Raw genomic sequence first — 288,358 nt, forward strand, 5'->3', positions numbered from 1 at the left:
TTTAGATATTGAAGCATATTTTTGATTAGTTAACAATGATTGATTAAAATGTATTCTCTGCATACTTTAAATGTGATCGTAAATGTTATTATGGGTGGGCTATAAAATATGCAGCGCTTTACAAAAGAATGTTGTAAAAATGTATAATTTACTGGAACAATTAATGTATGAGTTTAAAATGGTAAATGGTCTCCACATATATGGTGCTTTTTTTAACCTTAGAGGTTACAAAAGCGCATTACGCTGTGTCCCATTCACCCATTCACACACCAATGGCGGCAGAGCTGCCATGCAAGGTGCTAGCCTGCCATTGGGAGCAACTTGGGGTTCAGTGTCTTGCCCAAGGACACTTCGGCACACAGAGTTGTGTGGGCCAGGAACCGAACCACCAAACCTGTGATTGGCAGCCGACGCGCTCTACCGCCTTAGCCACAGCCGCCAACAATTTTAATGTATATTTGTTAAGAGCACACACTTTTTTTTTACATTGAAGGGATAGGTTCAGAAAGAAAGTCATAAGGGTCTGGAGCGACAGGGGTGAGTAAAAAATTACTTTCAATTAATTTTCATATATGAAACTATTCATTTAAAGTGCCATTTGAGCTCCATAACTATTGACTAACATATTTATTAATCCCTCAGTATTATTTATGACCACAAATTGCATAAGATCATCTCATGCTCTAGCTTTTCTGTGTGGATAAAACTAACAAGGGGGAATTAAGTCTAAAACTTTTTACATGAACACATTTGGCAGATTCTAAAACGACTTGCAGTGCATTCAAGCTATACATTTGTGGCAGGGCGGAGGGTGGGGCCGGGTCGTGATCCTACACACCTGGTCCCGTATTAGGCTAATCAAGCCTTCGAGAGGGGTAAAGGGATCAATGGAAAGGAGGAGGCGAGAACCGGCTTGACGATATAAATAATATTTTTAATATAAAACTTAAACAAACACACATGACGGACGTGTCCGTAAACGATCTCTCTCTCCCGCACGATCCTCTGCAGTCGACCTTTATCCCCCTCGAAGGCTTGATTAGCCTAATACGGGACCGGGTGTGTAGGATCACGACCCGGCCCCGCCCTCCGCCCTGCCACAAAATTTTTTTTTGTCATTATATGCTGTTGCTAATGCAATGCTCTACCATTACCAGTGCATTTAAAAAAACGAATTTAAAAAATGAGTCTGAACCATGCAAACAAAGAATTCACTCTCAACCCCTTGTTCACATCAGTCCAAGTTTCAAGTAACCAAAGTGCAACATATCACCCTTGTGAATTCACTCTTCAACTGCTAGACTCAGAAATCAAGAGCTTAGAATATTTCAGGACCAGAGCTCTGGTGGAATCTTTTGACCCTATGGCTTTGTGCCAACTTGAGCTGAAATGGGTGGCCACTCTCTGTGCATCTCTCCAGCTTTCTGTTTGTCTTTAAGTCTGTCCTCTAAGCTGTCAGTATCCTATTGAAGTTATGCTCGGCAGGATCCAACTCTCTCCTGACCCTTCCCCTTTGTTATGCTTTCATGAATTTGGACGATCTGATCCATAGCACAGCTTTCTGGCCCACATCTGGCATTCTTCCTCTCTCAAACCCCCCCCCCCCGCCCCCAGTCTTGAACTTTGATGGTTAAAACAACCACTGCCAAAATCCAGCCGACCCAGTTATTGGAGATGACCTCACAGGCATCAGTTCCTCCTATGCAGAGGCTGTTAAATTTGCTGATGATGGATCATTGTCTTGCGGTTGTTTTCTTGTTGAAGATCGTTAAGACCATGTCATGGCTTAGTGTCTAGAAGTGCTTAGCAAAGAGAGCACATGTGTTGTAATTACATTCTGGATGATCAGATGTAAAGCTGAGAAAGAAAGCGGTAGTCAGGGATTGAGTCAGGCAAACCACACCCATGAAACTATGTTTCCATTTCATCTGGCTGACTACGATATTATAGCCATGCTTATTTAAGAGCTTTTTGATTCTGAAAGCTGTGACTGAAATCCTTAAGAACATGCAAATGTTTGTGAATCTGTTGAATGCATTGAATAGATAGGTTGATTTTATTGCGATTCTTGTAAATGAGATGTATTAAAATGTGTTTAACTATATCACAGTTATTTAATTAAAGCCTTTACGTTTAAACAATTGCTTCACTTACAGTATATCTCATAATTGCTGAGCCTTGATAAAAAGTAACTTCAGCCTTACAAAGAGTGCAATGGCTTCACTTTTATAAGTCCCATCATTTTTAAATTAAACAAGGTCATTTTTAGACATGGTTTCTCCATCATTTACTGATTAATGAGGCTGTTTGTGTAACTAAAAGCAGCTGAATTGATGCCTCACTGCCCAGTCAATGACTTTACAGACAGCGTTTTAGTACAAATGCACCTTTTAAGGAAACCAAGGCACAATAACATCATGTCTAATGATAAAGAACAAGTTCAAGTGAGCTTTAGACATAGCCAAGTGAATATTTAATGAGAACAATGCTTGTTTTTTGGTAGAAATAGAATTTTAATTTGTCAGTTGGTTATAAAATGTACACTTCTAAACAAATGTTCTGCTTTCAACCTCTCCATCAGATGCTGTTTTAATTCTTTCAACCAGTTGTGAGACTGCATGCATAAAATTGTGGGAGATCTTTGGCGGTGATTATTAGATCAACGCAGCATTCAAAAATCGACCAGATAAAGGACAGGATGCAAGACAGGATGTTGCACAAACATTGTATTCAGATGTGCCTTGACACCTCAATACCACCAAATACTGCCTTTGTAGAGAGCATTTTTAAGTTTCAGTCACAGCTGGAGAGTCCTGCTATGGGATTTTGGCAAGAACTGAACGTAGTTACATGCATTAATCCCCTCAAAAAGTTTCAGGCAATTCATTTCTAAGGGACAGCCTTAGAAATGGTCAACTCTCTGGTCTCTCTGATTGAGATGCACCTCAATGGGGTCATGACATGAGGTATCACATTATCCTTGATCTTTTAACATAAAAAAGTATATTGTACTATAAAAATATAGTGTAAGTTTCAGAACCCCAAACTTCTGCCTCAATGAAAAAACAGCATTTGCTGAAACCAAGCTGCCAAGACGACTCTTTCTCTGCTTTCTCCACATTGTGATGTCACACTGTGGTAGACATTTGCATCTGACCGCCTCCACTACAACACATTAACACCTACTTTACCTGATCATTTCTGTAGCCCCACCCAGTAGCGTTGAGCAGTGAGATGCCAAGGAGTGAGCAAGAAACATTTAAAAAATGATCTACTTACTTATTAATTAAAGTCCAAGGCTCGTCCGATACAAAAGTTAGAAAGCCATAATTGTTGTTTGGCAGGTCACAATAGGATATTAAAAATGTTTAAATCTGCATACTCTTGCTCGGTCCTAATGTGCTCTTCAATAAAATAATTAGTGTGCAGTTTTAAATGTTTTTGTTTAAACATTTTCTTGTGACCTGCAAAACAACAATATAGGCTTTTTATATTTTGTGCAAGAAGAAATGCCTTCATATCAATTTTCTAATGATCAATAGAGCACCTTCAGGGATTTTAATCCATGATGTCCCTCCAGCAAGTAGTGTTCCAAGATTCTGACAATTTATTTATATTTTTTTAAAGTTTTGTGATGTATATATACAGTAGCAGGGCTGCAACCTCCGAAAACCCCTGCAGGTCCTAGGTTCTGCAAGGCATGTCAAATGCGTTTGAGTCTTTTAGATAATTTGGGTTATTGCTGAGTCATTGCCATTCAAGTTTTAAGATTCTGTTTAAAACTGGGAGGGGGATAATGCCTCTTAGGAACGAGTGCACAAAGTGCCTCTTCCTTTGATGTGTTTCTTGTAATGGAGTGTGTGTCTGTAATTATCTCGCTGTTAGATGTGCTACGTCTGTCACATGACCCGATTCATTAGCGGGTGTGTAGACCACCTGAATCAGCAGCTCAGAGTCTTTCATTACATCATCACAAGAGTTTTATTGGATGGTGACACAAACCTAAGTGTGACCAAGCTTCTGCACAAGTTCTTTGCATTTTTAGCAGGCGAAAGCTAAGCAGCATGCCCACGTCTTCCCTAGGAAAGAGAATAAACCACATGGTGGTGAGCCATCCACTCTGAAATTTCAAGAAATGTTCATTGATACCAATATGTGCAAACCTTCCATCTCTATGTCTAATCTATCTGTCTATCTGTCTATCTGTCTGTCTGTCTGTCTGTCCATCCACCTACCTGTCTACCAGTCTGTCTGTCCAAGCTTTTTAAACATTTTAAACGTGTCTTGTTTTAAACCTTTTCAATGTTTGTCTTGTTGTAATCTTTTTAAACAATATCTTACCCTAAACATTTTAAATGTTTTTCTCAAAACTTCATAACCAGTTATCACATTCTAAACTTTATAACCAGTTATCTTGTTCTAAACTTTTCAAGCATTTTTCTCGTTTAAACTTTTCAAGCTTTTATCTCGTTCTAAACTTTTAAATTATTTTCTCATTCTAAATGTTTATCTTATCATTTTCAGGCATTTAACTTGTTCTTAACTTTTAAACATTTATCACGTTCCTAAACTTTTCAAGCATTTCGCTTATTCTAAACCTTTCAATATTTATCTTGTTCTAAACTGTTAAATGTTTATCTCATTTTTAAACCTTTTAAACGTGTGTCTTGTTCTAAACTTTTCCAACATTTATATCATTCTAAACTTTTCAAACGTTTGTCTCGTTTTAAACCTTTTACACGTGTCTCGTTCTAAACTTTCAAGCCCATATCTTGTTCTAAACTTTTTAAACATTTATCTTGTTCTAAAAATTTCAAGCATTTAGCACATTCTAAACTTTTAAATGTTTTTGTTGTTCTAAGCTTTTATAATGTTTATCTTGTTCTAAACTTTTCAAGCCTATAACTGATTCTAAACTTTTAAAACATATATCTCGTTCTAAACTTTTGAAACCTTTTCTCCTTTTTTTTAGGAGCAAAGTCAAGCCAACATTCATGTCATGTCAAGTTAGTACTTTTCTAGCAGTAAATGTGGAATTTAAATTGATTGAATATATTTCTTTGTACTGTTGAATGAATTTAAAATGTAAGCCACCAGATTCTTTTCACATTGTGCTTCAGTTTTATTCTCTAAGTAAACTGAAAAGGAAACTCCAGGATCTCAGTAGAACAATTTGGACTAGAACAGACAGACAAAACTGCATCTCAAACAATAGCCACACTTCTGAAAAGAATAATTTGCACAAACATTGAACTTTATTTAGTTTTGTACAAATCTAGGTCTCAGTCCTGAACCCTTTTGCTTGTTTGGGGAGCTTTTCCTCCATCCAGAATGAGAGAAAACCTTCTAAACACACTCATTGTTCGGCCTAATCCCCTTCAGACAGGACCAGGCCAGAGAAATAGAGGAACTTTTTATAAAGTGTGCTCCACTTCTATTCATCCTCAGAAATCATGCTCACCCTCAATTCAATGGACCTACAGTGTCGCGTGTCTCACCCTGCGTGCCCAACAACGCCTTTAGTTATGCTAAAAACCAAACTTTAGCTGCTTTATTTAGCTGAACGCTGGTGAGGACATAGCTGAAGTATGCAGACATGAAGAGAGTCTATCACAGGGTTCATGAAATGGAAATGAGATCAGTGAATGTTGATGCACTGTAAAAAAGTAAATGAACAAAGCTTGTAATGAAAAACAAAATGTTAAGTACAGAAACTAAAAAGATGACATTTTAACAGGTTTTAGGCTGAGAACACTTCATGCCTGCAGTAAAATCACTGTAATGAAAGTCCTTTCGTGGCTTTATGTTTTGTTAGGTTATTAAAGAATTATCAACAAGATAACAGTACTATTAATGTTTGACATGAATGCCAAACATGTTATATCACAAACACCATAAAGGGATCTGGTGTGGTGACTGGGTGGCCGTGTCCGCACAACAGTGCTGATCCAAGCAGAAAATCTGTTCTGTGGCTGTGAATTATTGTCAGTCAGTATGGAATATCTGTTGTGTTTTACAGAATGCCATGTTGTAGGAGGTATTGTGTTATGGACCTGATGGCCCATCAAGAGTGCTGACAGCACAGACTGTTAGTAGGCTGACAGAGGCCCGTGACAGAGCACTTGATGAAGGAGAGGAGAGAGAGGGAAAAGCAGCGATAAGGAAATTGAATCAGCAGTACATCTGTTGCTGGAGCACCGGGGCAGGCCAGGGTAACAACAACCAAGTACAGATGAAAATCATCGTCAAAAATCCTTGTCAGATGCATCTGGGCGGAGCATCTGTGTGGAACAGAGATGTACGTTTTCAAGGATTTCTATAGTTAATTTTCTTTCAAATTAAAGACCAGTAAACTGAGTAATTATCAATATTAACACTAACACACAAAAAACATGTGAAGGACTGAAGATACTTTTTATAAATTGAATTGTACTTAAGCAGGGTTAGGAGAGTTACTTTTGAAATGTATTCCATTACAGATTACAGAATACATGCTGTAAAATGTAATTTGTAATGTATTTCATTAGATTACTCAAGGTGAGAAATGTATTCAAAATACTTTGCATTACTTTTTCAGCACTGGAAGATTTTTTCACTTGTTTTGACTATAAAAACTCTGCCAGTAGCCTACAGCAATACAAAATACACATGTTAAAAATAAATTCTCTGAAAAACCTAAATATATTATGCAGTGTTGTTTCTAAAACAAGATAAATCAAACTTGTTTTAAGGATTTTTTTATATTTTTACAGGAAAACAATACAAAACTTATTATCAAGCATACGATTTTTGCCCTAATATCAAAGGTCTTACAAGAAAAAAAGAAATTATGATCTAACGTGAATTTTCTTGATAAAAAAAATATGATCGTGCCTGGTAACGTGCATGTAAAATGGCTAGAAATAGCATTTTAGCTTAGCGTAAAGCTAACAAATTACACAAGGTTTATTTGTATTTCTTCTGCTCCAAACTTACTTCAAACCTTCTTCTCTGTCTGCTCGTATGAATGTAACACATCATAAGAAAGTGTTTCACCGCTGTTCAAATGCACTTTGGATCACATCATTTAAGTATATGTATAACTATTTTTTCCATCTGAAAGTACTAAATATTAAATGAAACATAAATGACAATAAAATGCAAAGTAATCTTTCAGTAATCAAAATACTATTTGAATGTATCTGTTTTCTAATGACCAATTATTTAAATTGTAACTGTAGTGGAATACAGTTACTTATATTTTGTATTTTAAATATGTATTCCCGTTACATGTATTCTGTTACTCCCCAACACTGTACATAAGGAATGCAAGTATTGATACTGTATTATTCTCCAATGTTTACCCCCTTAAAAAGCTTGTTTGATTTTGTATGAGGTATTAATTTATTAATGAAAGAAGTTTGTTTGAATTGCCGTATTTCTGCCTTCTTCTCATGTGAATACAAATAAATGCATATAATATATGTTAATGTGTGTGTGTGTATATATATGTGTGTATGGCAACAAGGACAGCCATGTGCACTTAGTACTAAGTGTAAACAGACAATATGTATGTATATATACAAAGTTTGGAATAATGTACAGATTTTGCTCTTATGGAAAGAAATTGGTACTTTTATTCACCAAAGTGGCATTCAACTGATCACAATGTATAGTCAGGACATTTATAACATATACAGTAAATTACTATTACAATTTGAAAAAACAAAACAGAAAAAGCAAGGCATGCCCCACCTGCCTCACATCGTGGAAAAAGACTAAGTCTAAAACTGGATTGTTGGAACATCAGAACAATGCTATACTCAACAAACAGCAACAGACCAGAACAACGCTCTGCCTTAATCGCACACAAACTCTCTCGCCTTGGTGTTGACATTGCTGCACTTAGCGTAGTCTGCCTTTCAGAGGAAGGAAGTCTGAGAGAACTCGGCGCTGGATACACCCTGTACTAGCCAGGAAAACGAAAGACTGAAAAACGACTCAATTGCCACCAAGTTAACACACTTTCCTACCGGTCATACCGACTGCATCATGTCCATGCATCTCCCTTTAGGGAACCAACAACATGCCACACTCTTCAGTGTGTACAGTGCATCCGGAAAGTATTCACAGTGCTTCACTTTATCCACATTTTGTTATGTTGCAGCCTTATTCCAAAATTGATTAAATTCATTATTTTCCTCAAAATTCTGCAAACAATACCCCATAATGACAATGTGAAAGTAGTTTGTTTGAAATCTTTGCAAATGTATTAAAAATAAAAAATGAAAAATATCACATGTACATAAGTATACACAGCCTTTGCTCAAAACTTTGTTGAAGCACCTTTGGCACCAATTACAGCCTCAAGTCTTTTTGTGCATGATGCTACAAGCTCAGCACACCTATTTTTGGGCAGTTTCTCCCATTCTTCTTTGCAGGACCTCTCAAGCTCCATCAGGTTGGATGGGGAGCGTCAGTGCACAGCCATTTTCAGATCTCTCCAGAAATGTTCAATCGGGTACAAGTCTGGGCTCTGGCTGGGCCACATAAGGACATTCACAAAGTTGTCCCGTAGCCACTCCTTTGTTATCTTGGCTGTGTGTTTAGGGTCGTTGTCCTGTTGGAAGTTGAACCTTCACCCCAGTCTGAGGTCCAGAGTGCTCTGGAGCAGGTTTTCATCAAGGATGTCTCTGTACATTGCTGCATTCATCTTTCCATCGATCTTGACTAGTCTCCCAGTTCCTGACGCTGAATAACATCCTCACAGCTTGATGCTGCCACCACCATTCTTTACTGTAGGGACGGTATTGTCCAGGTGATGAGCGGTGCCTGGTTTCCTCCAGATATGACTCTTGCCGTTCAGGCCAAAGAGTTCAATCATTGTTTCATCAGACCAGAGAATTTTGTTTCTCATGGTCTGAGAGTCCTTCAGGTGCCTTTTGGCAAACTCCAGGTGGGCTGTCATGTGCCTTTTACTGAGGAGTGGCTTCTGTCTGGCCCCTCTACCATACAGGCCTGATAGGTGGAGTGCTGCAGAGATGATTGTTCTTCTGGAAGGTTCTCCTCTCTCCACAGAGAAACGCTGGAGCTCTGTCAGAGTGACCATCGGGTTCTTGGTCACCTCCCTGATTAAGGTCCTTCTCCCCCGATCGCTCAGTTTGGCCGGGCGGCCAGCTCTAGGAAGAGTCCTGGTGGTTCCAAACTTCTTCCATTTAGGGATGATGGAGGCCACTGTGCTCATTGGGTCCTTCAATGCTGCAGACATTTTTCTGTACCCTTCCCCAGATCTGTGCATCGATATAATCCTGTCTCAGAGGTCTACAGACAATTCCTTGGACTTCATGGCTTGGTTTGTGCTCTGACATGCACTGTTAACTGTGGGACCTTATATAGACAGGTGTGTGCCTTTCCAAATCATGACCAATCAACTGAATTTACCACAGGTGGACTCCAATCAAGTTGTAGAAACATCTCAAGGATGATCAGTGGAAACAGGATGCACCTGAGCTCAATTTTGAGTGTCATGGCAAAGGCTGTGAATGCTTATGTACATGTGATTTGTTTTGTTTTTATTTTTAATACATTTGCAAAGATTTCAAACAAACTTCTTTCATGTTGTCATTTTGGGGTATTGTTTGTAGAATTTTTAGGAAAATTATGAATTTAATCAATTTTGGAATAAGGCTGTAACATAAAATATAGAAAAAGTGAAGCGCTGTGAATACTTTCCAGATTTACATTTACATTTACATTTATGCATTTGGCAGACGCTTTTATCCAAAGCGACTTACAGTGCAATTATTACAGGGACAATCCCCCCGGAGCAACCTGGAGTTAAGAGCCTTGCTCAAGGACACAATGGTGGTGGCTGTGGGGATCGAACCAACGACCTTCTGATTAACAGCCCTGCGCTTTAGCCACTACGCCACCACCATCCCCATTCCAGATGCACTGTATGCTCCAACACTCCAGGCAGATCCTTCTGAAAAGGATCAATTCTATGCTGACCTGCGCAAACTTCTCAAGAGCGTCCCAGAGAGCGACAAAATAATCATCCTGGGATGCCAGAGTGGGCCGAGACACAGAAGTCTGGGAAGTCGTCCTTGGGAAACATGGCGTGGGTGGCTGACAATGGGCGACTGCTTCTTGAATTTTGTGCAGAACTACAGCTCACCCTCACAAACACCGTATTCCAGCAGAAATCCTGAAAACGACCTGGATGCATCCTAGATTAAAACACTGGCACCTAATTGATTACATCATAGTACAACAGAGGGACTTGAAAGATGTCCTTCATACCAGAGTGATGCCCAGTCCAGAGTGCAACACAGATCATCGTCTTGTCCGATGCAAGTTGACTGCCACTTCAAGCCCAGGCTCAGACAACAAGGAATCACCCTAAGAAGGAAGCTCCAGGTCAAAAACCTGTTGTGTGCAGATGTAAAGGTAGATTTCCAAGAGAGCCTGCAGTCTAGACTCGAAGAACCTAATTTTATGCCAGATCTACCTCCAGAAGAGATGTGGAATCACATCAAGAGTGAACTTGGAGTGACTTTAACACTAAAACTGAAGTCCTCAAACAAGCAGTGATCTTCAGTGTTGAGGCCATGCTCATGAAGATACAGCTACGTTGGGCAGGGCACATCTCCAGGATGGAGGATCAATGCCTGCCAAAGATCACACTGTATGGTGAGCTGTCCACTGGTCACCTTGATAGAGAGGCACCTAAATAAAGATATAAAGACTCCCTAAAAAAGACCCTCACCACAAGTGGCATTGATCACCGCCAATGGGCATCATAAGCTGCTGACTGTGAAAGCTGGTAATGTACAGCCCACCAGGCCACTGCTACTTTTGAGCAACACAGATGGGCCAGCTTGGAGGAAAAAAGTTGGCTAAGAAAAAAATGCGAGCCATGAGCAGCACCCATCACAACACAGACATTCCCCTGCAGTCACGTATTGGGCTTGTCAGCCACCAGCATACATGCAATAGACATGGATATCCCTCTTCCTAAATCTTCGCAAGCGAAGTCAAGCCAAGAGTTGGGGTACATGAGTCCAATTTTAATGGACTTCGACTTGTCACAGACTCGGATGCATTTTTACTCTGACTTGACTTGGACTTGAGCCTTTCGGACTTGGGATATTTTTCTGAGTCCGGCCCAGTCCATGGTATTTGCGATGCAATGAAAAACAAACAAACAAACAAACAAACAAAAGAAAATAACATAACATAGGGTGGCCATACGTCCTCTTTTCCCCAGACATGTCCTCTTTTTCAAAATTGCCTATAAATGTCCAGGCTTTGGCATTGTCTTTATATTGATATGCTCTCTACAGTTAGTACTGTTAAACATTCTGTGTATGTGATACTGCGCATCAATTTTCACGCGTATATGTTCTTACGTGTGATTATTCTGTCTGAGAGCAGCAGCACATACTCTTTCAAAGTACTTTTACTCTCTCGTCTGCATGCCCGTGTTGTATGTGTGTGCGGGAAAGTGATCGCCATTCGCCCGACATGCTCTGCCGCTCTCATCCAGAAACATCAATAACATAAATGCACTTAAAAGTGTGTTCCCCAACACTGCAAATTTTTAAATAGAACATGTTTTATTAATTCATGCTCACAACATAAAGTCAATCCTAACTGAATGTTGGCTTTATTGAGACAAAGTCATATTTACTATGTATCAGGGACATTAAAACTAATATGATGAATTAAATAAACCATAATGGAAATTGTAGAACTCAGTTCATCACATATTTGTAGCGTGACCTCTGTGTGGGTTACCTGTAAATCTGGCACTTGCGCTTCAATGGAAAAAAGTCAGAAAATAGAACGAAGAACACAAGAGAGGGGAGAAGTCTCTATTCACCTATCATCCATACTCAATATGATGTGAAAAGAACAACACATCAGCTCAAGGATAGTTTGTTATAAAAAAAAAGTTTAGGGAAGTAGGCTATACCCAGACACAAGAGGAGGACTGACAATTGTGAAGTGTAGTACTGTAGTTTATAATTTTTTTTTTAATGGTATCAGATCTTTTCTGTTTTATTTTATGTTGTTCTATTTAATTATTTGGGCATTATGGAAATGTTTTAATATTACCATATATTAAATGTAATAAACACATTAAATGTATTTAATTAATGACATTAAATGTAATTTATTTCACCCAATTGAAATAATAATAACTCTGGTTGTAATGACTAATGCAGCGTTCATTCAGATTTGTCCGACAGCCACTTTTATGTGAGCTCTATGAGGTCAGTGGCTTATTTAATAGAAAGTTTGTCCTTTGAGTAACAACTACCATATGCAAACGTTAATTTGTAGGTTTTCCTCTATTTTTTCAGAATAGAAAAAAAGATAGAGTTGAAGTTGAATGCCGACATCCGAATGGCCATATAATGAATAACCAATGGTTGGGGGCCAATTAAATTATCTTCAGAGGCATTTTCAGCGATGAACTCCGATATTAGCTTGTGTGTGTTAACATGCAGAGCCTTGTGGATAAGTAATAAGATCCACTTAACTCTTCAATTATTTTCCATTACAGGGGAGCTACAACAGTGTTTTTCCTGCTCAGTTTACTGGTAATCGAAGGCTTCTTACTGGGCAGTGTTAATTGGTAGGTGTCGGAGCTAGATGGTTGTAGGTTATGTTTAGAGCATTTTCATTAGCGCATAGCTCCTTAAGTGTGACTCATCACTGTGCGCACATGTATGTGTATGAGCATGTTTTTTATCTATCGCTTTCTGTTGTTTCAAAACAGTGCGCTATTTCAGACTGGTCTGCAAGCTGAGGCCCATTCAGAAAGGCGGATAAATTATGTAAATTTTTTATCATCTAACTGAAACTCTTTCATTGGGCACAGCTGCACTCATGGGCACTTTCTTTATATCTGTGGTCATTCATTCAGTCTTTATTTTCCAAAGCTGATTACTTCATTTAGAGCCATTGCAGATGTATACTCGCTAAATGTCTATGGATAATTCACACAGCCACAATTAATGGTCTTTCTGTCATTTTTCTAGTGACCATCAATTTCTGAATAAGGACACCGTGGATTTGTTGCTCTTCATTCGTAATTGATTAAGTTAAAGCAACATATTTTATAAAACATATTTCAGATTCTAAATTTAGATTTTGATGAGTCATGTTAGAAGACTTTGCAAAAGACTTATAATCCTCCCATTTAAATGCACATTCTATATTACGTTGCTTGGTAACCATTAGTGGCCTACAATTAAGCCATGTCCACACTTGAAAATACATAGATTTTGCTATGTTTATGCCTGTAATGTTGCAGGCAGGCTGGTAGACAGGAACAGGATGAAGACGAGATGATGTGAAGAACCCAAGTGCAGTTTATTTACAAGAAGTGGAAATCCAAAACATGAAACAAAACATTAAGACTAGACTAAACTTGACTACACCTTGAATAAACTATCGAATTAAACCATGAATGAGAACACGAAATAGCTACAGAACATTACACAACCACAATACCTGACAAGAACATCAAAAGACAACCAATGAAAATACAGAACTGATAACGAGTTGACCAATGACAAACTAGAACTAATAACAAGTTGACAAGACTAATAAACAAGAAGCAATAACATCTTGATGGAGGGAACGAGACGTTTTGTCGATGAAGTGACACCAGGGGTCGCTCCTTGGAGCCCCAGACATCTCTGCTCTTTGACAAAAGGCCAATGAAAATAGGCGAGTGGAATTTGCATGCCACATACGTGTATATAAGAAGCTTGAATGCATACACTCATTTAGACTACTTCTTCGGAGCCTATGGTTGTATTCACTGAGCTGAATTACTCTGCCATCCATTCATCACTTCGAGCGACCCCTATTGTCACTTCATCGACACAACGTCGAGTGAGTGACAGAAGTGGAACAAGAGGAGACTAATGAAACACATCACATTAAACAAAATCAAGTGACATAACCAGGGAAATCATGTGACAGACAGGAACTAAGAAGTACATTTCAAAATAAAATACATAATCCAAAACATGAACAAAAACACATAAACCTTACAACGCCTCTCATCCATACTGGAATGGGGTTTTTCCTTCACCAAAAATTTCGAATTTTGAAAACGCTCTCTATTGTTTTAACTACATGGAAAACAATGACATTTGGAAACTGAACATTTTGTATTTTAAACAAATTAATGTGGATGTGGGCTTAGACTAATGGACTATATTACTTTTTATTTTTTTTTCAAACAAAAAAATTTTGTCTCAGGTTTCACAAACACTCCGCTCGCCCTCAGTTGGTCGGCTGACAGATTGTCCCACCCCAAAATTGTGCCATTAGTTACTGTGTTGAGCTTGTTGGGATCCTCAAACCCAAAAACAGAGACATTTTTTAATAGCGCTGATGTGTTTGTACTTTTCAGGGAAATCAATCTACCAAGAGCTTACTTATAGTTTTCTTTGAATGTTAATTATTAATGCATTTATTCATTATTTATTACTTACTGGTGTAGTAAATTCAAGATTTGAGAAAGCCCAGTTTGATCAAGAGGGACGTCAGTGGAGATCAGAAGCACTTGTTCTGACAGAGCATTTGGGTTTTGTTTAGGCGGTGTGAGGAAGCATATTACATGGATCCGTGCATCGATTCATTCCTTATTGTGTATGTGGTTTCATTAAACTTTAACTGCAGAGCCCTTCTGGCTCAAAATCTGTTTAGTTTAGCCCCAAATCCTGCACCCCTCCCCAAAAATCAGCCTGTCTCACAGGACTGATAGATCCCAGTTAAGCGCGGCCAAGTCACAGGAACGCATTCGCCCTGGAGAAGTTTTGCATCATCTGACAGACTACCCTTCACCGACGGCGTGTTTTCATTAAGGCTTGCAATTTGGACACATTCCAAATCACCTCTATTCTTTCGTGCGAGAAGCACACTAATTATGCCAGCATCTTAAAAATAACTGGAAACACAATTACGCATCTTCCTTCTGGTGCCTGCGCGCAGAGGTTTGTAGGTCAGGGGGACACAGGCCCATTTGATCACAATGAACGCATGATATGCATGGCTAATGTTTTAATCGTAATAATTAATACCACTTCGCTCACATGCTGCTGCTAATTATACATCCACACGTCACAGTGCGGACCACGTTGCTATCTGGAGAGAGTCATTTCTAACACTTCAGTTAAATATGAAATGTTTGAAAAGGGGCTAGTATTTCTTAAATTCTATATTTTTAAGATATTTGCAGTTAAAGGGATAGTTCACTGGTGAAAAATCATTCCCAGTCATAATTTACTTAACCTCGCATTATTCCAAAGCCATAGGATGCTATTTATTTATTTTGATTATATTTTTTGTGTGTGTAGAACATAAAAAGAGATGTAAGGCAACATAAATGTCCTCTCAAGCCATTTGACAGCTTTCTGTGAGGAATAGAAATTTAAGTAATTATTCACTGAATATCTTCCACTCCACTGTAGCTATCAAATCAAACATGGCACCATTGACATCAGTGAAGTTTGGCCATGAGACACACGAGGAACAAGTTGTGCTGTGAATGGTGTAAAATGGTGCTGATGCCAGAGACGGGGACTAGAATTAGAGACTCAGTCTCTAGTCACACTCGAATTGCATTTTAATAAACTTCAGACTCGACTCCAGACATGACATTAACTTATTCAGACTTGAATTGACTAAAAGGACTTGCGAATATTTAAAAAACGACTCGAGTCTTTTAACCTTAACGATTGATATCTTAAAGGAAGAAGTTGTGTTTTATTTACATGGTTTTATTACATCGGCATCATATGTGCAGGGTTGCCACCCATCCTATAAAATATGGGACCTTCCCATATTTAAGATGAAAAGTCCTGTCCCGTATTGAATCAATATGGGATGTGATTTGTCTCTTATTTTAAGCTGGTCAGATGGCGTCATGACGAAATCATTTTTAATCACGATATTTAATTTAACTTTAATATTCCTTGTAAATATTGCCTACTGTGGGTAAGGGTCCATCTAAAGTCCACACATTGTGCTAAAGCATCCCAGTACTATGGCGGGTGTGATAAGGGACCGTCTGAAAAGTCCACACAAATGGCAACCATCATTGCAAAGTTTGTGTGTGTGTGTGTGTGTGAGAGAGAGATTTGTCCCGTATTTTAGCATCCTGCAATCAGCATGCATACAGTTTTTTGTGGACTTTGCTGGCAAGTTTTTGTCAAAATTATACCTAATAATATCACATTACATTGCATTGCATATATCATATTGCATTGCGTGTATGCTCATTCTGAGCCTTGATGAACTGACCGTGAGAAACACTCTGGCACCTTTATTACAGTAAAAACAGTACAGGTTAATTAAGTCTGAAAATCATAAAATAAAATGAAATAAATAAAAGGAAATTTACTTGTTCAGGTAGTCCTATTAGTATCCCAGATTATCTTTTTTTTTAATCGTGAAAGATGTAATGTTTATTGACTTGAGACTTGACACTGACTTGTGATGAAAGACTTCAGACTTGGCTCAGACTCCAGCTTAAAGACTTGACTCGGACTTCAGACTTCATGCAAATAGCTTTGCATGAGAAGACTTGGAGTAGACTTTGCATGAGTAGACTTGGTGGAATAGACTTGGAATATAGTGATTGAGTTGTATGATATACTTTTATTGTGCTTTTTTTTTTTGGCCAGTTTGGAGCTTGACAGACATGGCCATGAGTTGTCACTAGTGTGGACAAAAGTTGCATGAAGATTCTTCAACATTTTCTTTCTGTATTCCACAGAATATATAACATCATATGGATAAGCTACATAAGGGTGAGTAAATAAATATAAAGACATATATTTTTACATTTAGTATATCATTCACTTATCACTTCCCAACCAACAGGAACACTTCAAGGCTGAGGGGGGCAATGGTTCAGGTCACCGAGGAAGTTTTTCTCCAGGACAGTTGGTGGGGAGATGAATGGAAATGTCTGTTAGTGGGCGGAGGTCCTCGGAGATAATAAGAGAGCAACTCCACTGCCTCAGGTCAGGGTGGAGAGATAGTAGCATGGCTGAAATCCAAACAGACACTCCAGAGCCAGATGGTCTTCAAAAGACCTCTGATAACTTCGAGATATGCCACTTCATTCAGAGACAGAGACTCCTGGTTCATACTGTCTGCTGTACGGCTGCTGTACCTTTAAACCCTCTTACCCACTTCTTGAGAGTCATGGCTTCTGTACTGGGCAAGTGTTACTTTACAGCCACATCTAGCTAATTCAACAGCAGAATATAGAATATTCAATACATATTTTGCTGTATTGGCAGCAATTTTGACATAATGATAATTTCCATAGAAAATAATAAAAAACAAATTTGTATTTACAAGTCATAATAATCAGTACAAGATGGCGAAATCATAAGAAGTGAACAAAAGTTAATGACATTTAGACATTTATTTATTCCCATAAAGAAAAATTTACATTTACATTTACATTTTGATTATTTTATTAAGTTAAGCCCCTGAGTCAAACTTAAACCTAACCATAAAGTTAAACCCCTTACCCAAACCATAAACCTAACCTTGATTTTAATAGTTAAATAACTTGTGTACCACTGAAGAAAGAAAACACTGGGTTTGGACCACGACGAGGGAAGAGTATTACACGTTATTGATGTACTTCTGTCATTTTATTGCATAAATAAATTTGTAACCAAATTATCCAATCGAAAACTAAATAAATTGCTCGATAGGATCCCTCTAAAATTTGATGCCTGTTCTGATTTGATTTGAAATTGTGAGATTAAAAGTTGATCCAAGTGATATCTTACTATTTCGCCATCTTGTTTGAATTTTGAAGTTGAAGTTGTAATTAGACTAACCACAAAACTGTCATGACTGTCTCAATGATGAAAATCTCTGTAACTTTTGCATAATAGGTGCAGGGATACCAGATAGGGACCATTTACATGGAACAAATTAAATTCAAAGAAATTACGTCGTAATGCAAATCAGGAATTCATCCACCTGTAAAAGTAGTCCCAGCTAAAAAGGTGCGTTTTAAACAACTTTTTAGTTGAAATAAAAAAGTGCTTTAACAAAACTTTGGTATTTGCCTCTCTGGATCTGTTTGCTTCCATTGTTACACCGTTATACTGTGACCATATCCTGTGGTATTTGACAATTTGCCACAATGTCCACTATCAAAACTAAACAAAATCATTATTTCCAGTAACATCACCATTTGTTTTCCAGAAATGATACATATTAATTCAACCTTTTTAAAGATACATATGAACATTTTATGATCAATTCTAATATTTGTGACACACATTATTAATTCTAACTTGTTTTAACGCTTTGACTGTAATGTCAGTTGGAGACTCACACTGTGTTCATTTAATGTATCTATCTACCCAATTAAATAATGTCACAACCATGCAGTTCATTAACATGCAAATGGCGTCTTATGAAGAGATTAGTTAAATGCAACTCATTTGCATAATTAATGAACACTCAAATGAATAATGCTTTGGCGAATTTGTGCTGCACTGTCATGAAATTAATTATAAAAGACAGGCTGAGACCATTGTGTGAAATTCCTCTCAACTGCACGAAATAATAAGCAGGTGAGTAGGTATAATAAAAGCTACATTTATTAGTGGAACATGAGAAAAATATTTATTTATAGCCATTTGTACATATCACTTTGGCAAATGTAGATGTTATCCTGTCAAAATGACAGCACTCAATCTGAGCACCATTATGTTTCAATCAATATACCTCAGTCCCTATAGATTATCTCACTCTATAATAAAAAAGACTGGTTGTCATGGGGGAAAGATATTATGCCCATTAATAATACAAAAATGACAAGATGACCGGTCACAGATTTTTGCACTTTAGTCAGAGGAACAGGATAAGAAACAGAAACGCTTTGTGCATTTTAAAACAGATAGTTTTAAAGGTGGCGCTTTAAATTGAAGGTCAATTAAAGATTCAAGGAAGTAATATTATCTAAATCACTTTGTTTTGGGTGCCAGGCAGCGTACAGCCTGTCAATATAAATATAAATAAATACTAATATATATATATATATATATATATATATATATATATATATATATATATATATATATACAGTGCATCCAGAAAGTATACACAGCACTTCACTTTATGTTACACCCTTATTCCATATTGATTAAATTCATTATTTTCCTCAAAAATCTACAAACAATACACCATTATGACAATGTGAAAAAAATTGTTTGAAATCTTTACAAATGTATAATTTTTTATTAAATAAATCACATGTACATAAGAATTCACAGCCTTTGCCATGACACTCAAAATTGAGCTCAGGTGCATCCTGTTTCCACTGATCATCCTTGAGATGTTTCTACAACTTGATTGGAGTCCACCTGTGGTAAATTCAGTTGATTGGACATGATTTGGAAAGGCACACACCTGTCTATATAAGGTCCCACAGTTAACAGTGCATGTCAGAGCACAAACCAAGCCATGAAGTCCAAGGAATTGTCTGTAGACCTCCGAGACAGGATTATATCGAGGCACAGATCTGGGTACGTGGCTATGTGGGGACCCCCTCAGCTATGTGGCTATGTGGAAGATATATTGTTGGGGGAAAAGTGTGCAGATTCAAGGCCCATACTTGACATAAGATGCTTCCCACAAACAAGTTTGTTTGCTGTGCAGCCAGTGGGATGAAAATGTGGACCTAACGTCCCAGAGCACAGCATGGTTTTGTGTTTTCCTTGCAGCATCCACAACTCAGATAGCTATGAATCACACTCTCTTCTACTTACTACTTATTTTATATTCTGGTTTCCTTTCAAGGAAACTTAAACATTGCACAATTGGGACTATGTCAGTAAATGGTCTGCACTTATATATCACCTTTTTAAGCCTTAACGGTATTCAAAGCGCTTTACACTGCATCTCATTCACCCATTCACACACCGATGGCAGCAGAGCTGCTATGTAAGTTGCTAGCCTGCCACTGGGAGCAACTTGGGGTTCAGTGTCTCCAAGGACACTTCAGCACGTGGAGTCATGTGGGCCAGGATTCAAACCACCAACCCTGCGATTAGTGGCCGACCCACTCTACCAACTGAGCCACAGCCACCCACAAGTAGTCTCACGTGGCTGATGCCTGTATACAATCACAACAATTTATTGGCTGATGGTGGTTAAGCAACGCCCATAGGGAGCCACGTCATAGGCTCTATATAGCCGAGCACTTTGCACCATTTTGCCAGATTTTCTTTCTTCATTGTACAAATTTGTCTAAGCTTGTGTTGGTTATTAGCTACTCACACTGAAGCGAGGACTATGTTCTACCATTTGAGTGACAACTCTTGAGGACATCGTTGGAAATGAGCAGTTCTTGTGCGGATTCAACCACACAGGACTGATGGTGCTTCATTGAGGCTCTGTCAAACCATGCAGTCTTTGAAAGGAGCCATATAAGCCTTGAGGCTCCGGCTCTTGTAATAAGAAGGATTGGTATTGACTTTTCCTTGTGTTTGTCTCTCCCTCCGAATGGATACACCAGTCTTGCCATCGAGACATTCTTCTTTATCTGGTTACGCATAAAGCAGGCCTTTTATTAAGTAATTGCTGGTTTGGAGGTGTTTCATCGCAGGAACGATGAAAAATATAGAAACATTACAGAATGTGTTTGTTCACATTTTTGGAGTACTGTTGCACGAAGGGCAAGTACCCACGTGATTGGTGCTCGATGACTCAAGCTAAAAACAAGCATTTTTCTCCAATACAATATTGTGAACAATGCACAGTATGCCTTGTCAGTGTTTCTATTCTCCCTGGGTCCTATCAGGTGATGGCGATTGTGTAAAACTCAAATGTTTGCGTGGCCATCTTTTCTTTGATGGGTGAAGAGACTCAAATGCTATCTCTGTCCCTGTTCAATGGCGGCATGTACTCTGTGCTCCTCACTCCTTTTAGGGTTTGTTAGTTTTTTACTCACTGATTTTGCAGTCTTTCTGTTGAGGAGTTTTGTTTTAAGTTCTCCATCGGTCACACTCTTGCTTCTCCTCATGCGAGACCGCCATTTTATATGCATCGGACACCATCTCCTATGGAGAAAAATTGGTATAAAAATTCTCCAATGGAGGCCAATTGGTATCAAAATTTGCCAATCAAAGGTAGGTTTGTCTCAGTTTCCCCCCGTGACTTACAAGTGCAAGTTTAAAAAAGTTAATGTTAACTTCTTTCCCATGTTCACAAATTCTTCCCCATTCTAATGATAGGGAAGATGGGCTATCTGATGTTCTCTGCTGTAAATATATTCAGAGTGACCCATTTTTTATTATTGCCTGATCGAATTCAGCCTCTGTCTCCATGACCAAGGGTCTCGAGGGGCGGATCTCCTGTCCAGACAGGTTCTGATGCCTGGAGAATGGGCATCACACCTGCAGATTGTAATACAAATCTGGATGAGGTTCGGCAGAGTGGAGGTGGATCTGTTTGCATCAAGCAAGATGTCACACTGTCCCCTATGGTTTTCTCTCTAGCACCCGGCACCGCTGGCCATCGATGCGCTGGCGCATCAGTGGCCAACAGCGCTGTATAGGGGATTAAAGGGAAAGGAGGCTGCGAGAACTGGCTTGACAATATAAATAATATTTTAATTATAAACTGATCCTAAAAGACAAATACACACATTTGTCAGACAGCTGTCCTGTAAATCTCTCTCTCTCTTTCACTGGCATCCCCGGTCGACCTTTTCCCTCTCGGAACCTTGATTGATTAGGGGGCAGGTGTGCAGCATCACGACTCGGACCCACCATCCACCCTGCCACAAGTGCATACTTACATGTTTTCACCAATCTACCTGCTGCACTCGGTTCTGCAGAGGGTTCGGGAGGATTGCGTTTGGCTTCTGTTAATGGTGCCGTCTTGGCCATCTCAAGTATAGTTTTAAAATCTGTTCTCTCTCCTGGAGAGAATGACTTGGGATATTCCAGTAACAATGGACATGTTGTCTCAGGCGCGGTGCAGCATTTGGCATCCCCGGCCCAAGTTAAGGAAATTGTGGGTTTGGCCCCTCAATGGGGCCCTCTTTTTAATGGTGGTTTATCTCTTGCTGGGGTTAATACCATTTTAAATGCTTGAACTCCATCATTAAGAAGGTTATATAGGTTTAAATGGCATAACATTTGTGACTCTGAAAATGACCCTGTTATTAGCACTGTCATCGTTTAAGAAGGTTGGTGATTTACATGCCGATCAATCCCTCGTACATGGCTTTTGTGCCAGGGTTATCTAAGGTTGTTGGGATCTCCTCCACCATTTGAGTCGGAGGAGCTTAAGAGGCTACATATGCTACGGGTTTATGGTGACCGTACCAGCCAATGGCGTATGTCAGAGCAGTTGTTTGTGTGCTTTGGTGGCCGCAACAGAGGTGTTTCTGTGTCCCAGCAGAGATTCCTTGTGGATGCAATCTCGTGCTTATGGTTTGCCTTCCTATGGGCATTTGAGCCCATTCTACGAGGAGCATGGCATTCTCATAGACATTTGCTAGAGGGGTGCGTCCTTGGAAGACATTTGTATGGCGCTAGGATGGTCCTCTCTACATGCTTTTTTTGATTTTATAATTTGGACGAGAGTTTTTCTCCTGCTACCCAAGTGCTCTCTGTTGGAACAGGAGTACGTTTTTTACATTTCTATTTATTTAGCTTGCTTGTGCGCCACTGTAAGCTTGCCACATGGGCTTAGAGAGTTGGAAGCTACTGTTCACATGGGGTGATATCTCATCACAGTTGCATCAATACGCAGTGTTGATGTTTCCTTGAAAGGGAACATCTCTGTTATGAACGTAACCTTGGTTCCTTGAAAGCAAACGAAATGTTGTGTAGCTGGCCATACACTCTAGTTGCTGCATAGGCTCGTGTCTTTTACAGAAAATCTGTTGCGATGTTGCCTAGCACTCACCTATATAGAGACCGTGACACGGCTCTTTATGGACGTCGCTTAAGCACATCAGCCAATATATTGGCATGATTGTTTACAGGCTTCAGACCACACAAGACCACTGACTTGGTCCCAATTGCGTCATTACACAATGCCTAGTTCCCTTTTAGGGAACCAAAGATTACGTTCGTAGCTGAGACGTTTCCTTCCCATTTATTCCCTAATGCATTCTGATTGATGTATTTTTTTCGTGTGTGTTTACCGTCACATAGGCTGCAGTAAGTCTTTACTAAAAGACTTCTTAATTAATATTTTTGTCTGAAAAATATCTAAACATACTTAAAACAACACTCAAAAATATTTTTACCTATTTTTAAGATTTAGGTATTTCAATTTCATAACAAAATTCCACCAAATTGAATTGTTTAGTTTTTAATAAGTAATAAAGTAATAAAACCTAATATATTTTTATTTTATTAAAGATTACTCAATTCAGTTTTATGACATTTTGTTTTGAAATTGAAATAAATAAATCTTTAAAAAAAATTATTTGAGTAAAGACACGTTTACTTGAACAGTAAAACTCAAGGCTTGTTTTCAGAGAATATATATTGAATTACGGAAACTGTCAGACTTTTGAATAAAACAAGGAAAACTAGTATTTGCCAGTGGGGTAAGAAAAATTACAATCTTATTAAAGATTAAAATAAAAATCTTAATTCAAGATTTCCTATGAAAACAGAGTTTATATCAGCTTTTAGAAAGCGTGCCATTGTCTATGGCTCTTGGTATGGGGTTCAATTGTTCAAATTTAAATGTTCTTCATTATTTACAGTCAGTATAGATGTTCTTCAGAAATTATATCTGTGGCTGACAGTTATATCCTTGATGATTTGCATGTTCACATTTAGCACTGGTTATTTTTCTAATTTCTGTCATAATTTTTTTAAACGATTCACAAGGTCACTGTCCTGCTTTAAAAAAACAAATGACATCACATGGCACCGTCATGACCCCACAAAAAAAAAAAAAAAAAAGAAAAAGGAAGGCCATTTCTTCCTGTGTACAATTAAAGGACCAGTTCAGCCAACACTGACATTTCTTTCTTTGTCTACTTACCCTCATGTTGTTCCAATCTCATATAACATTCTTCCATGGAACACAAAAGGAGATGTTAGGCATATTTTCCATTGACATTGATTGTATGGTAAAAGATGGTTTAAAAGTAAAAGGTGATTGAAGCATTCTACCTAACATCTCGCTTAAGAAATATTTTCAAAAATATGAAGGCAACACTAAATATGCTATAAGTTTGATATATTGGACATAATAAGCTTTTGACTTTAAAGTCAAATCCATATATAATGGTTCCACTCCCTAGCCTACTGATTCAAAAAAAGAATAAGTTCTCAAATTGAATTGCGATATACTTCAATCCCCCTGCTTTTGTAAAGTCTGCGTGTTGAGGAATTATGCTCGGTTCACACTAATATTTCATAGCATTAATATTACATTCTTTCTGTGGATGAACTGAGTGCAATTATACTGACCTGCAAAACTGAATTTAATTTGAATTTGTGTCTCTGCATCTTTGCTTATGAATCACAACCATTATCATTACTATGGTTGTTGTTTATTTGTATACTTTGTATTCTTTGTAGCCTATTTTATAATTTTTTTCAATGTTAAAATAGTTTTCTGTCAAAAATCGTCAATCCGCGAATCTCATCACGTGGCTTGTTGAGCGCGTTACCACAGAGACATAGCACATGTGGAGGCTTCACACTATTCTCCGCAGCATCCATGCACAATTCGCCACGTGCCCCACCGAGAGCGAGAACCACACATTATAGTGACCACGAGGAGGTTATCCCATGTGACTCTACCCTCCCTAGCAACAGGGACAATTTGGTTGCTTAGGAAACCTGGCTGGAGTCACTCAGCACACCCTAGATTCGAACTCGTGACTTCAGGGGATGTAGTCAGCGTCAATTCTCGCTGAGCTATCAGGCCCCCATCCCAACACCCCCTGTAATGAGTGGCTCTCTGCTCTTGACTGACCTGATCTCTCCTTGCCATCTCACTACTTGCCAATACTGGGCACAGATACGGAAGTGAAAAGGTAAAGTAAGCATTGTGTAGAGGCGGTCAGATGCAAATATTTACTAGAATGTGACATCACAATGTGGAGGAAGTAGAGAACAAGTCATTTTGTCAGCTTGATTTCAACAAATGCTCTTTTTACAGTAAGGAGGAAGTTCTGAAACCTACAGTATGTTTTTATAGTACAATGAACTCGTATATGTCAAAAGATCAAGGTAAATTATATTTCTCATATAATGACCCCTTTAACATTCAAAATATAAATATAAATATAAATAAATCAACGTTTCATGGTAGTTCTAACTATTTGAATATACTCTATATTAAATAAAGAGATATTAAAGCTAAAGTGTGTAATTTCTATTAATTACTATTTTAAATTGTTCTATATAGTGCTGATATACAGTAGTAGGCACAGTACATGCTGTTTCGAACATATGATTATTAAACAGCTTTCCCGAATACGCCCTCCATCTGCTATTGGTCGAAAAATTTGTTCAGTTTGTTCTCACCATCAGTTTGTTCTGCCCAAAACTCAGGCCATTTTTTTGAGTCGATGTTGCTGTGTCAGATTGGTTGTAAATAAAATGATAATCAATTAAATTCAAGTCATATTTACTTGTATAGCGCTTTTCACAACACACATCGTTTCAAAGCATCTTTACAGAAAATTATGCTGTAAAAAAATTATGCTATTAAAGTCCTCATTGTGCGATTCATAATGGAAGTACATTTATAATGTTACCCAACAGAGACTACAGTAAAATCACTGTACATTTAAGCCGTGCTTAAAAACTGTCGAGATGAATGACAAAGGATTTTAAAAGCTAAGAATATCATATCTCGCACAGTGGTCTGTGGTGGTCAGGAAGGAAGTTTGAATCTTCAGGGGATTAAACAGCATTCAGATCCTGCTGACTGCCAGTTTATTTCGACGGGACACAAGTAGGTCATTGATATATTACTAATTAGTGTTCCCCTCACATCCATGAGTTTGTATACAGACCTAGAAAATACACAGCAATTTCAGAATGCTCGACTAAGCACACCCAAATGAAACCAGAGCGAGGTCTCTGGTCATGTTTATTTAGACAAACAACTTAAGATAAATTGTTAAGAATAGATATTCAACTGTAAATCTTTTGGTTCTCATTAGTGGTGCTTGCTATTAAATTGGTCATACAAAAGTCTTACTGGATGAGCAGGCTTCTTTTTGTTCTGCTCAGGTGTTCGTTTGAAGATATTTCTTGTGTTTGCGCACATCCCAGAAATTCTTGACCTAGAAGAACTCGGCTAGTCGAAGAGCACTGATGATTGGTTTAAACTAATCGTGGATGTGGTTAATTATTTATTTTCCTCATCAAACTAGTTTTAAAACTACTACCTGCTAAGTATAAACACAGACTTTGTTCGCCTTGGGTGAGTTAGTTCGTTCAGGAAGAAAAAAGTTTGTTTTCTTACATTTTATATATAACATTTATGCATTTGGCAGACGCTTTTATCCAAAGCGACTTACAGTGCACTTATTACAGGGACAATTCCCCCAGAGAAACCTGGAGCAATGCCTTGCTCAAGGACACAATGGTGGTGGCTGTGGGGATCGAACCAGCGATCTTCTGATTACCAGTTTACCAGTTATGTAGTTTAGACCACTACACCACCACCACTCCATATAAGGGTTTAATGTTACAGAATTGAACAAACCCAAGTCCTAAGTTTTACACTTAGGGATAGGGGTAACTCACGTAACTTGTCCCCCACATGTGAAATCAATGTTTGGTTTACTATTACTTTTCTAAGCATTCAAATGTGCAGTTTTTGTATGGTGGGCAATAAAATGATTGAAGAAGTCCCATAGATTTATTTTTGACTTTGCAACCACCCAGAATACCCTAGCAACCACATAGCAATGCCTTGGCAACCATTCAGAACAGCGTAGCATTGTGGCAGCAACTTTTGCACAGGCGAACACCATTCATATTTCCTTTAGAAAATTACAAAATATCATTAAAAATAACATCTATCCTTTAAAGACTGACAGTCACAGTGCATTCCTCAGATTCTTAATGATGGAGGTTGTACAGTAATTATACAATGTTGAGAAATGTAATGCCATTAAACTTACAGTTGGATCGCAGTGATTAAATGCAGTTGAGCAATATTATGGCATGCAGATTGTGCTGGGAAAACAAAGTCATCAACCAAGCACAATTCTTTCCTGTATCCCTCTTAGTCTCCTTATTTTATACCTTCCAGTTGATTCTCCATGACTTTGAACTACTGGACTGAACTAAAAATCCTCTAAACACAAGGAAAGGTCCTAAAAACCAAATGAAGATCTCAGTTGATAGTTTCACAGCTTCTAATACACATTGTAGTGTGTGATGGAAGAGGATCAGGGCTTCAGTGTACATGACTGGTCCCAATTTTCCTGAAGAGGGTGTAGTGTTCCCTGAAACTTGTTATACTTGCCTCCAGGTACAATTCATTGCAGAAATTAACACTAGAGGTGCTACAACAACTGTGTGTTTTATTTACTTTCACTCAAATCATGACTTTAATGGCTGATAATGACTTTATAAATACTTATTTTTCTCTCTATTACTCAGACGCTTCAATTTTATAATATCGACACCCTTTTACTCTAAAATGCATCTTTTGAAAAACTATACATTTTAATGCTTGTGTTAAAGACCCAACTACATATATAAACTTATTCCAACATAAATAGCTTGAGCGGTAGCTCACCAGACAGAGTGTTGGACTTTGAAACAGAAGATCGCAGTTCCAGTTCAGCCGTGAGCTCAAGGATGACATGTTGACAGAATCATAGAAGCGGTACAGAATTATGTGGTTTCTTTAGAAAATGTGCTTTTTTCATTTAGCTTCTGCATTTTAAAATACTATTGGTTAGGTTCAGGCAAATGTTTTAGGTTAGGGAGGTATGTTTTAAAAATATCCATCTAAAATTCACCTTAAAAACATATCTGAAACCACATCATTTTACTCGTTTTTGGTGCCCCCATCTGGACATTTCACTGGAAAACTGCATTTTTAATTGGAAACATTTTGTCATGTTCACGTAAATTTTATGAGACCAGGCCAGATAAAACATCTTTTTATTTAATTTTTTTTATTTAATTAATTCTGAGTATATATACACAGTACAGTCAACATATCTCTCACTTCATCCACCATCTCTAATTCTTTTATTTTTATTTTTTAAACACTTTGTGATGCATTGTAAGACTACTTTCTCCACAGGTTTTGGAGCAGAGCTGACGCATCTGTTTCCCTGTCTTTGTCCATGTCTCATTCTCTCTTTTTCTCCTCTATAAACCCTGAATGCCATTACATTCTACGCTGGAGACATAGTGTGTGTTAATAAGCGGGGACATCTGGTAACCAGCTTCTTTTCTGATTCATTAACTGACGTTGCAGTGGCCAAAGGAGTTTACGGTGGATATTTGAGGGGAGGTTATGGTGGTGGAGGGGGGGACATGGGAGAGAGGGGTTGTGCATTCCAGGAGCAATGGGTGTATATGAGATGTGAGAGAGAGTATGTTCTGTGTTGCCTCTTATCAGTCTGTCAAACATACCACAGGCAGAAATGACACAGATTTGAGCCATAGATCATGTCTTAAAAGAATGTTCCAGACTTGTCCATGACCATGGAAAAAGATTTAGACTCTTTCGCTATTTAAAAGTAAAACTTGTGGTTATAGTAACACACTTACAATGGAATTACATGGGGCCGATATCCAATTTTATATATCCAACCTTATGGATACATACAGAAAATTGTCCTTCCTGCCCAATATGTGGCGATATGCACATAGAATACAAATTGCCAAAGCATAAGTAGATGAATGTGAAAATGAATGTGAAATTGGAGATTGATAGTAAAAAAGGACTTCAATATTGTTCTGTTTCTCACCCACACTTATATAATTTATGAAGATGTAGATTTAACCACTGGAGTCACATGGATTACTTTATGCAGCCTTCATATGCTTCATGTAATGGAGCTTCAAAATGTAGGTACCATTCACTTCCATCGTGAGGATCAACAGAGCTGAGATATTCTTCTAAAATCTTTGTTTGTGTTCAGCAGAAGAAATAAATCACATATTGGTTGGCATGATTGTGAGTAAACGATGAGAGAATTAAAATGTTTGGGTGAACTATACGTATAACATTAGTTAACTACATTAGTTAACATGCACTAACAATAAGTAATACGTTGCAATATGTTGCCAGTTAGATTCAAATTCACAACACCCACATGAGCACCACATCTCAGTGGCCCAGAGCACATACACAATCTGTATGACCATGGCTCCAACTTCAGAGAAAGAGTAAACAAGAAGGAGATGTTGTTGAATTAATGAAGTGTAATGGTTGCCATAGTAAATACGATCGTTAGGCAGTCCGTTGCATGGAAGCCCCTCCCACCACTGAAGATGATTGAGCAGGAAAAATACGACTTGATGGCATACACTGAAGGATGAAATGGACAATGAAGTTTCCATATGTTGTTTTTACACAGTAATTAGAATCAGTCGTAGGCTTTCAACACACACAGACACACATACACAAACATATATGCTCAAACACTGATATAAAGGCTTGAGTGTGTATTGCCGTCTTAGATTTTCATTGACACATATGAGGTCATTATTTAGGTCAACTCTTCTAATGATGCTGGTACGCACGTTCTTGGACCAACATCCACTGCATGTACTTATATATTACTATAACTGATAGCATGGTAACAGATCAGACCCAGCAAAAAGGGATTTCGTCATTTATGGGCACTTTTATATGCAAGGGTTTGAATGTTTATAAAGCACTCTGTCTGCTTGACATAAACAAATCTCCAGGTCCTGATTGTGTGGAGCCTGTGTATTTGAAACTAGCAGCAGATTATATTACATCTGCTTTAACTTATATTTTTAATCTTTCTTTAAACACTGGTGTTATTCTAGAAATTTGGAAATCAGCACTTGTTGTTCCTTTATTAAGAGGGGGGATCCCACTATAATGAATAATTACAGACCTATCTCAAAGCTCTGCGTTTTATCTAAGACACTAGAAAGCCTCACTGGTGAACAGTTGACATGCTACTTGAATGCAAATGGGGTGTTGTCGATCAATCAATCTGGGTTTCGCAAAAAACACAGTACTACAACGGCTATTTTGAACATTTTAAATGACATTGTAGGGTCAATGGATAATGGTGAATCTTGTGCCTCGCTTTTCATCGATTTATCTAAGGCCTTCGATACAGTGGATCACGGTATCTTGCTGCACAGATTGAAGGTTGTTGGTTTATCAAGTCACGCTATTCCTTGGTTTAAAAGTTATCTGAGTGGAAGAACCCAGTGTTTTCAAGCCGAAGGTAAACAATCTGATTCATTAGAGATTTCAAAAGGTGTTCCCCAAGGATCGGTGCTGGGGCCCCCTTTTATTCACCATTTATATAAACAGCCTTGATTATGACATTCAGGATGCGAACTTACAATTTTATGCCGATGATTCTGTCGTGTACAGCAGCGCTTCCTCCAGACAGCAAGCCTTGTCTAAGCTTCAGTCAGCCTTTAATATTATTCAGTTAAGTCTTCACAGTTTAAAACTTGTTCTGAATACTGATAAAACCAAGTATATGTTATTTTCCAAATCAAAAAAACCTGAAAATAATTCAGTATCTCTTCAGACCTTTCAAGGTACAGTGATTGAATTAGTAAAAGAGTACAAATATCTAGGCATCATAGTTGATGATGCCTTATCTTTTAGTTCTCATATCACTCAACTGAAGAATAAACTGAAAATCAAGCTTGGGTTTTATTACAGGAACAAGTTTTGCTTCTCTTTTAATGTAAAAAAGAAATTAGTCTCTGCTACTTTTCTCCCTGTCCTTGATTATGGTGATGTTGTATATCAGTTTGCACCTTCTTATCTTCTTTCTTCTTTAGATGCCGTTTATCATGGTGCTTTAAGGTTCATATCAAATTGTAAATCTTCAACCCATCATTGCACCTTGTACCATAGAGTAGGTTGGCCTTCTCTGTCTACCAGAAGAAAAATGCACTGGTACTTAATTATTTACAAAGCTTTCTTGGGGTTGTTGCCTTCCTATCTCTGTTGTTTTATGCAGCAGAAAATTATCAAGAATTATTCTCTTCGTTCGCAAAACTTCTATACTCTTTCTGTTCCTTTTACTCTAACTGAGTTAGGTAAGAAGTATTTTATGTATGCAGCGCCGTTTGATTGGAATCTTTTCCAATCTAAATTAAAATTAGAAAATCTGCTGACTCTAGACCGTTTTAAATCAGTTATCCGGCGAATGGAAGCTGATCTAACATTATGCAATTGCTTTTAAGTGTTTTTAGTCTGTCTGTGTGATGTTTATCTGTAATGGAACTGATTGTACTGCTGCACATTTTGGCCAGGACACTCCTGTGAAAGAGATTTTTAATCTCAGAGAGCTCTTCTGGTTAAATAAAGGTTAAATAAAAAAAAAAAAAAAAATGTTGTTTATTAAATCTAACAGATTTTCTTTTTGTTAAATGTCAAAGTCACATTAAATCTGCCTTGTAATCTTTTCACCATGCATCCATCCTTTATTTTTGCTCATTCCTTTTATGCAAAGATTTTATTGTTTTACCCTTGTCCCAGATAAAGACTCTCACCCTTTAAATATGAAAATCCATCATAAAAATATGAATTGGTACATTTGACATACTATGATAACCTAAGAGTGATATACACATAAACCATTTCTATATTTATTGTGTGAAAATTATTTATATACATTTTTACAAAATGTATGTCTGACAAGTGGTCAACCAAGACCAACAATTTTGCCACTAATAATTAATAATCAAGTTTGTATACTTGTTTACCAGGGAGACAGAAATGTCAGTGAATAGATGAAATGTAGCATGTGATGTGTGATGAAAACAACTAAAAATCAAGGCAATTAAATATCACAACTAAATATTTTTATTGTTTGCCATTTCCAATCAAGCTTTGATTTGGGCAAATTATGCACCCAATTTAAAAGATAAGGTTTCAGATAAGAGCCAATGAAAAATTAAAAAAACATATATAACCCAAGGATCACGCAAAGGTTGCATTATGATTTATGGGTCAACCGGTTAAAGCGGGAATCCTTTGAGAATATTAAATCCAGATTATTCCCTGTAGTCTGTTGGATGTGAAAAATGCCTTTGCCCCCTGGTTGGCTCTATTTGCATTTTGTTTGTACTGTTTGGCCTGCTTTTAATTAATTGGAAGGTATGACTTCCTGAACAAAAACAACAACAAATAAATAGATGAATGAAAAATGAAAGGGTAAATAAAGAGTGCAAACTGCCTCATTTATTGTAATATCATATCTGCTATTCATCACCATGACGACCTGCGAGAGAGCTTGATGTGTCCCACTCACAGATGTGACCGGTTTGTATTCATTGGATATGCAAATGTGTTGATCCAATTCTCATTGTTATTCACTGCCCCTGAGACAAATGAGGTTGATGTTGTTTGTGTATTTGCTGTCTTTAGTCTCAGAAGATGAGTGTGTACTAGGACAAGCTCACAAGATGTTTCAACGGGACTGAAAATGAATACAACAGTAGATTTTCTAGGGTTTCCTCGAAGCAGCTGTGAAAAAGTGCAAGGAAATGCAGCAGTGTGCAGCTTTGGCTTCTATCTTCTTTAATCTCATCTCCCGTGGTGGGAAGCATTGGGCCATGAACCTGGCTGGGATCTGATTGGCTGTTTAGGTGATGGGGTGGGGGGCTGTCAGTGTGAGGGACGCAGCTGTTTTGGAAGAGCCTGTGTCGGTATCTGCAGCATGTCGATGTGTGAAGTACAAAAGATGAATCCTATTTCTCAAGAGAGCACCACATATGTCAAGTATATTGTCCCATTATACCAATTCATTTATCAACCCACTGAATGCCAATTAGATTCACAGAATGGTGCAGGTATATGGCAAGTGGTTGGTGCCAACACTCTGCTGCAGCTGAGCTTCTCTGGCTGGCTTCAACTCGAGCAGCCCGACAACTTCCCTCTCTTCAACAGGGGCTTTCTGGGGTGTGGTAACCTTCCTGAAAGGGTGAGTAGCCTCCCTGTGGCGACGTCCTGTGCCAAAACGAGAGGAGGCTTGAAGATCCCGTTGCAGCTCGGCCCCCCCTGATGAAGATGTCAGGGAGAGACGCCCGAGCTGCATGCCAAATGTCTGCACAGCCTGGAGAGGAGATGATCGGATCATCATTTAGAGTGGATGATGAAGCAGCCTGCTGCATGCGTTCAGCTGGGTACGTTGCAACCGATGCAGCTGAGACAAAACGAGAGGGAGAAGGAGAGCAGAGATGCACTCTGCACTCAAGTTGCAAATAATTGACTTGAGAATAAACTTGGAGTCCAAATTGATTGCTGTTTGACAATGTTTATAAAACTAGCCTGTTGTATATAGAAACTTATTACTAAATGGGATTTGAGACTTAACTTGGAATCCATTTTGAAGACTCGAGACTTGACTTAAACTTGGGAAACTATTGACTTGAGTCTTGATTTCAACTACAAATTAAGAGAATTTGGAACATAATATATGGAATTGTTTGTTTTTCAATAAGGTGTTTTAAACATTTAGTGTAAAGAACATTATTACCAAGACAGATATTAGACAAAATACTTAACGGTTGATTTAAACTTGTCCTTGAAATATTTGAAACTTGATTTGAACAAAAAAATATTTTAAATTGATTGCTGACACTGTTACGTTTTTTTTTTCCGTTTTTTTTTTCTTCATTATAGCACTTCGAAAACATGATTAAAATGGACTGCTTGGGAAAGAGACCAATCATCAGTCACCACGTCACTAAAGCCGTTCCACCTAGCAGTGGCAGATTTAGGCATTGGGCATGGACAGTTGCACAGGGTATCTTGCGGGGGGCGGGGGGCGGGGGGGGGGGGGGTGGGGTGCACAAGGCGTCATTCTGCTGAAATTTTGTGTATGAATAAAGACTGTAATTTGTAAGGAAGTACACCATCACCCTCTTCATCATTACATAGAACTAAGGGATTTGCTACAGTGATAAGAGAATTTTCATTTTCATTTTTGAGTCAACTATCCCTTTAAGTCACAAGCCAGCTACTAGTGTTTTGCCAAACTTCTTCATTAAGATACAATACAATAAACTTAGCAAACTTTGGCTAAACGTGCAACTATTTTTCTATTTACAGCCTGCTATCTTCTAAATTAGCTTAAACCACCTAAAGAACCATATAGGCTATAAAACGGTCAACTGTAAACAATGCGCATTGAACTATGGAAAGGCGAAAAGCACAAAACAATACCTTTCTGAAGTATATAGTGTTAAAAGCATGCAATTTCTGAACTTTGAGCATATCTGAGGCTGAGACAAAAGTCAGTGGACATATTAGCTTTAGTTTCAATAATATTTATAGATTTACTATATAAATGATGCCTCACAGACACTTATATTATAAAGTGAATTATATTCTGATATTTCATCAAACGATAGACCCATATGTATCCACAGTGGTCTGGGCTAAGCCCCGAATATCCATTGACCCTAGAACCGTCCCTGCTGGAACCGTTACTCATCGTATTTAGAACTGCTCAAAAGCGGCTTGTGTCTGAGACCTGTGCATGTCTGTACTAGAGTGAAAAGAAGGAAATGAGTAGGAATTGAAGGAAAAAAGTTGACAAGTTGAGGAATGTAAAGAATTAAAATGAAGAAGAACAGACATCATAACAGACCATGTTGTACATTCAAAATGACAGTTTGGTGTTTGAAAAGTAATGATGACTAATTACTGTCCCACATGAGAGATCTGCACAGCTCCCCGACAGCGTCGCGTCATACGATTTAAATAGTTATTCCCATGACTGTGGTTCACATTCTCTACGACTGTGCTCATGTGCTCATGGATTCAATTAGCAGGGCCGTATAAGCGCCTGTGGATAATTTAGTGACCGTTTGTTTGCTTAAAAGGCTTTGAGTTGCTTGGGGTTTGTACATCAGGTTTTATTTATCTCTGCATGTCTGATTATGTTGTGTAACAGTTTTTTTTTAAATTAGTAAAGACTTGGGAAATTATTATTTTACCACAATATTCATTCAGCTACGAATGCCCTGAAGGAAAACTAGTTTAGGATAGTTTGTCCAAAAAAGAAAATTCTGACATTATGTACTCACACTAATGTTGCTCCAAACCTATAGGGCTTTCTTTCTTTAGTGACACACAAAAGGAGTTACAATTCCATTCCATGGCATCTGGAAAATTTTTGGGTGAACTATCCCTTTAAAATACATATGTGGCTGTTTAAGAACAGTGTTGTTCTTTGTCTGTTAAATGCCTGTCTCAAACACAAGGGTTGAGGAGGAAAGATTTAGAGACTTAAAGCCCCCTGGGACACAACATGCCACAGCTGGGGTTCATCTTCAGTGATAACTCTGGGTGCCGCCTCTGAAGTCATTCCTTATCATATCACCCCTGAGCAGTCCAAACATCCCATACATTTTATTTTTTTATTTTTTATTTTTTGTCTTGATTTCGTACACATAATATTGAACTTCTGCTGTAAAAAAAATATGTTCATTGTAAAGTTTGTAATGGTTTAAATCAATTTCATGTGTTTTCAAATGGAGGTCAAGACTGAAAGAAGTCACAGGAAGTGCTTAATTCATTCTAGAATGGTAAAAGTGTCCCAAAACAAGCATCCCAGTTATAGTTTAATGTTTATACTGGACTTCAACAACGTTCTTCTTCATGTAGACTTGGATAACCAGGCCCATATTGTAAAAGAACAACCAGCCTGTGGACTCTGTGTGGATTTGATGCCAACATCCTCTAAAAATATTTGTATGACTTCTTAAATTTTGCCTTCAATAATTGAAGGGTGATGAAGTTAGCAATCTCATGGGGGAGAGCAGTTACTGGAACAGTAGCGGGGGCAGGAGAGATGAGGGTCTATCCCACTGTGAGGCCACATTCTTTACTCTGCATAGGTAAGAAATTGGACCCATTAGCCTTTCTGCTGATAGGAAGAGTCTTTTCACAGACCGTGATGAGGAATTTCCATCTTAAGTTTGAAGTGTAAATCTCACAAACTTTTTATTTGGCATTTTTAAATGTATATCTATATTGCTATTTGTTGTCTTATATTATTACCATGGCATTAATATATATATATATATATATATATATATATATATATATATATAAAGTCATCCCTGCTGTGATGGGGTTTCCAAAACAGCTGCTGTGGTAGTGACAGTACATTTGTCATTTTTCTCTCTTCTGACTACTGTAATTCATCTCTACCAATTTTTTCTTCTTTTGGAATAGTGGATTTATTGCTCATATTCATAGTGTCTAGTTGCACCCCGGTGTACAGTGAATAGCATCTGCTACACATTGCAGCTATTTGCACCCCAATAGTCTTATGAAACCACAGGAATATCCAACAAACTAAACAATAGGTGTCACTGCAGTGGCTTGGGGTGTAAAGACAGTGTGTGAATGTGTACTATTGTCCTAGCGACTGTGGTTTGAATCCGCAATTTGCCCCACTATTTTCCCCATCCGATTTCCTGTTTCCAATCTTAATTTCCTTCAATACTATTTAAAATAATCAATAAAAATTCATATACATTTTGATTTCATGGCAGCAATTTGGTCACGGTAAATGTCGTGAATAAAATTTGAGTTCTGTGAAATTGATTTTAACAAAATGTGTCGAATAAATCTGAGAGTCCTACTGAGTCATTTAAATTTGAATTCAAATTAGCCAAAATGTGGGGGTCAGTGTAGCTCAGTGTGTATTAATGCTGACTACCCCACCTGGAGTCGTGAGTTCGAATCCAGGGCGTGCTAAGTGAATCCAGCAAGGTCTCCTTAAAAAACAAAATGGCCCGGTTGCTAGGGAGGGTGGAGTCACATTAAGTAACTTCCTTGTGTTCGCTATAATGTGTGGTTCTCGCTCTCGGTGGGGCACGTGGCGAGTTATGTGTTGATGCTGCGGAGAATAGTGTGCCTCCACACGTGCTACGTCTCCGCGGTAATACTCTCATCAAGTTATATGATAAGATGCACGGATTGACGACTCAGAAGTGGAGGCAACTGACATTCGTCCTCCGCCACCCGGATTGAGGCGAGTCACTATGCCACAACGAGGACTTAGAGCGCATTGGGAATTGGGTTTCCAGATTCTGAAGACATACAATAGCTTTCTGTGAAGAATTTGTGGTTATATTTCACAAAAAATCTTGCCCTCTGCTGCAGCTTTCAATTCTCATTCTCCATTCCATTTAATCAAACTTATATGCGAGAACCAATGGCATCTGCCATTTGGCAATGACGTCAAATGTGTCAATGCACCATTTTTCAATTCTGAATTTGTGTGCAAATTATAACATTTTCAGAGCTTCAGCAAAGCGGAAGATTATCAGTGAATGAAGGTAAATAATGTCAAAATTCTTGTTTTTGGACAAACAATTCCTTTAGAGCCTGTTGGGCTTCTACAGGAGCAGAATTAATGCTGCCCTACTGATTTAAAGGGTTACTTTTCTATCACAGCTTCAGAGACCAGGGTCATCAAGTGTTTAAGATAACAAGGACGTTTTGATGTTAAAGGCAATCCATCAAATGTTAATTCACTCCCAGAGGTCATAACAGATCAGAGCAGAGAGAGGAAAATTAATCGTTTCAGCATTATATCTTTTATCAGGACTGCAGCTGATTTGCTCGAGCTAAACCTCATTTAAGCTTAACAGATCCATTCTCTTTCCACTTTATTTGCAGGATCGGATAACCCGCACTTTATGTGTTTGAAATAAGAGCTGTCCAAAGATAAAGCAATTTGGGTCACATTTTAGAATAACTCTCCTAATGTACTGCTCTAACTAATCAACAGATACGAAATAATCTCATAATGCTGTAATAATCCTTCATCTAATTAAGTATGGATTTTATTCTCAATATATAATAGACTGTATTAGCACAACAGCAGAAACACTCAGCTTTCCATCTGGGCAGAGATAGTGGGTACAGTTATCCCAAACCGGTTGTGAATCAAAAGGCCATGAACTTCAGGTCAGTGAAGGGAATCAGAAGCAGCACTGCATATTTTTGACCTTTAAACATGGTATGAAAAATGGCAAGATGTGAGCTGAAATGTTTTACGGTAAATGTACCGTCATTAGTTGAACAAACAGAGCTCACAGCCTCACACTTTTTGAGGGACTCAACCTACAAAATGGTTTATGTATTCTTGTTTGTACATTAGACTGGGATGTGATAAAGCATTTTAAAATGGGAAAAAAATTTAAATACACCACCTTTTCTGCAGTTCCTCAAATGTGGTGCAGATTTCCACTTTCCAGGTTTGCACTTTCCTTCAGTGCCTGTTTATGAGCTGTGAAGAGCATGAAGTGTGAAACTGTGAAATTATATTTTCCATGTGCATATACATTATCCATGATTTGCATGTGGTGCAAACATCAGCCGTGTGCATTGCAATGACCATGCAAAATAGCCATTAAGAGTTAGTCATCCCATTCTGCCTTTGACCTTTGCTCTTTCTCTGCACTTTACATTTGCTGCACATTTTAGTGAATTTAATGACTATTGCCTGTCCAAAGATTCAGTTAATTCCTTTTCTCTGTTTTTTTTTTTTTTTGCCAGACCTCCCAGAAGTTTCCTCAAAGCGTCTCCCTTATGTCCCCCATGCACTGTAAGGATTATTTGTTTATGCATAAACAGATTTTATGAATTCCTTCAACTAGGGTGAGAACATCAGGGGCCCCTGCTCGCACAGAACCAACATTTTGACATTTCTTATTTTGGGGTCATCATTTTCTAACTCTTATTTTGTTTCATTGAACACAAAAGAAAATATAAATCAAAATATTAGACCATTCACTTTCATTGCATCTTGTTTCCATTTAATGAAAGTGTTACAATGTTTCTCAGTCGCTTTGGCTAATTTTTTTTTAAACAGTCTTAACATTCTCTAAACTGTAAGTGCAATTGTCACAACTGTTTTATGGAATATCACAACTCTATTGTCAGTAGAGAGTAAGTCAGTCAGTAAATTGGCCAATGCCACCAAAATGAAAATTTTTTTGGTCATTGTGTGAGCCGTACTGGTCAAAAGGTTTAGATGTTTTTTCACCATGAAAATGTTTCACCTTTCCACCACAATTTTCTGACATGTAAAGTCATATAGAGAACAGAATATTGCCACAAAATGACATCCATGCAACAGTGGAAAAAGCCTGCGGCATTTCTGTAAAAAACAATAAATTGTACTTCCTCACAGTATGTAACACTACAAGTTGCCATCTTCTTGGTGGACATCCTGTCGCTCTTGTTGGTCTGGCCAGAGATTTAGCAGACATCACAAACATTCCATGTGATAGATATTTATGGAATATACATGCATGTCTGACAGATTTTGATAATTGAATGAATCATTTTGCATGTGATGGCTCACACTATGAAATAATGTTTAGAAGTTGTGAAGAGTAAGACAATTTCACTGAGAATCTACTCATCAGTTTTGATCAGCAAGCCATGTGCATTTAGATATTGTGCAAATTGTAGACAGTTATAGTTTTTTTGCACACATGTGCCAATACATGTGCAATTTGCTTAAATGAATAAGAAATTCAAATCTGGCATGAACAAGAATTTGATTCATAATTTCATAATATTGAAATTCTGCTGTAAAAAATACATTCATTGTAAAGTTTGAAATCATTTAAATAATTTTCATGTTTCTTCAAATGGAGGTCAAGACTGGAAGAAGTCACAGGAAGTGCTACATTCTTTCTAGAATAATAAGTAGTATCCCAAACAGTTCAGAGAGTTAAACTTTCTCATTCGAGAACTGAGCCAAAGCAATTGAGAAAAACTGTAATATTGTGCCTTACAGTTCATCTTTCGTATTCCACAGAAGAAATAAAGTAAAATGGGTTGTTTAACAACATGAGGGTGAGAAAATGATGACAGAATGTTTGTTTGAGTGCACTATCCCTTTAAGAAGTGAATTAAAAACAAACCACAAGTAAGGCACCTGGCTGGTCATTCATTGCCAGTCATTCTGAAAAAAAAAAATGCACGTGAGAGAGAAAGAGAGAGACAAGTCTCTCTTTCACACTTATTAAAGGGTCTCTGTGGTTAGTTCCCTATGGAGGAAGCGGAGTGCGTCTGTATCTATTGATAGGTAAACTGAAAGAAACACACACAAACTGAGTCTCAGAGCAAGAAATGACACACAAATGTGGTTAAAGAGGGTCTGAGAGACTTGAAGTCCCAGGACTCACACTGAGCTCCTTATCCTCAGCACATGTGCGATCTGTATTATCACTCAGAGGGGAATTGTTCCTAAAGCATCCTGAGGCTCACACATAAGGCAGTGTGTGTGTGTGTGTGCACGTGTGTCCATGCATGCGTGCGTAATAATCTGCTTTGTTACGGTCATAAGGCTCTCATGAAAGTAAACGTTTTTTTAAAGGATTTGTCATGAGATTTGTTATGAGACAGACAGATAGACAGACGGGCAGCCTTTCAGGTTATGTCGATATAGAATTGGTTTTACTGTGGATATAGATACTTGTCTACCTGTTTCCTCCAGCATCTTCACAAGGTCATTTGCTGTTGTTCTGGGATTGATTTGCACTTTTTGCACCAAACTACATTCATCTCTGGGAGACAGAATGTGTCTCCTTCCTTAGCGGTATGATTGCTACATGGTCCCATGTGTTTATACTTGCGTACTATTGTTTGTACAGATGAATGCGGTACTTTCAGGCATTTGTAAGTTGCTCCCAAGGATGAACCAGACTTGTGGAGGTCCACAATTTATTTAATTTTTTTCTGAGATCTTGGCTGATTTCTTTTGATTTTCCCATGATGTCAAGCAAAGAGGCATTGTGTTGGAAGGTAGGCCTTAACATTCATCCACAGGTACTCATACAATTGACTCCAATTAGCTAATTAGCCTATCAGAATCTAATTGACTAATGGCCTAAAAGCTTGACATCATTTTCTGGAATTTTCCAAGCTGTTTAAAGGCACAGTTAACTTGGACCCACTGGAATTGTGATATAGTCAATTAAAAGTGAAACAACCTGTCTGTAAACAATTGTTGGAAAAAATACTTGTGTCATGCACACCGTAGATGTCCTAAACGAATTGCTAAAACTATAGTTTGCTAATATGAATCTGTGGCGTGGTTAAACATTTTTAATCACTTTAACCTAAGTATATGTAAACTTCTGAGATAGATAGATAGATAGATAGTTAGATTGATAGATAGATAGATAGATCGATCGATCGATCTGCATAACCTCCAATGATGCCTTTACTGGTTTATTTCCAAAGGTGATGTTTCATAAGCCATGCTGAATGCGAGACCTGCATGTCTGTTTACTATACACTGCTAAGAAAGAGAGAATGCTCTCTGACAAGAACGGAGAGTAAAATGTGTTTATTAATTTGCCAAGATGAAACAAGAAAGTTAAAGCAAAATTTGCCAAGCGGCTTTCTACTCTCTGCCAGTTGTGTAAAGTTTGTTGAGGCGTGTCAGACAGTGTGGAGGACTGTCCTGTCAGTGTCTGATCTCTTAATCATTCTGCCTGTGCAACAGTTTGATAAAACGATGGCAAAATGTGATAAACGGTAAAACTATATGTGTCAAAACCAATGAGTTTATGAAATTCATAATTCATGCTAATAATATGACAACATATATTGCCAGCCTGTAATATTAAGCAGCATTATGTAGTATTTTTGTATCGCTAAAATAGCTGGAAGTGGCTGATAACGGAAATGGTCCACATTCAAGGTTGATAATGGCAGCGCCCTTGTTTCGCTGAAAAATAAAAGTTTATTTATTAACAAATGTAAGCACTTTGTGCATTTCAAGCTAGTTCATTTAATCATGAAACTCACAAAGAATACATCTACAAATTAATCAAGATTATTAAATGCCGAAATAATTTGTCATCATTAGTTCATTATACACAATGCATTACTATGTCCAAAAAGCAACAACACGGTAATTTTGATTTCATGGGGTCAAAACAAATAGAACCTTACTGTAAAATGTTACCAATAAAAGAAAAGGAAAGTCTGGCACTGCGATATGACAGCCACATGAATCTTAGCATGAGAAAAATCACGATTTATTCATGTTTCATCCCTAGAGGCTTGTAACACGTTTAATGGATTCCAGATATCTATGTTTTCTGAATCGATCTCATAAAATTATAGGCTACTTCGCTTTTAAAGTATGATTTTGAGCTATTCAATGTGGCTTGAACCAAACAGAACACGAGGTTAATGCATTACATTCTTCATCATTATCTCTCTCACACACACTCTCACAATTTCCAGCGCTCTGGAGACCGTTACAGAGCATCAAGTGTCCACCGCTCTCGTGCGGTCACGCCCCTGAGGCGCGCCCGCTCTCAGTTCAAAGTCTTCCCTTTACTCCGCGCATTATGACGTCATGAAACGCGAGGCGCCCTCGGTTGTTCGGTCAGATGAGATGCTGCTGGAAGCGCAACAGGCGAACGCACATCGCGAACTCTCAACAACTACAATGAGAACTTTTGGAATGTATTTTTAAAAGTCAATCTTAACCATTTACACTTTTTTTTAAAGATAGCATTGGATTTCTTCTATAATCTGTGCCTGGAGAGATGATTTTATCATTAAATATGTATCATCTGAAATTGAGATCTGTAGTTGGGATCTTGTGGTACTTGTTGATTATGTGTGATTGCTACAATCTGGATGAGGACCATCCCTTAGTTTTTAATGGACCCAATGGATCTTTATTCGGATACTCGGTTCTGCTTCACCAGCATGCTGAGAACACATGGTAAGTGCATTAAACATACATTAGAAGTTTTGACGTTGTAAATCAAGGGTGAGTGAGCACCCCTTCATGAGTGTTGTTGAACATCTAAAGCAACACGTGAGGGAACAGATTCATTGGTGGATCATATTGATTGTAGACTGTATTTAATGCCATATTTATTGTTAAGGCTGATAGTTGGAGCGCCTGTGGCTGATTCCAGCTTTTATCCCAATACCAAAAAACCTGGAGCCATCTACAACTGCAGTTTGTGGAGCTCACAATGTGAGCAACTACCTTTTGGTAGGTCTTCCCTCCCTTTGCTTAAGAATTACTGCTTTTCCTGGTGTAGGTTGAATATATTCTGTACAGTACAAATATAAAAGTGGCTACATTTAAAACTGGACATTCTTTCAATTTGTATAAAAGTTCTTGCACTATGTACCGAAAGTTTGGCAACTTTATTTCTAAGTGGGACAAACCAAATAAGAAAATCAGAAATGCATGTGAATTTTCAGTTTAACTTTTCACTCAAATTACGGATAATATAATTTATAATGAGAAATGCTCTATTCTATTAGACAAAGAATGCAAACTAGTGGTCACTTTTGTACCCCACTGAATGTAAAAAATAAATAAATCAAGATAAATGACATTTCTTACAGAATTTCTATTAACTTTGATCTGTTAATCATTTGTATACTGGTCATGTTGGTTAATGTTACCCAATAATGAACATTGTAAAAAAAAAATTAAGGTGGGTTTTTCCCTTTTCTTTGGCCCTTTGTTGGTTTTAGTTTTAGAAATCAGAACAGTTAGAAATATACCATTTAGACTTATGAATACACACTTATGAATGAGCTCTGACTCGTGTGTGCTTTCTAGACCCCTAACTGTGAATTAATTCCCCATGAGGGGTCAGCCAGACTGTGGAGGGTTTCCTCCAGCCAGGAAGAGGATACCTATATTCCCTGCCCCATACAAGGAATGGGGACAGTCTTATTTGTAGGTCAAGCTACAGAATAAATATAGCAAGAGAAAAAAATTACTCTATTTAGACAAGGGAAAAACAAAACCCCCAACACTATTTACGTATGAGCAATAAAATGTGCTTTGCTTGAAATTTTAATATTACTATTGGTTATACTCGGGGTTGTGGACTTGAACAAACCTGTAAGAATGAAACATTGGTGTGTAACTCATCCTGTACCGTTTGTTCAAGTATATATATGAATGACACCTTAAATTGTGTGGCTTGTTGAGGAAAGGTGTGCTATTATTTTCGAGGTGATCTGGCTTCTGATTTTCACCTGGCAGATGAAACACATGCTTTTGAGTCAGTTCTGTTTAATGAGTCAGTTGATCACAAATTGGTCAGAATGATTCATAAGCGAATAAGACTGAATCAAAATTATTAAAAAAAAAATCCTTATCCTAGTAATTACTAATGACTGTAAAGCTCATGTAAATATATTGGAAATTGATTGATCTATTTAATAAATCAGTTGATCACAAATTGGTCTCAGTGATTCTTTAGTGAATCTGTTAGAGATATTTATAGCTGTAATGTCTTTACACGTGTTTGCAAGTTTCACTACAAGCTCCTTTCCTGTTATGTTCTTCAATGTAGAATGTGAGAGCAAGATGTGTGAGTTTGCTGAGTATGTTGTTTTTATCTCTTTAAATATTTCACACAATTTCATAAAGTAAGAGGTATGTACTCTTGATTGACTGCATTCATTACAGTAGGTAACTCTTAACCCTGCTTATTATTAACCATTTGATCCACATACAAATTTTAATGAATGATTTCAGGAGGTGTGCGGCAGTGTGGAAGACACTGTTTGGCAGAGAATGATAACCAGTGGCTGGGTGTGAGTCTGTCCCGGCAGCCCTCAAAAGGCCATGTTTTGGTATGTCTTATAGTTAATGCTATATCCTTAATATTAGGGATGTCCCGATACTGCGCTCATGTTATTATACTCTTACTCGTAAAAATGCTCCGATACCAAAAACTGATAACTTATAAGCCAATGTAACGACGATAAACAGATTGGTATCAAATATAACACCTAAGTTCTTTGCAGAAGAAGGCGACGTAACAGTACATCCATTATTTTTAGAGGTTTTTGGTCCAATCATTAGTACCTCTGTTTTGTCGGAATTGAGTAGAAGGAAATTTCTGGCCATCCAAACTTTGATTTCATTTATGCACTCTGCTAATTTGGAGAATTGTGGATTTTCGTTGGGTTTAGAATAAATATAAAGTTGGGTAACTTCTGCATAACAGTGGAAACTTAGTCCATGATTCCTTATAATATCTCCTAGGGGAAGCATTTATAATGAGAAAAGCAGAATTTCTAACTGATCCCTATGGCACTCCATACTTAACTTTTGTTTGATTTGACAATTCCTCATTTACACAGACAAAATGGTAGTGGTCTGATAAATAGGACCTAAACCATGCTAATGCAAGTCCGCTAATGCCAACATGATTCTCCAGCCTATTCAAGAGAATGTCATGATCTATTGTGTCGAAGGCTGCACTAAGATCTAAAAGCACTAGAAGAGAAATGCAGCCACGATCAGATGATAAGAGCAAGTCATTTGTAACTCTGATAAGTGCAGTCTCTGTACTGTGATGGGGCCTAAATCCTGACTGAAATTGTTCATATATTCCATTTCTCTGTAGAAATGAACATAGTAATTTTCTAAGATCAAGCTGTGGCTTCATAATAAGTGGTTTGATAACTGCCAAATGTCCTAAGGATAGAGAGGAGTTAATAATATTAAGAAGAGGTTCTGATATTACTGGGAATACCTCTTTTAAGAGCTTAGTTGATATTGGATATAACATACATGTTGTGGCAAAATTATGAGACACTGTTTTCTGAGGTGCTGTAACATGATTCATGAAGTCATTACTATTGTGCTGTGATGGAATATCTGGTTCAGTTGATGCTTTATTCCTAACCAATTTAGCCACAGTACTGAATAAACACCTAGGATTGTTGTGGTTATTTTCTATGAGTTTTCTAAAATATGCTGACATTGCAGTTTTTAGTGCCTAGCTGTAGCTACAGGAACCAAATTATGTGTGTTGCTTGCTTTTCTACCCGCAATCCAAACAGTATCTACCGGCTTCTCTTTCTCACTGAATTCCACTAGTGTTCGGTTGCGTGCCTCTAGCTCATGAACCTTTTCCATCAGCCTGACTAATTCCTTACATTTATCACATGTGAATCCCGCATTGCTGCTGGAAGAAGCTATAGTAAACATGTGGCATGTAATGTAGGAAGCAATATCATGAGCTGATACCATGACTTATCGCAATTGTTTGTTGTTGTTGTTGTTGTTATGGTTGTTTTTTAGCGGTGAGGGTTTGAGATCGATGTGGTTCCAAATCAGCAGAAGTTTGAGATTGATGCAGTAATCTGTGTAAAACACAGTGGAGAAAACGAATGAACACTGTCGAGACACGAGGTGTAGCAAGCGGGAAAAAAGGTGCAGGTGTGCGCGGTATAATACAAACAGATGAAACAGTAGAAAAGTGGAAAAACCTGAAGCACACAGTAAAATGGCAAAGGATAAAACAATGAACATAAGAATAAGCAATGCTAAGCAGTCTAGCAGGCTACAAACACTCGTGCAGTGTGCCGTCAGCAACGGGAACTATGTAAACGTACATTTACTTTCAGAATTCAAAATGTTCTCTCCAGTCTAAAAGATATCAGACTTCAGAAAACTGAACATTTATATATTCAAGGTATACTTTTCATTAGTATGTGTGTTCCCTGGGAGTCAAACTCATTACCTTGGCTTTGATAGCGCCATGCTGTAGAAGTAAATCTATAGAAAATAAACAGGTGACCACCCACATTTTCATATTAATAACACTTATTAACTGTAAGTCATTAGTTCTTTAACAAATAGGCGTTTACCTGACTGTATGCTGGTTTAAATTCTAGGCCTGTGGACATCGGTGGAAGAATGTCTTCTACTCGAGGAAAGACAGTCAGAACAAGCTGCCACATGGTGTATGCTTCAGGTTCAGCCCAGATTTGAAACAAGCCAGTCATATTATCCCCTGCTATAAAGGTACAGGTTTCAATCCTACTTTGTTGTTTAGATTCTGTCATTTAGAATGTTCAGATCCCAAACCTATTGCAACTTTATGCAAATTACTTTTCACAACATGTAGCATAATTTGAAGCTCCTTCCAATGTCCAGTGAGCACCAAGTGCTTTGCTTTTCGATGGACCTCCTTAAATGTTGTGAAAGGTTATCTGAAAATGTATTCCTTTAGATCATCAGAGGAAGTTTGGCGAAGGCTATGGATCATGCCAAGCTGGAATTTCAAACCTTTTCACAGAGGTATTGACAACTTCACTCCTCTTTTGCATTCCGATTGACCTGACATTGAATTCAAGTGATTTGTAATGCTGTGCTGTGTTTGTAGGATTTGATGATCATGGGAGCTCCTGGTACTTCATACTGGACTGGATCTGTTCTTGTCTATAACACCACAAGCAACATCTCAGCTGCTTATGTGGATGATGACATTGAAGTTCTCTATGGCAGTTATTTAGGTGAGCTCTCAAGTTGGCATTCTTTATTAAACTGTTTTTGAGATGGTTTGTTTTTTATGGACAAAAGTGTGTGTCTACGATATTATGTTTAAAATGAATTGCAATCTTGAATATGCATTTTTGTAGTTATACACTAAAATATTTAATCAGCTATAAATGGCTCTTTGTGAGTGCAATCTCCTTAAAATGATTTTTAAACATTCTTATCCAGTTATTTTGAGCAACAAGGGCCATAGAAAAGTAATGGAAATGAATTGGTAAAATGTGTGGGACCCCTGAAGGTATGAGTGTATTAATGACTGAGAATTTGGGATCTCACCACCATGTTTTGTTTTCTCTCCAACAGGTTATGCCGTTGGTGCTGGCAACTTCCTACATCCACACAGCACTGAGATAGTGGGGGGTGCTCCCCAACATGAACAGACTGGTAAAGTAAGTGTTAACACCATCATCGTCCTCTTCACCACACTGAATAACTCTGTTGCAACAGCTTAGTGTTGCATTGGTTTCTGTAGTTCATTTAATCTGACTGTGCAGATTAGGAAAACCCTAAGTGATCATTATATATTTTACATTGATCTTGAGAGCCAGGGGTAGAAAATAGGCTTAAAGACCATAAATTAAGAACTGTCATTATTTACTCACCTTCATGATGCTCCAAACCTTTATGCTTTTATATTTTCTGTGGAACTCAAATTTGACTCGTTCCCATTTAAAAATTCATAATGGCCTGCATAATGAGCTACAAAAGGACAAAAACACTATTAAACCACCATAAGTGTAATCCATATGACTCTAGTACTATATTCCAAGTTTTTTCTGAAGAAAAAAAAAAAATCTTCTGCACATAAAATGTATGTTGTTTTAAAGGAGTTTTATATATTTATATTGGATAGCAAGCCAAATCAAAAATAAATCATAAACATATTTTGTTGCAGTTTATAATGGGCCAAAAACTACCCTCTCTCACCTTTCTGTTCACTTCAATCCATCTATATCTCACAAAAAACAAACTCTCTCGTATTAATAATGCTGCGTATTGCCAATTTTCTTAACAATAAGAAATGCACAATGACACTGTGGCAGGGCGGAGGGCGGGGCCGGGTCGTGATACTACACACCCGGTCCCGTATTAGGCTAATTATGCCTCCGTGAGGTTTAAAGGCTGACTGCAGAGGGCCGTGCGGGAGAGAGAGATCGTTAGCGGACATGTCCTTCGTGTGTGTTTGTGTTGTCTTTTAAGTTTATCATTAAACCTATTATTTATATTGAAAAGCCGGTTCTCGCCTCCTCCTTTCCATTGAATACCTTTACACTGGTGCAGAAACCCGGGAAGGAGGAGGGATACGCCGTAGTAGAGTTTTCGCCACTACCGTCCTCCCCAGTGGAGCAGCCGTGGCCATCTGCCGGGGGACGAGGAGCCCAGCCGCCTGAACAATGACGATGGCCGCCGACCGCGAGGGGAGAAGGGGCTCCTAGCCGACCGCCTGGAGCTCCCCAGCCTGAGAGAATGGGGGAGGAATGTGGCAGGGCGGAGGGCGGGGCCGGGTCGTGATACTACACACCCGGTCCCGTATTAGGCTAATTATGCCTCAGTGAGGTTTAAAGGCTGACTGCAGAGGGCCGTGCGGGAGAGAGAGATTGTTATGTCCGTCGTGTGTGTTTGTGTTGTCTTTTAAGTTTATCATTAAACCTATTATTTATATTGAAAAGCCGGTTCTCGCCTCCTCCTTTCCACTGAATACCTTTACAGACACATATATTATGATTCAATAAGTCATGAGCCATCACGTTATAATCTAGCTGCATTAAGCAAGCATGCTCGAGGGACGAGTGTCCCTGAGCCAGAGTGTGCATCAGCCGGGTGCAATTTCAATCTCTCCCCCTTAGATCGGGACATTTGCACAACTCTGAAGAATCGCTGACCGCACAGAGAAATGCCAGTTTCAGTGTTTGTAGTTATTTACATGATCTGCTTCCATATTATTTGAACTTTAATAAAGCTATAACGCATTAAATATAACTGCATTTAAGATGTAACTCCGGGGTGTTTCCTTTAAAGACGCTCGACATGCAAGTTTTGCCCCAGCTCCACATATTACACAATGAGAGTGCTTCTGTATTTACTTAATTGGCATTTTTGTATAATTCCCTCATACTTTGCAATATACATCACCTGAAGCTGATTGGAAAGTTTAGAGTGCATCTGGACTGTGAGCTGTGTAATTCTTCCTCTCCTCAGTCAGGCAATAACTGCAGTGCTGCTCTCGCCTGTCAACATTAGAGTTTAATTTGATCTCATATTACGATAAATGAGATCAAACGACTATTTGACAACAAAAAATGTTGTCGACAGTGCGGAAAGAGGAAGTGGGTTTATGTTTGCAGATGTGCTGAGTGTGCTGAGTATGGCTGGTGTCTGATGATTTTACCAAACAGGGACTGAGTTTGAAAAAGTATGAAGATACCATTGAAACTATTTGGAAATGTAAGCTTAGTTACCATGTACAGTGGCCCTGAAAGTTTGGACACTTTAGTCACAAAAATGTCTGATTTTGCTTATATTTCTTTAAAATAAATGCCATCTAGAGTAGTTTTATATTTTGTTCAATAATACAAAGACATACATTTTTAATGGTATAGTTAATTTACTCACTCTCATTTCATTTCAAACTTGTATGACTTTGTTAGCCTCTGACTGGGACTAACATTCTGCCTTACATCTACGTTTTTGTTTTAACTGTAGAAAGTAATACAAGTTTGGAACATATGAGGGTGAGTAAATAATGACAGAATTTGCTTTTTTTGGCAAATCGTCCCTTTAATTTTGGCTTAAGTGTCCATATACTGTTGTTGCCACAGGTTGCCCGATAGTGGGTTGTACCGATACTGATGACTAAGTTGGTCGGTACTTGCCGATAACCGATTAATCAACTGATAGTTTTTTAAATTGATACTGAATAAAAATCACTCAAAGTAAAATAGTTCTGAACTAAAAAAAACCAGTACTGACTGAACCATGAAAAAGTGTTGTCCTTTTTTAAATTAAATAAATGTATAAGTATTAATATATATGAACTAATATAAATTGATGTTGTTTCCTTAGTCCACAAGAGGGCGCAATAAATACATAAAACTTTCAGCACCATTATATTATTGCATAGAGCATTCCTAGACTGGCTGTTAAAAAAAAAGTGCATTTTCAACTAATGTGCATAAAATAAATAAATTAAAAGTTTTAGTTGGTCCATATTCTCAAATGTTAAGTCATAAGTTAAATGAGTATTGAAAACGCTTCAATAGACAGTTCACATGGTTTTTCACTTACCCTGATTCCTACTACTCCAGACTCCAGCTTCATAGTGGCTGAATTCAGTGGTGAAGCGGCTCGGATAGGGGCTGTTCAAACAGACAGATCACAACAGACTGGAACCGTATGCGAGGGTCTTGATGCACACATTTCCAAGCTGAACATCTTTCCTGACAAAGCATTTAAAAATCTCATTGCTTAATCTGAGAAGCGCTTATTAAGAGAGCAAGACACAACAGCCAAAGACCTCCAGCAACTGTAATGCTGTGTTCACATATGTCCTCCGTGAGCTGAGCATGAGCGGTGCTTTTTCGTTTTGGTGCTCATGTTTACAGATGACACCATTTACACTGCAAGCGTGAGTCGCGAAGCGACATGTCCCAGAAGCGTCCCAGATAGTTTCGGCTTTGAGCCTATTTTTGCCACATGGCTCATGTTGAGCTCAGCGGCTCTGGGTGCTGTGCAATCCTAAAATAATCAGGAGATTATTGAAAAGACACAAAATTATTCAAACCGAACCTATAGTACACTACAATTTATATGTCTGCATGCAAATAAACAGATTAAATAACTTAATAAAGGTAAGAATTAATAAACTGCTGGCCCTTTTGCCTTTCTGTGTATATAGGTATACAGTATAGACATAACATTAACCTATCACAACCAAGTGTGCTGATAAGATGAAGTCCACGTGACTGCCCGCTGTTGTCCGTGAAGCAGAAAATAAACTCAGTGTATTATGACATTATTAAAGAATACATTTTGTGTAGGACCCCATAGATAACTTTATTTCCTGCACAGAGGCGCTGGTGTTTCTTGTGGAAGAGATGTCCAACACGACCACCCACTCACGGATGTGTGAATCTGGCGTAAGGGGCTGTTCACATTGAACGCTTTTGCAACCACCCCTTTGTTTTTCTATGTAAACGCACGCTAGACTAACTTATTTATTTCCCTTTATTTTAGTTTATTCAGCGTCTCATGTAGGGGCGCTGTTTTTTTAGACGATCTTTCTAATTAAAAATAACTTTAAAAGCATCTTGAGACACCTGCTTTCGGTTGAACTGTATTTATGTATGAAAAACTATCTGTGTGGATTTTCGCCAATAAGCTATAGTTCCAGAAATCGGTGCCGATTTATTGGTGAAACCGATATATCGGTCGACCTCTAGTATAATCCATGTTATACCAATGTGTGTTATTATTTTACAATTATTTTTCCAATCCATAATCTCCAATTTCTCTAGGCCTACATATTCAGGATTGAGGGCAACACTTTGAAAATTGTGAATGAGACTAAAGGCAAGAAGGTGAGAATATACAAGAATTTTAAGTGTTCCAAAGGATGTTCATATTGAATGAACACAATGGTGATGTTTGTTCCTGTTTACAGTTGGGCTCTTATTATGGAGCAAGTGTTTGTGCTGTCGACCTGAACGCAGACGGACTGTCAGATCTGCTGGTCGGGGCTCCTTTGTTCAGCTCACTGAGGGAGGAGGGACGTGTATATGTCTATATTAACCAAGGAGAGGTGAAGCAGTTAACCTGATACATACATAATTACATACATCATTGTTATTATGTAAATATGAGCAAATCTCATGAAAAGATCCTTTGCAAAATTATATGTTGCCTAAAATAATGGTGAAATGTACTTAATGATGATTAAGAACATTTTCCTCCCAAATTCTTATTACCGATGCATCTGAATATTGTCATTCCCATTGTTCTCAATGGTGACTCATTAGATTCCCAATACTGAAATACAGTGTTTTTTTTATTATTTTTTTTATCAGCATAAATAATGGCTGTGCAACAAATATTATCTTAATGTATAAATATTTTACAATTAAAACATTATTTTGTTTTATATTATTTTGGTTCACCTTTCATTAATGAGAATGAGATATTTTGTTTACAGTAATAAGAAATGTGCTTAATTGGTTGGTGTGCTAAAAATGTAAATGTGTACAGCTGTTTTACACTATCCTGATGTGTTCTGTATGAAAATATGCATTCTGGCTTTAAACGTGTTCACCAAGGCCACGCTGATAGAACAGCTTTCCTTTTTCCCACAGTGTCAGAAAATAACCACCTGCACCAAAAACCCACCATGTTTCTAATACTCCACATTAGAGTGCACAAGTGCATGAGAAGCAAAATTGTGTTTTTCTTTTCTTATTTGTAGAATAAAAAACAAAATAAGTGATGTTTATGCTTAAAACAAGAACACTTATTTGCCAAATATAATATCTTAATATTGTATGCAACATTTTGCTTCTCAAATAAAAGTATCTTGGTTTAAAGCTATAAGAAAAATAGATTACAGAAAAATAAATCAGATTTGGCTTATTTTGGATTTACACAGATAAAGAGCCCACTTCCTTTCAGTTCACTGAATATGCAACATATATCTTTGACCTACTGCTAGTAATTAACAACATGCTTTTCTAAAGTGTCATTGTGTCTTTTTCTCAGGCTAAATTGAGAGAGGCAGAGTTTGAGTTAGTCGGCAGAGACTGCTGTGCAGCTCGATTTGGAGAAACCATTATAAATCTTGGCGACATTGATGATGATGGCTATCCAGGTACAATATGCCTAAAACATACATTTTCAATTAGATTTTCTTTAAAGGATTGTTTTTAATTTGTCATTGTAAAGTGCTGGTAAACATAGACCTGTAACCACACATTAAATGTTGAAGCATTAAGTTGCTATGTTGCTTGGTAATCTTAAAAAGGCTGTACAGTATTTTGTCTAATTAACTGTATTATGCAATAATTACTTCAATTATTATTATAAATACATTTACAGTATATATTTGATGAACATTGGTGTGCAATACAATGTTTAGTTGTAGAGTAATTTTAAAATGCCACTTATTTTTGGGTTAGCATGTTCCCCAAGCAAGTTTTGATGTAAACCTCAAATGTTTACTTCCTCATTCTGTTTCATCATCACTTACATTTTTCACCTAAAAAGCTTCCTGCTATCACTGAAACCCAACCTCCAGTTCACCTTTTTGCACAAGTGGTTTTATGGCCAGAGATCGGTTCATATATGATATATTCTAAATGTTACTGGGCGGAGGGTGTGGTTTGGGAACGGAACATGATTAGAAAGACCCACCACACAGTTGAGAAGCACCACAATAAAGCCACAAGAGTGAAAACTCTTCTCACTCACACACACTCAAACTAACACATTGTTTTCACAGTGTCTTAATGTTTTAATGACTACTGCTAAGCATGAATGGTTCATTTTCATAGCGACATGATTAAATACAAGGTGTTTTTAGTGATTTTAAACTGTTCTTAAAGGAATAGTTCACCCAAAAATGAAAATTGTTTTACTCACCCTCATACCATCCCAGATGTGTATGACTTTCTTTCTTCTTATGAACACAAATTAAGATTTTTAGAAGAATATTTCAGCTCTGTTGGTCCATACAATGCAAGTGAAAGGTGGCTTGACTCCACTGGTTAAATCCATTTCTTAAGAAGTGATGAGTGTGGGTGAGAAACAGATAAATATTTAAGTAATGTTTTATTATAAATTCTCCTCCCTGTCCAGTAGGTGGCGATATGCACGAAGAATGTGAATCACCAAAAAAAAAAGAAGAAGAATGTTGAAGAGAAAGTGGACATTTATAGTTTTTACTCTAAATCTTTACTTTCCCTTTCACTTCCACACTCTTTAGTTTTTTTTGGTGATTCACATTCTTCATGCATATCACCACCAACTTGTTGGGGATGGTTAAAGATGGAGATTTAGAGTAAAAAATGACTTAAATAATGATCTGTTTCTCACCCACACTTATATAGTTTTTAAAGACTTGGATTTAACATCTGGAGTCATATGGATAACTTTTATACTGCCTTTATGTGCTGTTGTGAGCTAAAATTTCTGCCCACCGTCCACTTGCATTGAATGGACCAACAGAGCTGAGATATTCTTCTAAAAATCTTTGTGTTGAACAGAAAAAAGAAATTAATACACATCTGGGATGGCATGTGGGTGAGTAAATGATAACAGAATTTTCATTTTTGGGTGAACTATTCCTTTAACGTATTGGCTCTGTAGTGAGCTGCCTTCATAGGAACCACTGAAAGGAATGGAAATGGAACCACTGACCAATTTGAAATGCTTTACGCAACTCTGTGCAGCATACAGATAGTGTTCCTCATGCAAAGTGCACAGAAGTCTAAGAGACTGCCTTTAGCACGTTGCTAATCTAAAGACGCTATTGTCAAATAATACATTTAAAGGATACATCTGATGAAAAAAGTACCCAAAACCCCTCTAAAACCAACAAACAAGCCTCCTTTTTCACAGGGGCCTCAGAATTTGGTCAAAAGAAGGTACCTTAGAAGGCAGCGTAACTGCTGCCAAGCTTTTGGGACCATGTTTGTCTCAGGAACATGCCAACGATGCCTGAAGATGTTGTCTAGGTAGGCAGCTCACTAGATTTTGGAACAGATATAATGTAACAATGTCTGTGTTTCAGATGTGGCCATCGGAGCCCCTCAGGAGGACGATTTGCGTGGTGCTATATATATCTACAATGGAAGAAGAAGTGGTATAGCACAGAGTTTCTCCCAAGTACGTCCTCTAGCTGTTGTTTATGCTGATATTACAGACAGGGAAGAATGAAACAGAGGCGGGGGAGGTCAGGCCCAAGTGGTCCTTCCCATCCTGTGCAAACTGCTCCATTGTTTTGTGTCTTTCTTGTTCTCTGCATCCGACTACACTGGAGTCCTTAGAAGAAAGCATCCAGTCTAATTGCTGTCATTTCCTGAATCTTTAAATAGTCTCAAGAAGTGATCAAGATTAGATGAATCCAAATCATGACAGTACAGTTACATATAAACAAAAGTTGGGAATAACTTTGAGTATGAATTATTACATACTGTATGGTTTCAGTGAACGGTAACTGTTCTAAGAGGCTTTGTACCAATGCCAAATTCTCATAGTTCCTGTTGCTCAACTGGAAGAAAGAATAGACCTTATTCACAGTAGCGCCATCTTTGAGGCTGTGAGGAATAAACCTTTAAACTTTCAGCCCATTGAAGAGACTGTAGGTCAATCCCTCACAGCCTCATTGCCATTCCTGTCTAAAATCAAAGATGGCGCTGCTGTGAATAAGGTTTATTGCACTTAAAATGGTAAGGTAGTGGGTTTCCAGGGAAGACACAAATTGATAAAATATATGGATAAAAGTGTCTGCCAAGTGAATAAATGTAAATGTTGTGTAATCCTATCCATCACAACATCCATCACAAGGTATTTAAATGGCCAACTTGGCCATGATCGGACAAATCCAAATAATTAGAGTTCTAATGAAACTTGAGTTATAAATGAAACTTTGGGAAGTTTGGGAAGTTCATCTGATACTGTTCATTTAAGGCTAAAATGTATTTGTTTAAGACGTTTTCTGTGATTGGAACAACCTAGTCTCATAGAATGAATGTTACTATAAAAAGATTTGACAAACAGACTTTTACGTTCTGCGTTTCACATTTCGTCACAGTTTCCTGGTGAAATTAACACTAGAGGTGCTACAACAACTGCGTTTTACTCTCTATATAACTACAATGGCTGGTTATGACTTTATAAACACTTCTTTTTCACACTATTACTCACACACTGCTATGTTATGATATCGAAACACTTACTAATATGCATAATTGGAACGATATATTTTAATGCTGGTATTATAGACTCATCTACATTTACAAACTTATTTCAATGTAATTAGCTTCCGCGGTAGCTCACCTGACAGAGTGTTGGAGTTTGTATGCATAAATCTGCAGTTCAAGCACAGTCAAACTTGCGAGTTGACACGTTAGATGAAAGTGTTATAGAAGCAACACGAAATTATGTGGTTGCTTCAGAAATTGTGCTTTTCATTTCGCATTTTGTTTTTGGACAATATCGGTTAGGTTTAGGTGTTGGTTTATTTACCTCTCATTTGCATTTATAACACTATCGGTTTTAGGTTAAAGCTTTAGGTTTAAGAGGTACATTTTACTTATTAAAACCTATCTAATATTCACCTTAAAAGCCTTGTCTGATTACGACACCCTTTCACTCGCTTTTGGCGCCCCCCGCTGGATATTTCACTGGGAAATTGTAACCAAATATTTAATAAGGCGCGTTATATTGTTTTTAAAAATGTTGCCACGGTCATGTAAGGTTCATGAGGTCAGGCTAGATTGGACACTGCCATCGATTAAGTTCCTGTAGCTCAACTTGTAGAGCAGGGCAGTAGCAATGTCAAAGTCATGGGTTTGATATCCAGGGAACACACAAATGTCTGTAAACGATCTCTCTCTCTCGCTCGATCCTCTGCAGTTGACCTTTATCCCTCACGGAGGCTTAATTAGCCTAATACGGGACCGGGTGTGTAGGATCACGACCCGGCCCCGCCCTCCGCCCTGCCACATATACCTTGAATGCACATCAAGTTGCTTTGGATTAAAGAGTCTGCACACTGAATAAATATAAATGTTGTCTAATCCTGTCATTCACAATGCAAGTGTAAACCGCTAAAAACATGACTATTCTTTCAGCATCCCTTATTTATATTGTGTATTTACTAATAATATAGTCCAGGGGCTATTCAGAACTTGAGTCGAGTCTCAGGTCTCATTCAAAAATGAATGTCTATTAACATGCAAATTCATTAAATGAGTGTTGAACACATGTTAAATTTACATTATGAAAATAAATTACATATTTTTTTATCCAAAACAACTTACATTGCATTCAAGCAATACATTTGATCAACTTGTGTTTTCCCTGGAATTCAAACATATGACTTTGTCATTTGTCATGCCATAAGATCATTTGCATTTCTCAGAGTGTAAATTACAGCTCTTATGGCATTTATTTATATCTTCTGAATGGTGACTTTGTGCTCTCTTCAACAGAGAATAACAGGCTCTGTGTTAGGCAACAGCTTCAAGATGTTTGGCCAGTCAGTGTCTGGAGGAGTTGATATCGATAGCAACAATTACCCAGGTAACGCCCCTATTATGAATGTTTTTTTTTTTGACTACATAGATTCATAGTCTACATACACAATGCAAAGTTTAAGAAGTGACAATCACATTTAAAAATGGGAGTGAATCCCCTGAATTATTACAATATTGTGAGTCACTCCCAAAATTGTGATGGTAGACGTGGATAACCATGGCAAATGCCTGAAAGTTTCGGGAATGAATTTGGTTGTAGAATGTGGTTGTCACACCTGTAAATATCCAAACAATCAGTGTGTAAACAGAGCTGGATTAAGTGCTCAAAAATGGATTGACAACCGTGTTCAGCTTCAGTGTTGATGTGATCACAACATAACACCTTTTAGGAGGAATTAACACTCATCATACAGTATTTACAGATGAGCACTTTGTATCTGATATCCTGTAGGTGTCAGCTGCGATGCCATTCTTGAATATCTGTCAAAGTGGAGAGAGAGTGACACAAAAGCTGACTGACGCATTCCTATAATTGACTGCTTTTTAAAGATCACAATCAACCCATACATACCCAAAAGTCTAAAGCACATTACATAAAACATCCTGTTGACGTTTTTTTTTACCACACCCTTCATAGTATTTGCACATTTTAGCACAATGTTTGGACTTTTCAGATGGCAAAACTTCCAACAAATATCAAAGTTAAATTAAAGATATGGAACAGTTTTGGCATGATGCCATCTGACCAGCTTAAATACAGGACAAATTGCTTCCCGTATTGGTTTGATATGTAAAACATAATTTCATCTTTAAATATGGGGCGATCCCATATTTTACAGGACAGATGGCAACCCTAACTGGATGCCATCCCCTAAATGAAACACTCTGTGGCCAGTACTTGTTAGCTACTGTTTAAAATGCTTGCCGTAGCATACTGCATACTTTTTAACATATTGTTTTTAGAAAATAGAATGCAGAATGCAGTACATGCTGTGCATAAAACTAGCAGTGTACTAATATTCCATTCTAAACTAAGCCAATTTTTTTGTTATGACAGACAGTTGTGTTCAGTGAAGAATGTCTCTGTAGAATTTGAAATGTACAATATCTTAAAGAATGTCAACACGCCAATGTTGGGAAGTAACTAATTAAAAGTAAGCGGCGCTACAAACTTAACTGAATTTTTTAGTAGCAGTGACAGTAGTTCAGCTATTTTCATAATGGTGTAGCTTTTCTTGTCACAAGCTTCTTTTCCAATGGTTTATGAACCATTTAAAATAAACCCCCCCAGGGGGCACTGAGAGTAAATAAGTAGAGGGTGGGGGGGGGGGGGGGGTTTTTAGGTTACAAATGGGGGTTGTTTATCGGTCATGTTAATCAAATCTATCGTCAAGTTCCTGCATTGAAATGTTTATCTAAACTCCATTATATGGGTTGGTATGCATTTATACCATGGTTCATCTGATTCTGAAGTCTAGCGACACATCTGAAGTATCTGGTTTAGCAGCATCAAATAGACAGGCAAAAGTCACAACCTCTGCTTATGCACCTTTATGGCTCAGGGGGATACGGCTCAATTGACAGAGCAGCACGAGTGCAAAGCAGGTGCATTTTTAATCACAGACTGGACTCAAGCTCTTAAATGCACCTCTAATCATTGCAGCGCTGTGAGAACCAGTGAAAAGCACAGTACGAGAAGTGGAAACCATTCGAATTCAGCACAGAATTCTACATGACCACCCTTGAATTTAATATAGTAACACTAACTGTACTTTAGGCAGAACGAGATTCATAATACATATTATCATATCACTACTTCAGCTCTATTAAATTTGTCATTGGTTACATTAGGGGAGTGAGGGAATATAATACATTTTTGTTACAACTTTTAAATTTATATTTTGTATTTACTCTTTTTACATGTGTTTAGAGTAGTTCTACTGTTTATAATTACAAAAATGCCATAATTTGTTTTATAGAAATCAAGTTTCTTTGAACCACGGTAGTGAAGAAGATCCATGCTTCCATCAGTAACCACTGTTAAAACTATACAAATAAATACATATATTTACATTTTCATAAGGGTGAATGCAAAATAATTTTTTTTTGTAGATGAATCAGAAATGCATAAATCTTAAAAAAGATAAGTGTAAGTGTAAGATAAGAGTGTAAGAAAATATAACTGGTTTCGCTTTCCTTCAGAAATTCCAATAGAAGACTCATTTGAATCAATAAGAACCTGATGAAAGGAGTTCCAACACAGTCACACAGTAATTTAGTCATAAATTAGGTGTTACATTTTCACTTTTTATAGATGTTATAGATAACCTTACTGTTGTTTTTACCAGTAAATTAACCATCCTAGTTAAGATCTTCATTGTTTTTGTGCCAGATCAATACTTTTCAGAATTAAATACAATCTGATTGTGTGTTATCATAAAAATATACAGAAAATATATATTCTTTAATAGCTTAAATACAGCTTTGAAATTTTTTTGAAAGTGTTGCTAGTGTTAGCCAACACTGCAACATATCGTTGAGTTGGGAATGTGAGACTGGTGTGTTTTATGGGAATTTCATGTTTTCATCCAGATGTTGCCGTGGGAGCATTCCTGTCAGATTCGGCTGTGGTGTTCAGGTAAAAACAATAGTTAAAAAGCAATTTCCACACACGCTTGACCTTTAAAGATCTCCTATGATGTTTTGCTATCTTATATCAAAGTCTCTAAGCTTGGGTATTGGCTATGTATACTGTTATAATAACTTTTTATATGTTATCAAGAATAAGTAACTGGTTTTTGTTTTTCAGAACGCGTCCAGTAGTGAAGGTGGATGCTGTCGTGTTGTTGCCTGACAGTGTAAATCGTTCTGTAGAGCTGTGCACTGAGAGCGGTCTGCCCGCTGTGTGCATCAGTGTCAAGGTGTGCTTTAGAGTCGGTGGAAAACACATACCAGGAAACATAGGTAAGGCTCATACTTATTGAATGATAGGATAAGCTGCATTCAAGCCAGGGCTGGACTGGTAATCTGGCATACCTGGTTTCTTCCCGGTGGGCCGACACACTTTTGGGCCGTTCAGGGGCGGAATGGCCATCGGGAGAACCGTGCTGGCCAGTGGGTCGGACACGAAACGTCCACCCCCCAAACCCCCCTACAACTTTTGGCACACCAACACCCCCCCACCCAACCCGCTCAACAAGTTTTGGGCCAGTTCCCATGTAAAATCCCGGGCCGATTTCTCTTCCCAGTCCAGCCCTGATTCAAGCCATTATAAGCTGTAGTGCACTAAGTTGCCACAATATTTGGCAACTGCAAACAGCCTGCAGGATAATGAACTAACTTACATGTTGGAAGTGTTTTTTTATTATTATTTATGAAATGTAACGATTTACTGAATATTGGTAACTTTTATCATATATCTGTTGCCACCATTTTATAAAATCTAATAATCCTCTGTAGTCAAGACATTACAGTTAATTTACCATGTGACCTTGATTTTACCATGGTAAAAGCATTGTAATGCAAGGCCTATTGTGTCTTTTTGCATGAATTCAGCACCTTTAGAAACTGTTAACAAAAGTGCAGAGAGATGCATTCAATAAAACCCTAAACTGTTTGAAGATCATTTGCAACTTACTGTAATGCTATTTAATGATTGGGATATTTTGAGCCCAACACAAGTGCTCTTTGAGTTGAGTACACAATGTTCAAGGATGAACATTTTGGGCTCCAGTTCTTTGTTTGCGTGAAGCATGGGGTCATGTTATCTACACGTGCTGAAGGCAGGGGCAGTTCGATGTGTTTCAGACTCTTTCTCAACCCTTTATCTCTACTCCACATCCCTTCTTTTGTTGTGGCAGTTAGAGAGCTCAGGGTATTTCTCAAGGCCTGCCGGCACTGATAGGCCAACTCTCACTGACCGCACTGTAAATAACAGAGCCATGCTTGATGACAAATACTAATGATTGTGTTGCTGAGATAACGGGACGACTGTATACAGATATGCAGATTGTGTTCTGTGCTGATTACAGACATATGTATCGAGATGTATACATTATAGCACAGGGGTTCACTGTCTTTTTTGTCTGCTGAATCCCTATGTCCTAAATGATTATTTGCAATGTTCTTGGAAATTTCGAATAATGTTCTAACTAACGTTTCAATAAATATAAAACTTGCAATACTGCTTGCAAGGCATTACTGCATTGATATTTCTAGAACATTCTAGTCAAGGTTTTTTATTTTCAAACTATTTATATTTGTACTAATTGTCCTCTTTTTCTTGTTTTCCTGCCTAGTTTGGGTGTCTGAGATCTATTTAAAAACAAGTTTTCTTTGACCCCTGTAATGCCATCATCAACTGCAAGGAGTTTGCAAACAAAATTGCAACAAGATTCTGAATTGCTCAGAATAATTTGCCTGTAATTTTGGTAGATTAACAGGTTGTCTAAGCCTTGACATTGGCACTGATCATACCCTTTTCTGTGCAGAGTTGAAGTACAATCTAACAGCTGATGTTCACCACAAAGAGGCCTTCCCTTTTCGATTTTATTTCCATGGAAATGGTACATCCAATGTCACGGCGGGTGAAGTGAAGGCCATGCATGAACAACTCACCTGTGCCACCCATCAGGCCTTTATGAAGGTGCGAGACTTTGTTATGAATACAGTTTATTTACACTTTTGGAGATAAATCACATGTATTGATTTTTAGTGTTTACGTGGTGAATTTATGATCATTCAATGCACCTCCCCCTGTTTCATACCAGCCGTGAAAATATATTTTGCATTCATTTTATTTTAAGAATTGTTTCCTTATGAAAACTTTCATTTACCCATTTTTCCAAAGATATTTGCATGAAACATCACACGTCATTCTGTCACCTGAGATCAACCAATCTCCATTTCTTGTGATGTGAAGACACATTGTGATTTTGTTCCTCGTAATTTTGCCGAGAACCGAGTCTGAGTCACAATGAGAACATGAACCATCCACAAATGCTGCCTCAGTGTTATCGCTGCCCAGACACGTGAAGCAGCGCCCGTGACAGTCAGAGGTGGAGATATAACACATCCAGGAATCACACAAAGACGGAAAGGCATCTATATAAAGATGTGTCTTTAAAAAGACGTTCCACGTCAAAGTGTTTGCTCTAACAGAGAAAATATACTCTTTAGCAGGAATATACACTCTTTTAGCGCTGTCGAAGCACCCAGCGGCGAAATCTGCACTCGTCGTGCAGAAGGAGAGAAAGCCGCTGGAAATGCACCATATATCCAACAGCATACGCTCCTTAAATGGTGAATGGAACAGCTGTAGTATTCAGCTCGCTGATAGTACTACCGCTCGGCTCTGAAGAAAAATCTGAATGAGAGTAGGCATTCCTTCTCTTTTTATACCCATATGTCCGGGGGAGTGGCATGCAAATTCCACTGGCCAATTCTCATTGGCCTTTTCTCAAAAGAATACAAAATAAAATAAAAGTGTTCAGGACTCTCAAGAGCGACCCCTAGTGTCACTACATCAACGCAACGTTGAGTGAGTGACAGAAGGGGAACATGCATATTGTTTACATGTTGTGGCAATGTTTTGAAACGGTGAGGATTTTAAAGTTTACGGATTGGACCCATTCAGTTCCATTGTATGTGTCTCACTGGAACCCATATTTGTGCTTTTTTTAATAAAAGAAGGGCAAGTCAAAATTATTTTTTGTGGTAATAAATATTATGCCACAAATGCTCTCAATTGAGCTTAACTTATATTGAACCTGGAATATTCCTTTATACCATGTATTATGTTGCAGTTCCTTGTAAAGTTTCCATCCACTGGTAGGTAGCTGTTTTCTTTACTCGCAAAAAGCCAATTTTTACTAATAGTTGCGATTTGATGAGTGTTCTTTTTTGACCCGGGACTTTGAAAACCCCTTATATAGAGTATAAACGTGCAGTACATGATGAGTTTTTCCACTGAAAACCAGCTGTGTGTCTTGACATTGTCTTTGATCAGCTTACATTGTGTGTTATGGAGTTAAGCGCAGCATATGAAAGTGCTGACTCAGATTCAGGCCTGCAAACTGTCACCCACATCACTCTGCTCTTCATGCTTGAGTTAATCAGCTGCTCTGAAAGGCCCAGGTGCTGTCTATCTTTTTAGGTTTGCTGTGTGACTCCTTACAGGAGGCTGGGATGATAAAGAGGGTCTTGCAACTAGTTTGTGGGTGTTGGTAGCAGGATATCACTGCTGGAAAACAAGAGAAAGAGGAGGCAGAGAGGGGGAGGGAAGAAGACGTCCTTCAGGACGCTCTAAAGAGGACGCTTTAAGCTGTTCACTATATATTAACTTACTGGAAATCTTGGTATGTCAAACTAATAGTTCACCCAAAAATGAAAATCATTTACCCACCCTATGCCAGTATAAATGTTTTTTATTGGAACACAAAAGTGATGTTAGGCAGAATGTTAGCCTCAGTCACCATTCACTTTCACTGTATGGGAAAAAGACGCAATGAAATAGAATGGTGACTGAGACTAACAAACTGCCTAACATCTCATTTTGTTAACCACTGATAAAAGAAAGTCAAATGGATGAGCCAACTCACAGTAATTGTTACAAATTTTCAGGAGACTGGGTTGTGTAATCAGTGTCCCAGTGTTTAGTGGATCAAATCTCTTGCTAGTGTCCGAATTCCTGTTATACTGTATACATAATATACTGATTCACATCATAGGGAGTTAGGGTGTGGAATGAGACACAGCCCTAGATAGTTCATAAAGTGTGGGCAGATAGCTCTGTGAGTATGAGTGAATGTTCCAGGTGTTTGGAGGGGTACCTCTGGACTGTTCTCCCTCTGACTCGTCCTATAATCAGGGCCATCTGATCTGGCTCATGTTTTACACCATAATTAATGGAGGCTTGTGTATGACTGCACTGTTATTAATGGCCACTGATGGAGACCACAGCCATAAACAAGTGTGATTATCTGTCAGAGGCAATCCAAAACAAGGAGCCGGCTACATTTGAGGTATTTTTAGAGTGTAATTAATGGTTAATAAGAGTAATGAATGGAACATGAAGCAGATGTGGCGGACACCTTGTAGCGTGTTTTAGGAAGGTGACAAAGGAGTTTGTCAGCTCTTGTTATCTCACTTTCCTCTAAATGCAGCCTCTCGAAATGATAGTCACATTTTTCTTTTCTATGTTGATGCATTTCCTGTTGAAATAGAAAGTTGGGGACAGGATGAATCAAATTAACAGCATCCATTTAAAAAAATAGCCAATAGCCTTTAGTTTACATAACAGCCGTGAACCATTATTGGCTACTTGCTATAGACAGAGATTTTTTTATTTATGGAGATAGCAACCTCTGGGGCTTTATCATAGGCGAGAGCATAACGGTCAACTAGCAATACGACAGTAAGTCACAGTTTTTTGATACCATACAAATTAATAGGGAGAGTCATAAAATTACGTCCATAATAATTTCGCAAAATCGTCCGTAACATCTCTTATAAAACCTAAATTTATCATAATAAACTACACAAATCGTTCATTCCAAAAAGCATTGTTTAGTGTAAAACCTTACAAAAGCAGTTTATTCAGCACACTGAAACATCTCCTCCATAGACATCCATTAAAAAAGTGCGGCCTCTTGTCTCCACGCCAGTGTACCGCCATACTATGTCTATGGGAGTGCTACGTTATGCTATTTTAGGCTAAGCTTGTAGGCTCCCCTATTAGAATGGTTCTGCTATAGAGCTGCTTAGGGCAGTTATGACATGAGATTGTAGGCCAACCCGAAAAGACTAATTCTCTATGGGTTCACTCTAGAATTTCCAAATGAAGTTCCAAACATAAGTTCGGAAGGAGCTTGTTCGTCTAGAGCCGCCAATCATATCCCAAGGATATAGAGTATAAGCAGCTGCTTTCTTCACACTGGTGATGATTCTTCCAGAATCCCTCCACCTCCCCAGTCAGATAGTCTGGGGTTCGGGCTCGAGAGCCCCTCCATTATTGACAGTATGCCAAATCCATTAACCTTAATGTGCTCCAGGACTCTATGAAACAGTTAACTCATGAATTGTTTTTTACGTATAAAGATTTGAGTAAAATATGGTCTGTGATTAATATTACTTGAAGAGACTTTGAAGTTTGGTGCTACAACATAAATTCAAACCCACAACCGGTTGCTAGCCATGAAAACATTACAAACATTGTATAGCCTATGCCACCTTTGCCATTTTTTATGCTGTTGCCTGTGACGAATATGTTCATATTTGGATACTGCCCTAATGGAAAATATAAACATATATATATATCTGTTACTAAGCTCTCACACATGGTGAACTAATCTGAACATGCTAGTAAAAACTATTGCAGTCTGAACAAATAATAATTAGATCTGGCCACATACATCTTGAAGCTTAAACAGTCAAGAAATCTGAATAGCCCTGCAATGTGAACAAAGCCTAAACCAGATTTTTGGTTAACTGCATTTTGCCTTTGCAGGAACGAATTGTTGTATTATTCGTCAGGCATGTAAACTCACATTCTTGTTTTAGTTGTAGTCCATATGCTTGTTAGCAACTTGTATTTTGATAAGTTGCTTAAGTGTGCACAGTTATTTTTTGAAAAAGGAAGGTAAAGCTTCAGTTCATATTTTGAGTCAAATTGACTTGGAGCTGAATAAAGGTGTGAGGAAACACCCAACCCCAAAACACAGTGTGGATATCTTTCTTACATATAGAGGTCTGGATGGCACTTTTGTGAACCACAACAATTTGCTGATACAGTAAATTACATCATTTACAGGTTCCTCTCCAACAAGTTAGTTTCTTAAAATATCAAACCCATGTGCGATGCAATAATTTTAAATAGTTGATAATTTTAATATTTTAAAATTTTAATTATTCTTGGCCAAAATACAAAGGCAAAAAATGTGCCACTTGTATTAAATAGCAACTTTAAAACTGTGTGGTAAATGTCACATCACATAATTAATATTCATGAGCCAAGCTGCTAATTTTTTCAGATGGTTCCTAATCCACTGCTCGTACCCATGAGAATAGACAGTATACGGAACGTGTGGAGGCTCACGCTATTCACCGCGGCATCCACGCACAACTCACCACGTGTCCCACAGAGAGTGAGAACCACATTATAGTGACCACGAGGAAGTTAACCCAATGTAACTCTACCCACCCTAGCAACCGGGACAATTGGTTGCTTAGGAAGCCTGACTGGAGTCACTCAACACGCCCTGGATTCGAATTTGTGACTCCAGGTGTGGTAGTCAGCGTCTTTACTTGCTGAGCTACAATCTGAGCAAAGGACACAATTTCACAACATTGACTTTGAGTTTAGCATTTGCTGCAGAAATTAGCATGTCTCTCTGAGGCAGTTGTTGTGGCCATCGTCCAGCTCATTTACACTGCCCATGGAAGAGCCTTCCAAAACCCCAGTCACACATCTCCCCTGCAGCTAAATACAGACCCAAGAGAGTCCACAGCACATCTCCCCGCCACTAAGATTCCAATTAGAGCTGGCCATCACTGCTGACAGAGCAAAACTTACCTGCATTTATTATCTGAACAGAGCTGAGGAAAATTGAAAAAACTCCCTTAATGTAAATTCAAAGTATGCTAAATGTACAGACCACTTTAAATTGAATTGCCAATGAAAAATAACAAGAGAAACTTGACAGGTAAAGTTTGTGAAGACACATTTTTATGTTGGCTTGACAAAGACTTGTCTGAAAATGTTATGTTTTTAAAGTTAGCTGCTTATACATACATTAGACACACAGCTAGTGATAGTCAGACAGACTGTCTCACAGATAGTTAAATAAACCTTCAGACATTTAGACTCTAGCAACCACATAGCAATGTCCTGGCAAACACCAGCAACACTCTGGCATTGCATTGTGGTGGGGAGCGTTGCAGGCTCTTTCAATTTCTTAAACATCTTGTTTATGTGATGTGTTTCTCTCATATGCAGAGAGATGTTCGTGATATCTACACACCGATCCATTTTGAGGTGAAATATGAACTGGCAGAGCACAGCGTGATACAGGACTCAAAGGGTTTCCCTTCTCTCAAACCCATCCTACAACAGAAGGACGAAAAGGACAATGTCGTGAAGAACAAGGTCAGTTTTTGTTCTCCTTCACTGTTTTGTTACTCTAGGGTCCATTTTGGGTGAAAATCTGTGGAAGTCTAATGATTGGATTCATGCATGGGAAATGTGTGTAATAGCTCATGAGTACTACACTCGTAGGTGACTAAAGCATAATCAAATTAGCCCAAATATTTACTTAATGAACATGTAAAGGGTGGGGAATTCTATGAGGAACTTCTATGTTCGGTGGGCATAGATTCTGTGAGGGATTGTTCAGTATAGATGATACATTTTCCTGATTGGAAATCTTTTCCTCTTTCTACAGACCATGTTTGCCAGATATTGCACTTGGGAAAACTGCTCAACCAACCTTCAGGTTTCTGCTCATCTGGTTTTGCCACAGTAAGTTGTGTATATTCACATTGTATCCATATATATATATATGTACGTACAGATTAGGACATTTTTAATGATACAGATCTGGATACAGAGAATATAACGAGTTATATAAACTTTTGTGTGGATAGTATTCTTACAAAAAATCTATAACCATGTACCGAAATAACAAACCACATATAGCTGCAGATTTAAAGGATTGTATTAATAAGAAAACATTTGCTTTTAGAAAGACTAGGCTAAAAACTGCACAAAAGGAACTCAACAAGCAGTTAAAGGCTGCTCGGAATAAAACAGAAGGACACTATTGAACATCATTTCCCCATTATGAACTCAAAACAACAGTGGGACTCAATGAAAGTCATTACTAACATAGAACCAAGTTAAACACAGATTCGGACTATTGACGATCAGCAGAAAGCAAATGAGTTGAATGATTTTTATTTTCGGTTCCAAAAACAAGACCCTATTAGAAAATGTAACATCATTTTAGACTCTCTAGACATGGGCAAGAGGATTGAGGTGGATAGCTCTAAAGCAGAGTTGCTATTGCACCAGGTGTGTACTAGGAAATCCACAGGACCGGACAGGATTTCCCCTTGCCTCCTAAAAACATGTGCTGAAGAACTTAACCCAGTTTGGTGCACACTTTTCCAATGTTCATTGGTTACACAAACTGTCCCTGCTTTGTGGAAAAAATCAATGATTACTCCACTTCCTAACAAGTCTTGCCCGATTTAGAATAATGATTTTTAGGCCTGTTGCATTGACATCAGTTGTGATGAAATGCTTTGCGAAATATATTGCGTCTTTATTGAAAATAGAGGTGAACGAAGTTTTCGTACAGACAAGGAAGGAACACGGATGATGCAGAACAGCAGGATTACCCATTTGGTTTTTAAACATTTAGAGGATACAAAGGCATATGCACGTTTACTTTTTTTGTATTTTTCTTTTTAATTAATAGAGTCCAACAGGTAAAAGTCAATAAATCCATTTCTGATCCTAAATCTATTAGCACAGGCGTTCCCCAAGGATGTGTGAGCACCCCAGTTCACTATCTAGTGACATTTTCTGATGATACTGCCATTCTTAGTCTACTACACAGTGATCATGGAATATAATTTTACCAATCTGAAATTAAACAGTTTGTGGATTGGTGTGATGCTCACCAGCTTATTGTAAATGTGAAGAAAAAGGTGGAGATCATATTTGATCTGAAGTCCACTGGGGATCATAGCCCAGTATTGATTCACAAGGAATCCATTAAGCAGGTTACTTCATAATATAGATACCTTGGTGTCTATATTGATATGTTTACATGGCAAGTTCATGTTGATAACCTTTGCTCTAAGATGCCACAGAGGATATACTTTTTGAGAAGGCTTAGACTTTACGGTGTCAATAGTAAAATTATGTATTTGTTTTATCAGATGATTTTAGAGAGTGTGATTAAGTATGGCATACAGGTGTGGTATGGCAATTTGTCAGTACAAGTCAAGTCGAAGCTTGCATGTCTCAGTGAGACGCAATGAAGATTATGGGTAAAATATAGACCAATGTTACCTTCAGGCTCTGTATGAAAATTCTGTGCTTATGGAGGCACAGAAGATTTTAAATGATCCAACACATATCTTACATTTGGAATTTGAGATGCTACCATTTGGCAGGCGGTTTAGATTGCCAAATGCAGGTTGAACGGATACAGGAATTAATTTGTTCCATCGGTGGTGACATTATTGAATAGTAAAGGATTCTATTAGTCCTCTTTGCATGGAGCTGTTTGTAGCATTTTTTTGTATTTTCTTTTGTATTTGTTTTTTGTAGGCAGCAGCTCTGAGCCAATAAAATTGTCCTATACGGTACAATAAAGTTTACCCATACCCTTACATTCATTTTATTTCTAGTGAACATTGTAAAACATTAATACATTGTACATTTTTTGATAATGATTGTGTAGGCTCAGAATAGTTGCCCTTGGCCTTAGCCTACACATATTTAGCTTTTAAATATTATGGAATTTACTTGTTTCCATGTCGTTTCAACCCGGTATTATTTTTTCTCTGCTGCGAAACAAAAGAAATGTGGCAGAATGTCCTTCTGTTTTCTATACAACGGAAGTGAATGTTGACTTGTGAGTGGTGAGCAAGTCTAAAGGAATCATGTTGAATTGAACTCAAGCATAAATTATATTTAAGAGCCCCAGAGGGGAAGATTATCACCAAATAATGGCTTACAATTCTAATATTCTAATACATTAAAATCAAAAAAGTCTGTGTGGTAGCAAATGAAAGCAACATTTTTGCTACTAGCCAAGACTGATTGCAAGCTTGTATGCAACCAACTACAAGCAGTAACAGCATGTACGTTGTTATATAAGTGTTTAAGAATGCTTTCTTAATGATATTTTCTTGAAGCGTAAAGGTGAACATCTGTAGACCTCAGTAAATATTCAGACAGTGCCAGTGATGCCCGTGACTAACAGGAGGGTTTATGACATTATCTTGTCCCCTCATGAATACACCGATTAGACCAGCATGGACAGTAGCCAAAGCTTCATATCAAGGCATTTTATTCATCACATTTCTTGCGCTCACCCAATTTAGGCAAAGGCGTATGTGTGCACATTAGCATTTTGGATCATGTTTGCAGCCGGATGCAAACTAATTTATGGACCCCTCTTACCCATTGGTGATACTATATGATCTGATTATTCGTGAGGCAGTGTGTGTGTGTGTGTGTCGTGCGTGCGCATGAGACAGAGAGAGATAATTTCTTGTCATTCTCCCAGATGGACACCTGGTGCCTTTGAGAAACATCAGGCATTTTTATTCCACTATTGCTGTCACTACATTCTAGACAAATATGATTCTTAAAAACACTCTTAACTAAACGTAAATGATTAGTAAGTACCTTGTAAGTAACCTTGATTAGTAAGTACTTTGTTGATTTGCTTTTTAATACCAGAACAAGTATTCTAATTGTATTTATTGCATATAAAAATAATAATTTTAATATTAAATAAAATAAAGAGGAATTTCTTTCGCACCGGTTATCCCAATATATTATGTTTAGTAACCAATGCTTTGAGGTTGAAGTAGTGCTGTTTTGAATCTGAAATGTTGGGTGACGATTAGTTGTCCTTTAATTGTAAAAAAAATTGTGATGTACGATTGAGTTGTCTATATTGTTCATGTCAGTTAAAAGGTAAGCTTAAAGGAATAGTTCACCCAAAAATTTAAATTCTCTCATCATTTACTCACCCTCATGCCATCCCAGATGTGTATGACTTTCTTTCTTCTGCTGAACACAATCTAAAATTTTTAGATGAATATTTCTACTCTGGAAGTCCATACAATGCAAGTGAATGGCTGCCAAAATTTGGAAGCTCCAAAATCCTCATAAAGGATTTTACTCACCCTAATTTCACTTCTAACCTGTATGAATTTCTCTCTTCTGTGAAACACAAAATAATATATATTTTTAAGAGTATTTCAACTGTTTTTGTTCATACAACGCAAGTCAGTGGGGTCCAAAGCAACATTGGACCCCATTGTCTTTCATTGTATGTGTGACGCTCTTGTTCTACCCGCTGCATACAGGACTCGAACCTAAGTCTCCGGCATGGGAGGCGGGTGCTCTAACAAGGAGGCTAAAGGCTACAGCCTCTAGCGTCAGTCGCTAGTGCACCTCTTGGTCAGGAGAGTGAGGGTTACACACTGCACAGCTATCTACCAGCTGACTCCCATTACACTCACCCCCCTAAACCTCACTCCCATCTGGGTCACGGCACCAATGTGTTGTTCTACCTCTTGTTCTACCTGCTTAATACGGGACTCGAACCTATGTCTCTGGCGTGGGAGGCAGGTGCTCTAACAAGGAGGCTAAAGGCTACAGCATCTAGCGTCAGTTGCTAGTGCACCTCTTGAGGTCAGGACTGACTCCCATTACATATGGAAAAACAGTTGAGATATTTTTCAAAATATCATCTTTTGTGTTCCAAACAATAGGGATATATAAAGTCATACAGGTTTGGAGCGACATGAGAGTGAGTAAATGATGACATAATTTTCATTTTGGGGGGAACTATCCTTTTAAAAAGTTATTTATTCACCGTAACTTTGGAAGTTAAATAAAATGTATGATTTCCTCATACAAGGGTTGTAAATAGATATTGCACAGTGTATAATGACAAACATAAATATATTCTTAATATTAAACTACATTTGAAGTGATGCGCACCACATATTTGGCAAACCACACTCAAGCACCTCGTAAAATCTCTTGTGAGGTTGTCTGAACGCTCAAATAACGCACTACTGCACCAGAAAGAGATGTGTATTATAAAATGTGCAGTCCATTGTATTTGTATATTCGCTTATAAATTCCCCTATCTGGATGGCAAAATATAATTCGAAATCAAAGTGCACAGTGATCACATATCAAATTAATTCGCTCAAATAATTGTGACAACCGCTGTTTGTAGGCAATTCATATCTTGGATTAATCTGAGAATTTCTTAGCCTCTTGAGAGACACACTGCACTGGACAATTTGTATTTTGCTTTCCAACAACACAATGTGATTTTTCAACAGGTCATACATGAACATGCGTTATTTTGCTCTGGGGACTGGAAAAAGCATCATGTTAAACACCTCATTGGTCAACACTGGAGATGACGCTTTTCTTCCTAAAGTTCACCTGAGGTTCCCCAGCAACCTACAGTTCATCAAAGTGCTAGAAGTAATGCTGACTTTTATTTCTTTATCATATTTATTTTATTGTTCATTGAAATGTTCAAAATCAAATCTATGTTTAGCTGAGGTTACAGATCTGATTTTTAGCTATTTGCAATGCTGATGCCTTTTACCAAACACTTTGAAGTATTTTATTAATGTGGGGTGATTTCAGGAGGATAAATATGTAAGCTGTGAAATCACAGAGGAAAATAAAGTGGCCATCGGTTTGGACTGCAACGTTGGAAATTTATATATCCCCTCTTTCTCCAAGGTAAATGTCTCACCCAATGGAAGGTGAGTGAGTTGTTGTTTGTCACCATGTCGTGTCGGAATATAAACATCTCTTGTTTCACCAGGTCAACATCACCTTTTTACTGGATGTGATGCAGAACAGCAGTGCGGGAGAACTTAATATCCACATTAATGCTACAAGGTATAAGTTCCAGACATCTCAGTCTTGGACTGAAAGAATTCAGTTAAAAATATTGTTTATGCAAATGGAAAGATATGTGAGCCAAATCTACAGCCAAATGTAAACATTTGTGGAGAACATATTACTACTGCGTGCTTTAGCTTGATTGTCAGAGCACAAAAGACAAATAAAGGCATTGAACGGCATATTCAAAGGATTTGTGTGCTTTCAATGTTACTGTTAGAAACAAGAAACCAGGAACTATAGTGGAATTAATCATTAAATGGATGTCTGCTTGTCTGCACTGTATTTATATTCCTCAAATATTTTGGTTAGAGTTTGTTCTAAACCCCTAATAAAAAGTATTATCCTTCTGCGATTACTTTAGTCTGAACTGATAAACATACAGACATTTGGACATCCAAACTTAGTTTTGTAGATAATTTCTGCCAATCTGTTTTGGCTTTTGTCAGTTTTATACAAATTGAATAGAATTTTTTTAGAATCACTCATTGACTTACACTGATATAACATGTTCAGCATTCAAAACCAACAGAGATGACATAATCACAATATTTGCATAACGAATTCCGATTGATCTGATTTCTAGCATCTATTTCCATACTGAATTGAGGTCTTTTCTAACTGAAATTACATTTATTTTACTATATAGGCACCAAAGATGGTGTTGAGTTATGATGTAACATTGGCTGGCAACAGGTAGACGCAGAGATGATGATGAAGTGCGAAGAACCCAAGTGCAGTTTATTTACATAATGAATATCCCAAACATGAATCCAAATGTGAGAACAAACATACTTGACTTGACTTGACATGACTTGACATGGAACGCTGCACACCAACAATGATACATTCACAATACTCGACAATGGAAAACATGAGGGCTATATACTTGGACTTGGGAGAACACAACTCTAAAGAAGATAATGAGACTGCTAACAAGCTAATGCAACAATGAACCAATGGGGTCAAGACACAAGAACATGGGAAACACATGGCAAGATCACATGACAATGAAACAGGAACAAACATGGCTTGGAACTATTTTACCAAAATAAAAGACATGAACAAAAACACATAAAGCCATTACATACGTGTTGATTAAAAAACAAGACGCATACAAAGTTTACTGAAAACTTAAAGACTATACTTTTACTGCCATGCAAGCCCGGAGATACAAATCTAGTTTGATATTAAACATTACCATTGTTGGAGTACGTTAGCTATTGTTGTTTATATGACTATTGGTGCAATAAAACAGAGCTGGATCTTAACAAATCCTTATAGCCTGTGTTATGTAACACAGTCCTCATAATGAAATCATGGGGCAATAATTAAAGCCATTAAACATTTACTTAGATAGAAATTCTTTCCAAGCTCACTTTCATTCAACACTCATCCAATATGTGTTTTTTAGTGAGAGCCATGAAAACACAGATCTTCGGCATGACAACATAGTCATTCTGGCATTGCCCTTTAAGTATGCAATTGATCTCAGTGTCCATGGGTAAGTCATCCTGCTATTTAAACTTATGCCTGATTTCAGAATAGAAACATGAAGCTTACAGAACTCTAGTCTTTATCTTCCCTTTGTGTTCTCCACAGGTTTGTCTCACCGACTTCATTTGTATTTGGAGAGCAGGAGTCGGTGCCGGTCGACTGTTATTCCGAGAAGTTTAATTATACATACAAGGTATTTTAGCACTCCATCAGACAGACAACAATATCGATAAGTGCTAATGAATCATTTAGCACGATCCGTTTCATTATAATGTATATTAACATTCAGGTGATGAATATGGGTCCAAGTAAAGCTATTGATGCCAAAGCTAAGATTGCCTTGCCTCTGATGCTAGTGCCGTACAAATACCAATTAATAAGGATTGCAGATTTACAGGTGAGCAAACGTGTGTAAATATGCATGTATGCAAATATGCTTGTATATCCTCCAAACATGATTATGTAACAACACCGGTAAATTGGCATAATTATCTATATTTATTTTTAGTTTTAACTTTTTTATATTGTTTGTCTTGCAGACAACTCTTGGACATTGCTTCCAGATGAACAATACATTTCAGATTATTGATGACTGTGACGTTCCAAAAGCTTCCTTTATTCAGGAACTCGTGTTCTTCTTCTCCCCCAAAAGCAAACGCACAATGGTAAAATAATAGTAATAATTCATCTGTCTTTTGTAAATCAGGGTTCCCATGGTCAAAAACTGGAAATATCAGGGAATTTTTAAATGGGCAAAAGGCCTGGAAAAGTAATTGAAATTTACATAATGAAAATACAATATTCTAGTTATGATATTAAAATATTTAATCAGCAAGAGATTGCTCTTTGTGAGTGCAGTCTCAATAAAATAATTAAAAAATCCATATTCACTGGCCACAAATGACTGGAAAAGTTGTTTGGTCAAAAGGTGTGGGAACCCTGATGTGTTATAAGAAGGCATCCAAAGCATCATGCTCTTTATTTTACAGTTCTGTGCCCCTGAAGATAAGACTTGTAAGATTGTGGAGTGTCACTTTGGTGATTTAGAGGTCGGAAAGGAAGTGAGCATCACTATGGAGGTCGAGCTAAACCCCAGTGTTCTCCAACTAAGTCCAGTGAGTATGGCCAGAGACAGTATAAAGATTTAGAGACAGTCAACAGTTTTGGTATTTTGGTCTTTCTTCATTCAAATGGAAAAGGCATGATCAAAGTTCAGGCATGAAACTCTATGTAGCGCAAGCTGTAATGTTCTTTGAACTTGTTATCCGCTAGCCAATTGGCTCCATCACATGTGACATGTTAAGCCAATCGTCTCTCATGATGTAATCTGATTGGACATATAATCGGGTAGCCAATCAACTTGCAAGGCAACTCTTTGTCTAACATTTAAATTGCCCAGTTTTGCAGATGAGCCGGTTTGACTGCAGCACACTGTGCAAGATCTCTGAAAATCCACTCTGAAACTCACCTCCACCCTAGCTCTATCTGTTGCATGGGGATTGTTTGTATGTCTATTAATGCGGCAGTATGTCCTACATGCTCAATGCGGCATGTCTTGTGTTTTGTCTAATTGTGCAGCAGCGGCAGCATGTCCACATGTTTAACTCGGTATGTCAGTAGCAAGTCTCCGTTCTTGTGCTACAGCATTAGCAGCAGCAGCAGCAGCAACATAGCAGATCTAGTCCGCCAAGACCAATATTCGATCAATATGTCATATCCACATTAACATGCTAAATCTTTCGGAGAGTTGTCATGACTGGACTTACTTGCATGCCTGTTGCCAATAGAAAATAGCTACCTGGGGGCATTGCCAAGATGGCCACTGAGTGAACTTTTATGGAAGCCTTTATGGGACTTTGTCAGGGGTTGTCCCACTAATCTTAGTTTCAGCCTCAGCCAAAGCCACAGAAGCTGCATTTATTAACACTGTACACTGTAAAATGTGTTAGTAACTTAGTTAATATTAGCAAATTCCTTGAGTACATCTGTACACTTGCTTTGTTTTCAAAGTGTCTCTGAAATGTATGGTACTTGTTGTCTACAATAGATGGATTAAAATCAACACAGTTTCAAATTTTTGTGACAGAATAATGTAAATGACAATATGTCCCTGAATTAATGCAAGAATGTGGCTGGCAAAAATACTTCTGATTTGTAGAGCAGATCTGAATTATGTAAAAATCTTTACCAGATGTGAAAAAACAAGGTGATTAAAATAAACTCAAATATATTTGGGGCTTAAGCCTTGGAAACCCACCCCTAGTGCCGCACTATGGACTATGGTATGACTTCCTCTAATTACAGCCAATGAATGTTGCTTATATAGTACTAGTTGCAGTGTTTCAGTAGGGGGACCAAATTATTGTTTGGCAGCTGGATTGCCTGATTTGTTAACCGAGAGGAACTTGAAATGTATAACCTTGATATATATTTATTTTCTCTAGGGCAGACACACTGTAATGACAATACATGGCACAATTGACCTTATTTCACCAGTGAGGGATGCCAACACTATCTTTCTACAGGATGACAATTCTGCTAGAGTACGTATTTTAGGACATAGTGTGAAGCTAGTTTATCCAGTGGTACAAAATGAGAGCCACTTTTGCATTTTATTAACTTGAATCTTTGCAATGTTACAGGTTTTCTTAGAGGCTGTCTACAACCAGAAGCCTGTGGCATCTGTGGGCATTTTTATGATTGTGTCCAGTCTGATTCTTGGGCTTATCATTTTAGCACTGCTTATCATTCCCCTCTGGAAGGTAAGAATTGCCTTGTTGAGTTCAAATAAAGTTACTTACTGAGTTACTTTCTCCCCCCTCTACATTCTAGAGGGGGATTGTCATTCTACAGTCCATTTTGTTTAACAAAAGTATGGATAAGGCCCCTTAGTGCAAGATGAGTCTTTAATATTTTGGTATATTTAACTAAAAGAGAAGACACATTTGGCATGTGTTTATCTGCTAAAAGTTAATTTAGGCATTAATTTGTGCACACTAGCATGTAGATGTCCTCAAAGCTAACTGACGAGGACAAAAAGCCACAAAACACCAATTTAGATTTTATGGGGTCTTGAAAATACAAGGATTGTTGGGTCTGCTGAAAAGTGAGTTGTACTTTTGCTTGCCAACACTAATATATTCCTTTGGTTTTATTAGCTTGGATTCTTTGAGAGGAAGTTGAAGAAGGAGAAGTTACAACGGGACAGTTGGAACTATGTACCCAAGAATGAGAGCGTGTCCTAATACAGAAACTACCACCAAACAGAACTGAAGGAACAAACCATGAAGGACTGCTGTTCTGTTGATACCAAGAGCTGGACTCATGTTAACCTACAGCCATTAACCTTAATGCCATTCATAACAAAGCGAACTCTAAGAGGCTTTAATACAAAGACTGTCAAAAGAATCAACATTTTCAGCAGTATGAAGCCAATGCACTTTAGCTCTGTAGGTTATAGAGTATTGAACATACAACAAGTACACACACTGAAACATTCTTGGGTTGCAGCTCCAAGGGAAAAAAAAGACATCAGAATGTAATGTTGCAACAGATCATTACGGCTCTGTTCCAAGGCCTTGGGCGCTTTCTATGTAGGCTGCATTTTAAGGTATCATAGGCATGCTACTGCCGCTTAAAGACCGTTGACAACAAATGCATCCTTGTGGGGAAAAAAGCTAGACACAGCATGATAAATATAGCAAAACACAGGTGTCTCGAGACACATTTTAACAGCTGAAGTTCTTTTTAACTTTACAGTGTCTAAAAACAGTCAGCTGTGAGTAATAGTGATAAGCACTTGCAGCACATCAGATATAAAATGGGGTGTCCACAAACTGTTGGTGCGGTGCGCCAGTCTCATCCAGTGTACACATCATCCTTGGTTACAATGAAAGTGATTAGCTTGTGCAAGCAGGTGTAAACGAGGTGTAAAGATTTTACAAATGTTATACAGTAGCATGTGTCCATTGTGGAGAAGGCAATCTCAGAATGCATTATTGCATGCTTGGAGAGAAGAAAATCCATCCAAAATTGTGTTGAAATTTTTGGCTTCAATACCGAAAAGCAAGGCTGTAAACACATTTTCAGGAGTGGGAGGACCACATGCAATAATTTAAAAAGAAACTTTTGATAAACCCAGAGCGGTCCATCACTAATCTGAATGGCATCAATGTAAATTAAACAATAGCATCCCTGTCAATGTAACGATAAGTAAAAATTTTCAAAGAAATGATAAATAAGAAATTTACTATTTAACTCAATATTTGAGTTTCTTATGTATTTTTATGCTATGGAAGTGTATCGCATCATTAGCTTGCCAACATGCTAATGTCAAACTCATTGTGTGAGAAAGGTTTCCCATGTGCTTTGCGCGAGGAACACTATTTGTTGCTGCCTACTGTATGTATTGCACCCTAAATTGGTCACCCTAAAATGGTTCCATTTCAGTTAGGATGCTGCCTTAGACGGCAGTAGACAGCAAGTCAGCTCACTAGGTTTTGGAACAGAGCCGAAGTGTTAATCACCGTTTTGACTATGATCACTGAACATATTGGCTATTGGCCTGCTGTAAAGGAGAAAATTGCACTGCTGTAGCTTTTCTTTGATAACGTTGTGTCTGAAGAGACAGAGGTGACACATAATTTTTCTGGCACTTTCCGTCTCGGTTTCTGCCCCTTTCCAAATCAGAACATTGCTGTGATCAAGGTTTTCACACCATTGCATTACAGTGGTATCGGTTCTCAATGCAAAAAAAGCAGGAAATGACACATATTCACTCTTTTTCACTCCACCCAAACTCTTGCTGCTGAGTTCAATAGTTTGAAGTTTGAACAGAGACACCAGATGGAAGGAGTGTTTGCCGCGTGCTTTGGCTGAGTGCCATAGAAACGGAGCAAAGGAAGCTGCTGTTCTGTGTCTGTAGTGTGCTACAGAAGAGTGAAGAGTGGCATGTGTCTGGCTCCCAGCCATTTCTTAAGTGTGTGTGAGTGTGTGTATTCATTTGTATGACAGAGAACCCCCACCCTTACATTCACTTTACAGTCAACTCTCACTCATATGCAGAACTCCGCAAAAACCCACGACATTCACAAAGAAATGTAAATTTCCCACTCCTAGTAACCATCATTAATCATTTACGAGATCTATTGCAAAGACAAAAACAAGGAGAGAATAAATATTTTGTGTTAACTCAAATAAATACAGGAATTTACAAATGAATGATAAACTAAACTGAAATAAATGTGCATTTAAATATCATTTAAAATCAATATGTGATGATTTGATTAAATTAATCTCAAGCCCAACTTTAGCCAATCTTTGAATTCTGTCAAAAAGGGCCTTCTAATTAGATGAGAAGCAGGTGCCTGATTGATTATTAAAAAAAAAAAAAAAAATTCTGGTAAATGATGTGTGTTATTATATAGGGAGATGGAACAATTTGTGGTGCAATGCTAAATAAACCAAAATTAAGCAAATTACATTTTTAAAACTAGAACAACTGTAATTATGCATTCAGCTATCATTAAGACTGCAGTACTGTTAAATCTGTTAAATGCATTTTACAATGTTTAAAATTACATGGATTTGCCATGGGGTGATTTCATCTGGGCCTGCTCATAATGGGATGCAGGATGTATTTTTGTGTGAGTGAGACACGAAAGGGTTGTTGGCACTGACAACCCTTATGACAATTAAAGCTTTGGCTGGTCTCTTAAAAAGAAGTGCATGAAAATGTATTTATAATGTATATAATCTTCAGTTCATAGATTGGATACAACATCAGGTTGTATCGGGATGGGTTGCTAGTCATATGTGCTTTCCAAGACATTAAAGAAGCAAGCTCCAAATAACAAGCTTCCTTGTTCACTCTCCTCTTTACTGTTCAGGGAATTGTATACAAAAAGCACACTGCTTCTTTTAATCTATATTTTTATTAAGTTCATGATAATAAAAGGTTTTTGTTATTTGCTGTCTTTAAAAAACAAAAATATACAAATTACGCTGAAAAATGTAATTTGGTTTAATTTAAATTCATATGCACTGGAATGTACTGTGTCATGTTTTTACTTTGACATAAAATTTTCTATGTACACCTTAAAGCTTTGTTTAATTTCTCACCATATGTAACTACTAGTATACTGTAAGCTTTTCTATGTGTGTGTGTGTGTGTGTGTGTGTGTGTGTTCAGATACAGCTGCATTTAACTGGCGACTCATCTGCCTCCTCCATGTCTGCTCCAAAGAGCGTGAGGAGCTGGGGATGAACTCTGGAAAATAAACAGTTGTCATTGCATTCAAACATTACAAAAATGTATCTCATGTAACACACACACTCTTTCGTAAAACCTCTCACTGATCTGTTTATTCTTCTGGCACTGATTCTGAAGAACTCATATCACATTTGTAGTGCCTAAAAATAACAGGGTCTGCTACATTGGTCATCAGTACTAAAATTCAACATTTGCCCTGGATATCTTCACTACTGTCTGATATTTAAACAGGAATGTGGCTTATAAATCTTATATATAAAAAAAGACATCTCTAAACTGGATGAGCCATGTTAAGCCATTGTAAAAATGCACATTAGCACACACATTCAACATATTCTCTCTCTAAAAATACATATTACAAATATTCAGTAATGATTGAATATTTGTGTCTTTTGTCATATTGCTGTTCCCTCTTTTTTTTTATAAATGCATTGAGCCACTCGAGGTGATTGTATAATGGTTCAATGGATAGTTCACCTAAAAACTAAAATTCTGTCCATCCATTTACTCGCCCTCATGTTGGGCGAGTAAATGGAGATTGTTTCTGAGATTTTTTTTTTTTTTTAATAATCATGCAGTTCAGTTTGGAAATATTTATTATTAGGCCTATTATTATTATTAGTAGTAGTGGTATAATTATCATCATTATTGAGAACTGTACAGAATTAAAATTATTACAAAATTATTTATTGACTTATTACAGTCAATAAACCTCACTGTATGGTACAAAAAAAACATAATAAATACAAAAATACAAACAAACAAAATAAAAGAATATATCTATGCGGTATATTTAGTTTAACACACACACACGCACACACATATATATATATAAACTTTTTGTTTACTATGCTGAAATTCACAAATTTGGGTGAGACTGAGAATTTGAATTTACGGATCTCAGACATCACGGTCTCGTGACAAAACGTCATTGACGTTAAACCTGACGCAACGCATCTAAAGGCGCCATATTGATTAGACAACTTCAATTTACTGTGAAAATGCACTTTAATTTAATTCTGTTTCTGACACAATTCTACTGCATGACTTTAGAATATTTGGAAAATACCACAATCACGTCACGTTTTTTGGAGCTTGACTATGACCTGTCATAGTATGTAAAAATCCCCATTTATGAGTATCAACGAAAATAACAGCAACAGTTTGGAACGACATGAGGGTGAGTATCACAGTAATTCAATAATGTTAGTTTAGGGTGAACAATTGGTATTAGGCGAACACCCCTAATGAAAAAAGAACGTGTTATATCATCGTCCCGCGCATAGCTCCGCGTTTTTTAAGAAACCCTGGCCGTCACGTTAAAAAGAATGTCAGCTTTTAAAAGCTTGCCACGAAACACCTGCATTCTGTTTCCAATGACTAAAAACAGTTCAAGGAACGAAAACGAACCAAATTTTTACGCTCGAGTGACTTTTTGCTTTGACTAAATGTGCCTTAATGATTGAGTGTCTCACCTGATCAATAGTTCAGATGGGACCTCTACGAGATCTCCATCAATGTTCCAGGGGTGTGTTCCTTCTGAAGAGATGATAGGCGTGGTTTTGGAATCACACTCTTCGTTTTCCTCGTCGTCAGCCCAACTTCCCTGAGAGCGTGAGCGCAGTCTCACTGCCTTTACAGTGTGTGTCTCAATAAACGAGAAACTAAACTAAACACAATGATAAAGAGGTCTTTCTCAGACAGTGATTTTGAAAATTATAATCCAGCATTTGTAGACTTTTCTGTCTGTACAGAGGAGTGTTTGTAATGTGGGGCATGCAGCTGTTTAGCACTGCATGTCTTAACATTTGAGGCTGTAGTTTAATGTAGCTCCACAAGAGGGCAGTGATGAACAGCAAGATAACTGTACCTGAACGTCCTATATCAGTCTTGCGTATGTGTGACCTGGGGTGAACCTGGTTACAGAAACACCAACCCATCACCATTAATAATTATATGACCTGGCATGTCACAAATTATAATTTAGAGAGAAAGATGGTTTGGCAACAACTCACATTTACCATAATACCTCTCTACAGAGTTTCATTTAACTTTTAATTTATTTACTATCCTCTAATAAATTTAAACAACTATGTCAAATTAACTATTTTGGAAAACAAGCTCTTGACCTGAATCTTACAGTTTTGTGGGGTGATGAGTTCACATTGGTTATATGGGGTGAATGCCACACAGATACACCAAAAAATATCTATCTATCTATCTATCTATCTATCTATCTATCTATCTATCTATCTATCTATCTATCTATCTATCTATCTATCTATCTATCTATCTATCTATCTATCTAGCTTTTGCAATAAAGTTGGGATTTTTGTAATGTAATGTTTTTAAAAACAAGTTTTGCTTCCCTAATTCACATTATTCTCAGTGGTGATTTCTCATTAGATACTCATTAGTATAAATAAATACTATAAATCATAATAAGTATTATATCAGTATTGTCTTTGCATTACAGTAAATAGAATGAGACCTGTAATGGCCTAAAAATAAGGTTAATTTCCTTTTTTCATTCTTTCATTCATATTGTTATTTTATTTATTTATTTTGCAGTTAAATATGATTAAGGCAAATAACATTGCAAGATTTTGTGAGATTCTAGATGCAATATTCCTGAATTTCTACATTGATTTTCCATCTAAATACTGGTAATCATTAGTATACGAGCACACAATCTGTTTTCAAACAGGTTAGGCTAATATTTGCCTAGTAGTACAGCACAGAAACCCTGAAATTAACACAGCTTTGCTAAGCAGCACAGTGGAATCTCTGATGAGAGCCAAGAGCAGTAGGACAGCTCTTAACCTACAAGGTATATTTATAGAATGTGGGTTAACAAACAGTTCTAGATTGGATTGCTTAAGAAAAAAGAAGAGGACGGCTCTGAAATTGGCTAATCTGTATTAGCCTGAAAAGTGTTTTGTGGGAAGCTGACAGTCAGTGACTAATTTGACTTGACAGGATGCTAATTCTGCTTAAGCTGGGGAGGTTGCTAACTCCATTTATGTAGGCTGGATTTCCTGCGTGACGGGCTGATGTGATCTCAATAAGTTCGCACGCTAGGCCGGGCACACTCCGAGCAGGTGACCTCACCTGATTGTTTGTGCTGCTGTATCTCTTCAAGTGCTTGATGAACTCTGATCTGGATGTGTTGCCAACCACTATCAGGGCCATACTGCCATTACTTAGCCTAGGGTAGACACAAAATGTTATTCAAATTTATTGTGCTTAGGTGTAACAAGTGGTATTATTATGGAATTGCTTACATGCTGTCATGTTAAGTCCAAGAGGTAAGATAAACATTATGACCAGCAGGCTATTTGTCATGAAGTCAATGCAACATATGGCCTAAATTGTGAAATGGATAATTCTAACTCTAAATCCTGATTGGATGAGCCACATTTATGAACCATTGTAAAATGCTTATAAACGCACACCTGTGAACACATATTCTATATTAATGTGCCAAGTTGCTATTTTGCTTGACATCCATATTTGGCCTACGGTTAGAAAATAAGTTAAATAAGTAAGCAATAACTGAATTAAATGAAATAATTTTTTTTTTCCTCCCCAATTTGGAATGCCCAATTCCCAATGTGCTCTAAGTCCTCGTGGTGGCATAGTGACTCGCCTCAATCCAGGTGGAGGAGGACAAATCTTGTTGTCTCCGTGTCTGAGACAGTCAATCTGCACATCTTATAATGTGGCTTGTTGAGCATGTTACCGTGGAGGCTTCACGCTATTCTCCGCGGTATCCACGCACAACTCACCACACGCCCCACCGAGAGCGAACCACATTATAGCGACCACGAGGAGGTTACCCCCATATGACACTACCCTTCAAAGCAACCAGGCCAATTTAGTTGCTTAGGAGACCTGGCTAGAGTCACTCAGTATGCCCTGATTCGAACTCGCGACTCCAGGGGTGGTAGTCAGCGTCTTTACTCGCTGAGCTACCCAGGTCTGAAATAAGTAAGTATTAATGGAATTGAAGTGGTAATGTAGCCACAATGTGAAGTTTTGCATAGATTTTAAAAGTAATTTTAGTAGAATAATTTTGATTGTTTGTCTTTTTCTGGTTCTTTGTACCATGGTATGCTGTATTGCTCATTAAAGTTCTGTTCATTTGAAACTTTGCAACAATAATCCAAATGTAATGTGGTCAGCAAACCTGGAACTACTCAATAGTCATACTTTTACAGAAAACAAACACTTTGGAACATCTGTCAGCCAACCAGAATAAAGCATTTAACCTTGCCAGGTATAAGTGCGTACATTCAGTCTGGCTCCCAAATGGGTCTGGGTAAAAATGAAGTGAGAGTGACAAGGGTATTATTAGCACTTAGAACCAATCAGCATTGAATCACTAGACTATTATGGTAGGAAATGTGGATTATAAATATGGAGTTCTTTATTATTATGACCGTCTTGTTTGTGGTCACCATCAGCATTAAACTAGCACATCTATTTGCACATCTACCCAAAGCAATGACAAAGCCCTGTGGCCGCATTGACTCTGCCCCCAATAAACATGGTGCTTACAAGATGTGAAGCTTAACCTGTGAGGCTCTTTAAAGACAGGAAAGAGAGGGGGTTGTTGAGCAATCATAGGCCCATGGACAGATGCTCAGTTCTTAAGTCTACTTGGCTACTTCATTTTAAACAGAATAATTATGTGCTGATTAGTCCTGTTAGGTGGCTTTGACCTTAGGAGTCTGATCCAGCCACTGATTCCAATCTTCAGGATTACATCGGCCTACTCTACCCAACTTCACGCATTAAACGTCTCCGACACACACCAGAAAATGTTCAGGAGACTCAGGTGGCCTTGCGTGTTGCTGACACACTAACCTGGTCTGATGGTTTACAGTCTATTTTTGACATCAGCTACTGAGCCCATTTTACTTGCTTTTAGGGCATGTAGTCTACATGTAGGCTCAAGGATTGAGGGCAGTACTTAATTTGTAAATTGTAAGGTCCCAAAACAAGGACTAGTGATGGGGGGGGGGGCATGGTGCAACAAAGCTGCAACACTGCTATTAAAATCATCAAAGTGGTCTATACAGCCTGACTTAATTGGTTTTGGTGGGGGTGATTTACTTTTGTAGTGTTGTGAAGCTCGCTAGTAAAATAGCATTACTACACATGCAATAGGGCCAATAAATGTGTAAATTGCATTATTTTTCTAGCAAGGAATAGTTACCAATACATTTTAATTTAGGAAATGTTACAAACACTAACAGTTTGCGTTCTTGTGTACAGTATGTGCCATAAGACATGGCATCAGTCAGTCACTGATTATACAATTATTACATTTGGTCACCATAATCCTGAATATATGGTTACATTCTTGTTAAAACATTATTATTATTATATTATTATTTTATTAAACAAATGCACAGGTCATAGCATTTCTTGCCTATGAGGCCTATGAGGTGTGGTCTAAACTAGTTGCTGTATCTGGCTTGTTTATACAAAAAGTTAAGCCCTGATTGAGTGGTAAAATGAAGGTTGTACGAAAGGAGTTGACATCTGTAGTTCTGACCTGGTGTTTGGAGCCAGGCCTCTCGGGGCCATGGAGCACAGGCAAGGAATAGCCATGATGCTGACATTCAGGTAGAGACCTTGTCTGGTCTGCCAGGAGTCATCCACACCTAAGGGATGTATGCACAGATACACTTGAATGTCCTTAACTCTAAAAGCCTTTCCAGATGACTTGCACCACCATTACCCAATGCATTGAACTCTGTGGTGTGAAGTGTCGGCTGCATTGCTTTTAGATTACACAGACAATTCGCATTTATTATGCAATGTCTGTCTTTGTTATAACAGGTCCATCTTTGTACTAAAATTTTCACATACAGAATTACTTAGTCTCATAAATTATGTCTCTTAGAGTATAAAGCAACAAGAAATGTTTAAAAACCATATGAAGAGATCTTGAATGCCTCTTCGTTTATAGCCACCTAATTCTATTTTAATATTTTCTCATGCTTTATTTGCCATCATCCTATGTTTGGTTGGTATGCTCTTCCTGATAGACTTACATGATTTTCACCTGTTGTTAGGCAATATTGATTTATTCATTTTTTTTTAATGTTTGTATTTGTACTGTATTTAATATTCACTGCAAAATGTGTGCTTTACATTTCACAACTGCTTAACACCTTGTGCCTCCAGAATAAGATTATGTATGCACAGATATAAACGAAAATTCTGTTTCAGCAGATTTTAACATCAGAGATAGGCTACCAGGAGAAACCACAGTTAACAACATTTTCCACAGTTAAAGAATATTCTATATATTCAGCTTCATCTGTTAATAAAAATTATGAAATAATAACTCAAATGCTTAATAATATATTAAAACATATTATTATAGTTATTATTAGAATATTATTATGAATAGGCATAGACAAGACACAAGTTAATTATAGAAACTATACATTTAGTAGAGTAACATTTAAAAATTAGGGTTTCATTTAGTTTTTGACACACTCATAGTTTAAGCCCTGCCTACCGAATCCAGATATGGCTTTGATACATACTAGTTTAAAGGTGTCATGACATGAGGAATACAATTTTCCTTGATCTTGTGACATGTAAGATTTCATTGTACGATAAAAACATGCTGTAAGTTTCAGAATTAAAATTAACTTCCTCACTGCAAAAAGAGCATTTGTTGAAACCAAGCTGCCAAAAGACACATTCTCTACTTCCTCCACATTGTAAGTCATCCAGTGGTAGACATTTGCATCTAACCGCCTCCACAACAACACATCAATGACTTCTTTCCCTTATCAGTTCTGCCATGAGTTGAGAACATAAAAATATAAATCAAGGCATGTCATGACCCCTTTTAAGGTAAAAAATAAGGACTCAAAAGTATAATATTTCAAGTCTTCTGAAGGTATACAATCGGTTTAGGTGAAAAAAACCCTCAAATATTTAGACTAGAAAGTCTTGGAATATGACTCAGGAGTTGCATTGGACTACTTTATGACACTTTTGGTTCCTTTTTACATCTTTAGAGTCGACTCCATCAACAGGGCAGACCAGGATATTTATTTAAACTGCCTTTTAGTGTTCTGTATATGAAAGTAAGTTTTACAGTATTGAAATGGCTTATTCTTTATTGTGAATGCAGATAAACATCTGTGGCGTATAATTTAGCTGTACTCACAAATGTCTCCATCTCCATTTGGTTCAGCTCTGCGTAAAAGAAAGAGATGTGTTTTAGCAGTGCAAAACCATTATTGTCATTTGAGTAATAATGTAGTTATATGGGCTTCTCACAGTGTGAGGCAGCCTGCCATATTAGCATTAGCTGGGTGACCTTCAGCATTTCCAGCATTTTTATTTCTTTCCAATGGCCAATTAAGCAGGGATGGTTTATTTAAGATAATATTGAAATAAGTACACTGGAATTTGGATGTTGATGAGGGGAGAGAAAACCTTAAAAAATGTGCTTGAACTCACTTTGTCTGTTCCTCGGTTCCTCTGCTGGTTATGAAGGACAGTTCACAGTCTTCAGGTCTTTGCAGGCACCATTGGTTGGTTGGGAGGGTTACAGGAAGAAAGAACAAACATGTTAGATAGAGTGTCAGATTTTATTGGATGTTAGTTCTCAGAGGATGCTCTTTCCTAGCTCATGTGACAATAGCTCAAAAAGCAATAAATCAGACAATTGTTAACATACAGTAAGAGTATAGAGCTCGAAAATTAATTTGGGTAGCATAGCTCGGATAATTTGATCTTTGAAGAATTTGATGAGAAATTAGATTTTGTATTGAAATCTCTGTCTTTTTATTGCAAAATATCTTGGCATTTCTTAATATTGTTTTAGAAATTGTGGCAATCCCGAAACCCTATAAGCAGCAGATGGAAGGTTCAGTTTGTTCTCCATTTACTTTTATTGCTGTCTAGGAAACAATTGAGGCATTAAAGAGATCTCATTTGTGATTTGTCTCTCCTATGGGTTACTTCTAAGACAGAGTTCCCCTGTATGCTATGCCAGGCTGGTGTGAGACTGTTCCCATATTTGATAGAGCACAAGCCAGTTTCTTGAAGACTACCAGATGAGTGAGAGCTACAGATGACAACACAACTGAGAAAGATAGAGATGGCTCACTTGAGGTTTGCCAGTGTTTTAATGAGAGCGAACTCGCGGCGCTGGCTGGGTGGCATCCAGCGGTGTCTCTCTGCCAGTGCAAGCATCCGCCCACCAAAACCAAACATGGCAGAGAAACCGAACTTCACCAGTCGACCCATAGAGCTAAAACTGCACATATCCACAGGCTGATGATGCCCTAGAACAAGAAAAATAACTGTAAAATTTACTGTTAGTAAACATACTGTAGATACCAGGTGAAACATGACTGTGCCCTAAAAAGAGCACTAATAACAAAACTGACCCACTTCACAAGAGATAAATGCAATGGGCAGTTAGTCACAGGATTTTCAGTTTGTTGCAAAACCTAGTGAGCTGCCAATTAAGGCATCATAGGCGTGCTACCAATGTGAAGGCTGTTTTAAAAGGTAGGCAGCATTGTTAAGTCAATCCCATAATTTACATTTACATTTATGCATTTGGCAGATGCTTTTATCCAAAGCCACTTACAGTGCACTTATTACAGGGACAATCCCCCCGGAGCAACCTGGAGTTAAGAGCCTTGCTCAAGGACACAATGGTGGTGGCTGTGGGGATCGAACCAGCGACCTTCTGATTAACAATCAACATTATGTAATTTATTTTTCCATATGACGCTATATTTCTATAGTACTCTATTTAGATATACTTTTTGTTGGTGAGGCATACTGAAAAAATCAAAATAGCAGGTTGAAATAAGTGTTGTATAAAGTATCCATTTGTCATACTTGAGTAAAAGTAAAGATACCTTCCTGGAAATTGACTGAAGTAAAATTTAAAGTAGCTCATGAGAAAACGACTTAAGTAAAAGTATTAAATTAACTGATTTTAAATTTACTTAAGTATAAAAAGTACAAAAAATTGCATAAATTACGGATCAGTTCATTAAACTCAAGGCAACTTATTTGATTAGTGGTGCTCATCATTTACTCACCCTCATGCCATCCCAGATGTGTATGACTTTCTTTCATCTGCAGAACACAACAAATATTTTTAGAAGAATATTTCAGCTCTATTGGTCAGTTCAATGCAAGTGAATGGTGGCCAGACATTTCAAGCAACAAAAAGCACATTTAGGGAGCATAAAGCTATCCATACTGCTGCAGTGTTAACCACTGTGTTAATCCATGTCCTCTGAAGTGATTCAGTAGGTTTTGGGTGATAAACCAAATTGTTACTCATTTTCACTGTATATCTTGCATTGCAATCTCTAGGTACAATCATGATTTCAAGCTCGATTTCACTTTCTAGTGCTCTATTCATGCACAGAGCCCTAGGTGGCGCTATAGGGAGTGTAATCGAGCTTGAAATCCTGATCGCCAAGGAGAATGCTATATTTTACTCTTATGCTGCATTTATGTGCTTTTTTGAGCTTTAAAGATCTGGCCACTATTCACTTAAATTGAATTGACCTACATAACAGCAATATTCTTCTGAAAATCTTTTTTGTTTGTGTTCTGCAGAAAAAAAATAAAAGTCACACATCTAGGATCAAATAAGGGTGAGAAAATTATGAGAGAATTTAAATTTTTAAACGAACCATCGCTTTAATGGCACATTCAAGTCACATCAGAATAATCATATTTATGGGATGAGTGTAAATGAACACCACAGCCCATAAATATTGGAGAATTGAGTCATATTAGTAACCAGAACAGAGACTTGTGGGGGCTCTTTTCATTTGGGCCAATAAGCAACCACCCAGAACACCCTGGCAACTGCATAGCAATGTGCTAAAAACAGAGTTAAAACAACTTAACAACAGCATAGCAACAACCGGACAACCACCTAGAACACCCTGGCAACAGCATAGTAACAACCTGGCAAAAAATGTGAATGCATGTGATTTACTTTTATATGAACAGGTCTCCTGGAAAGGTGGGAGACTGATTGCACATAAATTAATTTCACAGCTTTCATAATGTTTAAGCCTAAACTTGCCAAATTAATTAGTCAAAAAACAAATTTAAACTTACACGAGAAGTTCCTTGTCGTCCCCAGAGGAGGGAACACGTAGTGCCGTGCGTGCTTCGCTTGTGATTTTGATTCAGATACTTGATTTGCAAAACGAATCATTCAGACCGTGTTTTGAATCTTTATGTTCAGTTCAAAAGAATCAAATTAAAAAATTTTGACTCAAATGATTCTTTCAACAAATCACACATCACTATCGCAGATCTGCATGCATTTTTGCAGGTACAGCTCTTTTTTTCTTTTTTTTTTTTTTTGTGTTATGTCGCAAATGTAACAAAAGGGTCTGGAGAAAAGTATAAATTATCTCTTCAAAATGTTGAGAAGTAAAAGTAGAATTCCAAATAAATATTTATACTCAAGTAAAGAACAAATATTCAAAAACTGTACTTAAGTACAGTAATGAAGTATTTGTACTTGATGAAATACAATAAGAAGTGGTTGAGGAGCTATGACCAATATCCAATTGCTGTGAACTAGGCATATAACCTCAGGCTGCTTCATGGTGACTGTAGCTGAAATAGGTGTAATATATTTTAGTGGTAGTGATGCAAATTCCTTTACAATTTATAAAAGTATAAAATATTATTTTAAAAAAGTAATTTCACATGATGGAAGAGACCGTAATTGAGTTAAATTAGTTAATATGTGCAGTGGCAGATCAAAAGACCCCTTTCTGTAAAAAATTATGTCATAAAATAGATGCAAATTTTTGCCCCACATATGCTTTCTTGGGTTAATCAATTTTCATTTTCCTAATGTCATCATTTCTAGTTAAATATAGAGAATATAAGTATTATTATTAATAATTTTATCTACTTGACAAAATTACGGCTAGTATTAACAGTGATCGTATTGGCATGCACTAAAATAACAAAGTGGTACAAAAATCATCCAATCCAAACAATTTAGTCTCTCCTTCTTCCACTGGCCCCTTAAAAATGTATCTCAACAACAGGTGGAAAATTACTAGTAGGCTACTAATTAAATCATAAATACAATTGTAAATATACAGTAATAATAATACATATAAACATAATAATAAAAATAATTGAAATCTTAATCTTTGTATCTGAATACAAATCTCAAGTGATTACCCCTGGAAAAAATTGCGATTGTCAAGGACATTATTTGATGTTCTGTACTTTCAGAATTTGGACATGAACTTAAGTACCACTTGCTGATGGAATCTCCAAACTGCAAATGCAGGAACTGATTTTGAACTTTGTGCTGAGTTAAGATGTGTTATTGGAACGTCTAAGCATAATGACCTATTTCTCAGGAAAATAGCAAATTGCGCTTTGTGCCACTTCATTTACATGCAATACACCCACAGTTTGTGCACATCCACCCACAATAGCGCAAACATTCACACCCACCCCCATTTGTGATTTGCGCTGGCACAAAAATTGGATATGACGTTGTGTACGGTCGTAGTGCGTAGCGCTGCACTTTGCACACTCATATAGTCCTCAATCATTAAAATTAATGTATTGAATAGATGCTGGAATGTTAGTCCCTTTACAAAATGGCTTTGTGCACTGCAATGTACATCACTTGAGAACATAAATGTGTAAATGTACATTATATAATCTACAACAAATGTAATTCTAGTCCATAAGAAACAATTGAGTTATTTATCAAGTGTCACAAGTGTCACATCTCTTGAGCTAATTCAATATATATATATATATGTGTCAGCATATGTACAGAATGACTGTGGATCTGGAGGTCCATTGCTGGGTCCAGTCCCTATAGCCCACCACATTCCTGACCTCCTTCTATCTCCTCATGCATACGCTCTCCCTGCTCATGAATTATTCATTGGATACTTCCAAATCCCGCCAGTTGGCCTTATTCACATGCGTAAATTTTTCTTAATTAGAAATGAACAAGCCCTATATTGGCCCTCCTAAATAGGCATTATGCTCCCATTCATGTCAGGTGTCTTATGCACCATTGATGTTTCTGTTTTGCCTTGCAGTGACAAAAGCCAGACATTTTAAGAAGAAAAGATAGGGTAAAACATTGCTTGAGGTTTTTATTCAGTTCGCTTAGCGTAAGATGACTAACGTGACTTCTTTGCGTGTTGGAATGTCTTCTAAGGAAAAGCTGTCTTTTGTTGAGCAAATGCCTAAACTTAGCTCAGCTGTTCGTACAGAGAGCCACAATGTTTTGATGGAGCAATTAATCATGGCAGTACAAGGATTTTTCTCAACGTTCCTGCTGAGATAGTGACCGTACCGCAGTGCTCAGAGACGGTGCCAATCTCGGCGAACAAAAGAAATTCAACACTCGTCTTGAAACTCACACCTCTTTTTAGACAAAAGCTATGAGTTACACTACCATATGGCTCAGTTCTTAAGACTTAATGTTGAGCCACGTTCTCTCACAAGTGGAGGTCAGTTTCAGGTTAATCATACGAGTCTGCAGCCAAGTGAGAACAAAAATGGGCTGCAGTGATTCAGTGCACCAGTTCCAAGGGGCAGTCATCAGATTTGAGACAATAATCTGCAGCCTTCCAGTTTTGTCATTTTAACCCTTCAATGCTTAATTTGTACATTATGATGTCCTGGTACAAGAACTGGTGATGGATCAGGTGGGAACATAAATTAATGTGTGGGTGATGTTTAATTTTTTCAAATGTAAAATACTTTCTCCTATCCAAGCTTAATATGTAGAGACAACTACAGTATGAGTCTTCCAAGTCAAAAGTTAAATTTGAGCTTCACATACAAAAAGAAAAAACTTGAAATCTTTTAGTTTTAACAAAAATCAACCCCTAGAACATGAAACATCCTAATATTGTTATACTTGATTTTTCATGAAACATATACAGGCCATAGCATAAATTTGTTTCTGCGGTGTATAAGGTGGCAACTCTACTGAAACAGGTGTCAGATCCAAATCTGGTTTGTTTCAGCACAAATTAAGCCCTGTTTTAACCTTACAATAAACTCAGGTTAATGCCTGTGATGAAAACAAAATTTGACAAGATAATTATTTATCAGTAATCCACACAGAACAATGAAACATTGCATTACTTAACAAAGAATCTCATTACCGGTACCTCACACAACTGATTAGGTAATTCTATTGTGCAGTTCTGATTGTGTTCATCTTAAGCGTAATTACGCTGCAAATAAACTTTCTGCCAGTATGACATATTCTTTTTCTGGTAGATGCAAGCTTAGCTTGTGCGTGTAATCCCCTGACACAAGCCAAATCCGCTTGTCTGTTAAGATAAGCCCAAGAGAGCTAGCACAGTCGACACAATGGCCCAGACATATTGGTGCTAACTTCAAAAACCCATCACAGACAGAAAGATAGCCCAATGGCAGATAGGAACATGCAATATTAAAGCCAAAGTGAACACACTGCCAGCCAAAGTAACACTTCCAACGACTGCCCACGGCTATGTCAAAGCCTCACGTTCATGGCGGCACTGTATGGGTGATTGACGACAGACATATCTCCCTCTCTCCTGGGACTGTCTCTCGTTCCATGGGACCTGTTAACCGGGATCTTTGAAGCTAGAGAGGAAAAGCCCACATGGGGGGCTTGTCTACTCTCAGCCCCCATAACAACAGCCTGTGCACTCTAATTAACCAGCAGAATTTAGCGACCCACCATACACTCTGCCATTGGGATGTACGCGAGAGAGAGATAGACTTCCAAAGGGTAAAATTTAAACCATTGCCTCTGCACACACCAAACTGAGGGGAGTTAACAAAGTAAATACGAATCCCATTTACATATTATTATCATGGATATTTTTGCTCCATTAAGTCCCATGGTTCCTCAATGCCATACTGTTAGTGGAGAGGCAGCTGTAAGGCTATAAGCTCATGCATGAAGGAAGATGTGTGTGTGTGAGAAACAGATATTAAAGACATACCCATGATAATGTGCATGGCTGCAGTCACTGCGTGTCTCTTTCCATGCACTGAGCATGCCACCACATCAGTAGAACCTACGGAGGAATAATAAAACACATCTTATTTAACATTAAATAATTATTCCCTTCCACAGAAGCTGTGAAATCTCATTTAAATTTCAATTCCACTTCAATTCACATGCTCTTGATACGATTTCTATTAGAAATTGATTCATATGGGTTTATTTCTGTTAATTTGTAACTCTTCAAGATACAATTTGAAAATATTAATTTTACAAATTATATTTTATCATTAGTTTTTCTTCCTATTGGTCACATTTTAGCTTTTTAAAATGTGTAAATTTAGTATATTCCATCAATAAATGTCTTGAAATTGCATAGATTATGTTGTGTATATATATATTTTTGTTACATGTTTATTGATTACTTAAACAATTTGTACTATTCACAAGTATATACAATGAAATGTAGAGCACTAAGTCAGTACTGTCTCTTTAAGACTACTGGCATCAGCCAGTGAGCACATATAACGAGAGTGGACATGCATGGTTTATTTAGCACATTCATGTGTGATTAGAATCAATGTTTCTTTTTTGTTGTTTTTGATCAACAAAAACAACTTACTGTAAAGAACAGAAAAGGTATTGAAAGAGACATTATTCAATGACATATGGATTGCGTGGATCTCGTCTTTGAACGCACAGAACGAGTTAAACAAACTCGAAAATCAGAAAATTTACCAAGCAGTGGCTAACCACAGACATTCTTTGTCACATAGCATTAAAGTTGATCACATTTGCGAATTATTTGCTTGCATTATAGAGGTTTGCCATGTAGAAATGTGGCAAACTATCTCGGGATTTAAGAATCAATATAAAGATCATTCAAACGAAGATTGTAATTGTTATGCATTGGATAATTTATAATTTTACCCAATCCTACATGCAATGCAAAATCAAGGTAATAGGCAAAAATATATAATTTTTTTGCTTACACTATTTATTTTCCTGATAAAGGAAACCTGTTTATAGCCTTTACATGACCAGATATGTTGTCGGCTTAAGCATAATTGCCGTAAGCGTGCATATTGATCCTAAAATGACATTGTTCTCGTGTTGAAATCAGTGAATTTGCATGTAAAGAATGAACTAAGACTTGGAATATTGCACATAAATCGTATGGACCACATCACCCATTGCAGAAAGGTGTCCCAATTTGTGTCTAGCAGGCTGAAGAGGGCCTAAACCTAAATCAACACTGAACCCTATGCCAGCCTATTTGACAGTTTGAAGTTGGGCATGTATATGCAACTACTTTAATGGTTTATTTACAGTATGGTGTTCTTGTTCTTGTTGTTTTGTTTTGTTTGTTTGTTTGTTTTTTGTTGTCCTTTTTGGATTTTGACAGCTGTGGTCAACTATTAACAGAAAAAAAAAAAAAGTTGCATAAAGATCCTTTCTTTCATGTTCCACCCAAAAAAATAACAGCATAGAGGTTTGGAATGAAACAGAGGCGAGTAAATGATGGCATTTGGGTGAACTATTCATTTAAATGGACTTATATATTACATAAGCAAGCAGCCATTTAATTTGGATACATTCTGCTATCTATGCGGTTGATTTTTTGATAAAGCCTTTTCTCATTAGACACACTCTGATGCTATCAGAGCATCTGAATGCTGTGGCATATGGTCTCATGATGTTTGCTATAGTGTTTATCCCTCTACAGACACTGTTTACTCACAGTGACTGATGAGATTCCATTAAGAATAGCAACAGAAACGTGAAAAAAAAAAAATGCTTTGCTTCATTATAGTAGACTCTCTCCTTTGCATGTCAGTGTTCTTTAGCACCTGCTATGGGCTACAGAATGGGAACCTTTCCATTCAGTTTCAAAAAAATTAAGGGCGAAAATGTTGCAATGCAAAAAAATCGTAATGGTCTTTAAAACAGGCTTCATTTTCCTTTATGCAAAAAATAGTTTCTTATTTTCTGCTTTGCATTTTGGGGTGGCAGTGGTCATTATATTGTTAGATAGTTTCAATGCACTATAACTTAGGATGGATACATTCTTGAATTCTATTTAGGATCTATTTTGGGACACAGCATTGTTTTAAAAACAGCAGCAGCTTAGCCCATCTGATGGGTGAGCTAGAGTTAATCATTACAGGATGAGGACTCTGTTAATGGGCATTGATTTAAGTTAATATCGCCTTGTGCTAATTAAGGTGGTTTACCTTGCTGGCAGCTTGCAAGGGAAAAACAGGTGTGTGTACTTGTACTGATTAATAGCAGAGACAAACAGCGTGTCCTTGTCAAGTGAGCAGGCATTTCCTTTCATGCAGTTATCTGGCCATTTTGTTTGCTCAGATCAACAGGGTATGAAAGCAAATGTCTGTAAATGAGAACAGGACGGAGGTGTTGCATCAAACCCCTCCACCCTTTCTGATGATGACACATGGAGGCTGCAGCCAGGACTACAGTCACAAGCACACTCCAACTGAATTTGGCTGCAAGTAAATATGCCACTTCCCACCTACCAGCTTACTGGTAATGTAGCCCTCCCTCATGCACACACATCCATGCTGCTTCCTGGCCTCTCTTGGGGTTTCCATATGTTATGTGATGATTTTAACTCAAAAGCCAGGATTTGGGCCCAGTTGCAACAAACCTCCTAATTTAAGAAAACCCTTAGTTATAATTGTAAGGCTTTTATTAAGGATTTTATTTAACTTAAAGTGTTTGTTGCAACTGACGGCTGTTATATACCTATGATTGGGAGGAGGGGGGTTGCAGCATGAAGCATTTACATGCTTCCATTGATCATGGTATAAATAAAAAAAATTGATCATGGTGGGGGGTTACCTTCTCATGGTAGGCTACGTAGGCAGCTCACTAAGGAAGTGAGCCGATATCACTCCTGGTCATAAACAGCAGCAAGTCCTACAGAGCAAAATTTTGGTGGAAGTAATAGGTTTGAGATAAGCTGTAAAACAGAGAATGCTTGGTCTACTGCCAAATAAAAGATATATCATAATGAGTGTGGTTGCTTAACAGTATCAGCGAGTGTGATATTAAAAACTCATTATCTGAATGCTGAAATTACCATATCTTTTGTTTTTCAGTGGTGTTTGTATCACTGGCGCCATGCGGTAACACTGTATTTCAAGCGTGCATCTGCCTCTCCCGCAAGGCTCAGAGAAACAGCTTGTGCCAGCATCATTGCGAGTTCCATATATTACCAATCTCCATTCCAGAACCCCATTGACAAATGGTGGTTGCGCCCAGATATTAGCAAGGGATGGGGGAGGGGAGAAAAAATGTCCTTGGAAGTGCAGGCACTTCTGCAGAACAATTAACTTAATTAAGCAGACAGCATGAATATTCATAAGGCACTTAATGTCTCCCTCATCCACGCAGATGAATGTGATGCAATGACTCGCTACTCAAGCATATCTAAGAGTCTCATGGAAACTGCACCAACATTTTGGTTCTTTGCCTGGAATATCAAAGAAATTAACAGTCCCCCTGAAACCCTTAAAAGCAGGCAAATTAATTAGAAGCCTGCGATTTATATGCTATACATACCGAGGAGTATATAGTATGAAAGCCTTTAATTGGTCAGGGTGGTGCATTTGTGCATGTTTATCATGCATCATGTAAATAATATATTTGAAACACGGTTCGTAATTATGGCTTTACCTATAGAGAAGGCTATGTTTGGGGAAGAAAACATTAAATGTTTGTTCATCGTATAATTTAGAGCAAAGCATGACTGTTACAAATATTGACAGACAGAATCGTAAAAGAATGACGAATAAAAGCATTAAAGAAACTTTTTTTCCCAAATAAGCTAATTACACATCAATGTTATATGAGGGAATTCCATGTATATGTTATTGACAGCTACATCAGTGGTTCTCAAACCTGTTCCTGGAGGCCCCTCAACAATAGACATTTTGGATGTCTCCTTAATCAAACTCACCTGATATAACTCATCAGCTCGTTAGTGGAGACTAAAGGGTTAGTTGACCCAAAAATGAAAATTATCCCATAATTTACTCACCCTCAAGCCATCCTACTGTAGGTGTATATGACTTTCTTCTTTCAGCCAAACACAATCGGGGTTATATTGAAAATAATCTTGGCTCTTCCAAGCTTTATAATGCGAGTGAATGGGACCTTAGATTTTTGTGTGAACTAACCCTTTAATTTGGGTGTGTCAGAAAAGGGTGTTGTGGGACCTCCAGGACTGGTTTGGGATCCACTGATCTACATGGTAATTACCAGCAGTACATCACTGTAGTTGATGTAGTAAATGGGTGTTTTTGTAAAGCTGTAACAAAGGGAGTGATTTGACTCCATTCCCACCGTCCCTAAGGATTGACCCAGGTCTGATGTCACACTTCCAAACCTGTGCAGAGGAGGGGCATTTGTGACAGGAAACTGTTTACGAATACTCTCTGGAGAATCGTCACTAATGAAGAGAAAGCGTGACCTCGGTACGGTCAGTTTGCAGCAGGTGCAGAGTTGGAGGGCTTCCATTGCTCCTAACAACAGCACTCCATTTTGTTGTGCCTGAAATGACAACTGAAGGTCAATCTCTTGGCCGAAAAAGTAGGGCCCGTTCCCACTTCCCACTGCTGTACCCATCTACTCTGCTCACCCAACCCTTTTCCCCCTAAGCTTGGCAGTGCAGAGGGGTCAGTTCTGCCACACTTCTGCAAAATCTGTGCTTTGGTGAGTCCTGAGTGGGCTCACCAAATTACACAGGGCTCGAGGCCCCTGATCCAAACAGGAACCCTTTGGAAAGGCAGCAGAGGAGAGACAAATGGAGGATGCTCTATTTCAGACACTCTTGAAGGCAATTAACTCAGCTAGCGGGCTATTCAGAGGCCTGACTGTGATTAAATCAATTTGATAAAGATACACTCGCTTGCTGCAGTCATGAGCTGCCAGTTTGTTTTCGCTAGAGGAATTTCGGAACACAATCAAACTAAATCATTCCGACAGCAAGAATCTAAAGATAATTTACTATAGGGTTCGATTTTTAATTGGCAGAACCCCTCTGATTGTTTTACTGGTGGAAAAAAGCCAATAATATTGCTGGGGTTATTCAGAAGGCATCTATACATTATCATACTTTATTACCAGTTATATTTTGACATCCTGTGATTATCAATAATAGGTTTTAGTTATTTTTTTCTTCTTCTAGGTGCTTTAAGCTATTTCAGCCATTTTGCAAATTCAACAGTATGCCCTATCTCCAAAAGCCTGCCCTCCAAACACACATCAGCAAACCTGATTTAGCGAAATGGCAGTGAGCATATTAGATTGGCCAGATTTCCACTGACTTTTTTTTTCTTTTGCTATTTACTGAGCCTATGGTTGTCACAGTTGTGATTTCTAAGAACACCTACAGTATTTCTGTGATATCTGTAGGGTTGAGAATTAATTTTAATGTTTCCAGTCCCAATAATGATTTCTAAGTACTTTTGAGGAAGAAATAAGAAATGCAATTGTTATACAAATACGTCGTAACCCATCAATACAACAAAGACTAGCACACTCTGGCTGCGGTGCTCTCGGGTCTCTCCCCTCTGATGCTGGGTCTTAAGTCTCCCTCCGCCATCACTATAACGAGAGACAGGTGTTAAATATCATTGTGACGAGCCTTACCACTCTCCTCTCCCGCAGATTGACACATAACCACGCCCCCATGCCACAATATATATAATTAAAAAGTCAACTTTTGCAAGAATTTGTCTTCCATCCAGTAATTTCTCTGATTTCTGAAGTCTGTGTTATGTTACATTCCTTATGTAACATAACACAATAACAGTTATCTTAATCATTTCGAGTCCGACATGACAAGGAATTGCAGTTCAGTTATTTCTTCATTTGCTGAAAAGAAGAGTCTGATAAGAATCATTTGTTTGGGAGGAAGCCGTGTATGTTTTACAATGTGGGTTCATAAGAGTGGTTCGTTAAGGATAAATTTGTTCGGGAATCAGACTACACTATTCATGCTGTGTCCTCATTCATTTGGAAATGAGTTATGCTGTATATTTTGCGCAGCTGATTTAATAGCGCTGTTGCAGTGCGACTGAATGGTAATGCAGGAAACACTGTCAGAGTATTTTTGTTCAGCCTTCTATCTGCATCACGGGAAGATTGCACCTTTAAGAACCGTTAACAGAACCGAAAGTAAAATTAAAGTCGACAAAACACCATTTGGTTCTAGTATTTAAAAAAACAAAAAACAAACAAAAACACCCTAGACAGTTCCAACCCTAGATAGCTGTCAGGCAGTAGGAAAATTTTTAGGTAGTAGGAACTTTGCAATATATCAGCGAGGACAAAATGCCCATTCTCAAACATTGAAACTTAAAAATCAGACTATAGTCCAATTTGGATGGCAACTGTTTCTCAGGGTGACATCTGTCAAAGTAAATTTTCATGGCTCCTCTGTGATGCTCATGCCTTCGGATGACAATTAAATCGTGGGGGACGATTGAGAATTTGTCGGTCACATTATTGCAGTTTTGCTTGTCATATGGAAAAATCATCTGTGCACAAACTGTATCCTCTGTATTTGTGTTTCAATTTGTTTGGAATTACACTAAAGTGAAAATAAAATGTTTAAGCATGAGGGAACCGCACTGCAAAGTGCTGCGGACATTGTACATTGTTCATTTTCACATACAGAGCAAGCCAAAAATTTTGGGATGAGCAATTAAATGAATCAAGAAACTGTAGGGACAAGACTGTTTATCAGTGCAGCCAAATAAATCTGTCAATGGGGGTATGAATGTTTCATCACCCGCATCACCTCAGTTGTGCTGCTTGCGTGCTCTCTCCTTAGCACACGCAAGGAGATATAGAAGCTGCACATATCAAGGACAATAAAGATAGTTACAATTAAATTTGAGGAGCTAGAGTAAAAATGGTTCTCTTATGTTTTATCTATCAAAATGACGGATATCATTTGGAATTATCTGTCAGTGTTTTAAAAGTGGAGGTGGAAATTAACCTTTTAAATAAGATAGACATTAACCCAGCAACTTCTCTAGGACTACTCGACATGTATAAATGAATAGTCATGTATGTATAAATGTATTTAGTAAATGTTTCTACATTAAAATGTGATATATTACAATTTTATTACATTGCTGCCATAATAATGGACCATTTAAAAAGTTTACGTGATCTGGCTCTCGTTTTTCTTTCCCTTCTACTTAAGAGTTCCCACTCACAATTGTGGAGCGGGGACGTAATTTTATTATTGTGAACTATTTAAAACATTTCTGTTACACAAGCCTCCAACTTTCACAACTGTCCATTACCGCCAGAGCTGATACCATGCGCTGCGCAAACGTACGGCACTTAGCAGAGGTCAAAATGAATTTCCAAAACGGCTTTTGGATTATAAACTCAGAGATGTGGATTTGGACGGTAATTAAATTATCACACGACCTTGGTGTTTGTAAAAAAAAAAACACTAGTCTCACACCACTATATATATATATATACTTTTTCAGGACACTTAATTTTAAGATAATTTTGTAAAAATCCAAATAACTTTACAGATCTGTATTGTAAAGTGTTTAAACAACTTTTTCCATGCTTGTTCTATGAACCATAAACAAATAATGAACATGCACCTGTGGAACGGTCATTAAGACACTAACAGCTTACAGACGATAGGCAATTAACGTCACAGTCTTAGGACATTAAAGAGACCTTTCTACTGACTCTGAAAAACACCAAAAGAAAGATGCCCAGGGTCCCTGCTCATCTGCGTGAATGTGTCTTAGGCATGCTGCATGGATGCATGAGGACTGCAGATGTGGCCAAAACAATAAATTGCAATGTCCGTACTGTGAGACGCCTAAGACCGGAAGGACAGCTGATCATCCTCGCAGTGGCAGACCACGTGTAACAACACCTGCACAGGATCGGTACATCCGAATATCACACCTGCGGGACAGGTACAGGATGGAACGCACAATCCCTCCATCAGTGCTCAGACTGTCCGCAATAGGCTGAGAGAGGCTGGACTGAGGGCTTGTAGGCCTGTTGTATGGCAGGACCTTACCAGAAATCACTGGCAACAATGTCACCTATGGACACAAACCCACCTTTGCTGGACCAGACAGGACTGGCAAAAAGTGCACTTCACTGACAAGTCATGGTTTTGACTCACCAGGGGTGATGGTCGGACTCACGTTTATCATTGAAGGAATGAGAGTTACATCGAGGCCTGTACTCTGGAGTGGGATCAATTTGGAGGTGGAGGGTCCATCACGGTCTTGAGTGGTGTGTCACAGCATCATCGGACTGAGCTTGTTGTCATTGCAGGCAATCTCAACACTGTGCATTACAGGGAAGACATCCTTCTCCCTCATGTGGTACCTTTCCTGCAGACTCATCCTGACATGACCCTCCTGCATGACAATGCCACCAGCCATGCTGCCCGTTCTGTGCATGATGTCAAAGTTCTGCCATTGCCAGCAAAGAGCCCGGATCTCAATCCCCTTGAGCATGTCTGGGACCTGTTGGATCGGAGGGAGAGGGCTTGGGCCATTCCCCCTAGAATTGTCCGGGAACTTGCAAGTGCCTTAGTGGAAGAGTGGGGTAACATCTCACAGCAAGAACTGGCAAATCTGGTGCAGTCCATGAGGAGATGATGCACTGCAGTACTTAATGCAGCTGGTGGCCACACCAGATACTGACTGTTACTTTTGATTTTGACCCCCCTCCTTTGTTCAGGGACACATTATTCCATTTCTGTTTGTCACATATAGGTGAAACTTGTTCAGTTTATGTCTTAGTTGTTGAATCTTTTTATGTTCATACAAATATTTACACATGTTAAGTTTGCTGAAAATAAAAGCAGTTGAAAGTGAGAGGACGTTTCTTTTTTGCTGAGTTTATATATATATATATATATATATATATATATATATATATATATGACTATATATATATATATACATAGATACATACATATATATATATATATATATTAGTATATGAGATCCAGTTTTTAACACTTAAGACAATTGAGGGACTCATACACAACTATTACACAATGTGCTAATTGATGCTCAAGAAGGCAACACACTACTATATGCATACTATGTTTTATGTAAATATCTGCTTATTTTTCGATTCTGAAGGGCAGTACTAAATAAACAATGTTTTATCTCTTATATTTGTATACATTTTGAAGGGGATGTGAACATTGATGAGACAAAAGGGGAATGCAAGCTTACGTATCTTCTCAATTATACAGTATCTAATGTTTGTTCAACTTCAGATTAATGGGTTATCAGCTATCATCCTTTTCTTCTGCTTTCTATCTTGTTTCTGAACAACCATCTAAATCAAGCAATTATATGATTTGGCAACTAAAAACAGCCATTTGGCTCCTTAATATTTCAGTTAAGAAACCAATAGCTCCTAAGTAATTTTTTTGTTGTTGTCTGGAACCCTGTACTGGGGACAGCTGCAGGAGTAAAGAGACACCACCCTTGATCCTCACCTGCTGGTATTATGCCGAGAGGAAGTGCTGCTTGGACAGGCGTGAAGATGGAGTCTGTGTCCCTTCCAGCGTCCATCTGGGCCCGGAGAAGCAACCCGTGGGCCACTTCAGCCACAGAGCCATCTCCCCCAACACATACCACACTAGAGAGAGAGACAGTAAATGGATGGGTGAGGAGGAGCTATGTGACCCAAAGTCATAATCTAGGGCTGGCTAACACACGTACTGAACAAAAAGGTTGGCGTTCATACAATTATTATTTAATTACTTATTTTTAAACACGATTAACAATTGTATTTTATCTAATTACACAATGATGATTCATCGACATTATAGACATTACAGTTTTATCTTCTTTTAATGTCTGATATTCTGTAAAGCTGCTTTGAAACGATGTGTGTTTTGAAAGGCGCTATACAAATAAAATTGACTTGTTCACTCATATGTGTACATCCAGAAAGTATTCACTATGCTTCACTTTTTCCACATTTTGTTATGTTACAGCCTTCTTCCAAAATTGATTAAATTCATTATTTTCCTCAAAATTGCACAAACAATACCCCATAATGACAACATGAAAGAGGTTTGTTTGAAATTTTTGCAAATGTATTAAATATAAAAACCACACATGTATGTAAGTATTCACAGCCTTTGCTCAATACTTTGTTGAAGCACCTTTGGCACCAATTACAGACTCAAGTATTTTTGTGTATGATGCTACAAGCTCGGCACACCTATTTTTAGGCAGTTTCTCCCATTCTTCTTTGCAGGACCTCTCAAGCTCCATCAGGCTGGATGGGGAGCATCGGTGCACAGCAATTTTCAGATCTCTCCAGAGATGTTCAGTCGGGTTCAAGTCTGGGCTCTGGCTGGGCCACTCAAGGACATTCACAGAGTTGTTCCGTAGCCACACCTTTGTTATCTTGGCTGTGTGCTTAGGGTCGTTGTCCTGTTGGAAGATGAACCTTCACCCCAGTCTGTGGTCCAGAGCGCTCTGGAGCAGGTTTTCATCAAGGATGTGTCTGTACATTACTGCATCATCTTTCCCTCGATCCTGACTAGTCTCCCAGTTCCTGCCGCTGAAAAACATCCCCACAGCATGATGCTGCCACCACCATTCTTCACTGTAGGGATGGTATTGGCCAGGTGATGAGGGGTGCCTGGTTTCCTCCAGACATGATGCTTGCCATTCAGGCCAAAGCATTAAATCTTTGTTTCATCAGACCATAGAATGTTGTTTCTCATGGTCTGAGAGTCCTTCAGGTGCCTTTTGGCAAACTCCAGGTGGGCTGTCATGTGCCTTTTACTGAGGAGTGGCTTCCGCCTGGCCACTCTACCATACAGGCCTGATTGGTGGAGCGCTGCAGAGATGGTTGTTCTTCTGGAAGTTTCTCCTCTCTCCACAGAGAAACGCTGGACCTCTGTCAGAGTGACCATTGGGTTCTTGGTCACCTCCCTGAATATGGCCCTTCTCCCCAGATCGCTCAGTTTGGCCAGATGGCAAGCTCTAGAAAGAGTCCTGGTGGTTTCAAACTTCTTCCATTTACAGATGATGGAGGCTACTGTGCTCATTGGGACCTTCAATGCTGCAGAAATTGTTCTGTACCCTTCCCCAGATCTGTGCCTCGATACAATCCTGTCTCGGAGGTCTACAGACAATTCCTTGGACTTCATGGCTTGCTTTGTGCTCTGACATGAACTGTTAACAGTGGGACCTTATATTGACAGGTGTGTGCCTTTCCAAATCATGTCCAATCAACTGAATTTACCACACGTTCACATTATGGGGTATTGTTTGTCAAATTTTGAGGAAAATAATGAAATTAATCCATTTTGGAATAAGGCTGTAACATAACAAAATGTGGAAAAAGTGTAGGCTGTGAATACTTTCTGGATGCACTGTAAATCCATATGGAAGAGCATGATTAACATGTTTAGTATTGTTATTGAGTGAACCTTATGGGTCTGTTTCAAAACCTAGTGAGCTGGCTTGCTGGCTTTTGTCTACATAGGCAGTTCTTTTCCATGGCAGCATCCTTACTGAAATGATGCCTCATAAGAGACCGATTTGGAACGCTGTACATAGGCGGCAGCTCTGTGCATCGTTCAAATAGCACTCCTCACATGCAGTGCACGTGAGACTCGACTCGTAACTGATTTCAACACAGATAATACAAGAGAAATGCCGCGCATAGGAATACAGGAGGAGCACACACTGCGGGGGGGGGGGGCTATTTGACTCTTAGACACAAATCTGAAGGTCACCTAATGTTGGACGCAAATAAATAGGACAAAGATTATTTGCTAATGTTATACAATTACGTGAAACAATGGGTCATTTATTTTGGTACTATTTATTGAGGGCCTCTCTTGCAGGGGGGCCACCGCAATTTGCGCTATGCTACTGATGATGCGATCCTCTAATTAGCCTAATTATGCACAGTACACAAACATTTTGAGCAAAATAGTCGGTTTTATATCATATTAAACTGTTATTTATCGATACAGCATTGAATGGATTAGAAGTATAATTATAATCTACATTTATCTCGCTTCGTCCACCTTCTTGGATTTATTTTTCCACCGAGCTCATCACGATGATTTCTGGGATCACCTACCTGGGGAAGGATATGTACGTTGTTACCTTCATATTTGGCCAAAACGTCTTATGATGTCTTAAAAATGCTGCCTCTGGAGGATGCTCACAAGGTTTTTGAACAGACCCTAGAGCTGCCTATGTAGGCATCATAGTCACACTCCCAAAAGGAAGGCAGCAAAATTGAAAGGCCCATTGCAGAAATATAATTCATTCAATACAAAAATTATTGGAAAAACAGTTAATTAAAATGGATTATTTAACTCCAATATTTGTGTGTGCTTTGAATATCTGTGCTAATTAAACTAATGAGTCTTTAGCCTAACAACATGCTTACAGTAAACTGTTTTGAAATCAATTGTTAGTCGTCTTCTGTGTGCGGAGCACTATTTATACAATCCATTGAGTTTCTGTCTATGTAGAGTGTTCCAAACTAGTCACTTATGTGGTTCCATTTAAATTAGGATGCTGCTTAAATGGCAGCTGCCTAAACAGGCAATAAACAGCAAGGTTGCTTACTAACTTTTAGAACAGAAGCTGTTTAATATGGCAAAAATGGCACAGATAGCATGTAGGATTCCCTTAAATATGATAAAAAAAATTCCTAGCAAGCAAGTCTCTAATAGAGGAATCCATTTCAATTAATGGAAATAATAATTCCCATTACATCATATTTAACAATAGATTAAAACATGAAAGTGTCTAGAGGGAGACGTGTATTCTAATTGGGAAATGTCCTTTTTTCAAGAATGGCAAAAAATCTGTCGGATCTCACCAGCAAAATAAATCATTAAAAACAGCTGAGCCCACTAATCTGCTTTAAGCACATTACTAATAAATGAACACAGTCCAGTAAAGCTGATTACATTTAATTCAGAAATGCCCTTTAGCAATAATGTACAATCTCACAAATAGATTTGTTTATCAGACATAGCCGCCACTAATAAACTAGTAGTCATGCCACTCTCAAAATGAGTTCTGATGACCTTGCCATCACTGGTGTTTGGGATAAATTTGCCCGCAATATTTTGACACAACATAGAGGAGATCGGGGCTAGTTTTCACATGGAGAAATAAAATCCAGTTACACATATGATTGCTTTCTCTAGCACTGGTTTTGTATGTTGGTTTCAAACACCAACTTCAAAAGTGTCATTTTAAAGTTAGTGAATTCTATCCTCCAAAATTTTTTTTTTAAAACTGACATATTTTTGTAACAGCTCTTGGGTAAACAAGTGAAAAATTTAAAATTGTACCGGTATATTAAGGCAAGAGTACACAATATAAAGAATGCTTGAGGAATATTTCGGTTGTTGCCGAAAAGCCTATAAAAGGCTGTTTAATAGCTGGTTCCCATTGTGACATCTTACCCCATAGAGTGTGACTTCATGAGAAGTCACACTAAATCATGCTAAGAAATGTTCACTAGGGTTAAAAATGTCATAAGCCCTGGTCTCACCTACATCAAAGCTTTGAAAGACACATCAAATCTACCAAATTGGTATAATAAATATTGAATGCTAAATCAAAGCTGACCTTTTCACCTTTTTGGAAAGAGTGGACGACACTAACCATGTTAAAGCCTCTGACACCTGGGAAAAGCATAGACAGGTTCTGCTTGAGACTGTGCCTTATCTTTATCTGTAGAGACTAAAGCTTATATCGAGAGGCCTCGTTAAACACACGGTGGACTGAGACAAAGCAAAGCTTTATGGGAATGACGGATGGACTCAAGCTTTGATCTGAATGAGCTCTGTTCTACATTTGAACAAGGACTGATGGTATGTCAGTCTCATTTGTTCACAGTGTTTGGGAATGACAGCCATATTTACTAACATGTGATTCTCGAAATGTCCATGCAAAATATTACAGGAGCCAATCAAATACTGTCAGCAAAACTGAAAAGCGGAAGTCAAGCCACTTTATGTGCTATTGGAATCACGTCTGTAACTACAGTGATGGTGACTAAAATGGGAAGTGACTATTTGCACCCTTGTGTTAATAGAATTTGCCACACAGTGCAGCTGTTTGCACCCCAATAGTCTGGTGAAACCACGGGAATATACGACAAACTAGAAATTAGGTTTCACTGCAGTGGCGTGGGGTGTAAAGACATTGTGAATGTGTACTGTTGTCTTAGCGACCGTGATTCGTTTCTGCCTTTTGTCCCACTCTTTTAATACTACTTAAAATAATAGATACAAATTAATATTCATGTTGATTTCATCACAGTGATTTGTTCACTGTGAATGTCCAGGAATGCAGAGAAGGGTTTGATCTGGAGACGGGGTCTGTCGAACGGACTCGTTCCTGGAGACGGGGTCTGCCTTCCTCTTACTCCCGCGGCTTGGAATCGCTTGTGTGTAGATTGCATCTCTGTATTACTACAGTAATATTGTAGTAACCATGTTTTTTGGCAGAAACTATTGTTTTAATTTAATTAACCATGGTTCATTTTACATGGTTACTGTAAATTTACAACAAAATACCATGGTGAAACTGGTTACTGTAGTAAAACCAAGGTTATTTTTTTAAATATAAGGTTAAGGTTAGGTTTAGGGGTTAATGAAGTGTGTCTGTGGGACTCTAAATAAACAAAATAAACACTGCAGTGATGCCCATATACTATGTTAGTATTTAAATATGGGTGAAAATATTATCTGTCACTATTTGCATCTGCCAATTTAAAAAAAATACAATTATAAGGGAGTCAGTTCAGTTATTGAAAAATGTGTTTTACAACACCGCGTATCTGGATTTATGCCAGTTCTCCATCATTTGAACTTTATTTGATGAATTAATGCTGACATGAGCAGTAGAGAATGAATACAAACAAAATAAAATTCATAACCAAAATTAAATCAAATTCAGTTTACCACCTGCTTTGTTAATGTTAATTAAGCCGGGCAAATAGAACTGTGTTTGGTGAACAAAGCGCAATCTGTAATGAGGCTAATTTACATAGAAAGAAGGCATTTCAGCAGAAAGAAATGACAATTACTTTGTCAATTCCAGGTTCAATACAAGTTGAGCTCAATCGACATCATTTGTGGCATAATATTGATTACTACAAAAATTTATTTTAAATCCTCCAAAAATTTACCCCATTCACTTCCATTGTAAGTGCCTCACTGTAGTCACGATTTTTGCTTCTTTTAAATAAAAGCATTATGTCATGAATGCTGTTGATTTAAGTTTAACTTGTATTGAACCCAGAACATTCCTTTAATTTAGACAAAGCTATTTTAGCACCGATTTTACCTGTTTAAACTAAAAAGCGGGTGGTTAGTGAATGAAACCACATGCAAAAATGCTGCAACTGTTTTGTGGATTCACCCCTAAAACAGGACTTTCAACCATATTCTGCTGTTGTGTGAACACAAATGTACCTAGCACTCTAAAATAGGACTGAAAAACATATTTTGCTGCTGTCGAACGAACAATAGCCTTTGTCCCATCTCTCATTTCCCATGAATCAGCCAATGTGATCGCAGTAAAAACTGCACAAATAAGGTATTTCAAGGTGCTAATATTTAACATAAATGTGTGAGGGGAATAATTGCAACCATTGCTGATGTGCTATCTCTTTAACGTATTTTGTGTCACACGCTTTCAGGATACAGGGAGCGAATATATTTCGCAAACTGCGTGACTTCACGTGAGACGTAACCGAAATAGCACTGCTCCATTTAAACTGGGGGGGAAGCATCAGATTGCTTTAGTAATTCATGAGTTATGATCAATTAATTAAAAAAACGTGTGACTAGTATTACCTTTGCGGAATTAATTAATGGAGTTGATTGGAATGAGGGCAGGGGATTGAGTTTGCCCATCTTTAGAGCACAATAACACGTTTCCTCAATAGGGAAACACTGAAAAGTCTCTTCTCTTCGTGTATACTTCTATTCTTTGCAGAGGTGTTGAAGACTGTGTTTTAACAATTTTCTCTTATAAAACACCATATAGGTTGTCTCAACAAGCTCTTTGAATATGTAAAGCCAAATCAGTCCATATTAGCAGTGTTATTATCATCACCCTGACTAAAAACTGCTAGAAAAGCGTGGGCTGCTCTCCTTTTTCAGAGTCAAGGGCTGTTGCAAAGAAAGGTGTGATTCTTAAGTCACCTATTTCAGTAATATGTCAGGTAGTAGGGTTATGTGTGGTAACCATATGAAAAAAAAGATGTTATTAGAATAGTGCTGACACAGTTTTTACTGACTGAAGATTATCCTGTTTAGCAAACAACAAAAAGAATGACCCCCCAACCCCCACCCCACCCATTGGGTTAAGTAGCTTAGATATTCTCAGTGATTTATAATGCAGACAGAAAATTAAATTCAACAAATTCGTCAGAGCATCATTTTTATAAATAAAGAATAAGCTTGCATGACGGATTTCAAAATTCCACACATTATCCTCTGCATTAAATCTTGTTGAGTCTTATTGCTGCGCTGTACAGGCGCCTGGGAAAATCTATATATATATGATGAAACCTATTACCATAAGTGAAAAGATACAATGTATGATACCACACGGACTTTCATTCACACAATTTTATATTACATCAAAATAAAGTCGCAGCAGATGTTCCTGTTGCTTAACCAGTAGTCTGTTTCAGTGATGCTAAGGTCATACAGTAGGTTTAATTCCCAGGGAACACACAAACTGATAAACTGTATACCTTGAAGGCACTTTACAAGCACCAAGACATGATTTTATGCTGTCAGAGAATGCTGCAAAACCACTGATTTCAATGTAGATGGTGAGTTGCAAGGACCCCTGAGCAAAGATTTAGAGGGTCTAGTTGTGCTTTCATAAATTCATTTTGCTGTATTCAAACTCAACTGACATTTTCTATGCCCTTAAAACACATCTCACACTTTCTTTAGTGTGTAGGCACCCTAGAATGGATGGTAATCAGACGGTATTTAGCGATTGTGGCTTACATTCCTTCGGTTCCATAGCGGTTCCATTTACGAATCTTCTAGTACTTTTGAGGAAAAAATATGAACGATTCAAATGATTCAAACATTTAAATATTTCACAGCACAGGTTCTTGCAAAAGGTGTTAACAGATTCTTCATTCTTCATGTGTATCTTTTACTTCTCATTGTATCATATCAACAACCACCCAGTTATTACTCAGAATCTGGTTCATTTAAGTCGGACTTGACAAAATGAAAGACATGCAGTAAGTTTGATTCACTAAAAAGAACGGCTGATAAAAGTAATTAAATCGGTATGAAGCTCTGTATGTTTAGCTGTGAAGGTTCAAAAGAACCAATTCATAAGAGTTAGGGATCATATTATAGTTGTTACACTGTATGTTTTGCAGTGTAGATTAAAAATCTTGATCAGCATGATCAAGTTACGTTGGCATGTTGTTTCTGAGAGTTCCAGTACCCTAGAATTGGACACATTATGCATATATGTATTATACAAACTGCGTTCCTCTTCACTGTATAGTAATTCAGCCTGTACTGAAAACAACTCACTTACGGCACCCATCCTTGGATATATTACCGAGAAAATGGAGCTCAAACATGGCCAAACACCAAACAACACTTATTGTTTTCGCCACTAAGGGCAGTGTTTAGAATTTCAGTAAGCAGAGGCCGATTTTAGCTAAAGAAAAGTTAACCTACAGTTTCTGATTTCACTGTGAGATCAGTTTGTCATTCGTTATTTTGTGCTGTATGTTTCACACTGTTGATTCAAATGAACTGGCTCATAAGAGTCATTAATTCGGTAATCAGACCACACAGGCCACACTGTATATTTTGTGCTTCTGATTTAATAGCAGTGCCATTGAGTGGAAGCAGGAAACGCTGTCAGATTATTTTAGCACAGTGTTTTGTCTGCATCGGCAAAGGAATACACGCTCAAGAACTTTAAGTGGTCATGACAATCATATGGTTCTAGTATTTAAAATTGTTTATGGTTCCCAACCCTAACCACAAGTCACTAATAAAATCATCTGCCAAATCCCTAAATGTAAATTGGGAGGCAAGAGCATCAGACCAGACCCGATCTGGCCAGTGTTATGTCAAGTCAGATCAGTCACTTCTTAAAACAGATCTGTTTCACCCTCAACTTGATGTGGCCCCACAGTAATACAGACACTACGCCTTTTTGAAGATTCAAGTCACTTTGAAACGTCTTACCAAACATTGATCCTCAACCATGCAGCTTTTGGTTGACATTCTAGGCAAACTACATCACCTCAAAGTACATCTTTACTGTTTCAGCTACACTGTGACCTCTTACAGGATGTGATCTCTTTATTTCTTGATCCACAAGAACACAGCCACCCCTTCAATGCAAGCCCTCTTACCACCTTCGTACTCCACAAATTAATTACCATTCAACACAAATCTCTTCTTCACTTGGTGCTTGCCCTTGTCCCTTTGTCACTGCTGTGAACCTTGCATGCTGTGTTTTTAATCAAAGACCACTATGCCAGACCCAGCACGCCCCCTCCTACTGAGCCCAGAGGATGCAGTGGGCGGCGGTAACTGATGAGCGTTAAGCCGGGTCCGGAGATATTTAAGAGGAGCTAATTGTGAGAAGTACTGGAGCACGTGGAGTGAGCCAGTACAATGCGGTGTGAGCGATGCCCCACGCCTGCGGTAGGCTCGATGGTGGTACTTCATCACTGCTTCCAGAACAGGTAATTAAAGAGCCACCTGCCGAGCTGCACCAGAGAGACCTGCTCTACCGGAGAGTTCCGCACTGGGCCCCACGGCGCGCCGCTCCAATCAAAGTATTATCACTCTTTTTGTAAAAATCCACCTCTCCCTTTCTCTTTCTTTTCTCCCTCTGTCCCAAACACTACTTTATTTATTAAGGCTGAATGTCACCTCGAGAGAGGCATGGTGACACGAGGGAGAGGCAGGATTACACCATCATCTGGCTTTGACTCTGTGCCATCTTCACTCACATCACAGAGCCCAAATAAAGCTGCCTTTTAATTAGAGTTTTGCTCGGCTTCTGGTTCAGCACATTGAGAATCAGAGCTTTGTTCAGACAGACAGCAAAAATCTGTTTTTAGTCTGAACAGCAACTTGATATTCATTTTGTTTTATAGACAGCATCCATATGAGGTTCGAAATCCATGTAAAATCAGATTCTAATAGTTTCTTTATCATTCGAGTTAAGGCGTGACTAACATCATTTAACAGAATCTCACAAAAGCTCTCAAGAACATGTACAGGTCATATTTCTCCCTCAAAATAAAGAAGAATCACATTTTGCTATAAACAATTAAGCCTATTTTAGGGCTTTAAATGGTCTGAATTGTCAAGATGTTTCTTCGTCATTCGGGACGTGGCGCGACTGTAATGTCATAGAGTACATAAAGATTTGTATTTATTTTATTTGCATTGTGACATTATTTTCATAACGAATAAACACTATCTCCCTAATAATTATGACCGTAAGGCCAAAAAAACATCTAATCAAAGTAAAGTGAAATAATTTTGATATATTAATTTAATTGTAATGTGTTCGTATAACATGGTCTTTATGCTTATATGAATAAAATAAAAAATACTGTATTACAGTAACGTGAATCACCTTTAAGAATAATGGGAATTACAATTTTTGAGAAAACTCTAAAAACATCTAGATGGTAATGAGAACTTAATTGTTGGTAAAATAATTTCACAATGCAAACTTGACCTGCTCCTGAAATGCTTAAACAGTCTGAATATTATACAAACCATGCAGTATACATACCTGTCATAGTCCTCCAAGCTGCAGTCTTTCAGGATGGAGAGAGCGTGGCCCTTTCTCTCGGTGACTGCAGAAATGAAAGAGTTAATGGTTTTTTAAAAAAGGAAAGCACTCCAAACTGCCTTTAGTACCCTTTTCCAGGCTTTGGCAAATGGCTTTAGCCGAACATATGGTCCTGGCTGTAAAGCAGAATTTATACTTGCATGCTGTTTGCATTTTTAATCAAGAATATGAGTTGTGGTACAAAGAGGCTGCTGCTCTTGTGTTCAGCTTTGCCCTAGCTGTGTAAAATAAGGTCAGAGTTGATCCCAGTATTCACAGTATGGTGTACAGTTTACATTTAAAAAAGAAAGTGATGTAACTTGTGTAACAATGGTCCGGCGGGTCAGAGGTCAGAGAGGGGATATTCAGCAAAGTTTGTTGGAGATGTTAGGCAGTATGTTTACCTCAGTCACAAATAACCTTTTGGAACAGCCTTTGTGTCAGAAGCACACCTACGATGCCTTAAATAGCAGCTCACTAGGTTTCGGAACAGGCTATGACTTGACACTTTAAAGAAATAAATTGTCTATTCAAGTTTGGCAGATTCAGGTTTGGAGAAACCCCTGGCCAGTGTGGCACATGAAAATGCCACTGAATGCGGGGGAATGGGGTGGCACGCCGCAGATGGCACTGTGCACGCCCGTGTCCCACTTCACTTCCTTTCTGGGGCACCTACGCCATGGGAGTGGGTCCCAGCTGTGGCCACCCATCAAAGGGCTCACCGAGGCTGATGTGACACTTGCAGATGGATGTTTTTTTGTTGTTGTTGATGCTAAAGCACATGCTTCATAATGCACACAGAAATGCGAGTACTGTGTCTATCATGACATAACCGGCTGTCCCTGGTACCAGCTCCACTACAGATGCATGTAGCAGTTTGTGTGCTCATAAACTCATTAACGTTTTTATTAATTTTTCTAGATTTTCATTCAGAAGAACAGACGGAAGTTGACTTTGTTGTTTGTTGTTACTGAAAGTCATATACATGTTTAATATTAAGGTTTACATTTGTTTTTCTGCTAAATATGCACTTGTGGAAATTGTTAAAACAGGCTTTATTCAGAATGGAATTTTAGTATGCTACTTGCTACATACTGCGACGTATACAAACACTGCCAACAACAATTTTTTAAATAGTATGTGAAAGTATGTATCCTGTACATTTCAAATATTACAATGCTACATTCTTTTAATACCATTATTATATATAATTCTAGCGAATAGCTAATTCTGTGTAAAATTATCAGTTTGTCAATTTCAGTTAACTACAACAATTTACGTATGACAATTTACACAACATTTAGGAATGTCTATACGAAATGTTACACAGAAATTAGCTCTGCTCGTGTTTCATGAATGAGGACCATTATGTACATTTAATTCAGCAAGTTGTGTCCAGATATCATCTTTCGAAATAAAAGCTTTTAGTTTGCATTTCTAAATCCAATTGTGCATTTAAAACATCTTCTTTCTTGGCTGTCTGATCAAATGATTATAGAAAAATATGTTAAAATGTGGTTTTATTATGCGGTTCATTAACCACACTAGAAATGGTAGGCATGTCAGTATTCTGTGCAGAGTGCTTTGCTGTGTTCCAAGCATACAGAAAATTCACAGATTGTGCACAGATGTATCTACTATATACTGCAGAAATGGTAAGAGTGGTATAGTAGTTGCTATTCCAAACATTGCCTCAGTTTTAAATCTACAATTAGAGTGCAATACTCTACATGTCCTGTAGGTGGAGCACTTGCAAATCAAAGTGAACTGCACTAACTGCACTAATCATGAGTGCCTGATCTTGTCAGACAAAGCCACAACCCAGGCACCTTTTTCAGAGCTCACTAACATTGATTGACCAATCTGCAAATAATCTTTAATTGTAGTCTATTACATTTACATTGTTAATTAACATTTAGACCTTTAATCTACACAGTGCTTAATCTACACAGTCTCAGAAAACGAAATGCTAAATTAGACCCTTAAATGACCATGCAAGTGCCAAAGGTTACATTTCCGCATATGAACTTTAGTTATCCGTGAACTGCTTTAAATTCAACCTGTAATTGCTTCTCATGAATGTGACCATTTCCGAATATTGCCAATGTGTCCCTCGTCTAGCGCTAATTATATCATATTCTCAAAGCCCTACGTTCCTCTCCCTGGTCAGAGCAACAGAATGAGATCTTTAATTTCTATTAGGTAAAATGTTGTTTAATGGCTCCACCTCGATCTCTCAGCCTCTGCCCTCGGGAACACATCATCACGAAACAGATTCTATTACTGTTCAAATGGCTTCTGGAATCAGGTAGCCACAATCATTAGAGCACAGATTGTGAAGTCCCCTTCTCAAAAGCAGGGGGCATCCAGTGCGTGTTTGTGTGTGTGTAGTAGTCTGATGTTGTCTATGTGCAATATAGTGTCAGGTCCTCTGTGTGTGTGTGTGTGTGTGTGTGTGTGTGTGTGTGTGTGTGTGTGTGTGTGTGTGTGTGTGTGTGTGTGTGTGAGAGAGAGAGAGAGAGAGAGGGAGGGAGGGAGGGAGGGAGGAGGTGGGTAAAGGGGAGGAGAGGGGGGGAGCCCCGCACTGTGTTAGAACAGATGGGTGCAGGCCCTCCCCCTGGGTCAGGTTACTGACAGAGAATACACTTCTCCTGTCAGTTTTAGTGTGAGATGCATTTAGAACCATCCATAGCAGTGTAGTACAGCTGCTACTTCCAGTATAGCACATACACAAACTCAACTGCACACACACACTGTAGACATACAAAAAAAAAAAAAGGTTGGAAGAAATGACTGCTGGAGAGTTTACATACAGTTAACAAGCAATACTAATTAAAAACACCAAAGTCTTAAAGGGATAATTCACCCAATAATTAAAATTGTGTCATTTACTCACCTTCTTGATGTTTCAACTTTTCAAACCTTTTTTTCGAGGAACACAAAAACCTCTTCAATGGCACCCAAATACCCAATACCCAAAAATGAAAATTCTCTCATTATTTACTCACCCTCGTGCCATACCAGATGTGTATGACTTTTCTTCTGCAGAACACAAACTAAGATTTTTAGAAGAATATTTAAGCTCTGTAGGTCCATACAATGCAAGTAAATGGTGACCAAAACTTTGAAGTTTCAAAAAGCACATAAAGGCAGCATAAAAGTTATCCATCCACTCAAATGGTCTAATCCATGTCTTCTGAAGTGATCTAATTGGTTTTGGGTGAGTACAGGCCAAAATGTAAATCAGCGGTCTCCTTGGTGATTATGTTTTCAATAATGATTACACTTCCTAGCACCATCTTGCACTCTGTGCACGCATCAAGCGCTTGAAATCACAATTGTGCCTAGAGACTACAATGGCAAGATGTACAGTGAAAAATGAGTTATATTTCTGTCTGTTCTCACCCAAAACCTATTTGTTCGCTTCAGAAGACATGGATGATAAAACTGGAGTCCTTTATGTGCTTTTTGGAGCTTCAGGGTTTTGGTCACCATTCACTTGCATTGAGAGGACCTAAAGAGTTGACATTTTCTAAAAATCTTCATTTGTGTTCTGCAGAATAAATCAATTTATACACATATGAGATGGTATGGGTGTGAGTAAATGATGAATTTTCATTTTTTGGGAACACATTTTTTTTTTTAAAAGAACGTGTGTAGTGCTTGCCTGTGCGAGACTCGCTGTCAAGATGTAAGGGTTTTGTAGTGGGTTACTATGCCGTTGCTAAGGTGTTCTGGCTGGCAGTTAGTGTGACGCTATACAGTTGCTTGGGTGCTGTGAGTATAACTGCTAGGTCATTACTTATTGGCCCAAGATTCCACCCCCAAGTTTATATTATATTCTGGTCCCTTCATCTGGCTCAATTCAAGTCTATGGGATTTTTTTACCAATTTTGTCATCTGAGGAAATATTGAGGAAGATAGGTGGTATTATTCATGTCAGTAGTACAACAGTACTTAGACTTAGAGGTTTGTTCAACCTCTAACCCTAAATATGAGCAATAGTAATTCGTTTTTAGCAAATCATTTGTAATTAGCAAGGACTGCTCATAAGAAAGTATCCTCTAACTTGTGTTTAGTAGCATTTGCAGAGATGACAATTAAAATGGTAAACATGATTAATTTATTTTTTAAGTGCATGTTCAATGAAGAATTAGCATAGAGACCTTGACATTTCTCACCCTAAAATATTGATTTCCTATGATCTGTTGCCAATGCCTAATGGCGTAAAGCACAATGTCCAGCTTGTTAGCATATATAGGGAATTGTTGAGCACTGAGAGATGAATCCTGAGTGAACGAACCCTGAGGGCAGACCTTAATGCGCTTCGACAAGCAGTGAAGCCTAAGGGGGTGGCAACCACCTGTGCACAAAGTCATCACTATGAACCTGAGAGGAAGAACTACTCTGGTTGCTTTGTATTTATGTACTGTTTGTTGATTTAAAATACTCAATTAGACAAAATGATTAAAATGGCCATCCCTAATTCCATAACAGAGTACATATTAATCAATATATATAGATTAATATATTTAAATGTATTATTAAATAAAGATATATTAAGATAATTATTAAGATAAGCAGATATAATGTGATTAAGATAATTAGATATATGAATGTACCTTAATTTCTTACATATTAATTTAATATTTAATTTAAATGTAAACCTAAATATATTACAATATAATATATTTTAAGTCTTAAGTATTTTAATTTTTTTATATTTTTTGTTTTTTTATTATTTTTAACTTCTATTGTAATCTTTTTTTATCTTAATTTTTTATAAATATTTTAATATTCCAACTTTTTCACATAGTGTCATTTTATGTTTGAAAGGTGCTGTATAGCCTAAACATTTCTTATTATCTGCACGTTTTATCCCCCTTTTTCTCCCAATTTGGAATGCCCAGTTCCCACTACTTAGTAGGTCCTTCTGGTGGCGCAGTTACTCACCTCAATCCAGGTGGCGGAGGACAAGTCTCAGTTGCCTCTGCTTCTGAGACGTGAATCTTATCACATGCCTCGTTGTGCATGACACCGCGGAGATTGCATGTGGAGGCTCATGCTATTCTCCATGATCCACACACAACTTACCACGCACCCCATTGAGAGCGAAAACCACTCATCGCGACCACGAGGAGGTTACCCCATGTGTTAATGTGGGCCAATTTGGTTGCTTAGGAGACCTGGCTGGAGTCACTCAGCATACCCTGGATTTGAACTCGTGACTCCAGGGGTGGTAGTCAGTGTCAGTACTCGCTGAGCTACCCAGGCCCCACTGTATTCACTGTATGCATCAGACAAACCTCTTGTTATGTCACATCTTGCAGTTTTTTCAGTGTCCTAAAGCAATTCTTATTGTGCAAGATAAAATAATTATTTTAAAACAACTCATGTTTAAAAAGAGTCTACAAAAATGTGAGCCTGCATTTTGTTTCATTATGTCTGGCGATTTGAAACAAAGAATGCATCCAGTGTTTGTGCCCTCCCTAGAGTGCTGAGCGCATTTTTTTGTTTTGTTTTCCTCTGTGTAGTATTTGACACTGGTGTCTAAGGAATCACAACGTACCACTAGCATATAGTAACAAGTTGTATTAGTTATTACTAAATTTTGTTCAGAGTAAAATGTATCAAAGTTGAGAAAAGAAAGGCAAGTCACACAGTTAATTGTATTATTAATTCATTGTCATGATCAGTCTTTCTGTCACTTCCAAGAACTCAAATACTCAGGTACTTGTGCCTGTATGTGTAAGACTCACTGGTGACATCAACTTGTATATCGGCGAGTTTGAAGAGTGGGGCCACCTCGTTCAGATAGATTTGGTACGCCTCTTTTTTGTGGCTGGTGGGGTTCACAAAGACTTTGAGAGACTTGGGACGGTTCTTGAAATCTGCAGAAGAAAAACAACAAAGAGCGGGAAGATTCATGAATCCCCTTGTGACGTGAATCCCTCAGGCATTCATTTAAGAGCTTGATACTCATCCAGTTTAGAGAAGTGCACATCTGTTAATGTGAGCCAAAACCCCCGTCCTACATAATAACGATTTCTTGTCGTGAGTTCAGCTTTTGTCTGCCACCCTTGCTGCAGAATGCCTCTCACACAGTGTGAGTTCAGTCTCCACCAATTGAAAAGGTCAGATCTGTGTCTGTTGTTTACAGCGGCTGAACGGCTGCCAAGAATGGGGAGAGGCATGAATAAATACATCACATAGGTTCTCAGTCTCTTCTCACTCTGTTCAATTTTTTGTGGTTTTATGTAGTGGTTGACCAGTATGGGTTTTTCTATGGCAGATACAAATACAGGTAATTTGAGAGTGGGGTGGACAGTGTCTGTTATAATGCAGATATATATCCAGTGGCCCCGAAAAAGTATTTTCCATTTAGTCTGTGCTTCATAAATGTCTGAATATCATTGCATTGAAAAAGACAGTAAAATATCAAACCAAGGGGCAAAGAAATGATGCTAATGCTTCTTGATTATCAGCCAAGCAAAACAGTGTATTCTGACAAAAAATTGCTGATACAAAATTTGCAAGATGATTTGCAAGTGGCTGATTTTTTTGGAGGGCCATTAAAAGTATTAAATTTATTATAGATTTTTTATCATTTTGTCTTTAACCTCACAGCTCAGGCTAGTCACTACTGAATGTCTTGAGACTGCGATTTCCTGTGCAACTGCCATTGAGATGAATGAAAATGTTAACCGATATATTTGTCCAGACATTAAAGTCAGCATGATATGAAAATTGACCCTATTTATTTTTTTAATGAATGTTACCAGACTTATTGTGACAGCTTATCCATGCATCACAAAAAAAGTGATCACTTTTGAATGAAACATGAGTCGTATGTGGAGGAAGTGGCTGAAGTTTATTCATGTTTTGTAATGCAGGCAGTTTTCAGAGGTATCTTGGGATGTACAGCAAAAGTCTTTATATTTTGTGCATTGTGATTAAAAATATTTTAATATTCTGATCATTTTCTTGCTAGTTACTCATTCATCTGCATTGATGTTGGCGTGTTGGTGGACTGGTTATTGACCTGTTTCATTGATTCATTTTTATCCTCACAGCCACCATATTTGTGACCATCAGTGGGAGGAAACAATGGCGGTGAATGGAACAACACCCATGAAGTGATATCAAGTAAAACATAAAAAATTGCTTTTGATACATGGCAAGACCCAGGAAAAGTTCACCGATGTCTGAAGACAGCACAAATATAGAAAAGAATTGGACTTTCATTGACATTTAAATATATTTTATCCACGATTCATCTCTATACGTGGCGAGTTTGATGTGTGACCAGTGAGTACACATGTCCAGCAGTACATCAACATAAACATGTCCCATTCAGAAGTGATAGATGTTTTGTGTTGTTTTCATGTCTGATGATTTGGTCACAATAATACAGCTCTGTTCGGTCTGTAAATATCCCATCTGTATGAATGTAAGAGCTGCTTTTAACTCCTGAAGAAGGCTTTTGTCACATACCACAGCACAGCACATTGTCACAAATAGGGCGGTGTGGCCATACAGTTACATCACATGAAACAAGTCAATATTTTAAATGTTGTCTGTTAGATCTTCGATCACTTCTCAAGTCAGTGGAAAAGCAGGCCGGTAGTGACATCGGTTCTCAGATACCCTAGTAAGATGGCCCTGACATAAGCAGCACAGTGGATAGAGGTGTATGTGTGTGCTGGGATATAAACTAAAGCTAATTGTCAATGTTTTAAAAAAAAAGGACAAGTCGTTCGACATGTCCAGCCCCCATTTCCTGTTTCAGCAGGAAATACGTCAAAACACCAAATTGAACTATGCTTGTTAAGGCACTTCACTGCGACTTTAATCAGCCTGACAAATATATTAGTTTCTCACAAGTATTGTGGTATTTCTTGGTATCTCTCATCCTCATCACTGTTCAGTTTGCCTGTCTTTCTTTCTTTGCTCAGTGAAACCAGTATTGAGTAACACTGGATCATAATTAGCAGAAATTAGGGGGTTGCTTTCCCTCCCGGCCTTCCTGTAGCGCCTGGGATCGATGGAAGCTGAGGTGAAGCTCAAAACTCTCTCCTTCCTCCACCATCTCCCTCATTACTCTAATCTGGCCCCTGAAGCTCTCGACCCTCGACCTGCTACCCTCAGCTTGGCCTCCGCCTAACCCCCTGCTGACATCACAGCGCAGGAGTTGCAGGGGGTACCCAAGGTCACAGTTCAAATAGACACAAAAACTACACGAGAGGAGTTGCAGGATGTGTAGTGTGGTGGGGTTGGGGTTGCTGAGGGGATTTGGGATCTTGAAAGAAACTAGCGAGACTCGCTCAGCGTGGGGATGCTGATTCCGTCTCCCACCTTGTGGCTCTTGGGGGCCGCAGAGCTGGGACGCTGGAGTCTGCAAAAGGGAGCAGGTGCAGGGGGAGGCATCACTGCTGCTATAGCTGTGAATGGGGCTCAGGAGGCTAAACATCCCTCATTGTCAACGAGGGGGAATTCAAGCCCACTGCACGACACATGAGTATAAGGGCTATGCGGATTCAATCATCTCCTGAAATATCACAATACCTTTTCTCAACATATTGTTGTGATACCTTAGATCCCTGAATCAGTATTTATCTACCCGTGTAGTCAAAGCTCACTTAGCTCACTTGGTTTTGAAACAGAGGCCCCATCTCACATTAATTCATTACATCGAAAGGGGAAACTATGTTATCATATCTGAGCTGTAGTTCAGGGTAAATCCAAACCCCACAGCAGAGAGATTGAGGATGTAGCTCGCCTGCATGTGAAATACCGTGTTACTATGGCACATAATCCCATGTTTGTGTGAGCGATGCAAGGTGGCTCCCAGGAGCTCGATGAAAGACAATACTGCCGAAGGGGGCACACTCAGGTTTCACCTCCATGAGGCGTGTTTGTGTTCCCGCAAAAGGCCACTGTGATTAGCAGCCTGACAGGGACTTCGGAGATCTTGCGTTCACACACGCTAATTATAACCTTTTGAGGAAGCCTGGAGATTCATCTAATATTGTGTTCTAAGTCATTAATCACTTTTATGGTCTGTTTAGTAACTACGCTGGTTCATTGGTTTTGAGATACAAGGCTTTTTGGACTCCTTTACTGCTAAAAAAGTCTAGCATACCTTTTCACCATTTGAGGAGACTCGGCAAGTATGGAGTCAAAAAGTCAAGTTACAAAAATGTGTATTTTCCCTTGCAGTGGTTTTGTATGTTGATTACAAACACCTAGTTCAAAACTGTCTGCATTTTTTATATTTTTTTGTGAAATCTATCCTCCAAAATAACATTTAAATATCATATTTTAGCGATAAGTATTGGGTAAACAAGTGAACACAATAAAAATCATACTGGTATAATTCAGGCAAGGGTCAACTATAAAACACTTAAGGTAGAATTAGAGCTCCATGATTCTGGATGAATTGAGAATAAAAAAGAAATTGTATTAGGCTACTAAACAAAGTAACTTATAATGGAATAAAGGTTCTGACAAAATCTTCTTTGCTTCAGTCTATTTGAAAAATGCAATAAACGCAGTGTTGTAATGCAGTAAAAGTAGTCGGCAACTAATATATTATAAACTAAACAGCACTGTTTTATTATTGATAAAAATGCAAAAAGTGTTACTAAAGTGCATAAAGGATTTAGCCAGTTCATATTCTAACTTGCTACCAAATTGAGTCAGAGCGTGATACTTCCAGTATTTTTCGTAGCATCTGTAGCTATTAAAATATTAAACTGACCAGATATTTCGTAGCCCCATAGCCTTGGGAACCACACAGTTTGGGAATATCTTTGGCCATTGATAAATCATGCAGCTCTAGGTAGAATTTAACCTAAATGTTCTCAGGACAAGGATTTATTTAATAAATGTCAGGTCAGGATAAATTGTCACATTTTTATTAGGCAAGAATTCACATACTGTATGTTGAATGTTACAAATGTATGCAGCTTATTCATTACATTTCTTATTTGTATTACTGTTGAAGCCTACAATAAGGTGTTTAATGGCAGATTACCCTATATAACCCAATTATAACTTTTTAGTGTTACAACATGTGTTGAAATGGTGAAAATATTCTATAGCTTTGTTTGTAGTCAAGACTTCAAGGTACCTGCCTATACATAAATTAACTTTACAACATAAACCTACCCATAGAAATACTCTATGACAACTAGCCTCATTCTTCCCCATATATTGTGTTTTGGATGCAGGTCTCCAGTATGGGTTGCTGATGAGAATCATGATTAGACCAGCTAGTTCAGCGCCAACCAGCCTTAACCAGTCTTAATATTCATGCTGGCCTTGTCAGCAGGGATATATTTCTGCTTATATTTATTATACATGTGCACAAGTTGGTTCTGCATGTCCTATCAATAACTTGATAGTGACGCACACATTGTCAGACACATGTCACTGCCACCTGCAGACATTCCATGAGGTCAGCACATTCTAGAGCGATATAGTCACCCTGTGACTCAGAGGCTTAAGGATGTTTTACCCCTGATTACTGTCAATATGGGCTAATGTCAACTAACACAGTGTCCAACACATCTGTCTCTATCCAGCCCCCATCTCAGGGCACACAGTGTGCTGATGGGAAAGACAGGGGCATCTGAATGGTGTGACTGAGGAGGTTCTCCCTGTGGAGAAGATGATTCGGCATAGGGGAGTACTTTTCCCATAATCAAGGGTAAATTACCTGAGAGCAGGGTCAGGTTTCACATTGATTTAAGAGACAAACAAAGCCCCAGGACTGACTGTAAACAACCACCCACTGCGCTAATGAGTGGACTGACATGGTCAGTCCAGACACTGTTTGATTGCAAGGCATCCTTGCTTTCTGTTACAGTGCAGTTTAACTTGTATACATGATATTCTGTGGTTTATGAAGACATCTTGAATCACAGAGTACAAACTAGAGAAGGAAAGTTTGTCAATACAAACTTATTAACTTAAAGGGATAGTTCACCAAAAAATTTAAATTCTCTCATTATTTACTCGCCCTCATGATATCCCAGGTGTGTATGATTTTCTTTCTTCACCAGAACACATTTGAAGAAAATAAGAAAAATTTGAAGCTCCAAAAATCATAGACAGTCAGCATAAACACCATCCATCCAACTCCAGCGGTTAAATGAATGTCTTCTAAAGTGATATGATTGCTTTTGGAGTGAAGAATTATCAATATTTAAATAATTTTGAATCATCGCTTCCTGTAAGCTTCACTAGAGGGTGGAGATCATGCAGTCTCTCCTGTGGCATGTTACTGTTGCCATGATACAGACATAATCTCAAGTTCTCCTCTCAGTTGAGACATCCAGGATAAGCAAACAAACATATCATTGTGTGTAAAGAAACAGATAAATACTGATCTAAACCAAGCTACTGTATAGCGTTCCTCCTCCTCACTTGTAAACAACGCTGCTCTTCCAGCTGGGACTCACGTGTGTCAGTTCTCACGTGTTTCAAATGCCAATACGATTACGTCACACCTGTGTACCGCTTCTGAATGAAAGCATGATTTAGAGTTTTTAAAAAAAGTACTTAGATATTTATCTTTTTCGTACGAAAAGCGATTGTGTCACTTTAGAAGACATTAATATAACAGATGGAGGTGTTTTGATGACGTTTATGCTGACTGTCTTTGATTTTTGAAGCTTCAAAATCAGATCATCATTCACTTGCATTTTTAGGACCTACTGAGCTGAGATATTTTTCTAATTTTGAAATTGTCAGTGATTGGGTTTTTTGGGATATTTAATCATCAGTTACAGAAAAATGGTTGGAATGGGGTGAAGGACTGTGAAAAATTTGGTGGATGTAGCTTGAAAGCTCTTGGTGTTACACTGGAGATATTTTGATCTTGAGTTGGGGATTTTGAAAAAACCTAGTTCAGGTTTGTACTTTGCCAAGCTACCATGATAAAGTACATATAAGGGATAAGAGAGTTGCAACATACATAACACAGCCATCAAACTGCACTTACATAACCCATAGACTGATCCACTAGCTGAGCTCACAATACTCAAACAAGCTTTCTGGGGTGCACAGAATATTTGCTAATCCTCAAGAACAGATGTCTTATTTTAGCCCTGAAATCCCTGGCTGGCTGGCTGGCTGGCGAGGGGAGTGGGCCCTCCAACAGATAAGCCCAGATTGGGGCCTTGCTGTGGGAAAGGTCAGGAGCAGATAGAAGCAGAGAGAAGCTGGATCCGGCAGGCCCAAGGGGAGGTAAGAGTTCTGGGGGCCATACAGGAGATGGAGCAGGAGTGAGCGTCACTGTCCTACAGGCCGTGAGATCTCCATACGGGGGATGAGTGCTCCCACATTTGCTTAGATCCTCTGCCAAGAGCGGAGCATCTGGCATTGTGTCAGGGACTGGCATTACCGCGTATTATCAGTGGGGGAGACCCAGCCCTCTCCAGATTTGCCCCCTCCAGCAGGGGGATCACCAGGCAGGAGATGCTCCAACCGCTAGACAACATGGGGAACTGAGGTGGAGGTTTGGGCTTCAAATCAATAGACTTGCTTTTGTTGGAACAATTTATTCCAAGCTGGTCTCATAGAATCACGTTACTATATATACATCTTTACAAAATTAGTTGTATGTGGCTCATTCTGCGTGACTTTAATTCACTTTCAAACAATTCACAAATAAAACAGACTGATCTCACAGTGAAATCAGAAACAGAAGGTTACATTTTCTTTAGCTAAAATCAGTCTGCTAACCGAAATTTGAAACACTGCCCCAAGTGACCAAAGTGTTGTTGGGCATTTGTGGGGAATGTAAACATGCTGGAGGGAAAGTAAACATGCTGGAGCTGATGCAAAACTGTCTAATAGGAGAGGCTGCTCGTCAGTGAGTTAGCAGAATGTGGTCGATCCTAAGGTACTGGAATTGTTGTGAGATCATGTTGAGTAAAATGGCTGATATCAGTTCATATACACTTTTTGCACTGTTCCTCACACAATGCTATCTAATGACATCTAAACACTTTTACTATAGCGACTTGTTAGGAAATGCATTTGCAGTACAAGCTTTATCAAGCGTGACCAAGTTGTATGCAAGCTCAACTGTCAAGAGTAATGAACTTGCAATGGAAAGAACTGGGGTACGAGTCAAAAAGAACACATAAGCCGAAAGATTCATAGAATCTTCATAAATTGCGTTTTCCACCTCCAATTTTCTATAATGCCACTATCAGTAAGGTTTAGGGTAGGGACATTGGTCATCTTTATTAAAAACACACTTTGAATAAAAGCGTCTGCCAAATGCATAAATGTAAAAACTCGATAGACTATTAACCTTAAAAATCCACACCTGTTTTCCATACCACATTTTCTTTTTATGACATTACTGGTTAAGTTTTGGTTTAAGGTTTAGGGTAGGAAGGTTGGTTTTGTTGATTTACAACTATAGCATTAACCTTAAAGACCTCATCTGTTTGGGAGAAAATATGCAATTACTCATTTTTTAGCACCACGCAGTGGACATTTCACATTATAACTGTTACAATGCGTGTAATTATCCATGTAATGTCATTTTCCAAAAATAGTGCCACAGTCACATCATTTTCTTGAGATCAGGTTGATTGATTTATCCACGCACAGTATAATGAGAAGACTCGTATAAATGTGTGTAATGCGTCCTATAAGAGACCTCTTCACCCTCATGATGAACACAACAGGAGATGTTAGGCAGACTGAGAGCCTTCTTCACTGTATGAAAAAATATACAAACTGTAGTGAATGGTGACAGAGACTGAGTTACCCCTTATTCCAGGAGTTAAATTGGGCACATATGCATTTTGTTTAATTAGAGCGATTGTTGCTTTTGGTGTATGTACAGATGTAGTTTGTTGTGTATATTGCAAAAATCATTTTAGAAAGAAAATTTGGGCAATAACACCTTTCCTATTATTAGCTAGATAAGGAAAAAAACAGCACCATGTGTTAGGTGCCTCCATTATGGCTGCATACATGTCTATTTCTGTGTGACAGACAGAGAAATGAGAAAGATCCGTGGGGAATATGCCGAAAAAAATCCACAAGCAGCACTCAGTGAAAGTGATACTGCAGTTGTACCTACATCAGAGCACACAGGAGCATCTGTCCAACCCAGATACCTCTCACAGTAGAGTTTAGGGCTGGGAATCTTGAGGCACCTCATAATTTGATTCTATTTACATTTAAGGAGTCATAATTCAATTGCAAAACCATTCTCAATGCATCTAAATTTTTCAGCAACAGTAAATGGAGATAAGGTGATAATTAAAGGTGTGTATTTTTTTTTTCAATGTTAAAAATACTATGTCCTGTCTTAGCCTAATATGCAGAGAGAACATTTAAGTAAACCATTCATAATTTTATTTCCCCCAAAAAGTGTAAAGACACTTTTGTTCTGAGTTTGAATATCCAATCACTTTATGACTTTCTTTCATGGAACATAAAAGGAGATATTAGGCAGAATGTTAGGAACTGACAGCCTCAGTTACCATTCACTTTCATTGTTTCTTTTTGTCCACACAATTTGTGAAGAAAGAAAACAATATGAGTTTGAATTCGGAACAACGTGAGGGTTCATTAGCTGTATTTGTCTTAGGATATTAAATAGGATCAAAGTACTCTCCTCTAACCTACATTTAAACAAGCCATAAACAGAGTTAGGGCTGGACAGCAAATCTCAAGAAAAATCTAGTGAGTACAATACAGACTGATCCGTTTCTAAGGAGAAAAGAGTCACCATGGTTACGCAGGTTGACTTAATGGAAAACCTGTTAATGTGTAACATTATCCACTCCACCATCGAGCTATTGTACATCAGCTCATGTAAATGCTGTGTGACCTCGGCCAAAGGCACAACTTTCTTCAAATGCCAAACGCATTCTTAAAATTGCGTTGCGAGGGAGCTTTGCATCCCTCTATTATCTTGTTAAACAACTCAAAGCAAATTAATGTGTAGCGCATAATAGGAACTCTTGTGCTTTATTCCAAATGCACATATGAATTCAGATGGCTCACAAAAGCCCTCAGAGGAATGAGATGGACCTAATGGTTGACCCTTTAGTTCTCTTCTCTCTCTGTTTGTCTTTACTCCTCCCTTTACCTATACAACAATAAAGTCGAGCTTGATGCCGAAGTGTGACCACGCGCTTTGACAAGAGCACCAAGAGCACATTATGTGTCCAAAGCAGAGTGCGGAGGGCTTCTAGGGCTTGATTGACCTGCCCAGACTAATCTTTCAAAAGAGGGTTTAAGGCGACAAGGAGGCTATTCCAATTCGACCAAAGTAGACTCTGTACTTTGTAGTACAGGTGCTGCTATTGTTGCCAGCCATCACCTCACGTGATTGGTCTGTGTCCTGGCCCGACTGCTCGCTCTCTGACCGCAGAGTTTAATCTGTCAGCTGGAAGGCCACACCACATGTGTCACCACACATCACATGGTTTGTCAAAAAACATGATGATGTTGCATACTGCATTCAAGGCTCACCTTGAATTAAATAAGAAAAGGGATTGAGGGTCTGAGGTTTTTTGGGAACCGTTCACCTTTTGTGCCGAGTGTCAGCTGGGACACACCCTCTATTGTGCCACATTATTATGGACTCCCTGGGAAACACCAGGCCACGATCCACTGGGCTGCTGTAACAGGTGAGTACCCCTGTAATCCAGCAAGCCCACTCTCCACCTCGGGGTGAATGATTCGGCATACTGACAGCCAATAAAATAACAGAGATTATCCACCTATGAAAAATATGAGTCTGTGCATTGGTGTGTATGTGTGTGCATTCATGTGAGAACATGTGCATGGGATGCTGGGGGGTGAGGTAGAGGCTACAGGGACCAAACAAACTGACAAGCTTTAATAACAGCTGTGAGAGCTTGTGAAGGTATAATTTCAGCAGGTGATCATGTACAGTGATGTGGCAAAGGGAATGCATTTCTCCATGAAGATAATGTTGAGTCAAATGAATGATTAAGGCCCTAATATCACATATGGGAGAGTAGGTCTGGGTGGTGTGACGATATATACAGGGTGAAGATGAAAACTGATCAACCAGTAGAGATTTAGCTTTACTGTTTAAACTGCAAATAGAACCTTTTTACATTTCCTGGTTAGGAATGCGGAGCTAAATAGTGTAAATGGCAGACCTCTTCAAATATAATTTTTGTTCCCATTTGCTGTAACCCCAAAAGAAAAAAATCCACTATTATGACTTTCCAAAAGAGGAAAAAATAGCATTTATTAGGAACAACATGAAGCGTTTACTGTAAGTTGTAGTTGTTTGCGGTTGCTGAGCAAATTGGCACATTAATATATTGTTTATTCAGATAGGCGGTGACAACACATCCAATGGAAAGTGACAACAACTTGTGCATTTCTTTAACTGAAGTAAAAGAAATGAGAAAACAGCGGAACACACACACTTATGGAACCGTGAAACTGCAGCAATGTTATAAAATTCTCAAAAGTCATGAATATTAGTAAACATGTTAAAGCTGCTTCACCAGAAACTTAGCCTAGTGAACACAAACACAATATCCCCTGAGTAATGTTTGAGTCATTAAAGTATGACAAACAATATAAGCTTCAACCACCTTACCAGAAAACATATTCATAAGCATTATAGCAAGTAAACAACTTTGCCAAATAGTTAACAGTTAAAAATACACCCAAACTGTTGTCTTTACGCTGCTGAAACTGCTGTAGCATCACCAGCGCCACACATAGTAGCCAGTCCTTCTTTTCAATGCTTGTGGACATGATGTAAACAAGCAAGAACGAATGACGTAAGCCTGTGTTTTTGCGCCAAATCCGACCCAACTGCTAAAAATATAATCAAATCATTATTTTAGGCTTATTTGTGAATCGGGATAAAACTATGACAGTGTTCTGAACGCGGGTTTTTATTATCTCATTATTCACTTAATGGACTTTTGTTCATTTTTAAACAAAAAATCTTAATGCTGCTTTAACATTTGTTTACTACATTAGGTATCATGAACTAACAATAAACAATACTTGTACAACATTTATTTTTATAGCATTAATCTTGGTTAATATTCATTTCAACATATCCATTTTTTTCAACTAAAAGTTGTATATGTTAACATGAGTTATTGCATTATGAACTAATATTGAAAATAGTTTTTTTAAGTTAACATTAACTAATATTATTAAATGCTCTATAAATATATTGTTCATGATACCTACAGCATTTACTAATGTTTACAATTAGAACCTTATCATAAAGAGGACTAATTTCTGCCAATTAATTGGTGCCGATGGTTGCTTTTGTCGGTTATCTGCCGGTGAAGTATTAATAATCAATGCCAATCATAGTCATTAACCATCATTAAAAAATATTCATCCACATTTATCCACATTTTTATCCTTGCATAATCAAGTGTTCCAAACTGAAACGTGCCCCATCAGCACAGACAATCCCAACTTCATATCATGGTGAATAATAAAAAACGTCATCTGATGATGAAATGTATGAACCCCTTTATCTGGTGAAAATAAAGTATAAGCTGTTCAAGCTATTCACCAAATCTTATTTTTGTTCTGGTTATTGAGATTTTGTTTGCACACTAAACTGCATTTGGGATTTCATTCAGTTTGGACATTCTAGCCTCTAAGCCTGGGCCACCCTGTCACAGTAAGGAAAGACGAAAATGTTTTAAACTTTGAATGTATCAATATTGATGACTTAAGGCTGTTTAATTGGTTGTCCGCTTTCTTCCAACACCGTAGGCAAAATCCAATATCGGCCAAACTCTACTGATGCCAAACGAATTAATTTGTTATGAAAAATCAAATATGCTGGTTTGTGGCCATCAAGTTCCAAATAAAAAATAAACAACTGACTTAATATAATCTCTATTTTCTCAGACGCTGCTATTTTATGATATCGACACACTTTTACTCTAACACATCTTTTAAAAAACAATACATTTTAATGCTTGTATTATAGACCAGCCTACATATATACACTTATTCCAACATAATTAGTTTGCGTGGTAGCTCCCCTGATAGGGCGTTGGACTTGAAGACCGCGATTCAAGACCAGCCAATTGCAAAAATGTTGTAATGATCACGTAAATTCCAATACTAATGAAATACCACATGGTTATTTAATAAATAAATACATTTGTTGAATTTCTAGAAAAATTTATTAATAACTGTATCATGACATGTACCGTTACTGTGATATTAAGTTAAGTAACTCAAACATTTTGGTCATACTGCCCACGTATGTGTAACCCGCACACACAAACACAAGACGAGACAGTCACAATGTCGGAGAAAACTGCTTTATTCCAACAAAGGCAGGCAACAGTACAAACAGGGCAAATCCAGTGAAGAGGCGTCAAAGGGGAGCGTGATGTCGGAGCCGGGGAATCAGAACAGAATGGAGGGGCAAATCCGGGAGAGAGTGGTCAACGAGAGCGTAGGGGGTCAAAGCCGGGGTAATCAGAATAAGAATAACAAGACGGGACTAGTGGGGAGCAAAAGACAGGGGAACAAGGGGAGCTGGCAAGCTAAGAGGAGGACAAGAGGAGTTCAAAACTAGACGAGACTAGCGGGGGGGCAAAGACACGGGAAACTAAATACAATAACCAACGGGTGTGAAACGAATGTGCTGTGATATAAATAGGGGAACTAACGAGCGGTGCAGGTGTAACGAATAAAGGGGTGATGAGACGAGTACAGGTGAAACTAATGATCTAGTGATTGGGACGAGTGCGGGTGAAACTAATACTGGTGATAGGAGAGCGGGCATGCGAGCCCGAGGAGGGAGACCTGCTAACGAGCATGAGCGCTCGTAGGAGCAAAACAAGCGTGGAAGCTCGAGGGAGCAAAACGAGCGTGCGAGCTCGGGGGAGCAAAACGAGCGTGCGAGCTCGAGGGAGCAAAACAAGCGTGGAAGCTCGTGGGGGCGGAGCATGGGAGCGGGGTTCGTGACAGTACTCCCCCCTCTATAACGGACGGCTCCTGACGGCCGCGCTTGGCTGCGAGGAGCGCGACCTCTGGGAAGCGGTGCAGGATGATCCCAACAGACAAAACCCCAGAACAGAAACCCCACACAACACAAAAAACAGAAATGAGGGCAGTCCAAGGGGCACAGAAGGCACAAAGGGAAATGAAACAGTCCATAGGGGTCAATGGGCAGTTCAAGGCAAGGTCAGGGGGAACATAGCGCATAGGCGGGTGGTCGGGAGATCTAGGGGGCAGCCATAGGGCAGAGACTGGGTCAGGGGGTCTGGAAGGTGACTGGAGGACAGGGACTGGGTCCGGGGGTCTGGAAGGTGGCCACCGGACAGGAATAGGGTCCGGAGGCCAGGGAAGAGGCCACAGGACAGGAAGGGGGTCAGGAAGTCCGGGCTGAGCCGTGAAAGGTGGTGCCGTCAGAGGCGGCACTGTAGGCGGCTCTGGAGGTGGGGTTCTGGAAGGCTCTGGAGGTGGAGCCGAAGGAGGCTTTAGGGGCGAAGGCCTGGAAGGCTCTGGAGGTGGAGCCGAAGGAGGCTTTAGGAGCGAAGGCCTGGAAGGCTCTGGAGGTGGAGCCAAGGGAGGCTTTAGGGGAGTAGGTCTGGAAGGCTCTGGAGGTGGAGGCCTGGAAGGCTCTGGAGGTGGAGCCGAAGGACGCTTTAGGGGCAAAGGCCTGGAAGGCTCAGGAGGTGGAGCCAATGACGGTGGCGCCGTGGGAGGCTCTAGCGATGTAGGCCTGGAAGGCTCTGGAGGTAGAGCCAAGGGAGGTGGCGCTGTGGGAGGTACCCGAGGCGACGACCTGGCAGGCTCTGTAGTCTCGGGGGGTAGAGCCGTAGGAGGCCCGAGAGGCAGAGCCGTAGGAGGCTCGAGAGGCGGAGTCATAGAAAGCTCTGGAGTCTTTGGGAGCAGAGCCGTGAGAGGCTCTGGAGGGGGAGCCGTAGCAGGCCCAAGAGGCGGAGCCGTAGGAGGGTCTAGTGGCAGAGTCCTGGAAGGCTCGAGAGGCTTGGGGGGCGGAGCCCTGAGAGGCTCGAGAGGAGGAGGAGCCCTGAGAGACTCGAGAGACGAAGCCATGGGAGGCTTGAGGGGTGGAGCCATGAAAGACTCGAGGGGCGGAGCCCTGAGAGGCTCGAGGGGAGGAGGAGCCCTGAGAGGCTCGAGGGGAGGAGGAGCCCTGAAAGACTCGAGAGGGGAAGCTCTGAGAGGCTTGAGAGGGGGAGGAGCCCTGAGAAACTCGAGAGGCGAAGCCATGAGAGGCTTGAGGGGTGGAGCCATGAAAGACTCGAGGGACGGAGCCCTGAGAGGCTTGAGGGGAGGAGGAGCCCTGAAAGACTCGAGAGGGGAAGCCCTGAGAGGCTTGAGAGGGGGAGGAGCCCTGAGAGACTCGAGAGGCAAAGCCGTGAGAGGCTTGAGGGGTGGAGCCATGAAAGACTCGAGGGACGGAGCCCTGAGAGGCTCGAGGGGAGGAGGAGCCCTGAAAGACTCGAGAGGGGAAGCCCTGAGAGGCTTGAGAGGGGGAGGAGCCCTGAGAGACTCGAGAGGCAAAGCCGTGAGAGGCTTGAGGGGTGGAGCCATGAAAGACTCGAGAGGAGAAGCCCTGGGAGGCTTGAGAGGCGGAGCTCTGGGAGGCTCGAGGGGTAGAGCTCTGGGAGGCTCGAGAGACTTGAAAGGCAGAACCCTGGGGGGCTTGGGAGGTAGAGCTCTGGGAGGCTTGGGAGGAGGAGCCTTGAAAGACTCGGGAGGAGAAGCCCTGAGAGGCTTGGAAGTAGGGGGAGCCCTGAAAGACTCGAGAGGAGAAGCCCTGGGAGGCTTGAGAGGCGGAGCTCTGGGAGGCTCGAGGGGTAGAGCTCTGGGAGGCTCGAGAGACTTGAAAGGCAGAACCCTGGGGGGCTTGGGAGGTAGTGCTCTGGGAGGCTCGAGAAACGGAGCCCTAGGAGGCTCGAGAGGAGGAGCCCTGGGAGGCTCGAGAGGAGGAGCCCTGGGAGGCTTGGGAGGAGGAGCCTTGGGAGGCTCGTGAGGCAGAGGCCGCGAGGGCTCTGAGGGGTGAGCAGAGGCTGGCAGAGCCGTGGAAGACTCTGAGGGCAGAGCAGAGGCTGGCAGAGTCGTGGAAGACTCTGAGGGCGGAGCAGAGCTCGGCAGAGTCGTGGAAGACTCTGGGGGCAGAGCAGAGCCCGGCAGAGTCGTGGAAGACTCTGAGGGAACCTCTGCGGTCTTGAGCACAAGACAAGACTGGGGAGAAGGGGCCCTCTTCCTTCTCTGATGTCTTCGGCCAACAGGGGATGTGGCCATGGGGATGGTCGAGGCTACAGGCGCTGGCTCTGGGGCGGTCGAGGCTACAGGCGCTGGCTCGCTGACCGTGGCAGACATGGGCGCTGGCTCGTTGGACGTGGCAGGCATGGGTGCTGGCTCGTTGGCCGTGGCGGGCATGGGCGCTGGCTCTTTGGCCGTGGCGGGCATGGGCGCTGGCTCGTTGGCCGTGGCGGGCATGGGCGTTGACTCGCTGGCCATGCCAGGCTTCGAGGCTGGGGCCGTGACAGGCCTCGGGAATGGGGCCGTGTCGGGCTTCGGGACTGGGGCCGTGACAGGCTTCGGGACTGGGGCCGTGTCAGGCTTCGGGACTGGGGCCGTGTCAGGCTTCGGGACTGGAGCCGTGTCAGGCTTTGGGACTAGGGCCGTGTAAGGCTTCGGGACTGGGGCCGTGACAAGCTTCGGGACTGGGGCCGTGACAGGCTTCGGGACTGGGGCCGTGACAGGCTTCGGGACTGGGGCCGTGACAGGCCTCGGGACTGGGGCTGTGTCAGGCTTCGGGACTAGGGCCGTGGTAGGCTTCGAGACGGGGGCCGTGGTATGGAACGCTGGTTCAGTTTCTGCCTCCCCCACAGTAAACGAGGAACCAGCGTACAGTAGGGCGAGGTCAATAAACTGAGCCAGGTTGAGAGAGCAGCGACCACCAGGCATGAATGATGAGGCTGGCTCATTCAGTCCATATTGAAAAATGTCTTTCAGAGCCACCTCATCAAAATTCACCTGGTTAGCCAGGGCACAAAAATCCACAACATAAGCCTCTAAGGGTTGGCTCCCCTGGCGCAAAACCAAGAGTCGGGCTGCTGGCTCCATAATGTCAAGGGCAGGGTTATGAGTTACATAACCGCTGCCTTGCATGAAAAACATGGAGAGCATCAACAGGCTCAGGGGCAGACACAGGTGAAACAGGGTGAAATAAATCAGACATAGCACATACCTGCTGCCCCTGGGCCACGAGCGCTTGGTCAAGCTTCCAAACAGTAGCTCCTCGCGCTGAATGTGACGTGTACCTCCGCTCTAGTGAGCTGCGCGAATCCTCAGCGCGGGGCATTGTGACTGTCTTCGGTAAGGGTTGGTTATTTTGTAACCCGCACACACAAACACAAGACGAGACAGTCACAATGTCGGAGAAAACTGCTTTATTCCAACAAAGGCAGGCAACAGTACAAACAGGGCAAATCCAGTGAAGAGGCGTCAAAGGGGAGCGTGATGTCGGAGCCGGGGAATCAGAACAGAATGGAGGGGCAAATCCGGGAGAGAGTGGTCAACGAGAACGTAGGGGTTCAAAGCCGGGGTAATCAGAATAAGAATAACAAGACGGTACTAGTGGGGAGCAAAAGACAGGGGAACAAGGGGAGCTGGCAAGCTAAGAGGAGGACAAGAGTAGTTCAAAACTAGACGAGACTAGCGGGGGGCAAAGACATGGGAAACTAAATACAATAACCAACGGGTGTGAAACGAATGTGCTGTGATATAAATAGGGGAACTAACGAGCGGTGCAGGTGTAACGAATAAAGGGGTGATGAGACGAGTACAGGTGAAACTAATGATCTAGTGATTGGGACGAGTGCGGGTGAAACTAATACTGGTGATAGGAGAGCGGGCATGCGAGCCCGAGGAGGGAGACCTGCTAACGAGCATGAGAGCTCGTAGGAGCAAAACGAGCGTGGAAGCTCGAGGGAGCAAAATGAGCGTGCAAGCTCGGGGGAGCAAAACGAGCGTGCGAGCTCGAGGGAGCAAAACGAGCGTGCGAGCTCGATGGAGCAAAACGAGCGTGGAAGCTCGAGGGGGCGGAGCAAGGGAGCGGGGTTCGTGACAGTATGAGACAGACAAGGTGATGCAGAATAAAGAGGAATACAAACAGAGGAAAAGAATAAGGACAACAGGCTAAATGTACAGGGTCTATACTGTTTATATATATATATATATATATATATATATATATATATATATATATATATATATATATATATATATGTGTATATATATAAAAAATATTGCATGATTATAATCTCTGAGTATTAATTTTTCACCTCGCAACACTAAGTATGCCCCCTCTCCTTCGGGCTCCCTCAAGGCATATTCTTTAATTATGTTAATTAATTCATGTTCTGCCCAAAATACAGGCAGCCCTCACTCACAATTACACACCAAAAAGCCAGCATTTCAATCTAAAAGGCTATAGGACAGACAAGCACAAAAACACTTTTCTGTGAAGACATTTCTGTGGTTTATCTATGGATAGAGAAGGGTTATGGAACAGTTTGATTGTATAAAGTTGTGAGACGTGATACAATCCCCCCTAATTCCCTGTGAGTAATGCGCCTACTGAGCACTGCTGTTACATCACCTCTTATTCAGTGCTGTAACTGAAATTCCAGGGATTAATGAGCGTTGTGTTAATACAGCATTATGACTAGGGCCTCATCACACAAAAAAACACTTTCCAGAGATTTTCCCCGAACTACTTTCTAGTCCCAAATTAATATCTCATGCCCAATCCGGTTTTAAATATAACATACTACTTATATTATGTGCTGTATTTATGTGGGATGCACTATGGACATTGAAATTGACATTTCTGTCTAACTGTGATGCTAGATTAAATCGTCATAACATGCAGAGTTGCATTCTCTGCAGACTGGGATTAACAGAGATTACACATGCTCATTTTCACAAAGGCAGAAGCTGATTGCGCAACAAGCTGACGAAGGAAGTTTATATGTAATACCCTCGTAATGCTTATGAAAGATGTAATATTTTTTTTGGTCCTAGGGAGAGTCTTTAGGTGCATATACATTTTTTTTAAAATATACTGTCTACTCCACTTTCCAACAGCTATGAAATTTGTATTCATTGTATTGTGCCAATGTGTAGTTAAGTAGTTTACACAGACTGAGATGACGCATTTCATTATTTAGCAGCATAATCAAGCAAAACATTTTCATACTTAATTTTTTGTAATTATTTAATGTAAATGTATAACTATTAATTATTATATTTTCAAATATAACCATGGAATTATTCAAAAATAAGAACTAATCAGCACTGCTGTGATGGGTTTTCAAATGCAGATGCTTAAAGAATGACACTCTTCTAACTGCCATCATTTTAATTGTATTTTTTCCTCTTTTGGAAAGTGATGGAAACATAATAATGGATTTATTCTATATATTTAATTAAATATGGAGTTTCTTACTCGCCACTATAGAAGTTTATGCCCACAATAGTTTACGTCTGCTTTCCAAACCCAGAAATTTGAAAGGCATCCATTGGTCAAAAGTATTTTTGCTGTACTTTTTTGCAGGTTAGAATTTGATACTGTTCCAAAAGTCAAAAATCTTAATTTCTTTGCATGTATTGCAAAAACAAAACAAACAAACAAAAAAAGCATTCAAAGCCATTGTCTGTTAAGATTTCATGAACTTGATGAATTTGTGTTTCAGTTGGACTTGTTTATTTAATAACACAGTGTAAATTAAGGTTTTTATTTAATAATGCTGTGTAAATTCTGACTATTTCGAGTTACTGATGGACCATCTATGATATTCACTTTAGCTACTGTACCTATGGTTACAGGTGATATTCATGGGTATCACAAGAACAGAAAAGGGGCCTGACTTTGATTCTTTGTTCATACAAACAGCATTCCAGTCACTGCTGTTAATGGTTGCATGATCAGGATAATCAGAGTGTCACACCTGTAAATACAGTATATAAGGAGATGCATCCCAAAAACTGACTGGGTTATTCAGAACGAATGCTTAAAAAAAAACTAGACAATTAAAATGGAACACAGGTATCTCGAGACTCATTTTAAAAATGTATTTAACTTGACACTGAAAACACATTGAGATGCAATGGTCGAAGACGTCTGTGCATGTTTACATAGAAGAAACTATTGAAATACAGTGTAGAATGATGCAAAAATATTCCTTAGATGGGCTGGAAAACATGTCTTTTCTACCTCCCTCTGTTAAATCCATTCCTGCCCTCCTTCATCCCTCCATCCTTCCCCCAAAACCAGGTCTTGGGATCTGGAGATGGAAGAGTTCTGACCCATTTGGAAGGACGCATGTCTCCCGTGCAGCACAGCGAAGCGCTAGGCAGGCTGCTGGCCTGTCTTGGCAATGAATGTTAGCAAGAGAAGGACAGATAATTACAAACTCCAGGGAGGCCGTAGGACCAACCTGTTCCTCCAGTCTGATCCAGCAGGTCCTTGTGGCCAACACCACCTCTTTCAAGACCCCCTCAGACACACTACACAATGATATGGTCATCACACAAAGGAGACGGTGCCCCATAGTTTTTTTTAACAAATATCCCTTAATGAAGTTTATTCATTATACTGGTGCTTTTTGTGTGTAGCCAGGATGTTGCTGACACACCTAGAACTTAATTTCACTCATATTTGAAGGGTCTGATGGATACTTGAGAAATTATTTACTTAAAATACACTAGTTCTGTTACAAAAACTTGTGAGCTGTCATGATGTCTACTGCCTACATTGGCAGCTGGCTTTTCAGGGTACTCCTAACTGAAATTAAACCTCATGTGACCAATTTGAAACATAGTAAATAGGCAGCAACTCATTTAGTGCATTATACAAATAGCACTACTTGCGAAACGAACGGGAGACTAGGCTCACACTTGATTTTAATAGAGTTTGGCATTAGCAAATTGCTAAGCTAACAACACAATGCTCTGAACAAGCATAAAAATGCATAGCACACACAAATTTTGGGCCAAATTGTCAATTTTTAATTAGATTGAACTATTTTGATAGTATTTGAAAGCTGCAAATTTGTTTAATGAGCTTGTTTACTGAGATTTTGGCCGAAAAGAGGGTATCTTAATTATTCTGGCTGCTATTTATAACATTCTATGAACATCTACCACACCTATGATGTCTTAAAATTCTGCCTACGGTATGAAGGTGGCTAACTAAGTTTTGTAACAGAACCACTGTCTCTGATTCATTACCAGGCTGGGCAAGCCCTTTATTTAACCCTTATATGTTAATTCAATAAATGAAGCAAACACAATAAAATATAAAATGATGCAAATGTTGACCAAGTTATTGTTTGCACAATGTGAGCAATAAAATTCACTGAAACTCTCTAGAAAATAAGTAATTAAAGCTTAATGTTTTATGCTTGATTGGACATTGTTTTTCATTGCCCAGTAGATTTGCAATTACTCTGCTTCTGAACGTACCGTTGAGGATCTCTTTGAGGGTTTTGAACCAGATCTCACAGTGGTCCACGCTCAGGTTGTTGAGGTGGATGGCATGGTCCTTGAGTTTGAGTCCTTTCCTCTTGCACTGGAAAAGTGTGATGCCCAGCAGAGTGCCGCCCTTCTGCTGCCCCGCAGAGCGTCGCCGTTTTACCTTCACAGCAAACACGTCCTTGAGCTCCACGTATTCTTCTTGCTTCATCACATCATGATCAGCTAAAGCAAACACACAGAAAACATTTAGAAGTATCATATAAAACATCTCTTAATACATCATAAAAAAGATTATTTCCAACTTTGTTCATTTGCAAAGTTAGTAAAGGGTTTATATTAGCCAATCCCCCTCTCTGACCTTTAGAATTCAACTGGACATTTTATTTATTTATTTATTTTTTGCTGCTGTGCCTTTAAGTCTTCTATGTAAATACCATTTTTGCATGTTAAATAATATTGTGGCAGGGCGGGGCCGGGGCGCGATCTCTCTCTCCCGCACGATACTCCGCAGTCGGCCTTTAAACCTCAGAGGCTTGATTAGCCTAATATGGGACTGGGTGCATAGGATCACGACCCGGCCCCGCCTTCCGCCCTGCCACAAATATACAGCGCTTTGCTGCATTTAAACGCGAGCTGCTGGTTTGCTGTTGGGTCCAATTTAGTTTTTAACCACCCGATTTTTCAATAACAGCCTCTTTGAAAGGCCTGTATATCTTTGTGACCAGTTCACAAAACAATCCACTGAATTTAAACTTCAAATAGGCTTTGTTGATATGTAAATGTGGGTGGTCGTGTGTTCTAAATCTTTTAGATGTCAAACAGTTGCAGAAAAACAGAAACAATGTTTTTGAAGCTTAGTTGTGAAAAACGGGATTGGTGAGGCAATGTAAAATTTAGGAAACTGTTATGGTTGCATAATCTAAGCCATAAAATTCACTGACGCTACATCTCTATGTGTCCCCCTACATTTTTCTAGTGGTTATTGCCATGTTGATTACAGAAACAAAAAAGTTTTAATTGGTTTTAATTCCGAATTTGAACAGCATTGTACTTAATACTCTGGCAGTACTTTCGGCTTCAAGCGTCCCATTCTCTCCTGCCCCCTTCTGTAAATGATTACCCACAGGCAAACTCCAAAACAGCCCTGGAAATCTGTCTATGAGCTTCAAGGTGGACTTAGTTCTGTAGCTGCCTCTCTGAATGGAACTCTCTCTTTTCGTGTAAAAGCCTTTCTTCATTAGGAGCACCCCAAGCCGCACCTCCGAATTTCAGAACATTAACTACCCTCTCACATTACTGCGCAGGACACCCGTAGCCATCTGTTCCAGCTCGGGCTCCTGCTCAAACCTCTCTATACCTCTACCACTCTATTTATTTAACTCTGGTGCTTCGTTTCATTGTGGTCACTCCACAAAACCCCTCAAGTCAATTGAATTAGTTGGAATAGGAGATAATCTCTCCCAGCAGAGCTTTCCGTGAGCCGCGACAAATGACAAAGTGGCCCATGTTAACGGTTGTGTACAGGAAGCTGTGTCTGAGGGGATGGGGGTTGGACCAAAAAGGGGGGCTACGTTACAGTAAGCCAGCGCCCTGTCCAAATCAATCTTGTCACATCTGCCTGATGCCAACCGTAAACAGGATTAGAGAAGGACTTATCTGCTTGATGCTAATTGTGTTGCAGTTTTGCACATGTCCACTCTTTCAGCTACCTCCTTTTAATAGAGAGAATCCAAACACTGCTGTAAACTGCCCTTTTCAGGCCCTGTCTGTCAGCATGTTCACGGCGCTGGTCAGGTTGGTCTAGGGTCTGATGTTTTAAAGTTTTGGCAATAAGACCTAATTAGTCCCCCCAATTAGGTTGCTGTAAAATCGAGTTTAATTGACTAGCACACTATGTAGAAGCAATGAGATGTAGATTGAGATAATACACTTTGCAAAGTGCAAGCCTGACTATCATTTCCTGCTTATCTGCTCATAAAACAGGCCACACAATTGGAACATTTTTATTTTTGCTAATACTGTGCTCTTGTTATTTTTGGGGTCCCATGTTTTCTTGCTTACACAAACCTTTTTTGTATCTCTATTGTATTTTAGCCACTTTACAGCACACAGTTGGTAATCTATTTTTTAGGAACTAATGATGCAGTTTTAACAACTACATTAACCCTCATGCACTGTTTGGTCATTTTTTTACCAAAATCTATTTTGTTTCTTCAATAAAACTGGCTTCCTTTATCTGACCAGTATGAGACTTGGTGACTTTTAGTGCATTTGGTATGTGAACACACACAAAGAAATTGAAGTTTCAATCAGTCTAAGTGGTAGAAAAAAAAAGTTACACTTTCCTGGTCAAAAGTGACCGCCATAGGAAATGAATGAAAAACATAAAAAATTATCTATTTTTTTTATTATTTATTATATAAAATCTAACAAAACAGCCACAATGTAGAAAAAGCACACACAGACATGAAGGGGTGAGACTACTAAACATTAAGAGTGCAAAACACACACACAAAACTGAACTGTCAGACTGTAAAACAGATTTCTTTTTTTTTTTTTTTAATGCAGAACACACACACATTCATCTTGTTAGAACCAGGAGTAAATTAGGTTATTACTTGTTTTTCTACTCATTTGAGGTATGCAAACACTGAAAAAAAATAACCTCAAACAAATCAATCAAAATGCTTAAAGTTGCTCTCTGCATCCATCTAGTGTTTATACTTGTAATTTCATCAGTTTCATTTAAATGGACAAGAAAGAAAGAAAGAAAGAGAACAAACTATTGAAGTTATTTGCTCGAATGATTGCTCCAGATTGTTTGTGTGACAAGATGTTTTAATAAGATAGCTGGCCTATAATGTATTAATTGGACTACTGGGTCATGTAAACACTTTATTCAGAATATCCAGTGAAACAGAATATTTAAGGTGCGCTCAGTCATTTTTTGAATACTGTGGGTCTGTTCCAAATCCTAGAGAGCGTCCTCCAGAGGCAGCATTTTAAAAATCATAAGTGCTGTTACGATCCCTTGTTGTCTGCCCTGTGTTTTCTGTTTCACATGTCACTTATCACGTTCCATGTCACGTTTTCCTTGTTGTCCGCCCCGTGTTTCACTGTCTGTGTAGAAACTACATTTCCCATGCTTCCCGGCCCTCATCACCGCTGTCACAGCGTTATTGTCCGCACCTGTTCGTGATTTTGTTATTACCATGTCTGTCTATTTAAACCCTGTTGTTTTCCCTTTCCTTTGTCGTTCGTTTTTGTTTCATGTTCGCTGTTCTTGTTCTTGACGTCTTCGTATTCGTTCGAGGTTTCCTTGCCCTTTTGGATGTTTTCCCAACCTGTGTCGCCCTTCTATGTTCTTCCGTGTTTTGTTTCTTTTCCCATCGTGGACCTTTTCATTTGTTCCTGTGTTTATTATTATTATTATTATTTGTTTGTAAATAAAGCTGCATTTGGATCCGCACCTCCCGTCTGCCTTCTCCTGACTTCCCACACACATAACAAGCGCGATCCCGACGCATAGGCTGTTCCAAAAGGTAGTTCTGTTTCATTCCTCCTGACCGCCAGAGGTAGTGTTAAACAATATTGGATTATCGCCACGCCAGCCAGATAGGTCAAGAGAATATACCAACAAAGTCATGTAATGACGTGGGCTGAGCTCGGAGGGTTATACATTGTGATAGCTCAGCATTCCACCTCTTTCGCTTTCTCACCTGTTAGAGATTTTAGAGGTTTTTCCGGAGGCTATTTGTGCTGTCAAGTGCGGCTTACAAGAGCAGCAAACTCATTATCTGCGCATAGCTGTGACAGCGTGCTTCCAACATTTGATTTGGATTTAATTTCTGATTAGTTTATTTGGTGAGTTTTTTTACATCTTTCTGCTCGTCAGTAACACTTGGTGCCTCTCGGTTCTATCCGGTGGCTAGTTTCCCGCTAACTTTATAATCTCACCGTAAGGGTTTTTTTGTTCTGTTTTTTGCCAAACTTTGAAACTCAGGGACATACGGTGCAATCTGATGGCTAGTTACAATTGAATATTGGATAGTGTGTTGTTATCATCACGACATTCCCAGTCCATTATCGCTACCTGTAGCCTTACAGTTCTATCTGAAGGTGTTAATTGCGATCTAACATGGCTCATAATGCTATTGCTACCAGCTTCCCGCAGATCTTTAAACTGTGTCCAAATGTGCTTCGCCCCGATGAAGGACACAATGTTTGCCTGCCTTGTTTGGGATTTCATCATTTGAGATATGCTCTCACTGACCCACGTTTCCAATGTCAGAGAGACAGCTCTTTCTCACTGAATTGGATCGTAATTCGACAATTAATCTCGTGCAGCCGGAGTTAGCCCCGCCGCAGACCCAGAAACACTGTGCTTCGGCGGCAGCAGGCATGGCTAATGCTAAAAGAAGCATTAAAAGTATCAAGGACCCTTCACTCGCTAAGATGGTGGCTGTACTCCCTTTAGAGATGGCAGATCTAAAGTGTCTTCTCCAGTCACTTCAACCTGTGATACCTGCAACAGTGACACGGGAAGAAGAGGATGTTCCAAATCCAGGAATTGAGGAGGAATTTCTTGTCTCCCGTTATCTTTCACATCATTCAGACATGGATGTTCTCTCTACAAATGCTTCCAACTCTCATTTTCATGAGCACGTGGAATTGAAAGATCCCCCCAGGATGTTTTTTTTAGGGAAGATTGGTTTGAGGGTCGACCTCAAGGACATATACTTTCACATTTCTGTTGCTGTTCATCACAGAAAGTTTTTGCGTTTCAGTTTTCAAAATCAGACCTACTAGTTCAAGGTCCTACCATTCAGGCTGTCCCTCACTCCTTGTGTCTTCACAAGATGCATGAGTGCAGCACTGTCTCCCCTATGGTCAAGAGGAATCTGAATTTTGCCTTATTTGAATGACTGGCTGCTTTGTGCCCCCAGACAATCAGTCAGACAACACTTTGACTTGATGGTTCTTCTCTGGGCTCTCATGGTCTTTTATGCATTTTTTTAAAGGTGCAAGATGTTTGAGGCCAGCTCGGAATCCCAATTTACCACTTGTACTTGCTTTCTTGTGCTCCTCCTCATTTGAGCCCTTACAGAAAGTTGACCTTAAGTGGGTGTATTTGAAGACTGATTTTTTTACTGGCTATTGCTTCTTCTAAAAAAGTCAGTGAGCTCCATGCACTGTTAGTGAACTGTGATTGTGTTGGTTGCCAGAAGATTCTGGGGTGATTCTTCAGCCCAATCCATCTTTTCTTCCAAAGGTTCTCCTTCCTCAGTTCATAATTCAGTCCATTGACCTGGCTGCATTTCAGTCTTCTTCAGAACCAGAGGATTCAAAGGCTTTTATCTTCTGTCCAGTACTTCCCTTAAAGGTTTGGTTCACCCAAAAAGGAAAATTATCACATAATTTAACCCTCAAGCCATCCTTGGTGTATATGACTTTCTTCTTTCAGCCAAACACAATCTGAGTTATATTAAAATATCCTGGCTCTTCCCAGATTTATAATCGGAACGAATGGTACCTTAGATTTTGAAGCCCAAAAAACCACATGAAAGCACTGTGGCATAAGCAAATATATTGTAAGCTGAGTGACTGCACAACACACCTTAAAGATGGATGGAATATGTAGATTTCTTGTTCTAAATGCTGTCACACCTCTTTTGTATGATCTGAAAGAGATTTAAGAGCAATCCATACAAACACTCAAAGCTGGGGTTTAAAGAAGGTTTTTGCTGGTGGTGCCTATGCTGCAGGGCATGCAAGTTCACAAATAAGATGGACCATATGTTCAGGGTCATTGGTCTAAAGGGGCTGCAAGGGGCCAAATCAATATGACACGTCTGGTAACACACGAGGTCATATAACATGGAGCCCTGCTGAAGCCTGTCTATAGATCCGCAGTCTCTGGAGATCTCATCTCTCTCATTGACAATTACATGCGTCTCTGTATGCAGACACCACTCACAGCCATCAGTGACACACGTGCACATGCTCTGGTCACATACCCGTGCTGTCAATTCATGTTTTCTGTATAACTATGAACTCAGGCTGAATGAAATTAAATTCAGTAAATGGACCCTGTTTACTTTATTAATGCACTTTCTTTTTCTTATTTTGCACAATTCCTCACTGCATGTTATTTAAAATAAAAATGTTTTTTGACATTTATAAAACTAGCTACATACTGGCTAGTCAAAGAGCTCACCACCAAATCTCTATGATCTTCAAGCCCCTAAATAAGGCTCGGTTTAATGTAAGCCTATGTGATTTTTTTTTTCACCTGATTTATTGTGTACCAGGCAAAAACCATCTGATTGCTTGGAAATGAAATGGTGCACCTTTACTCAACAAGCCTTGTGATTTGAGGTATCATTCATTACAGAAGTTAAATGGGTTGCGAGTAGCGTTTCACATAGAGAATGTTTAGTTCTCATATGTACTATGAAATCAATGTAATAAGTGTTTTAAAACAAACAGTAGGGCTTTAACATGACAGCATGAAAGACACACACACTTTTTTGTGGATAGTTAACCCCAAAATGAAAATTCTGTCATTAAGTACTCAATCCCAGTCACTATTTACGTTCATTGGATTGAAAAAGTATGCAATAAAAGTGAATGGTGACTGAAGCTAACATTCTGCCTAACATCTCCTTTTGTGTTTCAAGAAAGACAGAAGGTCAAATGGTATAAATAGTTTGAGTGTATACAGTATATTCTGTAAATGTATATATATAGACACACACTGTATACAGTACATACATACAGTAAATACTGTATATATAAGTGTAGCCAATTGGAGAAATTTATTTTAATTTGACTCGTCATAAATTGGACGTGGCCCCTTTAAGTTTTGTGACACTTGCTTTTCAGCACTCTGTCCTGTTTGAGATGTGAGAACATACATTGTGCAAGAGAGCTCCCAGTTTTGTTCATCATTTGAAAATCCTTTGGGTAAATATAACATTTCACTCAAAATGCTAATAAATTACATTAAATATGTATTCACAAGAGTCATATTGGCAAACTGAATGTTTTTGATAGTTATTTTTGAAGGATGTATTGCATCAATTGCATTGCATGTGTGGAATTTGACCATGTTTTGTATGCATGCATACAAAATTATATCCTATTTAATGATTTATAGCCCAGAGTGTTTTCAAATGAAGTGAGCATGTGTAATGATAATTATACTGTTTTAATCTGTTATACGTGTCCTTAAAGTCTGGTTAAAATAAGCAAAAATACTTTGAGTGATTTAAGTAAATGCATAAAATGCTGTGAATGATCAAAGCATGTATTAAATATGATATTTATTTGTCAAACTGTAACTTAGAGACTGTCTGTTTGATACCTGATGTGGAACATGCCTGGGAATATTTTCACAATGCCTTTTCAGCTATTTGTAATAAGCATGCTCCTTTAAAGAAATATAGGATTAGCGGGAGGAATAACCCATGGTTTACTGAAGAGTTAAGTTTTATGATCAGAGAAAGAAATGTTGCATGGGGCAAAGCTCAAGCCACAAATTCTACTGCTGACTGGACTGCCTTCAGAATTTTAAGAAATAAATGCACAAGCATGACCAGAAAAGCAAAATCAGATTACTATCTAAAAAATGTGTCTGAAAATCTTAACAACCCCTCTAAATTCTGGAAGCAAATTAAATCTTTGTCTGGTTCAAATTCTTCTTCAGGTCTCCCGAAACACATTTTTGTAAATTCAGTTGAAATTAAAAACAAAATTGATATAATTGGACAGTTTAACAATCACTTTGTATCAGCTGGCTGTATTTTCAATGAATCTAAATCAAGTCATCATTGCTCTGACTCTAGCACTGAAGCACCATTGGAAACTTTTGTTTTTAGACCCATTTTAAAAGAAGATGTCTGTATTGCTCTTAAAGCTATTGACCAAAAAAAATCAGCAGGACCAGACAATCTAGAACCTTTCTTGCTGAAGGTTGCAGCTGAAATTATAGCTAAGCCTATAGCATACCTTTTTAATTGTAGTTTGCAGACAAGTTCAATTCCCAAATTATGGAAAGCAGCCTATGTGCTTCCTTTGCTAAAGGGTGGCGATCCCTCAGATCTTCACAATTATAGGCCAATTTCCAAACTCTCCATTCTTGCAAAAATTTTGGAATCTCAAGTAAACTGTCAATTAAAAGAATACTTGGCAGAGCACAACATTTTAACTGATGTACAGTCAGGCTTTAGAGCTGGACACAGCACTGTTACAGCAACTTTGTTGCTATTAAATGACATTATAAATGCCTTGGATAAAAAACAACACTGCGCTGCCTTATTTGTGGATCTGTCCAAAGCTTTTGACTCTGTTGACCATGAGCTATTGCTAAATAGACTAAGTAACATTGGATTGGGAAACACAGCTATCAATTGGTTCAAAAACTATCTTACAGAACGAACACAATGTGTTTCTATAGATGGTCTTAAATCAGACTTTTTAGAGATTTCTAAGGGTGTTCCTCAAGGCTCGATTTTAGCTCCTATTTTATTTTCTATATTCATAAATAATATTGGAAAGGATGTGCAAACTGCTAAACTACACCTTTATGCAGATGATACTGTGATATATTCAGTTGCCCCTTCACTGAACCAAGCTATAAATTAAATTCAGTTAGCCTTCCAACAGCTACAAACTTCATTACATGGCCTCAAGTTAGTGCTAAATACTAAGAAAACCAAATCTATGACGTTTTCAAGGGCTCGTTCCCAATCCCAAGATAATATAAATATTAATACACTAACTGGGGACTTAATCGAAAATGTCTCATCATATAAGTATTTAGGTTTTTTGCTGGACAACAAACTTTCTTTTAAAGTTCATGTTGAAAAGCTTGTAAAAAAGCTGAAACTAAGGCTGGGGTTTTACTTTAGGAATAAGGCTTGTTTTAATCTGTTAGCTAGAAAAAAACTCGTGCAGGCTACTTTTTTGAGTGTTTTGGACTATGGTGATGTTGTCTACATGCATACTGCCTCTAATACTCTCCACGCTTTAGATTCTGTGTATCATAGTGCTCTACGTTTTTTAACTAACTCTGGTTTCCGTACTCATCATTGTACGCTGTATGAACTGGTAGGCTGGTCGTCATTAAGTCTACGTAGACAACTTCATTTGCATATTTTCCTATACAAGGCCATGTTGGGTAAATTGCTGGCATATCTATGTAATCTCCTGATGAAAAATTCCAGCAGTTTTCATCTCCGATCCACGAGGTGGCTTTCTTACCAGGTTCCAAGGGTTTTTACTGAGCTGGGGAAAAAAGCCTTCTCTTACTTTGCGCCATGGTCTTGGAATAACTTGCAAAATTTGCTACATCTAACTGATCTAGTCCCATTAAATGATTTTAAGACCATGTTAAAATGCCATATAACTCAAAAATGTAACTGCCATATGTGACCTGTTCTTTTCTATGTGTGATGCTTGTTTGTTTGTTGACCATGTTGTATTTTGTACTTAAATTGTAACTGGTGTGCCGTCTTGGCCAGGTCTCCCTCGAAAAAGAGACTTTAGTCTCAAGGGACTTCCTGGTTAAACAAAGGTTAAATAAAAATAAATAAATACATTTAATCATGGGTAAGCCAATGCCCTGTTTTTCCTTTGATTTGGATAACCTCTACCATATTTATTTTCTTTATAGAGAGAGAGAGAGAGAGAGAGAGAGAGAGAGAATAAAACAAAGAAGGAAGCGATGTGCTTGTGGCTCCCAGCGTGGCAAGTGACATATTCTGCCGCACATGAGGCTGATTTCACATGACAAGATGGGAACAGCCCTTCATTTGAGGCACAGTGAGACACTGGGAGATTAAATAAAACGGTGCCCTCTTCTAGAAAACTTTATTGCTTCCAGATGGATACAAGCTTCCTCTCAGCACTGCTCCAACAAAGGCGCGACGCAGGGAGGCCGACGTCATGTCATCGTGCAACTAATGTATGGACAAAAAGAATCAATTCTACATAGAGAAATCTGTGCAGCTACACTTCTGAAATTGCAATATGCAGGATGTCTGATGAAAATGCATAGAGTTTAAAATTATTAGTGGTCTTGTTAAGGCAAACAGCACTATTAATACTTCTCGTAAAAAGTAAAAACCTTAAAGATCTATTTATAACCAATAACGATCGATTCTAGCGGTTAAGAGCGATTTTACTTTTTTTTTTTTTACTTGCGTTTCCCAAAAATGCACGCGCTTTAAGTGCTACTTAAGAGAGTCGCTGTCCATGTAACAGTGCTGAAATGTGACCATAAAGTGTTGCTCGTCATTGTAATTACAATCATTCATTGAATATTATTCCGTGTTATAGCGGAGCGCAAAATTGGAGACTTTTGGAAGATGCGCTTTATAGACATTCACCAATAAAGCGGAGGTCTGCTCTTTACTCATAAAAGTGTTAACGGGGATAGTAATGCTGCATGTGCGGTGCTACAAAACTTGTAGTGCTGGCGAGAGAGCCTTTGGGTGTCAGAGAGCAAGAGAAGACGAGGATACATGCGTCTGCCAAATGAATACATTTAATGTAGATGACCAAAAATATACGGAGGATTTTCATGCACGGCAGCAATTTAATTACTTTTTCTTCTCTTTCTAATATTAATTTATACAGTTGTCTTCATCAATTATGCCACCACTTTGTTGTTACCAACTAGTCCACACAAATAACTTTATTAATGAGGAGGCCGCAGCCACGCCATATATATATTTATGGAGTGGGGCGCCAATTGGGATCTTGCCTAGGGCGCCAAAAATGTCAGAAACGGCCCTGACCAGAGTTCTTTCCCTAGGAGTATTTTCAAGTACTACTTAATTTTTGATGCTTTTGGGAAAGGGGCAAAACTAAGATGAATAATAAGTGTAATTCTACGATCTACGTGAGCTTACAGTACTTTTTGGAAATGAGGCACTGACCTGTAAAAATGACCTTTTTTGTAACCTAATGTATAGTTGAGGTTGTCATAATTATTAAATAATATTTTTAAACCTGAAACATATATTTAGGTAACCTAACAAAATAATTTTTGCAGTGTACTAAGGATTTGAAGTACACTGTGCTACAGACACTTCAAAGTGAGCAGCTTGTTGAGGTGTTTACTTTTCTAAGTGATCATACTTATGTATATACATCCCATAGACATACACTGAAGGAGGTATACAAGCCATATCTAGGGACCAGAATTTTGGGGATAGGCTCTTTTGACTCTGGCCTGTTAGCAACCACCTAGAACAACCTAGTAACTGTATAGCAACATGTTAAAGCCCACTCAGAACACATTAGCAACCACATGGCAACACCCGTAAACCATCCACAACACCTTTGCGTCTTGGCGACGGGTTTTGTGCTGTCAAGCACTACTCATTTATGTAAAAAATTTAAAATCTAGCTGTTAAATATATACTTCTCCATATAGAAAAATTCACTAGACGTCATAAAATCTGGACCGTTCACCTGCACCCTGTGTTCTGTCTGGCAGAGTGTCTCTTTGTCTCATCTTCTCCCTACTCATTGTTGTTGATGCATGCAGTGCTCTCACAGATGAAACTAATACCCTGGTTTGAAAGGGGTCCAACAGCGGAAAGCCCGTGCCAGGCCAGCAAGCCACTCTTTGCCCCCATGTTGTGTGGGGCCATGTGGATCCCAGCATGGCGTCCGAGAGCATATTTTCCACCTGTGCCTGTGAAAGCCTGTGCCCAGACCCACACACCAAAACCCAATATTTACATTTTTATATTGCCGTTTTCATGCCCCCAGGATGCAAACAAAGGAGAGAGCGTCTGTTTGTTCACTGTGTGCAATTAGACTGCGACACTGTATATCCCCCTTGCAATAGAGCAGGGTCACACATTTGAACTTTGACTGTGTTCGGTACACAAGCCAGCTGATTGGCGTTCAAGCAACAATCTGCTTGACAAATAGCATTTAAAGAATCTATAAAAGTCAAGCATAGAGACGTTAGCCATAAGAATATGTGTATATTACTGCATATTGTTTGTTTTTGGTTATGTTCAAGTCTGGCACTTAGTAGATCAATGATTCTCTGGTGGTTTGCAGGTCTGTTTTGATATAGACATACAGACAGCGAAAAGGTTTCAAAAACAATGCTAAATGCAAAAATTAAATATGCTACTAACCTTATAATCGCACAGAGATATGCCAGCAAAATAAATAGACTTATCAGCTTTTAAAGGAGAGGTAAAAAATAATTCCCATATATTTTGTTGTTGACATCTAAGATTGTCAAATCAGACTCTATGGTAGTTCAGCACAAATTCATCTGCCACTTGGTAATATATGGCTAACGTTAATACAATATTCAGCCTAGTGTTTTTTTCACTTGTTAGGCTGGCAAATCACACTTCTGCTGTTGTTAATGCATTTACAAAATTGTAAATTTTCCTATTCAGCCAATGTTGAGAGTTTCATGGTAATTTGAAAACATTTCAATGTTTAATTTTAAGGCAATTTTTGTTTACTTTTGTACTCTATTTTGTTTACTTGTGTATCTATCTATCTATCTATCTATCTATCTATCTATCTATCTATCTATCTATCTATCTATCTATCTATCTATCTGTCTGTCTGTCTGTCTGTCTGTCTGTCTGTCTGTCTGTCTGTCTGTCTATCTATCTATCTGTCTGTCTGTCTGTCTGTCTGTCTCTCTCTGTCTGTCTGTCTGTCTGTCTGTCTGTCTGTCTCTCTCTATCTGTCTGTCTGTCTAGAAATCTAAATATCTATTGGAGGTTATTTTCTTGTTCAGTGTTTCCCAAACTGGGGTTTGCGTACCCCTGGGGGTACGTGGGGGTGACGTTAGGGTATGCAAACAAAATTCTGAGATTTAGATCACTCTGGTGGCTTCAGACTGTGTGTGTGTGTTTTGTGTGTTGCTTTCACCTCTATCTCTTTAGATGTACACAAACAAAGCCCTTGGGTCACAGAGTGCAAATCTGTGCTTTCATTTATTTTTTAACAGAATACACAAGACAACAACTTAAAGGCATTTTGCACATTATAGGCCTAAACATCAAGTTTTATTCCACCCATTTATTCTACCCATAGTCTAAAAACTAGCTTTTATTTTTATCCCAATCTAAGATAACTTTCAAACCAAGTTCATGTAATTCTCACTGGCAAAAAAAAATATTTTTTGCAACCCTAACTGTCATAACACCAAAATGGTCCTGTCAAAAAGACCAGATAAATATAATGCAATGAAATAACCCTATCTTTTCCAGGTATAAAATGTAGTGCGTCGTTCGTGAGTGCGCAATATACGTGATATCATCTTTTTTAGCCAGCACACTGCTAGGTATGATAGCTAGTTAATGGATACTTCAATGCAGTGGCATAGCCAGTGGTGGGCTGGAGTGGGAAGATTATAAATTCTTATTGTTGAAAGTGTGAAAAAACTGTCTGAATGTGCCACTTCTCTGTTGTTAAGGAAAATTTTGTAAAAAAAAAATACAATTAAGCAAAATCTTATCCATATGTAATATAATGTAATTATAAGACATATATAATGTTTCATCCATATTTATTGAGGCCCACCTAAAAGTAATTTCCTGGCTACTCCCTTGCTTCAATGTTTACCAGACTCATACTTGTCAGTAGTCCACAATTTTAGATGTTTATGTTTTTTTTTTTTTTATCACAGTTTGAAACTTTATAATTAGTTTATAAGGTAAGAAGCATGGGGATAATGATTTTGATTATGATGGTTTAAGATAATGAATATCAGATGTCACTTGCACTGCTGCGGCCAAATAATTTTCCACATTCGTGTTTGCTTGCACCATTGAGCCCTGTTTTTTCATTGTTGCATGATTTATTAAAAATTTTTCAGCAAATGAGCTCAACCTTGGTGACTGTCAAATGGGACATATGGGGGTGAGACTGCAAAGGGGGCAGATTGCAAGTTATGCGGTTATGTAATATCTAGCACACCCATCTCATTAACCGGTAAGTCATTTATTCAATATGTATATGATCAATATAACATGTACAAAACATGTACAATTAAAACATGTTTGATATAATGAAGTTAATTTATAAAGATAATTCTTTTAAATATACCTTGTGTGAGTGTGATCTATGTGTTAAAGAGGGGGTACGGAAAAGGATGTTGAATGTTTGGAGGGGTGCGCTACTGTTACAAGTTTGGGGACCACTGTTCTAGTTGATCACTTACTATTGTAGTAAATTTCGTGCTCAACTTTTTCCTGTCAAAACATTACAGATTAATGCATGATTCTGACGAGATGCATTTCATGCAATGAAAAACAGCTCATCATTCATATGCATTCGTACAATTTTTGGAAGAGCCATTGGCTCTCTCGGGGGGACTGCAACCAGAGGCTCTGACTCAAGAGTCTCAGGTGTTTGTGGATGAGCCGAGCATGTCTCAGCATAATGGCTCATTATTGATGCTAATGATGATCTGCTTATTATTTTTAAACAGGCTCTAGAAATAAACAATTATTATCACCCACTTTTCATTATGCTCCCAGCCAAAATAATTTGAGGAAATACAAATTGTGATCTATAAGACTGCCTAGCTTAAATAAGTAACATTACTTAATTAATGTAGCTAAATTGCTAAATTAATATTGCTTTTCATCATATGAGACATTACAAAACATGTATTTTATTGATTGACATTATGAAACAAGATTAGACAGTTATTTATCGCTTAGTGTTGTGGTGACACTGACGTTGAGTGATGTAGCACTGTTGAATTATCTTCTCTCTGCACAACATTTTTCCATGCAGAGGATGAGGATGTCTGGACTAAAAAAATGTCCCCCTTCTGTCCCTCGATACTGTGAAATGGGATCAGATAACCTCTGTGGTGCAATTAGCTTTAGAAATCTGAAGCTGAGCCAGTCAGTCCAGTTTCAGAGAGCTACACTGCTGACCGCAATGATCAACCAGAGTCCTCAGAGTTCTGGGAAAAACAGGTCATTTTCAAAGATCTAATTGAACCACAGGTTGCATTGGGTAAACCCAAAAGTAAACCATCCATCGTTTGCTTCCATTACATGTTTGTCTCCAAATAAACAGCTGAAGTTATAAATCTATAAACAAAATCATAACATTAAAATGCATATAAAAGAAGAGTGAACATTACAACAGTGAATTACTACAAAGTAATTTGATTTTCTTATCATGAAAAGAAAATCCCAACATCAGGCCTGTCTGATTATGGATTTAAAAATAGCGGATTAATCCAGCCCTGTTGTTTTTTCCCTTTTGCAATGACAACTTCCTTTTTGCCAGAAGAAAATGTTATTATCTTATTCTTATCCCTTTTTTTAAGCCGATGCATGTAATTTTTATGTTAAAATACTTTCTCTTATCCCAGCTTAACATGCAGAAAAAACAAGAAGTAAACCATTCATAGGTTGATTTTCCCGAAAGTGTAAACACTATGGCACTTTGGCACATTTAATATTGCTCTGTTTGTTTTGAGCAACAATCCAGCCCAACACAGCAACACTGGGTCAACCAAAGGTGTGAGTATGTGTTTGTTTGACCAATAGTAGACAGATGGTGTATCTGTAAATCTTTTTGAAAACAAGTTGAATTTTTGCAATTGAAAATAAGATGAAAATAGTATAGTACATAAAAAGGAAAATTCTCTCATCATTTACTCACCCTCATGCAATCTCAGATGTATTTGAACGAAGATTTTTAGAAGAATATTCCCAACTGTAGGTCACAATGCAAGTGAATGGTGACCAACATTTTGAAGTTCTAAAAGCATATAAAGGCAGCACAAAAGTAATCCATAGGGCTCGACAAATATGGGTGAAAAACACATAAATATTTAAGTCCTTTTTTACTATCATTTTCCATATTCACTTTTACATTCTTCTTCTTTTGTTTTTGGCAATTCACATTCTTCGTGCATATCGCCACTTACAGGGCAGGGAGGATCATTTATAGTAAATATAGTAAATAAAGACTTAAACATTGATCAGTTTCTCACCCACACCTAACATATCACTTCTGAAGACATGGATTTAACCACTGGAGTCATATGGGTTATTTTTATGTTGCCTTTATATGCACTTTGGACCTTTTTGGAAATGTTGGTACCCATTCACAAACAGAGAGATCTCCTTTTAAAAATCTTCAATTGTGATTAGCCGAAGAAATAAAGTCATACACATCTGGGATGGAATGATGGTAAGTAAATGATGAGAGAATTTTTATTTTTGTGTGAACTATTCCTCTAAAAAATATTTCATTTCAGCAAAAAGTTTTATGAATCCAGCCCCTGGAGACTTATTTGGGTTCCCAGATGTTGTATTCAAATTCAAGTCTGTGTATTCTAAAAATGCTTGGGAGAGATAAAAAGATGCCCAAATGAGACAGTTATTGGCATATAGTAAAAGTACAGAGCTATACAATTACTGTGAATAGCATACAGTAGATCAGATCATTTAACTTTGGAAGAATTTGATGAGAAATGTTTGAATCTCTGACTTTGATGTTTAGGCAAATCTGAGTGTGATCTCTTCTGAAACTGAGGTTTTCTTCTTAGAAGAAAAATTTGAGAACCCGGAAACATCAACAAAAGTCTCAATTTGCCTTCCATTTAATCTTGTCCTGACTCTAAGAAATAATTGAAATATTTAAGATATATTATTTGCATTATTATTCCATTGTCTCTTGAAGTAAGCCATCATGTAAGCAGTCAAATTCAGTTCAAGCATTTTTAGACTATGGGAGGAATAAAACTTGATGTTTAGGCCTATAATATTCAAAATGCCTCATTCACTTAAATAGTTGTGTTCTGTATCCTGTTGTATGTTTTAAAAAAAATAAAAGCACATGCTAGCACTCTGTGACCCAAGAGCTTTGTTTGTGTACATCTAAAGAGCCAGAGGTGAAAGCAACACACGAAACACACACACATAGTCTGAACACACCAGTGTTGTAAATGAACTGCGTGTACTGGAGGCGTGAACTGCTCTCACACCCAGAACAAATCACAGTGTTTGTGCATTCAGTAGACAATCTGAAGTAAATCCAAGGCCAATGCTAAGCAAATTCAGGGTTCAAAAAGTTAACCCCAGATCCTTTTGGCAAACGTTGTCTCCCGTGCGGTTCTGTGGTTGTGGCTAAAAGTTCGTTTGAGATGGTGAAATCGTACAATATTGTAAGACATAGGTTGAATGAAAACATACAACATTTATACCAACAAATCACATAAAGTAAGCTTCCGTCATCTCTTTCTAAACCCTGAAATTTCCTTTATTCTGTGGAACACAAACATTTTTTCCAATTAAAATCATGGTTATGGGTTTGACTTTATGGTTAGGTTTAGGTTTGGGGTTTGGGTTAGGGGTAAAATTAGGAAAACATCTCATGAACAAGCATTCAAAACCTTCCTTCTTCCGTAATACAGAGCTATTACCATCATGGTTATGTTTAGGCTGTGGTGTTACACTTTATTGTTAGGTTTAAGTTTATCGAAATATGATTTTTGTTCCATGGAAGAAAATAAATATTGGGCATATGTGATTGGTTGGTCTAAAACTTGTACATTTTCATACAAACTAACTCGATTTCTTACCATTTCGCTTGATGACTTTTCATGAGAGCAGGTTGGTGTTTTTATTTACATGCGCTCACACAAGCAAACTGTTTAGAAATTGAAAACGATTTTGATCTGGATTGTTTTTGAACTAGACCACTAGTCTAAAGCATGTGACATCTTAAATAAAACATAATCAGAAAATAAGCAATAGGACATGTAAACAGAGGTATCAGATCTTCACTGAAATCCAACACACAGTGTTGTCATAGAAACAAGCACTGAAATGCCACATAGCAATCATGTAATTCGATATTGTGTTTGTGTGATGCTTAATGTTCCTCGGCCTGAACTGAGGGATCAGAGGCGATATTCTGATCTGTTATCCCTCGGCAGAAAAAAAATCACATGAGCGTCAAAAAGAGAACCCAGCGTATCAGGATCTCGCTGTCATTTTTTGGCATTTCCGAGAGAACATTTGGTAAAGGCCATAGGGGGTTATTAGATGAATGATTTCTGTGTAATGAGAGCTCTGCCTTAATAACATTAGCTTGGATCACAGATGAAAAGTACTGTCTGTAAAGCTTAGGCTGGCTGAAAGACTTTCTTGCACACGGCACAGCTCAAGTTTTGAAGCGCCTGTGAAAAACAACAGCCAAAAGACAGGAAGTACATGCCTCAACTTCAAACTGCTGGGCGGGTTTCAAAATTTTTTAAATTGCACATCAGGAATCGCACTCTAAAAGCTTTAAAAAGCTCAACATTTTTTGGAGGGCTTTCCTGGTGAATGGAACAAAGACTACGGCAAAACTAAATCATGTTCAGATATTCATATTTAAATTCCACATCAGAATTAAAAGCTGGCCTCTTCAATTATTGGGATTTAAAGGGATATTTCATCCACACACACAAAAAAAAAAACATTCTGACATCATATCCCTCATGCTGTTCCAATCCCTTATGTTTTTCTTTGTTCTGTGAAACACAAAAGGAAATGTTAGGCAGACTGTTAGCCTCAGTCACCATTCAGTTTCATTGCATCTATTTTCCACTCAATGAAAGTGAATGGTGACTGAGGCTAACAGTCTGCCTAACATTTCCTTTTGAATCCACTGACGAATGTCATGTGGGTGTACTGTGTGATGACAGAAAGTTCATTTTGGGGTGAACTATTCCTTTAAATACTGGCATTAAGTTGCAGTGAATTTTATTTTTACATTTGACACTAACAAAGAGCATTTATAGTATTTGCCTGACTGTCATTTAATGGCACAATATTCACACATTAATGTCCCAAGGTAAATGGTGGATTCCTTAAATAAAACTCAAAGAAAACATAAGCATAGTGTTTCACTGATTTTGAATGAAATAAAATCCTCCTAAAAAGTCATATGGTTATCTTCTTAGTGTAATGATGCAGATGGTAGTTTTGAGTATCATTTACTTGGACATTTGCTAACTGTCCACAAGACTGACAGATGCCCTACTTTAGGTGGTCACAACAGTCAGTCGGAGTCCATTACCAACACAGCTGTTCCACATGAGATTCTGGCAGAACTGTCATTACCCCCTTTCTCCCCTTTATTTTGATTGCTATATTGTTGTATCCCTATATTGTTTTTTTTTATTATAACAGTAGTGTGCAATGGGGCTAAAGCACACCCCACCCACCTTAAGGAAAATGTTGTTATTTTTGCTCCCAAAGTATATAATAACCCCCCTCCCCAAATATGTTTTTAATGAATATTGATGGAGCAACACCATTTGCGATAATAGAAATGATAACAGGAGATTGTTTTAATTAAAAATCATTTTAAAAGTGTGACCTTTATAGTAATATAAAGAAGAAATAGGAGCAATGATGGGGCAAAATGTGTCATGATATGCAAATATTTCTGATATATCAAGATAACTGCACAAATATTCAAAATAATCCCTTATTTAGTTTCAATCACTTTGTGCTTTTCATAAAATCTCAATGCTTGCTTTTCTATGCTTTTAGGAATGGTGTCTCATCTTTTTTGCTGAACAGTCTTCAAGCATCAGTGTTTTGTGGCCTTTTTAACCAGAAAGGGTATTTTTACGGTGCAAAAATGAGGTTATTTACACAACCCTTCAGCAAATATTGAAAACTATTGATTTACGATTATTGAGTCTTTTGTCTTGAAATATATGTGATAATATCAGGGATTCTCAAAAGCTAAATAAATATGCAAAATAAAAACTGATTTATTCTCTTATAATAATTATTCATTTATTTTCATTATTTTACTCTCTTTAGCTTTAGTGTTTATATGTATTATTTTCTTCTTATTTTCACTTCACATTGAAATGTACAGCACTTTGGTTCAACCAATCTTTGTTGTTGTGAGCGTGCGTGTGTGTGTGAGAGAGCGAGAGAGAGAGAGAGAGACCAAATGCACTCTTCAAACCACTATAACGTGCAGATAGACTTTCAGAAAAACACATTTACACAGGCTTTTATTTATGTTCTCAGTCAGCACATTTCCAAAGACGAGATTGTGCGCTATTACCAAGAGTGCGTGTGGTTATAAACCCTACACAATCGATCAATTATTCGCAAATTCACGATATGAGTTTGAGCACAACGCCTTCGAGACACAGGAAGTAAACACGAGCGGCGTACAATCGCCATGGAAACAGCGCGGCTCACCTGTAGGGCTTTCGGGTTGGATGGGGGTCCAAGTTACCCGTGTTGCCGTGAGAACCACGTCGTGGCTTTTCTTTCCGATTTGGAAGATTCCTCGCACAATCGGCTCATCGGGTCGATATTTCGTATCTTTCGGATCTCCGTTGGCGGGGAAAGCGTCGTCGGTGCATAACTGAGGGGCCGAGACGGAGCGTTTCTCGCCTCGCTGTTGCTTTCTTCTTTTCTTTTTCGTCTTGACGCGCTTTCTCGTCCCGCGAGGAGACACCGGTTGCGTCTCGTGCAACTCTTCCTGGCTTTCAGACCATGCGTTGAGAACATTTATCGATGTACGCGGGGACTCAAACATTATGTGAATGTTTACAGGGCAAACTGTTCTCACGGCAACTCGCCTTTGTGTATTAACTTACGGCTCGGCGCGCTCCCGGTCGCTAGGCTCTTGAGAAACTTCCTAGTCGTCATGCAGCTCTACAGCGCGCGCTCCCGCCAGGCTTTCTTGGCCGTGAGCGCGCGCTGCACTTACTCGTTCTTCTGTAACTCAGTCTTGTTTGATGTACTTTATTGTTACATAAAATCTGTGAGGAGATAGAGATAGAGCCTATCGATAGAGTTTGAAAGTTGAAATAGTGTTCACAAAAGCATTTATTTACCTTTAATATTCCTAAACATTGAGGTTCCTCAGATGTCACACCCTCAAAGATCTAGGCATCCTTAAAAGCTGTGTTAAATAAGCATTAGTTATGTACTTAATACTTCAATACATGAAATTGAATGTTCCTCACAATTTTCCCTTATATGTGGAGTTACGGAAGGGACCGTTGAAACTCTTTAAAGTTCTTGCAGGAAATAAGAGTAATTACGTTTCTCAGAGAAATGAAAGAAATTATATTATTCAGATGATTTTACCAATATAAGGCATCAGAGGAACCATAAATAGTGCCTTGAGAACCTTTGTGTGTGTGTGTGTGTGTGTGTTCAATGTAGGCTAACAATATCGAATTGAATATTGGGGGGGCTCTGATAGCACCTTGGACAGTTCCTGATTCAGAGACTTAAAATCACTTTAACCGAATCCCAATGGATGTTTTCTTCCTCTTCATATTTTTAAAGAATGATCTGACTGACTGTAACAGTCGCAATGTGAAAACGCCTTGCAAATTAAATAAAGATTTATAAAAGACATAATTTTGCAACCGAAGTATTATACATATAAAAAGGGAACGATTTTATTAATTTTGTATTCGTAAATAGTCACATTTTTCCTCATCGACATTTAGAAGAATTCATTATGGCCTCAAGGAAAATGCAAAATGCGAGACGACCAGCTTCGTGTCCAATTCATCTCTTCTTAAATATGTGGGCCTTTTTATTTACAGGCTGCTTTCTTGTGATCATCATATCTTAATCTATATTTTACCTGCGTGACAATTTATGTTATATAGGCTAACTTAAAAGGCTTTTTTTTAGACGTAAATAGATTTATAAATAGAATTAGACTTAGAGAATTAGACTTGTGGATTGCATATATATATATATATATATATATATATATATAGTTATATATATATATATATATATATATATATATATATATATATATATATATATATATATATATATACATATATATAATAAAAGGTATAAATCAAACCCAATGGAAAAAAAAAAAAATCAAATGGACCTCAGGGCCGGGGTAATGGACTAGCTGCTTTAAGTAGCTTGGTCAATCATGGACCACTTTTACCTATCTCCGATCACTATTGATATTAATTAACAGTAGGCCTAATGCAACTATTTTTAATTTTTAATTTTCAATACGAGGAGAGGTTCTGCTTTTGATTAAAATGTTTACGATCTGTCTGATTTTAAATAAACCTTTCCGAGCTTTAATTAGTAGCATATACTTTTTGTGGTGCATTTATAGCTATTGTGGTTCCATCCGGCTCCTGTAGGCTACATCAATACATGTAATGTTTATTTCAGCTGCGGGCAATGCATTCGCTGCTGAAATGTTTATAAAGGGACCCAAAACACCCTTATTGCGCACTAGTGGACCAAATCGATACAGTAGCTTAAGGTTAGTGATACTGACATTGGATATCCTTTAGGACAGGGTCCGATGCCCCTCTAATATTATTCGAAGACATGCAGATAAGATCCACATGACCTCGAGGTTTCTTATTAGTCTCATATTTAGGCTACAGTTTCAGAAATCAGAGCCATTAAACAGACTTTTGAAACTGAAACTGTTGGCTAAATTGTGAGACTATACTTTGAGAAACTGTGTTTGTTTCCCTAAATATCTAAAAAATGTTTTAATTGAATTTAACCATTTTTTTTTTAATCTATGGTCTGGTTATGTTGTAATGCATTTCCATTCAAATATTATATACATCGATGACTATAATATTGGTATTAAACACAAATTGTTTTCTTAATACCTTAAACCCCATCAGGAGCTGATGAACACAACATTCTCAACACAAACATAATACTTCAATATATCTTGATTTAATTTTGTTTTGTTATTTCTTTGCAAACAGTATCCTAGGATTCAGTCGAAAATAACCGAATCGTTTGAGTAGATTCAGTCCATTATTTATTTATTTCCATTTTAGAAAGACAGGCCCCTCATTCAGCTTTACACAGGGTGAATTTAAATGGTGATAGTCAAGCTTTTATGTACAATACCGAGACTCTTCTTACACCGACATATTTTCCCAGCACTCAAGCAATTCAACATTGTCCATCACTGAAATAATACATTGATTGTTGAACATAACTTGGATTCAGAGGATCGGAATTGTGCAACTCTGCATGATTTTACAGTAGAAATTTGCTAAGGCAACGTTACAGATTTTTTAAGCACTTGCCTGCTGGCTATACCTTTTCGTTATTACTATGATCACTGTTTTTTATAAACAAGAGATAAATCCGTTTTTATAAAACATTGACATGGGGGGTCGCATGGAACGATGCAGGGATTTGACTTTATAAAAATTAACAATTCAATACAAAATCACAACAAAATAATTCAGTATGGGATAGATAAGTAGTACAATGTAGGTTGAAAAATATAGCAGTCTCTATTCATTTCTATAATTGGCCCAGTATTAGATTAAAAATTGCATAGTTTCCAAATTATTGCTTGTGATTTTGTAGCATGGATCAGTAACACATTCTTATGAATGGTCACACCTATTCCCACCTGTGACCGCAACGTAGAAGCGCTATAGAGTATAATACATAAGGTGAACGAGAATACATAAATTCTCTTTTCTCCTAAAGGCAGTAACAACAATAAATACGTACATAAGATTAAGCATATAATGTTGTTGCTCTTTTTGCATCGGCGATAACAGAATACCATGGCGAGCAGTATTGACAAAGTCTGACAAGTGTTCATTAGAATCACGAATCGTGAAATATCGCGTTCAGTTGAGCGTTCATGACCCTCTCGTGATGAGAGTGACCCTCATACGACATAATGTTTTCCATCTGTATATCACAGCGTTGCGTAGAGCCCGCGTAAAGAGACGCGTGTCCCTGCGCTCCCGCCAAGCCCGCCGCCTGATAGTGCATGGTAAAGGCGTAGTTCTTCTCGAAATCCGAGGAAGGCTCGTGTTTGAAGGAAAAGTTCCCGTTGACGCTCAAAGGTGGGCTAAGCGGTCCATCGAATGAGGGACTAGTGCAGTCCGTGAGCGCAGTTTCGAAAAACGGCTCCAGCGCGCTCCCGTACGCGTGCGGCTTTACGTGAAAGATGTGAGAGCTGTCCATTGTACCGTAAGGAGGGCTGGGAAGACCAGGCGTTTGGTAAGAGTAGGGAAGAGCGGAAAAGGAAGCACTTGCTGTTTGCATATGAGGGGGCATCTCCTGGCTCTGCTCGGGCAAAAAAGTTCTGGGATTCAGTTGGAGACACCCCGCAACCAAATTGGTCGTCGGCTGGGACAAGCCCTTGCACAAGGCCTGCACGAAAGACATCAAATCTGGACTTTTGCCCGACCTCAGGATTTCCGAAAGAGCCCAAATGTAATTTTTGGCCAATCGCAGCGTTTCGATCTTGGAGAGCTTCTGCGTTTTGGAGTAGCACGGCACAACTTTGCGCAGGCTCTCGAGCGCGTCGTTGAGCCCGTGCATGCGGTTTCTCTCCCGCGCGTTTGCCTTCATGCGCCTCATCTTGAACCTCTGCACCCGCGCTTTGGTCATCTTCTTCTTCTTGGGTCCGCGTCTTTTCGGCTTTGTGTCATCGCCGTCTTCCTCCTCTTCCTCTTCGTCCTCGTCATCCTCATCTTCGAGTCTGAGCCCCATCTCGTCGTCGTCGTCCTCCTCATCTTTGTGCATGGCCTCGTGCTCCCCGTTTTCCTTCTCCACGTCTTGCTCGTCTTGGGAGCCGCTGTGACACTTGTCCGTCCAGTTTGCGGTGGTTTGAGACTCAAGCATCATGCTTTCCTCGGTGTAAGACTTTGTCATGTTGGAACTCTGTAAAGTAATACATAGAGCATATGAGTAAACCAGCAAAAACGTTGCTTCATTAAATATTAGGCTTCCCCGTTTTCCTTTGCTGTCATCATAATAAATCCATGCCATCCTTAAAGTTTGCACTGTATTTCCTCCGAAATGCAACAACTCATGAGTTTATAAATCAATACTGAATGCTTTTTGCAGTCTTTCTTAATTAGATCCCTTATTGTTAATTTCTTAAATAAGGAAAGTAGCAATTAAAAGACTGTGCTCTTTTTTTGCTGTGCTAAATAGCCTATATATAGTCAAACTGTATAGCCTATTAACATATGTGAGAATATGGGAGGCCTGATATTCCCATGCGAACAGTCTGAAAACCTGCACTCTAAACGAATGTACCGTGTATACAAAGTCCCGTTCATTTATTATCTATTTCTAGGCTACCTGATCTGACCACTACATTTTTTTGTTTTCCCTGGTGAATGCCTTAAAGTTGATCGAGTTATAGCCTAAAACATTTCATTTAGATATTTCCACATTAATCACTGTTTATGTTCTTTTTTCCGACAAAACATTTTATTTGACTCATACATGCCTCATTATGTGCTATTTTTAATATATCAGGTGTAATATTATTATGAGCTCTTCCAAACCAAACTTCCATTCAACTGAGCATTGCTCTCATCACAAGTGAATGACTTCCATACATTCTGTCGAATAAATGTTTCACAACAAATTTTACACTAATCAATGTATTGAAAAACACATGAGTAAATTACAGTGAGTAGCCTGTTATTAAAGGCAGAATCAACACGTACCTTGGATTTGTCGAAAGTCTTGTTATGACAGTTTCATGCCCCTCCTGGTGTGAAAAGTCTTGCTGATTGAAGCCTAATGTGGCTGCGACGATGGGATGCTCTAGTTTTATAGCGGTGCTGCTGATGCTGGAAGATGCGCCTGGATATCTGTGGCTGCCTCCACAGTCCCACCCTGCGCCCGTGATTGACACGAGGCCCCGCCCCTTCCCCCGACACGCGCCATATGGCCGACTACGTCAGGCAAACGGCCTCAAGCGTCACGTGATCTTTTCCATTTGTATTCGCCAGAGCTCCGTATTCCGTCCCTTTGTGGCCGAAAGAAAGTGGCCATCTGTCGCCAGTTAGAGACTCCGTGGACCTGTTTGTACCCGCAGGATGGATTAACCCTTTCAAGCGTGGGACACACTCAATCACGGCCGTCTTGGTCTCTCGCCACATCCCGTTGCATACGCGTGCTTCCTTGTGTTAATGCAGACAATTCTTTATGAGTGTTCATAAATTAGCTCATAATCACTGAATAGGGTTTGTCACTAATTATCAATGGAAATAGGCCCTAGGTTACGGCAAATGCAATTCAGGACAAGACAGTCTTAATATTATTATTTTTTGTTTGTTTTTAAATAATTATAATAAATAGGCCTAGGCTATAATAATCATGTATGCTATAGCCTATTATAGTAGACCCTAGGATAAGCCTTATAGCCTACTATGCCACTACAATAACAAACAATCGGATTTTGTGTGTTCATGCTAGGCTAGTCGTGTAGGAGAATATTTATCAGCTGAATATTGATAAAACGGAGAATTTGGGGTTTGATGGGCATGTTGGAAGTTTTGTCGCTGATTATGTTTTTCTCTTTCTTTTTTTGCTCTGTCGTGATTTTGATTGTAATCAGTAATTGCAGTAACTCTGGTGTGAGACCCCCGGTAATGAGTCGCGCTCTTTTCAACGGTGGTCGGCACGCGAGTCGCACGCGCATTGACAAAAAGCCTGTTTCACGGCTCACTAACTTGATCCAACGTCCGAAATCTGCTGTTTTCGATTCAATTTAATATCATTGCCCCTCCGACCCCCCCTAAAAAAGAGAGATCAACGTTATGACAGTTGAACAGACGAGTAAATAAATGAGGAAATAAGTTTAGACAACAGTCATTTAAATGCACGTGGAGCGTGAATTAGTTATAGGCTGCAGAAAACCTTTGGAGAAAATAAAGCTGGAATTATACCGACAGGAAGACATCCGACCCCAAACCAAATCCTTTGTCACTCTAAAAATTGATAAATGGATGCGTAAAGTGATAATCATGCCTTAAACAATTATAGGGCTACCCTTGTTTTATTATTATTATTGTTATTAGGCCTATTTATTTGTTTGTTATTATTATTATTATTGCGTAGTTCATGCAATGTTTGATTTAGCGTTTGTGTTTAAAATCACCTTAAAATAACAAAATATCCTTGTGGTAATTATGATTATATTTTTTTTAACCTCATAAGAGCCCATTCAAGACTTTGAAGTTTGTTTTATTTTATCTGCCCAATTAAGTGTTAGGAGAAGTTTGACTTTAGGACTCTATTCCTCCCATGCTGTTGGTTCATGCGTGAAAAATATTTCATTTCCATTGTTTGCTCATCAATGCTTATCTCTCCCTAACATCTGTTAATGGCCCACCGCAGACATTTCATAACCAGGTAACCGTGAAGTGTCCACGGACACTCACGGGCTATGAGTGCTGCTAATCTTTCTCATAAAAAAATCGACGAAGTTTGTACCGGTCAAAGGTCCGAAAGGAAGCCGTCTGTTTGCTTGTCTGTATCTCTGTTGCCATGCACACCAAAGGATGTGAGTAGAATGATTTCAGCACCACTGACAGCAACTCAGAGAGAGAGAGAGAGAGAGAGAGAGAGAGAGAGAGAGAGAGAGAGAGAGAGAGAGAGAGAGAGAGAGAGAGAGAGAGAGAGAGTCAATGGACTTGTTCATATTTTGCATTCTCTTTCATTTATTCAACGTACCACAGGCATTGGCACTGTTTATTTTATGTGGTATTATATTAGTCTGTCCATTACAGCCCTGCAGCCTTATGTTTTACATTTACAATAATAATTGCATTAAAAGGGTTTGTAACTGACACTAATAGCTTATTGAGCCAATCAAGAACTTAAAATAGTGGCTTTAAATAACAAATGTAGTCCTGTTGGCTTTTTCATGTGATTCTGATTCGAAAAGGATCCAGAATTAGGTCATTGCCTGTTTAAGGCTTCTTCAACATTAAGATGAAGCCCCTCCTTTCTCAACACAACACAATATGAGGTCATGCCGATGATATTTATTAATGATTTGACCTTTAACATCCAGCAGACCCTTTTCTCTAAAAGGTAGGCTACTGTGAAGCCAAACCAATCTCTCTCCGCATGAATGGGTCCCCCGATTGGGCCCCGAATGAATACATTCCTATCTCTTATTTCATTGCGTTGGGTTGCGATGCTCTAATTGCTTATGCAAAAATGCAGATTTGTATTAATTAGTTTGTCCGCTGATTAGATCTTTGGTATTTTGGCGCAATAAATCATGTAGCGGCACTCATTTTGGCAAGTGACCCATCTGTGCAGCTCTGTGCATCTATTAAAGGGCCCGTTTGGGTTGCAGGTAAGGCCACTTGCTGCATATGAATCCCTTGAACATTATTTTTAATTTATGTATTTATTTTTTTAACGGATGACCATTTAACTCAAGTAAAGAAACGTTAAAATCATCAATTAAAAAACGGGCAACACTTTATAACAATTTGCATTAACAAGTCGTTAACCAACATTATGGGCCCTAAAATGTTTAACATAATTTAATTAGTTTATATACGTTCAAATATGGATATGAACCTATATTTATCAAAACTTTGACATTTATAACAGTTTGAACTAATGACCTATTAAGCATTACATAACGCAATAATGCTTCTTTATGTTATCAATTTTAAAAGCTAGTATGAAGAGTTTGTGTATGAAATATAGCACATTAAATGCTTTTTTTAGTGCTGTCACTCCACTAACATACATATGTACTTTTATACAAGAATATCAATATTAACAACAAATAAGCATGATTAGCTACAACGAATTAGAAATTATTTAGACTGCATATTTTTCCAGTAAGAAGGTTTTTTTTATTTTTTATTTTTGGTGCATCAGCTTTCCCGTTGGCATTCTCGTTTATTTAATGTAATGTTAAAACTAATACTAAATAAATAGCTACATTTCCAAAGCATTTTAAAATAGTATATATCATATATATTTAATCTAAACATATAGCCTATATTATATATACTGTATATATTAAATCCTCGATTCTTAAACCTTGAAACCCCATATGAGATCTGTATCTTCTGTCAAGTATTTTGAAGATCATACGCTTTAGTCTAATTATTGACACAAGCGCCATCTTCTGATTACATGGAGAAACAACATCTTTTTCCAGGATCATTTCCCCCTGGTTTACCCAGAAGTTGAGGTAAGATAGAATAGAATAGAATAGAATAAAATAGAACTAACTAACTTGCATTCTCATATTGTGTCTTGCTTTATCACAGACATATTATTCTTGCACAGTGTTTTTACTGTTGACTGAGTAGGACCATATACAGTACAGTATATTTGCTTCACAAGCAAAACATTAAATAATATCAGCATTATTTGAACAATGCACAATTATAGTGAACTCATACAGTTCTGCACTTTTATAGCATATGTTGCTTGTTTTTTTTAAACCTGTCTTGCTAAACATCACAACTTTTGCTTTAATAGAGGTATATCTTGTTTCTTGAGGGGTCAATACCTCCTACTCATATATCACATTTAGGAAAATTTAAGATTTATAATTTGAAAAGGAATAACCATTGTTATGCTTCTCTGAGATATATTGCTTCAAAAATACTGACGGTGGTCCATAAATCAAGTTGTAACCATCCACTGGGTAATAACACAAACACAATACCTCTTCCCATCTGTTTTATGGCAAAAGAACAGTAATTAAGAATGCACTGAGAAATTATGGCAATACAATTGAATTGAATTATCAATAACTTCAGTTATGCAGAAACAAACAAGCATGGCTGAAGCAAATTTCAGCAAACATATTTATTTTTAAATCAAATTTTCTTTGTAAATTATTCTGAAACACGCAATGCAGACAAATATAACATTACAGATGTTTTAATCTTTAGCAGTGTGTAATATGGTCTTTATCTGTTGATGGATAGCCCGTACCAATAACTCGAGGGGTGTTGTAAATCAGCTGCCTCCTTTCAGCTATAGTTCACATACATCAACCAACCATGCAATGTAGTAAATAAGATAGATTGTGGTTTTACAGTTTCATGGCTAGATCTGTATCACCGGTGCTTCATCACAGATTATTGGTTGGTCTACCACTTCCTTGCCTGGTCAGTGATGTAACTTCATTGCACGCTGATCATTAGATTTACTGTCTGACGTTCGTTTGCTGTGTGGCATTAAATGTTTAATTTACTTCCTCATAAAGAGATCTTACCGTGTTTGTCCTGCCTAGTTTGTAATACAATGAGACTACAGTATGTTTAATGCTGTTTTCTTGGATGAACAGGATAGTTACAAGGAGAGTCTAATATTTATATATTTATATCATCCTGTGCATGCCACCTGGCATAATGTATATGGTGTAAAATGTGTCAGAGTGCATGTCTGTGAATTGTGTATTGTGCAGGCTCTCTTCAATGTGTTTGCAGCTGTTGTACAGAAATGTATCCAGGCCTATCTGCGCGACTCAGACAAAAACATGTCACATTTCATTCCTAAATCAAAATAAATAAATAAATTGTATTTGCATAAAAAATTTACCGTATTATAAGGATGATAAGATTATTCTTTGATTCTCGTTACTGTTATACAGTACTGTTTTAACTTCAGGCTTTGTTAACAAACTAAAAGTTAACTAACCTTTTTTATTTTTTATTTGTATTTTAATACTTGGGTCATTGACAAATAAGGTTGCCCGAGGTGATACAAAAATTGAAATCTTTAAAATTCAGTTTAAAATACACTTGTCAAGTTCATAGAAATGTATCTTTGTGTGGTTTCAGAGATTTTTTTTTTTTTACAAATAATTTATAGCATTTTCTAAAAAAAAAAAAAAAAAAAAAAAAAGTTTAATCACTTGAAAAAATGTAAATAAATTAAATGTATTAAAATACTTTTCTTGCACCTTGCATACTTTTTTGTTCTTATCATGCATATCATGAAGTTTTTAGTCAATAATATCAAGAAGTTTTCTAAAGGTTACTCCAGACAGTATTACCTACAAAAATGTGCCATTTCGTAAAAATTTTAAAATATGTTTTATTTATTTTTTACTTCACACACAGTCTTGAGGATCAAGCTATCTCTGTTTTATTTATTTATTTGTTTGTTTTTACTGTCTCTGGACAGTTACATGACAAACCCCAGAGTATTAAAATTATTGTTTTGTATAAATTGCACTTTTAATGTATTTTTGAATAACCTAATAGATCAGGACAAAAATTTGCATCACGTAATTGACACAATTATTTAAATAAGTTCACACGAAAGGGGGTACAACAAGTAATATAATGTATCATTGTTTTATCACATTCGTTTTTCACTATAAGATTGAGACATATCCGATTACGATGATTCAGTCAACTGCAATTGATTCACATGTAACAGTTATTAAAAGTCATTATTTCTTCAGCGGTGTCTTAGGGATTGTGCACTGCACATCTTCTTCCAGCAGGTTTCAGGCCAGGCGTACTTTTAGGCTCCGTCTCGCCCACGTTACCTTACTTTTCACTCTTTTTGTTTCCGGAAGCGGAAGCATGGCACTTTATGAAGTTTTGGAATAGTTTGGCTTATGCATCGGTGCACGAGATAGCCTACTTGGTTAATATCTGCGCGCTATCAACATCGCGTTATTTTGAGAGATGGTAAGGTTAAGTTTCTTTCCCTCCTTTGTTTTTAGGCTTGATACTGTTGCTTTCTCTGACGTTTGCAATGTTTATTGTTAATAATTTGCTCTATCGTGTCGTATTTGCTGGATTTGGGTCATTTTATTTCACGCGCAAGCCTCACTGAAACACAAACTTAAAGGAGCTCGGGCTGGATTAACACGTAATAAAAAGGCGTTTAGCACGCTATGTCTGTCGCGCGCGATTGTAAAGTTGATCAACACAGTCTAAAATAGTTTGTTTCCCCCCAGTAAACCTATGCAAGCTTTATGAAGATTGTATTGGACAAGACAGTGATGCAGATCTATTCGTTTTAATATCTTGGAAAAGGAAAGTGAAGGGACCTGTTGCAGAGTGAATGATTTATAAAAGATAATAACGATTTTTTTTCAGTGACAGAAGAATATTCTCGAAAACAAAAGTCAACACAGTGATGACCATGTTTGTGCATCCCTTGTCGCCCGCATCACCCCTATATGTTTAGTCTGTGAGGTGACCAATTGTTTAGTTTATTGTCTTTAGGGAGTTTTGTTTTGTAATATTAATTGCATGCCTTTCATAGTTGATAATAGTATCTCACTCTTTGCGTTCTTAATCTATTACTAATTAGTCAGTAAGTTCTTAGACATTCCTATGCTGTGTGAAGATAACAAAAGAAAGTCTTGGCCAAATGTCTCACCCAAGTGGAAGCTGTATTTAGGCCTTCCTTGGTTTTATGATGGTCATTAGAGATGAAAGTATTATCAAAAGATAATGAGCTTTTATACAAAATAATTTTTTTTTTCTAACTTTACAACTTTAAAGCCATTCTAAGTGTGTCTAGTTTAGTCTGAAGGCCCTCAAATTTATTTAAAGGAACAGTTCAACAGCAAATTAAATTTCTCATAATTTACTCACCATAATACCAGATGTGTACGACTTTCTGCTACAGAACTCAAATGAAGATTTTTATAAGAATGTCTTGGCTCTGTAGTTCTATGCAATGCAAGGGAATGGTGACCACAACTTTGAAGTGGTTTATAGTACAAAAGGACTTTAATATTGATCTGTTTCTCACCCACACCTATTATATCGCTTCTAAATGTATGGATTTACCTGGAGTCGTATGGATTACTTTTATGCTGCTTTTATGTGCTTTTTGGAGCTTCAAAGTTGTAGTCCCATTCACTTGCATATGAACCTACAGAGCTGAGATATTCCTCTAAAAATCTTAATTTGTGTTCTGTAGAACAAAAGTCATACAAATCTGGGATGGCCTGAGAGTGAGTAAAAGATGAGATTTTTCATTTTTGGGTGAACTATCCCTTTAAAAGGACATTCCACTATCTCCTAATTGTTTTTTTTTCCTCCACAGTTTTATTTGAATATTTAAAAGTATGACAGGTCTTTTCTATTCATACATAAAAGGTAGGAGTACTCTCGTCTATTTGTCTTCAGATAAGATTGGTCAGGTGTATGCACAGCTGACAAATGTGTGTGAGAGAGTTTGCTTGAGTGGATAAGAGAGCTGGTGTGTATTTACAGAGTTCACACGATGGGTGAATCCGTGTACTGTCACATGATTTACCACATTCCTGCCACCATCTTAAATGCTCACAATTTTGAAGGAATAGTTCATACAAAAAATACAAATGTTGGCATAATTTTCTCACCTGTATGTCACGGTGATCTCATTATTTTCTGTCTTTTTAATGCAACACAGAAAAAAAGTGTGTAGGCTACATTTGGACATTTATCATGTGTTTGCCGTGCTTTTTTTTTTGTCCATTTTGAAGCTGGGCAGTGTTATAAAATCACCATTTATTTTTGTTGGATGCCAAACAACTATTCCTTTTAAGAGAAAGCAGCAGTAGCGGTTTGGAAATGTGAGCTTATTAGTTTTAGTTTTAACAGGTCTCAAGTTGCTTTTCATGGAAAATGTGGCAAAATAAATAGTTTGATTATATTGAAAATAACTGTTTTCATCCCTGCAACTGCACAGTGCAGAGTCAAGATGCCATCAGGATGAGTTTGGCTTGATGTCCCATTTTTTCCCCAGAACCATGTAAGGTAAAATTACATGCATCATCAGCTGTTATACCAGTATTAGACCTACAAAACAGAGGCTATACACAGAATGCTGATGTTGTGTTATTTTTACAGAAAGGAAGTGTAGCTTTAGTGTTACAGAGACTCTGAATGATGCCAAATACAAAAAGCATCAAGTTACTGGAAGTTCGGTGGATGGAAATGCCTTATTGATGAGGTCAACAGAGAATGGGCAAACTGGTTCAAACTGACAAAGTATATAGTAACTAGGATAACCTTTCTGTACAATTGAGGTGAGAAGAATAGCATCTCAGAAAGCTATTCTGAGATGTGGGTTGTCTCCGTTTTGGCGGCACGAGGGGGAACTAAACAATATTAGGCAGGTGGTTTTAATGTTGTGGCTGATTGGTTTAAAGCTGTATAAATCTCCTAAATCACATCTGATTTTCCACAACTTGTGTTGTCTGGAGTTCTTTGTATACTGAATGTTCTTGGACAGATATTTACAGTACAGCCCATTGAAGAGACTATCCCTCACAGCCTCGTTGTCTTTCCCATTAAAAATCAAAGATGGTGCTAGTTTGAATAAGGTCTATATGGCAAATGTAGAAATGCCGAGTTCCTGCCTGAAAAAAGAAGCAGCAGCAGACAGTCAGAGATACTCGCAAATTATCACAAAACTATCGCTGGTTATTCCACTATATAATACGATAATACTATTTAGATTTTCCCAGTTTTCAGCCGATAATATATCGGCTTCCGAGATATCGTGCATTCCTAAAAAAATATTCTTTCCTTGCTATGACAGGCAACAGGCATAGGGTATTTTAACACTTGGTTCGATTACGTAGACCGAACATGAATTAGTTTCCTCCCCCTACCCTGACTGGACTCATATTTTTTGAGTCAATTACATCGTCAACATGAGAACAAGCAGCAGCTGTTTACCACTGTAACCTGGCAACAACTCAAGAAAACATTAGCTTTGCCAGACCACCTTTTCAGGTGGACTCCGGTGCGCACCCGAATTCGGAAAACTGCGTTCAACATAATTGCAACACATCTACGCAATCCAGAAATAATAATAATAGCAACATAAATTAGAATGGTTGGCACTCTTCAGAACATGTGATGTTTAATTTCTATTATTTTTAATTGTCACATTAATGAAAAACCAGCATTGCTGACGTGACCGCTATAAAAGTTGCACTTACTGCTCATGATGAGTAGAAAATTATCCAAAATGTTCTTATCCTTCACACTTTGACCTCTGAGACATCCTTATGGTATTCATTAAGGCTGCATGATTAATTTGAATAAAACAGCAAAAGGCTGAGTGTTGTGAAAGAGTCTCCATCAATATAGAGGTTTAGTCAGTGATGTGTAAGCTCCCTATATCCGTTTTAGATTGTTTATCATATTACAATGTAAATCATATTGTCCCATCTTGATGGACAGCGAAAGTCACATTTGATGTGTCTCGGTTACCTTATCTCCCTCACAAATGCTTTGTGTGAGAAAAAGGGGCTGATGAACACCATTGCCTTTTCCATGTTTCCTGTAGCTTCACAATTGATTGTGGTGCCACAGATGGCTGCTTCGGTGTGGAGGTCCCTAGCATTTTTGTTACTTTTGTTTGTTTGTCATATTTTTTGTCACAATTTCACGATCAGTTTCACCAGGTATGAACTGCTGAATATTCAGCAGAGCATACCTGAATTTTTTGCCGGCATTTGATTATTCTGACGTTTTATTAGACATCATAGTTGGAGGTGCAACAGTGATCTGCAAGCGAACAAAAAGATGCACATGAGGGAAGTGAGCTGGCACACTTGTGAAGATTCATCTACACGGTTTAGGCTCCGCTGCAGAGTATTCATCTGGCGAAAGTCTGCTCCCTTGCAAACAAAATGGACAAACTGCTTCTGTTCACTCAAACAAGTCTTTTCTAACTCCGCTGCTCTATGTTTCACAGAAGTGTTACATCTGCCTGGCTTTTATTTACATTTATGCATTTGGCAGACGCTTTTATCCAAAGTGAATTACAGAGCCCTTATTACAGGGACAATCCCCCCGGAGCAACCTGGAGTTAAGTGCCTTGCTCAAGGACACAATGGTGGTGGCAGTGGGGATCGAACCGACAACCTTCTGCTTAACAGTTTAGTGCTTTAGCCCACTACCCCACCACCACTCCACTCCAGTCTTTCAGCTGTTCAGAGGTATCAGGGAAAACCTGAGGTGGTGGAACTGCTTTTACATCAACAAAATATGGTGTACAGATGTAACAACATTGAAGAAGATGTGCTGTCCTAATATAGAGGCTCCATTATCAACTGTAAGCCTTTCTACTCACCGCAGGAGTTTTCCTTGTTTATTCTGGTTAGTGTTAGTATATCCCGTCACAAGCATGCATGAATGCTGTGTTGCAACAGCTTGAGAACTTCCAAAATACAAAAAACACATCACATGCCCCACCAGAGAAAGAAATATATTGGACCACAGCTACACCACTATAAGGATGCATATCGCTCTGTCGCACGTGCAGCTTTAGGACACTCTGATCACTGTCTGGTTTATCGTCACTGTGGCAGCAGTGAAGTCATTCATGTTCCTGGGCCCTAGAATCTCTCAGGACCTGAAGTGGGACACCCACATAGACTTCATTGTGAAGAAGGCTCAACAGAGGTTGTACTTCCTTCGATAGCTGAGGAAGTTCAACTTGCATTTCTTCTGATTTAATGACGGCATTAAATCATTTGATGTTGTTTTTTGATGTGACAGTAAATCCCAGCTCTGAGTCTATATTCACATCCGGAAGTAGTTTGAACACTCCCGATGTGTCATCAAGGAGGACAGCAGAGTAGGTGCATTAATTTAGAACAGTGATTAAAACTGACTGGAACTACCTGTGCATTAAATGGTTTTTCACATTCCATCCAGTCAGAATCGAGTATTTGAACAGACCATGGCATAAGGTTTATTATTGTTCACAAGATATGAATTTGGAGCTACAATGTATGTGAATAGTCACATTTGTCTTTGCATGCACTTGCTTCAGTTTGGAACACTTGATTCTTGATACTTTTAGAACATGTGGTGTCTGATCATTTTAGTTAATTTCTAAAGGTCGCTGTTATGCTGTAGAACCAAGCCTTTCTAATTATAGACTTCTCCAGCGCAGGCCACAGAAGAACTATTGGCAAATATTAAATATTGGCATACATTTTTGCAAATGACAGATAGTTTAAAAACCTCTATGGTATACCATCAAACAGCCCTAGTTGAAATATGATAGATGATATGGCCATCAAATATTTTAATGACCTTTTATAGCCTTTTACAATTGCTTTTTTTTTCTTCTTTAAACTTGTGTGAAAGTTTAAATGTGAAAGTTAATAAGTATGCTCTACTCATTCTTTGGACAATGCAGTTATTCTGCATTCAAGAGAGCAGGTTAAGAGTAGCTGGAGTGAAAAACATCGCTTTCATGATCTATGAGGACATTGTTTTACAATGTTTATAGTGCAGCTCTAAGGAAGTGTGGCAGTTTGATAGATTTTACATTAGTGTTTCTCATCATCTCCATCAATTGCTTTTTATATTATTTCCATAATTTGATTCTTAGCTGAGGTCCAGTTCCCGGGATTCTAGCCAACCCTCCTCTGGGTCCGATGCCATTGCTGTTCATCATGGTGTGTGTGTGTATTTGGATGTGATGAAACAATAAATCTGATCATTTCAGCAAAACTATGACTATCCAATTTCCACTGTCTGTCACAATTTTGTGCTCACTTAAAGGAATAGTTCTTCTAAAAATTAAAATTGTGTCATCATTTCCCAAACCAAATTACATTTGTTTCCCTATGGATCACTAAAAGAGATGTTTGGCAACAAGTTACACCGTCTACACCGGCGTCGTGTTGCGTTGCTTCAAATAACAGTAGAACCCATTATAATCAATTATGCTGTCTACACTGGGAGCATCCATTGCGTTGCACCATGCCCACAGAAAATGTGTATGTTTTGCACACGTTGGCGCTACTACTACTAACAACACATAAACAGTTTAGAACATTTGTGTCAACTCATCCAGTGTAGACAGCCTCAAGTCTTCACGTCAACTAACACACCTGGTATAGACAGGCTGTTAGGGACTGACAGCCTCAGTCACCATTCACTTTCATTTCATGAAAAAAATTGTTTTTGTAATGACAGTGAATGGTGACTGAGGCTTACATCTTGCCTAACATCTTTTGTGTTGCATGGAAGAAATTATGCAATACGGGTTTAAATGACATGATTGTGAGTAAACTATGAAAGAAAGGGTGCTGCCTAAGCAGTCATTTATGAGGTTCCATGATGGTTAGGATGCTGTCGTTAGACCCCGGCATATTTCATATGAAATCGAAGAACGAATGGTTGTGACATCATGCTGATCAAAATCTGACCAAAAACAAAGGTGTGTTTGAGTTTGTTTCAGTGGTTCCTAACAGCTCGGCAGCTAAAGTTAGGTAGCGTATAGCATGTTCGTGCATGAATGCCATGTGTGCGTCTTGTTCCACCGACGCTTGTTACAGCTCTCATCTGTAACTGTTCTACTATATAACTTAAAAAATTTGAACACAGCTATCATAATGGGAATAAGGTACATCATACAGATTGAATAGTCATGAGTCATAACTTTAGAAATGTCTCAACTTGTAAAATATGACAAGCACATTCATTTCACTCACAAACTAGTGTTTTTAGCCATGCTCTGTGAGAAGTATTTCAAGATCTATGCACCATGTTAGGCTGTGTTGTGGCTTGTTTTAATCGCTGTACTGTGCAGTATGTAATGATGTGCTATTTTCCATATTCTGTTTGTTTCATGAAATAATAAGCAAAAATATTTGCCCCCAATTAACATGCATACATGGTTTTGTCACATTTTCAATTACTGCCTCATTGAAACAAACTGAATATGGGAAATGGCATGTCATTACTTACAGCAGATTATTCCGAATTCAATCTGAAATGCTGTTATATTTAATTGGTTATAGCTTTATTAAAGTTCAAATAATATGGAAGCAGATTATGTAAATAACTACAAACTCTGAAACTGGCATTTCTCTGTGCTGTCAGCGCCTCTTCTATGAGTTGCTCAAATGTCCCAATCTGGGGGGGGGGGGCTTGAAACTGCACCTTCAAACCGTTTTGAAATGATCTATAACTGCCGTAGATTTGCCGATATATCGTACAGCTCTGGATTTCAGCTCAAGCCCAATGGGCCCCTAGGGACGGGCTTCGGGACAATTTTCACGTCATAGTTCACACACGGTCTGGGCATCAGGCCCGTTTTAGACGGCTCCTCCTTTTTATATTTTAGGCATTCATTATGTAAAAGAAACTATGAGAATTTCATACACACACAGACACAGATTTTCCTCGGACCCACAATTCACCTCAAGTGCAATGGGGAACATAAAGAGAAAAATTGCCAATGGCGGACTTAAAACTGAGAAAAACACAAGAGGATACTTGTAAACTTCTGGGCTGTTTTTCCAAGTAGTGACAACCTTAAATGATGAGCCTACTGGATATGCACAACTTGCAAGGCTGTGCTAAGCTACAAGAGTAAGAAAACGGGATCACGGCTGTGTCTGCACCTGTTGCTGTGGGCCACGCAGCAAAGAAGAGAGCTCTGGCTGAGTTTGAGGAAGAGTGGGAAAACATTGTGGAGCAGGAGGAGGATAACGATGTACAGCATTACCTGCGCCTCAATCCCAACATGGAAGGTGATGGAAGAGATGTGCTGTGCTGGTGGAAACCACACAAGATCATGCTACCGCGAATGTCAAGACAGACTTGCACGTGTTTAGTGTCCCCGCCAGCAGCCGTGGCAGCGAGCGTACCTTCAGTGCTGCTGGAAGAGTTATAGAAGAAAGTTGGACTGGATTGAAACCATTCACTGTGGATGCTGTGCTTTTTCTCCACGATGCTCTGGAAGAGACTGTTATTCTGTCTGTAGCCATGTTAGGACTAGGAAGTCTTTATTTTCATTAGTCCAACTGTTGGGAAACTATTGGAAATAAGAATGGCCATGTTCTGTGTTGAAGCCTTTATATTTGAGGTAAGATAAATACATTTTATTTTGAAATGATACAAAAATAAAATAAAAACACAGGCTCCAGTCAGACTCGGGCCAAGAATTCTGATGAGCTGTCGGGCAGGACTAGGGCCTGAGCGTCTCGGGCCAGGCTAGAGCCTAGATTTGAGGCCCATGCAGGGCTTTAATACATGTACATCCCTACTATAACTCATCAACGAGTAGTTAAAACAGCTTCTTTTACTGATCTTGTATGAATTTTCTTCTTCGGGGCATGAAGTCATTCATAACATATTTTAATGTCACAGTAGTTAAGGTTTTACATGTAGTCTTGATCGTCCTCCTATTTAAATGCCCCTCTAAACGCCTTCTCCAGCGGTTTGGCCTGTGTGTCTGGATGTTTGCAAACAGTATATCTTTATTTAGCTGTTACAAACTTCTTTTTTCCTCTTGAACGAAGAAGCATTTTGCTGTGAGTATGCCCGGGGCCTTTGGAAGGCACTTAAGTAGGCAGCAATCATCCTGATTGAACTCCAGTCTCTCTCTTAGTATGCCATTCTAATGTTAGAACACTGGGCTTTCCATATGTTTGTTTCACACTGCACATATTTAAACACGGGGAAACATTGACCTTGTTTAGGCTAATGATTAAACGGTTTTATCATAATGCTGGTACATGGTGTGTCTCTGTAGCTGAACCTTTCACAAACAGGGGCCTTTGAGAAGACCTTAACAATAACCTCCTGTAGTTCAGATTATTACAATGGAATGCAACAGTGCCCACTTTTTTTAGCCGTCTGTGTTCTAAAAAGTATTTTTCCCATTAATTTCATAAATTCCTTCATTAAAGAGTTCTGAACCATTAACCAAACCAGCTCTAAGGGGAATCACAACATTACAAAATTAGATTTTGAAGCAAAACAGTTGTTGAAAATTGGTCAAAACCACAAAGGTAAAATTCAATGTCACTTATAGGTGTAAATCGGCAGTTTCATCACATACGATCTTGTATCTCTTAGCAAGCAAGCCAATGTTTACCGATTCCCCAAAGTCTGCTGTGATATTATTTAGATTCAAGGGCCTGCTAGCGATATTACATGCCTATTTTGCACAATCAATTACATTTATGTCAAAAGTGCAACCAAAATATAATTTGAATATTTTATTGAGCTCTCTAAAAAGTGCAAATCCAGTACCCACATTGGGACATCCACAACAAAATAAGGTACTTCAGTTGATAAAAATGATGTAGATAAACAAATAATATAAAAATAGTCACAATCTCATCAGTTGTTCAATGACAACTCATTGGCTTTTGATGACAGCAATTTGTCATCTCTACAACAATCAAGCAAGTTTTTCAATCCAAAGTACTTACCCACAACTTGTTTTGTAGGTGCCATCCATATGTAGGGTATTACATATATAATTTAGAGATGTGGACGGGGTCAGTTATGTAGGGTATTTTGGTATGCGATATTTAGGAGGGAATTTAGGGTCTTGAAATATGTTAGCTATGAACTAAATTAAACTGACCTTATTGTACCTTATTATGTAATGAAATGTATAACGGAATTAGTCACGTTCAACAACCATTTTAAATGAGATAACTGACAAATAACTAGATTATTTGTCTTAATTGATTCACCACCGTTAAAATTGTAATACAACGTCTGGTTGTATCAGCTCACAATTTAAGGAACTGTAAGGAATTGGCTTTAATATGTGAATTACGATGAATTCACTTATTGGAGTGATGATATTCTCATGGCTTATTGAAAATAATATTACCTGTATTTAGGTACAGCTCTGAAGCAAAATCTTTTAGAAACAGGGTTGAGATTATTTACCAAAATATACCACAGTCACGTCGTCTTTGAACACAGACAAACTTTATTACTATTCTAAACCTAAATCTAATCTAACACATATATACATAAGACAGGTTGATTAAAAGTGACAGAATGTGAAATACTTTATGGAGTCTGTTGACAATACCTTAAAAACCATTTATCCTTCTTTGAGTCTACATAGATTTGCTATCAGATTACCCAAATTATTTAATTAATACACCAGCACATTGAGCACAATATTGGAGATGTACTTGCTTGTCTTTGTGGTGTTTGGTTCTTGGCGCTTAGTCAAAAGTTCGTTGCGTCAATGTTTTGATCTCTGTGTGACCAAATTTATTGTCTGTATGAATGGCGAGGTTAGCTGTGAAGCGAGGCCTTCTCACTCCTCCTTGGGCCGCTGAGCTGCAGTGGTTCTCACATGGGGAAGAGTCAGTGCGATGTCTGAGCAGTCAGCGGAGCAGACGATGAAACCGAAGAGAAGAGCGTATTCTTCCTTTTTGGAACTATATGAACTGAAATTGGCCGCATCCCCAAAGGTGTCCTGCGCCAATCAGAAATTACTTTTCAGGGTCACATGGTCGACTGGGCTGTCCTTTCTGATAGCTGATTTATAAGTCTTTATTAGAGATTCTCACTATTTTCCCGCTCAAACGGTGCATATTTAATCATGAACTTTATATCATGAAAATAGTACAAGAGACATGATATTCTTTGTCATCAGCTTTTTCTATGTAACCAAACAAATGCTTGCATACCAAATATGACATTTTTTTCATTGATATTATACGTGTAGGTAACAAAACGTTAAAAATCATATTGATTTTACACATCATTGCATTTCATCAAGTTAAGCCTTATAGTTACCATTCTTAGTAGAATTAGAAGAAAATTCAAGATTATAGGTGATTGCACATCGCTACACACATTTTAAAGAGGTCTATCAGTCTGTAATCATTAATTTGTCAGGTACAAACTTTACCACAGGTCAAAGGGATTTTCAATATTATCTAGCAAGGCTAGATTAAGATGAAATGTCTTTGTGCAAATCTGATGGTCCTGGTGTAACTGGGTTTGGGTTCCGGCTGAAGGCTGGTAATTTATGACGTGGAAACATTCCAAACTGAAAGGCTGGGTTTTTCTCGTTTCAAATCATGTTGGTGGAATTCTTATGCATATATAATCTTATACATATTTTCTCCCACTTCCATAGTTTTATCAAAAAATTCCATTACAGTGTACTGTGAGGTGTTGATTTGTAGATGTGAAAAGTCTTGTAATTGATTCTGGTGCAGGGCAGGTGATTTCTCTTTGCCTCATCAGTGCTGTTCAGAATGTCTGGGCAGTCTAGCCGTTTGACATGTTTGAATTGCACCATAGCACTTTAAAATAGAAAATTAACACGTTGAATTCAAATGGGTCGCATGTGGCACAAAATCGAGGGAAGCCTGTTTAATCGCACATGTGAGAGCTCTGCGCTTTCCTGTCACCGGAGCTCTCATTTAGTAGTAGGCCAGTTAAACTCGCGCACACTGATAGAGCAGAGTGCAACTTAAGGCTTTGTTCGCATTTAGCGCTTGTAAAACGAGATGAATATCATAAGGTTGCTGCATCGCCTAATGGAAATGTCTTTAGATGTGGCTGGCACGAGAGTGTTAAAATAAATATACATCAATGTTTATGCGTTGATTCCATGACAACTCATCGGTGGTTATTTGATTGATACATCAATCCAAATCGTTAAACCCTTGTGAATTATATAAATCTATATTATGCAGACGCTGTGTGCTTTACAATAAATGTGAACACTTGTGTCATCTATTAAAACAAGCACAGTGCATGATGCTCATAAAATGTGGTGTTAAGATCAGTCTGTTTTCAGGTTACTTTCATTTGAGTGCTGAAGCATGCAGCACCTGCAGACTTTATAATAATCAAACAGTTTAGTGAACACGTGGACATTTCACTATTTAAATTAGATTTGTTTTTGTCCATTTCTGTGTAAAAGGAGTAACGGCACATGCTCATAAGCATGTGAGCATTTGTAAGCAGCTTTCTGTCAGTGCGACAGCGTGCAGGGTACACTCAGAACTACCTGTACCGCAGAAACATTGGTATTGTTACATCTTTATCAATTTAGTATCGACTTAGTACCGAAGTACCAGTACTTTTGACATCACTTAATGAGAAAGCAAAATACAATGAAGCATGAAGCATTGTGAATGACATAATGGAATACAAAAAGGAAAAATATTGATTTATATTTGCTGATCATAATAAAGAAATAATGCATTTTAAATGTATTGAAAATATTCAGATGTATTACAGATGTAGATATGTGTCTTCAGTATTAATAGGTAGTATAGGTCTTTGCCAGAAATTCCACTTTAAACTTGATGTAAATTTTGTTTATTAATTAATTTGAATTTGAATTGAAAAGTTGAATTAAAATGTATTGATGGCTTCAGCAGATACATGTTCCATTAATTAACTGTTTTGGAGCTCACAACACGTCTGTCTTGCAAGGTTTGTAAGTAATAGATTTTTTAACAATTTGCCTTTTGTAGAAAATGAATGGGATTGTTACTTTCAGAAATAGACCCAAGGCAAATATTTAACGTTTTACTGTATTTTAACACCAATGTTTTACATGTTTTTGCATCACTTCTCGCTGTCTTCTGCCTAGAATTTTGCAATTTTAAGAGGACATGTCAAGTTAAAAGTAGTTTGCTACATATAGTTAAACTTTTTTGGATTGCAACATTGTCTTTGCTCGGTCAAAAGAAGCTCTACACACGCACAAACTGAATGTATACGGCACTGGCCTAACTGGGCAAGTGTCGGTTACTTCAACAGGCTCTCACACTGCCAGTGGGCTATCTGGCCATCCTTGATGTCGAACCATGCATGCTTGTATAATCTATTTTTCTATGTTGTCGACAGTTCAACTTTGCCTCTAGTAGTATGATGTTGGACAAATAGAGGCTCCAAATCTGATGCTCTTAAAAACAAAACCAATGTTGTTTTACTGCGTTTTAGTGCAAGTTGCATGATGTCAACTGTTAACACCTTGAGTTATTTTGTCTAAGGTAATCGAACTAACGTTGGTGCATTACATGCACTGTGCTGATTTGGTAATTAGCATTTGGAGGTTTACGTAATCTAATCACGTACTGCACTTACTCAACTTGCTTCTTGGGTGGTAGTAGCGGTGACAGAATGTCCTCTTGCTTTTGCCAGTTTTAAAGCCCTAAGATCTGTCAAATGGTTTGTTTGACAGTTTGTTCTAAACTCTGGGAAATGTAGTGTCCAGAATACAAAGTGTGCCATAAATTAGTCACTTGGATAAAACATTGTAATCAATGAACCAATTGTATGCAGCAAGGCAGGGGAACACAAAACAGTTAGTTTTTAATCTGCTTTTTGTTTGTAGATATGCATGTAGTAATAGTGCTGCACAATTAATTGTGTAATTAATCGAGATTATGAATATGACTACTGTTATTGAACATTAAAAGTGTTGATTTCATAATAACATTTTGTTCTACTCCTGTTGCATTAACATTTTTACAGCATGTATTTATCGCTTGCTTGTAGAAACATTTAGTATTAGGGCTGCACAATTAATCAAATAAATATTCGATTACATTTATAGCTACTGTGACTAATTGTGAAAGGTGTCAATTACAGCATGATGTAATCAAAAACCTTAAAACGAACAAAACTACAGTATTCAAGGTAAAAGACATATTTATAAAAGGACATTTTTGTGTCCTGTATGATAGAGATTTTACTTTGGACATCAAGAGGCCCCTAACACGGTACCAAAATAGTTTATCATACAGGACACAAAAATGTCCTTTTATAAATATGTCTTTTACCTTGAATACTGTAGTTTTGTTCGTTTTAAGGTTTTCAAATCCAGAGCCGCTGCAATAACACACATGAAATGATAACTGCGTTATATGATTTAATTCTCTTCCGCTATCACTAGAAGTGAATTGTAATGAAAGTATCTTGATGTAGACCGGAAAATAGTGAAGTGACCAACTCGTCATACTCTGAGACTTATCAAATGATGAAATCTAGCTCTGCAAGTGCCAGCTGCACAAGCTCTTTAGGACAAGCTGAGTTTGATGTTGTCTGAATTTATTGGCACAATCGGACTTCTCAATTGCAGCCTTAAGACAAGTGTAAAAAGACTCTAATGCAAACAGAGTGGGTGAATTATCCTAAGTGCCAGTACTGTAAGCACTAGGTCACATTTTCAAAACAAAAGATTGTCACGTCCTGAGAACAGATTGATTTTTAGCTAACAACCTTCTGGTTGCATAACAAAGGGACGTTTTTAGCTTATGCAATCATCCACCTCCATCAGTCCCTTTCTTCGGTAAAAGAAGTGACCGTTCACACCAAAAACATTTTTGTTTCTGTGTGCACTGTTTTGCCAAGTAAACATGACCTTTGACCACTGCGCCATGTTGCAGTTTTTTTCTTTTTTTTTCAGCATCTTTTGCACTTGCATTACATTTTTTTCATCAACGTGTCAATTTAAAAAAGAACTTCACTGTCATAAACGTTTCTCGACACTCAAGACACACACCCATGATTCATAACACAACCCAAGTACGCGTTGCATTCTCAGTAGGGATGTTCCGATACAATTTTTTTGAGAATGAGTACTGATACTAATTTCAGTGCTCACTGATACCTGGTTTTTATTTATGTATTTATTTATTTATTTTTAATTGCATAAGTTTATTTAAATTTTATCATCATAATTTATCAATCAAAAAACTTTATTCAAATAAAAATAGAATTAATTTGAATAGTATTGTCTTTTTTTTTATTAAATTAAATGCTTTTATACAGAACCTCACGGTACAATCTAAAATACACCATTGGAGTTATTTTTTGTCAAATAATGTGCTGCACAAAAGAGCATACCATTACTATTGATTTATTATTGTTAGTAGTAGTAGTAGTTGTTGAAGTAGTAGGATTACAGTGAATATCACTACTATACAGTAGTGAAATATTTCCGTTGTACTTTTTTTTCCATTTAAATCAAGCTTTTATTTTTGGAGTGAAGCCCTTTCCGTGTTTTTGAAGGTAGCTTCTTACTACTGGAAAAGCAGGTCACTACGTGACCCAGTGTATTTATTAAACTTCAAAAGGCTGCTATTTAATTAAATAAATATGTAGTCTGCATGTGTCTCATGCTACAAAGTGAATTGGCACTTTGCTCACTGTCATCTGCTATAAACCACATGCAATGCCCATGGTATTTTCCGTGTATAAGCCAAGGAGTTCTAAAAGGTGTGAGCAACCGGCATAGTCACAACACCGTTTTGCATTAATATCAAATAAAGGCTTGAAATATCTTACTTTGCTTGTAATGAGTCTATATAATACATTAGTTTCACCTTTTAAGTTGAATTACTGAAATTAATGAACTTTTGCACGATATTCTAATTTTTCGAGTTTCACCTGTAAATAAATGCGTGAAAAAACTATTTAGAATTTCAGGGATCCAAACTAATCATTTTAATCATATTTGCTTTTTGTAATATTGCGTTGTTCATACTTTAGTGGCCTCCGCTGTCACTGCGGTGAAAAAACCATCTGCTTCCTGTGGTGTCTCTGTTGTTCATCTGATCTCTTCATAAATAATTAAATGCATAATCTGTTATATGCTCGTTCTGTAAGTTCCCGATTAAAAATGAAAATGTGAATGAAAATAAAAGCTATTAAATGTCTTACTATCATTAAAATATGAAAATTAAAATGACGGGAAATAACAGATTTTGACGATTTTTACAACACTGTCCGTCAAAAGGACGGACGATGAGAAGGTCTAACACAACGAGCTGTATGTGACCTTGTTTTTTTTTTTTTTTTGCATAGCCGAATTTCAAACATTACAAGTAAACACGCTACTAAGATGGACAGAAAACATGGAAAAATTATTGAAAAGGAAAAATATTGATGATGGTTAGCCTATGTAGGGTAGTGGTGTGCCGTAGAACTTTTTAGTTGTAAAAAGTAGTACTCTACGATTACACTCGTCAGTGTGTAGGCACCCTTATGTGGAATACAAAGTGCCTCTTGACGCTGGTCTTTAGTGGAGCTTTGACTCCTCAATTCAACTTATGTAAAATACAATTTATAATGACAAAGGAACATCATTGAAACTCAAAATGATTGCTATTATGCTATTATTGTTGTCTTTTCTGATAAGTCATGTTCAGCAGTTTAAATCCTGTATGAAAATGATACAGTACATCTGCTTTGTTTTTATAATGCTTAAACATTCTACTGAAGTCAGTAGATTTGACATGCACATTTTAATAATGTTGAAGTTAAGGACATTATTGATATTATTATTATTATTATTATTATTATTATTATTAGACTATTATTGTTGTCTTTTTGGATGAAAAGTCATGCTCGGCCATTCGCAAACTGAATGGAAATTATAGATCTGCTTTGTTCTTATAATGCTTAAACACTATACGCTCTTGGCAGATTTCGGTCATGAACATTTCAAATGATTCCATGACTCCCTCATAGCACATTACACTTTTATTTGTTGCCGCCTAGTGGCATCTCCAGAAGGGGTCACTAAACTAATCAATTACACTATGTAACACAATTTTTGTTCCTGGGTAGTAAGTGTTATTTCCTAATTGCTTATGCCTCAAAAGTATAGAAAATGGCTATTATTCCCCACAAACTTTGCTTTTGTTACCAGAACAGTGATATTTTGAAATTTCCAATGAGAAAACGGGCAAATTTGTGTCTTCGTTCACATATAGTCAGAAAAAAACAATGCTATTGAGCATACTGCTTATCTGGAGGTGAGAAACTAGAAATACAAGCTCGATTTAAATGGACACGTGTTTTTGCTTGAATTTTACACTTGTTGGGTGCATAAAATGTCCTGAAAAATTGTGGCTTGAAAAGGGTGGGAAGCCTGAGTTGCCAGTGTGTTTTGTGAGTCCAGTCTGAGGCTAATAAAGTGCTTTGCTGATATATGTATCGTGAGCGATCAAGAGTTCAAAAGTCTGATTGCATGGGGGAAGAAGCTGACATCAAGTCGGCTGGTGCTAGTCCTGATGCTGCTATACCGCCTGCCTGATGGTCGCAGTGAGAACAGCTCATGGCTAGGGTGGCTGGAGTCTAATGATTCTCTGAGCTTTTCTCAAACACTGCCTGGTGTAGATCTCCTGAAGGGGGGGAAGCTCACCTCCGATGATGTGTCTGGCTGTTCCACCACTCTTTGCAGGGCTTTTCAGTTGAGGGTGGTGCTGTTTCCATACCAGGCAGTGATGCAGCCAGTCAGGATGCTCTCTACAGAGCTGGTGTTGAACCGTGTGTTTCATTCCAAACTTCCTCAGCTGTCTCAGGAAGAGGCGGCGCTGGTGAGCCTTCTTCACAAGGCCTTTGTGTGGACCATGTGAACACAGAGGAACTTGAAGCTGCTGACTTTCTCCACCAGTGCTCCATTGATGGTGATAGGGCTGTGTTCTCTGTCTTCTCCTGAAGTTCACCACAATCTCCTTGGTCTTACTGTTGATGAGGGAGAGGCTGTGCACCAGCATGTCAGAGTATGCACCAACTCTCTGTAGGCTTCTTTCATCATTGTCAGTAATCAGACCTACCACCGTCGTATTATCAGCGAACTTAATGATGGCATTGGAGCTATGTGTTGCCACACAGTCATGTGTGTACAGGGAATACAGGAGTGGGCTTAGAACACAGCCCTGTGGGGCTCCAGTGTTGAGACTCAGTGATGAGATGCTGCTCATTCTAACAACCTGGCGTCTGGCTGACAGGAAGTCCAGGATCCAGCTGCACAGCGAGCTGTTTAAGCCAAGAGCCAGGAGTTTCACATTAAGCTTGGAGGGCACTATGGTGTTGTATAGTCTATGGAGCTGTAGTTTACAAACAGCATTATCACATATGTGTTTCTTTTTTCCTGGTGAGAGAGAGCAGTGTGTAGTGTAGATGCAATGGCATCATCAGTGCAGCGGTTGTTGTGGTAAGCAACATTAACTACAGCACAGAGTAGATGTAATCTCTGATTAGCCTTTCAAAGCATTTTTTGATTTATATGAAGGCTTTTCAATCTGATTGAGCTGTCAGTTGGATTATAAACTGATTATTTGGTTGCATGTAAGTGTATGTATTGTGTATAGGAGGTTGATCCCACAAGAGCGTACAAAAGCGTTGTCATATAAGCCTGTATACTGACAGTACATTGGCCAAGCATTCGTGTTTACATTTTATTTGTGTAATGTATGTTTCTTGCCTTGTAAGATTTATTACGATATTATCTATATCCTATAAACCAGTTTATTAAGTCACCTTATTTTTATGTATAGAGTCAAAGTGCTATCAGACAGCAGAAACCGTGTGAGTGTGTAGGCTCAACGCTTGCCTGCTTTTGCAGATACACTGCTACTTTGCCTACTGCACATGCTGCAGATATAAGATTTGTGAAACAGGCCTTCACATTTTTAATGTTTACATTCCTCAGATAGAAAACTGTGATGGTTCAATGCATGTAGACTTCGAGAAAAATAGCATTACTTGTTAGGAATCTCAGAGCTGGCCTGTAGTAATATCGTATTGTTTTCCTTTTTTTTTTTTTTTTTTGGGTATAGCTTAAGGTTTTATATTTGACTCTAAACATTTCATCAAAAGCACCACTTTTCCTCCCTCTGGGACTTGTAGGAGGGTTACAGCATAACCTTTTCATAGGCTTTCTTAACAATACCACAATGGAGGACTGCGTCAGTATGCCATGTTATTTCACAGGCTAGGCCTGCATACGGTGCTAATACTAAAGGTCATTGAGGTTGGTAATTCACCAGGGCACTGATGCAAACTTAGGTATTGTGTTTCTAAATTGGGAAGAAAACATTGCAGGTGTGGTTCAAAAAGAGCAGCTTGCTGTTCAATAATTGGATAAGCCTTATCTTGTTCTGCTTTGAAGCACATGGGATCACTATATGGTAGCAAGATATCATTACTTTGAAGTCACTGGGTATTCTTTCTTAAAATCATTTGTGGTCAGTACTGAGAATCAGCCTTTTTTTAACAGATTTGTTCTTCGTTTTAACATCATAGATTAATTGTTGGGTGGTTTCTTAGAATGCATTTGATGTTGTTTTTTTTGAGTCATGTTTGACTTTGTGCCCCAGGCCTGTTTTTGTTTGGGTCCTTTGGGATGTAGGTCGTACACAACAAATAACCAATTAGATGTAAGATGTGGGAACTGCGACTTCCTCGATTCAACAGAAGGAGCTCATACCCCATGTCCATAGACGCAACATCACGGCATGTGATAAAAGGGATCTTTTCCATGTTAATCAGAATTTTTGTCCTTACCAGCCACGACACACGACGAGCGACAAGGCTTTCTATATTTGGAATGGTTTTATTTCTGTGACGTCGCGCCAGGCAGCGCAGGCAACATATGGGTCTAAAATTATTATTTTTACAGTATATTAAAGCCGGCATCTCACTAGCTGGTTCAGAACAACTTGATTTTGGTTCAGCCTTGGTTCTGAGACACACACACACACACACACACACACACACACACAGACAGACAGACAGAGTTTCAGAATGGCAGAGGGGAGACATACTGGCTCATTCTAACTTTCTCTCTGCTTCCCTGTTGTGTGGAGATCGGCAACAAGAATACCGACGAAAATAAACAATCGTAACAGACTGAATAAGGATGCGATTCATAAAGTAACTTTTCCCTGTGTATGTGTTTGATTGTGCCCAGAAAAGAGTCCCCTACATCAGTTGGTGCTGAGACTAATCGTCCCCCCTCAAACACACTTTAACCAGTCTCACATCACCACTGTTTTCCAAACACCAATCAGAGTAAACCAAATTATATCGCAATGCAAAGAAACCTATTTGGAACATTGGAAAGATGAAACTAAAAGCCAAAGTAGATTAGAATGTTATCTGGCCCTAAACAGAGAGTATGAGTTGGCTAAATATCTCTTTACTGTCAGAGATAGAAAACAGAGACAGACCCTAACCAAGTACAGGCTCAGTGACCACACATTGGCAATTGAAACAGGAAGACACAAAAAATCATGGCAACCAAAAGAAAACAGAATATGTGGTCACTGTTGGACAGGTGAGGTCGAGACAGAAATGCACTTCCTCCTAAAATGTGAAACATTCAGAGAAATAAGGAATGTTTACCTAAACAAGTTTGTCTCTGAAACTTCAGAATTTAAAGACCTAAATGACCTCTCAAAATTAAAAATACTCCTAGGAGGAGACAGGGGACATCTTGCTGCCCAATATGTATCAGCATGCCACAATCTGAGGGACAGTGAAAAATCTAGACAAACACACACAATGTGATGTGGTCAAATAAATATTAATAATAATTTATATATTGCTGTTATTTATATATTACTAATAATTATATACTGTCCAAGTTATTGGACAAAATGTATTTTGCTTTTATTCTATATGATGCTTTGGCAACATTGTTTTTGAAACTTTCATGCCAATAAAGCCCATTGATTTGAATTGATTGTTTATTTACCCCCTCTGGGCTTGCTGTAGAAAGCGTTATGCCTCTTATTTGAGAAAATGAGTTGCGTTCAATGTGCACAATGTTCCATCTGTGATTGCTGTTTTCTACATTTTGTAGTCAATTATCCTCAATTCAGTTTATGAATATCGTGGTGTCATGGTGCGCCTGGTGTTGACCGACAGATTGCTTGTCGCTGGAATCTTAGGCTGCATTCACACTGCAAGCCTTGGTGCTCAATTCAGATATATTTCTCAGATCCAATTTTATTTTTTGTTTGTTTGGCTGTTCACATCATTTTTTAAATGTGGCCAATATCAGATTCCAGTATGAACTGGTAACGGTCCTGATCTGGCCCTCATGTGTAAAAGAACAATAACAAAGATGTCACATGCAGCAAGCTGTCATACAGAAGGAAGCATGGAGGCCACTGAAGTCAGCATTTACGCATTCATGTACAAGTTGATGTGCAGCGGAATCCAGGGAATTCATGAGCAGATGATGAGGATGAGGAGAAAGAGAGCAAACATTTTGCTATTGCGACAGGTTAAGATACGACCCCTCAAGTTTTGCTTGTATAGATCTGTCACCCCATATACTAATGAGTTCTAACACCTCACTGTCTCTCCACTGACATTTATTTTCAGCAAATTATTATAATTTCTTTTTTTATTAATGTCAAGTGTGTAATATCTGTGCTACTAGTGGCATTGGCAGAAGTTGCTAAAATAATGAACGCTTTCAAGCGGGCTTTGTCGATGACGTCAAACCTCATTGGTTCTCATTGGATATTGTAACCAAACGTCATGATGTCATATCCCAATAAGGTTTGATGTAATCAACATAGAATTAATGATTTGAAAAGTGAGCGTATGGCATCAAAAGGCTTCATGAGTCGTATTGATTACTTTTACTGTGGTTTTAGAAAGTCATACAGGTTTGTAGTGAGTAAATACTAAAAATAAATAAAATAATTATCCCTTCTAACATCGGCGTTGTAATGGCATTTCAGCATCGCAAATATACTGTGAATATTTATTATATCATCCAACCCTACACCACAATCGTATATAACACAAGGTCCATTACACAAGGTCCATTACAAAATTGCAGCTGGATGGCTGGAGTTATTGGAATTTTCTGTTTGCACTTTTAATTGTGCGGGGTTTATTGCAAAGGTTTTCACCCGGGGGTGCCGTGTTTCAGTTGGCATGCCCCATCTGCCCCTTGATTGGTGCGTGTTGTGGTTATTTATGTTAAGTCACTGCTTTCACCATCTGTCTTCCCCAAGTCTCTGCCCATTTTAAGCAGTCTATGTAGCTCCGTCTGCACTGCTTAAAAATTGCAGGTCCAAAATGAAGCGGAGAGCATAAGTTTGCCTGTGTTTATGGAATTTAACAACTATGTTTCTTAAAGGGAACTGAGCATGTCGCTCCCCATGTATAACATGTGGCTGACTATGGACTTTGCAATGTCTCTTAATAAAATCAATCAACAGTTTTTTTTTTTTTCTGTTTTGATAATATTTGTATTGGAATAGTTGTTATTTATTTATGGCACTGTACTAGTTTGTGCTAAGTGCAAAATTAATTGTCAGATGTTCTGTGTGGCCTTGTTTGAAATTGATCTAAAAAGGACTAATATTTGCGTAAATTTGAGACATGACAGACGTAAGAGGACGCAGTGTTCCAGCTTGAATCAATGTGGCTGATCAAAGATTTTGCTAATGTAACGTGTAAATCGCCCTTAGCTTGACATTAGAGAGGGCCTATTTGTGTGCTAGTGTAATTAATCATTCTGTGTTGTAAATGTAGAGGTGGCTTTTAAAAGGGAAAAAGGGAGTTTGACATAACATTAGAGTCTATAGGCTGGAATAGATCGTTCACCTCTTATTAACATTCTCCAAGTAAACTTGAGTCCAAAAATAACAAAAGCTCTGACGTTGGTTCACACAATTTACTCAAAAACAGATAGGCTATATGCAGCTTAAACTGAGACTGAAACTGCTTAGTGCTTCCTCTTATATTCCCTTTTAGATTTGTTTACCAGGCCTACTTATCAAAATCTTGTTGAAAATTCTTTCATTATTCCTTATAAATCTGACCACAAAATACCCAAACTGAGCTCACAGTGTAATCTGAAACAGTAGGTAGACCTTTCTTTAGCTTTATTTGGTCTGTTCTTACCGAAATCTGAAACACTGCCCCCAGTGGCCAAAGTAGTAAGTGTTGTTGAGAGCATGGGAACATGTGAGCTCCATTTTCTGGGTGAAATGGGAGAGTCGCCAAATGCAAGATTGTGTTCAGCTTCACAGGCTGTAATACAGTGAAGAATACATATTTTCTAAACTGTACACCCCAACCCAAACCTAAACATTCATAGATATCACTTAAGTAAAAATGTAATGTTAGGTGGAAAAAGTGCAACCTCTGAATCGAACTCAACCCCGATTATGCGAACACGATTAATTCCTGGTTTCAAAGCAGGATCCAAACCCTGGTCTCCCACGCTGCTGACACAACGGGCTTCTGGTTGCTGTATAAGGGAACGTAAACATGCTGGAGCCAATGCAAAAATGTCTGATTAGATGTCACTTGTCAGTGAGTCTGCATAATGTGGCCGATCCTAGAATACTGGAACTCTCGGAAACAACATTTCGACTTCCCATGTGATCATGTTGAAATACCCCCTTTCAAAAATGGTTTGCATTCTGGCAAATTAGCTACAAATTTGCATTAATTTTGGCAGTCGTTATTTTTGCATGCATATGAGCTTGTGATTCACATTTCGTGGGAAATTTGCACCTCTTCACCGCTAAGTGGTGAACCTGCAGCAAACCTTTGGCAACAATGGAGTTTGCCAAAAAGCTCATTTGCATGGGAAAATGATCAGTGGTGGATTTTCCGCAATTGTGCAGCAAATTTGCAGTGAACTCTCGATTTTTCTAAGGGCTGGTATGGAAACGCTTCTGGGTCTTTTGAAAGTTCTGTTAATTTAAATCTTTGTAACAATTTGGAAAGTATGTAACAAAGTGATATGGAACTGTGATGCCATTTAGTTAAATAAATCAACACCCTGGAACATTTTCCAACAAATCAGAAAAAGAATACCACAATACTGTGGTATGATTTTGTGTAAAAACCAAAACATAGCTGTGCAAGTTTCTTGTATCATAGCATGGGTCTCTTTCTTGTGTAATAGAATAATGTCAACTCAGATCAATCATTTATGTCCATTTACTTATTTATTTAGTAAGTTTCAGAGTAATAATTGGGACCACGTACAGTCAGCAGGTCACTATAGCTTATTCAACTCTTTTAAGGTGTTACAAGAACCTGATCATCCTAACAGGATATATTTTGTGATAGTAACCGATTGAAAGTGCATTAACCTACATTTATATTTTGATTACGTGATCATTCAGCAATAGTCCCTGTCCTGATGTTGACCATTTCCCTTATGTCCATGAGACTTTGTTGATAAAATGTGGTGGTGGTTTACCAAGTTTTCAATGTATTTCTGCTTTCATATGAAAGAGTCTAAAAATAGCCACATGCTATTAATAGTGTGTGAACTGTTGGATATTAGAATGCTGAATTATAAATCCATCCCATTTGGTCAAGCTCATCTGTTTCTTCAGAATGTGCGAGATCCAAAACAGGAAATGACTCAATACCAGCTTGTAATCTTTCAACTAAACAGGCATTTCCTGCTTAACTTGTTTTTTTTTTTACTTTTTGATTCTACCATTTATCCCAAACAAGCCCCCCATCCATCCCCCATAATTTTCTCTGTCTCTCCAGTTATCTTCTTATGAAGAGGAAACTCTCTAGATTTTATTAGTTTCTTGTGCTGGTCATTTGTGGTCCCTGCCTTCACATGCCTTCATCTCTTATTTTATGTGCAAATAATTCTTGTACAAAGGTTCCCTCTCATTTTTGTTGTAGCTAAGAGAAACCTATTTCAACAACTAATATCCCAGATCTGTGGAATGTTTAACCATTCCTTACCCACATGAACTATTCATTATTTTGTGATCATATTTTGGTAGATATTCATTTTGAGGGTGTTATACTAAAAAATAAGATGTATATATTTTCTGCAAATATGTTGGCCTAATGTGCCACAGTTAGAATCATCTGAAGGTGCAGTCACGTCACCAAAACTAAAATGTGGTGTTTCATGTCAAATCAACCAAATTTCAGACATCCAGGCTGAATTTTTAGATTTTGTTAATATGATTTTATGACAATATGATTTTTAAATGATTATCAAAGCCATAACAGTAAATGCTATGGATTTATGGAGCAATCAATTATTTTGTGCAGGGGAGTGACAATTGACACTCAAAATGACAATTTTAGCATATTTTACTGCAAAACTACAGAGTGAACAAAATAACCTTAGAAATGTGGCAGCATCATTAATTCATTTTACACAAAAGTTGTAAGGTATATTACTAGAATTTGTTTAGAATTTATTTAAGCACCGCTTGTTGCCATGCTAATGGTTTGACTCCTTATAAATTGTGGTTCAGAAGTTTCTTTTTTTTTTGTCTGTATTAAGATATGGGGCTTGCAATTATGGCTCCATCCATAAATTGTAAAATCTTTAATTTCTTTAACTAGAAAATCAAAACAATGCAATGGGACCTCTGGTTCAGTTGATTTGGAATGACCATATTGTCAAAAATAAAGATTTTTCCAAAAAAACACTTCTTGTCTTCCACTGGTCAGATAAACTGATAATCCAGACTCATTTATGCCATTGGTTGCCATGTTTGCTGGTCTGGATGATCAAACAAAATTGTCTAAAGGCCATACATTACCATTATATTTAAGGCCCAAGCACTGAAAGTGCGAAGGCCTTATTGTTGTTCTAAGGATTATTATTATTATTATTATTATTATTATTATTATTATTATTAGGGCTCAAGCACTGAAAGTGCTTGTAAGAAGTACTCCGTAGCACACCCATTTTCACCTACAGTCACCAAAATTTGGTATGTATATAGTTCTCATCAAGCCGAACAACTTTCATAATTATAGGCATTAGCTCAGCCCAACAGGAAGATAGCCATTTTGGATTTCCTAAAAATCGCAGGCTCTGAACTTTTAAATAGTTCTCCTAGGGAACTAATTTTACTGGCATCAAATTTGTGCAACATCATGCCAAGACATTGTAGATGTTAAATTGCTAAATTATTTTTTACATTTTGGACTGTCACCATGGTGAAGCTATACATTTATGGTGAAAAATGGGAAACAGGAAGTGCTTTATATCTTCTGTGTGCATTGTGTGATTTTGATAAAAAATAATCTGAATGTTTCATCTTGGAGACTGTTGTGGTTCAAGGTCATCATAGCACCACCACCTGACAGCAGGAAGTGTGGCACTGACAACATGCTTTGAAATAGTTATCTTACATTTACCCAAATCACTTCAAAATTGTTTAGAATAATGTCAAGATACATCTGATGTAAAATTGTGAAGGATTACTTGATATCTTAATTTGTGTTGCCATGGCAGTGCATTAAATGTTGTTATTATTCTTTGTATGTGTTTTTGAGGCTCTTGTCTTGCTTTCTTGCTTGTCTTTGTATGCGACTCCATATCTGAAGTGGTCCTTACCTGATGAATTCATCCGCGCTGCATACAGTATTTGTGTTTTTTTTTTTGTGTTTTTTTTAAACACTGTAAAGTTCTTGAAGGGCTCAGAAAAGCAGATGATGTGCTCATCATAGGTTTGGTTTAAATACATTTGTATTTAGTGAATGAATGTAAGATGTCTAGAGGAAACTCTTTTAAGTCCTGCCATCAATCCCTCTGGAAGAGTGGCCTGGTCATTGTCGTACAATTGAGAACTGAGTCAGTCCTTCTACATGTCTCTGCAGGTGACCTGCCCCCTGCTGTAGTATTCCGTCCAAGCTAAGGACATGGAGGAGTGCGAGTCTCCCCCTGCCATATTTAAGAGGAGGGCCTGGGCTCAGAGCCGAGTCTCCTGGCAGGCTTCTGAGTCGCAGGACCAGGGCACAGAAGAGCTGCTGTCTGCCCAGCCTATGGAGGGTAAGCCTTCGACAATCGCTAAATCAGGTACAGCACATATCTAAAGATTCAAATGTTTGACTTTTCTGTGGTCACGGTCTGGTAAATACTAAGTGTGTAGATGTTTTATATTGAAATATATTCTAAATTGCTTAAAGGGCTGAAAAATCTGATTAGATACTGTTAATACAGTCTATACATATTGTATATTTATCTTGATATTTTTTAGCCCATTAAGCCCATATATCTCAATATTTGAATCATTTCAACCAAACAGACACTGTAGGCAAGTAGATTCAAAATGTTTAATGTAAGAACTAAAACACATAAGTTATAGTAAATATATTTGTATCAACATATCTGAATAACACATCCAGTTTAATGGCACAGACGTTTGAAGGTAACTCTTTCACCCCTTCAGTGCTGAGGTTTGTTAACGCCACAGTAACGCAAGGATGCACGTTAAAGTTCAACCGGGCCATGCATTGGCCAATCGCTCCCATCTGCATATTTGTACCTGCGTATGCTACAAAAAAAAAATCTGTCTGAACTTGATTCAATCATGGACACTGATTTCACACATTAATATGAGTTTTCCTCAATTAAAACTACCATTTAATCTCAACTTAAATACTTCAAGTAGAGGGAACATAATTGTATTGAGTAAAACCAACTAAATTAGATGTTAAATTAAATCAAATCTCTTTCTACGATTAACTAGCTTGTACACTGAATGCTAGCGTGCTAAATGCATCCTAATGGAACTATCCTATGATTAGCATAGCAATTGCTCAATGAGTAAAGCAATATAGAGAAACTCAAAGCATTAAACACAAAGTCTCCCCCCTTTACATTCATCTTGCACACACATTATATAACCCTTTAAAAAAATTATCTTAATATTGAGTGCCATGCAAACCATGTTGGGAATTAAAAATCTCCTGCAGTTTCAGTTAACCAAACAAAAAATATTTGTGTTGTCCCAACACACATGGATTAAGTAAAGCTTGAAATCATTGAAATAACTGTTTAAATCAAGTTTTCTTTATTACTTTATTTTATATATCTCTATATGAACAAGGGAGGATTCAGTAAAACTAACAATGGTTAAAAGTTTATTTTTTGATTGTAATATATGTTTGAGATCGTAGGGATGCATTGATTTGAATACTTTAGGGCCAATACGCAAAATTTGTGATTGCTGATCTGATTGTTGACTTTTTTTCCAAAGATCTCCTTTTACCACACTTTTACATGCATTATGCCAGAGAGCAAAACACATGAAGTGAGCTGCAGCAAAATGAACCATTCTAAAAAATGTGTCAGAACAATTTTCATTTTGAGAAATGTGAACTATTTGAAATATAGATTCGGTAATACTGAGAATTACTGGAAATGGACATCTTACATTTTATACACAAAATAGCTGTTATTAGAGGCAACCACATGGCAAATGTTTTATTTAATTTTTTTTGGCAAAGTTTCCCCCATTATCTTTAAGTTTCGATGCAGTGCTGGGAGGCTTCGGGTGGTTAGCTCTGTAGGAAGGTGCGCACTGCAAGTCGTAATTCTGTAATAAAAGCAGCAGGGAGACATTATTGAGATTTGGCTGCTTGAACTAGGATTTGATTCAGCTCCACGCAAGTCATGATAAACCAATTAAGACTAAATAAAGGTTTCTAACAGGCCTCATTCTCAGCCAAAGGGAGAAAATACGACAAACGCAGACTACAGAGCATGTTCAGAGAACATTTTCTCTTTACGCGATTAGATCTGGTTGCCATTGTTGCTCTGTCTGTTTTTAAGGAAATTCCTTTTTTTATTACGTGGAACGTTTATATGTAACTTTCATTTTACATTCCCTTTGTTTTTATCATCAGGTCCTTTTCCAAACAAGATAGCGAGCTGGCTCAGAGACTGCAGGTAGGTTACTTAACAAACTCGTTGCTCATAAAATTCAAATGCAAATGGTGTGAGAGAGATCTTTGTACACGGTGTGACGTGAATTGTTAAGTAAACAAATTGCTCTGAGAGCGTTTTAAAGGTTCTGGTGTCACTGACAAGCACACTGCAAAAACATTATTTTCTTAATCTGTATTTTTGTCTTGATTTCCAGTAAAATATCAAAATATTGTTGAAATAAGATCCATTTATCGGTGAAGCAAAATCGCATAGACTTGTTTTCAGTGAATATCAGTTTAATTGAGTATATATTTCTTACCCTATTGGTATATATATATATATATATATATAATTAAAAAGATTCTTGTTTTAATCATAAATTTATCAACAGTTTGTGAAGTTTTGAAATGAAAACAAGCTATATATTCAACAAAAATAAGCATGCTTTATTAACATAGTAAATAAACAGGCACGGTTAACCCCAAAATTACCCTCATGTTTTTTCAGACCTGCATGGCTTGCTTTCTTCCATGGAACACGAGATGTTAGGAAGAACGAAAGCCTAAGTCACCCTTTCCCTTTGTATGGAAAAAAAAATGCATAAAAATGCATTCATATTCAAAAATCATATTTTATGAATTTTCATAAATACATTTCCTGAAAACAAGTCTTATTATCTTACATTTTGCTTCAAGTGTATGTATATTCTGTCAAGGATATTGAGGTGTTTTACTTAATAAAGGCAAAAATACTCATTATTTTTATTTATTTTTTGCTGTGCAGTAAATTTGAGTCATGTGAATAATGTGTACTGACAGTGAGGCAGAAAGTCAGGAAAGTCATTACTTGTGAAGACTGACTATTGCTCTTTGTGTTCCAAGGCCTTTTCTTTTCCATGCAGTTTTTGGGGTATGTTTGGGTCCATTGGGGCCCATTATTGTTGAAGTTGTCCTTGCAGAATTTTTAGTCTCTCTTTCTATACTGTCAGGTCATTTATTTATTTTTTTAATGATTTTTATTTTATAAAGATGTATGACTGTTTTGCTCTGAAGTATAAGAGGAAAGAACTTTTGCATTTGTTTACTTTGTAGATATACAGTACGTCCCTCATGACCGACATAAACCTTCCACGTAAAAAACTAAATCAGTTCCAGAATTACTCGTAAATGTCAGTCATTGCCTTATCAACATTCTTGTTGCGATTTAAAGAATTTGTTTGTGCTTGTTGTTGCAAATAAATTGGTTTGAAGGAAAAATGTATCCCAAAAAATTAGTTCTATCATTATTTACTCATCCTCATGTTGTTCCAAACCATTTTTTGTGTTATCGTTTAAGTGGAACAAAAAACTATTTAAAAAACAAACCACAGGACTCACTTGTAATACAAGTTTTTTTTAAGCCATTGTTTAGCTTTGTGTGTGGATCAAACTGAAATGTATCTTTATTTACTGCAAATCTTTCTCTGTACTGGCACTACATATTTGGTTACGACACACGCAACATGGTGTTTACTATCAATGACTTCAAACCTAGTGCATCATGTCTAAAAAATAAAAAAAAAAGCGCACTATGTTTTTCATTGTAATGTGGTTATTAGAGTTTGGGTGAAATGGCAACAAAAATTATATCTCAATATTTTTCAGCGAATTGATCTTGATTATTAAATATTTGATTTGAAATGGCATTAAAACTATTTTTGTATTTATTGTTTGTTTATCAGAGGAATCCTCATTTCAACAGCCATTAAAGCCAAGTAGATTCAAAATGTTTAATGCATTAAAATAAATATCTAAAAAGAACAATGGCTCGTTTCCACAGTTTATTAAATAAACTCAAAAACTATATTTAATCATTTATTTTGATGCACCAACACAACAGTACAGTAATACAAATCCATATTTACCTACTTATATTTGTTCTAAAACTTTTTTGGGAACAAGTTCACACATTTTGGAGCCCAGATACATTTTATTATAATACATTATCATACATAAATATTATTATATTAATCATTATGAGGATTATATTTGTTTTGTACAATGACAACACTTTGTCGCATTTACTTCACCTGGAGCTTCTTATTTGGCGGAAAGTTGAAAGTGTTGTCGTGTATATTTCATCTTTTCTTGAAATTAGTCTTTTGACGTGCTCTTTTGGGAAATGTAGTGGCCAAATAAAATATGCCCTACTACAATCATAGTGATATTCACAATATTGCTTAATATTATATCGCCAGCAAAATAGCCATGATAATGCCATTAATATTCAATATATCACACAGCCTTACCAGTTATGTAAAGTGTTTCTAAAGTCATAATTGTTGGTGAAGGAAATGCCATTCGAGTGTGGATGAGAGGCATAAACGTGGTAAAATCAATGGCCATGGCTTTGGTCTGTCCCTCACTTAAAGCAATCGTATTGCTTCAGAAGACCTTAGATCTTGTGGATCTTGCTTTCCTTTTAGGAGCTTGAGAGTCCCACCTGGTCCCATGGACATTCTGAGTGAACAAAATGAGTGAATAATTACAAAATTACACATTTTGGGCTATCGACTCAAGTTTATTTAATCAAATTCTCTAAAGTAGTGCAAAATCCCCATCACCGTTTGTGCGTGACACAGATGACAGCATGTTTGAGCATGAGTGCCACACACTAGGTCAATAAAAATAACTCGTGCTACCACTGTCCTAATTCCCAATTCCTGCTTATTATCATTAAACACACATAAGACAGACATCCTCCTACAGCCTAACAGGAAATGTAAGTGTCTGTGCTCAGCTGTAGAGTTTGCTGGATAACCGGAGGCAGATGACTTTAGTGGCGGTGCTGCTGGTGTTGTGTGACATGGCCAGCAGGCAGCAGAGTGCAAGCTATACTTAGCCTCAGTGGCCGTCGTTTTACATGGTGCGTTTTTTTTTTTTTCTCACACCGTTTGAATCTCCAGGGGTCTAGATGAAAGTTGCGGGAGAGTTCGGAGACATTGTCCTGTAAGTGTTCTGCAAGAAATTCTTGCAGTTTTGTTGTTTGTGTGAGTGGTGTATGATATGTTGTTGCTTTTAGAGGGTTCAGAGGACTTAACATGCCACATTGTAAAAGTAGAATTTTTTTTAAATCAGGATTTAATGTATTTTAAAACAAGATACATTTACTTTCTATATATATATATATATACACATTATATAAACTTCATTTAAGACATATCCTCTTAAAAATATTATAATAAAACAAAGCAGAAAATGAATTTGTTAATTTGGGTTAAGTGAAATATTCTCTGTAAACATGTCTTATACAGTTTTAGCTTCTTACATAAAAATGATCTTGTTTTAAGGATGTATGGGTATTTTTACTGGAAAACAAGACAATAATGCTAAAACGAATGTTTTTTTGCAGTGCAAGAGACAGGCGGGGATTTGTTTTTGTGTGTTTATGCTTAAATCAACTCTTAAATGAGGGAAATGGCAAGTAGATATGGTATATTTTTCATCTCTCAACAGGACTCCTCTTGGGTCCTCATTGGACGAACGGAGCAGCAGTCCGTCCAAAGGTAAGCTCACTTTCCATAGACCTAAGTGGTGTTTTGTTGTGCATTTATGTTATTTAAGTCACAATGGTCGACTATTTACTTATCTTTCAACAACTTGTCGGAAAAACAAGGTCAAGTAATTTGTAGATTTTTTTCTTTTATTTATATATATATATATATATATATATATATATATATATATATATATATATATATATATATATATATATATATATATATATATATATATCAATTAATTATGGTGTCTCGATTAATCACATTTATTTATATATATATATATATATATATGTGTGTGTGTATGTGTATATATGTATGTGTATATATCCAAGCATTAGCATACAGTTCACATTAATCCATTTCACAAGTGAATTTGTCAATCAGTTCGAGGTTTATTATGAGGGCTTGTTTAAGGACCTTTCAATTTACACCTGCGTCAGACATGTTTGTGTTGCATCTCGTTTGTTGTCATAAACATGAAATTTTTAGGTCACTGTGTCAAGTTAAATTTAGTTTAATACTTAGAAAAAATCTTGAGATCCCTTAGTTCGAATTTGCGATCCATCAAGTGTTTTGAACGCAAGAACGTAACGCATGTTTGTGTTGTGCTGCTGCTGAAAGGTTGTTTTCTTCACTGTATAAACTGTGCATTGCTCATACAGCTGAAGTTTCAATTACTGTCCTCTGGAGTAAACAGATGGTACTACAAGCTTGCATTTCTCAGGAATCTTCCTTATTATGGTGTGGGGGCATTGCGATTTTAATTATTTTTAATAAAATTTATTGCACTGAATTAACGCATTAAATCGACAGCCATAATATATATATATATATATATATATACACACACAGTACTGTGCAAAAGTTTTAGGCACTTAAGATGTTTCACAAAAACATTTGTCTTAAGATGGCTATTTATGTCTTCAGCTTCAGTGTGTCAATAGGAAACATACATTTTAGACTCCCAAACATTACTTTTGCAAATAGAAATGATTAGAATAGAAGAACAGGGAGCCCTGCAACAGATGGCATGTTCCCCACAGACCCCCCACTGAACAGAAATTCAGTCTGGGATTATATGAAGAGACAGAAGCAATTGAGTCAGCTGAAATAGACAGAAGAACTGTGGTAAATTCTCCAAGAAACTTGGAACATCCTATCTGCCAACAACCAAGAAAAACTGTGTCCAGGTGTATCTGGGAGAATTGGGGCTGTTTAAAAGGCAAAGGTGGTCACAGCAAATATTGATTTAGCTATTTTATGTTAACTGGACTTTGTATGATGTTAATTGTTAAATGAAAACTCTTTATGGTTTTATTTTTGAAGACATCCTCATTATGCAACAATTTTCCAAGTGCCTAAAACGTTTGCACAGTGTGTGTGTGTGTGGGGCGTTGTTTTTTGCGGCAATGCTTTAATTAGCATCTTGAAAGCTTGCTAAACTTAAGTTCTTTGACAGTATTCTAGCGATAGACCGATAATTGGTTTGACCAATTTTTTTAACCGATATTTACACTCTTCCACTTAATCGGTTATCAGTGCTTTAATATTGGGTTTACCTATTATGTTAGACACAAAAATGTAAATATTTAAGTGTGGGCCTTTGAAAAAGTTTATAGTGCATCTAAGTACTTAACCCTCCTATTGCATTCAGAATCTGCATGCATCAGTTTAGACCTGGTGGAATTTAAGCTTGTAAATCATTCTTAAGCCAGTGGTTTTCATCTAAAACTATATTGCAAGTCATTAATACCGCTTAACTCTTGTAAATCATGTAAAAAGTTGTAGATTTATAGCATTTGAACTGACAAATATAAAATTTATAAATTAATATTCCGTTTTTTTTAGGAATAATAAAATACAGAAATTATTTGACATTTCAAAATCTAAATTAAACTACATCAAAACCAGTGTGATACATGTGAAGACATATTTTTATCAACATTTCTGTGGCATTTTAATTAAAGATAACAATGTAACATTTTTATTAACGTATGATATGAGAACTACTAGTAATTTGAATGAATTTCCTAATACTCATAACTGCTCAATACAACTTGGTGGTTAAAAGCCAGTTTGTTCTTTTTCAACTAAACATCATCAGAACTGTACAACTCAAAGTATAGAACATTAATACATCTTTACTATGTTTTTAAGCTAAATCTATTCTGTTTACTTCCATGAACTGCTATATGTTATTGCATGAGTACTCTGCAAGCTGGTTCATTGTCAGATTGCTGCAGACTAAAATGTGGACTATTTTCTTTCAGACTCTATTTAGACTAAAATATGCATGACATTTTGCTCTTGTTACACTCCCTTTAGAGAGTAGTACCTTTGATTTGGTTATTTTGTCATGTTTGTTACATCTGTCATGTCTGTTTTGTACAGGAGTGTCTGTGTGTGTGTGTCTGTGTGTGACTGTTGTATACAGTATGTGCATGTTTGTAAACATGATGCAGTCCCAGTGGGAGACAAATAAGTGTGTGTGAGAGTATGGGAAATACACTCTCATAAAAATAAGTAAGGTGTTTATAAGAAAAAAATGTAATTCATAATGTACAAAAATAATAATAATAAAATATATGTAATGTGTGTAAAGCCACATTTGATGCCCGAGTCAAAATTGACCCGTGAACACAAAAGATGCGAAACTCCTGCCAAAATATAAAGTAGGTATAAACCTTAATTTAATAGTGAATGCAAAAATGTAACTTTAAAAATGTAAGGCAGAAATATTTTTCATATTGCTTATAATATAATAGCTATACAGTTTGCAGGGTTTAAAAAACAAACATAAAATCAAAACTAAAAGCGTGAAAATTTAAAATGGACCAAGACTAAATCTAACAAAAAAAGCAAGAGCTATATTTTAGATATTTAGAAGTAATTTGATACTAAAATACTATTTTATTTTCAAATGTATTTTATATTTGATTGTCATTCATACGTATTTGAAGCCTGAAAAGGAAATCATATCCTTTATTATCTGGCCCAAGCTAAATTTGTATAAATGACTTTGTGTGCATGAAGCAGACAGTGACGGTTTGTACTGACAATTAATCATCATATTTGTGAAAGACCCAAAATAAACAATTAAACCTCTCAGCCCTAAAACAGGCAATTCATTGCCATAATCACAAATTACAATTAATCATAATTTCATAATCGTGACTTCCATGATTTTCAATATTAGGTTCCAACCTTGTGAATTTTTGTTGAAAAATATGTTTTATATTTCAAAAATGTCAAACAGTGACTACAGCTTGTATCTTTATTTAAAGTGCAATTTTATGACATCATATAAATTGAAGGAATGTGAAATTTGTTGGATTTAAAATGCTTAAATGAAATCGATAAGTCTGGCAAGTAAAAACTAAAATATACTAGCTAATGGTGATTCTTTATTTAATTTACCGTAGAGGGTTGCAAAATCAGAAAGAAAATAATGTATGCGTATTTTGATAGTCTTGACAAAGTCAATACGTTTCTTATTGGTTCCTGTACTAAAAACTAAGTGGTATTTAAAAGTAACGATCTCGGGTCAAAATGACCCAAACCCAATAGAGCAGTTAAAATTAATTCATTGTAGACTCCGCACATTTTTCCTTTACCAATGCAGGCTGTTAACCTTCTGAGGATAGTGATAAATTATTCAGTTGTTTTTGTGCCTTAAAGTGGAAATGGAGCAAGAATTAAATGGTGTAAAGCTGCTAAATCACATCTGATTTTCCACAACTCCTGTTGTCTGGAGTTCTTGGTATACTGAATGTTCTTGGACAGATATTTTATCAATGGTTTGTCCGTGGAACGATCCAAAAACACTTTAAACTGCAGTACAGCCCATTGAAGAGATTGTACGTCTATCCCTCACAGCCTCGTTGTCATTCCTATTAAAAATCAAAGATGCCGCTAGCGTGAACAAGGTGTCAGACAGACATCTTTGGCTGTTGAGTCACGACTTGCGCACTTTTTCTTTTTACGTGTGTGCCACCATTAGCGTTGTTTTTCTTATCACATTCTGTTCCATTCTATTTGCTCTCAGTCTAGCTGATTTGAATGCAAGAACGCATCATATGTAAACGCAGCTTAAAGATACATGTCTGATTAGGGTCGGGGGGAACCTGAAATCGGCCTAATTGTATAGGGCTTCCTTAATGGAATAGTTCACCAAAAATTGGACCAAAATTCTGTCATGTGTTGAACCAAAGTTAAACCATATGACACTTTGTATTCCGTGGTACACAAAAAGAGATGTTAGGCAGAATGTAATGGACTAACAGCCTCAGTCACCATTCACTTTCATTGTAGAGAAGAAAAAAAAAAAACATTCTTCAATATTTCTTCATTTGTGTTTCACGTAAGAATTATGATATGATGTGGAACAACATACGGGTGAGTAAATAACAGAATTGTATTTTTGGGTGAACTATCCCTTTAAACCTATTAGTCGACTACATACAAACCCACTATTTTGAAATAATGCAGTAGTTTTGAACATCCCATGTTGATACAAGTCACAGCTTTCATGTTAACTGCAGTAGTCTGGAATAGTTTTCACTGTAAAAGGTTACTCAACTGTCAGGTGGCCCTATTCTCCACTTCTTTTGAACTTTGGAGCAAGATCTTTCACACAGGTCACATGCACATTGCCTTTCTCACACCCTCATATGCTGCCTTGGGGCCAATAGCAGTTCCCCACATACTCCTTTTCCCCCCACTTTGGCATAGAAGGTCCGATTAGATCAACATTATCTTCAGAGTTTGATATTAAACAAAGCTCAGACCTGAATAATGTGTTTCAGGTATGGCTCAAGTCGTTCAAAACTGCATCGGCATTCTTTTGGATAAATTCGTAGGTAAGGCAGTTGCGGTTTAGAGTAAATATATATATATATACCTTTTAACCTGTGTGCAAACAAATGCCTCAGGCGAGCCAAATGCTGCTTGGATGTGCGTTGAAGTGTTTTTATTGAGAAGAACATGGGAAATTATCTCTGGTTCGTCGCGATTGGTCAGGGCAAAGTGTTTTCTCTCTGAAAGGATTCTCTCTTTGCTTTTCAGGGCCATTAAAGAATGGCTGTAGCTTTGAAGATGACCTGTCTCTGGGAGCCGAAGGTAAGTACTCTCCACTTACTCTCTCAATTGGACGTAATTACTCTCAAGTGAGCTCCTTTGTGTGGAATGTGCCCAAGTATTCCAAGCATTCCACGCAGCACCTGAGGTTAATGAACCATCAAGAGATCGATATTGCCAAACAAGGCTTATGTTATTGTCGTCATCTGTTTATTTCTGTTCTTTAAAGATGGGTATGTCATTTTTGGTGCTGTTTTCCTTTCTTTTTGGATTATGTGCTGTCTTGCATTTACACACAAATGCAACGCGACATGCACACCCATACATGTGATATTTAAAAGACTTGTCATGACACATCAGATAAGTTATCTCTGGTTTCATGGTGAGTTATCTGTGGCCCAGGTGTTAGCAAGTGAGAGAAGGGCTTTAATAACTCAAGTTCATTTGCACGTCACTTTTAATTCCGAAAGGAATTAAATTGTTGCATTTTTTTTTAACTCTGATGTGCAATGTTTACACTTGTTTTTTGTTCTAGGGGTGGGCCGAATACACAAAATCTGAAATAAAATATCTGAAATATCTGGATACACAAACATTTTTTATTTTAATTTTTTTTTTTCATTAGAAATGTCTATTTTGCCTAAGTTTTGAAAGAAATTAGCTCCTGTATATTATACAGGGAACACTGTTTTAGGTACATTATGATAATATGAATTTTAAAAATTAACAACAGAGCCCAAACTATGCATATCAATTGCTATTTATTTAACAAATATATTTATCAACACCCAAAACAAAAGTAAAACTTTGAAGTAAAAATAAATGATTGATCTTGGGATTTAAAAAATCAATATCGGGATTGTTCAAATTAAGAATCTATATTTTGCCAAGCCTTATACGGTATATATTTAGCTAGAAATGGCTTATGTATAAAATAAATATGTGATAATGCTTATGTTTATCATTAATGGATTGCATGAATATAAAGACAGAATGTTTTCAGAACTTTTTTTAAAATCCAAATCAGTTTAAGACAGAATCGGCGCTATTTACACAGCATCAAATAAACTTGCCGAGATGAAATAAATCTTTAAATTGCGCCGTCCTTATGTTACATTTACTGTCACTCAATTTTAAAGGTGACATGCAGGTGTCACGAGTGCAGCGCATCACGAGCACATCAGAAGTGCAGCATGAGTGCAGCACGATCCCATCATACAGACATTTCAGAGCCTTTATTTCTGCCACCCAAGCATTGAATTCCACTGTCTGGGATTACTTTGGGTTTGTTATAGACCCACAAGGCACCATCAATGTTGATGGTTACCCTGCCTGTAAAGTTTGTCATAAAAAAGTATTGGCTCAGGCGGGAAACACTTTAAACCTTTAACACCATCCCACAGAATTTGCAGAGATAAATGTAAGTGGAAATACAGTAATACAGGATAATAAGTTTCATAAAAGATTAAATGCTGTTTTACATAATTTGTAATGACTAGGTATGCTAAAGTTATTTTTATACTTTGTCACATTCACAAATGCAGCAAACAGATTTAAGCACTCATTCAACAGTACGACATGCCAACTATTTTTTCAATTGCCTAAGTACAGCACAACAGTAGGCCAACAATGTGTTTGATACTACTAATAATATTTTTTATTATATATATACATGTATATATTATAATATTTCTGTAATAAATGGGGTTTACAAATGACATGCCTTTTGGTATGCATGACATTGACAATATGCATGGAGGAAACTGCCAGTGAAACTGTGGTAGAAAATAGACAGTATTGGACAAAATGCCAATAAAGAAACTACAAATGAATAATATATATTCAGTAGGTATTGTTTAGAATTAAACTAAATCAAAAATGCAACAAATTACTGAATGCATACAAATACCTTGGCAATAATCATTACAAATTAGTATCATTACATTTCATAAAATAACAATAACATACACAAAGTTTTACAATTTAATAATTTTTTATTAAAACAGACCTCTGATGTAGAAAGTGTTAAATTGAATAATAAATTAACAGGGAAGTAGAGCTAGTAGAATTAATCATTTATAATAAATTCAGCCTTTTATTAAGATTTTTAATGCCTGATAGAAAAGTATCTACCTTTGTAGAGCGATACAATACTTTAGGCAATTGCAGGATAGTCCCATTAGTCACATATACACTTAAGAAAATTGAGTACACAATTATTTCTGGGCTTAAAAGATACAAAAAAACAAATAATTGAGCAACATTGTATCTCAAAATGACAATAAAATGCAAAGTAATCTCTTCAGTAATCAATACTTTTTTTTAATGTAACTGTATTCTAATTACCAATTATATCAGTTGTAACTGTAGTGGAATACAGTTACTTGTATTTTGTATTTTAAATACGTAATCTCATTACATGTATTCTGTTACTCCCCAACCCTGCACTTTCATCTGTACAAACAATAGTACGCAAGGATAAACATCATGGGACCACTCAGCCATCAAACCACTTAGGAAGGAGATGCATTCTGTCTCCTAGAGATTAATGTAGTTTTGGCGAAAAGTGCAAATCAATCCCAGAACAACAGCAAAGGACCTTGTAAAGATGCTGGAGGAAACTGGTTGACAAGTATCTATATCCACAGTAAAACGAGTCCTATATCGGCATAACCTGAAAGGCTACTCAGCAAGGAAAGAGCCAATGCTCCAAAACCGCCAAAAAAAAGCCAGACTACAGTTTGCAAGTGCATATGGGCAACAAGATTGTACATTTTGGAGAAATTCCCTCTGGTCTGATGAAAGCTTGGTTGCAAATGGATCTTCCAAAATGGACAGTGACCACAAGCATACAAAGTTGTGGCAAAATGGCTTAAGGACAACAAAGTCATGCTATTGGCGTGGCCATCACAAAGCCCTGACCTCAATCTGATAGAAAATCTGTGGTCATTACTGAAAAAGCATGTGCGAGCAAGGAGGCCTACAAACCTGACTCCGTTACACCAGTTCTGTCTGGAGGAATGGGACAAAATTCCAGCATCTTATTGTGAGAAGCCTTTGGAAGGCTACCCAAAATGTTTGACCCAAGTTAAACAATTTAAAGGCAATGCTACCAAATACTAACAAATTGTATGGAAACTTCTGATCCACTGGGAATGTGACGAAAGAAATAAAAGCTGAAATATATAATTCTCTCTGCTATTATTCTGACATTTTACAATTTTATAATAAAGTAGTGATCCTAACTGACCCAAGACAGGGAATGTTTTCTACGATTAAATGACAGGAATTGTGAAAAAACTGAGTTTAAAGATATTTAAGGTGCATGTCAACTTCTAACTTCAACGTTAACTATAACAATATATTACATTATGTCGTCCTTATTAATAGAAGTACTGATAACTCCCCCAAATGGCAAGTACGATTTTTATTTACTCGCAAATACCAATTTTTACCAAGTTTTGTGCTTGGCAAAACTTTCATTGTTTGATGTAATATGGGCCAGTAAATTTTAGATGCCGTTTTATGTGTGGGTTTACCAGCACAGATTCTTCCAGTTCTAGAATGACTTGTTTAAACAACACAAAAAGCCAATGGAGAATTTTTTGTACAAACTCCCCTCAAGCTATTGTGCTACTGCTGTTGACAAGGTTTCACCCTTCAGTGTATCTATGCAGAGAGGCGAGTCCAGACTTGTTGCACTACTTTTATTGACAGCAGGACTGGAATCAGGCAGCACCAGTTGTATTTCTGGGAAATTTTAGGTTGCACATTTTCACCTGAAGCTGAATGACGAATTCACCTGTAATTGTGCAGACAGGGTGCTTTGGGCTAGAAAGCTCTGGATAATGTCTTCTTCTGCTCTGTTTTCATTCCTGTCCTCTTTAATTAATTAAAATCTGGTTTCTAATGATTTGGTAAAGGTTTCACAATACGGATTTCCATTCAGAGTAGATTATGTTCTGTGGAATAAATAACATTTGGTAATGAAAGATGTCACAATATCAACTTGCTAATGCTTGTTTGAAAATTATTTTTGAAAACTCACAATGCTTATTTAAAAATAGCAGCCAGGGCTTTTGTTAAAGGGAAAGTTCATGCGTAAATTATGACAGAATGTTGTCATTTTTGACTTTTGTTCTGCCAGATGTCAACTGGTGATTACTTTGGCTTTAGGGACAATTTGGTGTTGAATTAGGGAGGAATCTAGTGCATCTTACAGCAAGCTCTGTCTGTTTCTTTCTCATCAGCCAATCACCTTCAAAACAGCAGCACAAAACCAGAGGCCAATGGGTGAGTAGTAACTCTAAAGTTTTCCCATCTCCTCCTGTACTGGTCTGTGTGCAGATGGGTCACTGTCTTCTCTCCTCAGCTATGAAACGCCAGCCAAGGACAAGAGGAGCCAGTTCAAGCAGAAGGGTAGAAGCATGAACTCCACAAGTTCTGGCAAGAGTAGCGGCACAGTGTCCAGGTACTTTACAACGTTTACATACTGACAACATTGGGACATGCAAAATCTTTCAGATTGTGAAATAGCAAAAACTCAGCTAGTAATTGTGCAAGGAGTTTGTCACTGATTTTGTATCATATAATTGAATATGGCAAATTTTATAGTACTCTGAGACATCTTTGGGATTTTGTAATGCATGGATGGAGGGATGGATGGATGGATGGATGGATGGATGGACAACCAGATAGAGAGAGGGATGGATGGATAAACGGACAAACAAATGGATGGATGGACAGACAGACATATGGAAAGACAGACAGAGAGATGGCTGGATGTATAAATGGTTAAATGGATGGATGAGACAGATGGATAAATGGAGTGATAGACAGATAGATATACAGAGTTATTGATGGATGATAGATGAAGGGATGGATGGATATAGAGAGATGGATGGATGGATGGATAAATAGATGCTTTGAGTGATAGAATAATAGATTAAGTGATAGAGTGATTGATTTGTTGTCTGTTTGCAGATAGATGCAGATGCATGTTTTTAATGTATGTTCTGTCTCCTGCAGTGTTTCTGAATTGCTGGACCTTTATGAGGAGGATCCAGAGGAGATCCTATACAACCTCGGTTTTGGGCGAGAGGAGCCTGACATCGCCTCCAAAATCCCTTCACGGTTCTTCAGCACCTCGTCTTACGCCAAGGGCATTGACATCAAAGTATACCTGGGAGCCCAGATTCAACGCATGGAGCTGGAGAACCCGAATTACGCCCTGACAAGTATGTGAACCAAGCTGTCAACACAATACCTCCGATCTGATAGTATCTCAACATCCGTTGCTCAGCCCGCTGTGCCTGTGCACGTTCAAAGTGATGATAAAAATGAGAAATGGATGGAAATATTAAAGCTAAATTGTGTAATTTTTTCAGTGTTTTTCATAATTTATCCTATCCCTGCTTAATATGCAGACACAACTATAAGTAAGCCATTAAAAGGGTAATTTCCTCAAAAAATTGCACTATAAAAATTCCGGCTTGGTTTGAGTGACCTGTCCAGCCTGACACAACAACATTGATTCAACCAATTGGCTTGAGTTGGGGCCAGAATTATCTGTTTGTTTGATTAGGAAGACAGTGTTTATTTTTACAATTCTGTTCGTTGGCGTTACTAGTGCAGAGATTACACACTTCAGCTTTAAATTATTCAACCATTTCCGTTGCAACCATTTAAACACACTTAAGTTTGGGAATTCCCTTGGAATCAAACCTAGATCCTTACGTTTCTAGCTCCATGCTCTACATACAAGTATCTTTATGTAAAAAAGAAAAGACAAGGAGAACCAGGGAATAGGAGGGGGAAGATGTGGTGGCCTGAGGGGAAGTGAATATTATTACAAGGATTTGCGTTCATTCTTTAATTACGCATTTCTTCAAGCGCAAACAATGCCCTTGTCTCTTAAACACTCCGTGATCAACAACACATTGTGTGCGCGCAAGGGCTGTTCAGACTCTGCTCAATTGAAGTACAGCACAACGATGCCATTGTCCTCCATGTGCACAGAAATGAGAGCGAGAGACCGAGAGCATCAGGGAGAGACAAAGTGACAAACAGGCTGTGGCATAGAAGCTCATTCTGCTATCCGCTCACATCAGGGTTCTGCCTGTGTGCCAGCTTCATGCCAGCTTGCATGTTGGCCTAGATTTGCATAATTGTTACCGAGCCAAGACAAAGCAGCCAAAAAGGAAGAGCCCGGGTGAGGGTAAGAATGTGCAAAGTCTGTAATAAGGCCAGTTGAACGTAAGGGTACAGCATTTGGCTTGAGGTTCTTGGTTCGTTACTTAGTTTGAATGTGTTTGTGGGCCTTCTGGCAACTTCGACTAGTCTGACTATGAATTATTGAGGCATAGGGGGAGATCATTTATTTGTAAGCTTACAGAGGAATTCAGGGACATCGATGAGTGACAGGACATTTTTAGAATAGTTTTTTTCTCTTTTTGCCCTGACGAATTGGGTTGGCTGCAGTATCCTCTGCTTGGCTGCATCTCTAGATTGCATCTCTTTCACACAGAAGTTTCATGTTCAGTGATGACAGATGTTATTTTGTTTCTGGATACTTGTTGCACCTTGTTATAGGGCTGCAACTAACGATTATTTCGATAATCGTTTAATCTAACGATTATTGACTATTCAGTGATTATCGCAACAAATAATCATTAGCTCTTAACTGATTATTCAGCTTGTGCCCCGTCTTAAAAGGTTGTATTAAACATGTTTACTAACAATAAAGAGGACAAAATCATCTTTTAAAAATACCTCTAAATTACTTTCACTGTATTCACTGAATACTTTCAAGTTTAATTCAGTAAAGAAATTCACTGCAAAAAATGTTATCAAATGTTTTTGTCTTGTGTTCCTTTTAAAATTGACAAAAAAAATCCTTAAAACAAGATCAATTTACTTGAAGCAACATATACGATATTTAGACTTGCTTTAAGAGGATGTATTTTAAATTTAAGTGTATATTGTGTATATATATATATATATATGTGTATATTTTCACCTGGTTATACTTCTGCGAGTGCAGTAAAGACAAAATATACTTGTATTCATGATCTACTTTCTAATAGCAAGTATAAATATCTTATGCTGCTTCTCAGGTGAATGCATCTTTTTTTAAAGGGTTTTTAGATATTTTTAAATATTTATAATTTTTATATTATATTCAACATTCTCATATAAAAAACATTCTTCTGCAGTATAGCTGCTAAAGAAAAATTACGTTGTTTTAGAGGAGTTTTAGAGATTTATATTAGATAACAAGCCAAAACAAAAACAAATCAAAAACGTATTTTGTTGCTGTTTATAATGGGGCAAAGACTATCCTCTCTCACCCTTCTGTTCACTTCAATCCATCTTAACTGCAGTTTCAATCTCTCCCCCTTAGATCGGGACATTTGCACAACTCTGAAGAATCGCTGACCGCACAGAGAAATGTCAGTTTCGGAGTTTGTAGTTAATTACATGATCTGCTTCCGTATTATTTAAACTTTAATAAAGCTACAACACATTCAATTTAACTGCAATTAAGATGTAACGCCAGGGTGTTTCCTTTAAAGATGCTCGACTTGCAAGTTTTGCTTCAGTGGACCTCCAGCTCCACTTATTTCACAATGAGAGTGCTTCTATATTTACTTATTTGGTATTTTTGTATAATTCCCTCATACTTTGCAATCTACATCACCTGAAGCTGATTGGAATGTTTAGAGTGCATCTGGACTGTGAGCTGTGTAATTCTTCCTCTCCTCAGTCAGGCAATAACTGCAGTGCTGCTCTCGCCTGTCAACATTAGAGTTCAATGTGATCTCATGTTACGTTAAATGAGATCAAACGACTATTCGACAACGGACGTTTTTGTCAACCGTTTTTTTTATTGTTGACGTTGTCGATAACATCGACTAATCATTTCAGCCCTACTTGGTTAGGACACAGTACAGTCCTAACCAGGCCTGTTTTTACTGGCCTGTATGTTTTTTTTATTATAACTCTTGTTTCTTCCTCCCCAAATGCTCCTCCGGGGGGGCCACGATCACAAAGAGAACGTGCGATTCATTGAAAAGCTTGCTCTCTGTTCCTCTAGTGCATATCTTGTGAGCCGTTCTTGAACGCTGACTCAGACAGCCTGGCTGCATTGCAAGAGATAAATGAAAACTATTGATTTCTGAGTAGCGCACATCACTGGCTGGTTATCACTTGTTATCATTCATTACATGCCTGCAGAATTGTCAAATCCCTCTTCCTTTTTGTCTGCCATGACAAATTTGATGCTGATAAAAACATCCAAGTACAAGTTGACATGATTGCACTGTATCCTACTTAATTTGTTTTTTGCAAGAGAAGGGATATATATATATATGCATATGCATGAGCACTACTTTCCGTACCCACTGTGTGTGTGTGTGTGTATATATATAATATATATACACACACATATATATACACATATATATATATACACACAGTGGGTACGGAAAGTATTCAGACCCCCTTACATTTTTCACTCTTTGTTATATTGCAGCCATTTGCTAAAATCATTTAAGTTCATTTTTTTCCTCATTATTGTACACACAGCACCCCATATTGACAGAAAAACACAGAATTGTTGACATTTTTGCACATTTATTAAAAAAGAAAAACTGAAATATCACATGGACCTAAGTATTCAGATCCTTTGCTGTGACACTCATATATTTAACTCAGGTGCTGTCCATTTCTTCTGATCATCCTTGAGATGGTTCTACACCTTCAGTTGAGTCCAGCTGTGTTTGATTATACTGATTGGACTTGATTAGGAAAGCCACACACCTGTCTATATAAGACCTTACAGCTCACAGTGCATGTCAGAGCAAATGAGAATCATGAGGTCAAAGGAACTGCCTGAAGATCTCAGAGACAGAATTGTGGCAAGGCACAGATCTGGCCAAGGTTACAAAAAAATGTCTGCTGCCCTTAAGGTTCATAAGAGCACAGTGGCCTCCATAATCCTTAAATGGAAGATGTTTGGGATGACCAGAACCCTTCCTAGAGCTGGCCGTCCGGCCAAACTGAGCTATCGGGGGAGAAGAGCCTTTGTGAGAGAGGTAAAGAAAAGATCACTGTGGCTGAGCTCCAGAGATGCAGTCGGGAGATGGGAGAAAGTTGTAGTAAGTCAACCATCACTGCAGCCATCCACCAGTCGGGGCTTTGTGGCAGAGTGGCCCGACGGAAGCCTCTCCTCAGTGCAAGACACATGAAAGCCCGTATGGAGTTTGCTAAAAAACACCTGAAGGACTCCAAGATTGTGATAAATAAGATTCTCTGGTCTGATGAGACCAAGATAGAACTTTTTGGCCTTAATTCTAAGCGGTATGTGTGGAGAAAACCAGGCACTGCTCATCACCTGTCCAGTACAGTCTCAACAGTGAAGCATGGTGGCAGCATCATGCTGTGGGGGTGTTTTTCAGCTACAGGGACAGGACGACTGGTTGCAATCGAGGGAAAGATGAATGCGGCCAAGTACAGGGATATCCTGGAAGAAAGCCTTCTCCAGAGTGCTCTGGATCTCAGACTGGGCCGAAGGTTCACCTTCCAACAAGACAATGACCCTAAGCACACCGCTAAAAAATAAAATAAGGAAGGAGTGGCTTCACAACAACTCCGTGACTGTTCTTGAATGGCCCAGCCAGAGCCCTGACTTAAACCCAATTGAGCATCTCTGGAGAGACCTGAAAATGGCTGTCCACCAACGTTTACCATCCAACCTGACAGAACTGGAGAGGATCTGCAAGGAGGAATGGCAGAGGATACCCAAATCCAGATGTGAAAAACTTGTTGCATCTTTCCCAAAAAGACTCATGGCTGTATTAGATCAAAAGGGTGCTTCTACTAAATACTGAACAAAGGGTCTGAATACTTAGGACCATGTGATATTTCAGTTTTTCTTTTTTAATAAATGTGCAAAAATGTCAACAATTCTGTGTTTTTCTGTCAATATGGGGTGCTGTGTGTACAATAATGAGGAAAAAAAATGAACAAATGATTTTAGCAAATGGCTGCAATATAACAAAGAGTGAAAAATGTAAGGGGGTCTGAATACTTTCCGTACCCACTGTATGTATGTATGTATATATATATATATATAAAATGTGCATGCATATGCACTGGTGGCCAAAAGTTTGGAATAATGTACAGATTTTTCTGTTTCAAAGGAAATTGGTACTTTAATTCACCAAAGTAGCATTCCACTGATCACGAAGTATAGGCAGGACATTACTGATGTATAAAAACAGCACATCACTATTTGAAAAAAATCATTTTTGATCAATCTAGCCAGGCCACATTTCCAGCAGCAATCACTTCGACACCTTATCCTTGAGTAATCATGCTAAATTGCTAATTTGGTACTAGAAAATCACTTGCCATTATATCAAACACAGTTGAACGCTATTTGGTTTGGTAAATAATGCTTAACATTGTCTTTGTGTTTGTTTTTGGGTTGCCAAAATTAGGTAAAAAAAAAAAGAAACGTCTTTCTCTAGACACTTATCAGTCAATCATTGTTTTGAGGAATGCATGCTATACAATACTTGAAATTGCCAAAAAACTAAAGATTTCATGCAAAGTTGTACACCACATTCTTCAAAGACAAAGGACAACTGACTCTAATGAGGACAGAAAGAGATGTAGAAGGCCAGATATACAACTAAACAAGAGGATAAGTACATCAGAGTCTCTAGTTTGAGAAGGCTGCCCCCTAAAGTCAACCAAACGTTAGTCGATGAGAAGAGTTTTGGTCGACCAAGTTTTGATTGGTCTGTTGGTCACAGAAAAAAATATCCACAGGAAGTGGCGAAGTCACGCAGTCAGTGATGGACAGACATGATCGTTTACACGGCTGGTCCATGCAGTAATTAAGTCAGGCAGGAATTCCAATGTGTGGGATGATTTCGAGAGGGTAAAGGATGACCCAAAGAAGGTGACATGCAAATTCTGCAGGCCAACGTTCGACTATCAATCATCAAGCTCAACATGGCTTATCATTTTGTAACTTGCATTTAGCCTAACATTAGCCACTTAGCATGGCTGCTCACTCTAACGCTAGATAACCTAGATAAATATGCGCTATTAGGTTTATCCAAATGTTCGTGGGGAAGATAAATTATTACCTCGCTTACTGCATGTTTTACTTAATGTGCATTTCGCTCTAAATTAACAAAATTTTCAGATAGTCTCCTTGCTGGTTTTTCCGACACATTCAGAATCATTACCACTTTTGCCTGTGTCACTGGGGCTCGCTTCGTCCATGTGCTTGTAAAATGTATATTTTAAAGGCTCATTATTACGGTTTAGTATTTCTCTGTAATGTAGAACAGTGTTAGCAATGTTACTTATAACATTCTTTTTACAGCCCTAGAACTCAAACCATTTTCTGATGCCCTCAAAAATGTATATTTAAGCAATTCAATTAATATCATAATCATGCCACAACTAGTTGACTAATGGTTTAAACTAACGACTACTAGTCGAAAAGGAAAATCTTTGGTCGGGAGCAGCCCTACCTCACATGTCCTCAGCTGACAGCTTCATTGAATTCCACACTGAAAAGCCACTTTTGAAACAGAAAAAACAAAAGGAAAGTTTAGAGTGGGCAAAGAAACACAGGCATTGGACAACAGATAATTGGAAAAGAGTGTTATGGATCTTAACCCCATTGAGCTTTTGTGGGATCAGCTTGACTGTAAGGTGTGTGATAAGTGCCCGACAAGACTGTCACATCTATGGAAAGTGCTACAGGAAGTGTGGGGTGAAATGTGGAGTGAAATCAACTTTTTTGTCTTATTTATAGTTTCTAAATTTACTGCACCTACTGTCAGAAATTACCTTTTACTGCAAGGGGCAATATTTGCCCCCTGGATTTTATTTAATTTTCAATTACATTTTTTTTTGACCTTTTGAGGGTATATGTGGGTCTGTTTTTGTCAATATTTCAATTTTAATCTGTTCATTATTTCAAATTCTTAAATCTGAGCCGAAGAATGAAATCAACAATAATTTATATTTGATGTCATAAGATGTACAAGCAGCGTTATAATAGAATGTTAAACTCTATATCAGAAGATCATTCTACATAAGAATTCATTTAGATTTTTGCCTCATGGCCCCCTCAAATTTCTGACCATTTACGGTCAAATTGGCATTTCAGTGGAGAAATATATTATTCATAACTGCAGTTTTTTTTTAGCAATACGATAATGAAATAAAAAATGTTTTTAGTTATAGGTCCCAGCGAGCCAATTCAGGGAGGAAGTGAGTTGTCTGATTCAGTTCATGATACATACAATTTGCCATTTTATTTGAGTGATTTAAAAGAACCACACCAAATGAGCCATTTTGTTCATGCATTGGGACAGTGTTTTTGTTGAGTGCAATCGGTGAACAAAACGCTATAGAACGTTTTGTTGTCTTTTTTTTTTTTTTTTGGTCAATATATTATTTTTCAGCGCACTGTTTTCTCCCTTGCCACATACAAGTTTGCAGCTAAAATATGTATGCATAAATAAATACTTTCTGTTTTGCTGTGGTGCTGCAGATTCTGATTCCTTTACAGAGCTGCAGGAAACTATGCTTTATTAGCCAAGTTGACCATTTCAAATGTTTTCTATTATTTCTGTAGAATTTTTATTTTATTCTCTTTTTACTAGAATCCAGAGGTTAGGCTTATTTGACTAAATAATGGTAAACAAGGTTGCAGTGAGATGTTTGTATGGAAATTGTACTTCTTATTTGACTAAAGCTCTATGCCTCCTTTAGGTCGTTTCCGTCAGACAGAAGTGTTGGCTACAGTAGCAAACGTCTTCTCAGAGATCTACTCCCAGGTGTCTGGAAGACCAATGGAACGAATCGGCAGCAGCGACATAGAGGCAGTAAAACCCTCCCCACTTAAAAGAAACAATTCCGCTTTGAATGTAGCTAAGATCCTGAAGCGCAACATTACGAAACATAACCTTTTGGCCTCTTCTACTGAGGAACCTGCCAATCAGCCTTCAGCATTGCAACCCGGCAGTGTAGAAGGTGTGAACCCCATACAAGACGAAGTGACCGATGTCGAACAGAAGCTGCAGCAGAAGGTCTTTAAGAAAAAGGATTCTTCTCTGGCCACAGTGACCGAGGAGGCCCAGCAAGGTATTACAGAGGCTTCCCTTGATGGAGATATCCAAGGACCTTTAGCTAAAGACTCTACATTAATGAATGGTGACCACTCTGCCTTGCACAACACTGAGACACCAGCTCTGAACAAAGACGTGCCAGATTCCCCAGTCCTGGTGAGCATCAATCGAGCATCTGATGAGAGCGATGGTGACCTCACGAGACTATTAGAACTCGATAGGGAGCACCAAGAAGCCATCACTTCCACTCCAGACAAAGAGCCATCCAACCTGCTGCCCAACCCGCACATAGCCCACCTGCTCAGCCAACCCAGAGACTCCTTTGAGATGGAGGAGGTACTGTTCACTCTGATTACCACTTTACTGTAATCATAACACAAAATCAGAAAGCTCTCAATTATGAAATCGGTAGCTTTTAAGATAAGCTTTTAGCTACCAACAAAAGTATATTTCCATTTTCTATGCTCCATTTAACAAATTACATTGAAATACATTCCACATCATTACATATATTTTCCTGAAAAATCAGCACAAAAATTGAAAAAAAAAAAAAAAAAAGTTGTCAGATTCTATCTGGACCTGCTTGTCACTAGGGCTGATCATCTAATATATATAAAAAAGAAAATAATAATCAGTTAGAGGTCACAAGCGAAAAGCTTCAGAAATAATTGGGATTTTCTGCAGCTCACTTGTAATTTAGAAGGCACCCCATATACACTGAAAGAAAGTGATGAGACAACTATAGTGCTTCCATTATTGTCCATTATATTACAATTTAAATAAGAGTCTATACTTGTGGTGTCTATATGGCATCATGTATTACATTGGGAAGATTCAAACTGCTGAACTCCAGGACTGGAACTGTCATGCGTTGCTCAATTTGTGTATAATTTATTCAAAATTTGTAAAACAGTTCTGTTTTGATTCAGCAATGTGAAGATGTCCATTTAGGCATTTTCCTGATATATTGATTTATTAAATCTTAATAAAGTTATTCAGGAACACAGTTCTTATTTTGGATGTGTATGGGGCATGCAGTTTCTGGACACAGACAAGTATTTAATATCATAAAAGTCAAGTCAAATTTATTTGACACAAATTTTTTCACAAAACACGTCATGTCAAAGCAGCTTTACAGAAAATCATGCTGTAACAGAAGATTATGCTGTGATGTCTTAAAGTCCTCAGTGTGTGGTTCAAATGACCAATGAGATTAAGTATGCCTTAAAAATTATCATATTTTGGTGCTCAGTTAGCAAGCTAAAGGCAACTGTGACAGATAGTTAAGGGAGAAAAATGACTTTGGGGGAGCAAGTTCCTTTTAGGCTAAACGGCATGAATATAATGCCAATATTAGTTATACATGTTTGGTACAAGTCTTGTTTTATGGAAGTAAACTACGTAAATGTTGGTGGGCAATGTTTAAAACTTAAGGATTTTCTTAAAATCTCTAAGAATGATTCCATCCCGAATTGACTGTGGAAGTGCACGTAGATTCAGTGTCCTTTTTTATTTGGCTGATGAAGGCTTTAGTTGGCATTCATTTATTGTCTATTGTACATTAGGACAGTGGTTACCAAACTTTTTACAGTGGCGTACCCCTTCAAACGTACTCTACCGCATAGATACAATTCACACAAGATAATTAGAAAATATGTCTGTTTAACACAATTATCTTTGAAAAACATCTCCCTTATATTAAACATGTTATATTTGTACATGTTTTGTACAGGTTATATTTGTATACATATACGTATACTGAATAAATGGCTTTCTGATTGAGATGAGAATGTTAGGTATGATATAACTGCACGGTATGCAAGAATAGCGTTCGTTTCTGTGCCTGGAATTGAGCATCATTGCTCTGTATCTGTGCAATTGCGTGGTGAGCTCAAGGGGCTTTTTATGTCACATTTGACACTGTTAGCAAGGTTGAGCTCATTTGCTGAAAAAACATCATGCAATAATGTAAAAACTGGTCTCTACCTTGCGAGCAAATGTGATTGAAATTATTGCGTGTTAATATGGAACATTACTTGGTGCTGTTGAATGTCTGACACCTGTCATCAAATCTTCTGAACTTATACCATCAGTATCAAAACTCCCTATACATCTAACCTTATATACAAATTACGTTTTAAACTGCGGAAAAAAAACGTAACTAAAATTGTGGACGACTGACATGTGCGAGTCTGGTAAAACAGTGGAGTATTTTACATATTATCACTAAACTACGTCACCTAGAACTGGACTGGGCTGATGAAAAAATATACTTGTGTGACGCACGATGCATGAATAAATGCCTTTTTTTAACCGCAAAATAACGGGTTATTTCATTGCATATTTTTCTGACCTTTATGAGACAACCATTTCGGTTTTTCTACACTAGAGGGCACACAAAATAATTTTTGCCAGTGAGAAAGAAATACATGAACTGGGTTTGAATGTTATATTAGACTGTAATGAAATTGAAAGAACGGTAAATCTCAGAATGTCATTCGTGTAGCCCCATTGTCACCTCACGTACCCCCAGGGGTACGCTTACCCCAGTTTGGGTAACGCTGCATTAGGATAAATGTATAATGTAAATTATATAATGAATTTCCATTTAAAGGGAAGTAATGTACAAAATGTATTTTTGCCATATTAGTGCAGCCCTACTTAACACAACAAGCCTCCCTGTTTTCCCTTGTCCGGTTCTCACGCTGACAATCATCTCTAAGCATCTTTTACATTTTTTTTGTGCTTTTGTTGTAAAAACAGCTGAGGGTCATGACATGTAAAGCTAAATATAAATAAAAACTGGAACATGGAGTGCCTTGAGGATGTGCTAGGGATTATGTTTCTGTCTTTATGTTAGAGCATGTTTCAGATACCTAATAACAGATTATGTACACTAACTAACTTATAATATGTTCCCTCTTTGTCATGATTTGTGTACAGACTGTACATGGCAATGACCAAGCTGTATCTCTTTCTTTGCAGTTGCAGAGTAACGAGGATGAGACTCTGTCTGTGCCTTGTGGCATGTCCGGATCTGGCAGTAGTAAGTGTAGACTGACCACATTATCAGTCAGTTATAACACTGACAGGAAGATAATATCCTGAATTTGGATTTGTGTCAAAGGCTAAATGCAATTTTGAAGTATTTATTACAAACATGGTTTTGAGCAGAAAATACATGTTTTGTACATGGTTTTGGCATGCTGCTTTTTTTTTTTTTTTTTTTACAAAAAAGACAATCAAACAGGTTTGGATTGGTTTCTCAGGCAAAGCATTAGAATTGAAGCAAGATTTTTTTTAAAAAATTGCATTCAAGCCCATTCCTCCTGAGAATGCAATGACTGCTCATGATCAGGGTGACTTTCCCACAGAAAGAAAAAAAGGAAATGAAAAAAGAAGGGAAAAAAACGGTTCCAGTAACACTCGCTGTATTATGGCCCAGCCCCAAACATCTCCAGTGGACTTTAACACTTCCTTTAGATATGGGTCATGACTGCCCTATTGTGGTGCATATGAATGTTCATCATTCGTATCCCCACCTTGAAGGAAAGTTCTGGTATCAATACAAGCTCTATAGACATAATTTGTTGCAAAAGGTCGATTACCAGTTTTATTTAAAGACAAAAATTATCATTATACTAGCACGCAAACAATGTATGTACTCGGGTCATGGCATTAAACATGCATTTTCACCCACTGAGTCAAGCGATGAACAGCGGCAGAGGTGTTACACCACATTCTGCTGTACGAGTTTAGAGGAAAATTTCACCGGTGGAAAACCAGACTTTTAAATATTATATTTTATAAAAGCAATGACTGGAATTATTCGGTTGAAGGGGTACCAAACTGTGAACCCTGAACAAAACAGTTTGATTAATACATGTTTACACATTAGCTTCCACTCAGCTGGCAAGCAATGAAAGTAGCTACGTGGTTATCTAGTTAGCTATAAGCTTGTTGTCACAGAGTAAAAGATGGACCAACATTGCGTCTCATCAACTAGGTAACAGTGTACAGTAGTCTGAAATCAACAGTCAACAGACACAATCCACCACCGCACTGTTTTCTGCTGAGCTGCAAAAAGATGCTCTGATGTTTACCTTTCAATCTGACACACTACTGCTCTGACATCACTCAGACATGAGTGACATGGTTGTCAGAGACAGGGTTAATGTTATATTAGTTATATTGAAAAGGGAAAATGATGGGGTCATTGTTTATTAACTTTCAAGTATGTATTTCACAACCAAAAAGACACCACTCAACTCTGCAACGCTTAACTCTGCCCTGTCTGCAGAGCCACCGTAGCTCCGAGTCAGCTCCGTAAACAATGGAGTCGAAGCGTGCTCTGCTGGAAATACTATGTAATAACGGCAATTCTAAAGCATTATTTTCTGCATTATATGTTCTGGAAAAAGTTTTCATATCTACGCATATAGGTAAACAAATCCGCCGATACCGATATATCGGTGAAAGGCTAATATCGGCCGACCAATATATATCGATATATCATTAATTTTAGCCACAAGACTGTCACAAGATGTGTTAAAGTGAGGCTAGTGTGATACAATCTCTTATTGTAGCTGCGTTTGTGTAAAGTTCTATCTAATCTTTCAATGTCATGGTAATGTAACAATGCTAACTTTCAAGGATGCAAGATAGTTACATTTTACATGGAGAACTCATCTCACAGGAATTAATGCATAACCTGAAGTTCATCCACCTAGAAAAGTAGTCCCTGCTTAAAAGGACAAGTTTGACAGCTTCACCACTCAAAGAATACACTGGCATTTACTGAATAATTTACTGCTTTAACGAAAATATGTGCCTCATTTCTTCTTTTTAAGTCACAAGTTCTACTTGTGAAATGCTAGCCCTGTTTGCTTCCATTACACGTGCCCTACTGTAACTGTGTTTATCATACATTGGCACACATTCTTTTAAATTTTACTGCTCAGTCCCACTCAGTTTTGGTGGTCACGTTTAAATTCCCTACAGAGCGGTTATTGAGGACTACCAGCCAGCAGTCTGATAGCAGTGGGTTTGCTGAGGACCCATCCACAGACGGTTCCGGTAATCATCTGAAGGTGTGTGTGTGTGTGGGTGTATACTCTATAATCTATGAATAGAAAAATGACTGAGATGAGTTAAAAGTGAAATCAAGAAAGTGGACCTGTTATTCTGTCACTATTTACAGTTCTCTCACCCACATGTTGTCAAGAACTTGTATACTGGCCCCCCTAAAAACAAAAAAAGTCCACATGAATTCAAGTCCACTATTGCTCAAATATTCAAAAGCAGTGGTTCCCAAACTGTGTTAAATGAGGCAGAGATTTTGCAGCACCCCTAGCAAGTCCCAGTTTGGGAACCACTGTTCTAAAGCATATACAATAGCTTTGAGGAGGGAACAGACTGATAGTTGTTATTCATTGAGCGGAGTGTACAATTTTGGTTTGAAATTATATGATGGTTGGTAAATAACAGATTTTTTTATTTCTGGGTGAACCAATCTTAAATTGGGTAATGGAAGTGAAACTTTTCTCTTGAACTCTCATTAGGTACAGGAAAGCTCAGACAGCTGTGACAGTGAAACTACTGTAACATCACATGCAGCCGACTTCAGCACACCTGTTGCATTGGAGTACCCTAACTTTGAAAGACTGCAGGGTGATGATACCCATCTAGACAACTTAAGCCAGAGTGAAGCCAATCTAGAAGATCCTGAGTTCACCAGCTTCCAGATTCCCAATCCAAACTCTGACAATATTAGCGTATCTGCTATCAGTTGCAATCATAGATCCACAACAGTACAAGAGCCCACCACAAACTCTTTGGATGGGGGTTCTCCCATGATGTTAGAGCCTACAACAGATTCCATCACAAATATAGACGCTACCACCATCCCCTTAGCTGATGGGAGCAACATATCCCAGCCTGGTTTGTGTATAGATCCAGACTGTGCTTCACCAACACTGACTCCACCAGACTCTGAGGACCTTAATCTATCTGTGTCAGATCTTTCTTCTGGTCCTGAGTCTTCTGCTGAGCCTGGCACTGCTTATGATATTGATTCCTCATCTGGTCAAGAACAATGCCACATTACGACTCAGAGGAAGCAGATGGCCCTCCTCACCACCCAGCAGAGGTCATCTTCTGTAGGCGAGGAGCGTCCGGGCCGAGTTTGGGTTAGGGACAGGGACTTGCTCAAAGACAGGGAAAACTGTGAGAGAAATCCTCTGAGGAGATCCAGTTCTCTCCCAACGTCTCCGGTCAGCCCATCCCGTATAGTCACCTCCTTGCGCATCCAGCTCGGAAGGGGATCCATCAAGCACTGTACTCCACTCTCGTACACATACCACTACGACGAGGAGATACGTGGTGACCAGGAAGATGTCGATTCCATTATGGAAGAAGACGAAGATGTTGAGCATGTCAGGTGCCAATCTACACTCTTTAATTCTGTTCAAGTAGGGGGGCATGGGACAAAGGTGGACAGGGGACACCCTCTCAACCTACCCCAGCATATGGCTCACTCGTCAAGTTCCCTTTATAGTGTCCCTGCTGACTGGCCCCATAGGCCCCTTGGGGAAGGCCAATCTTGGAGTACATGTAGTGTACCAAACCTTCCTCATTTTACAGGTCCTGCCCACCCTCCTCCTCCTCCTTTTGGCCTCTTCCTGTCTCCACAACATGGTGTGGCCTACAACTCATCTTACCCCACCAGTCTTGCAATGAATCCCCAACAAAGTCCCTTCCCTCAAATGCAAAGCTACTCTCAGTTGCAGAATTCACCCTATCCTCAACCACTACAGAGCAATACCTTTACGCCGCCACAGGGGGCAGCCTTTACACCCCCACAGAACAATACCATTATGCCACCACATGTGGCGCCATTTACGCCACCACAGAAAATGCATTTTGCATATCCACACAATGCACCCTACAACCCTTCAGGCCCCTTCCACTCACCTTATAACCATTCTCAGGGTGCTCCCTATGGTCCTTCGTTCAATGTGCACGTCAATCCTTACCAACCTCACGTCCCTCTCGGACACTCCCACAGCGCCCCCTACAACAGTTCTCCTCATCACCCTGGTATGCCTTACAGTCATCCATATTACCCCTCTCCTTCAAACCCTTTATCTTTGGGGATACCTCCAGCACCGGCCCCTGTGATGGGCAGCACAGAGATGCAGCTCAGGCGTGTCCTGCATGATATTCGTGGGACAATGCAGAACCTCAACCAGGTGAGAAACCCCTAAGTACTTGACATGCCAAAATTCTCCTTACAGTTGTATATTACCAGTGTCCATTGACATTGTAGCTTCACAAGCTACAAGCTACTCAAAACTACTCATTTGAAAAAGCAGTACATTGTACTACAATTAAGCTATTTAAGGAAGACAGTCTTTTCAAATATACAGCTTTTTATGCAGACTATTTAAAAAAGTTCTGATTGGAGAATTAAAGGAATGTTCTGGATTCAGCACAAATTAATTTCAATCTACGGCATTTGTGGCATAATATTGACTACCACAAACAAACATAACAAAAACAAAATGCTGTTACAGTAAAGCACTTTCAGTGAAGGTTAATGGGGCCCATCCAAAAACAATAAAATGCACATTGTTTCAGAAGTATAGCTACAAGACATTAACATTATACACATTAACGCAATTTTAGTGCAAAAATGACTTATTAATCTTATCAATTTAAAGTTGTCAAATATTACAACTTGATGTCATGACCAGGCAATGGTGGTAAACTCTTCGCAATTTTATCACACAAATCATGTTAACACATACAACGTGTTTAAGCATTTATTGACTGGCCCCATTCACTTCCAAGTACCTTACTGTCACTACAAGTTTTGCTTTTTTTTTTTTTTGATAAACAAATGGTAAATAAAAATATTCTTTGTGGTTATCAACATTGGTTGATTGAGCTTAACTTACATTAAACCCTGAACTTCCTTTGACATTTGTATAATATATAGTTTACTCCATATAAATATAGTTGTATGGACTATAAATAAAGTATATTTAAATTTATATCATCCAATTTAAAACAGTTATGTATTTTAAAAGAAATGTACTGCTTTTTAACACACAAATATTTTGATTCAGAACAGTTTTGTGTAGCAGAAAAATAAAGATGATGTTTATCTTTTATTTTATGGAAAAAAAAATGCAATGAAAGAGGAAGGTGAATGAGTGTTTGGAACAACGTGAGGGTGATTAAATGATGACAGAATGTTCACTTTTGGGTGAACCATCACTTAAACCTGTGTAAATCCCTGTTATTGAGGCCATACCTAACCGCACTTACTAGTAAGTGTTTGTGACTAGGGCTGGTGGGATGACGGTGTATACCTTGTGACTAAAACATGTGTCAAGAGATTATGATATACAGTACATGTCACGCTATATATATTTACACAGCCACAAGCAGACAGGACTGCTTCACTTTATTTACATATCAGAGCAAAAAATACAGATTGCAATGTATCCCAAACAAGTCAGGACAAGGAAAAACTTGTTATTAAGGGGTGATGTTTGCACAACATGAAGTAAGTTTAGGAAGTTCACAACTTGATCCATTAATACAGAATACAACTACTGTAATTTTTGGTCACAGGTCTGCATGTATCGGCGGTTCTACAAGTGCTTCGAATGTGGCGCATCACATCAGAATTTATAGTCAGAACTATCTGTTTTATTATATTATTTTTACTTTTTTGTAACTTGTAAACTTCTTTACTTTTTTAACGTGTGTGTGTATATATATATATGTGTATGTATGTGTATGTGTGTGTGTATATATATATATATATATATATATATATATATACAGTGAGGAAAATAAGTATTTGAACACCCTGCTATTTTGCAAGTTCTCCCACTTAGAAAACATGGAGGGGTCTAAAATTGTCATCGTAGGTGCATGTCCACTGTGAGAGACATAATCTAAAAAAAAATCCAGAAATCACAATGTATGATTTTTTAACTATTTATTTGTATGATACAGCTGCAAATAAGTATTTGAACACCTGTCTATCAGCTAGAATTCTGACCCTCAAAGACCTGTTAGTCTGCCTTTAAAATGTCCACCTCCACTCCATTTATTATCCTAAATTAGATGCACCTATTTGAGGTCATTAGGTGCATAAAGACACCTGTCCACCCCATACAATCAGTAAGAATCCAACTACTAACATGGCCAAGACCAAAGAGCTGTCCAAAAACACTAGAGACAAAATTGTACACCTCCACAAGGCTGGAAAGGGCTACGGGAAATTGCCAAGCAGCTTGGTGAAAAAAGGTCCACTGTTGGAGCAATCATTAGAAAATGGAAGAAGCTAAACATGACTGTCAATCTCCCTCGGACTGGGGCTCCATGCAAGATCTCACCTCGTGTGGTCTCAATGATCCTAAGAAAGGTGAGAAATCAGCCCAGAACTACACGGGAGGAGCTGGTCAATGACCTGAAAAGAGCTGGGACCACCGTTTCCAAGGTTACTGTTGGTAATACACTCAGACGTCATGGTTTGAAATCATGCATGGCACGGAAGGTTCCCCTGCTTAAACCAGCACATGTGAAGGCCCGTCTTAAGTTTGCCAATGACCATTTGGATGATCCAGAGGAGTCATGGGAGAAAGTCATGTGGTCAGATGAGACCAAAATAGAACTTTTTGGTCATAATTCCACTAACCGTATTTGGAGGAAGAAGAATGATGAGTACCATCCCAAGAACACCATCCCTACTGTGAAGCATGGGGGTGGTAGCATCATGCTTTGGGGGTGTTTTTCTGCACATGGGACAGGGCGACTGCACTGTATTAAGGAGAGGATGACCGGGGCCATGTATTGCGAGATTTTGGGGAACAACCTCCTTCCCTCAGTTAGAGCATTGAAGATGGGTCAAGGCTGGGTCTTCCAACATGACAATGACCCGAATCACACCGCCAGGATAACCAAGGAGTGGCTCTGTAAGAAGCATATCAAGGTTCTGGCATGGCCTAGCCAGTCTCCAGACCTATACCCAATAGAGAATCTTTGGAGGGAGCTCAAACTCCGTGTTTCTCAGCGACAGCCCAGAAACCTGACTGATCTAGAGAAGATCTGTGTGGAGGAGTGGGCCAAAATCCCTCCTGCAGTGTGTGCAAACCTGGTGAAAAACTACAGGAAACGTTTGACCTCTGTAATTGCAAACAAAGGCTACTGTACCAAATATTAACATTGATTTTCTCAGGTGTTCAAATACTTATTTGCAGCTGTATCACACAAATAAATAGTTAAAAAATCATACATTGTGATTTCTGGATTTTTTTTTTAGATTATGTCTCTCACAGTGGACATGCACCTACAATGACAATTTCAGACCCCTCCATGATTTCTAAGTGGGAGAACTTGCAAAATAGCAGGGTGTTCAAATACTTATTTTCCTCACTTTATAATATATATATATATACACACACACTTTATGATATAAAACTAATAATATCTCAAATATTTGTGTCTTAATGGCTTTCTTGGTGTATATAGATCAGTGTAATAAGACTTGGTTTAACTGACCTGTAATAACTGTTATGTTCTTTAAACCACAGAGTCAGTGATATAGCTGCATAATGTTGAACAAGGTAGTGTGTTCCGGTTTCATGCAAATCCCTTCCTAAATGCAAATAATCAGCTGAATCAGCATGCCACATTATCCAGGGCTCAGTTGAGACATGCTTTTCCTGTGTGACTCATAATTCATAACAGATTTGTGGTTTTGTTGGCAGAGCTCATCCGTGCGAGGAGATGACACACCCATTGACAGGATCGGTACACCCCGCTCCGTCCAACCGCTATATGAGGTACATCATTCCCCTAAGAGAAAGCAGTCACATGCTCATTCAGTTCCAAATGCTTGAGTTGCATTACTTGTTTAATAGAGGCCTCTAATCAGGGTGTGCTGAGTGACTCCAGTCAGGCTTCCTAAGTGCTAAGGTAGTCACGTTGGGTTAACCACCTCGTGGTCACTATAATGTGGTTCTCGCTCTCAGTGGGGTGTGTGGTGAGTTGTGCATGGATGCTGTGGAGAATAGTGTGATCCTCCACGTGTGCTAGGTCTCCGCGGTAATGCACTCAACAAGCCAAGTGATGAGATGCGTGGATTGAATGTCTCAGATGCGGAGGCAACTGAGATTTGTCCTCAGCCACCCGGACTGAGGCAAGTCACAATGCCTCCACGAGGAATTGGGCATGCCAAATTGGGGAGAAATATCAAATAAAAAATAGAGCCCTCTTATTAAATTAAGAAAGTTGACACTCTTGACTTGTTTTTGTTTCTTGAGATCTTAAGTGTTTAGATCTAAAGGTTTATGCTTAAATGCTTGAAATTAGTTAGACAAAGATAAGTTGTGCCCACAAATTTCAGTTTAAGATTTAATCAGTAATCTAGGCAAAGAGTATAGCAACTTTGAATAATCTAAATACATTTAAGGTAGTTTTGATTTGTTTAAAAAAATTTAATATATATATTTTTTTTATGTTTGTGTTATTTCATAGTGTTTGATGAAATTGTTCTTATTCTAAAATGTGGAAAATAGTCACGATGAAGATTTAGTATGTGCATCCAAACTCTTGACTGGTAGTGTAGTTTGTGCATCAGTTTAGGTTATAACCTATTACCATCTTGCCGTCCACTGCAGGAGCTGCAGATGCGGCACAGGAGTCTGAACGTGTTCCGGACACAGATGATGGACCTGGAGCTCGCTCTCATGAGACAGCAGTCTGTGGTCTACCAGCATCTTAGTCTGGATGAGAGGTGCAGAGAAAAAACAAACCTCATAGCAAGGACCAGAGCTGTAGGGCAAATTAGTTTTTCTTGTTTATTTTTGCTAGTGCAACACAGTGCAACATTTTAGGAGCTATTTAAATGCATTTATAAACAGTACAACCTGTTTGGCCATAGCTATTTTTGACCCAAGTCAGTAAACATCCTTCAACAGAGGTTTTGTTTACACTTTTTTTTTTTTTTATTATTTTTTTATTAATAGACACAGAGAAAATTTACATACACCAGTCTTCAGCCGCGACCTGTGCATTTTAAGTCAAGGCCTTCAGTGCGATTCATACCATTAAGAAAGTTTCACAATGAATAAGACTATGTATGCCATATATCTTTCATTACATGGCAGTCAACTAATAATACAAAGTGACGTTTTAAAATCACATCTATACACGAAATCCAGAATCAAGGAGTCAAATACCAAATACCAATAAATTTTGTTTCGTCAGGCTACACGGTTACTTTTCAAAACTTGATCTGACACTGAATGCTCAAGCAGTCTAATTTACACTTAGAAAACTCCTAATGTTGCTATGACAATGCAAAAAGCACTTATTAGCTTGAAGTGAAAATCAGTCCTCCTTTCATGTTTTTTTATACAATCGCATGAATAATGCAGAACATCTCCATAAGTCCATAAGGATCTCTTTCTCATTGGTGATGACAGCAGTGATGACAGCCGACTCATCCGCAAGATCTCTTGCTTTTCATTTTCAAATTATGTACATCACTTAAAGTGTGATTGTGTCACTCAAGGCTTGCTAGTAGGCCTGGACTGGAACATATCCTAAAAACCACACCCACCAAGAACAAATAAAGCAATCTGATTCTAATTCATTGCACAAAGTTAATTTACCATACCAACTTCTTATGAATGTGCCGTCTTTGTTTATATATCACAGGTGCTTGAGGAAATGGACTATATAATATGATGCAGATGCTTCAATAAATGGAGAAGAACCTCCAAAATAAATTGCACTTGACCCAGTCCATATTAGCACGTTTCTCACGCGATTTCGCCATTTTAGATTTTCACCTGCTTGTGCCTAGACTTTGCGCATGTAATGCCCATTGACTCTGTGCTTATGACTTATGGCATAGCGCAAGTGCTCTTAAAATAGGGCGCCTAATCTCCATTTAACCAGTTTGTGTCAAAGAGATATATTCATCTGTCAATATTGTAATATTTTATATCTTTAATTTATGGGGGCTATTGGCTTAAGCCAATAATTTGTTATCTGCTTCAAAGACACTATCCTAATTACTCAAAAATAATATTTTTTTTCTATTTTAATTAATAGAAATGGAGTAATCTTACTTAGAATGAGGTTTTCAGGATGTACTTATAATGTGCGATTAAATACTACATTTTAATCTGTCTGTCTGATGGGTTTGCAGACGGGAAGCGGATCAACTTCAAACACTGCGCAGTGCAGTCAGACAGGAGCTGCAAGAACTGGAGCTGCAGCTGGAGGATCGGCTGCTCTCTCTCAATGAACAGATGCGCAGCAGCTCACAGCTCAGCGGCCTCTACCGCCACCACATGGTCAGTGAATGCAACTGCAACTGCCTTACTTTCAATACATTGTTATAGAGCACCCAGCATACATTCTGTAATAATAGCAGGCATAAGATGTTCATGACAGCTGCTCTGCTTTAAATATAGTACCATAAGTATGGCTCTCTTATAATATGTAGAAAGTTGCCTAGCTACCTACTGCCTACTTAGGAGTCTCTAAGGTAGGTAATATCCTAAGTAAAATGAAACCAAAATGTAGCCAAAAGAATGCAACCTAGAAGGCAGTGTAATAATTCTGTCTAACCTTTGGAACAGCCTTCACATATAATTTTTTTTAAGTACTCAGCAGATTGAAAATTGGAAGCTTAGATCTGTGATACAGTATTTGTAAATATATGGATGTTTAGTAACACATATGTGCATCTCGCAGGGCATGCACAGAGGCCACAGCATGGACAGCCTGTCTAATTCTTCTGCCCTGCGGGCTATGGAGCCGGTGAGTGGACTGACAGCACCTCCTCATGTTTCCGGGTGCTCTATCAGATACTTTATCATCTCCATGACTTATTCCTGTGCTTCTCAACTAGTTGATTTCTGGTTTCAGGACCCAACTTTTACATTGCACAAACATTTCTTAAAAATGAGACTATGAAATGCATTAAAATTAGGGTTCACAGTCATGGAAATTTGAATTTTAAAAGCGATTTGCAGGCCTGGAAAAATCATGTAAATTAGTTCAATCTTAAATCATGAAAATTTCTATAGTGAATTTACATTTTTCTAGTTATGCTCTGCTCTAAAGCATTTCATCGGTTAGAAATTGCTTTTAGTGACGTTAATCTCGATAAAATATTTTTTAAAAATCTTTATTAAAGGAATGTTCCGGGTTCAATACACGTTAAGCCCAATCGACAGCATTTGTGGCATAATTTTGATTACCATAAAAATACATTTTTGCTCGTACCTCCGTTAAAAAAAAAAAAAAAAAAAGCAAAAATTGAGGTTCCAGTGAGGCACTTATAATGGAAGGGACTGGGGGCCAATTGCGTAGTTTTGTTCATGTATAGTTATTGTTTTTTTGAGGTCAGCTCATGACGCCAACAGCAAAAGATATTGGAAGCTTTTCCTCCTTTTTCAAATTGATAAACCTATTTGTTCTGCCATCCTGTCTATGCATGTTTATATGGTTATTTAGCATTTTTATTTTTGTTAATTAAAACAAATGTTATTGTTTTTTCTCTTATATCCACAACCCTTTCAGAACAGACCTGCTGCCCATTTTAGGGACCTAAACCACTGCCCTATTCTACTCTTACTTTCCTCTCATTCCTTTCCTCTTTGTGTGTGTGCGTGTACAGGTGACCGACCTGATAAGGGAGCAGATGTACCTTCAGTCTGAACTGGGATATGAAGCTGACACACACAGTTCAGGCCGCTCATCGCGGGCGTCCAGTTCCAAAAGGTTGAACGGAACACATCAGTCCTGCTCTCCTTCCCCACAGAGAGGCGGCGTTTACCGGACAACCCTCAATCTCACGCCCACAGTCCCTCGACGGCCTAGAGATGAGGTTCCTCGGCCTGTATCCCCTGAGATGATTGAGCACAGCCTGACACCAGCCACCTCCTTTGAGTTGAGTAGAGGTGAGGATGAGTCACTGGATGGTCGGATGAGCAGGATGACTGAAGACAGCACTCCCTCAGAGTGGAACGGTAGAAGTGCAGGCAATGGTGACCTGAAAAATCTTATTCAGGAGGTGAGAGGTGGTTGTGTTTTCCTATTGGAGATATACTTATTTTGTATCATGTAACACTAGGGCGGGGTAACGATACAGATTTCCCGATTAGATTAGATTTTGATTCGCATGCTCTTAATTTGATTCTAATAGATTCTGATGCATTTTGGTATGTGTCAGTTGTAATGTCCATTTTGCTTGATATAATAATCAACACAACCAAATAACAGTAACTTTAAAGTAAAAGTTCAATCTTCATATGGGTGGGTGATATACTGGTAGACACAATAGCCGGTAGAAATTTGACAACATTATTGATATTTCATATACATTTTGGATTATCGTCTCTCTCGGTTATTCAAAATTGCCGGAGCGTGGCAAAAAATGCAAACCTCATTTCATTCATGTTACATGTATACTGGTCACGGCACACATTTTGTCTGTGAAATGGAAGAGGAAGGTGGAGCGGCTTGACGTGAGACAGGGATAGGAGAATGCAGAGCGGGATAACTTGCGCTACTCAATGTGGTTTCTCTCGATATTGCGGTAGAAACCACATATATATATATATATATATATATATATATATATATATATATATATATATATATATATATATATATATATATATATATATATATATATATATATATACACTCACCTAAAGGATTATTAGGAACACCATACTAATACTGTGTTTGACCCCTTTCGCCTTCAGAACTGCCTTAATTCTACGTGGCATTGATTCAACAAGGTGCTGAAAGCATTCTTTAGAAATGTTGGCCCATATTGATAGGATAGCATCTTGCAGTTGATGGAGATTTGTGGGATGCACATCCAGGGCACGAAGCTCCTGTTCCACCACATCCCAAAGATGCTCTATTGGGTTGAGATCTGGTGACTGTGGGGGCCATTTTAGTACAGTGAACTCATTGTCATGTTCAAGAAACCAATTTGAAATGATTCAAGCTTTGTGACATGGTGCATTATCCTGCTGGAAGTAGCCATCAGAGGATGGGTACATGGTGGCCATAAAGGGATGGACATGGTCAGAAACAATGCTCAGGTAGGCCGTGGCATTTAAACGATGCCCAATTGGCACTAAGGGGCATAAAGTGTGCCAAGAAAACATCCCCCACACCATTACACCACCACCACCAGCCTGCACAGTGGTAACAAGGCATGATGGATCCATGTTCTCATTCTGTTTACGCCAAATTCTGACTCTACCATCTGAATGTCTCAACAGAAATCGAGACTCCTCAGACCAGGCAACATTTTTCCAGTCTTCAACTGTCCAATCTGCTTATGGAACCACTCAAATATTTTTATTGCAAGGATAATTTAGCAAAGTATTATATTTTTGTTTAAATAAAGAAACCGTGAGCCAGTGTTTTCTTTTATATTATTTTTAATATTAAGCGAGTAAAGATGCTGACTGCCACCCCTGGAGTCACGAGTTCGAATCCAGGGTGTGCTGAGTGACTCCAGCCAGGTCTCCTATGCAACCAAATTGGCCCGGTTGCTAGGGAGCGTAGAGTCACATGAGGTAATCTCCTCGTGGTTGCTATAATGTGGTTCTTGCACTCTGTGGGGCACGTGGTGTGTTGTGCGTAAATGCTTCCACACGCTCCGTCTCAATGGTAACGCGCTCAACAAGCCACGTGATACGATGGGTGGATTGACACACTCAGCTGCAGAGGCAACTTGGATTCGTCCTCCACCTGGATTGAGGTGAGTCACTATGCCACCACGAGGACTTCGAGCGCATTGGGAATTGGGCATTCCAAATTGGGGAGAAAAGAAATGTACAGTCCATGTGTATTTATATCACTGTACCTTGTGTTATATTATACAGGCATTATAAAACAGAAGTTGTCTTCGGGAGACCGTTTGGAATATACTCGTTGCAAAATATGAGCAAATATAAATATGACCTATATTTATGTAACAGCTCATCTCAATCGCATAAAAATCACAGATTATATACTCAAAAAGCATCAACACCATGGAAAGAACATAATGATACAGTTATGCCAAATCAGATAAAGAAATGTTTTAACAGCATTCAATATATTAATCTCTAGCATTGTTTTGTTCTATTTACAGCACAAATCACTGCATTGTGATATCCACCATAATGTGTAATAAAACTAGTCTTACTACAATAATACATTTTGGTCATACCACCCACTATTACAGAATATTTTTCAGAATATTTCTTTTCAGATGAAGGATTTTGAGTTTGGGAAATGTTGCACACGAAAAGCATAAAAGTAGCCAGTGTTTTCCTTCCCCAGTATCAAAAGAAAGTGGAAAAAGTCTATTTTACTGTGTCTTTGGCACAATTCCAGCATGTTCTTTGTAATGTAATTGTTTTTGGTGGGGTATAATGATTGACAAATTTGCTCATGAAAAATCATGCATCATGTCCTTCGGGGGGAAACTTGGAATGAATTGGTTTCTTTTAGTTGCCTGGGAAACTTCAAAGCCTGTGGAGTGATGTAACTTCTTGGCAAGACCTGAAGTTCTCCATCACCATGTCAATTTGTGTTTGACACTTCACTGTACTGCCATGTCTTGGGCCTTTCATTTATGTGGAGCTGCACAGACTTTATCCATTGTCTATAATAAGGTCATCTGAAAACTCCTTCACTAGTCAATACTATTGGAATTTCTTGGTGCCGAAAATACTTTTAACATCCGATTTAACATAACGATTTATTCTGGTAGTGCTACGTGAATGCAATCAACCATTGGTGTTTCTGCCCTTGATGCAGTCTTTTTTTATGTATTTCCCACAGATTAAAGAAAGCATCGCACATGAAATCAGACAAGAGATTGTGAATGAGCTCTTGGCTGTTGTGTCGCCTCAGAGATCTCCTCTGTCAGCCAGAAAGCACCCTGTGTGAGCAGCTTGGCTGACGCTTGAGGTTTGTTTTGATGGATTGCAGTATGTTGGTAACTTCATCTTAAAGTTAACATGAAGGAATATATTGCCCTCTCCTAAAAATGTATAGTGTTTGTATGATATGCTTGCAAGTTTTTTATACTGTTGTTTGTATATCCGTTTCGTACTAGAGGAGTTGACATGTCTAGCAGTGACATACTAGAGATGCACAGATACTACTCCGTAGTACTCGAATCGGGCCGATACAGTATCACTTGGTATCAGTGCATCTCTGTCTATATAACGTTTTACTTTATAATAATAATTTTTTTTTTTACTATTTGTAAAGGGTTAATTCACCCAAAAAAGAAAATTCTCTTATTATTTACTTGCACATGCCATCCCAGGTATGTATGACTTTTTCTTCTGCAGAACACAAGTAAAGATTTTTAGAGGAATGTCTGAGCTCTGTAGTTCCATACCATGCAAGTGAATGGTGACCAGAACTCAGAAGGTCCAAAATGCACAAAGGCATCATAAAAGTAATCAATATGACTTCAGTGGTTAATCTATATCTTCTGAAGTGATACGATAGGTGTGGGTGAGAAAAAGATCAGTATCTGTGTCCTTTTTATTTTAAATCTACATTTTCATTTTCACTTCTATTTTCTGATGTGGAAGTGACTTTCACATTCAGCCACCTACTGTTTGGAGCTAAAAAAAAAAAAAAGGACTTAAATATTGATCTGTTTTTCACCCACACCTATCATATCACTTCTGATGACATGGATTACTTTTATGCTGCCTTTGTGTTGTTTTTGGACCTTCTGCGTTCTGGTCACCATTCACTTGCATTGTGAGGACCAACAGAGAGATATTCTTAAAAGTAAATCGTAATTTGTGTTCAGCAAAAGAAAGAAAGTCATACATATCTGGGATGGCATGAGGGTGAGTAATTCTGATGACAGAATTAACATTTTTAGGTGAACTATCCCTTTATTTATGCATGCTGATCCTTATATTAATTGAGAGACAATATAAAGAAAAAATATTTGAAACGAGTAATGACCAAAATCACTCAAAGGTCAAGAAGTATTTTTTTTTGCTCCGAGCATGCTAAAAAAATAACTTTTTCAGGCTGGTCCAGTGAATGTGCATGCATGTTCTCGATGAAGAGTGGCAGGATGATGTTTCCGTCTAGCTGTTTTTGAATGCAAAAAAATATCAATGTGATTTTGTAATGTAAATGCAGCAAGGCAGCTCACGTTTTGAAACGGTCCTCAATCATTATTGCTATTTTTCTTCCTTCAGCAGTTGAATCCTGTGAAAAAGTTACACTGAACACTGGTTAAAACCTTGCACTGAAAACGGCCCAGCACCTATTCCCTGGTTCTGTCTGTGAAGCCTTCTGGTCTCTGCTGTCTGCTTCTGCATTACGGTCCTGTTTCTACATTCACAGTGGTTGAAATCTTCCATTTGTCTGAACCCATAAAAGGCACATGGCTTATTGTGATATTAATGTGGTATCTATTACAGAAATGTAATGAATCTTTTCGGTTGTATTTAAGTACATGATGCAGATCTTGTAGAATTTTTGCAAGTGTTGATAGCGGTCTTGTAAAGACTTGTGGGTGTGTACCGGTTTCAACGTTTGTGGGTGTGTTTGTCTGCCTTGGACAAAATGTCTACTGTAATCAGACTTGTTTTCTAATGCAACCTCTGTGAGGAACTAACTGTGCAATACATTACACTTTTTTTCAACTTGAACTGACCTATCACAACTACTGTTCTACGTTCATAATGCACATAGCTGTCTCCATTGTCTAGTTTATGTTGATAGTCTGTAACATTCGATATGTATAGAAAAGACACTTAAGGGGTAGTACACCCAAAAACGAAAACACAAGTCTGGCTTTCTTTTTCTGTGGAACACGAAAGGAGATTTTGAGCAGAATTCTAGCCTCAGTCACCATACACTTTCACTGCATTATTCTCTCTAGACTGTGAAAGTGAAAGGGGACGGAGACTAACATACTCCCTAAATCTCCTTTTGGTTTACACAGAAAAGCAAGAAAGTCACGTGGGTCTGGAACAACATGAGTGTGGGTAAATGATGACATTATTTTCAGTTTTGAGTGAACTATCCTTTTAAGCTTTATGCATAAATGTATTTTTCATTAAAAAGATAAGCACTAAATTCTCTATAATTGCTAGCACATTCTAAAAAGGTTTAGTTTGAATTCTTGCAGACAGCAGCTGTCCAATCTGCTGTTTTTAGATGAGCATTTAAAGAGCAGAGAATTCAACGTTTTTGACTTTTCCAGTGTGAATGAAAGAACACCGGAATTGTGGTAACACTTTACAGTAAGGTTCCATTCATTAACATATTTAATGAATTGGGTATTATGAACAATATGTATTTTTTACAATATTTATTAATCTTTTTAATGTTGGCTAATAAAAATGCAATTGTTCTTTGTTAGTTCATGTTAGCTCATAATGCATTAACTAATGTCAACAAATACAGCTTTTGATTTTTATGTATTTGCATATGTTGAAATTAACATTAAATAAGATTAATAAATGCTGTAAAAGTATTTTTCATTGTCAGTTCATGTTAATTAATGTTGTTAACAAATGGAACACTAATGTAAAGTGTTACCAGAATGGTTTACTGATGTAGATTTTATCCAAGCTGTAATGAATTGTAATACTAATTGATTTATGTGACTAAGGGCATATGTTCCCTTTTCACCTGGGATGCATGAGGGATAATCTTTAATGCAAATAATTAATAAAGTTGTATTTATTTTGTACACATGTTTTTTGCCGTGTCATGATTTTTTTGGGAATTTTGGACATGGTGGAGGATTGTTAAAATTATGTCTTCCAATATGGATGCTGTACAAAAAATATGAATGTTCTGGGTTCAATACAACTTAAGCTGTACCAACAGCATCTTTCATTAGCTGTCGAGTAGGCCGATGCAGAAGATATTTTCGCCTTTGTAAACAAAAATAAAAAATGTACACGTTAAAGTACACACTTTCAAAAGTGTAGTCACAAGACAAATGCATTAACATGAGACTGATGGGACAGAATCGCAAAATGATTTAACATGATCTCCATATTTCTTGCAATTAAAACATATATCGTACAAAATTGGGTATGAAACCATGGCTTGACCCAAGGGGGGTCTGGGGGCATTGCTCCCCTTGATTTGCCTCAAACCATGACACTAAGAAACTGAAAACCGAGTTTTCAAAAGAAAATGGGAAAGTGCGGATGTGGCCTTAGCTGTACAAAACACTACAAACAAACAGCTTTTAGATAATTGCTATTGCATCATTTCAGCTTCAACATTTTCACAGTAAAACTCTTTCAGTCATGGTCTTCCTTTTAACGTGCAATTAACGTTTTTAATGCGAGCAACAATATTAATGGCAGGGTTCTTTTCTCCCTCCTACTGCTATGTTTAGTCAAGTGTGATGATGAAAAATACCTGTGGGTCAGAAAAATTATTTTGATACAAACTCAATCTGACCTGCTGTTACCATGGAAACCTGACTCTAAAATCCACAATTTAGTAACAGTTATGAACTTTTCACCATGTTGTAGTACAGCGTTCTCTCTGCTGGGGAAAAAAAGATCAAACCGGTCTTGGCTGGTTTAAACTGGCCTCCCAGATTGGCCAGCTGAGAAGTGCACAGAATCTCCTGAAACCAGCTAACAGACCAGCCTGACCGGACCTTAAAATAAATTTTTTTATAAATATTGGTGTCCTTAAAAAGCTATAATGTACTAAAGACTGGGCTGTATTGTGAATAATGTATATGAACTGCTAAAGGCACGTTGTTAGGCACATTGTGCAGTGGCTGTGATATGTTATATTTTTCTACAGAGAAGACGGACTGAATGGTCAGGGAAAATGTACTTTATTACAACATCTATCAGATTTCACTCAATTCTGTCTAACAGAGGGTAAAAAATCTTTTTTTTTTTTTGCCAATCCCTGGCCCTTTCAATCACACTTTTCTGCATCTTAACTCCGGTAGACACCCCTCGACACAAGAGCTTGTTTGTGCAGCTGTCTGTGTGTGTCTAAACATAAATAGACTCTTGGTCGGTCTGGTGACATTACTATTTTCATCAAAGCTCATTTCACAATGATTTTGGCAACTTGCACGACACAAACATCTACTTTTGAGACTTGTGCTTGACATGAAGTTTACGCAATGGTCCGTCAGACGTACTCTGATGTGTAAAATAAACAGTTCCTGTTTTTATGGCTCCTCCGTACTGGAGACGTTCATTACGCTCATTGGGTAATATCTGTACTCATATTAGCCCCTCCGCCATGACGAGGGTCATAAGGTGATGCCACGACCTGTAAATAGGCAACAGTTATGGCAGAGCATAAACATGGGTCAGGTTGGGTGTGTGATGCTGTTTGTTCCAGAGGTGAATGGGGTGACCTAGTGTAATATGAGCTTATCTCCTATTCTTTATTGAAGAAGAAAAAAACGAAGAAAGCTATTATCAATTTACTATTTGAAAGCAGTAATATAATACATTTTCTTTTTTTTTTATTATAAAATTTTTTTGGTGCTAATTTAGCACATGTATAAAAATGCAGTTAAATTCAACAATAATTGCTAATAAATTGATGGTTATACCGATGTGTGATTCGTCTGTTTTCTTTCTTTTTTTCTTTCAGTGAATCATTTTACTCAACCAGTTTCAGATGTCCAAGTGGTTCATGAGATAACTCAATCCTCATCTAATTGAACCAAAACTGTCTCTTTCGGACATGTCTGATTCATAATGAGCCGATAATGCTGTAACAGATTGTATTAAGGATTGACTAGTTACTTTAACCCTCCTATTGTCTTAAGGTAATTTTTAGCCAGAACAGGTAAAGAATATGTTATAAATACCTCATAGTTTTTGGTACTGGAACTGAACGTTGTGACATTGTCAAGACCATCAAAACAAACAAAATTATATATATATATATATATACACACAATTTTTAAGAGAAAATAAAATGTTAAACAAATGGTTCCTTCCATTGACCTTAACGTGTCAATTTTGACCCGTATGGGAAGAACCGGTTGTGACCTTTGGACTTTGTGTATGTTAAACAGCTTTATAGTTTAATAGTCTAATAGTTTTTAATACATCTATGAATCAAATTTGACCTAAAAATGGTTTCAAATTTTCTAAAATGAAGCCCCTAGCCCCATACTGCTCTCTAGCTCCCTCACCTGCTCCACTGGGTACTGCATCTTTCCCAAAAATTGCATAGTTTTGCTGTAAATGCACATGTGCACAAACAAATAAGAGTATTTTTCTTACAGTTTTGAACAGGAAATATGTTAGCAAATAAGTATAGCAAGTTAATCTATATCATTGGTACTGTGGGACTAAAGGAGCCCCATTGGTATAAAACCTACTGAATGTGATTTTCTCCTAAAACATTAGATGACTGAAAGAACCATTACGGCACAATTCTAAAATGCTCAGGTGGTAGAGCAGGTCAGCTGCCAATCACAGGGTTGGTGGTTCGATTCCTGGCCCACATGACTCCACATGCCGAAGTGTCCTTGGGCAAAACACTGAACCCCAACTTGCTCCCAATGGCAGGCTAGCACCTTGTATGGCAGCTCTGCTGTCATTGGTGTATGAGTGTGAGTATGAATGGGTGATTGGGACACAGTGGTAACCTTTGGTAACCTCTGAGATTAAAAAAAGCGCTATATAAGTGCAGACCATTTACCATAGAGATTTTTGTGAAATAGGGATGTACTTAAATTGTAACTAAAATATGCATTATTATATCACAAGCAGAATAAATCAGAAATTGTTGTAATATGTAGTAGTTAAGATATTAGAAAATGCCAAAAGTGATTGAAATAAATGTAAATTGAGCCATCCTTGGCCAATGTTTAGCAAATTATTTTACTTTCTTAAAACAATTATGTCACTCCATTAATATTAAGAACAGAGCATTTGAACACTTTTCATTATACAATTTGGGACTACAATAAAAAATAAATATTAAAGGGGGTCTTTAGTGCCGTTGCACACTAATAAATAATTTATATATTTTTAATGGTTTTCAATACGGGTCAAAAATGACCCGAAGAACAAAAAGAGGGTGCAGTTTCTTAGACAATAGGAGGGTTAATTGCAGAATAGCTAACATTTAACAAATAAAACATTTCCTATAGTGTATGATAGATGCAAATTCATTTTAGAATTGCTTATCGTAAATGCAACTTGCTTCTAAAACGGACTTTGTTAATGAGCTGAATCATGGCTGCAACAAACTGAACTAGGACGCTAAAAATTTTCAATAATAAAACTAATATAAAACTTCAATGACTGTGTTAAACAGTAATGTGTGCCTATATACAGTAGCTTTGGATGTTTCAGAGCATGTAAAATGCCATTCTTGAATGTCATTGACCACTTGATGATGTGAAGGAACACTGAATTGTTTTTTGAACTACTTCATTGAAAGGAATTGTTTGAAAGAACTGACATGAGTTGGACTTCTCATCACAAAAACAATGTGGACTCTACACTGTGGAGAAGCATTATAAATAAAACACTGCACCTGTTTTGACAGAGGGATACTGCTGTCTCTAATACTATTACATAAAAATTGCTAAAACAAAAAAAGTTTAAACGCTCTATGATTCCATCTGTTTATGGTTCACAGCCACGAGATGCACTCATGTATTTAAATGTCTTTGTCACTTCCGAAACTTGTAGTGTATTTGGCCTTTCTATAAATAAAATGTAAAAATTTTTTTTTTTAATCAACCAGATGTTTGTATATGATTAATTTATTATGATCACTAGTTGTTCTTTTTCAGAAATGTCTGCATCAGGTGGCAGGTGGCTCAATAGCAGTTTTCTCATTGGCAGATGTCCAGTGGCCTTAACAAACAGCACAGGTGGCGTCTGTCCTGAGCAGAAAGGATCAATACACAGTCACACTTTGAACCATTGTAGGTCTACCTAATATTATTTGTACAAAAATTAGTCATGGTTAAAAAAACGTAATTGAATTTATGTTCAGCTATTAACTTGTGCAATTACCCAAGTCAGGTGCGCTATTGAATATACAATATTGAATATATGGCAGCCAAATGTTTGGAATAATGAACAGATTTTGCTCTTATGGAAAGAAATTGGTACTTTTATTCACCAAAGTGGCATTCAACTGATCACAATGTATAGTCAGGACATTAATAATGTGAAAAAGTACTATATGTACTATATGTACTATATGTAAAATCTTCATCCCATAACCATAATGTTTGGAAAAGGAAAGGAAATGAATTGTGTTCAAAAAGTTTTACTTGCTTAACATAAGAATATCAAACAACTTTGAATATCAACCCATTTTGTTTTAAAACCCTACATTTTCTAATATTTCCACTCCACCTAAAAATGAAACGGCTGCTTTAATGGGATAATGATTTATTCCCACCACCCAAGAAACTCTGAATAATTTAAAATCTATATATGATGTGCCACTGTGATCGGACATGTTATACATTATAAAGAACATTCTCTTGCCTCACAATTTACCCGTGCCTGTGAAGGGAAATCTGGCAATGTGATGCGCAAAAACTGCCGACAGCATCCTGAATCAGGATCATAAATAATGTAGGAAGCATCAGCAAGGTCCCGGCGGGAGCTTATGTTGCATTGCTCTGAGTGTTGCTAATGATAGTGAGAGAGGAAGCAGAGCGCTTGCTATCTGAGCATGTCCCGGAGCGGACAGAGAACTCATACTGAGAAGACCCTAACTAAAAAAGGAACAGCCACCCAAGGAAGGACATATCTGCTTCTGTGAGGTGTATGGGACACAGGAGTACAGAAAAGTGAGTGGGATAACAAAGGTCTGGGAAAGATGGACTAATTATTAGTTCTTTATTTGCATCTCTCTCTCTCTCTCTCTCTCTCTCTCTCTCTCTCTCTCTCTCTCTCTCTCTCTCTCTCTCTCTCTCTCTCTCTGTCAACATTGCTTTATTGGCATGATTGTTAGAATTGACAGTAACACTTTACAATAAGTTTCTATTTGTTAACATTAGTTAATGCATCATGTATCATGACCTATCAATGAACAATATATTTGCACAGTATTTATTCATCTTTATATAATTTAGAAAAGATACTATTGTTCATTGTTAGTTAATGTTAGTTCATAATGCATTACCTAACATAAACATATATGCTTTTTATTTTTTAGAATGTTTATGTAGAAATGAACATTAACCAAAATTAATTCAAGAATTGTTCATTGTTAATTCATGCTTATTAATACAACTTTACTGAAAATGTTTCCGCATTTACAATATTTTAAAGTTTATATAGGATATTTATTGTTGAAATGGACATCAACAAATTGTGAGAAGAACATTCAGAAATATATACAAATTATAGAATAATAGACAGAAACAAGGTAATAAAATAGAATGCAACGGGGATTCATTTACATGCAAAATATGGTTTATACAAAATAAATACAATTGTCTCAAGTAATATATCAGTCCTTACAGTAATAAATGTACGCTATTGGTTCTCTGATCCAAGATTCAAGTTTCTTTTAGCCTGAAAGCTATACATTGTCAAAGCTATAGTAACATTATATACGTACACATTTACACATACTCATGGGATTTCATTATTAAATTATTATTAAAGAAGAAATAAAGGTAGTGGTTCATGTTGTACTTTTTACACAGATGTGTATGGAAATTTTATGCAAGTTGCATCTATCTCTCTCTCTCTATCTCTCTCTCTCTCTCTCTCTCTCTCTCTCTCTCGTCCACTCTGTGGAGTAGGGGAAGGCGGGCTGTCCAGGAAGGAGCGTAATTTCCAGGGGCTGATAAATAGGGTCCAGTTTGTCTCTCTCTCTCTCTCTCTCTCTCTCTCTCTATCAGCTCGCTCTCAACATGGAGCCCAACAGCCCCAAGAAAATTCAGTTTGCCGTTCCACTTTTCCAGAGTCAGTTGGATCCCCAGGCGGCTGAGCATGTAAGTAGAGAGAGGTCCTTTTATTACATTGTGCCTAATGGAGACTGGCCTGCAGAGGTCTTCAGCTCCCTTGAGACCCCCACTGAGCATCGGGTCAGTGCAGATTGCTGGCAAAATCAGATTTATTATATGATGTCATAGATGAAGTTCTCTGCAGGGATTGTAGTGCTTTGTAAATATGTCATTTTTTTGTCTTTGTATGTGGGCAGTTGGCACATAACGTGCCCATTGTCTTGTTTGTTTTTTTTTTTTTATCAACATCAAGACTTTAGGTAAAAAATTATATGAATGTATAAGGGAAAGTGTATATCTTAAGCCATGTAACATTTTTAATCAGCTTTTTCCTATTCAGGTAGTTTATTTTAAATTGTACTGAGCAATAACAAATGAGTTTTAAAGAGCAAATAATGCAAAAATGTGAGTTCATAAAAGCTGCATGCATAATAATTATAAAACAATTAGCAAAATATTGTTAAAAACAGTTCTCTGCATCAAGAATGGATTTAAGTAACTAGTTCTTTTCTATTGTCGTTTGTAAATCGTAGTGCATGCAGAAGAATAGACAATTGTTGTGTTCCAGCTATATTAAAAGCTGTTCATTGATGGCTCCAGCAGTGAGGCTGAATGTCAGGCAGTAAAAGTGTTTGATGTTGGGTGATGTTGCTGACAATGTCATAACAGGAAAGTACTGATTTTATGATGATGGTGGCTTGTCGAATCAGTTGCAGTCTCTCTTGTGCTGAGTAAGTGCTCCAACACTATAGACAGTATCCCCTCTTTTGCTACTTGGACCCTCTTTAAAGGTATAGTTCACCAAAAAGCGGAATTCTGTAAGCATTAACCCTCATATTGCTCCCAACACATTTGGCTTTCTTTCTTCTGTGGGTGGTGAGTAAATAATGACATATTTTTGGGTGAACTATACCTTTAATAAATTAACATGAACCATTGCAAGATATCTGCAGATCAGAGCACATTAAAGTGACCCTGATGTTCAGATACAGTGTGTTTTACACCGCAGGGACTGAGAACTGATCGCCACTGTTGAGTGTGAGCTCATGTTGTTCCACATGTGTTGAGACAGCATGTTGTAAGATCAAAACCTGGCAGCCTTCTTCACGGAATTGATTGTATTGACCCTATTGAATCACCCAACTAGCGCTGATGTCGAGACATGTAGAGTTATGTGGGGTAAATCAGTCAGCATGAAAATTTGTTGCATCTGTTATTGTTGGGTAACTTGTATGAAAAAGTGTCATGGCACTACTCAATCTAGTCTCATTGAATCATGTTACTATACCTACAGTATGTGTTTGCAAAATGAGTTTCATGTGGCTCTTTGTATGCATTGCAGCACCCTCCTGGTGAAATGAACACTGAACATGCTATGACTTTTATTCACTTTCACAGCAATCACATGTAAAACGTTGGAGTTGTCACTTCCACTTTTCGCCCTGTTTCTTACACAATGGTGTCTTATGACATCAAAAAGTGCATGACTTGGAAGGTGATACATTTACAAGCTTATTCGGGCACGATTAAATTGCACGGTAGCTCAACTGATAGAGCGTTGCATTCACGATGCCAAGGAGCTGGATACAATTCCTTTCACGTGAGGCAAATGTATCATAGAAGCACCACAAAATTACTTGGCTGCTTTAAAAAAAATTGCCTTTTTAATTTCACAAGGTGCATGAACCTTTTTTTGAACTTGTTGGTTGGGATTAGGTTTAAGGTTTAGGGTAGGAAGGTTAGTTTTGTTGATTTAAATCTCAACAGAGCATTAACCTTTAAAACCTCATCTGTTTGGGAGGACTTTTAACTCGCTTTTAGCATCGCGCAGGAAAGACACAATATCATTTTACAAAAATTTCGCCACAGGCATGTAACTTACATGAGATCAGGCTGATAATACTACCAATGCCTTTTGGCCATGTACTGTACAATGATCAATTTGATGTCATCATAAAATGCCAATGAATGCACACATGTGATTGCAGAATTAAACTAAAGGAAATGTTCACCCAAAAATGTATATTCTGTCCTAATTTACTCACCCTCTTGTCAATCTAAACCTGCATTCTTTTGTCATATTGCAAGTATTCTGAAGGCAGGCAACGCAAATAATTTTGTGCTCTGTGTACAAGCTTCTTTCATGAATGTGTAAACGATTAATTTGACCGAAAAATCACTGACATTTTTGTTTTTTTTCTCACCAAAACCTGACGTTTGCCTTCAGAAGATTTGACTACTATTATGATACTTTTGGATTATTTTTGAAACTAAAGTGAATATCTGCTATTGAATTGAGGTGACGGACCATGATATTGATTTATTGTTTCCTTTTTTTGTTCCTCACGGGTTTGGAACGATGTGAGGGTGATTCAATTATGACTAAATGTTGATTGTTCATTCTTAGGTGAAATTTTCTTTCAATGTCCCAAGTTACCATGTTGCTTAGCAACGGTACATCTAAAGATCAGCAAATTAACTTGCTTTCTTAGCGGAATAATTGTTTGTCCCAACTCTAATGCTTAAAACATTTAACAGTTTATTGAGCGTTTTATTATATTGTTGTTGCCACTGTTTTTTATTTTTTATAATGTTTTTATGATAAGCCACTCAAGACTGTAAGTTACAGGGATTTTACCATCTTAGACTTCACTCCATGCCTAAGAACACCTCCTACCCATGGTTAAATGACTGTAACTCATGGCCTATCTTGGCTTTTTGCTTTTTTGTGAAAGGAATATCACTACTACTACTATTTTTCTTTCTTTCACTCCCTGACCACAGATTCGCAAGCGCAGACCAACTCCAGCCACACTGGTCATCTACAACGAGCCCAACGCATCAGGTAAGAGCACACCTAACATCCAATATTACAAAGTAGCATGCTTCTTTATAGAGACTAAATTCAAACACGGCCATGTTGAACCACAGCCCTTTTGTGTAACTTAAATACATGTAAATTCATATAAAAATCTTCAAAGAGCAGCCTGGCTCTTATTAAACATGACCTTTAGGTTTAAGTTCCTAATGTACATTGAATGGAAACGCTTTTAAACAAAAACACATTTGCATAGGAGCCGGCTTTGTTGTTATGAAAATATACCCTCTCCAATTTTCATGTACAATCATTATATGATATTGAGGGAGGAAATGTACTCTTCTTGTATTAAGGACAACCTGATATGTCCGCCGAGATCATTTCGTGTCAGAGCGTCTGTGATCTTGCTTTGGGTAACAGTGCAACACACTGGGAATGTGGCAATGGTCTATCAGCACAAACAACCCACTTATGGTGTCAGCATATGGGACTGGCCAGGCCGTGCAGACTGTTGTTTGTTTGTTTGTTTGTTTGTTTGTTTACTTTATTTGTACTCGTAGGTAAATTTGTTTTACAGTGCAATGACATTCTATTCTATGGCATCCAATACAAAAAACACAAAACACAGGACACTACACTACACATTAAGGACAGATAAAAAAAATACTCATAAACTTAGTGAAGTGCTCTCAAAAAGAAAATGCTCTCAAGAGCATTTCATATAATCTTTTTAACGTCTTAAAATCATAAGACCCCTAGTACATATCTGAAAAAACACCTCTACAATTTGTTATGCATATCAATCGCATTTGTTACGAAGCTGCTTTTATATCTTTTCGTTCTACACCTAGGGTCTTTATACCTCCTCGCAGACGGTAATAACTGAAACTCATTTCGCAGAGGGAGAGAGTCATCATTTAAAATTGAAAGGGCCATCCTTTGTAATTGTTTGGCATATAGTGATGCCACTCCTGATTTTGACTCGCCTATCAAACGGCCAGACCATTTTACTATCTGGTCTAGCTGATTTTTTGCCTTTAAGGATATATGACCGTACCACACTAAAATGGAAAATGACAAAACAGATTCTATAAAAGCATGATAAAACATCTTCATTATTGTTTTATCAAGAATTAATGCAGATAATCTCCTTAGGCAGTACAAACGCTGGTGCCCCTTTTTGTTCAGAGCCTCACAATTCTCTTCAAATTTTAGTTTCTCATCAATTATGGTCCCAAGGTATTTGTATGATTGTACATACTCTATTTTTTGGCCTTTAATTAAAGTAGGATCACTTGGATGAGTACTTTTCCTAAAATCGATGAGCATATCTTTGGTCTTTAATATATTTAACTGTAAATAAGATTCATCACACCAGTTTTCAAAATGCTCAATAACTGGACCATGTGAGGTCTCATTCTCCTTAAGTAAACTCAAAATTACTGAGTCATCCGCATATTTTATAATAAATCTGTTCTCATACATGCTTTGACACATGTTAGTATATAAAATAAATAAAAGTGGGGACAGCACACATCCTTGAGGAGACCCTGTAGAGGAACTCATCTGTTTAGATAAGACACCATTAACTTTTACTCTTTGTGTTCTATTAGTTAAGAAATTCAAAATCCAACCAATCAAATAAATTGTTGTACCATAGCCCTGTCTTCTTTGAAGCGTAACTTGTCTCTTCCGGAGCAACTGGCTGGGTGAAATGTCAGTTTAACCTCAATATCTGCAGATACATCTTATCTGGGGGTGGATTTAAGGGTTATTTGGAAAAAACTGATAGGATGTATATTGTTGAGATTCATTTATACCTAGACCTGGCAGATATATTAAATATTTAACATATATTTGCGATTATTGCTAGTAGAATTAAGAAAAACTGTGAATGTTGCAATGCTTTTGATGCACTAATGTATATCTGGCCATTAAAGTATTTAACAAATTTTTTATTTTTTACTTAGCATAGTTTTAAAATCCTTCCTTGTCAAATGTCCTGCATTAAGATATGTTTTAATAGTGTCTATGATTTAAAGCTGAGTATCAGTTCTCATCTCATCTCCATTTCAATGAATCGATTCAAACTCATTTTTCAATTATTTATTTATTTCATCACTCAAAAATATTCACTGAAGTCCCTATGTGGCATTTCTCATGAATTATTGTTATTATTATTATTTTTAAATAAATATAGTAAACATAGCTGTTTATTATTTTATATTGTGATACATTATGTGTGCATTTGAATTCAAATATACATTTTAATTGATTTTACTTCTTGCATTAGACATTTTGAATGTACTTGAGTGTGTTTTTGTTTGAAATGATGATTCCTTTGTTTTCTATAAACCATTTTAAAGCAAATATATAAATATGAATGAAATGCCAATCACATTAATGTCACCAGTAAACACACTAACCTTGACCCTAATACCACTCAGCAGCCCACACAAGAGCCAGTGTTTCGGCAGGCTAAAAGATGTGAAATCATTCATTGCAGAGTCAATAATAATACAGCCTTCAACTAAGTCATGTCGTAAGGTTCACTTTCAAAAGATTAGCGCACATGAATGCCACCACAATGTCGTAATTACTGAAACTCGGATTTTCTTTAAAGAGATGCACTTACTCACTGAAGTTGTGTAAGTCCGCCAATAAGATTAGAGCTCACCCGACTGAGAAAGTGCTTTCCAATTTCGTGCGCAGTACACATCAAACAGTCATTGAACGGACTGTGGGCCTTCCGTGGGCATGCTGTCTGAAGTGGAAGTCTTGAACTGACATCTGTGTGTTCTGGGCTTCTGTTGGCAGAAAACTACTACTTGTCTGTGACATGGCAAAGATGGCTGGTCTTCATGATAAAGCTTAACCAAACCAATCTTGTTGACGCCAGCATTGCCGTCTGGCAGTTCTGCTTCAAAAGAGGGCCTTGTTTTAAGCTCACGAATAATCTCCAGCTTCCCTTTACTAAAAACATTGACTTTTTCCTCGCTGTTGCCAGGTCTGTCTTCAGGGCCATGCGCCATGTCTCTCTGTTTTTTTCAGCATCTCGCACAGAACTGACGTGTTTTTTAGGGGCCGTTAACACCAAATACGTCCTTGTGGTAAAGAAGGCTAGATGCTGTTCCATGTATAGAGCAGAATGCATGTGTCTGGAGATGGCTTTTTAACTTGACACAGTACCTAAACATATAATTTCACAGAAAGAAAACGAAAAGAAAAAAAAACAGCGAGATGAGGCATAACAGTCAAAGAAATTTGCATGTTTATTTAGAAAAGAAGTTGACAAACTACAGAGCCTATTACAGGACAGGCAAGGATTTTATCTTATTTATTTTTTAGTTTTCTGTTCCCTCACAGTTATTTTGGGATCCCTCAAAATAGCTTAATCCATCCCTTACGAAAAATTAACAATGGTTTTACTACAGTAACCATAGTTCAAATAAGCTATTAATACCATAACCACAAAATTTACCAAGGTTTTACCACAATAACTATATTTGAATATGGTTTTGATATTTGTAGTATAACTGTTGTAATAATACAGGTAAACCAAAATTGTAGAAATATAATCATTCTACCAAAAAACAAGGCTACTGCAGTTTTATCATAGCAACACCATGGTTAAAGTTTAGTGCATGTTTCAAAACCATGATACCTACCAGTTTTACTATAGTGAAACCATTTGTTTTCGGAAGGGCATTTGTCTTTTTGTTGCTGATGTTTGTTTGCTTGTTTTTTGTTACTGCAGTAAACCCTTGGTACATTTTGTGGTTATGGTTTAGGCTAACTACAAATACCATAGTTTAATCATTTTTACTATAGTAAATCCATTGATAATTTTCATAAGGGATGGATAAACCTATTGCAAGGAAACCTAACCTATACACTACCACTACATATCTTTCAGAATATAAAAAACATGGTAAATTATTTGCGAGGGAATGCAAACAATTAAGAAGACATGCAAAACTTATTGCGAGGGAATGCAAACTATAATTGTAAAGGCATGCAAAACTGTTTCAGAAAAAATTGCTTCGCAATTCTAAACAGCATGGAAGGACAAAAGAAAAAATTTAAAACGCCAAGTTAGAAGACCTTGGACTTTTTATAAAGCGCCTTGAGAAACTTGTGTTCTGTTTCATACTTTGGGCTGTCTAATTTTAATTTATTTCTTTTTAGTACAAGAGCGCATTTGGTCTACACGTCCCTTTACTCAACAGAGATGACATGCTCTTCAACAAAGTCTTCCAAACCTGACAAATGATTGGGAAATGCTTTTAATTTCAGAGCAGTTTGTTTTTGTGCCTGTAGGTCTCTGCTTATTGCTGAGTGATTGCTGCGTGGTTATTGAAGTTTGTGGTTTTGCATGAAGAATGGCTGCTTATTTTTCCTGCTGGTTTTGGAGGAGGTGGAGACGCACAGAGTTGCATTCACTAAACAAGCACCTCTTTGTTTGGTTGGCATTTCTTCATTGATTCAAAACACTTGGAATGGGTCCTTCATAAAGAACGTTTTTGAAGCTTTATGGACTTACGTCACAAGAGAGCTCCTTGTCATAAACCTGGGCACTCCATAACTTGTGAAAGAATATGAAGTTGAAGTACAGTGACCTGGCATGTTATTAGAGTGGTAATTTGGTGCTGTTTTTGTGGTCCAGAGTCTGTGGCTTTTGGCTGGGACGTTGTGTGCTACCCATCTTTGTAACAAAGTCCTTATGTGTGGAGCCAGTGGACTCATAAAAGCAGATTTCTTCTGGCTACTGTGGTTTACTGTGTGCCTTTGTTTCTACTTAGCGTACGGTCTGAAATCAGACTTCAGCATTTGCTCGGACACTGACGATGGACTTAAGTGGCTATTAGGTGAGAGAATAGAGATGCACTGAGGCTTTAAGAGAAATCAAGGGCTTTTAAAGGGTTATTTCCACCAGCAACATCAGTATGAATCAGAGTTGATGCATTAAAGGTCCACACAATGCATAATTGTTTTGATTGTATGAATGTATAATACGAAACAAAACATGTAGGAGAGAAAAAACTCTTAAAGATCTCAGTTATTGTTCACTCAAAAATCAATACTCTTCATCTACTCACCCTCATGCTGTCTCAAACTCGCATTAATTTCTTTGCTCTGTGGAACACATACAAAGGTTTTCTGAAGGATGTAAGATTTTTTTGTTTTGGACCCCACTGACTTACATTTTAAGTCAAAAACACCTCATACATTCAAAATATCAAAACATCTTTATTTGTGCCCTGCAGAAGACAGAAAGTCATACAAGTTTTGTACAGCATGCAGAAATGGGTAGTAACATGCTACATCTACTGAGTTACTGAGTAACTTTAGGGGAAAAAATTTACTTTTAGAGTAGGTTTAAAAGTGGGTACTTTGCACTCTCACTCAAATAAATTTTGAATGAATTTATTTGACCTTTACTTCATTACTATGGGCTGCGTTCCTGTCATTACATTACTGGGTTTAATTTTAATTCATGCGTAATGTATTGAGAGATTATTGAATGGTACTTTTACACTGCGTGCTCTGTCACAGACTGTCCATCACTGCTGCAGCACCAAGCCCTCAAAGTGAAACACTTTCTTTACACTGCACAGTGAAAAAGAATAGTTTCATCATGCAATGACTTAATTTAACACCAAGACAAGCTGATATTTTAAGATATAAAATCTCAGCATCAATTTAAGGCATTACGTCGAGGTATGTTGTGGCTCTAATGCTAACGTAGGCTTTTCTGTGTAATGTGATGGTCATTTTCATGGTGCTTCTGTAACTGGGTGCACATTTTTAAATCAGTGCAGCAATATATCAGTGCGCTTTGTCCCGCGTTCTGCATGTCATGAGCAGTATTTATGCATTTACTCCCCACCCTCAGCTACTTCAGGCTGATTAACTGTATAAATGCATGTAAACATCCAAGTTAAGTGTAAATGCCTTTTGCTCTACCGAACGCGTGACTGACAACTGGAGAGCGAACATACAGCCTTTCTGCACGTGCAGCCGTGCACAGCGCAGGGCGCGTGCGTGAGAGATGTGTACACAGCTCTGGGGCTGTTGCAGAAACAACGTCACATATGAACTTTTAAAATACTTGGGCCTTACTTGTTGTTCTTTCTGTTTGTCATTTTTAATATATATGTTAATATAAAGAGTAAACATATTTTATCAAAATGTATATTATTGTATTTATTTGCTATACTTTTGAATCTTTAAACTCCAATACAAGCTGGGCAGCGTTTGTGGGTGCATAGCGCCCTCATCCGACCAAAGTACCATAACGTACATGTTATAACTGAATATTTAAATCATCCACAGAATTATTATCATTTCCACTGTGTGCAGAGTTAAAAATAATATCACCTCAGTGAAGTATTTAGTAAATAAATAATTATTTATCTTAATGGCAAAATTATGTATAAACATAAATAAAATGTACACTCGAAATTAGAGTGCATTGTGGGTTAGAATGAGTGAACAAAAGTAGGGAACGAGTGGCTCACTCAGAATTCAAACAATCCTAATTACTATATAGGGGATAGGGAGCAGTTTCAAACACAGCGAGTGTTCCATGGGGTTGGTGCCCTACGCAGGCTGCATATTCTGCATTTCTGGAGTGGCGGTACTGCTGTAATAATTTAAATTCTTTCAACACTGAAAACAGTAGCTACACTGAAATAAGAATCCATGCAGGACTTTAAAAACGATAAAATAGAGAATGAAGGCATTAATAAAGAATTATCTTGCTTTGGTTTATATTTCAGCATTATATATAGTGTCCCTGTGGGACATTTTCATATTTTCACTGTAATAATTACTAAAAACTTTTCCAAACCTCTCTTCTTATTTACAAATTCATCCAGATCTGACAAGAGCCCTTAAAGAAATAGTTCACCCAAAAATGGAAATTCTCTCATCATTTACCAACTTGCCATCATAGATGTGTGACTTCTTTCATCTGCTGAACAAAAACAAAATATTTTTGGAAGAATTTCTCTGCCCTTTTGGTCCATAAATGTGAATGGGTGCCAACATTTTTAAGCTAAAAAAAAATCAAATAAGTCAGCATAAAAATAATCCATAAGACTCCAGTGGTTAAATCAATATCTTCAGATTCACTTCTGAAGATATGGATTTAACTACTGGCATCATATGTATAACTTTTATGCTACCTTTTGGAGCATCAATATGTTGGCACCCCTTCACTGGCATTGTATGGACCCACAGAACTGAAATATTCTTCTAAAAATCTTAATTTATGTTCTGCAGAAGAATGAAAGTCATACACATCTGGGATGGCATGAGTGAGTAAATGATGAGAGAATTCAAATTTTGCGTGAACTATCCCTTTAAAGTGATAGCTAAGCCATAATTTAATATTCTGTCATAATTTCCCTACCTTCATGTTGTTCCAAACCCGTGTGACCTTCTGTATTCCGTGGAACATAAAATATGTCAGACAGAATGTTAGAGACTGACAGCCTAGATCACCATTTACTTTCAAAATATAGAGAAAAGAAACATTCACTGAAAGTAAATAGTGACTCAGGCAAACATTCTGTCTAATACCTCCTTATTGTGTTGCATGGAAGAAAGTCATACGGGTTTGGAACAACATGATGGTGAATGATGACAGAATTCCCATTAATAATAATAATAATTATGTAATACATGTTCAATGTGTATTATGTAATGGAATATAGGGGAGTAAACGTCTATTATGTAATTTGTGAAAGTAACGAGTTACTCACTACTTGAGTACTCTTTTAATTGGATACTTTCTTACTCTTACTTAAGTAGTTATTTTTGTTAGTACTTTTACTTCTACTTGAGTAATTATTTTTGTAAAGAAATTTTACTTTTACTTGAGTACAGTTTTTGGCTGCTCATCCCACCTCTGCATGAGGGTGAGTAAACGATAAGGGAATTTTTATTTTTTGGTGAACTATCCCTTTAATAATGTTAACTTTTAGAAACACATTAGCATATAGATGACTTTAAAGCTAACAAACATGGACTAAAATTTCACAGGTTCTAACATTGACATTAAAGTTGCTCTATTTTTTTTCCCCCTTCAGGCGATGATAAACAGACTACAGGCAGTCAAATGGAGGTGAGTATACTCAAAAAGCATCTTGCCGGTCTGCTATAACAGACACAAGACATAAACAAGTGCATTGGATTTGATTTCACTCGCTCCTGTCTGAACCAGCACCAAATAAAACATCACAAGGTATTCCTTTTCAGCCATATTAGTGGACATGGCAGTTTGTAAGCTAAGCCTCGGGCTTGTGCTCTGCAGAGCTCCCGTGTTAAGATGTTCAGCAGAGGGCTTTGGAAGGAGATGGATGGAGCTCTGATGCAGTTGTCATGATTACCTGCTGGAGCAAAACTCCTGAAATAGAGTCTGCGTGAGATCAGATACCCCTCTCTCTCACGCTGTGCTTTTTCACTTTCCCTGTCAGGCCCAGCTGTCTCCCGCCCAGAGGAAACAGAGCGTCTACACACCACCTACAATGAGAGGTATGTGCCCACACCCATCCATAGTCAACCGTGTGACTTTTTAGGCTCTTATGTAATCATATATTATGGGTCGTTCCACTTATGCATTATGTTTTGGTCTCTGTAATTTAAAAATAAATAAATACGCTTGTGTTGACATTTTTGGAATTATTTCTCTTTAAGGGTATACCAGACGTTCAAAAATATGTTGTGAACCATCCCAGATGTGTGATTTTCTTTTGTCTGCTTGCCACAAACAAAGATTTTTAGAATAATATATCAGCTCTGTTGGTCCTCACAATGCATATTGGGTGCCAAAATATTTAAGCTCCGAAATCACATAAAGGGAGCATAAACCCATATCTTTTGAAGTGATATTATAGGTGTGGATGAGAATAATATTTAACAATAACAATATTTAAGTCATTTTTTACTATCAATCTTCACTTTCACATTTTTCTTCTTTTGTTTTTGCCGAGTGACATTCTTTGTGCACATCGCCACCTATTTGGCAATTAGTATAGTAATAATATATAAAAAAGGACTTAAATATTAAACCACTGGAGTCTTACGGATTACTTTTATGATGCTTCTAAGTGCTTTTTGGAGCTTCAAAGATCTGGCCACCATTCACTTGCATTGTATGGACCTATAGAGCTATAATATTCTTCTAAGAATCTTTTTGTTCAGCAGAAGAAAAAATTTATAAACATTTGGGATGGCATGAGGGTGAGTAAATTATGAGAAATTAAAAATTACTGCTTTAGTATTTACACAATGGGTGGAACCTCACTTGATGGAAATAAAGAGTTGAAGTTATAGTCATTGCTCAGAGAAGTACTGAGAACTGTCTTAGATGATGGTGTCAACTTGATGTTCATTTTGTTTAATTTTAACTATTTTAATCATCATTTGAAATAATATAATTTCTGTAATTTTACAGGATGAAATGTTTTAGAGTGAGATAAATCAACTATTAACAAACAACAGCACAGAGTTCTTAAAACTTTTATTTTTTTTTTTTAATTTACTGATGTTTGTGCTGCTGTGTTCACACCATAAATGATGTCACTTCCTGGAGGATGATAATGATATTATTAAAGAACTGGCTTTTGTTAATTAAAGGGACACTGTAGAAGACTAACAGGATGGAAAGTGCTATTAGGGACATAGGAAAAATCGATAAATTGATTACTTTTAGAAAACATGACATAAAATGGCAGAATCTGCTCAAACAATTATTAAAAATTTACAAAGAAAACCAAATAAAAGGAATTTAGTCTTTTGATATTGTGTTTAATATTCTATCTAATATGTTAAGACATAATCGACAGGGACATGAAAATGTACTGCATAGTAGGAATGACCCATCAATGCCATGTGTGTATGATCCACAGTACACATACTCAATCATGACATCTTCTTCATTAACATTCAAACTTCATACATTTTAATGACAGAGGAACCCTGGTGACCCTCAGTAAGCTGCACACACTGCTCCTGCTTAAGTCAGTGATAACAATGCAGTTCTTCCTCTGTTAACTATAATGTACATGTATATTAAGACACTATACTGCCTGTGCTGCTGTCATGTGTTATGAGAAGTAACTTCTTTCAAAGGCTGAAGTATTTTGCACTGACACTGGATCAGTGCAGTGCTGTCAGGTCAAAACATGTTTCTTGATTTGACTTCCTTATTTCAGATCTTGCCTGTATTTATTTTGCTCTTTGATTCATTCATTTCCTCTTAATCGGAACTGTTTTCTCCTTCCTGGTTTTTAGCTAAAATGATTTCGTTAATTATTTGTGGAGTTTATGTATTGTTTTTAGTAAGATGTCAGCAATGAATCCAAGTCCACATGCTAAAAGAAAAATACTTTATCATATTTTAAGCCACATTTTAGGGTGTAAATCCCAAAATATGATAGTGATAGGCTATCAGCAATTCTCCATGACAATGCAAGCCTCACAATTTCCTTTGGTGTGTCATACTTATATAAAACCAAACTTTAAGGTTAATCTCTTTGAGATTTTATACTGAGGAATACTTAATCTAGATCCACACTGGCTGTGTGCACACTGCAGCTAAATACATTGACTATTGTGTGCCTAATTCCACAGTTTGGTTATTTACAGGAATGCCAACTTCATTCTTCAACTGAACTTACTCCTGACAAATCCAGGTAGTGACAATCACATTTACAGTACGTTTAAATCTTGCACTGCAAGAATACATTTTCTGGCTCAATATATTTGTCTTGCTTACCCATTGAGCACTTTATTAGTAACATATATACACCTGATTTAATCAGCCAATCAGGTGGCAGCAGTGCAATGCATAAAATCATGCAGACATGGGTTAATGCATCAGTTAATGTTCACACATTTATGGCTGTCATCCACACTGGAAAGGCATTGAAAATAGAGACTTTCGACAATGCTTTTCATAACTGCATGCTTTGAAAAACGACGACATTAGGAAACTGAACTGCTTAAAGAGCTGCTTAAAAACCAAAACACAATAGTTTACTAAAAATATGTCTCTACTATTTCTTTGATCAAAATAGCTATATCCAAACAGGTTAAACTTTCGGCATCCTTGTTTCTTGTACAGCAGTGAGACGTCAGAAGGTTATCACTATATCAACCATCATAGATTCCAGAGTGACTCATGTAGTCAATACAGACATGGAATGATAATTTAGGATACACTCCCGTATTTAAATGTAATTGTCACTTCCAAAACTTTGGTGTGCGTGGCAGCGGTGTGCACATGGCCACTGCTTTTCTTTTCCTTTAGGGTTCCCACTCTAGTACCAGTAATGTCAGACATCTGTGTCATTTTATAACTCTCCCTTTACCAATGCTCATTCAATGTTTGCAGTCGAGGTTTTAAGACAATGAATGGGGAGGGAGAGTGGTGAAATCTGCCTCGCTGACTCATGGGCATGGCCATTTCCTGGCATGGACGTGCTAAATTAGCTTGATCTATTGATTAAAGTGGGGGGGTGAGGGGGGTATACATCATTCGAGAAAGATGGCCTCAAATGGATAGCCTGGCAGAGCAGTTTTGAATGAACACTCAGCATCATTTTGGTAGGTGCGAGGCAGAAATGTCTAAAGCAATCTGATTTGCGGAAGTGCTAAACTAGCTGGCAGTGCTGGACATGGGCTGTCATGGTGCAGTGGGCCTCAAAGTCTTCCTTGTTCCCTCCCTTTGCCAGGGATGCAAAAAATGTATGAGAAGAAACTTAGTGTAATGTCAACAGTAAATCAAAGTTGTCCCTACTTACTTTCTTAAAGGAATATTCTGGGTTCTGTTCAAGTTAAGTTCAATCAGCTGCTTTTGTGGCATAATGTTGATATCCATGAAAATAAGAAAATAAAAATAAAATAAATCAAGGTTACAGTGAGGCACTTACAATGGAAGTGAATGGGGCCAATTTTGGAGTATTTAAAGGCAGAAATGTGAGGATAATAAGTTTACATGAATTCTTTGTTAAAGCTTGTGTATTTTTGAGCTGTAAAGTTTTTACGGTCATTTTAGGGTTTACAGCATTACATCGATATGGCAACAAAGCTGTAAAACTGGCTATAACTTTACGTTTACAAATTTACATTTAGAAATATCTTACAATGTCTAATGGAATAAATACTGCAGATTCTGGATGTAAAATGGGATGTGCAAGTCATTTAAACTTTTTCCAGGGTGAAACTGCAGAGTATTTTCTCTGCTAATGAGCTAGAGCTAGTTTATAACTTTGGAATTCCTTTTTTTTTTCTTCTTCTGAATCTCTGTGAGTTGTTGGAAGTTTAAATGGAATTATTTTTGTTTTGATTTAAAAGTTTTTAAGTCATGTTGTTTTTTCTTTTTCAAGCTATTGATTTATAATAAATTCTTTCACAACTAAATTCTTATCCCAAGCGTTAGTAACACACATAATTATGCCATTACATCCATGTATACATCAGACAGCAATGTTTACCATTGGATGTCTGCAGAGCTCAAACCTTCTGAAAGCTCTTAAGCTGCTTTTAGGCCTGCTTAATGAGAGAGGTACTGTATCAGCTTACAGGACATTAGCTCTCTTCTCTGATAAGTTGCTAAGAAAAAGAGCTGGGTGATATACCGAATAGTCACGATATAGTAAACATGTATGCTCAGGAGGGGCATTATAAAAAAAAGCAGCATTTTCATTATCTTGATTATTGAATTTTTTTATTTAGCCATTAAGTGTCATGCTATTAGATTAGTTTTTGTCTTGCAAGAATGCAAAAATGCTGTTAGAGCTGGCAACTACTATATACAGTGTATATAATATATATATACACTCACCTAAAGGATTATTAGGAACACCTGTTCAATTTCTCATTAATGCAATTATCTAATCAACCAATCACATGGCAGTTGCTTCAATGCATTTAGGGGTGTGGTCCTGGTCAAGACAATCTCCTGAACTCCAAACTGAATGTCAGAATGGGAAAGAAAGGTGATTTAAGCAATTTTGAGTGTGGCATGGTTGTTGGTGCCAGACGGGCCGGTCTGAGTATTTCACAATCTGCTCAGTTACTGGGATTTTCACGCACATCCATATCTAGGGTTTACAAAGAATGGTGTGAAAAGGGAAAAACATCCAGTATGCAGCAGTCCTGTGGGCGAAAATGCCTTGTTGATGCTAGAGGTCAGAGGAGAATGGGCCGACTGATTCAAGCTGATAGAAGAGCAACTTTGCCTGAAATAACCACTCGTTACAACCGAGGTATGCAGCAAAGCATTTGTGAAGCCACAACATGCACAAACTTGAGGCGGATGGGCTACAACAGCAGAAGACCCCACCGGGTACCACTCATCTCCACTACAAATAGGAAAAAGAGGCTACAGTTTGCAAGAGCTCACCAAAATTGGACAGTTGAAGACTGGAAAAATGTTGCCTGGTCTGAAGAGTCTCGATTTCTGTTGAGACATTCAGATGGTAGAGTCAGAATTTGGCGTAAACAGAATGAGAACATGGATCCATCATGCCTTGTTACCACTGTGCAGGCTGGTGGTGGTGGTGTAATGGTGTGGGGAATGTTTTCTTGGCACACTTTAGGCCCCTTAGTGCCAATTGGGCATCGTTTAAATGCCACAGCCTACCTGAGCATTGTTTCTGATCATGTCCATCCCTTTATGGCCACCATGTACGCATCCTCTGATGGCTACTACCAGCAGGATAATGCACCATGTCACAAAGCTCGAATCATTTCAAATTGGTTTCTTGAACATGACAATGAGTTCACTGTACTAAAATGGCCCCCACAGTCACCAGATCTCAACCCAATAGAGCATCTTTGGGATGTGGTGGAACGGGAGCTTCGTGCCCTGGATGTGCATCCCACAAATCTCCATCAACTTGTAATTTGTAACATTATAAATGTCTTTAATTCTTCATCGATTTAACCTCTTTGTTGTTAAACAAAAGCATTAACTTTCTAAAACCAAAATGTCTTGGTGTTCTAAAACTTTTTACAGGTGGTGTATATATGAACATGATTGAATATCATTCTTTCTTAGGTTGATATAGGCCATTTAAGAGAAAATATACAAACATAAATTTGCTCTGAAATATTGTCTAAAGGGTGAAAAATACAGAGATATGTTTTAGCTATATCGTCCAGCCCTAATCTCAACAAGCAAAAGAAGCATGTTGTAAAATAGGCCTACAGTTAAAGCCTACACTACAAGTTTATCGTAAATACTGGACTTTTTGATAGTGTATATATACTGTATATTTCACTTGCTTGAGATACACATTATACAGCACACATGCATCTCATAAATCATTAAATGTTCATTTCACAGTTGATCGTTGTGTGGAGTGCAGATTAATTTCATACATTTGAATGGGGTTGAAAGGTCTCACACTTTCACACACACTGCACACCTGCGCTGATAGCCTGTGTCCACTGTGTGGCGCTGTGCTGTGTATTCTGTGTTGAGTGCAGAGCTGCAGCTGGTGGTGGAGCAGCACTTTCAGAAGCAGGAGCAGCAGGAGGCGGGGCTCTCTGACAGCCCAGACACGCCCAGTCCAATCACAGCACAGCAATTTGACAACCAAGCTCAGTGGGCCAATCACAACAGCTCAGAGCCCAATGGCAATGAGTCTTATGTCAGTTCTGAGGGGCAGCCAGGCAGCAGTGGGGATGGGGGTAAGTCCAGAACAAAACTGGCAAGTACGAACAACAACAAAGTGAGAATATTGTTGCTTTTGTGCAGTATGGTTAGGACTATACAATCCCATGTAACAAAGACAGATCAACTCCCATCTGTTGAATTTTTTTTAAAATTTAAATAAAAAATTATGAAAATGATTGAAAGACCTACTATATGAAATAATCAAATGAATATATTGTTAATAAATAATAGGCTGTTCCATGAAAAAACAATGATTGAAAAAAAAAGAAAGAAAAATATTATATTCACATGTTGTTTTTTTAAATGTCCCGTTATTACTTAAAAGCTCTTAGGGGAAACCATATTTTGAAGTAAAAATTAAATAATTACATTTCCCACATGGTTATATGTGTGTGTGTGTGTATATATATATTCAGAATATTATATAAAACAATAATTATTGTGAGAAACTTAATTTCATTCATATTCACTGTCATAAAACTAGTATTGCATTTAAATATTTTTGGTGAAAAACTCAGGTGTCATTCATAAATTAAGCCTGTTCTTAATAAGTTACTTTTGGAAATGCTTTTTAAAATTATTGTTATGAAAAAACGATTATATAAATGTAGTACTAGTTTTGTAAAAGTGGATATCATGGAATGTTTTTAATAATAATTGTTGTGTTTTTATCAAACATAAAAACTAAGTTGATAATTGTTGATTGATTTAATTATTTATTGATTTTAATATTTCAAAAATAAATTGTTGCATTTGCTGTTGATTTATATACTCATTTAAATATTTGTAAATAAATTGTTGCATTTAGCTTTTAAGTATTTATTGATTTAATTGTTTCAAAATAAATTGTTGCATTTAAATGTATTTATTTAAAAATATATTTATGCATTTAACGTAAAAAATGTAATTGATAAAATTATTTCAAAATAAATTGTTGCATTTTAATGTAAATTAATTTTCTTATTTCATAATAAATTGCTGTATTTAACCTTTATTTTTAAATTTTTTTATTTAATTATTTCAAAATAAATTGTTGCATTTAAATGTATTTATTGAAAACTTAATTTCTGCATTTAATTTCTAATTATGATTTAATTATTTCAGAATAAATGGTTGCTTTTAAAGTTTGATTTATTTATTTTTATTGTAATTTTGAGTGGTTGGATCCTCCTGTCTACAATAAGTTTGTACTATAAAAGTTCACCACTAAGAGATGTAGACAAGCTGATTGTTCTGATGGTAGATCTGCTGGACTTTACTGACAAGACTTTTTGTCTCTGTCTCTCCTCCACTTTTTTTTTAAATCCTCATTCTTTTTTTTTCTTTTTTCAATGTTATTATTACCATTGCTTTGTATATCCATATGCAGGAAACACACCAGACACTTCAGGAAGTGAGCAGAAAAACTTGAGCAGTCCTTCATCTGTCTCTCGATAGCTGAAATAACGTACTTGGCACTCTGTAGACCCTTTCCAAACATTACTGTACCCTCCAATCTTTGGACTTGCTCTTCCTCTACATGCACTGTACTTTCTCAACTCTTTCTGTGTTCACTTCCACATCAACAACTTATTTTATGTGAAATGAACTGCTTGTTTTTCACTTTCAGTTCTGTACCATTAATGACCTGTCCTCTTCATTTTTCTATTTGATAAAATTTGAAATATTTCCAATGTATATCTGTGGCATCAGAAAGACAGGCAGCATATTTTTGGCACTTTTAAGATCAGTTGTTGCACTTTGTTTGGAGCTTGAAATAAAAAAAAGAAGAAGAAATGATAAAAATTACTTTGAGTGAGTGATATAATGTGATATAATCGAATGTTACTGTTCTTTTGGTCCTACACTGCCACCTTCAAAATATTTGATCTTACTCATGAATAATTGGTTGAATACATTATAAGTATATACATGCATTGCATTTAATATGGCTTAAAGATTAAGTGGGTACCAGTCACTTTCACTAGCTTTGCTTCATTTATGCTCAGTTCCAGAATTTTTTTTTGACGGTGCCAAACATTTGAACATTGGCTCAACAAATGGCATGAGTTTGGGGCGAGACAAGCTGTTTATACAAACTTGTTCGAAAACAGTAATTCATTCTGTAATTCTGTTAGCATTTTCTAACTATCTGATTGTACATCAAGTATTCTTCCCCATGAACATATAGGATGAAATTCAACCTTTGAATGAATTTGAACTACCTTAGTCTCATCTTTAAATATTCAACTGGGTCTTAATGTGGTAAGTTTTGTCCTGTAGTGGGTGAGACAGTGCCTGGTGCATGCTGGAACTCATGGTTTGTTCATCCTGCAGGTAGAGAGCACAGTGATAGCCAGCAGGAGGAGAGAGAGAGCCATCCTCCTCCCAGACTCTCTCAAAAACACCTGGACACTCTATCAGAGGAACCTGGAGATCTGTCGCCACGACGCAAAGACACACCTTACCAGCACCAGCCACCCTTCATTCCTGGTAGGGGCAATATTCATGAACACAAATGAATGCCACAAGAAATACATGAGGTAATATTTGAAAAAATATTTTTGTTTTTTGTTGATCCTGGAACAGCAGTACTGTTATGCCATTCAGATTTAGGGTAAGGTTTACATAGAAGAAGAAAAAAAGTTAAATTCCAAATAAGAAGTCATACAATTATTTCAATTAGATTTATTTATTTATTTTTATCCCTTTTCTCCCCAATTTCCACTACTTAGTAGGTCCTCATGGTGGCACAGTTACTCACCTCAAAAAAGGACAAGTCTCTGTTGCCTCCGCTTCTGAGACAGTCAATCTGCGCATCTTATCACGTGGCTCGTTGTGCATGACACTGCGGAGACTCCCAGCATGTGGAGACTCATGCTAATCTCCGCAATCCACGCACAACTTAAAGTACCACACACACCATTGAGAGAGAGAGAAGCACTAATCATGACCACGAGGAGGTTACCCCATGTGACTCTACCCTCCCTAGCAACCGGGCCAATTTGGTTGCCTAGGAGTCCTGCCTGGAGTCACTCAGCACACCCTGGATTTGAACTCGCAACTCCAGGGGTGATAGTCAAGGGTCAATACTCGCTGAGCTACCCAGGCCCCTTCAGTTAGATATATTTACATTTCTTCACTGAGCATAAATTAGCTTAAATAATTAATGCCAAAGCAAATGCAGTTGCTTTGCCATTTACATTGTTTAAAACTGTTTTGATTCGTTTTTAGAGTTCGCACTTCTTATTCATTTTCATTACATACTTTTATACGCATTTATTCAGAATTCATAACATTTTCTTTATTTAAAGATCACTACATTTTATTTGATGGAAATGTTTCAAAAATGGAAGCGCAAACTGTGCTTTGGTCAGTCATAATCATGAGACAGTATTTCACTATTATTAATTATTATGTCATATTTATGAAATAAGGCCAAAATTATAGTAAGTCATGGGTATAAAATAAAAGTCATAATTATGAGATATTAAGTCATTTTTAAGACATAAAAAGTCATAATAATTATATAAAGTCAATATGGAATTAAGTCAAAATTATGAGAGTCGTTATGATAAAAATACTAAATTGAGGTTCTTATAATCATGAGATAAAATCAGTTAATGTCATATTTATAATAAAGTCAAAATGATGAGATAGTCAGTCATATTTAAGTGATAAAATCATAATCATGGGATACTAATCTATAAGTAATTCATAGTTGAGTTATATACTCATTGATTGGACGTTTTCTCATTGCGGAGAATTATAGAGGCCTCATGATATGTGTACTAATTGTTTCAAACAAAGTTTTACTCATTTTGAAATACTTGCCTTATTAATTGAATTGCATAGAATTGTATAGAGCAAACACACCCTTGAAAGGAGTTTAAGCAGAAAGAACAAAACAATGTGGCAGAAGTGACCTTTGATTCAACAACTTTAAATCTCTGTCAGTCTCATGACTATAGCTGGATGCACCAGAAATCTTGGTTGAATGGGACTGTAACTGACAATTATGATATCTCATAATTATGATTAACTACCTCGTAATTTTGACTTTTATACCATTATTAGGATTTGTCAAGTTATAATTATGACTTAGTATCCCGTAATTATGATTTACCAAAGCACTTTTTCCCATGCAGTGAAAATAGGTTTCCATAGCAATACAATTGAAATGCATTCATTTTAAAAATAGACTGAAATATTTTGTGATTGACAGACTGGGGTTTTGAGCAAGGAAAAAACATTCTTGTCAACATACTTGTGTTGTCATCATTTCATTTAGAATTTCATGGCAGGTCATTCTTGCTCAAATCTCGTTTTCACAGGGGGGAAGCTGCTGACTAACCTGACAGAATCTTCTTCACCTTTCCAGGAGGATGAGGAAAACAGCGGGGAGAAGAAAGTCCATCAGACAGAGTAACGACAAAGTGACATCATTCATAGTATTGTTTGGAAGCTATTTTGGTTACACCTTGTTCCTATTTTTTTTTTTTTCTGTGTTGAAATTGTTAGCAGGTGAAATGTCCCAACTGTGTGCAGATTTTGAAAATGAATGCAGTAATTTCACTCCAAAATGCAATGAGATCTAAAAGTCTGAGTTTATTCATGTAAAGATTGAAATAAACAGAAAGTTTTGGATTTTGAAACATTTATTTTTAGGTCACTAATCAAACATAAGCTAATTTTTCACATTGGCCACAAGACATCAGACTTTTGGACCCCACTGTATATTCTCTATTGTTTTTTCATGTTGTTGTATTTCATCATCGCCTGATGGCTCTTTAGTGTTTTCTATGAACTTCAAATTGTAATATGAAAATGTTACATTACAAAACTGATACTCCGCCAATGTTTTAGCAATACAAGGGGAGAATTGCAAATCACATCCTAACACATTATTTTTTATCACCTCATGTAGAAAGAGCTAGAAGCTTTGTAGGATCTTTCTCTCACAAAAGCATTATTTTTGTAGGTATGGCTGTTTTGTATGCAGACGTGACTCTGAAGTCCCACATGGCTGTTGTACAGCTCGCCGAGTCTCTGATATGAGTTTCTGAAATGTGGGGATCGTACATAGAGTTGAAGCTAGATACATACATACTCACATGGTCATTGCATTATTTTAGATCTGCTATAACATACACAAAAATATTTTTTTAGAATCATCATCCTGCCTTATAATTTTATAATATAAAGTTGAAGACATGGGAAATTTTGTGGTTTGTGTAAATCAGTCTGAGCAGCTAAGAGCTCTTTTATGCTGCTGTTTTATTGAGGTCACTGACAGATTAAAAAAAGTTTTAAAGTTCATTTTTTCCCCAAAGATTATTGCATCCAAATACATATTTCCCTCCTCTGCCAGCCAATTGTATGTGTATTACAAAATTAAATTGATTTGCAACAAAAGTTGTTTTTAAATGCTAAACATGTCTGGGTGAATATAACAAATAACGTTATATTATTTGTTATAATATCTAAAAAATAATAATAAAAAAACAACATCTAAAATTCCCAGAGGAAAAATCTCCTTATTGTAATGCAAAAAAAAACGGGACTGATTTTAATTCATGCAGGTTGAAATAAAAAAAAAATGTATGTGTTCAGAAAGATGATTTTCATTTCTATATTAGATAACTGTTTCCCTTTTTTTCTCCCTTTTACAGTATATTACTGAAATATGAATTTGAGGGGGTTCCTTAATTGAAAATGTCACTGTGCAAAAATGATTAATGATCCAAAAAATAAACCTCTATTTCATGCAAAAACAAAAACAAAAAACAACAACAACAAACTAATATATATATATATATATATATATATATATATATATATATATATATATATATATATATATATATATATATATATATCCACACCAATCAGCCACAACATTAAAACCACCTGCCAAATATTGTGTAGCTCCCCCTCATGCCGCCAAAACAGCGACAACTGGCACCTCAGAATAGCATTGTAAGATTCTTCTCACTACAATTGTACAGAGTAGTTATCTGAGTTACCGTAGACTTTGTCAGTACGAACCAGTCTGGCCATTCTCTGTTGACCACTCTCTTCAACAAGGCATTTCTGTCCACAGAACTGCCACTTGCTGGATGTTTTTTGTTTTTGCCACCATTCTGAGTAAATTATAGAGATTGTTTGCGTGAAAATCCCAGGAGATCAGCAATTACAGAAATACTCAAACAACCCATCTGGCACCAGCAGTCATGCCACGCTCCAAATCTAATTTTTTCCCCATTCCGATGGTTGATGTGAAAATTAACTGAAGCTCCTGACCCATATATGCATGATTTTATGCATTGCTGCCACACGATTGACTGATTAGATAATCGCATGGAGGATAGTTGGTGCCAGACGGGCTGGTTTGAGTATTTCTGTAATTGCTGATCTCCTGGGATTTTCACGCACAATAATCTCTATAATTTACTCAGAATGTTGCCAAAAACAAAAAACATCCAGTGAGTGGCAGTTCTGTGGACGGAAATGCCTTGTTGATGAGAGGTCAACCGAGAATGGCCAGACTGGTTCGTACTGACAAAGTCTACGGTAACTCAGATAACCGCTCTGTACAATCGTGGTGTGAAGAATAGCATCTTACAATGCTATTCTGAGATGCGGGTTTGTGCTGTTTTGGCGGAACGAAGGGGACCTACACAGTATTTGGCAGGTGGTTTTCATGTTGTTGCTGATCGGTGTATAAAAATATACATATTTATATGCAGTACTGTGCAAAAGTTTTAGGCACTTAAGATGTTTCACAAAAACATTTGTCTTAAGATGGTTATTTATATCTTCAGCTTTAGTGTGTCAATAGGAAACATTTATTTTAGACTCCCAAACATTACTTTTGCAAATAGAAAAGCTTAGAATAGAAGAACAGCGTGCTCTGCAAGAGATAACATTGCCCCCAGAGAGCCCCTACTGAACATTGGGTCAGTCTGAGGATTATATGAAGAGACAGAAGCAATTGAGACAGCCTAAATAGATAGAAGAACTGTGGTGAATTCTCCAAGAAGCTTGGAACATCCTATCTGCCTACAACCAAGAAAAACTGTATCCAGGAGAATTGGGGCTGTTTTAAAGGCAAAGATGGCCACACCAAATATTGATTTAGCATGTTTACTGAACTTTGTATTATGTTAATTGATAAATGAAAACTATTTATGGAATTATTTTTGAAGACTCACTATGCAACATTTTTCACAAGTGCCTAAAAGATTTGCACAGTACTGTGTGTGTATATATATATATATATATATATATATATATATATATATATATACACATTTACTGTGTACATGTACACTGTAATTATATTAGTAAAAAATGAACTTTCTTAATGAAATTCACTTTTATAAAACTGTTTTCAGTTTTTAAAATTATAGAAATATTGGCAACATTTCTGTTTTATTATTAGATGTTCTAGATGTTTCTGTCACCCTCCTGTTCCTAAATGAGTGTATACGTAGATCACTAGCAGCAGTGCAGAGCTATATGTGTTCAGTCCAGACATCCTTTTCATTTGATGATTTTCTGTTTAATAAACTTTACATAAACACACTTGCTACAATTAATCACCCTGAGCTCAAATGTGAAAACTGTTTAGTCATAGTGTCTATGTGTGAAAGACACCAAGTGTTACTTTAGCCCACACTTCAATCAGTTGGTGAAAGAGATGCAATGACCAAAATAAATCTATTTTCTGTTGGTTTATATCATATATAATGCAAAAATGTATCAGTATTTCACATAAACATTATAAAACATTATACAGTGATTTAGTAGCATGTTTAAAACCTCAAGAGACTGATCCAAGGAACAGTGTTAGAACAGACAACAGACAAAGACAAAAGTACTACTACTCTTACTATTTCTGCAGTATATGGGATGTATATTGTGCACATTATGGAAATGTTGTGCATGGAATGACCTGGATGATCTACATTTGCCAAAATATGTAGTATAGAATTGAGCACACTGCGTGGAATACTTATCCCAATACTGTATAGATTTTTAATATGGGGCTGCCAAATTTTAAGACATGTTTTTGCAAAAATGTATTTAAATGCAAAATAACTCACCCTGTGGTTTGTGTGGGTCCTAAAACCCCAGTATAGTTATGGGAAAACTGTACTGTAAAAAGGTACCGTATTGTGGACGAGATGTTAAACTCAGGTCCTGACTCTCTGTGGTCATTACCATAACCCCCCTCCCATTTGGCCATTAGCAATTGTGGCCTCCTAATAATCCCCATCCATGAATTGGCTATATCACTCTACTCTCTCCTCTCCACCAATAGCTGGTGTGTGGTGAGTGCACTATGGCTGCCATTGCATCAACCAGGTGGATTGAGGAGAGTCCCGTGTTCACTGTGTAAAGCGTTTCAGTGTAGTGTAAGAAAAGCGCTATATAAATGAAACATTCAGTAATAGCTAGTATTGTATTCAAAACAGAGTATGGAAGTGAGGAGTGGCATGATTGTGCCTAGAGCGAGGAGCGGGTTTTTACAAAATCGGAGCGTCATTGTATTCACTCGCTCAAAGAGTGCTCCACTAATGCTCCATCATGGGCACAACACCTGTTAACAGACCTTAATGCAATCATTCACCAAGTGTTAGCAGTGTTAAACACTATTGGCATGAAAGAAAGATGGAAATTCTTATATAACCAGAAATAATGTGCTAAAAATAAAATATACAAATGTAAAATCTAGCGGCACTTGGTAATGTTCGACCTCCATCGCAAAGGTTACTTCCGCTTTCTGTGTTCACGCTCCCTATTATTGAGTTAAGCTTGCAGTAAAGCTTGACTTAACCACATGCTCTTGTCTCGTCTCTTTATTCCTACATCAACTGGTGTGTATTGAAAAAGAATGACGGTACTGCAAAGGAGAACACGAGTGGGGAGGTGATTGCCTCGATCAAAGGTTTGTTGTGGAATCCTAAAAGACGTGTCTAGAAATCACGATGATAATCCATTCATATGTGGAAAATCGTCTTGGTTACTGTTGTAACCTCCATTCCCCGAGGGAGGGAACGAGACGTTGTGTCGAATTAAGTGACACAAGGGGTCTTCCTAGGATGCCAAACGTACTTCTGAACCTGAGAAAAGGTCAATGTCAAGTTGGCAGACAGAATTTGCATGCCCCGCCCTGGACATACGGGTATAAAGGGAAGCGAGGCAACGAGTGCCAGTCAGGATTTTGCACTGAGGAGCCGAAAATAAGGTACGGCCGTTTACAGTGGTAGGTCAAGTGCTGTGGCAGGAGGGACACAATGTCTCGTTTCCTCCCTCGGGGAACGGACGTTGCGTCGAATGAAGTGATACAAGGGGTCCCATATAAAAATGGTGCAAGCAGGCTACTGCGTGCTAGAGGCAACTGTGTCGGCTGCATGTAGCCCTCCACAACGCCCCCAAAGAGGTGTCACATACAGACCTTAGGTTCCCCGCACCCCTGAAGGGGGGAACTTGTGCTACATGACTAGCATGGGAGCTGCGCCTTTTCTCTCACTATGTCTCTCACATAGGACGTGAAGCGGCTGGGGCTACCTTAATGCTATGAAATGCATCGGGGAAGGCGGTCTTTCCCGGTCCTATTCTTTCAGGGGGAAAAGACCCTGTGGAGGCCACATCCTGCCCAGTCAAGGGGGAGGTAACATGTGGCAAATACACCACGAGGGTTGTGAAGCCATACGTGGGAAATGGCGTGGTGGTAGGTCCAACCTAATGAGGGGGGACTCTACAAGCGGGCTGCCCAAGGGAAACGCGGGTCCGCTGACAGGGGGACCGTACCGCGGGAAATACATCACGGGGAGTTTGCCTGAAAAGGGAACTAAGCCCGTGGAGCCCGACCCCAGTACAGAGCACCTGTGACCCGTAGTGGGTCTGGCCAAGAATTGCTCCTCTGAATTCGCTGGCCAGAAGGCTAGGGAGGAGAACATCCAGGGAGCGACGCTTAGTGGCTAACCTGGGATAGAAGGCGCACTGGATCAACTTGGTAAAGGGCGCTGGGTGCAAGCAGAACACCCAGTCGGTTGTGCCGCGTTACCGAGTTCTACCGCTTAGACCTGACAAAACACGGGACGAGACCAACTCAACACTGAGATTCTAAAATCTGACAAAGGTATTGGGTGTTGCCCAGCCCGCTGCTCTGCAGATGTCTGTTAAGGAGGTGCCATGGGCCAGTGCCCACGAGGATGCCACACTTCCAATGTGCTGGAACCCGCAAGGGGGCCTGGTGTGATAAGCTAAGGAAATAGCATCAACGACCCAGTGAGCTAACCTCTGTTTGGAGACGGCGTTCCCTTTCCACCATCCGCCGAAGCAGACAAAGAGCTGCTCAGAACACCTAGAGCTCTTCATGCGGTCCAAATAGATACGCAAAGCACGTACAGGACACAGCAACAAGAAGGCTGGGTCTGCCTCCTCCCGGGGCAGATTGCTTGCAGGCTCACGACCTTGTCCCTGATGGGGGATGTAGGAACCTTGGGCACGTAGCCCGGTCACGGCCTCAGGATAACATGAGAATGTGCTGGACCGAACTACAGGCAGGTGTCGCTGACAGAGAATGCATGCAGGTCCCCAACCCTCTTGATGGAGACTAACGTGATCAGGAGGACCGTCTTCAGTGAGAGGGCCTTGAGCTCAACTGAATCAAGCGGCTCGAAGGGGGGTCTCTGAAGGCCCAAGAGGACCACAGAGAGATCCGAAGAGGGGAACAGGCTAGGCCAGGGAGCGGTTCAGTCTCCGGGCACCTTTCAGGAACCTGATACTCAAGTTGAGCTTACCTAGGGACTGGTAACTGTGTCGTGGTGGGCTGCGATAGCAGCTACATACACCTTCAAGGTGGAAGGGGACAGCCTCCCCTCCAGCCACTCCTACAGGAATGAAAGCAATGACTGAACTGCGCACCTCTGCGGGTCTTCGGCTCGAGAAGAACAGAAGGAGAACTAAAGTTCAGTAATCAATCAATCTATCTATCTCCCCTATAAAATATTTTGAATAATCATATCATCATTCTAATCGAATGCTTCTCAATCTTAATTGTAGGCTATTATGTCCCGCATTAAATAAAATTGAACTTTTAGCAACCTAAATGTATGTGTTATACATTTGCAGATGAAAAAGCTCAGCAAACACAGAGGGAGGTAGATTTAAAATCTTAAAAAAATTCAAAAGCTAGTTTTTCTAAAAGTGAACTCAGCATTATACTTATAGTTTTGATAGTATTATATAGTTTTGATAAAAAAAGAGTAGAACATTGAATGTAATTTATTCATTCACAGAATTATAGGGCAAGGTTAATTAAAATAAGTGCAATAATAGAAAATAATAGGCAATGATTAGACAATAATACATAGGCCTAATAATGTTTTTTTGGGGGGGGTAATTTATTAATTTGATTTAATTTCATGTTTAGTTTTTTTTATTTTCGTTTGGTAATTTATATATATACTGCGATGGACTGGCGACCTGTCCAGGGTGTCCCCCGCCTTTCGCCCACTGTTAGCTGGGATAGGCTCCAGCCCCCCGCGACCCTGTACACAGGATAAGCGGTTGACGATGGATGGATGGATGAATTTATATATATATTAATAAAATAGTTTATTCTCTCGCTGTTGCTGGCGTGCCATTGATAAAATAAAAAAAATAATAATAAATATATATACATATATATATACAAATATATATGTTTTTTTAATAATATATATATATTTTTATTTTATTTATTTTTTTTCAATGGCATGCCAGCAACAGCGAGAGAATAGACTATTTTAATCATATGAAATTCCGCACCTGCATTCATGATCAAGCAGCGTGTTTCCATGAGTTGAATACTGCAGTGTACCCAACAGACTCGTGCAGCACATGCAAGCCATTCGTGCATCACGAGCCGGCAGCGCTTCACATTCAGTTAATCCCACGAGTTAACGTGCCCGCTTTTCTTCGGTCATTCTGCGCGGATGACAGCCTACATTCAGTGTTTCATTAGTTTCTATTTGCTTTCAGAACAACATGTGATATAATAAGGATAACACCACTATTAATCCTTGAGATTTCCAACCCAGCATACAGGTACACCCTCCATAAACCATGGTCACACTCAAAAGTACATTAAACAAAAAAAAGAGAAAACATAAACCCACATCGTGGGGTTAAACATTTTTAAATATTCAGTCTAATCAAAATATAAATTAAACCTGGAAATAAAATGTTAGGATTTCGCAGGTGCGATTCACTGAAAAGGGCTAAATAATTGCCCATTCAGCTGATGAAAACATGCTGCATGATCATGAGGAAGGATTACATCAAGATGTAGATTGGAATGCAGGTGCGAATAACTCATTTTGTTAAAAGGACAAGTTTTCTTTCATTAAAACACTTTCACAAGATGCGCTGTGAACATTCACTTTCACATATTTTTCACTCAAACTATTATGCTGATAATATCATTTGCAATGAAAAATAAATGATTAAAATAGAAAAATGCTAAATAAACATTTTCACAAACTTCAAATCACATAGGCTACATGTGAAATTTTATGTATGTTCATAAAAGAATACTTCGAGCAATTGTTGCCTCTCCACTCCACTCACATACTCTGATTCAAAACATAGCTAATGTATGCAACATTTGTTTAGACAATGCTATGACCTATAATACTGTATGGAATTAAAGGGACACATTTCTCTTCATGTGACTGCAGGGTTGCCATGTTGTCTGTTAGAATGAAATGCCGCCCCCTTGAGGACACATACCTCAACAACAGTCTATGCGTATCTTTCCCTTCAGGTAGAAATTGGCTAACTGATGGCATGTTATACTCAAATTTTACAGCTGCACATAGTATACGAGTCATGCTACAATAAAAAAGCATCTTTATGGATTGTTCTGGAAATTGTAAATAGCATTCATAAGTCCACAGAGAAATGGGTCAGAACACCGTAAAATATTCCAGATTTCTGGCAATCCACCTGATGTTCCATTAAGAGCCCATAAACATGACCGTATCAAGGAGAAAATCCGAAACTAATTGTGGTGCAATGTGTAGCTGAGTAATCTTTAATAAATAACGACATGGTCTACAAAAGAAACAGTTTACCTAAAAATAAACTAATTGAAACAACAGGAAAAAAATGTCCAGGAAGCAAAAAGGTAACGTTGCGCTTCAGAGACGTTCTAAATCCACCCCAAGGGATGGTTAAGATCCATCTCCTGCAATAACACAATCACTATGACAACACTGCACACTACCGTCTCTATGACGATGCACAAGTCGCTCCGTGGACATTCTGTAAGTCCGTTTGTACAATTAGCCCTGCAAGCCCAAGAGTAAAACAGCATTACAATACAATTAGGACAATACTATGTACATTATCCTTGGGTTTGTGATTAAAAACACAGCAGAAGCTGTGTTAAAAACATTCAGCTTTCACACTGACGCTGTGACATCAGGCGGTTTTACCATTCCAAGGCAGAGTTTCTGAGCTGTGCTCGTCAGGGGAACCACTGCCGTGTCCCTCTGTGGGGGACTGGGAACTCTGGTCCAAAGAGTCCTGGGATGAGTGAGTCGAGTCTGTGTTGTTCAGTTCGTTTAGTGACTTTGATTCTGAATCTTGACTTCCTCTGACCGGACTGCTTTGTGACAGTGTGACTTGTGCGTTCCTCAAGGGCTCCACTTCCTGCTCAGACATTCTCTCGTGTTCCTTATTGGCCAACTCTTTAAGTGAGATTCAAAGTTATTATCATTAAAGGGATAGTTCATTAAGAAATGCACATTTTGTTATTAAATACTCATCCTGATGTTGTTCCAAACCCATATAATTTTCAGGGGCATTTTCTTTTCTTTTTAACCATGTAAAACAAACGGTATCTCATTTGTTTATATCAAATATGTACATTTAATCAATTTATTAATACAAATTCTGAAAATTGATAATTTATTAACTCTTACCCTTAAAGAGCTAGTTCACACAAAAATGAAAATTCTCTCATCATTTACTCACCCTCATGCCATCCCAGATGTGTATGACTTTCTTTCATCAGCAGAGCACAAATGAAGATTTTTAGAAAAAATATCTCAGCTCTGTATGTCCATACAATGTAAGTGAATGGTGATCGGACCTTTGTAGCTCCAAAAATCACATAAAGGAAACATAAAAGTAATCCATATGACATTTTCCTTCATGTGATTTTTGGAGCTACAGATGTCTGATCACCATTCACCTATATATATATATATATATATATATATATATATATATATATATATATATATATATATATATATATATATATGGACCTACAGAGCTGAAATATTCTTCTAAAAATCTTTATTTGTGTTTTGCAGAAGAAAGAAAGTCATACGCATCTGGGATGGCATGAGGGTGAGTACATGATGACAGAATTTTTTTTTTTGGGTGAACTATCCCTTTAAGGGCCAAAATATTGATCATGGGTGGTCATCTGTTGTTTCATTGAAACTGGCACACTACAAACATTAAACTAGATTGTATTTATTTGTTTTTAATTATTGCCCTGTCACAACGTGACATTGTCCATTATCTGTCCCAGTCCTCATAAGTAACTGAAATTAGATATTTTCCATCTCAACATTCTAAACGCGCTAAAGTGCACCACACACAGTTTTCTGAAGGTATTTACAGACAGCGACTAGCGACACTGGCAAAGTGGATCCTCATTTTCACCTCGCAAAAATGGTCAAATATAATATTTTTTTTATTTATGATTGTTTGTACACCTAATTTACTAACATTAAATCATTATTTGTCTTACAACTGAAAAATCGCTAGGTTAATTATTATGAATAAAGTTAATATGCACTTAGTCTTGCATTTATTTATTAAATTATTTAAAATTATTTAATTATGCTATATCTATACATCTATATCTAGCTATCTTTATACAGTATAGAGTGTATATCTATATCTATATACAGTACATATGCATACACACATTTATGTTACAGTTAATTAATAGTTTAAATTATTATATATTTAATGGTTTATATAGTATAGATTATTTAATAGTTAGGTATTTACAGTAATAGTTTTGATGTACTATTAATCTCAAATTTAAAAAATAGTAATAATAAAGAATGACTTTGTGGGTTTAAACCTTCAACCATTCATATATAGAGTACAAACACAAACATATACATGTGCACACCTTGAATGGAGAGCTCTTTCCAGCGCTCCTTATTGTTCTGAATGATTTCAGAGAGCAGGTGTCGCACTCGTTTCAGTTCGATGCTGCCCAATGAGTAATCTGTTGTGCCTCTCTGTTCATCATTCGAACCCCGACCGCTGTGTCTCTGTACTGACTCCACCACTGTGGCTGATCCCCGGACTGTTAAACTGCATCACACAAGCAGATTCCACACAGATTATAATTCCTGCATTAAAACACCTTTACCATGATGAACGCATGACCTTCATCTCACCTTGACCTGCGGACACCCCCAGATTTTACGGCTTCATCTATGAGAGGGCTTATGATCTTCTCTGTGGTGTCAACCAGAACAGAGATCGTGGGCTCCACAATAAAATCAATGAACCCTTGAAGGAAAGTGTTTAGTTTGTTGTCATTTGTTTAACTTGCTAAAAATCATTAGCAATAACAGCCTCAGACCCAATCCAGATACTGATGGTGTCATTAAATCAAACCGTACATTTATTTTATGAATCTCAGTAGACATTGAAAGAGGTCATGTTGTTGTTACAGTAGCCTCTTGGTGCCAGTAAAGAACCAAGCATGGCTGGTCTAAACATATTTCTGTAAGACTATGTTTGGAATAGCATACTAGCCTACTACTCTTAATATATCTGCATTTTAAACTGTAGAATATATACAGTGCACAATATGACAAAATAGACAAATGAACCTGAAGTATCAGCCATGATTTTTTTTTTGACTCATTTTTTGATTGTACTGCTAAAAGTAAAGACCTTTAGACAAAATATAATGAGTGTAATATAAATGTAATGAATGTAATATATATATATATATATTATATTATATTCTGCATATATATATTTTATAGAATACAATAAATATGTTCTACTGTGCACAGTATACATAACATATACTGCAGATATATTATGTGAGTACGTGTGTGAGAGCTTTACCTATCTGAGACTGGGCAATCATAGTGGCTTTCCGATCACACAGAGGAGAGAACGGCAGTCCTAATTCTGCCTCCTTGTCACCCTGCAGAGACAATGAAAGAACAGAGACAATTACTCAGTCACAGCTGTTAAAAGCTTGGTGAACAGTCTGAAAAATGCTCCTTTTCCCTCCATTGTGCTTGAATAGTGAAGCAGACATGTCCATTAATTTTGAGCCAACGCATTTACAAATTTTCAAGTCTTAATATTGTCATTTCAATCAAGTCGCACCCAAAACTGCCACTAGTGTTCATAACAAACAAATGAATAAATGATACCCCTGGAAGCAGTAAATAAACTGTTAGGTTACTCTTATTCCCTGCAATACACCCTGATAATGTTCTTCTATGCAGTAAACGTGTGACGCTCTTTGTGCATTTTGAAATAATGAATATTTTGTGTGTGTACTGTACTTGTCTGAAGAACTCCTCCATAAGTGCTTGTGTCCAGCGGTAGTGCAGTTTCCAGCCCTTAGCAGGGTGACTGATATCAGCCGCGTGCAGCATCAGAGACAGTGCTTTAGCCTTGTCGATTCTGATAAACACACAAATGGATTCATCAGTCATTTACAAACCTTTCATTATCAAAACTAGCTGTAAAATGCACTAGAAGCAACATAACTGAATTATGACTCCATACACAACCACATTAACAACCATACTATACACACACTCGCAAACACAGGACACACTGTTCACAACAATGGTTGAATCTCACGAAACCTGTCAAGAACATGTCCATGTCATATTTCGCCCCAAAATCAAAAGAAAGAAATAAGAAATCATATTTTTTATATCTTAGTTTAGAACCATATTTAGTTACATGTCATACTGTAGAACGCAATGTTACATTTATATAACCATGGTAAATGAAAATGATTTGGACAATTAAGCCACACTTAAAAATTTATGAATGTCATGGCATTCCATAACAATATATTCAATAAAGTGGCATTTATTTTCAAGAAAGATAGCGCAAGCACAAATGTTGTCAAATGTTTGTGGAACATGTCAATAGTTGTGGTTCCTCTACTTGAACACCTTTGTGAAACTTTGTGCCGTCACTCACCCCTCTGGCTGTTGAAGTGCATTTCTCATAGTCTTGATCTGGTGGAAATGACAGGACATATCTGTGCTCATGACCATCTCGATCACCAGCGTACGCAGCTCCCTGTGGGGAACACGGCATATCAGAACTCTCTCTCCACACACGCATGCGCGCACACACACAGCGAGAACATTCCCAGAACAGATCCTCCATTCCTCACAGTAACTCAACATCCAAGGACTGTTGGGCATATGTTTCTAGTGTTTCCATGCACTCAGTGACAAACCCCAGTGTACCTCCAGTCGTCTTTGGAGAGATTCACCAGGATGTTCATCTCGTCTTCCTGCATTAGTCTGTAGGCAGCACTCACATGGTGGTTTTCCAGAACAGAGCGATCGTTGTACAGGATGGCCACTTCTGATCTGTGCAGAACCAAAGAAAAAGGAGTCAAAAGCATCTCTTAAGTAAGCATACAAAATAAGAATATGCACAAACCTACACTCTTCAAATTAATGGCCCCAATTAGTTTCACAGCCTTTTCAAAGCAGAACCTTTTTAAAAGGGAGTGTTTAGACAAAATTTAAAATGTCATCATTTACTCACCCTCATGTCGTTCCATAAGCGTATGACTTCCTTGCTTCCTTGGAACACAAAACATTTTCTTTATGAAAGCATACTGTCACCAGGGGCTGACACGCTCCAAATGGACAAAAAAGAAAGCATTATGAAAGTAGTCCATTTGACTTGAGTGTTATTTTCAACGTTAATAGTTTTGTGTAAGGAACAGGCTAAAATTGAAGCCATTAAGTCCCGTACACATGCAGCGAATTCCAGCGACATAGTGACCTCATCTCATTCATTTTCAATAAGAGCTGGCGACAAAAGTGTTGCGCTTTATTTGCACAATCTGACAACTTTGAGGGTGTGAGCTATCTGTCTTTCTCCCCTGCGAAAAGGCGACAGTAATGAAAACGTTGGCAAACAGTTATGTCAGAGTTTAGCGATGCGTTGACTTGTCCTTCCTAGTGTGAGACTTATAATGCAAGTTTTCAAAAGTTTCACAGACTTTCAAAAATGGCAAAAGGAAATCTTTTGTCTTTCTTTAAAAAACGGGAACAGAAGGTAAGATATTGCAATGACAAGTCTACAGTACAACGTGCTCATGTTCAGTTTTCAGGGTTTCACCCATAAAACGCTTTTGTGTAGAACAACTTTTTGTTGCTGTTTAATCATCCTTCATAGAAACCGCACACACAAGCTTCCGTTAGTTCGATTATTGGAGCAGAATAACATGCGTGTGTGTGTGTGAGACAGTGAGTGAAACATTCTATACAGAAAACCTTTTTCATGATCATAACATGGGTTCATTTTTTTTTTTTTATCAAATATGTCATGTGGTGTCCAGAAACTGTAAAAAGTCTAAGTCTCATTAAAAGCGGAAATTATTTTAAAAAATAAATATTAACATGATAGTGCAGAGTAATATTTTATTATTTCTTAAAAAAAATTAAAAAAAAGCAGTGAAACAATGTGTTTTAAAATATGATTAATACATAAAAATGCTTTTGTGCACCAAATCATAGTCATGTTTTTTTATTTTTTTTATTTTAATTGATCAATTGTCACACATTATACATACATTTCTGCATATACATGGTGAAATTATTTATTTATCACATATCTGGTTACACCAATCACTTTTTTTTTTTTTTTTTTTTTTTTTTTACTGCAGAACACAAATGAAGATTTTTTGAATATTTCAGATTTGTAGGTCCATACAATGCAAGTGAATGTTGATCAGACATCTCTAGCTACAAAAATCACATAAAGGAAAAATAGAAGTAACCCATAAGACTCCAGTGTTTAAATCTAGATCTTGAGAAGCAATATAATAGGGGTGTGTGAGAAAAATATCAAAATGTAAGTCCTTTTTTAATCTAAATCTCCACTTTCACTTTTACATCTGAAAGATGAAAGATGAAAGTGTTGATTTAGAGTAAAAATGGAACTGTTCAGTTTCTCACCCACACCAACCATATTGCTTCTGAAGATATGGATTTAATCTCTGGAGTTGTATGTATTACTTTTAGGTTTGCTTTATGTGATTCTTGGAGCCGCAAAGGTCCGATCACCATTCAATTGCATTGTATGGACCAACAGAACTGAGATAGTCTTATAAAAATCTTCATTTGTGTTCTGCAGAAGAAAGAAAGTCATATATCTGGAATGGCATGAGGGTGAGAAAATGATGCGAGAATTTCCATTTTGGGTGAACTATCCATTTAATTCATGCATTGATAGATTGTTTAACTTGTTAATGATATGATGCTTTGAACACTGCTGCAGTTCATATTAAAACACTCTCCCATGCAAAATGTTCATTTTTAGGGGCAAGGAAGCTAATTCCTTGTCAAATTAGAATGATATATCCATTTTTAGGGGCAATATATATCATCACATTTTCTAAATCTATGGCCAGACGTGAATTCCACCAAAAACATTATAGCAGTAGGAACGGCCACTAGCGACTTCATAGTACAGAGACTAGCGACAACCAGCGATAAAGTTTCTGCATGTGTGTATGGCCCTTTATTAAATTTAAATCTTCCCCTCCACCATAGCTCTCAAATCAACTCACATAAACATTATTTAATATTTCTCAGTTTGTGTTCCATGGAAGTAAGTCATGTGATTGCAAATTTGATTCATGGAGTTTATGGTAAATGGTCTGCACTTATATAGTGCTTTTTTTAACCTTAGAGGTTACCAAAGCGCTTTGCACTGTGTCCCAATCACCCAGTCACACTCACACTCATACAACAATGGTGGCAATCTCTCTGAAGATTCATTATAAGGGCTTTCATTATAAAGATGCGTCACTCCACACAGGCATCAGACAGCCAATTTTGGGGCATCTCACTTTGGTTGTCACATCATAAGCACAGCGTTTTCGGGTCGCTATGTCAAGCTAAATGTATTTTGAGATCACTACAT

At 37.9% G+C, this 288,358-nt stretch overlaps 6 protein-coding genes across 7 annotated transcripts in view; 3 read left to right on the forward strand and 3 right to left on the reverse strand.

Annotated features, from left to right (window-relative positions):
- Window positions 1–42,618: 42,618 nt before the first annotated feature.
- Window positions 42,619–80,190, forward strand: LOC127658982 (integrin alpha-4-like). The gene is made up of 28 exons (XM_052148576.1): window positions 42,619–42,979; window positions 43,146–43,258; window positions 44,771–44,868; window positions 46,924–47,053; window positions 47,262–47,329; window positions 47,415–47,544; window positions 47,891–47,976; window positions 52,102–52,164; window positions 52,248–52,385; window positions 53,333–53,441; window positions 55,362–55,456; window positions 57,787–57,877; window positions 60,424–60,469; window positions 60,641–60,795; window positions 62,322–62,476; window positions 67,826–67,975; window positions 68,271–68,347; window positions 72,937–73,084; window positions 73,253–73,351; window positions 73,437–73,513; window positions 74,931–75,020; window positions 75,119–75,206; window positions 75,303–75,410; window positions 75,553–75,678; window positions 76,003–76,128; window positions 77,458–77,556; window positions 77,656–77,775; window positions 78,172–80,190. Exons 1-28 carry the CDS (start codon window positions 42,798–42,800, stop codon window positions 78,256–78,258), a joined length of 3,054 nt encoding a protein of 1,017 aa, XP_052004536.1. The 5' UTR covers window positions 42,619–42,797; the 3' UTR covers window positions 78,259–80,190.
- A 152-nt stretch (window positions 80,191–80,342) lies between these two features.
- Window positions 80,343–162,474, reverse strand: LOC127658983 (ceramide kinase-like protein). The gene is made up of 13 exons (XM_052148577.1): window positions 162,029–162,474; window positions 141,771–142,004; window positions 120,998–121,129; window positions 115,200–115,263; window positions 104,867–105,009; window positions 95,321–95,395; window positions 89,434–89,611; window positions 88,782–88,838; window positions 88,486–88,514; window positions 86,848–86,956; window positions 84,396–84,492; window positions 82,760–82,953; window positions 80,343–81,281 (listed from the first exon to the last, which is right to left on the reverse strand). The coding sequence occupies exons 1-13, from the start codon at window positions 162,369–162,371 to the stop codon at window positions 81,200–81,202; spliced, it is 1,737 nt and encodes a 578-aa protein (XP_052004537.1). The 5' UTR covers window positions 162,372–162,474; the 3' UTR covers window positions 80,343–81,199.
- Window positions 162,475–164,606: 2,132 nt separating this feature from the next.
- neurod1 (neuronal differentiation 1) lies at window positions 164,607–167,424 on the reverse strand. Its single transcript, XM_052148720.1, has 2 exons — window positions 167,302–167,424; window positions 164,607–166,501 (listed from the first exon to the last, which is right to left on the reverse strand). Exon 2 carries the CDS (start codon window positions 166,490–166,492, stop codon window positions 165,434–165,436), a length of 1,059 nt encoding a protein of 352 aa, XP_052004680.1. The 5' UTR covers window positions 166,493–166,501; window positions 167,302–167,424; the 3' UTR covers window positions 164,607–165,433.
- A 5,739-nt stretch (window positions 167,425–173,163) lies between these two features.
- On the forward strand, window positions 173,164–244,323 carry itprid2 (ITPR interacting domain containing 2). Of its 2 annotated transcripts, none has more exons than XM_052148447.1 (19): window positions 173,164–173,274; window positions 199,732–199,930; window positions 201,763–201,805; window positions 205,279–205,328; window positions 210,390–210,443; window positions 214,652–214,694; window positions 214,774–214,872; window positions 215,430–215,638; window positions 223,206–223,897; window positions 226,547–226,607; window positions 228,563–228,651; window positions 229,123–230,811; window positions 234,349–234,423; window positions 235,261–235,376; window positions 236,799–236,946; window positions 237,350–237,415; window positions 238,278–238,673; window positions 241,457–241,585; window positions 242,854–244,323. In XM_052148447.1, the coding sequence occupies exons 2-18, from the start codon at window positions 199,774–199,776 to the stop codon at window positions 241,562–241,564; spliced, it is 4,095 nt and encodes a 1,364-aa protein (XP_052004407.1). In that variant the 5' UTR covers window positions 173,164–173,274; window positions 199,732–199,773; the 3' UTR covers window positions 241,565–241,585; window positions 242,854–244,323. The 2 variants fall into 2 exon arrangements, with proteins under 2 accessions (XP_052004407.1, XP_052004408.1); XM_052148448.1 differs by having other exon boundaries at window positions 242,857–244,323.
- A 6,106-nt stretch (window positions 244,324–250,429) lies between these two features.
- Window positions 250,430–273,897, forward strand: LOC127658506 (protein phosphatase 1 regulatory subunit 1A-like). The gene is made up of 7 exons (XM_052147814.1): window positions 250,430–250,598; window positions 253,395–253,455; window positions 261,525–261,559; window positions 261,912–261,969; window positions 267,934–268,137; window positions 270,440–270,595; window positions 272,437–273,897. The coding sequence occupies exons 1-7, from the start codon at window positions 250,518–250,520 to the stop codon at window positions 272,529–272,531; spliced, it is 690 nt and encodes a 229-aa protein (XP_052003774.1). The 5' UTR covers window positions 250,430–250,517; the 3' UTR covers window positions 272,532–273,897.
- A 6,743-nt stretch (window positions 273,898–280,640) lies between these two features.
- LOC127659255 (dual specificity calcium/calmodulin-dependent 3',5'-cyclic nucleotide phosphodiesterase 1A-like) overlaps window positions 280,641–288,358 on the reverse strand; it is a 73,566-nt gene continuing 65,848 nt past the window's right edge. The window contains exons 9-16 of the mRNA XM_052148993.1: window positions 285,661–285,786; window positions 285,386–285,487; window positions 284,731–284,851; window positions 284,279–284,360; window positions 283,594–283,708; window positions 283,320–283,507; window positions 281,596–281,850; window positions 280,641–281,448 (exon numbers count right to left, since the gene is read on the reverse strand). Of these exons, the coding sequence (XP_052004953.1) occupies window positions 281,390–281,448; window positions 281,596–281,850; window positions 283,320–283,507; window positions 283,594–283,708; window positions 284,279–284,360; window positions 284,731–284,851; window positions 285,386–285,487; window positions 285,661–285,786 (1,048 nt within the window). The 3' untranslated portion in view covers window positions 280,641–281,389. The remainder of the gene's footprint in view (window positions 281,449–281,595; window positions 281,851–283,319; window positions 283,508–283,593; window positions 283,709–284,278; window positions 284,361–284,730; window positions 284,852–285,385; window positions 285,488–285,660; window positions 285,787–288,358) is intronic.

Source organism: Xyrauchen texanus, chromosome 18, assembly GCF_025860055.1.
Source record: "Xyrauchen texanus isolate HMW12.3.18 chromosome 18, RBS_HiC_50CHRs, whole genome shotgun sequence".
Lineage (NCBI taxonomy): Eukaryota > Metazoa > Chordata > Actinopteri > Cypriniformes > Catostomidae > Xyrauchen > Xyrauchen texanus.

Coding starts and splice junctions, on each gene's coding strand:
- LOC127658982 (XM_052148576.1), top strand. CDS start 42,798: ATGATTTTATCATTAAATATGTATCATCTGAAATTGAGATCTGTAGTT. Junction 47,054..47,261: donor TATTATCCCCTGCTATAAAG/GTACAGGTTTCA, acceptor GTATTCCTTTAG/ATCATCAGAGGAAGTTTGGC. Junction 60,796..62,321: donor ACACATACCAGGAAACATAG/GTAAGGCTCATA, acceptor TTTTCTGTGCAG/AGTTGAAGTACAATCTAACA.
- LOC127658983 (XM_052148577.1), bottom strand. CDS start 162,371: ATGTTTGAGTCCCCGCGTACATCGATAAATGTTCTCAACGCATGGTCT. Junction 95,396..104,866: donor TCTCGGCATAATACCAGCAG/GTGAGGATCAAG, acceptor ATTCCTCCGTAG/GTTCTACTGATGTGGTGGCA. Junction 88,515..88,781: donor GGAACCGAGGAACAGACAAA/GTGAGTTCAAGC, acceptor TCTTTTACGCAG/AGCTGAACCAAATGGAGATG.
- neurod1 (XM_052148720.1), bottom strand. CDS start 166,492: ATGACAAAGTCTTACACCGAGGAAAGCATGATGCTTGAGTCTCAAACC.
- itprid2 (XM_052148447.1), top strand. CDS start 199,774: ATGGAGGAGTGCGAGTCTCCCCCTGCCATATTTAAGAGGAGGGCCTGG. Junction 223,898..226,546: donor ACTCCTTTGAGATGGAGGAG/GTACTGTTCACT, acceptor CTTTCTTTGCAG/TTGCAGAGTAACGAGGATGA. Junction 234,424..235,260: donor CCGTCCAACCGCTATATGAG/GTACATCATTCC, acceptor CGTCCACTGCAG/GAGCTGCAGATGCGGCACAG.
- LOC127658506 (XM_052147814.1), top strand. CDS start 250,518: ATGGAGCCCAACAGCCCCAAGAAAATTCAGTTTGCCGTTCCACTTTTC. Junction 261,560..261,911: donor CTACAGGCAGTCAAATGGAG/GTGAGTATACTC, acceptor TTTCCCTGTCAG/GCCCAGCTGTCTCCCGCCCA. Junction 268,138..270,439: donor AGGCAGCAGTGGGGATGGGG/GTAAGTCCAGAA, acceptor TTCATCCTGCAG/GTAGAGAGCACAGTGATAGC.